Genomic DNA, 202672 nt, shown 5'->3' with positions numbered 1-202672 from the left:
ATAGTTGTTATTGAATTTTATTACAGATTAGATGAGAGGCGATCAGCTTTTTAATTCTTGAGCATGTTAGGTGCACAAAATGATAAGACAACTGGGGTAGGATGTTAATCGGTGCTATTAGTACATCTCCAGATACCGGGAGGGGGCTGTTCAGAGAACGAGTAAGCCCATTAGGACTTCGGACCGTGAGGACTGAATTCAAACGCCTGTATGCTCGAGGCTGTAGGCTCAAAGGATCAGGCCTGATAAGCCGTAGATCTGGAGGGAAAACCATGTGCCATCATCAGTAACGACCCCAGCAATTTAGAAGACATCCTTTGAAAGAGTTTAAACCTGTATGCAATACATTTGCAGGATGGTTAAACCACGCTTTTAAATAATGCAATATGAAGGAACTGGATATAATTGGAACGCCATATTGATTTTATGCATCTAGCTTATTTTGATTGATATGGTTTTTGCCGAGCTTATTAAATTTAGTACTTAGCATGTATCGAGATTTTAAATCCTTATAATAAGGAACAACCTCCGATCATTAAAATTCGAAAATTATATCAAGAACATTATAAAACTATACCGTCAAATCTTACTCAAAGATGGCCAGGAATCACACAGGGACGTTTAGTGGAAGCGATCTTGCGGTGTAAGCAAGGAAGCATAACTCCAGACGTGGCAAAGGCCATTGGAATTAGAGTCCCTTAGCTAGTTAGCTGGATCAAACAGAAGGATTGGGCGAGCGTTAAAGTCAAAAGTTGTCTTATACTCATACAAGCAATTCAGATGTCCGATTGTGATGCTCTCATATTGCGGACGACTTATAAATGAATGTAAGCAGCTCATGCGTCTTTAAGTTTTCTATTGGGCGTTTCTGGATTTGATAATTTGATAAATCTTTTTTATTAGGAAAAAATAAGTAAACCGGGACATTATACGAAATTACGAATAAGAACTCTAACAGTAGTTCTTGTTTTGTTTTTTATTATTATTTTGATACAAATAGACAAGTGTATATTTTGATGTTAAATTAGGAATGATTGATTGATTGTACACACAGATTAGTATATTTTTAGAGTGTCAAAACTTTTGCAGTGTCACGTCCCTCCAATTATAGTACTAGATTGTATGTTTAGTTACTTGTATGGTTGGTATAATACTCATCAACCATATATAATCACAGTCACGGGGCAAGCAAAACCGGGTACTAAAAAACCATGTAAAACTGCTGAATGCCGTAGGTAACTAACAAAGATAATGATTAGAATTCCAGAATATATATGATGGATTATTTTGGCAGTTAGCATTTGTAATTACGACAAGAGGAAAGAGGATGATATGAGAGACTGACTTTTTCCGAGAAGTTAGTTGTTCTGAGCAGGGTTCGATCTGCTTGGTACAATCCTTTTGAAGCTTGAATTGAGTACGTAGAATAAGAAAGAATGCTAAAACAAGCGTTGCTACTCTTTATAACTCATGTTTCATCATTGACAATCTACAAACATGCATAACGGCTCTAAAATTTGATGGAGGTTCATCATCAACTAATATTGCAACTCTAGCTGGATTATATATAGACTTGATGGTCAGATTTTAAGCTGCAAAATGTGTTGCAGGTGGGATTACGTACGTGATTCTGCTTTGACTGTTGCATCTTTATTCTGGACAAATACGGAATTAACTCTCTCTCCTTTTTTTCTATCGTGATACTATTGGTTTTTAGCAGGGGAACTAAACAAACTGATAGTACTGGTGGAAAGAAGAATTCGCTTTTTTGTTACTCCCTATTGAATCAGTTATTGAAAGAAGCTACAAGCCCAGATGTGTAGAATTGTAAAGAAAATATTGAGCAATGGAACTCTACTAGCTTACAACAGGATTATATTTTTAACTCTCTCACAGAGGCGCCTATTTGTATTATTTACACTTGCAGAAATCCAAACAAGTAAGTCCGTTTTAACAACACATCTGAAACGAACTACTACTAATTATATGTTTTCAAACATAAATGCAGATAACATTATCCGCAAACTCTTGGCTAGTTGTTGTAAAAAATGAACGAACATCAAACAAATAAAGATACAGGGACCGGTGCTGATTGAACTCGTATATCGAATCCTGTGTTAAAATTGCACAAGCAGGACTGATCTACTATGTTTTGAGGCAGTCTTTCCAACTGCATATGTACACACACAACAGGACCTCCTAATTTTGAGACCTTGCAGATTGTTCTACATCAACAACACTAGTGCTGGGGGTGAAAGGATTGATCTTTCTATCCCTGCTTAGAAGTCTCTTTAGTGACTTTAACCGTGACAGCACAGGTGACTTGTGATCTTCCTCGTTTGTCTGACTTGGTATTTCGATGACCAAATCATGGCCACCTCCACTGTTACCACCGTGACTAGTACTAGTAGTACATGACGACGAGGATGATGATGAAGAAACCTGCTGGGAAGAAGTAACAGCATCAGCATCGGCATCTTGTAAACATGAAGTCCAAGTGCTGACCTGAACCTCGTTCCCCCAATACAATACATTAGTAGGAAAGGTGACGGCTTCTGTAGGAAGCGCAGAATCATGTGAGTAGTCTGCTGGTTGGGGTGTGTTATGTGTAATCCCCTGTTGTGATAATTGATCAGGATTGGAATTGAGAACCGGATTTCTGCAAATTGGGCAGGTAGAATGAGACTGAAACCACGTATCAATGCATTGGACATGAAAGCCGTGGTTACATTTAGGTAGAAGTCTAGTTTTCTCCCCTTGTGTCACCTCGGAGAGACAAACAGAACATTCCAATCCATCTTTGAAGTCTTGAGGAGAGAAGAGAATGATTGGCAGGGTTTTGAGGAAGGAGGGGTCTAGACCGTGACCACGTAGGGCGGTGGCAGCCGTCAGTTGGTGGCGACCAGCAGCACGTCGACTCATGCTGTGGCCGCCTCTTGCTACATGACGCCAGTACCATTTAGCATAGAGGTGAAGACAGATCACGAATGCTATCACCGCAAACAGAACGATGATAGCGACCACCATGATCCTGCCTGTTAGCTCAACTGCGGCTGATTCTTCCAGTTTCCCACTCGTATGCTTTGAATCGTCCATTTACAGATTCTACTCTCAAGAATTTTCGTAAACTAAAGCTATCTTAATTTGAAAAATCCAGGAACCCTGAGTAACTTGTTTAAATTTATATGGGGTGCTAGACTTGGAAAAAGGAAAGAAAGATGGATAAAATGAGCAACTGAAATTGCTTAACATATGGAAGGAGTTTATATTATATAAGAAAGATATTGAGTTAGGCGTAAGAATCTAAGAAGAAATGAAAGATTGAAAGTGTTGAGCTATTGCTTGATAAAAAAGAATACAAGTCAAAGTCAACAAGCAAGACAAGGAGAAGAAGACTCTTCAAGGCTGCTGAGTGCTGCATATTCACGAAATTTAGACATTGGAAATTTCAAAGTCGTTGAGGCTGCTGCTGCAACTGCTTTGTAGTTTCTTCTTCTTTTCATCTTTTATCTCATGCAACTGTGATACTCATTGTGTTGCTCTTATGGCTCCGAAAGTTGTGGACTCCAAAAATATGAGTTACAGTAGTTTTGCCGCCGAGCTTTAATTAGTACTATTAATGCATGGAAAATGCTTGGTGCACATAAATGGATACAAAATTTTGTACTGTGTAATGTGTTGGATTTTAATTGGAATGGGCCCCCTGTATTTACATCAACCATCCAATTAAAACTCACCACATGCATTGCCACATCATTATGTATAAAAATTATGTACACAATTTAATGACATGTGTTGGATTTTAATTGGAATGGGCCCCCTGTATTTACATCAACCATCCAATTAAAACTCACCACATGCATTGCCACATCATTATGTATAAAAATTATGTACACAATTTAATGACATGTGTTGGATTTTAATTGGAATGGGCCCCCTGTATTTACATCAACCACCCAATTAAAACTCACCACATCCACATCATTATGTATAAAAATTATGTACACAATTTTGTGCACCTAGCACTACTCTTACATCATTATGTATAAAAATTATGTACACAATTTTGTGCACCTAGCACTACTCTTAATGCATACACAGGGACCCATTTCAATCAAAAGTTGACACATACTCATTATGTAAATGTTTTTGTAGCCAATTCTGTGTCTCTAGCATTTTTCTTAAACTAATTCCGTCCTAATTTTGGAATTAAAATTTTACTAATTTATTTCTGAGCCCAAAATGCCGATAGACTGCGGTAGTGTCGTGCATTTGATTATCACTGTTACCTGATTCCTTCATCTTTACACTACTTGCTAATTACTACTCCCTCCGTCCCCCTGAGTAGTATACATTGGGGGATGGGGACGCGGCACGGACTTTAATGCTCCTGTAAAGTGTAGTTGTATAATTTATTTTTAAAATTTTCTTTTTTTGAATTAAAGTTTGGATGTTATATTTTTATTCAAAAAAAGAAAATCTCAAAAATATGTTACGGAACTATGTTTTATAAGAGTATTGAAATGCGTGTCGAGCAGTTGAAAAGAAACGTATACAATTAAATGGGACAGAAGGAGTACAATACTTGTCAAGATATAAAATTTGTTAAAAAGACGTGATATCATTAATTTGATTAGTAGATTAATGACGTGTCATTCAGGGGAGCTCTACCATTTTTCAATCTCATCGCTGCTGTTGTCACTTATTAGTAGAATGGCTTCATACCAACTTTTTTTACTTAAATATATTTTTTAGTACTATAATTTATCACAAATGTACGCTCCTTATATTTACTCGGTGTACAGTACAGATAACCAGGTTCACTCAACTACCTCTTTTAAATTAACAAGGAATAAACTGACTTCACATTGCGATGGCTCCTATTGTTAAATGAACAGTTTTGCAATCCGGGTATATTCTAAACGAGTTAAATATCAAAATATTCACCGAACTAGAAGTCCAGTATTATTCCGTTCATTGATTTCGATGAAGTATTATTTATATTATTATATTTATATTAAATATTAAATATATATCTCTAAAAATGAGTTCAAGCACTAAAAATATTATCTAGACAGTTTTACACATTATTAATTAAATTTTACCCCAAGCAAGTAAAGGTTACAACCCTAGTATTTATGTTAATAAATTCAAATTTTATCAAGTTTATTTATTTTAATTTTTTTATCATATAGTTATTTTATTTATTTTAAATAAAAATAAATAATAATAAACTTTAAAAAAAATCTAAATACACTATCATAAATATTAGAGATCATAACCTTTTACTTGGTTGAGGTAACATTCAAGAATAATGCGTAAAACTCTCTATTTTTAGTGCTTGAACTTATGTTTAGAGATACTTGTGTGATATTTATTATAACTTTAATGATTCAAATGATACCGCGTTAAGATTGGTGAACGAAGTGACCATTTTGATATTTAACTCTTATTCGAAATTTTATACATCATTTTTATTTTATCATATTTATTAGAAACTACTATTGTTTGCTCGCGCTCCGTGCATGAGCATCAATTATTTATTACTTTATTATTTGATAAATAAATTTAATAAATAATAATGTTTTAATTTTCAAATACTTAAAAGTTAAAACTTTCAAATGCTGGAAAACTTATGTTACACATAATTTTGTAATACTTAAATTTATTACATATCAAAAACATTAGCATGAAAATATAAGTCAAACTAAATATTATATGTGTGAAACTAAATATCATATTACTTCATCTTTCTCTTTTTAGTTGTCCACTTTTGACGTTGAACAATCAAATTCATCAGAGTTTGTATATTAAAAAATCATCAGAGTTTGCATAGTTGAAAACATATTAAAAAATCATATCATTATAAAGTACAAATAATATATTTTAGAATGCAATTTTCGGTTTCTTAAAATAATTAAAGAATCGTCCATAACATTTTTTTAAAAAATAGTCAATTTGACCATCGAAATCAAAAGTGGACATAAAAAAGGACGAAGAGAGTAATAAAATTTTAAAACTATACGTTAAATTGAACAAATAAATCTAAATGACCATATATATATAATGATAGTATGATGATTGGTATATAGACTCGTACATTTTATTATTATATATATTATTATATAGTTTTATGAATACTGAGATACTACATGGCATTAGTTCACATTCTTTAAAATTTTCTCATCAATATTTCTTATGATTAAACCTTAATCATATAAATGAGTCATAGTCATGTTAATCAATATATACATCATAGACACTTAACTTTGGATTAATATTAATTTTTGAAGTTAATGTATATTGATAATGGTCTGCAAATAATGTTATCAACCACATACAATAACAAAATATAATTAAAATTTTTTTGTTCGAAATAGTTAAAAATCACAATCTCACTTTTATAAGTCTCCATCTTCGTGCAAGTTAGAATAGTGACAATTCGTGTTTTCAAAATTTCTTGACAAACAGAATTCACTATCTCTATTAGTTCGCCACATAACTCATTGTAAACATACAAATAGTTTATCAGCACAAATTTTTCACTTTAGTTAATGTTGAGATTTAAATTCTTTTATCATATGTTGTATGCCAAGAAAAAGTTTAATCACAGGTTTAGGAACATCATCATACGCTCAATAATTGTAATTTCATGAATATTTATTTCTAAAAAATTATTTAACTAACTATATCAAATAAACCCATGATTCGTTTCATCATTACAAATTATTAAACTGAAAATAATAAATCTTAACAAATATAAATGTTTAACTACTAACAATATTTTTTTTATCACTGTTATATAGATATTTATTCAATTACCAATTAAACTAAAAGAATTATATTAATCAGTACAAAATAATTTTAGTTTAAATAGTTACCCTCTCCGTCCTTTAATACTTTTCCTGTTTTTTTGTCACGTTTGCCAACACACAGTTTTTATCATTTATTTTGTATTAGTATTAAACATAAAAATTTTATCGTATTAAAATATTCATAAATACGAATCCAAGAAGATCATTCATGACTATAATTTATCAGACGTAAATTAATAATTTGTCTCAGGAACATTTCCCACATTTTAAACGACAAATGTTTTTAGAGATTCAGGGTAACAAATATGCCCAGATTTACGGCGGAGAGATAGATATAAGAGTTTTCAGAAAATATCTGAACAGACAGACAGCAAAACCACCTCCCCTCCTTGCCCCTCGGTATCGTTATCTTTATTTGCGACCTCACTCACTCTCCCTCTCTTCCCTGCAGTCCTTAACCTCTAGTTTCTCCACACCAAGGCAACAGTCGGAAGCTCAATTGGGTACTTACGCACTGAATGTATGAATGACCTCTCCATGCCTTTACTAGGTCAACTTCTCATTCTCGTTTTTCCTGTTTATTTGTCTTCCTGCTAGTTCAGATTATGTTTTCAAAACAAATACTTTCTTCTTAATGCATACTCCCTCCAAACCCTTTTACGTGTCCTTTTTGAGAAAAAAATTTGTCCCACAATACTGTCTCATTTCAAAGCAATTTTTTGAAATTCTTCTCCAAATATCCTTTGAATACAATACACATAAATCAATCCAATTCAGTGCATTTATTAGGGGTAGATAAGGAAACCAAATATTCAACTAAATGTATCTTAAAATGAGTAATTTTTCAAAGGGAACATGTTAGGGACGGAGGGAGTCTATTCTTGTAACTGCTGCTAACTCACTTTTATTATCACACATGTCTTATTAAATCCAGTTAGAATTATTATTATTATTCTTATAACCCCCAATGGCTGTGACCTGTGAGTTAAAATAAGGAAATTTGCAAAAATATCCATATTTTCAAACTTATTTTCAAAATACGGTCGAAGTTGCAACTGAGGTTGCAACACAGTTGATTTTCATGTTAATTTGTAACCAAGGGGTGCTTGGTCTAGTTGCTTCTCCTTGTTCATTATCATAGAGCTGCTCATATGCTTATACTTTGTCTCATTAATATTTTTATATGGATTAGAAGATGGACATCACTCATTATACCTGAAGAAGTGGAAATAATTACGATTCTTATCCCACCTAAAATCCTAGGAATTAGTTGATTATGTTTTCTCACATTTTCAATAAAACCTTCTCGTCGAAGTATTTTAAAAAAATTTAAAAAATTAGTGATGGTAGTTTATTGTCACTTGGGATGTGGCTATATATAGGGTTGGGTTCCATGGAGAACTCCCTTTTTTTTATTGACAAAAATAAAAGAATTCATTAAAGTATTGAAACCTAGTCGGAGCAAACCTCCAAATTGTCAACTACAACCTGATTGTGAAACAAAAAACAAGCTAAACAAATAGCCGTTTTGTTTTTAGATTGCTTAACACATAAGATATCCTAATTCTTTAATCTAAAAATATCCATCTTTCACTATTACTATTTAAGCTATGATTTTATATATTGACATGTAAATTACATAGGTATCCATGTATTAAAAAAATCAATTAACTCCACCATTGAAAATGGTTTTATTTATCAACTAAGATTAGCCACAAAATAAGATTGATGTTAAAATAATCATTATTTTGTCAAATTCCATGACATGTATATAATTATGACTTAACATGGAGTTGCTCGCAAGTCAAAATGATGATAAAAAAAAAAAGAGAATTCAAGACAGAAGATAATATTTGGGATTAGTTGTTGATTTTTATTTAATTCTATTTTATTTTTATTATCGTTCAAGTTCAAATTAATTCATTTGACAAATCTATGTCATGGTATTAAACAAAAAAACATTTATTGTAACGCCAACTTTGTATGAATTTAATCGAGTGTAACTAATTTTATACAGAATGATTCAAACGAGACAAAAAATTTGTCAGTGATCAGCTTGATACATTAGAACGAGACAAGTGAGTTAGTTAATGATTAACCCTATTGAAAAGTCACATATAATTCACTTGTCTAAAAAAATAAAAAATACTCCGTGTATTCCTATTTTGTGCTTTACTATTTGTGTACACTTCAAGGCCCATATAAAATATAGCCATATAAATTTATAATTTTTTTTTTTTGAATAAAAATTTAAACTCTAAACTTTTATTCAGGAATTTTTTTTTAAAAAAATACCTTATCTAGCTATATTTTATATGCACCTTTAATGCTTGCAAAAAGTCATGTGAACAAGTAGACAGGAATGGAGGGAGTAAGAAATAGAGCTTAAATAGTAAAATGTGAAATGTGAACTTATTCATCGATTCTTTATAAAAACTACACCGGTAGTGCATCATGCACATAGTGTTGTACCATATATCTTCAAATGAAGTGCATCATGTACTTGCAGGGCCTTGGAGCTTGTGGTAAATAGATTTACCATTTCCCCCATGAAATATCCTTACTACAAGTTTGAAATCAAGACAGAATTCTAATTTAGACAATTTTTAAGTGCACCAGTGCACACACCAATCCTCTTCCTCTGTGTGGTGTAGGTATGAATTTATAAAAATGGTCATATGTATATTATTTACTTGTTTATTTACAAGTATGGTACTGCTATACCCTAACGCATCTTACTTGTGAGACTCCTTCACATTGTTTATACACCTATGTTGCAGAGCTTAATTCTTCCCAGCATTCCTTCCATTATCATCTGCTTCCTTTCGGGGATCACAAGTTGTGTCATCTAAATGATACGAGACTATCATATCTGTCTAGATCTTTTAAGATCCCCGCACAGAAAAGAAAGTTCAGTGTCGGTCATATTAAGATGCAACCCAGGGAGGTGCTGGTTAGTGCAGTTGCTACCGTTGAACCCAAGATTTCATTTAAGAGTGATTCACGTGATGATCAAAGACTGCACATTGGTACTTGTTCCGAGAGAAGCCAAGGGGTTGAGCATCAATCTTCAAGCGAAGAATTTACTGATGTAGACGACAGAGAAAAGTTAAGAAGGATGAGGATCTCCAAAGCAAACAAAGGAAATACACCATGGAATAAAGGCAGGAAACATACTCCAGGTAGATAACAACATTAATAAACTTGAAATCAAAATTAGAGTATATTAGAATTATTATGCCATTGGTCATTTTTATAAATAACCTCTGTTGCATTTATAGAAACACTACGGAAGATCAGAGAGAAGACTAGGCTTGCAATGCAGAATCCTAAGGTGATGTCATGTAAGAATATTGTTACACGATAACTGCAAAAAACATGAAAATCATATATAAAATTCAAATTACTGAGAACTAATTTGCCAAATCTTGATGATACTATCTGTTACTGGACTCTTCAATTTTGTTGTTGCACTTCGGTTCAGAATAGGACAGGACATGAATGTGGCTGTGTGGTATGATCGGCACGAATAAGGAACTAGTCTGGGTACCCATATCCTGCATCCTTGAGTAACATAGTGTTTACTTACTGAAATGGCATGAAATTAGATTGTATATGGCACAAGTTTACAGATTTATATGTCCATAATAGTTGCTGGTCTAAATACCAATCGGTCTCTGCTATGGCCATATAATTATGTTTTCCACTTACAGTAACGATCTTCCATGTAGGCTTCGTGGACTGACCTTCTTTATTTGTAACTATGCTTCAAATTGGTTGCCTGAACTATTTTGGATATCCTACTTTAAAGTGACAGTACCTAAAGAACAAGCTTGTTGTTGACACATGGACTTGCCATGTAATAAATACACTTATGACTCATGCTCTGTTTGGTTAGACAGAATGGAACAAATTTTTTGAATAATATATAAGAAGTAAGAAACAATATAAAAGGGAAGATTGAACAGAAATGAGGGAGTCTAACTTTTTTTGTGACCTGCAAGGAAAATGACCAGAAGGAGAATGGAGCATTCTTTCCCAATTGGTGGGTTTAAGCTTTAGTTTGAATTGTTAGAAATGTTATGGAGGAATGCACGAAAATTATGGGCAGTACACCATTATATAGTACAAATTCATTTCCACTCTCCTCAATCTCATATTCCGCAACCAAACACAACATTAGTTATTGACAACTATCAGAAGTAAAATTAAAGAAAGTATATATGAGTTTCTGTTTGCTCATTAGCAAGCTATTGTTTTTTCTTTGTTGGATCACTTACGGAGTTGGGGCTTACACGTTTATTGTTTGAATGACATTCTCATATTTTAAATTGTTATGCAAATGATTTGCAATTCTCATTCAACATGCTTTGATTGTGCAGGTCAAGATGAAGTTAGTAAATCTGGGGCATGCTCAAAGGTAGAATGTCATTCTATTTTGTGATTTTGCAGTGCAAGTATTACCTCTATACTTGCATGTCCTTTCAGTTTATAAAATTGCTACCATGTGGTAATTGTGTGAATGGACTTCTGGACTACTTAATAGTGCAAAATAAATTTCTCTTGGCGCCATTTTTGAGATTTTTAAATAATTTTTACAACAGATATACAGTCATACACTAATAAATCCATCTATAAGTTCACACATATATCTTAATAGTACTTTATCTATTGTTCAGCAAAGAAACAAGGATAAAAATAGGAGTTGGGGTGCGAATGGGGTGGAATAAGCGTCGTGAGAAGCTAATGCTCCAGGAAACTTGTCACTTTGATTGGCAAAGCTTAATAGCTGAGGCGTCAAGAAGGGGCTTGAATGGTGAGGAAGAACTACAATGGGACTCCTACAAGATCTTGGATGAACAGCTTGAGCGTGAGTGGTTAGAAAGTGTTGAGGAAAGGAAGAGAAGCCCCAGGCCCAAAGGTAGTAAGAGAGCGCCAAAATCAGCAGACCAGAGAAGAAAAATCTCCGAGGCAATTGCTGCTAAATGGGCTGATCCTGTAAGTATAGCTGGTGTGGAACTATTTTTTATTTTTTATTTTCTGAAAATATTAATTTTATGAGATTGATAATGATACTGATTGATCTTGATATTAAATTAGTCCCAGATGTAAAAATAGACATATAGTTGAACCTGTACATGCTTGTAAAATTTTGGTAGTCAAACTCTTCAATTTTGCCCTCATACCCATGTCGACAGGACATGACCTGGGTGTGGGTATGAGATCGTAGTTGGATATTTCATACGATAGTGGTTATTTAGCAGTTAATACACCCTTGTTTGTTGTTATTTTTGGTTTTTGTTCATATATATTCGGCATCAAATTGACATCAGAAAACCTGCCTTCTAGAAAACTCGTGCTTGAGTTTTCTCCAACAAGTGGCTAATAATGATGAACGGAAGTGGAGAATATATACATATATGAAATATACTAATGAGTTTCTATCTCTACAGTTTTGAGAGGATTTAACATATTTGTTTATATATATGTTTCATAAGTGGGATTAGTAGTTTATCATTTAGGTTGGTTATTTTAAAAACCCAATTGTTTACGGATCTGAGTCCATTAGGTTGTGTTCTAAGGTTTATATTCCTTATATAAGTCATTTAACTTTACATGTTATTATTAGACTTGATTATTGGAATATTTTGAATACTGAATTGTGTCATGGTTTGCGAAATATAGTATTTTCTCTCTTCAGGGTTGTGAAAAGGCCGTTAATCCCTCCAAGTTTATTGTTATTTTTGTTCTTTGTTTATATATGTCCTCATTTCTACATCCTATCCTGCATCAAGAGCATCAAGAGGGGGGAAACCAAATATTTTATAGTTGGTTACCATTGAAATGGAGAAAAGGAGTTTCTTCTTTTAAATAGGAGTGTAGATATATGATTGTAGAATATTAATAGGATCTGGTATTTAATAGGTCAACATTGTTTAAACGGTATTCTAGTTGTTCTAGAATTGTAATAGGGTTGAGTAAAATTATATTTTTTTATTATAAATAGGTGATGAATAAAGTTTGGTATCATAACGTCTTACCTACAACATAATTTAGTAATTTCAGACTTAAGCATTTTAATTAGAATTAGTAAAATTATATATTGTCATAAATAAATTGGTGATAACCACCAAAACTTGGCACTCCCAGTTCCATAAAATGGTTATTTTTTGAGAGAGAACAAAATGTTCTTTATTGATTAATAATAAGAATTGGTAAAATCATAAATAACTACAAATGCATTGGTGATAACCAAATCTTGGCACCATTATGTTCCATGTAACATTGTAACTAGGTTTTATTGATTAATAAAGTATATATGTAATTTCTGTGCATGGACTCCTCTAATCCCATTGGATGATAAAAGTACGTCTGTACAAGATAATCCTACTTCTGACCCTACAAGGTTTACTGGATCTGGGTAAAATTTATAGGTATTTTCCCCATATTGTAAGTAGGTAGTAGTCACGGTTCTACTAATTTGTAGTTCATTTTTACATATTATCCTATTCATTGAAGTATTCTTGGCTGAACCAGGGTTACCGTGATCGTGTATACACCGGTCTTTCAAAATATCATGGTACCCCTATTGGTGCTGACAATCCTAGGAGAAGGCATAAGAGAACAAGCTCAAACACAAACACGTCAAAGAAGAAGAAAAATGTAGCAGATATTTCTGCACGAAATACAACAAAAAGCACAACTCAAAAAGCAATTAAGAAAAGAAGTAAGATGCCCATCTATACGGACCCACTAGCAAGTTCCAAGTTGGAGATGATAAAAAATATTAGAGCAGATAGAGAGAATAAAAAAGCTGAAGCCATCACAAGAGCCAAGTAAGTTTCCTTTTCCTGAAAATATGTACAATGTGATTTACTGTCATGTCTATATATTGGTTTAGAGGGTAAGGGACTTGAGAAAGGGGAGAGTTTGTCATTAATGTCCTAAGAGCGAAAAATATGAATTTTATAGGATATTTACAAGGAACGGCCCGAATGTCCGATTAAGATACGCCTGATAGGTTTATCATTTTTGGTTTTCCTATGCTTTAAATGGATTCTTCCTGTGATGGAAAGTTCGAATCTGAGAGTAACCCAGTCAGTAAGCTTCATTGTTGGGTATGATTGATTTAATGGTGAGTGATGATGATGTGCTGCAAATTACATGTACCCCTTTGTTGTATATATATGACATTGCATGTCCGACCTTCTTGATGCATAGTTAACTGAACGATTATGTTCACACTCCTCTGTTTTTTTGCCATATTTTTCAATGTGTTATTCGTAAGATGAGGGTGTGAAAAAGGTCTCTGAATGCAGCAGGATTTTAATGTAAAGGGGTTGGATTCGTGTTGATCATGTGTTTGGTTGTGATCAAGCAGTGGGTGCTATTTTTCTCTTTCATTTAATTTTCTTCCTTGAACGATATATTTACTATTTCTTTACAGCTCTTTTTCTTTCTTTTAACCAAGCAGAATGCTTTTCCATACTCTCTTTTCTGCTGTACATTTCAAGACTGAACAATTAGATTTGGTTCTTTTGATTCTTAGTTACCAAGCTGTCTATGATTCGCCTAATCTACTCTTTTGCCCCTGAAGCACTTCTTGGGCCTTTTTTTTTGAACTCTAGAAAATAATAGAGGCAAGTATGGTTATTTTTATGCAGGCTTCTTATTGCTGAAGCGGAGAAAGCAGCTAAAGCTCTTGAGATAGCTGCAACCAAAAGTCCCCTTGCTCAAGCTTCCCTCATCGAAACTAGGAAGCTAATAGCTGAGGCTATTCAGTCCATTGAATCCATAGAGGGCTTATTTGATGAGAATAACCTCAACATTCTTTCAAGCCAAACAGTTAGCAATGTTGAGAGAGAGGTTGACATGAAATCTGATGGTTTGTTCACAAAGAATCAGATAGAAATAAATGGATCCCGAACCTTAATCTCAAATTTTGATGACATTTCAGACTCCACTTTTGAAAAGTTCAATTTGCAGGAATTACTGAACCACGAAGATGAGCTTCTACCAAGCAGCTCCTATGATGTAGAAATTATGAATGATAAAGAGTACTTGAAGGAGCTCCTTAATACTGGCATTAATTTGTCTCAAACTAAACCACTTCAAAAAAAGGTAGAGCCTTCCAGCTTCACCCATCAATTGGATCACTTGACACCCAATGGTAGTAGCATTAAGCATGAAAACTTGGTGCGAAATGGTGCAGAGTCTGAGTTATGGGAAAAAGAGAAGCCTCCTAAATCAACAAGGGAAGGGAATATACCTAAATCAATAAACTCAACCAAAAAGTGGGTTCGGGGAAAGCTGGTTGAAATGACGGAAGAAGATTAGAGAATAGCAGCCTGCTCTGGGTAGACAGGTTTCTGTCCAGTTGAGATGGTGAAACTATGGAATCTAAAGAGTTGCACTTGTGCTGATCGACCAACAATTACCATGAATTCATAATGGGGTCTAATGATCAAAGGAGTTGTTGTAGTATTCACCTTGTTAGCATATACATGTTGAGAAGAACATTCATATGTTGTAATATCTACATGGGTCCAATTTGACATGTGGTTAAGTAGTCCGGTAAGGATGTGCTTACAAGTTACAATACATTCTTGTTTGATGATATAAACCAGTCCAGATATTTTTACACAGAATTACAGATGGGTCTGGATTTATAAAGTCCACTGTAGGATCCCCTGTGTGGTAGTAGTGTTATAGTTTACACTTCATATAAAACAAGAATCTCATTCATCATAAATATACGGATTTTTGTGGTGGTTCTCAACTGACAATCATTTTTTATTAGGTGAAAATAATGAAGATAAGTGTATATATAAAAATTTTCATCAACAGAAATCTGTCAACTACCGTAAAACATAAAAAATAGTTGGTGTGTTTATTGTTCGGATAGTGTGGACTCTACTTCTCGCAGTACAGGAGGCATGAGGCCTTGTTAGCTTAAAAGTACTTATTGACTTAACTTCAAAGTAGTAGGTTACATATATTGGGATGGGGCTGTGATTAGGGATGGTCGAGGTTGCTTCGTCGGAACTCAATACCAGGTGCGTGGAAGCCTCAAGAAGCTGAGGCTATTGATTTAAAAGAAGTTCTCTCATGGTTCATTGCACGAGGATATACGCACTGTGTGTTTGAAATGAACTCATACGCTCTATGCCTCCATCTGATGTTTGTAATGGAAGTCTGGGAAGAGCTTTGTTTGGTACTATTGTAATGGATTGTGTCCATTTAATTAAGCATATAAATCATGTGCTGCTTGTTCTATGACTTCCATGAGTTAAAAAACTGCTGAGGAATCTGCACTAGAAAACGTTATGTTGAATCTTTGCAGCAGGCAAAGATTCATAATGACGTTTGATTAAACCACTGATCCAATCTGTCGAAACTCGAAACAGGAAAGTTCATAATGATTTTTGATTTATTTTTTCTGGGGCATTTTTTTCAGTGAGCTTGAAAAAGATACCCAGAGTCATGAAGGTCAAAGATTCAGGGCAGAAAAAATGAAAAATTATTAGTATAAACAAATCTGGCGTATATTCTGTGCTCTGGAGGTCATATAACAATTAAGGACATGCAAATAAATGTAACAGCAACAAGCTATCTTCTCTAAAAGATAATAACAATGGCAATCAAAAAACCATACACAACTTTTCACATTCATCTCACAGGTAAATAAAGAGGAAGAACCAAATTTTCCTGTCACTCATCTAGAATTCACGGTCATTATCATCCCTTGGAGATAAGCCTTGTTCATTCCCCACTGTTCTCTTACTCATGTTTGTCCGCTGCACCAGTCGAACCAGTGCCTCGACCACTTCTGACATAGGTGGCCGAAATTCAGGCTCCGGCTGTTCAGACACATCCAAGACAAAATAATTCAGCACAAATATAGACAATAACTAGCACTAATCAGATTATGATGCACGGAAAATAATGGCCAGTTTGTTCAAAATTAACACATTACCTGGACACAGAGAGCAATCACATCTGCAAACCGGGATAGGGATTTAACTGGGTATAGTCCATTTAGTGCTGGATCAACCATCTTAGCCAAAGCATCAATATCATGGAGCTGGGGTGTTGCCCACCGAACAAGAGACTGCTCTGACCTTGCCCTTGAGCTACATCAAGATCATAAGTAACTATTATCAGAATCAAGTAACTTAAAAACCCTTGTCAATATTTACAGAACCACTAGCACAAACAAGAAACCTATCAAATGGTTTTCGTCCGCTGAGAAGTTCCAACATAGCAACTCCAAAACTGTACACATCGCTTTTTATAGTGTATTGAGCAGACATTGCAACTTCGGGTGCACTGTAACCAGAACCTGCATTGTGGTTCAAAGCCTGCAAAAATAGTGAAACATTATGGCTTAAAGGAACATTGGTAAAAGCACTTTGCAACTAATGATATCAACTAGGGGGATGATGTTTACTCCATATGTTTTAACTTTTAATCAAGGTGCAAGGCAAGAGTTCACTGTGTACCTGGTCTGCATCTAAGACAAGACTTGCCAATCCACAATCTGAAAGATGAGGATTGAGCTCCGTGTCTAATAATATATTGGCTGATTTGAAGTTCTTGTGAACAACAGATGGCGAGCAAACTTCGTGCAGATACCTAAAAGTAAATTTTTGTGGGAGAAAGCATTGCCTGAGTTCCATGCATTAATATGTAGAACAGATTGCCAATGTAAATGCCTAATCAATCATTAATTGAGATTTCTTGGCACATTAAATATCCACCACCTCATAACTACATTTAATTAAATTCTGTCCTGATTCAATTTGATAGTACATAAAGAATTAATAAACCCTTGACACAGAACATGTGAAGCTGCTAGGCGAACTCCTTCAATCCAGAAGGATCTAGCTGCTCTTCTACATACGTCAGAAAGACACAGAAGTCTGGTTTCTAACAAGATTAACGGCTCATGAATATATAACTCCTAAAGGAAGTTTTCGTAGTGATAGTTTTAGTCAGAGGAGGTCAATCTGCCCAGAATGCTATACAGCTAGCCCCTCGTAGAAAAAGGTCAACGTATTAACAAATTTTAAACCCCGTCAATCTTTTATCCATTGGCCATTGTCTCTGGTGCTAACCAAATATATCAATGAGAGAAAACAAGGAACGGAAACTTAAAGAGGTGCTTGATACTGTTGAATCTTCAGTCAAATTCTGCATTAATTAAAGTCACTATTTGTTCAGCTTAAACATATAAAAAATATTATCTCCAAGACCACTAAAAACCCTCGAATTCAGACCAAGCAAACCATATCCGGACGGACATAGCAATCAACAATTTGGTTTCTTCACTCACCTCTAACATGCAGAGTTCCAACTGACTGTTCTAGAATAGGTACGACAGCAATTCTATGTAAAAAGCAGACATGTCACTTGGGTTTATGTAAATTAGGAGCAATATTAGATGGACATTACCAATATAAACAGTTCATTGTTAAGCAGTATAAGATTATTTTTATCATAATGATTATTTTTGTCATATATAAGAAAAGGAATTATTAAATCAGTGTAACTTACTCCAATGCACGTGCAGTTCCCAGAGCAATCTTGACACGGGTGTTCCAAGTCAAGGGTTTGCTGTATTCATCGGAGACATGCAAGAAATCATGCAAAGAACCATTTTTATAGAACTCATAAACTAGCAAATGTTGCCCATGCTCAGAACAATATCCAACTAATTCAGCCACGTTAGGATGCCTCAACTGGGATATATCTGAAACCATATTCACAAAATCTCCAGACAAATGACTTGGCAAAGCAGATGAACTTAGTTTTTTAACAGCAAGAACCTAAAAAAATTGCAACGAGTTAAATATTAACACACAGAACTTAACTGAAAAAGCGGACAAACGACGGTAATATTCTAAAACCATGAAACAGAGTATACCCTGCCATCATCAAATTGAGCCCGATAAACACGTCCAGCGGATCCTTCGCCAATAAGATCCTCAACGTTAAAGCTATTTGTTGCAATCTGCAGATCTGCTATTGAATATGATATGGCATTAATCGAAGCTGTGTTTACTTTCTTTGTAACAATAGGCCTCACAGATAGATCATCTTCATCAAATGATTTGTGGCGATCTGCTGGTGGAGGTCTCAGATTGAATGAGGCAGAATTTTCAAATGTTTTTGTAACTGGCATGGAGGAAGCCTGAGTAGGTTTCGTTTCTGCATAAAATATCACAAACATTATCACATACCGCTGAAATAACAGAAAATCTGCATGTTTAAACTAAAACATGACATAATCATCAACATTTATGCATAACTCAACAAAATCATTGTTGGCTATATAGTATGTAGTGCTCTCTGTTCCTGTACTCTCCGAATATATAAGAATTTCTCTACAGCATCACAAAATGGCAGATCACAAAGACAGTTGAATTAACAGATTTTGTTATGTATTAGCAGGTGTACTCACTATCTAAAAAAATATAATGTCCTGTTTCCATTACTATAACTTGTTACTGTCAAAGAGAAATGAGCTTGCGAGCACAACTTATATTTTAACAAAAAACTTTTTTATAGAAATCACAAGATTTTGCAATAGCAGTGCTGATGTAAGAGGATATATTTCTAATATTGTGGTATGTGGTACAGTTCATGACACAGTTGAAAAGCAAAGATCAGGTTCATTTAAGTACATAAGTACCAGTCAAGGAAATTCTGGATACATAATGCAACATAAATTTAACTGAAAAGGTATAAAACCTTAACTCTGGATATATATTGCAACAAAACTATAAATAAAAAGGTATAAACCTTCAGTGGCACCAAACTACAGCACACTTGTTTTGGCATATGAACTTCTTAGTAGCCAATCTGTCATACGTATCAGTAGGCAGAGCATAAGATAGTCATCTATAGCCAAAACATAAAGAGTTTTGGTTGGTCGGTTGGTATTTGGGCCGATTTACCGGCTTCTTTATTTTAAAACTTATTCAATTAGGTCAAACCTACTTTAATTACAATATCTTCAAATACTATAATTTAAACACATTTGTTGGGCCTATATATTTACATATGTTACAAGGGACCTAACTAATAAGAAACTATATTAACAGTCCTAATAAATTTATATTAATCTAAGGACATCCTTAACACTAACATAAAAAGTGAAACATACAATTCTAACACAAATACATCTGTAGAACAAAATTAAATGTATATAAAATTAAATATAAATAAAAGTTACCAAATATTAAAAATTGTTTGTTCATCGAACTGCATATAAGCTAGTAAACTGTTAGAGCCAAAAATATTAACAGTTTTGGTCGGTCCGTACTTGGGCCGGTTGACGGGCCTTTTCATTTTAAAAAACAGCCCTACTCTATTCTTATTAAAACACATTTAAATACTACCTAGGTATAAATTATATTTAAATCTATTGTAACACATCCAAGTATTAAAAAATTATTACACCAGACTTATTTAAATATATTAATTCAAACACATCAATAAGCCTAATTATCTAGATCCATTATAAAAGGCCGCCTCAAAAATAATTAAATATAAAATATTAAAACTTTATTATATTACTAAACACGGAATATAAGCTAGTAATGGTAATACCTAAATATGACTACCTATATAGCTGAAATATATGGAGAGGTCTTCTATTATTGATGTCATATCTTAAGAGTGTAATTTCAGGTCTATGATTGTCGGAGGTGGGATTCTGAGGAAAAGAATAAGACTAGTTGGAAAAAGATGTTAAGCAAGTCTTTTCTATTGGATGGAGAAGATTGGTACCTTGGACTTCTTGTGAAGCGTAAGAAGTGAAAGGCTGACTATCAGCTTTCTCTACATCTGCAGATGATCTTTTGGACCTTTTCTTCACTACAAAGAATGCAACCACGGCTCCAACAACTAAAATGGATATCACAATTCCTGCCACACCACCACCGCCTAAACCTGATTTCTTGCTTCCACCACCATCTGATGAGTTTTTATTGTCATTTGATTTTCTATTTCGGTTGCCACTGCTGGATGGAGGAGTTCCAGGTGGAGGAGGTGGTGCAGGACCGGAACTCCATGAGTTGCCCTCTCTCCTGTTAAAATAATCATGTATATACTGCTCAAAAATAAAATCACTTGAATAAGACGATTGTAAGACGATTGATGTGAGAATGTCTTACTGAATATTTATGTTTTTTAATCTTTCAGGAATCCAACCGCTGAAATGGTTATTTCCAATATTCCTGAGATTGTAGATACAATCAACTTATTAGTACAACAACTGAAAACACTTTCTAAGCAATAGACTTGTATCACTCACAAATTTCGCAGGGGAAGATTAGCAAGGACATCAATAGAGCCTGTAAACTGGTTGTTTTGCAAATACCTGCACAACAAATATCTTTGAACCCAAAAAAATCTTATGAATTTAGATACCAAAACTATGAAGCAATTTCAATATACTTACATATTGGCCATACTTGAAAGAGCGGTAAAACTTTCAGGAAGATCACCTGTCATGGAATTAAAAGAGATATCCCTGGTTCAAGGAAGATTACATATGTCATTGTGTCAAGCAAAGCAAAGCAAGAACTTAACTGGCAAGTGAAAAACTGAAATGTCCTTGCAATGTGGATCAACACAAAGCAAATTTCATGAGAGAAAGGTAGCCAATATGCTGCACTTTCGGTTCCCGGTATGGATGAATAAACAAAACTCAAATTTACAAAAAAGTAAATCCATCTAAAAAAGTCAGGAAAATAACGAAAAAACATTAATGTGTATGAAACTGGACAGGACCAATCTTACAAAGTAGAGAGAGCTGAAAGCGATCCAAACATGTCAGTTAGCTGGCCCTGTAGTTGATTGTGACTAAGATTTCTGCACAGGAAAATAGAGGGGAAAAAAAATCAATATTTAATTCTGTCCACTAAACAGAACTGGATAAAATAAGGAGGAAACTAACATGTACTCGATCTTAGTCATTAGTGATATGGAATATGGGACACCGCCAGTGAAACCACATCCAGCAAGATTTCTGCATTAACAAGGAAGTTGTAAAAAATAATGTTGAGCCTTTATTTACAATAATAATATGTACATTATAGAATGAATGAAAAACCTACAGTCGTTGCAAATTTTGTGGTAGCCCATAAGGTATCTGGTTCCCGAGATTATTATTGCTCAGGTCACTGCGATATAATCATATCAACCATCAATATAACCAGACATTCTTAATGAAATAAGTATTGAAAATGGGTGGAGTCATGCTATTACAAGGTAGTTACTGATTTCAAATTCGTTAGCTGGTAACCCATTGATCCTGTGAGCCCAAGACCTGGTAATTTTCTGATATAACCAAAAATAAAAAAATATTAGCTAGTATGATCCAAGACAAGACACTGATAATGTGAGAGCATAAAATAGTTTACATTTCTGTGACTTTTGAGCCCGAGCAGGTGATGCCTTTCCATGACTCTCCACAGGGATCACCACCATTTGCAGTCCACTTTGTAAGCTGCTGAGGTGAATTTAGACTGGTATACAAGACCCCCAGAGCAGAAACTGTACACCAACACATCACAGTTAGGGCAAATACTCTGCTCAAACACATTCTTCTGATAAAAGTTCATATAAAGTATACTAAAATTCACACGCACACACATATAAGTGAGAATATATGCAGATGATCACATCTAGATAGTATATGATATGAATTATGCAGCACATCTCTCCTGAGACTGCAAGGCTTAGTATATAGACCATTTAATATCAGTATCCAACTTCCCTTGTATATGATTCCGAATAGTATTTGGAACCCCAATTTTTGTCCCAAATTTCTTTCTCAAATGACGTGGCACACAAATGGCTTATTCTGATTTAAGGACGCATATATATACACGTGGGGTCTCGTATTATTATTCAATCACACATCAGCATTTGGGGAAAGTTTTGGGAACATTTTTTGGGTACCTAGCATTTTCCATTTTTTAAATGGCAAGTAGGGCTGCAGTAAGAAATCCTTCTTTTCAAAATCCAAGTAGAAGTGGTGTACTTATGCTAAACTGTTTATTTCGAGTATTAAACGGTACAAGTAGAAAGTAGTTCCAAGAAGATATAAACACTTAACTAAGAATAATTATCTGATCACCCGAAGATGCCATTTTACAGAAATTGGCATACTCTGATAGTAAAACTAAGTAGTTATGGTGTTAGATAGAGTGTTGTGCCAAAACCATACACCATAGTCGAATTGAATCTTCACGGCATCAGAGAAGACGTTGAGTTGTAAATTTGTAATTAGATAGGAATAAAACAGACGACACAGCTTTCTTTGTTGATAGGAAGAAATGGGGAGAAGACATGCCAGCTGTGCTAGTGCTAAGATGAAACTAATAGCTGCAAATAACAAGTAAAATGGTTTGAACTCATTCCTTGTCATGGCCATTGTTGTATAAATCGAGCTGAGGCCCTCAAAAATCTCTAAGGGTTCCCACTTTTTAAGGCACCTGGAACCATTTATGTAACACATTTCACAAAATTTGGTTCTCCCAAATACAAAAGCAGGAGTTCATCTGCTGACTACCGCTAGTTATATAATAATACAAATAGTTGGGGGTGAGTGAAAAGAAGAAACAAAAGGGATAAGCATAAACCTCAATTTGTTTAGTTTCTTTGAATTTATAAAGCTGAATTAGAGATCTCCGCATCTACAATTGATTGTTGCTACATCTAAGATGATAATGTAGATGATGAGTGAGTATAAAGAGGATAAGAAAAGACAAACCATCGTCTGGATCTGTATCAGCTTTGACAAAACTCGAAGAGGAGAGCAGATGAAGGATGGTGAGTAGCAGCAACGTGGCGTTCTTCTTCATCAACATTTTGCAAGTGAATGAATACAAGGGTCAAGTGTATGATATATGTGATGTGAAGAAGAATAAGTAATACTAGTAATAAAAAATAAATAAGTGGATGATGATTAGAATAAACTAGTGTAAGTAATGGCTCTGGGTACAGAGTTTGAGGGATTGTAACCCCAACCCCATTCTAACAAAAGTTGGCAGGCACGATCTATCTGCTACAAGAATCCAAAGCCACATAAATTTATTATTTTTAATATTACTACCGCCCAGCCTCGGAGGAGTATTATTATTAGGCGTTAGACACACATATACAGTATATACATACTCATACACATAATAATAAAATAAAACAAAGGGAGAGTTGGGGAAGAAAAAGAACACGGTTTTCTAGCATCACACACATAGCTAGCTGGCTGTGGATGTTGAAAGATATACTACTACTGTATACTCTAATTATTACTCGTATGCGCGTGTGGGAGAGTAGCCCCTTCCCCTTGTGAGAAAGGGAAAGTTGAAGAGTAATCAATGGAGTTAATTAGTGAATGATGATTGGGGTTTACAAGCATACGACTAAACTGTACTGCTAAACTACAGTAATCGGGTTTTTACTTTTTACAGCTTCGGGCAGATACATTTTTACTCCACTCCACTCACCACTATGTTCAGCTGGCTACAAAGTTTCCGTTTAGTTTTTTTATCTCGTTGATTAGTTTAATAGTACTGCTCCCTGCGTGTCGTTGTTTACATTGCACGCATTTTGAGACTCTTATAAAATATAGTTTAATAACTTTTTTTAATAAAAGATTAAGCATTAAACTTTTATTGAGAGAAAAAATTTTAAAAAAATATATTATGGAACTATATTTTAAAATGAGTGTAGAAAAACGTGTCAAAAAGTAACGTAAAGAAATAAGAGGGACGGAGGAAATAGTTTATAACTCGTGCACACAGACCGTTATAATTTATGTTATTTTACCAAATATAGTTCTAATTAATTAATTTTATGATAAAAATAAAATTGTGATAGAATAATGTGGTTAAATAAATTTTTATCTAACAGCTAAATAAATTCTTAATATTTAAGTCCGTCAGATGGTTAAGAGCATCTCCAATAGTGTTGCCTGTAATCTTTGGCTAATTTGGACTCATAAGACATTATGTAAATTTTGTTGAACCTTTAATACATTGTGCTTCAATGGTATTGACTATATTGGTTGGTTATAATTTAAAAATTGTATGTTATTAATATTTTACTTTTTGTTTTTTTTGACAGAATATTATTAATATTTTAGATTGTTAAAATATAATAAATTAGTATAATATGGTAATAAATTATATGTAATTTTCCTACATATTTCTTACAGGCAAGTAGAGATTCGACAGATATAGTGGTTCATATGTTGTTGGCTAAAATTATAGATAAGGTATGTGTATGGTAGAATTGTGATTTTTTCAAGAGGTTGACTATATTTTTTTTATTTTTGGTATGCCAACTCACCTTTTAGCTAAAAAAATTTTATGATTGGAGATTCTCTAATTAAGGATTAGGTCGAACATATATTTTAATGAGAATGTTAAAAAAATATATATGTTTACATGTTATAATTTAAGGAGATCCGTAAACCTGGAAATAAATCAATCAATCAACCTTATAATATTTCGTTAGTAATAAATAATAATATAATATTGAACATATTATAAGTTAAATGGACGCGTAAAACCAAATACATGCCCATCTACTAACCCAAATTTCGATTTTTTGATCAAATAGAAAATAAAAAATATATTACAACATATTATAAATTAATGAGATTCGTGGTTCGAATACTAATCGGCTCACCAAACTCGACCGACTGGCAAACTAACTAATCAACTGAATTTTTGATATTTCGGCTTTAATAATATAGTAATAATATATAGTATAATATAGATTTATAATTTTACTTTTAAAGTGAGACCGTTAGAGTATTTAAAAATAATGTTAATGTATTTTGGTTGAAAATTATCACCGTTATTTATTAATAACTATATATAGTAACATTATGTTTTTATATATATGTCGCTCGTGTTAATTGTAGAATATCGATTTTTTTAGTTAGAAAATCCAAAAAGATAATGTGTTCCGGTTAAAAAGGCAATTACGATGTTACTCGATGTTATTTAAGAAGATCGAGTTTTTTTAGTTAGAAAATAAAAAAAAATATATTTTATTTAAAAAAAATAGGTGGTTTATATAGATAAGCCCGTATTTTGGCTCAAGTGAATAATTAGTTAGATACACATGCCCGTATTTTGGCCCAAGTACCGACCGACCGAACTTTTAATGTTTCGGCTTTAACAGTGCTAGCTTATAGCTCGTGCAAGACACATGAGCTTTTTGCTTATTTATAAACTTTTTAAATATATTTTAAATTGTGTGAAAAGATTTAATTTACAAATAATAAATAATTTAAATTATGTTTATCAATTTTAATCAACCATATAAATTTTTAGAAAAATATTTAAGTCGCATTATATTGATTTTAATATAAAATACATTTTTAATTATAATCTAATAGAAATTAGCGTCACATATTCTACTCAAATTATATCAAAATTTGATAGAAAGAATTTAATGTTTTGGCATGATACATACGAGAAAAGAAATGGCTCGATTACAATAGTTTATTTCAAAGCCTTAATGGCTGTGATGCTGTATTTCATAATGCATCGCTACAATCGGATGATTCAACATACGTGACAAGTCTTTTTTGTTTTTTTTGACAGAAACAAGTGTGAAAAGTGCGAAATAATTTTAAAATAAACACCAACAACAAGTCTTATTGTTGTGCATTATTATTAATATATTAATGTATTGAATATTATTGGAGTGAAATGAAAAGAAGAGAGAAGAGAGATGTGTTAAAATAAAAAGAAGATATTTCTATTGATAGAAATGGTTTAAGACATGCATAGTGGCGATGATGTATTGGAGTAGTTGAGACTCAGTGTCGTATTTTACAGAGGTTTTAGTGTTATGGTTTTATGTTTTTCGGAAAAGGCTCGTATCGTTTATTGATAGTTGAATTCGCGACAAAGAAGTATTGAATGTTTTGGCATTTTGTTTTGACGCAATGGCTCATATCATTCATGGACAGACAGATGCATTTTATAAGGGTGAGTGTTATGTGTTTGAAATCATGGCCAAGATATTATTTACACATGTCTCACACAATACTTTATTTTACACTAAGCTAGCCTCCCTATTTTTTTCGAGTAGGGGCATGATCTGCGTACATTTTGTTCTCTCCCATACCCTGCTCTAAGCGGGATTTACTGGATTCGTTTGTTTGGTTTGGTTTAGTTTACAGTGGTGTCTCAAAAATAAGACACAACCCTTGATTTTAAGGCACCACTAAGACATTATTGGAGCACTCATTTACTTTAAATTCTTCAATTTTGATTTAGGATACTATTATGCCTTCTTTTGTTGTCCTCCATTTTAATTTTTTCAGGGAAAATAAAATAAAATATTTCCTCTGATTCATTATATAAGTCTTCTTGACTATTTGTACGCATATTTACAGGATTTGATCACAAATTTAAATTTTGTATTTTTAAATTTTCTTTTTCTAAATAAAAATAAAAATATTATATTATGATTTAGGAAAATAAAATTTTAAAAATAACCAATTATATAGATGTGGGCAAACCTTCTGAAAATATAATGCAATAAAATCAAATACAAAGGGGGTGTATTTGATTGAGATTTTAATGGATTGTTTTTTATATCAAAATATATCCTTGTACAAAATCATCAGTAATGCTGAAGAAAAAGAATGGGCCAGTTGGTTAAATGTTACATTACGTAGGTTGTAAGTGTGGTGAGAGAGTGGGCTGGGGAAGAGAAGCCCAAAAACAACAATAATAGTAAGAGTAGGAGGAAAAGAAAAAGACATGAAAATGTGGAGGGAAGAAGTGGATAGGAATATTCCAATAAGTGGGAAAGGCAGTCCTCGCGTCGAGTGAGGCCAAAAAGTTGCCAACTCCCCCTCTCCGCTCTTCTTCTTCTCCACCTCCTTCATTCAGCCTAATATTTTTTATATTTAATTTCGATGATATATTAGCAAGCTGCAGTCCAGACACATAGCGACTTCATTTTGCTCCAACAATTCAATACAGGTTTGTTATAGCTCTCTCTCTCTCTCTCTCTCTCCCCCCTTCTCTCTGTTGTAATTCTCTCTCCCTCTCTCTCTGTTGTTGTAATTCTAATTGTACAGGTAGACAGTAGACATGCCTGAAATAACTGCTTACTACTCTGTTTGATTCAAATACGTACTTGTTGTATCAGCTTCAATCTCTGTGTTTTCATACTGTATCTGCAGACACACAGGAGCATCGAATTGCGGGTTGTGCTGTGAATTGCAATAAATAATAACATGTCTCATCATGTTTCTGCTGTCATCACAAACAATACCTATACTAATAATCTCAATCATCTACTTGACAAATTTCCCCTTTCATTTTCTGCTACCCTCTCCACCACACTTAAACAACAACAACAACAACAACATCCTCTTTCAAGATCAACCAAGTTTACGCGAACACGCCCCCGCTCCCACCCCCTTCTCAAGGTATCAATCTCAAATTTCTCGGTCTTCTTCTTTTATCACACTCCTTTATAGTCTCAATTGTATTTAACTTTCATCTTCTTACAGGTGTCTTGTGTCGACTATCCCAGACCAGATATTGACAACACTCTCCCCTTCTTAGAAGCTGCTTACTTATCTTCCTTCTTTTCCACTGCTTCCCGCCCCAATAAACCATTAAATGTTGTCATTGCTGGTGCTGGTTAGTCATTAACTATCAATCACCTTCTGCTGCTTCATATTGCATCGAAAACTCATGTTATTAATTCATTTTGCAACCACTTTCATTCAGGTTTGGCTGGTTTATCTACTGCAAAATATTTGGCAGATGCTGGTCACAAGCCCATATTGTTGGAAGCGAGAGATGTTCTTGGCGGAAAGGTTCATCACAGCTTCCCTCCTTCTAATTACTAAACTATTATGCTATATTCCAAATTTCAGTAAACATGTCTTCCTCAATGACAACAATGGTTAAACAAGGACTATTTCTAGCAGAAAAGGCTAGTTTGCATTTGGTTGTAGTTTAAGTTGATGACCTTGTTTATAGATCACGGCTTAATAGAAACCACTTTATTAGTTTGCTTCCCCCACTAATTAAACAGAGTAAATAAGGCAGAAGAGGATACTATGATTTTCCGTGAAGGCGCTGGGTGATATTTTTTTTCTGTCACATTTCGATATATTCAGTTTTGTTTTCTCATGGAGAATGTTTTTATCTGGAAAGGTGGCTGCTTGGAAAGATGATGACGGAGATTGGTACGAGACTGGATTGCATATTTTCTGTGAGTATTAAAGACGTACATTTATAACTTATGATGATTTTCAGCAATGGTAATTGTGCATTTATGTTACTACTCACTAGTAATATAATAAAATTTTGGTGAGTTATCCAAATAATTGTTTTGACAGGTTTTCTGCTATATAAATAGTACTTCCGAATTCCAAAAAAAGACCCCATATGACAAATTTTTTCTATAAAGTGGATACAATGATCATATGCAAATGCCCCTTAAATAGTAGTTATTCAGCTTTCTGTCAGCTATCGAAGAGCCCGTGATGTCAAAATTGAGAATATCATATTTCGTTATTTGCATTGCCAATTGGACTTCTTGTGTAATGGAGTGAATGTATTAAAGCGAAGGATGGATAGGTATCAGTGTTATGAGACAGCTTTGTTCAGAGAAGGAACAGGAACATACAGTATTGAATTGATAATAATATTGGTCAAGAATCAGTATCCATCATAATGCATGATTTCAGTAAAGAATAAGTACATAGCAAAGTTAGAGAACTGATGTTTCACAAAGTTTAATGCTTCTTCTTTTTTCTTTTATCGAAGTTGGGGCTTACCCAAATGTTCAGAACCTGTTTGGAGAGCTAGGAATTAACGACAGATTGCAGTGGAAGGAGCATTCTATGATATTCGCTATGCCTAACAAGCCAGGGGAATTTAGTCGATTTGATTTTCCGGAAGTTCTACCTGCACCTCTAAATGGCAAGTATAATGTCATTATCAATATATTATGATTAGATGTTTCCTGTGTCCTGTTAATGATTGTTTAACTATCAGTATGAGATGGCACTTGTCCAGTATAACTTGGTTTTCTCTATTAACAACTTTCAATTACTGCACAGGAATATGGGCTATCTTAAAGAACAATGAAATGCTAACATGGCCTGAGAAAGTCAAGTTTGCGTTGGGTCTCTTGCCAGCAATAATTGGTGGACAAGCCTATGTGGAGGCCCAAGATGGTTTAAGTGTCCAAGATTGGATGAGAAAGCAGGTACGTAGTTCTTTAGTCATGTATTCTAGCTGACGATATTAACAAGTAAATCAGGCAGCAGTTAACAGGGCTTGTATAATTTGTCCCACTTCTCCCAAGTATTATTATAAGCTATTTCACAGAATCGGCTTTTATCTTACATATACAAAAAAGTTGTTCAAAGGAGACTTATAGTTTCTCTATTTTGTTTCAGGGCATACCTGATCGGGTTACAACTGAGGTTTTCGTTGCCATGTCAAAGTCGTTAAACTTCATCAATCCTGATGAACTCTCAATGCAATGTGTTTTGATAGCTTTGAACCGATTTCTTCAGGTATAACAACTATATTTTTCAGGAGTGATGTAAAATAATTTTTTTTCAGATGTCTTTCTTACAAATGATAGATGCCCTGATTTTGAATTTCGCATGCTATATAAATCTGTTTTACCTCAAAGACTTGGCACAATTACATATCATTGGCAACCGCTTAAGATTCAGAATATATCTACCTGTTTGTATATGTACAGTGTACACACTTGACATTAGATTGATAGATATACTGCAAACTACTATTGTTATATTTTTCCCACCGCATCTTTATAGTTCGAAGAGGTCGGACACTTTTTATCTTTATTCTTGCTGTAATCTAATATTGAATTAAGCAGTTTCGCTGCATCTTACACTTTTCCTTTAGCATCTACTAAAAACTCGTTTTATCTCTCTAATAGTATGGTATGTTTATTAGTTCTTACCTAAATAGACTTAGTACTTTCCTATCGACTTTGTGGATACTGTTTGCTATGCATGACACAAATCTTTTATTAATTAAAGTCTAATAGTAATTGGTACTCATGGCTTCACAGCACACACACACGCGCGCACACACACACACACATATGTGTATATATATAGGGCATTGCTAAAAAAAGAACACTCTTAAAAGAAGAACAACACAGAACACTTTAGAATCAAATCTAGAATCTCATCTAAAGCTTAAAATACTTTCAAATTTTAAGTTGATTGACCTTTTATTATGAATAATAATAGAATCCGTCATGTTTAACAATAAATTTGGGTTAAAAATAACATGATTCTATGTAAAATTATTCGTGCAAAATATATATATATATATATGATTCTATTATGGATTCTATTTTGGATTCTGTTCTGGATTCTATAATGTTTCATAGTAATAATGTGGATGAATTTGAATGTTAGATTTCATATATTAAGTTTAAATGGTATTTAACCATACAATTATAATCTGAACAAATCATTCTTTGTGAAAAATAGAGTGTTATGATAGTGTTCTGTGATGTTTTTTTGTTAAAGTGTTCTTTGTGGAGTGCAACCCATATATATATATATATATATATATATATATATATATATATATAGGGATTTGATCAAATAAAAACTTTTTTAAGTTACAAACTTACAAACTTTTTTTTTATTCTCCCATCGTGTAATCCTTAGTTATAGAAAGTATCCATGTTGAAAATTCTTTAAAAAACATCACAATTTTTAAAAATAACGCATAAATAAATCATGCATTCAACACATTTATAACTGAGGTTCAACATCGGGTGTAGATTACTAATTATTATTGTGTTGAATATATCTATAAAGATGCTTAAACTATACCTCTGGGGTTTGGGTAGGGTCCGGAAACATAAATGTTAGTTATATAATACATTTAACTTAGTTTTTACGTTGAAAAATTAGTTAAAATGTACTTCTCCAACACAATTTTAGTTGATGTTCAACAAAATATTTTAAAAAAAATGTTGAACTCAAATTATATATGTGTTGAACGCATAAAGTTTGTAAGTTTGTACGAGAACCCACCCCTATATATATATATATAGCGTTAAATTCTATGGAGACCATTATTTCATCGGAGACCGCGGAGACCAGTTATGTTCTGCGTGTAAAACATTATAAAATGTATTATCTTATAAAACATATGCTAGCAGACCACTATTCCATTAAATATCTTGAAACTTATGTAAGTTTTGCAAGTAAAATATTGCAAAACATATTGTTCTGCAAAACATGTTTTGCAAAGTACAAAACATGTTCTACTCATAGAACATACATAATTTTAATGATTTTCAATAAAATAGTGATCCTTTATACTACGTTTTGTGAAAGGACACATTTTTCAATATTTTAATTGAAAAATATGCATGGTCTCCACGGTCTCTGATGAAAGAGCGGTCCACATAGAACTTTTGTCATATATATATATGTATATATGTATGCATGTATGTATGTATGTATGTATGTATGTATGTATGTATGTATGTGTGTTGTGTTCACAATACTCATCACTTTGAAATAAACCTTTAAAAATTCATTTTCAGTGGTAACTGAGATTCAAGAGCTTAGTATTGAAAGATATTTCTGACTAGAATGACACCCAAAATAGACGTGGATTCGTGGAATGTGTATTAGGAGTTTGTAGTGTTTGAATTAAGAATTACACAAGATGTTATTTTTTAGGGAAAATAGATTTTTTTGCCACCCAACTTATTATTTGTTTAGAAACTTACCACTGAACTATAATTTTTTTCTTTTTTGTCATTAATGTTAGGTTCGAACTTTTCTTTGTCACTAACGTTAGGTTCGGATTTGATTATTAACACTATGTTATTTTTTTTAGTATTATTAAAATATAGTGTTAGTCTGCAACATAATGGCGATATGATATGTGTCTATATCTTTATGTAGTGTCCTAGGTAGTTTAACTTGGCAGACGAGAGTTGGACACGCATTTTGAGACTCCAAAAAATTTCAAAAATTATTTTATTTTATTTTTTTTGAATAAAATTTAATGTTGGGTTTTTTTCCTTAAAAAAACGTTGGATTTTTTTTTTGTCACTAACGTTATGTTTTGATTTGATTATTAACAATATGTTATTTTTTTAGCATTATAAAAACATAGTGCTAGTCTGCAATATTATGGTGATATGATATGTGTCTATAACATTATATACAGTCATCTATATGTCCCTTAGCTAGTTTATCTTGAAGTATGAGAGTTTAACAGGCATTTTAAGAACCTAAAAAATTTGGTTTTATGAATTATTTTAAGACTCCACAAATATATAGTATCACTTGACTTTATAGTTCTTTACTACTACTTGTCACGTATTTTAAGGTTCTCACTTTTTATAAATATAGTTCCATAAGTTAATTTTGAGATTTCCTTTCTGAGTAAAAAAAATCCGTACTCTCGTCATCTAAGATAAACTACCTAGGACACATATGGAGTACTACATATAAAGATATAGACACAGATCACCATTATATTGCAGACTAATGAAAAATATCATTTAGATGGTCGGAAAATTTAAATAAAGGTCTGATTTTAATTAAATATAATAAAATTTCCCAAAATGCCCCTTCAAAAGTTAACGGTAATGGCTGAAGATAACGGAAAGGGTGCAAAGTGTCTACGGGTTAAAAGTAAGGGGCTGCATAGTGTTTATTCCAAAACTATTAGGTGCAATGTGCAACATGCTGAAATCAAAGGGGTGCCAAATGCAATTAACTCTAAAAAGAATAACATAGTGTTAATAATCAATTCCGAACCTAACGTTAGTGACAAAAAAAAAATCCGAACCTAACATTAGTGGCAAAAAAGAAAAAAATTATAGTTCAGTGGTAGGTTTCTAAACAAATAATAAGTTGGGTGGCAAAAAAATCTATTTTCCCTATTTTTTACATTGAATTACTTAAACAAGAATGCTAGAAACATAATAGGAGAAGCATGGTTCAAAGATGGCTTTCTTGGATGGAAGTCCTCCAGAAAGACTTTGCATGCCTATAGTTGATCACATACAGTCATTGGGTGGTGAAGTTCACCTCAATTCACGGGTACAGAAGATCTCTTTAAATAAAGATCAAACTGTTAAGAGTCTACTACTAACCAATGGGAAGGTTATTGAAGCAGACGCATATGTTATTGCTGCTCCAGGTGATTTTCTTTTTACTCAGTTTCATATATTGATATTTTCATATTTCCTAATTTCATTGATTGTTTTCTTTCTAAACAGTTGATATCTTTAAGTTGCTTGTGCCTGAAGAGTGGAAAGAGATTCCATACTTCAAGAAGCTGGATAAATTAGTCGGAGTTCCAGTAATCAACGTTCACATCTGGTTAGTTATTACAATTTCATAAATTTTTATTATCCTGAATTTTTATAGTTGGCGGCATCCTGTGGTTATTGTTTTGCTATATAATTGATTCCAGAATCAGAGCATAAATATTCTTTCCATGCATTTCTTCACAGTTTCCAGTTAAACTGTGAAGTTGATTGCTGTTGATATCGTGTAATTAATGAACCCAATGTACTTTGCTATTGTTGTCTTGTTGACATGAAATATCACTTTCAGGTTTGACAGGAAACTGAAGAACACTTATGATCATCTACTTTTCAGCAGGTGGCCTTTATTACATTAACAGATATTACATCGACATAATCATTGAGATACACATTCTTAAAAGCGTAAACTGTTTCACCATTTCTCCGTTATGCTAATAAGGAATTGAAATGATTACATGTAATGTTTGCATTTTGCTTCATTATTTATAAATGCATGCACGAGATGCTTTTGGGCTTTTCTTAGGTGGTTTTTGGGGGTGGCAGTTGTAAGAAGGTAAGAACTGAAAAGGCTTTTTGCATGATATTTGCCCGTGTTATTAATATGGCCACATAAGATATTTCCATTTTTCTTCATCATATGTAAATGCATGTGCGAGACTGTCATTGACTCTCTCTCCCTCCCTCCCTCCCTCCCTCCCTCCCCGCTCTCTCTCTCTCTCTCTCTCTCTCTCTCTCTCTCTCTCTCTCTCTCTCCCTCTCTCCCTCTCCCTCGCTCCCTCTCTCCCTCTCCCTCGCTCCCTCTCTCCCTCGCTCCCTCCCTCACTCACTCACTCACTCACTCACTCACTCCCTCCCTCCCTCCCTCCCTCCCTCACTCACTCACTCCCTCCGTCCCTCACTCACTCACTCCCCCCCCCCCCCCCCCCCCCCCTCTGTGTGTGTGTGGGGGGGGGGGGGGGGGTTGTGTAAGACGGTTTGAAGGTGGTTTTTATATGCTACATTGTTGTAAATTTTTAATACTACTTGACCAAGGGGACCACCTCCGTTGCATTGTAATTAATGGTCATATTGGTCCTTACAGTCCAGACCAAGCTTCCATATTCATTTGTTCTTTAATTATTTGCAGAAGCTCTCTTCTTAGTGTGTACGCTGACATGTCTGTTACTTGCAAGGTAATGCAACAATTATTTTCCGCAGTTTCCTTATTCTTGCTTCATATTCGTACAAATTATTACTGTTTACCATTTTATATTTTCTTAAATGAACGATTTTACTGTAGGACTCGCTGGTGTAGAATCGATTGCTATTTAATATTCCACTGTTCTGTATAGTACAGAACTAGTCGCCCTCTCTGTACTAAAAATAAAGAACATAAATGAATTCTTTTAAGTTGAATGTTAGGAATATATAATTTAAAGATAGAAATCAAAGTGTTCGTTTGTTTTTGAATGTGAGAGAGTACATCAAATTTCAAAACTGAAGTAGTCCGACTTTTGAAGATATTCGGCCAGCTAAAGAATGTTGTGTTGTTTTATACAGGAATATTATGACCCAAATAAATCCATGTTGGAGTTGGTTTTTGCACCTGCAGAAGAATGGATTTCACGCAGTGACTCTGACATTATTGATGCAACAATGACTGAACTGGCCAGACTATTTCCTGACGAGATTGCTGCCGATCAAAGCAAAGCAAAAATACTGAAGTACCATGTTGTTAAAACACCAAGGTCATACATTTGCAATTTCTTATTTTCATAGTGCTATAATGTCATGTCAATGGCAAAAATATATCGGTATACCTCAAATCTAAGTTTATAATTTATTGGTCTGCATTATGCACCAATTATAAGGCATAAACTGTCATGGTATGTTAATCTCGTTCACTTGTACTGATTTGCATACTTTCTAAGTTAGGTCTGATGATTAATTATGAATCTCTGAAAAATAAAGCTGCTGTTAACAGTTGTTGCTTTACCATTTGTAAATCTTATGATTCAGGTCTGTTTATAAAACTATACCAGACTGTGAACCCTGCCGTCCTTTGCAAAAATCTCCCATAGAAGGATTTTATTTAGCTGGTGATTACACAAAACAGAGGTATTTGGCCTCAATGGAGGGTGCCGTCCTTTCAGGGAAGCTTTGTGCTCAAGCTATATTACAGGTAAAAAACTATACTTACCACAATTGACAGATACATCTTTCTGGTAATATATTAAGGCGTTATTTTATGTCACCAAAGTGTTCGGATCTTTTGATTCAAGTCTTTGAGCGAAAAATTCTTTAAAGTTCTGCTTTAAGTCTTACCTTTGGTAAAAAATTTAATGCGCACTAAAAGATCTGAGGTGGTATCTTGTCCGGAAAAGTAGATATATTTGGTCAGGAACTAGCAGGAATCCACTATTAGAGTCAAATTTGAGATTTTCCATCGCACTCTTTATCAGCGGTTTGAACTCCCATTAAATTATGAATCTCTGAAAAATAAAGCTGCTGTTAACAGTTGTTGCTTTACCATTTGTAAATCGTATGATTCAGGTCTGTTTATAAAACTATACCAGACTATGAACCCTGCCGTCCTTTGCAAAAATCTCCCATAGAAGGATTTTATTTAGCTGGTGATTACACAAAACAGAGGTATTTGGCCTCAATGGAGGGTGCCCCCCCCCCCCCCCCCCCCCCCCCCCCCCCCCCCGACAAACCATCCCCTTCGGCTCTTCTTTTAAAACCAACCACCCTTACAACTAAAGACTCTAATCCTCCTCTTTTCCACAAAACCCACCCTCAAAATCCGATGTTTCAGTCACCCACCTCGAAATCACAATCTTCTCAAGTATATTCTTCCTCCCACTTTGATTGCACGAATTTAAAATAATCATTAGGAAGTTTTAAAAAGAAAAATTGCAATTGTAAGTTCTGAATGACTTGTTAACTAGGTTTTCCGACCAAAAATTCTAATATATATTAATATTAACAGTGGATTCTGGTAAAAAATTATTAATTTTCTGATTAAAACCCTGACTAGTTTAGTGACTACTAAATTGATTATTTTGTTTTTAAAATGTCAGTGAAAGACGTTGACTACTGGGAGGACCTTGACTAGATTTTTTTAAACACAAATGGCTGGGTTTATAGTTCAAGATCTTGAACCAAAAATCTGTAATGCTTCATTGATTATTACTAATCCTTAATATTAAATTTTTGGAGAGAATTTAAACTCGCAAGTACATTTGAAAAAATAGAATGCAATTATAGCAGTCACATTTGTCCTATATTCACGTCTCATGTATTATATCATGCAGGATCACGAGTCACTGCTTTCCCGCAGGAAGCAGGTGCTGGCTGAGGCAACTGCTGTCTAACTAGAGCAATAAAAGGTGATATGAGCTCTCAACAATCAGTAACATGTTGAACTGAGTCCAAGTGATTTCATCAATTTGCACCAAATATATATCGAAGTAGTAAGAGGAAGAAAAAGTTCAGCATAATTGAAAGGAAGAAACATGTTTTTTTTTGTATGTGATATTTTATCAAAGCGTTTGCTAGTTAATACCAAAGTTAAACACAGAAAAATAGTCTTTGTTGCAAATGAAAATGGTCTACTGCCACTGAGTTGAGGTTGCATGTTTAAAATGTGGTATGTGAGTGTGTCTCAAATTAAAACCATAACGAGAGGTTGATGGTTTTATATAGTCACATATGCAAGGGCAGTGTATAATTACCGAGACTTACCGTAAAGCGTTGCGCGTTGTGCCTCGGGGTTGGATGGGGTGAATGGTTATTGTGCGTGTTGCGCATTGTGCCGAGGGGAAGGGTTGCATGGTGACTGAGGCACGTTGCGCGTTGTGCCGTGGCACGGGATTGAGTGGTGGCCATGCGTGTTGCGTGTTGTGTCGAGGCATGGGGGTAGGGTTGCATGGTGACCGAGTCGCGTTGCGCGTTGTGCCGTGGCACGGGGTTGATTGGTGTGGTGATCGTGTTGGCTGGATAGAATGGTGATCGTGCGTGTTGCAACGGGTTGAATGAATTTTGCATGACATTGGTTGAAAAATTGAATGGTGTGGCGGCCGTGTTGGATGGGTTGAGTGGTGACCGTGCGCTTTGTGACGGGTTGAATGAATTTGCATGACACATGTTGAATGGTTGAATGGTGTGGTGACCGTGTTGGAAGGGTTATGTGGTGATCGTGCGTGTAGTGCTAAGGCACAGGATTGAATCGGGTTGAACAATGACTAGCCACACATGACACGCGTTGAATAAATTATACATGTCATGACACTACACTGGTTGAATGGTCATACGTTGAATAAATTTTACATGACACTGGTTGATTGGTGACAACGTGCAAGTTGAATGAATTTCGCATAACATGACATGAGTTGAATGATGATCGTGTGTGTGGTGACCGCTTGCCATGCATATTCATCATTCATGACATAGTGTTGTGCGTTGATAATACTTGCTACACATATTCAGTATTCATGACATAGCGTTGCGTGTTGTGATTGCCTCGCCATGCATATTCACCATTCATGACATGATACGGGGTGAATGGTGATATGCGCGTCGCGCGTTGTGACCGTCTCGCCAGACATGATACGAGTTGAATGGTGACCGTTAGTGTTGCATGATGTGATGGGCTCATCACACATTCACTATTTTTCAATATATGATATAAGTTCATGAGTTTTACACGAATTGTGACTGCCTATATATCTCACGACATGACACGGTAAAATGGTGATGCTCACGACATGACACGGTTGAATGGTGATTTGAATGAATGTCGTGGGATTTGAACAATGTCTTGGGTATCGTGATATTGCATTATTACTTAAAAATTAAATTTGCATTTGTCAGGTAAGAAAATATTATTCCAACATTAATTAAAACTTAATTAGTGATTTAAAATCAATTTTTAATATGAATATATAAGTACACCGGATTAAAAAATTAACTCTGATTTTAATTAAAAATTAATTAGTGATTCAAATTAAATTTTAATATGAATACATGAGTTAACTGGAATAAAATTTGTATTTTGATATTACTTAAATTATGACAAGTCAGAATGCAAAGTAAGTTTGTGAAATTGATTAAACTTACTTGAATAATAAACTGGAGTATATTTTGTTAAATGCTCTTTCTTTTTGTCAGGCGTTAAATGCGAAAAAATGCTTAAAATAACTAATATTTAAATCGTGTGTGCTCAAAATAACTGTTGACAAATAAAGTATCCATTTTATCCAATCCAACTCGCATTCTTCGAATGCGTATATCAAACTCAACAGATATACTAACTCAGAAAATTAACATGCCAAGATTTTTGCACCACTCCTTGTTCTAGTGTTCTCACATAAGAATTTAATTTGTAATTAACAAAAAATAAAGATGGATGCGCTCAAAAGTGACATTGACCATGAAGAGTAGTCATGACTCATGAGGCTAATTAAGAGAATTTTGACAAAAAAGATACGCATCTTGAGTATGCGTATATACTAGTAACGCATTCCATCAATACGCAGCCTATAAAAGAAAGATGATAACTTTCGGTAACCACGCATCATGTAAATGCGTATATGTGTACAAACAAATCTACGCATTTTTGTCATGCGTATTTAAAGTGATATTTTGGACACATATTCTGTCCTCTGTTATTTTGGGCAACACAGTCTCGAAAGGAGTTACTAAAGGCATTCACCCGTTAAATGCTCTTTAATTTTTAAGTTTTTACTTGAATATTAAATTGTGGAATATATTAAGTTTTTACTTCCATAGTGAATGTTACCACTAATACTATTAAGTATATTGCGATTAGGATTCGTTTGAGAGATTTTTTTTAGTATATTTTTTAATATTTATATATTGTGAGTTATACCGTTAGAAAATTAATGTTTTGATGACGTTTAAGAGTGAATTTTGTTTCCGTTCTGTAAAAATTAAAAATAAATTTTTTCAAAAGAATTGAGGACATGTTTTTCTTAAACACATATTTGAACTAAAAATTGATATTTATAAAAGATATTTTCGGATATGTCATACAATTTTTACTTGATTTTCAGCAAAAAAACCCTATATTTTCTATAAAGATTTAGCAATTCCGTAATGTTATCTGTTAAAATTTCTAGAAATTTATAAAAATTCCATATTATTTATTATTATATTAAAATCATAAATTTTATTTATGCTAATTCAAAACTATAATTATTTTTAAAATAAACTAATCATTAAAAATCATTATGCAACAAATTTTACATAACTAAAATTTTATGTCAATTTAGCCGAGGCTTAATCACCTTTTAGCTCTCGAAGTTTGGGTGGAAGTTCCGATGCGGCATTGATGTTTAAAGTCGTTCGATTCGACCCTCCAAGTTTCTATGTTGTACCTTTTAGCCCTTTTTTAAATACCGGTATAAATCGGGGGTAAACTTGACAATTCATATTCAGGGTAAAGTTTGGGCGTACCTTTTAACCCCTAAAGTATACATCTCGTTCTTTTGAACCCTTAAAGAATACATTAAAATACATTAGATGTTCTTTTTAACCCTCGATGTTTAATGCCTCTTTTAACCTTCACGTGTGAAATGTCAACTTTGACCACCCGTTATATACCGGTATACGCTTATAAAGGCTAAAATGTACATTTGGAAAACTTGGAGGGTCGAATCGAACGACTTTAAACATCGAGGCCGCATCGGAACTTCCACCCAAACTTCGAAGGCTAAAAGGTCATTAAGCCTTTAACCAAACCCGAAGATACTTTTACGCTCTGGACAATGTTTGTAAATGAAAATTTCGTATTTAAATTTTTATTTGCAAAAATAAAATTTTAAAAATAAATATTGTAGCTATGCGGTCAATGGGCCTTAAAGTGTGTGCCCGAAGTCAACGAGCTCATCTAATTTGGGATAAAGGGAGTAGCAGGCTCTGAAAGCTTGGATTTGTGAAGGGAAAATGCATTTAAATGTAATTTAAGTATGTGCATACAACATCATCAGCAAAAAGATGTATCTTACTGGTGTATTGATTATATAATCTGCAATAACAACACTTTAGATTCAAATATATGCACATATGCTATTGCTGTTATTGTCCCGTCAGTGAATTGGATCCTACATCCTTGAGGCAATCAACTACTTCTCTAATGGTAGGTCTCTTGAAAGGATTTCTATTTACACACATGCAGGCCATATCAAGCACCTGAAGCATTTGGTGTTCATAGCCCTTGCCTCTGAGGACAGGATCAAAGATTTCTTCTTGTCTATCTTCACTTCTTAGTTGTTGGACCCATACTACTAACTCCCTGGACACCTTGGGTTTGAATATTTCAACAGGCCTTTTACCAGTAAGCAATTCAAGCATGACTACACCAAAACTGTACATGTCACCTCTCAAGGTAGCTATCCATGCTTGGCCATACTCAGGGGGAATATAACCTAAGGTTCCTACTAGCTCTGTGGTGACATGAGTATGATATGGAAGAATCAATCTGGACAACCCAAAATCTGCCACGTGAGCTTCAAACTTGTCATCAAGAAGGATGTTACTGGACTTTATGTCACGATGCACAATATGCGGTTCACAGATCAGGTGCATATATGCCAGCCCACAACTCGCCCCTCGTGCAATCTGCAGTCGAGTGGGCCAATTAAGTTGGGATGCTCCGTCAGTCTTCTCATGCAACCAGTAGTCCAGACTCCCATTTTTCATGAAGGAATATATAAGTAACCGAAAGCCCTCATGTACACAATAACCTTGCAAGGAAACCAAATTTTTGTGCTGAGCTGTGGATAGAGCTTCTACTTCTGCTTTAAATTCCCTCTCCATCAAACCCATATCTCCAGAAAGTTTTTTAACGGCTAGATTGGTACCATTAGCTAAAGTCGCTTTATATACCAAACCAAAACCTCCACATCCAACAATGTTGGCTTGACTGAAATTCTCAGTGGCCTTCAAAATCTCAGATATTGTAAGATCTTTGATCTCATTTGTATTGTTTGGAAACAAAATCACAACGCTGGTATCCTTCCCAAATTCGGTAGATATTGCTGAATGAGAATTAAAGGAGGCTGTATCCAAATCAATCTTATGAGGGTCACTTGGTGGAAGGATTTGCCTTCTCGACAATATCCATAATGCTACAACAGTGAGAGTGATACCAATGCCAAAACAAATTCCAAGGATAAGGCCAATAATGAGTTTCTTATTTGGTCTTTTATGCACAGAAGGACGTACTGTCCTTGAGCTACTAGTACAATTTCGCGGAGTCATTGGACCACACAACCCCGCATTCCCTTCATAGCTGGAATTGGTAAAGGTGTCAAACTGCCCCCCTGTTGGTATTGGACCATGAAGACTGTTGTTTGCAACACTAAAAGAAGACAGGAAGTGAAGTTGTCTGAGTGATGCAGGAATTTCACCTGTAAGATTGTTTCCAGAAAGGTCCAGCTTCTCTAACTTGGTAAGATTAGATAGTTGGTCAGGAATAGAGCCGTCGAAATTGTTGCAACTGAGATCAAGGACCTGTATATATTTTAGCTGGCCTATTTCTATTGGGATATTTCCGCTGAAGCTGTTGTTTTTGAGGTATATTGCTGATGGCAGGCTGGCAAGCTGGTTGTATTGATTATCGGCTGCTACGTAAATGGGCAACTCTAAGTTAGCACTATCTAACTGGTCTGCAACGTCTCTTGATGTCAGTGCTGGCAGTTGAATTAGTTGTTTTGGAAAATCTCCCAAGAGGAGGTTTACGGACAAGTCCAAGTAAAAGAGGTATGACATATTTCCAAACCAAGCGGGAACTGACCCCTTCATTCTATTTAAAGAAAGGTCAAGAACCTGTAGATTCCTTAGGTGAACCAGCCATTTGGGAATGCTACCGCTCAAGTTGCAACCGCCCAGACCAAGGATCTGAAGGTTTTGAAATCCATCAGGCTGTATCGTGTCTTCAGCCTCCGGTAGTGCCTCACCATAGAAGTTCAATGAGAAAATGATGGCGCGAAGGTTCTTACAACCCATCAAGATCTGAATTGCCCCTGTGACATTGGATAGGCTGTTGTTGGAAATGGAAAGGAATGAGAGGGATGGTAATGTGCGGATCTCAGGCAAGATCTGTCCACTTAATTGATTAAGTCCTAGTCGAATTGCAATCAGCGACTTGCACAAGTAAAGGCTTGATGGCAATTCACCGGAGAAGTTGTTGTTCCCAAGGTCAATTATGCTGAGGTTAACGAGCTTGGAGAAATTGAGAGAGGAGAGCTCACCAGACAACAAGTTAACACGTAAAATCATCATCTGGAGACTTGTGCAATTCATCAGAGATGGAGGCAGAGTCCCATTTAGGCTGTTGATGTGAAGCTGCAACTGTTCCAATGACTCTAGATTTCCGATACCCCGAGGGATCATTCCTGTCAATTGGTTAGCATAGAGAGATAGGATTCTTAGGTTACTAAGTTTAGTAATTCCATCTTCAATCGATCCAGTCAGCTTATTGCCGGCTAGAAAAATCTCCTGCAGTGAGAAAGCGGTGTAGATGAGGGGAGGAAGCTGTCCTGAAAGATTATTGAAACCCGCTCTTAGAGCCTCGAGTTTAGGACAGTCCCCAAGCTGGAGGGGAATCTGGCCATGAAAGTCATTGTAGGAGAAATCAAGGCGCAGGAGGGAGGGTGAATAGGTGCAGATTGAGGAAGGAATGGGACCGGAGAAGACGTTGTTACTCACATTCAAACTCTCCAGCCTGAGGGCATTCGATAGGAATGAAGAGTGGACAGTGCCGTTGAAATGGTTGTTGGAGATATCCAGTGTTCTGACAGTGACAGAGAGGCTCCCGGGCAATTCTCCGGACAGACGGTTGGAGCTCAAGTCAATGGTCTGCAGCTGATTCAAGGAGGTGAAGAAAGTAGACGGCAGAGGGCCGGAAAAGGCGTTGTTGGAGAGATTGAGATGGGTGAGATGGGTGAGGTTTGCTATGGAGGGATGAATGGATCCTCGGAGCTTCTTAAAGGGGAGTGACAGAGTCACTACCCGCCCATTATCATCGCAATTGATCCCTTCCCAGAGGCAGCAGTCTTGTTGTGGTGAGGTAGAGCTAGACCAGTTGGAGAAACTGATTTCTTGGGAGAAGAAGACGAGAGAGGTTTCATCCACCTGATTGCAAGCAGCATGGCAGGAACCACCGAGGAGGAGAAACAGGAGGAGGAGGATTGGAAATAAGAATCTGAGGCAGCTGGCAGAATGAATAGACAGCAGCATGGCTGGTGGTGGTTGTGGGGTCAGATTTAGAGATGATGATCACTCATATTTCTGCAAGATCTCTTCTTGTCTTGGATCATCATAAATACTCCTACGGCCGGACTGGTGTTTGTGCTGCAGACGTTGTATGTTATTCACCCATTAACACAGACAAGAAGAAGACTTCTTCAAGTGCTAGTGGGGGTCAGGTGGGGATGTTGACAATTTTCATTTTATATTAATTAATAAACAAATTATTAATCTGTTTTATTTGTATAAAAAAGAAACGTTTACTTTTGGGCGGCTCAGCTAGGTGCGGTAAACTCGCTGGTAGACTTTGTATGGTTAAAATAACAACAGAGACGTACATCTTATCTTATAAATATAATAAATACAAGGATAGATAAATAAATTAATGTGATGCTGATGATGTTGTTTACATTTGTATGATCGAGCGAAAGCGTGTCATGTACGTGGATAACATTGTATTTAAACCAAAACAAAGGCAGAACCTCTCTTTGTGGTTTCCTAATCAACCCACTTTAATTATTATCTGCCTTACTACTAGTCATTTTATATTGTGCAAAGCATTACCAGCATAACTTGCAACTTGCCTCTAACTTATTGCTTTGCTGTTTCTCCTGCTTACATCATAAAAATTAAATTAAAGATCACCACTCTGCTACTTCTAAATATGAAATATAAACTAGATGAAATCAATAAATTATTGTATCATCAAAATATCAAATTGTAATATATGTATTGTAGGTAGAACAAATTATTTTATATTTAAAAATTATGTATATAGAACCAAGCTTAATACGTTGATATTTAACACCAAAAATTATTTTATTACCACTCACCCACAAATTGGGAAGAACTTGCTGCAATCAAAGTTCATCCATTCATTTTACAAGTGTTTTAAAGAAAGGCAATGTGTCATAGTAAATAAATATTATTGAATTTGAATTTTTATGAGAAAGTTTACCGGGAAAAGAAAGAAAAAGAACAATTGGGTCTTTTGTTTCAAATCATGCAGATTACAATTGTAACTTAAATGATTTGAAATGAACGCAATTTTCTAAATAAAATACAAAACTTGTTACATCCTTTCTTATTCTACTGAAACACAACCTTAATGTATAATTTTTAAGCAATAATAATATGAAATTCATTTATTAGTTTCTCTGGTATTCCAAGGATATATCTCCCCACGCTTTTACTAGAAATTTATTTGTATACTAAAAATAAAATATATACAATTTTGTAAAAATTTCACTACTCTAGCAAATCTTTTAATAATATTGGATAAAATAGTTCGCTAAAATATTGATCACGTAAAAATTACCGACCTTCTAGTATATTATACTTTAAAAACATCTCAAATCATGAATATATGGTAAGTGTTTATATGGAAATATTCCTGTCCAAAACAGAAATTAGTAGATAGGATATTATACATTCTATGTTACATTAACTTCATGGGCTTAATCCTTGTATGCTTGCCGACCGCAGTACAGGTGGTCACCTACTTCATCGCCGCAAGCCTCTGTATGCATGGCAACCAAAGTACAAATCAAAAGTTCAGTAATCCTGCCAACTCGAATTAATGTAGCAATATAACTCTATAACTGGAACAATAGGTTGCATAAAGCTATATTGCTCTCAAGCATACTATCATACCGGATCTCTCACCTGGTGCAAACAGGCCAGCAGAAATGGGCAACCATCTTTATAAAACAAAGACACCAACTAATTATTTATAGATGACCAAATCGACCTTGTTTCCTTGCATGCAACTTCGGTTTGTGTTGCTCATCTAATACTTCATTGATAACTCCTTGACCATGACGTGTGACAATTCTCAGGGGATGGGCTTCTGTGTTGAAAACCCACTCATCCAAGGAAATAACTGAAGTGGGTGAAAACAGTAGATATAGATATTTGAGTGTCTCCGCAAGAAAGAAGCTCTGCATCATATTGTCTTTCACACCGGTATTAACCTAACAGTAGTGAAAAAAATATCAGATTAGATAAGTCTAGTATAAAGCAGTTAATGCTTTACAATCTTAATACTTGAAATACTGTGAGCCAATCCCTAGTGGCGCAATTCACCAAGAGCAATGAGTTCTATAACAGCAAAGAGCTTATAAGATAAACATGTCCCGTTTATTTATATATCATATGATAAATTGGCTAATTATGAATAAAAAAAAAAGGAGACACAATGCTTGGAAGTTGGTAGTAAATACCCTTATGTGCAAAAACATTCCAGATTAATATTTTGTCAATTTCTATTTCAGGTATGACCAAAATTCAAATGCAAATCATGATATTAATGCAATGCCTATTCATAGTTTAAAGTGCTTACATCCTTCAATCCAACATATCCCGACTCAATGCGTGAGTTCTTTTCAAATGCTTCAAAAATATTCCAACCCCACTCTTGGTATGTCTTGTTTCCGGTTAAACGCCAAAGGTAAAAGAGGGATTCCACGGTCTCCGGTCTCAATATGTTCCACGATGTACCGACGCTCATATCCTGTAAAATCATGAATTATGTGGCCTTCAGCTCTAGCTTTACCTTATACATGACTCAGTATTCATAAAAAAAAACCCTTATGATTTCAAAATTTTGGTGACCTGATGTGAAAGTGAAATTAGCCTCGGCAGAGTCATGTGTAAATTAGTATTTAAATTTCTGCAATTGACCGTAACACCCAAAAAAAAACCTTGCAAATTACAATAAGATTATATCAATTTTTCATTATAGAATATGACTACCAACCTGCCCTGCATGAAAAAAATAATTCTCTCCAGCCAATTTTGTTGGTGTTGACTGGTAAAAGTTATAGCAAGTCCAAGCTAGCTACACATAGAATCCAGAAAAAGAGAAGTCAAGAGCATATGTATAAGTGTTTCGCAAGAAACATGCAACTTGGAATACAAATATTCAGACAAGCAATTAAGACTGATCGATGCCACTGCACTGAACTTGCTACTATGGAAAGATGCTAAAACTTTGGATATATATATATATATATATATATATATATATATATATATATATATATATCCTGATTAATCAGGTCTTCTACTATAAAGCAGAAGCTACTCTGGCTATTTTCAAGTAACAATATTTATGTGTGTATCCATTTCCGCACAAATGAACCTCATGATACACTATCCTCTATTTGATGACACCATTTGATATTTGGCGCCTTCGTAAAATCAAATTAACTTTGCTGAAGTAATCTAACCAAAAAAATAAAAAAAATAAATTAATTAATTTCCGACGCTTACCGGCACACAAAGCTACGCATAACTTAATATTTATTTTGTTAAAAGGTTGAGCAAAAAGGCAAATATCTAAAGATAGAATGCACAACCATAAATGAAGAGCCTAATTTTGTGTTCAGAATTACAAAACACAACTCATATTGTCATTTCACACATGGCAAGTCAAATACAAATAAGAGACAATAGGATAAGAGTGAGAAACTGTAACATTCAGCCTTGGAAAATTTTCTGTGAACAACTGGAGAGTGAAGACATCATCGACTCAACACAGATATCTGAACTGTAAGAGATTAATAATTTAATAGTATACTCCCTGTTCTATCATGGCTACAAAATATAACTCATTTTGACATTACATGTCTTTTAGATTATTTTCTAAATCTCACAACAGATATCATTCATTTGGATATACAATAATAGTGTCACGAAAAGTCAAGAATGTTATAAAAAAAATTATTCGCCAAACTCAAAAGAAAATATAATGATAACATTGATAATTATAATAATAACACTCATAACCTTAAGGTTAATTGAGCCAATTCTATTGTGAAACACTGAAACTGATTGGGTATATTAAATTGAGATAATAATATGTTTGAAATCCACTTGATTTAAATTTATTTATGTGTTGGATAATATAACATATTGATCTTTTATCATGTAGCATCTTACGTACTTACAGATAAATATCACAAGTGATATCAAATATACAGAGCATATAAACAATTTAGTGCAAAATGTTTTAATTTAGTTAAACTAAGTTCGGCCCAGCATGAATTATGTTCGTCATTTGACATCAAAACAAAAAGGACTGTACATAAAAAGCTAATGACTCTTTGGCGTATAGACTCCTCAAGTGTGCAATGAAAAGGAACAAACAGAATAATTACTTACCCATCAGAGAAAAAGGAACAAACAGGGAACATTTTAGTTAATAATGCCAACACTATAAACAACAAGACCAAGAAGAATGCTTTAAATTCACCTCTTCTGCCAGTGAAAGGAATTTCTGGGAGTTGTCACGATCATAACCAGACGACCCTAATGCTATCATTCCTGGAGCAAAACATGCTAATTCATCCATCTGCACTTGTAATGTACAGAAAGATGGAAACCAAACATCACACATTGTGTTTAATATAAAGCTAAATATCATTTGGCCCCCATATATTACCTTGTCAGTAAGAGAATTTCCCATCTTCTCTGCAATATATGCAAAAGATGATGGTGTAGTTCTCCTCACCAAGCTCAGTAGTCCCGTCATTGACGTCTCCCACATTTCCCTGTTTCCAAATTTCAAAATACATAATTTTCCATCAGCAAAATTTTTACAAACTAGGATGTTATCCGCGACTTATTTGAAATTTAGTAAGTCCAAAAAAGCATTAATACATATTAACAAAATAGCAACAATACCAAACAGCATCCTATCAAAGGCAACTTAAACAAATCATTAATTGTTCAGATCAGTTTTCTGGAAATGTTCGGCCACGGAAGTGTACAAATATTAATGGCGATGTACATTATAAACTCTTTATATAACTACACGGGTAAATGTACTTTCTTACCTATAATGCTTTACAGCAGCAGTTCTGTTTCCCTGTATCCAAACTTTAAGTAAATACTCATAGAAGCTGCAAGCAGAATCAGATCACCAATGGTAAACAAGGATGACTTGAACATCCCCAACAGAACAAGGCTTTAAACGAAAATGTGATCACAAATATATATGAAAGCTAACCCAAGTTCAAATGTATCAGATTTAAGCAGTCTGTTAGTACCTGTCTCCCATGGCCCCGAAAGTTATAGTTGAGTAGGATGTCGTTCCTTTATGTGGATTAATATATATTGGCAGCAAACCATCAGAGGGAAAGGTCTTATTTAATTGTAAAATAACATTCTCTGCCTGAAAATCACATTATTAAATAGCTTAGTGGGAAGATATTAAAGTTAAAGTAAAAGTAAATGACCAAAGCTTGAAGAGTAGACATTTACAATAAGAAATAACAAATTTTCTGTATAGACTAATGAACTACCCATTAAGAATTATCTACATTGGTGGTAGATAAAGATATTTACCTAATCTATCAACAGAAAAGTTAAGAGAGAACCCATATATAATTTTAAGACAAGTATTTATACCTTCTGTTGATACTTTGGATCTCCTGTCCTCTGAGATAGAGCAATGAATTCCAGCTGCTCTGTGCCGGAATCTGCCAGAATACTGTCTCCCTTGTAACGAAACGTGAAAACTTCAGTTACATTTTATAGCATTAACATATCAGACATGTAGATACAGTATATGAGTCCAATTTTGTTTGGGCCCAAGGTGGGACAGGTTGACTTCAAGGCCCATATCCATCAAACCATTCATGAAAAAAGATCCTTCCAGAAAGGGGTGTTGGCCCTGACTACCCATATATTCATCATTAATATCCTAAATATCAAGATCCAGAAAAATGGCCTCAAATACCATTTAGTATCGTTACATCGTGTAGCGTTTTGGTTATTTACCAAAAACGCTACATCGTCTAGCGTTCTGTTAGGTTATTAGATAGATAATAATTGTAACTTTTATTTACTATTAATATATAGCTTCAAGTTGATGAAATATGTGTAAATACAATGTGATAACCTCAATCTTTTACAGGAAAAACCTATAATTCGACATGTTAATAAGACAAATAAAAAATAACTAATAAATTATTAAATATATTCAGGGTCCCGAAGCTATTAAAGTATTTAATAGAGGTTTAATATTGTTATAGAAAAGAATGATAATCTGACAAATGATGCGGGAACTAGTGAATTACTTTCCGATCAAAAAGAAAACAAAGGTAAAAAGAAAAACACTTTCCAGATTTCAACTCGAAAAACTTCCAAGTATAATAAGCTTAACTGTCGCTTCACTAGAAAAAGCAAGTCATATACCCATTTGCTCTTATAAAAACGCATTCACTGCCTACACACTACAGGTTTGTTTCATGATTATGCTCCCAGCAAAAAGTACTAAAATTCATATATGAGTACATAATAAGACATATAATAACTAGTTATCTGTCGATATTGAGTAAATATTTGAATAAAAAATATGTGAAAGGTAACAAATATAATAGGATTTATATATAGAACACAGGCCTTAAAATTGTCATAAACAAACATTACACACGAATCTGACACAAATATAGAGGAGTAATCTGCTTGCATTTTTACATAATCAGAAGGATCCTGAAACCAAATTTAAACTGATGAAAAAATTCAAGCACTAGAGCACCATATTCAATCCCAAGCAAAGATAAATTGATATTCATAATTTTAGGACTTACCCCAGTCCAACTAGGATTGTGTGCGTTTCCATGAGCCAAGTTAATAATGTTAAAGGGGATGCCTGAAGTGGTATCCCATGCTGGCAGGAGTCTGTTAGCAATGTCTGTAGCCTTTTCGAGGAAGATTTTATCCCCGGAGAGATCAAATGAACTTAAAAGTCCTCCAACAACTCTGTGAAAATACAAATCGTAAATCGGTACAAACTTTTTAGATATTTCATCAATGTGATATGAGTAGATGACATGCATGTACCACTGACCTGCAAGTATATTTGCAAGAATGGGTAGGATATGGCATAAACAACATTAAAATTGAACACTGTAAGCATGTAAAGTAACCTTATGGTTGTCTCGAAAACACTAGCATCATAATTCTTGTTGAAATCCAAAGAGTTTGCAACCCACCTGCAAAAATAAAATATGTTTATCAGCCTAAAAAGTAAAAAATTTATGAAGTTACATTACTCATTATCACTCTTATTATTATTATTATGCATGAATTTATAAGAAAGTATATAATTGTTGGGAAAGATGGAGAAGAAAAATGAAGTTCACAAATATTAGCATGAATTAAAACAGAAGAAAAATATCAACAGGTGCATTTATTACTGTACAGAAACTGCAGTGGGAGGATATAGTCATATAGATAGAGTTACTTGGGACATATATCATTGATAAGTCAAGTTACAAAAGAAAATGATATGCTATAACGCTATTATAAATTGGTCACAAACCAAAACTAATTTGAAACATATATTTATATAAAACACTGATACAGTAAGCAGATTCTTTAATGGTCTATACCTAAATTATTAATCAGAGAAGAGAAAAGATGGAAGAACTTGAAAAAAAAGGAAAAAAAAGTTGAAAAACATTACCATTAGTTATGGTAGTAAACTTAAAACTCATACGACCCGATTTATAAACAGGAATTAAACATAGATGAATAGTGAGAAGCATATAAAGATCAGAACTCACTCTCTAGCCCTTTGAAACTGTTCATCTAGACCCATTATATATAAAGTGTCAAGAGAGTCTATGAGAGTTGCACCGAGACCACCAAAGCTATCAACACCGTTCTTTGATTGCGGCTGAAAACATGTTAGCATGTTACCACCAAATTTTTGGACCAAGCAATCATATATATTAGGGAAATGTCAAAGTTAACAAATGACATAAAAATAAGAAAATGCTTTGAATTCTCAATATATTGTTATACAAACAAGCCCACGTAATTATTGGTACAGAGCTATATTGTTATATTAGGGAAATGTCAAAGTTAACAGATGACATAAAAGTAAGAAAATGCTTTGAATTCTCAATATATTGTTATACAAACAAGCCCATGTAATTATTGGTACAGAGCTAATTAGAGCTACTACAAATCAGCTAGCATATCCCACCATATCAGCCTGTAAATAAACCTACAAAATCCCTTGATATCAGCCTATCATATCACATAATATCAGCCCTAATTAAGCCTGATAGATCTGTTAAGTATCTGCGATTTACAGCTATCAATAACATATTTACAACTATGCTTATACGCTAAGGATTGTACTCTGAGTGATTACAGTGACGTCCCCCCCGTCAAATTGATGCCGGTAATTCTAGAAGTATCAGTTTTCCGCTAAGAAACTTGTGTTGTTGACGCGTCAAAACTTTTGTGAATACATCAGTTGTTTGAAGATTAGTACTAACATGAGTAAGTTTAATAAAACCACAAGTAAATGCATCTCCAATATAATGACAATCAACTTCGATATGTTTTGTGCGTTCATGATGTATCAGATTGGCAGCGAATTGAATGGCACTTTTGTTATTAGCACGAAGTAGAGTGGGATTACTTTGAAAAGAAGGCCATGTACCTAAACGATTTCAGAACAAAAACAAGCTGCAGACATGACTCCATATTTAGCATATGTGGAAGATTTAGAGACATGATCTTGCTTCTTACACTTCCAAGAGATCGAAGCATCTCCAAGAAAAACACACCATTCCGTTGTAGATCTTCTAGTATCATTTATATTTATTATGTCTTTATTTACTGCATTATGGATGTTAGGATAATAAATGTCCTTAGAATTCTGATGCATATTGTATAGTTCAAGTGACTTAACCATGAAATTATACAAGTTAACGTATCATTAATCTTAAATATCCCTAGCCAAGTATTATTATTAATGAGGACAATAATAATACATAAAGACTAGTATGTTGATTTACTGATGACCACGTCTCATTGGTCATAAGTATAGGGATACTAAAGTCAGTAAATAGGTACATGTAAGTGTACAGTGTACTGGAATTCAGTTGTAATTTAATAAAAAGAGTTTTAATTAGATAATTAATAGGATTAGTGTTAATAGAATCATCTTTTCTCCTCTATAAATATCTCTTTATAGAATCGTCTAAGGTTTAATTCGTTTTTTTAAAAACCCAAGTAGTTGAGAGAGATGAGTGAGAGAAACAAGTCTGTTTTGGTGCTTAGTACCTCCGTCCCTATTCGATCATTGGATGTTCGGGGCGTTCGTGTGGATACTAGTAGAGACGTACATCACTGACAAGGGATACGAGGGTGATTATAGCACCTCGTAATAATAATGATTCAATAAGATTAAGATGTCGAGGAGATTGCATGAATCTACTAACAATATGGACAACATATGAGATATCGGGCCTTGTAATAGTTAGGTAAATAAGACTACCAACCAACTGTCTATATATATATAAGGATTTGGCAAAAGCTCTCCATTTTTTCGATATTTAACATTCACCTCCATTGGTGTATCAACAAAAGTAGCCTGCTTTAAACCAGCCAACTCGATGAGATCTTTGACATATTTTTGCTAATTTAAGAATAAACCTCGATCTCGAGAATGAACTTTAGACCCAAAAAATATTTAAGATCCCCAATATCTTTTATTTGAAATGTACTATGCAACATCCTTTTAAGTTTTGATATAAGCACAATGTCATTGTCAGTATGACAATATCATCAACGTAGACCAGGAGAAAGACCATAGTCGTTTGTGTCATATGAAACAAGAGAGATGAATCATTTCAATAAAAAGAGAAGTTGATGAGAATTGATACGAGTATATCCAAGTCGTGCCATATGGAAGTTTCATGCAAATTTCTTTAAGCATTTTTACGTAAACTGATTTAAAGGCTAAGATTTAGAGGAAACAACAGCAAGAATGGTTCTTTGGTGGTCATATTAGAAACTGGTACATCTCTCTTCATAGTTGATACCATTTTCTTGTTTATTGCCAAGTGCAACCAGTCGAGCTTTCTATCGATCAAGTGAGCCATCAGACTAAAGTTTCATGTTGTAGACTAATTTCCTACCAATTGGCTTGACATTTGGAGGTAAGGAAACAATGTCCTAACTATGATTTTATGCAAGAGATTGCTTGCTGCCAACACTCATGTTCCATAGCTTGTTTATAACAAGCGGGAATAGAAATAGGAGAAGAAGTAGTGAACATGCATATTGAATTTTGAAAAACTGTACTTGTCAGGATGTTTTGAATTTCTAGGGCTTTTCCGAACAAGAGGTGAATCATTAAAAGTCCGTTAAACGAGATCATGTGCTTCTGAAAGAGTCGTGGGAGCAGTAGTGAGAGAAGTGTGTTTATTATAAACATGGCCTGGTTTAAATCTTTGTATTGGGGTCGATGACTCTGGAAAATGAGGCAATATAGCTATAGATGGGGATTGTGAAGTCATTTGTGTGCTAAAAAATGGCCGATTTTCAAAGAAAATTTCATTTTGAGACATATGAATTTGACGGACATTAGGAACCATTTTGGGTGCCACCATAGCCTAAGAAAGCACACTTGACAGATTGTGCAGTAAATTTATTACTTTCATATGCCTGAAGATGAACAAACAAACACATTCGAAAATATGAAGATTAGAATAATCAGGTGCATCTTTACACAAACGGCGGCTGGAAGATTCATTTTTTGAGGTAGGAGATGGTCTATTAATCAAATAAACAGTTGTAGACAAGGCTTCACACCAAAAATGAGACGGAACTCGAGACTCAATCAGAAGAGTTTGAATGACATCAAGAAGATGACGATTCTTTCTCTCAACCACATCGTTTTGTTGTGGAGTTGATGGACAAGAACGATGTGATATGATTCCATGACTTCGAAGGAGCAGAATCAAAATACCAAGGCTTATTAGAATAATATTTGTTACATGAAATGACAAAAGTTGAAAATGCATCAACTATCATGTTGGATCATTTCAGGAGTAGCAGAACACTGACCAAAATTAGGAGCATTTGAAGATCCAACTGAGACATAGATGATTTGCCCTACCATCTTGCAATAATTGCAGAATGTTTTTTAGTGCAATTAGTAGCAAATTGTCCAAATCCTTTACAACCATAGCATTGGATATTACTCATATCTCTTACACCTCTATGCTTCCTTTAGGTAGCATATGCAGAACGAATTGGATTTATCCGATCGAACAAGGAAGTTATCTAATCACTCTAATGACACGTTTGATATGAGTTACAAAGAAACAAGAACCACAAGAGGAATTCCAAGAAAGATGGAGTGAAAAAGAAAAACACTATGATTTTAAAGCAAGACAAGAAATACAATATGAGATTTGTATTTAAATAATCAGTCTGATACCATGACAAAGATATAAGAAAGTGCCCTGTATTTATAGGTACAACAGAGCTAATCAAAGCTACAAATTAGCAAGCATATCCCATCATATCAGCCTGTAAATCAACCAACAAAATCCCCTGATATCAGCCTATCTATCACATATCAGCCTCTAATTAAGCCTAATTGATATGTTAAGTATATGTGATTTACAGCTATCAATTACATATTTACAGCTATGCTTATACACTAAGGATTGAAATCTCAGTGATTATATTAAAAACAAATACTACTCTACAAGACGAATCTTCGGTGAAAAATGTGACATGAGGTTAGCATAATAATACAATAACTATACCAAACTAAGAAGAAACTAAAACAAACACATAATTATACCAATCTTCTTCTTTTGTATAAATTTTTAACACGACAAATCAATATGAAAACAAAGGTGGATTTGATATAGATATTAAGGCTTTCTTGTATGCATACCTGAAGCTCATCTTTACCCCATGCATATTTCTCATATGATGTCCATGCATGAAGCATGGCACCTTTTACTTTCTCTCTTCGCTGGACACTAACAGGGTCATCTTCAATGCCTATCTTTTTACTTGCATCGGTATCTTCTCCACCAATCTTACTCTTTTCACCTAGAGCATCTTTAACATTCTTTGACTCTTCCAACTGCAAATTAGAAGTAGAACTCTGGACCCTTAAAATTTAAGAAACTCGAAAAGAAAAAGGATTACATAGGAAAACCAATATAGTACTTACAAATTCAAATGCAGTATGCATGCACAAATTTACAGAAGGTAAAACAAAATTTAAGAATTTATAACAATTTTAAATTATAGATGGTGGAGAAAAATAGTACGAAAAATGACAATGAAATTTAAGCAGTACAACTAAGAATTTATAGAAATTGATAAAATGCACATAAGATACAAGTGAACTGTTTTACCCAGGCGCAGCGAGGCACTCAAACTTCACCTACCAAGGTGCCACTTCTGTTATATGTGTTTATGCATTTCTAAACAGAATGTGTTTTTGTTGCTGACAAGTATATATAAGAATTTAAACCTAATAAATTGATTTTCATTGTTAATTCCAATCTAAACAGTGCATTTTACATAAATGTCACAGTAGCCCTCAAACGCCAAAAGTTTTGCTGCTAATTTATCTAATAGAAATACGCTGGGCACACAATTAACACAACTAATATATTATAACTTGCGGAATCTGAAATCTATTGGAGTAATTAGGATACCAGATTTGGAATGGAGGCTTTAGTGGTATTTATTATATGTCAGTTTCAGATTGGGAATCAAATCCTGAAGTTGGGCTTACAGATAAAGACTTCTGCATGTTTAAAGGCATCTGAGTAATACAAATCTAGTGTGTATGTGTGGAGAGTGGGAGATTTCCTATGTATAATCTGATATTACTCTGATTGTCTTTACATTTTTAGGGTAATGGCAGATATGAAATGGGTCGAGAGTCGAGTCGACAAAATAGGAAAGAAACTGCAGGTAGTGCAACCTAATGTAAGTGAACTGACTGATGGCAACTGACAAGTCCAATGATCATGACAGGTAGAAGATAATGTCCTATCATTGTGGATCATTTTACCATTTATTTCAACCTTGAGGATAAGGTTCTAGTTCATGCAGAAAGTAATGTCAGGCCCCACAAATAAAAAATCAGAATAGCTGATCTATTTATGCTACCGGGATATTATGTTTGTTACAGATTTGAGATAAAGGATTTGGTGGAACTAATATTTCAGTTTGAGTGTAGGAATAATGAGCTGATATTGAGATTATATATTGGAAGATTTTCCATGTTCTAAGGCAATGTGGAATAAACTAAAGTATGAAGAGTGGGTGGCCTCTCCATACCGACTAATTCTTTTTGGGAAGAGTGTAAATTTGCTTGTGTTAGTCAAATACTTTATTTCAGATTTTGTATATAATTAGCAATTCTATACCTGACGTGCAATGTTTCGATTGGTAGATCCCTATCTATTTAATTTTATCAGATTCAAATCAACTACAGATTTTGTAAAGAAGGATCCATAACCGACTTCGGGTTTCAGATATCCAATCAGGTATGATTTTGTATTTTTTAAATGAAAAATGCAAAAATAAGAATATTTAAATACATATACATAATATCAAAGTCGAACTCCTAAACGTAAAATTATATATTATCGAATTCAGCATAAGTATACCATCAAAATTCAACGAAATTAAGTCATAAATCCATGAAGCAATTTGCCAAATATAATAATTAAATTCAAAACTATATTCAGGTTATAGAATAAATTTTCTTGGCATTTATATGTAATACAAGTATACAACAAATGTATGTGTTATTTCAATTTTTAAGTTACTATATTATGTATGTACACGTGTTAAATCTTACATACAATTTTTTTCGATTACATATACATATGATAATTGAATCAGGTCAAAAGGATTAACATAATCCATATACCACCAATGGTACCCTGGATTTAGATCAGCATAATCCACCTTCTATGGTATCCTGGGATTTGGTATAAAGCTAAGATTTTCCGTATGTAAATTCGGAGAAGTCCTGTCAAATTCCCTTTGAAGAAACTAAATATATGTCGGTCGGTATCTACTATTAAAAATATATTAAATATTAATATATATATGACGCTCAGTATTAAATGAGCTCACTGATGCTATTCCCAACAGTATTAAATGAGCTCACGGTTGCATATTTCGACAACAAGTTCCTACGAGATTTGGTCTCACTTTCTCGATTTTTATCTATCATTAAGAAGCCATCCTACGAGATTAGGTCTCTTACTTTCTCGGTTTTCATCTATCATTAAAAGGCTATGCTTTTTTGTTAGGGGTAGCTTTCCGGCGGCCTAAATGTTGGGCGTGCTAAGCAAGCCATAACTCTGCAATAATATCATATTGTCCATTTTGGGTCGAGCTCGTACGGATTTATTTTTGGGCTCTCCCAAAAGGCCTCATACTAAAGGGATTATCTGATAGATTATAATTTTACCTCTCTGCCCCTCCCACAACCGATGTGGAACAGCTCCCAACATTAAATTCATATTCCATCATTTAGTACATATCACCATTGTCAGTAGGATCTCACTTATCAAAATAAATTAGTTTTAGCGTCTAGATTGCCTCATGGTTTCTTTGGAACACGTGAATTAACTATTTGATTGACAAACCTAAGTTCAAGTCAAGGTGAATTAACTATTTGATTGACAACCCTAAGTTCAAGTCAAGGTGATAGCTAATATTGTAAATAAAAACAATATTGTATCTCATTTTTTAAAATTGATATAAATGCACATGATAACAATGATAAAGAAGATAGTAAGGGTATGTGCTTCCAATATAAAATGATGAATAACATCAATATACAAATTAAGGACCACAATACACCCTCTGTTCTTATATCTTGCTACAACATTACTATCTTAAAAAATTCAGACAATGACCTGCATACCTTCAACACCAAAGACAAACTCTAAACTCTTCCCCGCACTGGACACAACATTATATATTGTATTAGGTCCGAAATAGCATATAAATAAATATAGTAATCCAATTTAGTATTTCCCTCAAGCGAAGCAAAGGTGGGAACAAAGTTTCCAACCTTGCGAAGAAGTGATTGTGTTGCTTGAATGAAAGTAGCTTGGTCAATATGCCTACAAGTTGAACATGGGATGGCATACGAGTCATTGTCTGGGGCCTTCAATGATTGTCCCATTTAAAATGGGAGTCAATCTCTATGTGTTTGGTTCATTCATGCAAAACCGGATTCATTGCACATATAGGCCTCGTTTGGTTTACCGGATTTGTAGTTACACTGTAACTCTATTATCCTGGAAATTAGGTTACTGTGTATATTCGTCCCATGTAAATCAAAAATCTGTGTTTGGTAGTGTATACAAGTATGTAACTAGAATTTTAATATTTATTATTTGTATGATAAAAGCTAATCTATTTATATGATAAAACGAAATTTCTAAAATTAAGAACATAAATGTAGAATTCAAACTAAAAATAACAAAACTTTAAAATTAAATATATATTACAATGTAATATATTAATATGTCATTGTTATACTTTTAGTTTTAAAAAATAAATAACTAGAAAATAATTTAAAAATATATAAGACAACATTAAATTAACATAAATAATAAATGAATCAAATGACTTAAATATATGTAAATATTTAATATATTACACACAATTAAAATAGAGTATATACATGTATAATAATTAAATACGAACTAAATTTTTCAATATTAATGATTTATATATATAATGATAATATAACTATATTCAAACTAAAATGACTATATTATAGAATTTAATTCGACATAGCCTTTTTTTACTTAAAATGTGAAATAATAATATGTTCTATATATAACATAATTTGGTATATAATTTTTGATGCGTGATAGACTGTGTAACTCACAATACCCACGTCTGAGCTATGTAACTAGGTTACAGTGTTTTGGCAGATTTACGAAATCCTTGAAAGTCTGAGTTCCCGAGTACAATTGAAACTTTATCCAACCAAACATGGTGACTGATACAAGTTCCATGGAAGTATTGGTTACTGTGTTGGATTACATCATACCAAACGAGCCCATATAAGCAGTGAATCTCTATGTGTTCGGTTCATTCGTGCAAAACCGGATTCGTTGCAACTGCAAGTGTAGCTTGACTGTGATTTTTGATGATTCTGAGTAGTAAGTCCAATCCCATACCTTTTAACAACAAAGACGGCCATTATGCAACAAATTAGTGCCATGACATGATACTCCATGTTAAGTAACCTGCATGTGGACATAGTAGGCTTTTCCATGTTAAGTAACCTGCATGTGGACATAGTGAGCTTTTCCATGCGTTGGGCCACTTAAACAGGGAATGCCACGTCAGTCCTTGTAATTGTCACGTGAATCAGCTTACCCTACAAAAGTTGATAATGGTAAGGGTTTTTCGAGGTTTTTCTTTGTATGGCCATAATGACAAGTGGATAACTGCAAGACTTCAGGACTTGAACCTAAATCTAAGTTGGGCAATATGGCACTAGCGAAGTTTATGAGTGGTTGTGGTGATGCTTAGTTGGGCGAATGTTAGGTGCTTTGGCCCAGAAGTCATGGAAACATGCCAAAAATCAGGCATCAACACTCAGCCAAAAATCAGACGTCAAACACTCATGCCAAAAATCAAGTGTCAGCACTCGGACGAAACTTGGGGCAGTTTCAAGTAACAACAAAAAAAAACGTGCAAAACACTTACTGGCAGTTATTGATGATTTTGGCAGTTAAAGACAAGGGAAACTGGCAATATCATGGGTTGCCAAGCATTTGGGGGCCCTTGGGGCAATTCTTGGCTTCATGGGGCAGTTTTATAGCTGATGGCAATTATAAACTGCCAAGTCATTGGCTTAAATCAATAAATATAATATATGTGTGTGTGGGTGTGGGTGTGGGTGTGTTGGGCATTCTAATGTAAACATAGAGGAATATGGAGATATATTGTAACATCTAAATATAAGAGAAGAAACTTGGGAGAATAAGACTTGTAAACTCTTGCCATAACTCTTATGTGTTCCTTCATAATATGCATTGTGCATTCTGTATTCAACTCTTATGTGTATTTATATGCAACTACTTTTTTACAAGCTCTGGGTTGAACATGTCCAACATGAATGTCCATGCATCAAACTCAAAATAATAAATAATTTTTAAATGTTTTTTGGGCTAAAATAATGTACAGGGGCTCATAATCATGTCCGAATGTTGAGTGTTTGACCCGGGTACTTGAAGCAAAATGAAGCGTCGGGGTGATCGAGCGGGGGTTAACTTTGAGGAACACTGAACTCTAATTTTTTTGTGTGAATTTCTATCATCAGGCACGATTTCAGTTTTATTGCACTAATCATCTATTGCTCTCTCACATAATTTCTAGATAGTCTATAATCTTCTATCTTTACTTTAAACTCAGCATGAATTCTGAAGAAAAGTTTGATTATGCTAAAACTTCATAAATATAGTTTTAACACAATCTTGGTTGACACATATAACCAGAATAGAGTGTCTTTCAAAAAGAAAATAATAATGCAGGAAAAAAAAAAAAGAACACTTAATTTTAAGGTGTGGTCAATTGCGGTTGGAATGAGTCATTCAGAATACTAGACATGAGGACAAGTATAAATATGAAGCATCATATGCAGCAAGAGAATGTCAACATGCTTTTATTGGATGTATACAATCAACATAATTAGTAGTCAAGTATCAACTATGAGTACCAGATTTTGTAATTTTAGCACTATTCCATTCAGTCGGGCAACTTCTACCTGCAAAACAAATAAAATTTGTTACACGTGGTGAGTACATAATGAATATAGATCTTATTGAGTTCAAAAATACTAGTTCTTGTGGGATGGTAAAGAAAGTGGTAGAAATGCCAACTTACATGTAATGATTATCAGGTAGAAAAATGAGTATTGATATAAGTTCTTAATCATTTTAATGATTTATGGCAGAAACAGTAGCTTGAAAGTAAAATACACATCAATATGCGTCTAAAACTGAATTAAAAATTAGTATTGAGCATGATGAGGTTGGAAAAAGGGTTAAAAGGAGGGATACTTACCTATCTCGGCAAATAATCGGCGGAATTACAAATAAATCATAAGATTTATCATATTATTAATTCATATTCATCTCTATTAAATAATGAAAGTTTACAAGACTTTAAATATATAAACTATTACTTGGAAGCGAAGTAATTTCCTAATGAAAAGAAAATTAAAAAATGATCTATATCTTTTAATAAAGGGAACAAATCCTTTTAATTTCTACAACAATGATGTAGATTGTTTCTAATAATACATTTATTATAACTAATAAATTATAAACCATTCTATTCCTAAATAATAGTAACATATAGTAATATATACAAGTTAATTTGTTAATTCCTTATTCCACATTAAGTATAATGTTGTGACTATCTCAATTAGTTGACACCTGCAGTAATGTCTATTACATCTTCCTGGTATACATAGTCCCTACTTCTTCAGCATTATTGTTAGCCACTTCGAGCTGTAAATGAGATGATGCAGCTTTAAAAAAAATACTTCAGTTCGGGTTTGGTATGATTCATTAACGAGTTGATCACAAACACAGTATTACAGATCAATTTATTGACGAGCCAAACATGATCACAGTGTAGTTCGACTCGATAGTTCGCGAATAAGTTCGTTAGTATGTTCGTGAGTATAGTTCATAAACTTGCTCAAGAAAAAGTTCGTGAATAAGTTCAATTAGTAAGTTCGTGAACATGTTCTTTATTAGTTAGTCGTCTGTGAACAAGTTTGATAAAAAATTAAGTTTGTATATATGTCCACAATTCAATTATTTATTGAAATATAATTAGTGCCATTATCAGTTGGAATTAAAATTATATTATATGTTATATATAATATTTTCAATATTTAAATTTATTTACATTAGCTCTTTATATTTCTCATATTTTAGTACTACAAATGCTAGTGGCCAACTGACTTATAATAAGTGGAAGGAAGTGATCAAATCGGTGAACAAATATGCTCATGATCATTGTTCATGAGGTGTGTGCGAGAAAGCACGTGAGCCCGTTTTAGGAGTAATGTTTATAATTCATTGATGTGCATAAAACCGTGAACAAGCACGTGAATATTATTAATAGTTAACATAATTAACGGCTGTACTGATTTACTTTAATCTAACTATTGATCGAACAACTTTGAAAAAGGAAAATCAAGTTGGTGAGTTATCTACAATATTAGGCTAATGAGGGATAGCTTACAATGATATTATAAATATTGTTGGGCTAATAGGCCACCAAAAGGCTTGCTCATAAGAACCATTTATCCAGTTGAAGTAATTCCCGTTTGTTGCAATCATATTATTTCTCCAAATAATCAGTTCCTTTTAAGGCTGGTGAATCTAGAACAATAAAGGTATACAAGCTAGAAATAAAACATTACTTCTTTTTTTTTGACAAAGAAATAAAACAGTAGTTTGATTTAAAAACACAGAAAATGCGTGAAAAATAAATAGAAGTAAAGATAAGAAAAAATACCTCGTGCTCTCGCACAAGAGTTTGTCGATCCCAGATGAGGAAAGAGAGACAGACGAAGACTATAAAGAGAAATGCAAGGCGCTTAGGTCGCTTCAAGTAGTAAGCTGGATTTATATACCTCCATCTATTTGTGGACAGAGATCTGCTGCTCCTGGCCATTACACTCTCTCTCACGTATATACGAATTATGAATCTAAATCCTAAACGAATCTGATGCACCAATTAAGACTCAAAACTTGGGGAAAAGGAGCAACTTATACATGTCTTGGCTTCTAATCAAAACAAACGAAGATAATCAAGAACAAGAATTAATACATAAACAGTATATCGTGCGAATCCGGATGGATCTCTCCGTCTCTAAATATCACACGAAACACTTAGACGGAGACGAAGACTGAAAATTGACACAAGTCTTCGGACGTCTTTCTACTCCTTCCTTGATACTGTGGTGTTGTGACAAGAACATAACTGGCTTCAAAAATTAGTATTATTTATTCACAGGGTTTTCTCATAAATACCCGAATCTAAAATTATTTTTACAAAAATACTACTCCTTCCGTCCCAGCAATTCTTTACGTTTGGTTTGGGCACGGAGGTTAAGAAATATGTATAAAGTAGTTGAAAAAAGAAGGAAAAGTGGGTGAAGTGGTGGGACCCACTAATTTTTAATGTATAAAAGAGAGATAGTGGAATAAAAGTAGTGTGAAAATAAAGTAAAAGTAATGTGAAAAGGGATGAAAAGTTGGGTAGTGGTGGGACCCATTGACTATTTTTGGTAAGTTTTGAAATGTAAAGAATTGGATGGGACATCCCAAAAGGGAAACCGTAAAGAATCTGCTGGGACGGAGGGAGTTTATTCTTTTTATATATTTTGTAAAAATATTAAACTTTTGAAAATGTTTGCAAAAATATTATATGTGAAACCACATGCAAGTACCCAACCATGCTTGCCGGGGGTGTGCATTCGATTCGGTTAACCGAAAACCGTACCGAAAAATCGAAATAATTTCGGTTCGGTTAACCGAATTTTATATTTCGGTTCGGTTTTCGGTAGCCAAATTTATGTTTTTCGGTTTTTAACCGCGGTTAACCGATAACCGAACGGTTAACCGAATTTTTATCCAATATATAATAATATAGTATTTTAATTAATAATATATATTATAATTTAACTTGTATGATTGATCTGAATACCTAATAGCTAACAAGACTCTTCAGTAACTATAATTCAATTGCTATCAACTTTGAAAGCATCTCTGTGAAGATTCGGAACCATCGACTCAAATCAACTCCTGCAGATGTATAAAGATGAGTGTTGTATAAAGATGAGTGTTGTATACTGTATTAGTCTGCTGGAACATGAAACGCACTCCTCTCAACTGTCAACCTTGCGTTTCCCTTCTCACTCTTTACAAAGTCTTAAAATATCTCTCATGAATTCAATTCATATGTCTTCCTACATTGAAATTCATATGTTATTGCACTGGGTTATTCTGTGGTATACTGGCATTACTGGGTTTTATATGTTTTTGAAAATTTCGGTTAATAATTTCGGTTTTCGGTATTGACCGAATTTTAAATTTCGGTTCGGTTATAAAAACCGAAATTATTTCGGTTCGGTTTTCGGTAGAGGTTTTTAATGAATTTCGGTTTCGGTTAATCGAAAAAAAATTCGGTTTCGGTTAACCGAATGCACACCCCTAATGCTTGCAACCAAATGCAACCATGCTTGCAACTTTTGCGGAGCCAATTATGAATTAACTGAAGTTGCTTATGGTTGCATCTAGTTGCAGACCGTATTTTTGCAAATATTTTCTAAAAGGTTAGTATTTTTGCAATTTTTTTCAAAAGATAGTAAAATCACACAAAAAAAAAACTTTAAAAAAGTGGCATTTTTGATGAATTCCCTTTATTAATTTGAAGTTAATTTTATAATTAAACACTAAATTCTTTTTTCAAAAAAAATTCGTGTTATATTATATATTATATACTTATATATAATAAGCGAAAAAGATAATTTGATCACATGATCATGTTATTGTCAAAAAATTTATATTTGCTGGATCATATACAAGATAAATAAACAACTCTAGATTAGGAGAAAAACATTAAGTCAATACCTTTGACATGTTTATGATTTCTTCTTAAGATCCAAATTTAAATATTACCTATCAATTTTAGTTCTACAAGCATATAAATCATATTATTACAAAATTATTTTTATCAAATATATTTTCTCAAACAACATATTAAACAAAAAAAATTGTTCATAATATTTCAATTAACAAGCCGAATTTAATTCTCACATAATAAATAAATAAAAAATGTTTTGTAAAAAATTATTACTTGATTGGCACATACGGGAAAAAACTTTACTTTAATAAGCGGGAAAAAAATAGAAAGATCTTGGCCGAGAAAAAACTTCACAAATGTGTTCATAAGTGATTATAGATGGGAGTCCGGATGTGACATTCACACCAGAGTTTTTGCCTTTTACTTGCTTATTTATGATTACTTTTCTTAATCCAAAACAAATTATGTCTATCAAATTTATTTCTACAATCGTATATATTTTTAAATAAATAAATAAATTATGTTAAATATCATGGTTCTAATATAAAACACATTTATAAATATATGTAATAAAAGTTGGCGTCACAGATATAAAATCATGTAATACAAATATGTATCAAAACACTTAGGAGAAATACGTGAAGATACCGTAATAAAAGTTAATATTACATATAAACCCTTCAATACAAATAAAAATCACTCAAAAATATTATGCAGAGCGGGATCTTCAACTTCTACTACAACACCGTAATCTTCCAAACATAAAAGTGGTTAAGATCTTGAACATCAACCACTCGACATCTTGATAAATATTTTTCCCCCCAACCTTTTAAATATACAGAAAATAGAAATTTACAAAATTATTGAAAAATTACGGGTTATAAGCTAGTTATTATTAAAAAAAACAAAGCAAAGCAAATAACTCTCTCAAAGGGTGTTTGACTTATGGTAATATAATAACTCTTTGAATTCATGTTTAATTCTACTAAATTTCGGATTTATTGGGTTCTACCCAGGATGTCGGATTTGGACGTTCTTACAGCCCACGCGAAGCTCTTGGAATTTCCTTTAATTTAGAAGTGGCCCAACAAACCAAGTCCAACTAGAAAAGCCCGAGAACAGAGCAGAAAAGTCAACTACGAATTTTGACTGAATCCTACTTAATTTTGGATTTCTATTTGTATATTAGTTATAAATAGGGATGATGAATTCTAACGTCCCTGAACTATAGGCTGTTTATTATCTAGGTCCCTATCCTATTTTTTACATTAATACGATCCTTAAACTTTCATACTTTTCTCATTCGGATTCTTCCGTTAAAAGTCAACTTAACTAACATCCGTTAGTCAATGCTTACGTGCCAAATATAAAAAATAAAAATTAAAACAATAATAGCGGACTCATCAGAAACTCATCACAACAATACTCACCTCCATCACCATCACCATCACCATCCGCTCTTCTTGATCTTGTACCTAGAGAAACGGGGGAGTGTACACACATACTTACATATATTAACAAGTGGTGGAGTATATATACACACATACTTACATTCTCGCACAGAGATACACACAACATTTGTGTGTGTGTATAATGCAAATAAGTGTATCGTGCTTTCTTTTCTTGGCAACAAAAAGTGTATTAATAGGTCTGATTGATGGGTTTTCTGTTTGTTTTCTCTCTTCAATTCTTCCGCTGCATATCTTAGGGAGGGAGAGAGAGATCAAGAAGAGAGGATGGTGATAGAAGAAAATATTGTTGTGATGGATTAGCTAATACTATTTTAATTTTAATTTTTTGTATTTGCCACGTAAGCATTGACTAACGGGTATAAGTTGACTTTTAACAGAAGGATCCGAATCAGAAAAATTTGAAAGTTTAACGATCGCATTATTACAAATAATAGGTTAGGGATCTAGATAATAAACAACCTATAATTTAGGGACGCTAGGTTAATGTGTATAGTGATACAAGTCGAAGAAGTAAAAATAGTTGTGCCAATGCTCCCAATTATTGCAAGCACCATATTCCTCAACACATGTTTGACTCAACTCCAAACTTTAACAATCCAACAAGCGAACACCCTGGACAAAAATGTTCTTGGAATTCACGTCCCTAGCTCACCCATCCTGGTAATTCTACTCATTGTCATGTTTTTTGCAGTGCCCTTACACGACCGCTTTTGTGTCCCAAAAATTTGATAGGATTTCCTATAGAAAATCCGACAACTCCAGCGTATTGGAGTTGGACATAGTGGCTGGATATGTGGAGACAAGATGCAAGCGTGTAGCTGTCCATCATAACATGGTGGACTCTTCCAACCCACTCCTCATGAATGAGTTGTGGTTAGGATTCCAATACGGTGTATTTGGAGTGGCTGACATGTTTATATTGGTAGGGTTGCTAGACTTCTTATACTCGGAGAGTTCAGCTGGAATGAAGTCATTAGGCACCACTTTCACGTGGTTTTCATCATCTTCCGGCTACTTCGAAGCATGACGATAGTGAACGTGGTTGATGATGTGAGTGACAGATATTTAAAAGCAATAACTTGAACAGGGATAAACTAGCTACGTACTTCAACTTGTTTGCAGTTTTGAGCATTTTGAATTTTGAATTTTGTCTGCCGTGTTCGTCTTAGAACGGATACAAAGATGTGGAAGTGAAGGAGGTCGAGGGTAAGAATAAAGAGAACGGATACAAAGATGTGGAAGTGAAGGAGGTCGAGGGTAAGAATAAAGTTCAAATTGGGGATTGGGATAAGCTATTTATGCCAAATTATTATTTGAAATTTTATTTTTGAGCATGGTGTTGTTAACGTTGATACTCATTAACAAGTTATGTTAATTGGAATCCTTATTGGTCTCCATTTTATCAGTCTCCCTCCCAACTATCTGCACAAGGCATAACTTTCGAAATAGTTGAGTTCAGTTTCTGACACTTCAAATTTTAAAAATGAATGTTGGTTTTCTTACGATGATTTAGTTGAAATGATATAAAGTTGCAACTATGCAATCACGGATAACTATCACAAATTGTGATACCAGCGATTGTCATATTGTCATGTTATTAATTTAAATTAAGTAATTTGTTATATAATTAAAGATAAACTTTACTAAATTAAAGATTGTCATGCGTAAAATTTGCTACAAATTGTGATTTTTAAAGTTTATCTTTAATTATGTAACAAATTACTTAACAAGTTAGCTCAAATATAAAAATAATATATATGGGCTAATATATAATAAAATCATAATAAATTTCTAAAAAACACCAATTTCCGATAAATTTCGGAAAAATCGTTGATAAATATTATTTTATCATCCGACGAACTCGCTCACCACATTCGCCCAAGCCAGAGAACAAACGAGACACGCCAGGGCAAATCAAGTCTTTCCCGAACAACGATCATTCATTACGGCGGTCCGACCAAAGACCTTATTCTCCCTTCATCCGGAGCTGCCGTTACTTTTTCATGGAAGCTCAAGCCATAAATCCTCATTTTTCCACAACTCTAAACTCTATAAATCCAAACTTTCTGGCAAAAATCTTTCCTCGATCCCCAACTCGGGTTTCATGTAAAAGTCCCAATCTTTCGTTTGTTCCACAATTTGGAACCTCTTTGAAGAAGGGTGTAAGTTTGAGAAGCAGCTGTTTTGTAAAAGCAAAGATGGGTTGTGATGGCGGTGACGAATTGGGAGAAGGGGTCGGCAGGAAAAAGCTGGCTGTTTTTGTATCCGGGGGTGGTTCGAATTTTCGGTCTATTCACGAGGCCATTCTTGATGGAAGAATTAACGGGGATATTGCTGTTTTGGTGGCAAGTAAAGCTGGCAAGTTTCTTGCAATCTAGAATTTTTGTGTGTGGATGTTTTCATTTTTTTTTTTTAGCGTTTGATGAAATATTATAGTCTAATTCTCACAAAGCTTGCATTGCTCACAGTAGACTAATATTTATTCTTGCCTCTCAATATGAATATTTTATCTCTTTGCTGTGTGAGAGCACGTAATGAATAATTTAGTCAAATTTATAGCTTGATAAGAAATATTATCAGCATTGATCAGGTTTCTACGAGATCTGATACAGAGTATTTTAGCCAGTCATTGTGTGATCTTTTGCACCAACAGTGATACATGATTGCATAGTTGGAGTTGCAGTGTTGATTTATGATTTCTTTGGCTCATTTTGGATTATACATGTATGATGTATGTGTCTAGTTGTTATTGTAGTCCGCAAAAACAAAAATGGATGTGTGTGGATAATGATGAAGGGTTTTTTTTGTCACGAGCTAGATAGTAGGCGCAGTATGCAGTTTCAACTATGTATTAATAACGAGTCTCCAAATAGACCATTTTTTTTGTAACAAAGTTTATGGTTAGTTACATTTGATATCTATCTTCATTTGTCTTTTCAGAAGTCGGAACTTGGACATCTTTGTTTACGTTGCTTTTTAACAGTCATATTGACAGTCAGGTTATAAGGTAATAACAGTTCGGCTTGGCGTGATTAGAGTTTAGAGGACATCCATGAGCCGAAACAACTTAACTCTTACCCACTGTCTAGTTTTGAATGGATCGTTACTTTCCGCCATTCAAACAATTCATTGACTTAGCCACTGTTGTGTATACTTGTTATTACCACAATAGTATTTTTCTTGGACTGCTAGAAGTGTTGATTTCTTCCTTTATCATTGATAGTATACCAGCTTTAAATTATGCTCCTCACTCAAGTCGGATACGATGTATCCGAAAATGGGTCAATTGATGATATGTTCTTCACTAATTAATTTCTTTTCTCGCAGAATGTGGAGGTGCAAATTATGCAAGAAAGAAGGGAATACCTGTCATTGTATTCCCTAAAACAAAAAGTGGATCTGAAGGTTTATCTCCACATGATCTCGCAAATGCTCTGAGGTCCGTTTCTTCTTCACTGACAAATATATTGCATAGGCATTTTTATGCGTTTAACCTTCAGTGGCTAGTGTTAATAGTTTTCTAGTAGTTCACTAATCACTGCTTTTTTGTTCAGTTTAGTTTTAGGCAAACCTTCTGTAAAGACACTATTTAGTATTACCATGCTCTTGTTTCATCATATTTTAGTTTATTCCTTACTAATTCAGTTTTTTGGAGTCTTGCAGAATTAACTTTTATAAGTTAATGCTATGTAGTAGCACTACTATAGATATGCATTAGACACCGTTTAAACACCGATGTCTCTGTAAATTTCGACCAATGTCTTCGAGTGTGATGTTATATATATGGTCTTTAGACATCAGTCCTAACCCAATGCCAATTGTAGGATCAAACATCATTTTTCTCAAAAAATTTGATGTCTTTTGCTGAAATATTACAAATATATTACTTCGTTTCAACATGAATAATTTATTATTACGAGATATAGGACCCCTTCAAGGCTTCAACACATAAGTCACATCGTAATATGAACCATATGCATCGTTTTTTCTAAAAAAGTGATGTTAGAAAGACAGTAGAAACCGTCTATATAGAAGGTGGCTGATGTAAATAAATTCTTTAACATTGTTTTCAAGATAAGAACTGATTAAAATTACATTCTAACATCAGATTGTAAAACTTGTCTAATACTCCCTCCGTTTCAAATTAGATGTCCACTTTAAAAAAATCACACAGTTTAAGCAAAGTGGTTGTTCACAAATTAATTGCATTAAATGATCAAAATATGTGGAGTGATATTGATCTAGGAAATATAAATAAGAGATATGTGGAGTAGAATTGACTTTGGAAATATGATTTTGTATTGAAAGTTGAAGTGGACAAGTAATTTGAAACAATTTGTTTTTTTGAAAGTGGACATGTAAATTGAAACGGAGGGAGTATCAAATATAAATAAGACATCGTTATATTTAAAATAACAGTTATCTTTGATAATAAAATGATGTTAAATATACATCAAGTATTGTCTCCAAAAAGGACGGATGTTAATAGCCCTTTTAATATCTCTTTGAATTTGAATATTGATGTCAAAGTCACCTCAGATATCATTTTCTTTTCTGAAATGAGTTTTAAAACATTGGGTTTTTTCATAGAACGGATGTAAAATATCTTTCTAACATTAATCTTTATAATTAATTTAATATCAAATATTTATAAGGCATCGTTATTCTTGGTGTCACCGTTGTTAAAAAGCCATTAAACATCGATACATTTTAACATGTAGTATTCCTGTATATATGTGCCCGAAAAACTCAAATTAAAGAAATGTACCCAAATACCACTTATTATTACCTAAATCCAAAAATCTAGCATATCACTACATTAACCAAATCCAACATCTATACATATCAACCAAGATCTCAGAACCAACTACAGAGTATATAAGTTGCATCTGAAACACCCGAAAATCTAAGTTGCACGAGGTATGTAGGAAGATCAATTTGTTCTTCAAAATTGTTTAGTACTGCCATTGAAAATGGGACTGAAATGCCACATATATCATATTTTTGCTTAGAAGGTAAGCTCTTGCTTGTTGGTGATGGTTGCCTATTTGAGGCCCTGCTCCCCTGAGAAGCATTTAATTCGAATAAATTGAATTTTATAATAAATTAACAGATATAGAAAGATAGAGGGGGGAGGGGGGCTAAACAGTTAAATCTGTACCAAGATGATGCTACAGGCAGACCAACGTATTTACTAGAGTGACCAATTGGTGGAGAGCCCCTCACACTGCTTTCCGGAGTTTGCCAGACAAATTATGCCAATATATTTTGAGAAGAAATATCAAGGTTCTGCACCAGAGCAAAATCAAAAAAGACACGTCATGGTCACAGTCTATATATGTTGGTGGCTTATAGAGTTAAACCTTAATTACTAATCATATTGTCTAAAGAATTATGTATGTAATTCAGTATCCCCATCATAGTGCAACTTGTGCAGGAGACTTACCGAGTTTCTCCGCAATGATATTGACAACTAAACTCTCAGGGTCTTGACTTTTGACAAATGAGATTCCTGAGGACGCCAAGGCGGACAAAGGTTTTCAGGTGCAAAACTAACTGATCCCTTTTTCATGCTAATAGGTTAGTAATTATTAACCTATTAATTATTTATCCTCTTATCTATACAGTGATACAACATAGGTCTGCAATTAATAAAAAAAAAAAGAAGCAAAAAATAGCTAACACCAATTGTTTAAGTACCTGCAACTGTGTCCTTATTGCGTTCTGCTTGCACTTTCCTGACCACTACTCCAAGTTTTCCTTTTTTCTGCTTCTTTCTGTGACATCAACGAAAATAATAGTAAACCTAAGTGCACTATCATTTGCAAGCATATTAAACAAGTCCATTATGATATAAACTGGATAAGCAGTATAAAAGAACATCAGAATAAATAAATAAATTGATACATAATCGAGCAATAAACAACATATTTATAACAAAGATTTATTTATATTAACCACATGTGCCACTCTTCCGCATCTAACAAGATCACTAGTCCACCAAATTACCTGTCTCGCCACTTAGTGGTCACTTCTACATTGGACAATTTTAATGTTAAATAAGAGAAAATAAATTTGATGAGGAAAAAAAAATCACATAAAACAAGCTATAAGCCATGAAAAGCAAAACCGGAAGACCTCTGCTGCATACATCGGCGGAGCTACTTGACAGAAAAAAGTTACAACAATGATTGTTGTAGATTGTCCTAAGGTTAGAACCAAAATATGAAGACAGCAGACACATAAGGTGAACCTACTGTGACTAATGTAGAGAATTTTGAGATTGTTTATTTTTAAAAAATAGTGGGACAATAGTGATGTGTATCAATCTGAAAACACACCTTAGATATCATATGTTTAATCTGTTTCATGTGATCTGAAACTCACGGCCGTTGGGTAGTAGATCGGCTATGTCAATCAAAAATTCTTGACCAAACTCAGCACTCATAGATATGGGATCCACCCCCTGCTCGTGTGCACTTTTGATAATCTGCAGAGGTTAAATCTCCACATTATATATAATGGTCGCACAAGGCACAACCTTATAAATTAATAAACAGCTTTTTTTTTTTTTTGTGAAGAATACACTGACATTCTTCTATTACAATCCTATAAGAAAAAGAATTCCTTTTGTATATAAAATCATGCATACATGGTGGAATTTTTGCAAACAGAAAGGATAATTTCTGTATCAATCAAAAGAAAATGTATAATGAAGTTGATATTATGCAACCAAATCAGTAAGACAACAATTTGTAGAAACGGGAGCGACCAATTTTAGCTGATATACTGGTCTAAGAACAACATGATATAATTTTATGATTCTAGTGAATCATGACATAGATGACTGATTCCTTCTACCAAGATATAGCTAATTGTGAATAGATAATGGAAAATTGTTCAGGCAGTACATTTTAGCTGATACTATAATACCGATGTTAAATAGCCACCAAGTAACTGATAAAGGAACACTTACGCTTTCTAGGTTGTAACCATTGTTATCAAGTCGACGACTAGTCGACAAGTCGTTTTATAGAAAAAGTCAAGCAACGACTTATTTAGTCTGGCGACTTATTTTCAACATATCGGTGTCTCCCTAATCTTTGTATCATTTCAACTTCACATTATTATTTCCTTCCTGTCACTACTTGTTGGCTCCAGGCTATGTAATATATGTATCATTTTCAACATATAAGTATATCCCTAATCTTTGTATCATTTCAACTTCACATTATTATTTCTTTCCTATCACTACTTTCTGGCTTCAATTTATACGTGAACTAACAATCTGCTACGTCGCATACATCTCCCTGTAGCTTATTATCTTTTACTTTTGATTCAAACTATAAACTGATGTGTGTTCAACTATATTTTATATATTAAATCTAGTAAAAATATGTATAAGAATGACTTGTCGACTTTTTACGACTAGTCGGGCGACTTGTCGACTAGTCGATTCCAAGGTATCCGGGCGCCAAGGCTCGACTTGGCGCCGTAATAAGCTTGGTTGTAACATATGATTCCATTATATCTTTATAGCAGTTATGCACAAGATATGAAAGAATAATGCACAGAAATAACACAATTAAGTATATACTGAATGAAATCGCTGTCAAAATTAAGGACCTCAATCAATATGCATATTTCTATACCCAGACAGCTGCTTTCCAAAATCAAGAGCTCCACTTGCTGTTGCTAAAACCTCTTTTCTCTTTTCTTCCTGCTCTTTAGTTCTCCTATTTGCATGAAATGTGTCATAACAATACTCTGCACCAGATCCTGGTAAAAATAAAATAATATTAACATCAGCACTATATTTGACTCGGCCCATCTCTGATAATTTAATAACATACGTGTATATAATCTAAATTCAATGAAGGTGTCATGATCCAGCTGTACACTGAATTATCGGACTCCGATAATTAGTTTTACAAGTTCAATACATATATACGTATATATAATCTAAATTCAATCTGTTTATATTATATTAAAAGAACTAGTATCTTTCCATTCAACATTAATATTAAAGTCGAATTCTAAAGAACTGCATTCTTTTATTACATAGCGTAATGTATTCCAGATCCCTGATACAGAAGAACTACTCGAGGACTATCAAGGGATTCGTATGGATATAATCTACTGAGAAACTCGCCAGAGATACTGTAATCACTCTATTGTGTAAGAGTTAACGGTTGTCATCATCGAAAACCTCTACCAAGTTAATTTACATTCCGCCAATACAAAGCCAGAGACATAATCTCTACTCATGTAATGCACGTCAGAATGTAAATTCTTCTCATACCAGAATTATACTTCAATATAAAGAATCCACATTTTTTTTTAATCATAATCCAAGCAGATATGGAGATAAATTATTAAACAGAAATAGCACAAACACGGAAACAACAATAGCAATAGCAGTCCTGAATGTTTCACAGTAGTGGAAAGAAATTAAAAGCAGATGGCTGCATTATAAATATGCACGTAGATAAAAGATAGTATGAACTTACAGAATAAGCTGCAAGGGGTTATATATGAGAAGAGACCCTATAAATTTCAGACGAAATAATCAAACAAACCATCAACTATGTTGTAACCTAAGATAAAATAAAAAGATAAAGAAGAAGATGCACTAAGATATATACCATGAAGAAAGAGATAGAGATAGAGAAACGGAGACCTGTCTTACTAATTGAAACCCTAAAACCCAATTGAACCAATCCAAACCAAAAAAACCCAATTGAACCCTTTGAAACTCTCAAATCCACTCGAACCAATTGAGATTCTCCGAGCGACTTTGTAAATCCAATCGGCCTTCTTTGAGCTAGTACTTCCTTCCGGGTCTTCTTTATAAATTAAACGGAATTAAGATAGAGTTAGTGTGTTTGATATCGATGGTGAGAGAGAGACGTGGAGGGAGAAGAAATAGGGAGATAGTGAGAGAGATCGAAAGATGGAAGGGAGATTGAGAGAGAAAATGAGAGGTAAGAGAGAGACGAGATGGGGATGAGAGTCATTACAGAGAAAGAGGGAAAGGGGGCTGAAATTATTTGGGTAACTGGTTAAGGGGGAATGTTTGTGAAAAAGGTGGTATATTTTGGTGTGATAAAAGGGGGAACAAAAGCCGCGTGTTTTTTTTCATTTTTAAATTGAAGATAAGATATCAGTCATTTTAAATACTAATGTCTAAAGTGCTCTTTAACATCAGTTTTTCGATGTTAGAAAAAATTTCAACATCGGTGGTTTTTATAATTGATGTTAAAGCCCCAATGTTGTATCTACTTTTTCTAGTAGTGTAGATATATATAGTGATATGTTCTTGTAAATTTTATTTTGGCAGAACCATGATACTGATGTATCAGTGCAACATTGTTTTGTTGGTAATAGATTTTATTTGTTAAACAGGAAGTGTAAAGTCGACAATATTCTGTTAGCTGGATATTTGAAGCTTATACCAGCTGAGTTGATTCGTGCTTATCCGAAGTCCATACTAAACATCCATCCCTCTCTTCTTCCATCTTTTGGAGGTAAAGATTACTATGGCATGAAGGTGCATAGGGCTGTCATTGCTTCTGGAGTAAGGTATGACTTGTCTTTTGTGAAATTTAGTCTTTCCGTCACAAGAGACATTTTCTTCTCTCTAACTTTCCCTCAGTTCTTGCTTATGTGCAAATTTTAGTCAGATGCTTCTTTTTTATGTGTCTTACATAGTTGGAGTGTAATGATTTGAGATGTTTAACACTTTCACTCTCAATGTTTTTGGCACACATTTTGTCAAGTAAACATGTTGAAAGTTATGCTTTATGATACCATTAAAATTCATGCTAGTCCCTGATACTTGGTTTATGAATTATAAGACTTCACCCACGTTTTATTTTATTGTTCTACGTATATTCTATGTTGATCGGGCTGGGGTATGGAGTGGGGGACACTGTCATAACTCAATAGTTTTAGACATTGGCTACAAGGGACCTATTCTTTTTTTTTTTTTTTTGTGGACATGGGTGAGTGGAAATATTACAATTTTATAGTAAAGAAGTGTATTGGATAACATATTGTAGCAAAAACATAACACTCAAATATAACATGTTAGTGTAGTTTTTTAGAAGACTTCACGTATTAACAAGTGGTATATTCTTAAACATATTATATGAAAATTTTGTTTCCAACACACGTCTTTACATCAATACTGAAGGGATTTCGTCCTTTTATTTTTTGCTCCTCTTTTTCCTTTCACTTCTTCATGGTCTTTTAGTTGCTCAAAATTTCGTATTATGCCGTGCTACACAAGTACATGAGGCAATAAATAAAAAGCCAGACTAACATCGTATATGTCTGTATGACTAGAAAACAGAACTAACTTAATAAACTAGTTTTCTTTCGTATTATGCTGTGCTACACAAGTGCATGAGGCAAAAAATAAAAAGCCAGACTAACATAGTATATTTCTGTATGACTAGAAAACAGAACTAAATAAACTAGTTTCCTTGCAGAATAACTGTAAAAAGTTTCTTAGGAATGCTTTTACTTTAAAAATTGTGGAGTTCAATATATCTGCACAAACAGTAGTTTAGAACCACCTACGTTGGAAGCATTCAGAGGACTTATGACTTATCCATTTTATTTGATGTGTGTTAAGATAGATACTCAGGGCCCACAATCCATTTTGTTGATGAACATTATGACACTGGACGTATCCTTGCCCAGAGAGTCGTTCCAGTGCTTCCTACTGATACGGCAGAGGAGCTGGCTGCAAGAGTTCTTCAAGAGGTCTTCGAATTTTGAGCACCTCAGTAATGAAATTAAAGTCATAATGGCTCCTAACCTTTCTCTTTCACATTTTACTAACAAAGTAAATTCTTTGTCAGGAACATCAAGTATATGTGGAGATAGCTGCAGCTTTGTGCGAAGAACGGATTATCTGGAGGGAAGATGGAGTTCCTCTAATCCGGAGCAAGGACGACCCTGATAAGTACAGCTAGTGGATCACATTCTATATCATCAATTTTGCACAAAAAGAAGCTCGCGTCGCATTTTTGCTTTTAAGCATCATGCATCAGGGTAAATTTATCTCCCTGTGATCTGTGAATTTCCCCCTTGCAAGGTTTTAAGATTGTTCATGTTAAGCATATTTATTAGGCAAATAATGTGACATTGTGTAACTTCGATGTACCATAAGAGGCGAGCCTTCTTCTTTTTAGCAAATCAGTAACATGAATTGTATTGTTTTTTAAGCTTGGTAGTGCCAACTATTTCAAAATCAGTGAACACTTTTGTTTCTATTGACTGTAGTAGCAACCAGATGGGAGCATGGTATACATAAAATTTCAACATTGATAAGGAGCCCTAGCCAAATACTGCTGATTAACATGGATGGCGAAAAGACAATGAACTTTTTGTACTAGCAAACTGAAACAAGCACCTTTTGAGAACCGCTTGCTTGTTCAACATTTAGAACTGGAAGCCTGCTCCCATTCTGCTAAGGTTGGTCTTGATACCAGAATTTCTCCCAAATATGACTTTAGCTAATGGTGGGAAGATGGTTAGAGAAGTTGTGACTTGCACAGTTCTAAGTCCCATATTAAGGCCCAGTTTGGGGTTAAGCTTTTTGTGAGTTAACATTTGTTTACCAAATGATATCAAAACAAAAATAGAGAATTTGTAAGTTTTGTGAGTTAACATTATATCAAAAAGTTATAATTTACTGATTTGTGAAATTTATTTTGAATCTACCTTTTGGCAGGGACAAGTTTTGAGTTTGTATTACTATAAGGTACTCAAGAAAGCATTCTAGCGCATTTGTATAACTTTCCCTGAAGGTCACTTCAGTAGCATTTGGTAATATTCAAAATCAGGACATGCCACTTCCTTTTCCAACCCAAATGCACTTGCCAAAATAAACTTTCTGCAAAGTTATGTCGTTTTTGTTTTCTAATTTATTATTTTAGGGCTAGGCAAGTTATACGGTATGTATTAAGGGAAGTTATAATTATCTTTGGTTGTACTTTTATTTGTGATGTTGAGTACATATAGCTGGGGTGGCAAGTGATATAGGAATCATTATATAATTCTATCTGATTCTGCAAGTAGTATAGAATGCTCCTGGATGCTAGTTGCAATGCATTTAACTGCATATTATTATTGAGTTTATAGGATATAAGTGAGTGATTATCTTATTCCCTCGCATGAATCACAAGATTCACTGATAAATTGCACAATAGTGTTGCTATGTCGTTCTTAAACAACTTTCAAGTTCATAAAAGGCTAGAAATGAAGGTCATTAATTAAGTTGCTATGATGACGAGGAAATAACACTTGGTAGCCGACTGATTTGAACATATGTTCTTGTCGTATGTTTAAAGACGAGCAAAGAGTCTATATTTTAAGTACTAAATTTTTTGTACAGGTTTAACAAATAGGAAAACATATTTTACTAATAATTTAGGACTTGATTTTTTATCGACAACCTTATGTACTCGGTGTAGAAACTACAACGTTTTGTGTTCAGAATAATTATTTTGTACGTTTACGGGTTTACTAGTTTGAAATGGTCGTTGTTAGGCTTTTGTAATATTTTGCTATATCAGTACTGCTGTACTAATGCTACAGTTGCTTCATTTCTTGTGGCATTGGTTCGGGTCTTATAATACGGACCAGGCGATCAGCTGTATGCTTCTTGGATTTGCACTAAATATATAATAATGTACTGTATTAGTTTATTTTTTTGCTAAATATGTAATGGTTGGGATTGCAGGCTTAAATATTTACTTTCATAAACTTTGAGTTGGAACATGGCTTTTGGAAGCGACACTTCCACAGTAAATTATACTCATTAGTACTGTAGTTGTTAATATTTGTGATGCTTTCGGAGTTTCCAGACCATTCGCTTAAATTGGATAAAAAACCATCATTTGTCATTTTTAGGCTGAAGTTTGTATGATTTTTACCTATTAAGGCTTAAATACCATGAAAGAAAAAAAATTATAAACGTTGATTCTCAATGTCAAGTATAACTTCATACATATCAAACCTATTAAACATGGCTAAAAAAAGTTGGGGTGCTTATATGTATAAAATTTTAATTTTGCTACATTTATTTTTGGATGCTTAGAGCAAGTCCAACAATGTTTTAGGAAATGCCTTATAAATACAATAAAATAAAGTGTCCCCGTGATTTAGGACATCTTTTTGATACATAAACTCCAACAACATGCCTTATAATTATGCCTTATTATTAAACTAATAATTTATTTGAATTAGTATTGGAAGGAAGCGAAAAAGTAAGAGGAGAGAGATGCATTCAAATGGTGAGCAGTTAATATTTTATTGTGAAAAATGATTTAGGACATACTTAGTAGTGTCTCAAAAATGAGGCATTTGTTGGATGTCCTGGTGGTTTAAAACACCACTAGGATATTATTGGAGCACACATTTCATCCAAACATCTTAAATTTTAATTTAAGACATCAATTTAAAGTATTGTTGGACTTGCTCTTAAGCCCCGAGCCCATGCCGTATCCGTCCTGCACTCCTGCTCATAGTTAACATGCATTTTTACTTGCTCATACTGTATGTAGCAATCTGGCACAAGCCATCATAGAATGACTTCTCTCTCGACACTGTGTAAAAAAAAAAAAAAAAAATGACTTCTCTCTCGACAAGTCTGGTGATACACAGTGGCGGAACCAGGATTAATTTTGACCCCGGGCTGAACTATTATTAAAATTTCAGCAAAAAAAATTAAAAGTAAATATGCATACCTTAATTGCTTAAATGATGACATCTTTACTGCCTTTTTTTAAGAAAGAATGGATGACAACTAAATTCTACGATTTTGCATATTTTGATAGCGTTGGAAGATAATTTCATCGTCTATGTCTTTAAATATGGTCTTCTCGATGTAAACCATCATGTTAAGTGGGCTACTTTTATATATATATATAATATATATATATATATATATATATATATATATATATATATATATATATATATATATATATATATATATATATATATAGGCTCATGATCAAATAGAAACCAATTTTAAAATAAAAACTAGAAACCAATACAAGTTAGTGATATTCTCAGTACAATTTAGTGATTATCTCTTTAGGATTTAGTGATCTGTGCTGTAGAATTTAGTGAAAACTCAATCTCCAGATATTAACCAGCTTAGAATCTCCAGATCTGTTCATGTTTTCGATTCAGATGGTGGTGATAGTGGTGGAGATGGTGGAGGTGAAGGTGGAGATGGAGGAAAGATGATTGTAGCGGAGGTTTGGGCGGCTTGAAGTAGGGGGTTGGAGCGTTGCCGGAATAGTGGCGGCTCCGCCTTTGAAGTTGAGTCGAGGTGGAGAAAGAAGTATGAACGAATCTGAAGGAGGTTGAAGCGGCGATTAAGATGGGCCTGGTGAAGATGGAGGTGTGGAGGTTGTGTTGTTAAAGAAATAATGGAGGTGGAGGTGGAGATGGAGATGGAGGTGGTGGTTATGGAGGGGGTGGGCGGCATAGAGGTGGTAGTGGTTATGAAGGAGGCGACGACGGAGGTGGTGGTAGTGGAGGTGGGGTTGGTGAAGATGGAGGTGGGTTTGATGAAGATGGAGGTGGAGATGGGGTTGTTTAAAAATTTAGTGGTATTTGCTTTAGGATTTAGTGATATTTCAGTTTGGTTTTTAGTTTCTAGGATAAGGAGGTTTCTATTGGAGTAAAACTCTATATATATATATATATAATCATTTTTCAATTTGTCCCCGGGCTAAAAATTTAAAATAAATAAATTATACTTATTATTTTTTTCTCAGCCGGGGCTGGCGCCGGGGCTAGCCCCCCCTTGGTTCCGCCCCTGGTGATACATGCATCCCACCTTGTTCTTTAGCAAGAAATTTTCTCTGGAAATTATCTGGGGTGCTCATGTGATGTTCATCAGGGGTGAGTAAAAAACCGAATAAATTCGAAACTGAAACTGACAAAAACCGCTAGAATCCGAACCGTGTTAAACCGAACCGAAACCGGATTCGAAAAATTTAACGGTTTCGGTTTTGGATAGGAACCGATCCGACAAAAACCGAACTGATCCGAAATCTAAAATAAATTATCATATACTCCCTCCATCCCAAAACAGTTGTCACATTTCTATTTTTGTTGGTCAAATTGACTAAGTTTTGACCAAAGATTATAAATCAATCATTCATTATTTTAAAAAACCGAAAATTACATCTTAAAATAGATTAAAAGTTATTTCCGGTGACATATTTTTTTTATTTTGTCAATTATAAAATATTAATAAATTTCAGTCAAACTTTAGTCAATTTGACCGGCACAAAACCAAATGTGGCAACTATTTTGGGACGGAGGGAGTATATTATTTATAATTTATATAAAATCTTTAAACTTACACATCTATACAGTAATATTAAAGCCGAAACATTAAAAATTTGGTCAAATTATGGGCCCATTTATATAATCAATTATCTAATGGTGTCATTGTAAACGTAATATTATAAATCTATACTATACTATATATATATATGGTCATTATACTATTAAAACTCGGTCGAGTTTGGTGATCCAGCTGATATTCGACCCACAGATCTCCTTAATTTATAACATGTTATAATATACTTTTCATTATCTATTAAACCAAACCATTAAAAATTAGTTTAGTACAATCTGTCGGTATTTGGGTTTACGCGTCTCTTTAACTTATAATATGTTCTATATTAAATTATTAATTTTAAACATTTTCATTAAAATATAAATGTTCGAACTAATTTTTAATTAGTCATTTGACGGACTTAACTATTAAGAATTTATTCAGCAATTAAAAATAAAAAATTTATTTAACCACATTATTCTATCATAATTTTATTTACATAATAAAATTAATTAAATATAAAATATATACGGTAAAATAACAAATATTATACCCGTGCTTTGCACGGTTAATAAGCTAGTATATATAAGTTTACGAGCTATTCATCTTTCTTACTATATTAAGCCTAGCAGAGGAATACTATAAATTGGACTCCGTCTAGTGATCATAATTGCCGGTGCTTCCAGTGCTCTAAAGCACTAACAACTAGGTCACTTGCAGCTTGCAGAAGCACTAAAACACTAGGTGCTTCTTTGATATTCAGGGTCGACTTTATTATTGTCTTTTTATTTTCCGGTGTCCAATGAAGATGTTGCAGCTTAATCTTTATGTTCATATGCAAACTTAGATAGTCTGCTAGGAAATAGTTTGGGGCAAGAGAGCATTAAGATGTATTTTTGAGAGCGAGTACATGTGCTTTAGGAACTGTAATATTGCAGAAAGTAAACTTATAAACTTGTATTTTTGAGAGCAAGTACATGTGATCTAGGAACTGTCATATTGCAGAAGATAGATTTGTAAACTTATTGAGTTGCAGACATGCAGTGTATATTAGATTTTATTATTCTATAATAAAATATTGTATTTTTGTTGTTGAATAAATATTGTAATATAAATTTCACATATTTTGAATGAAGAAAGAATTCCATATTTATTTTTTATGTATGCAGTTTTGTAACCGAAATCGGACTAATTGTAACCGAACCGAGAAATAAAAAACCAAAACCGAACCGTAACTGATTCGGCGATTTCAGTTTTTAATTTTAAAAACCGAGAGTATGCGGTTTCGGTTTTATCATAAAACCGCACCGATCCGGCACCCGCTAACCCCTAAATTGTTCATCACCTGCTAAGGCACCCTGCATGGAAATCCGTGGCAATTATTAGACTCCATGGATGGTGTCTTGTTACTGTTCATTTAAGCATTGTATTGTATCGGGATTTATGTGTTGCGCAAAGTCAGCTTAGCGGCAGTGATTAGGGTTAAAAATGGGGCGGGTTGGGGGTGGAGACTTCATTTCCCAGCTCCGTCCCATATATATTTTTTTTGTTCCGTCCCCGCCCCATTCCCCGCAGGGATTTATTTTTAATCGCCATCCCCGTCACACCGGGGATTTAATATAATTTCGCCCCGCCCCATCCCCCTGATATAATATTACACTTTAAACAATTATTTTAAAATTTAGTAATTTTTTCTTCAAAGTTTAATAAAAATATACTAGACATGTATATTAAAAGTAAAAAACTAAATATAATAGAAATCAAAGAGACATGTTATACATTGTAAAATTATAATTTTGTGTATTATAAAATAATAATATTAAATATAATATATATATATTATATTAAATATAATTATTTATTTATATTAAAGATATGCGGGGTCGGGCGGGGAATCCCGCGGGGATTCAACAAATACCATACTTGCCCCATATTTTGGCGGGGCAGAAAATCATTCTCCGTCACTACCCCATTCCCCATATTAGCGGGGCGAATCTGCCCCATTCAAGGCGGGTTGGGGCGGGTTCCTCATTTCTCCCACTCTATTTTTAACCCTAGCAGTGATTATCAAAATCTAAATGTTCATGTTTAAAGATATGTACATACAGTTAAACCTCTTCAAAATAACGTTGGGACCAACAAAAAAAATTATTTTATCGAGTTTATTACTTTATTGAAAGTAAAAATACACTATTTACATTATGTTGGTACTAGAAAAAAATATTATTTTAATGAGGATATTATTTTATCGATTATTACTTAATCGAGGTTCAACCGTTGAGGAGACTAGTCATCTTTTGACTTGTCCAAACAATAAACAAAATAACTCGAATGGGATTTCATCATATTAAGCACTAACAATGAAAATTAAAATTAGCCAAGTAGAAGATATAAGCATGATCAGAAGTGTCTAAGAAGCTTAATATATAAGCTTAGAACTGAGTTTACACCGTTAAAAGGGTTCTAAGAGAAATTTGATCTTATATTTATAAACTAATTAGAAAATATTTTTCGTCAAAATAAAAAACGGAATGTCTAACTTGTGCACTCAGGGTAGAGGATAAGTAACCATTAATGTATTATCTTTAAAGTTGCAGGGTTATCTGTGTATATATATAAAACCACTTAAACTTTACTAAAATATTAATTATACATTTATTTTTGATTTATCTTTTAAATTTTATATTTATAATAAAATAATATTTTATTTAAAAAATGTGAGAATATAGAATAATATTTTTGTCATATTTATATGACAATTTTTAATTGATTTCATCCCACAAATAATATTGAGGCCCCCCTGCATATACACAAATTTTCTAATTAAAATAAGCCTTCTACCTAAAATCAGCCAATTTGATATTTAATTATAATTTTGTGATTTTTATTATTTTAACATTATTAAAAAATATAAATTATCAGAATTATAATACATCACATAAATAAACAAAATATCAAATTTATTTTTATAAGTGTGAACGTTTGAAACTACAGCTCCATAGTTAATAAGCATCAACTACAAAAAACTAGGAGTGGCAAATGCTCTAAACCTGTGCCCTGCGCCCTAAGGGCACAGGTTAGCCAAGCCCAATAAAAAAACTACTCCATATGTGTCACTTTTGATTTGGACACGTATTTTTAGGTGGGTTGACCGGGTAGTAAAAATTATTATTTTTAATTGATTTTTTCTGTGAATTAAAATTTTGATTACATATTTTTATTCAGAAAAAAATTTTCAAAAATAATATTTTTAAGTATATGATCAAAACATTTAAAAATGTGTGTCAAAAAGTCAAATGTTATATATTAAAAAATCAAGGAGTAGGAAATATTTTGAGATGCTCGTGTAACCCATACTTGTACACAGTGCCCCTTCCAAGTAGGGGTGTCAATGGATCGGATCTGGATCGGATCAGGCATGATCCATATCCTGATCCGTTTAATTTTATCGGATTCGGATTCGGATCGGATTTCAACCGGTTTTTTTAAAACACGATCCATATCCTAATCCGTAGGATCACGGATTTTCGGATCGGAGCTCCGCTCCGTTTATATTTAAACAAAAAAAAAGTCTTCACCTATAAAAATTTGTTAGAATCACTTATAATAATAATTTATAAAATCAAAATGTAGTGTTTTAAAATACAAAAACACACTTGTTCAAATATTAGAAGTCTTTAATAAATTCCAGAAGTTTAGGATTTAGAAACACTACGTTAACTCTGGCAAAAAAAAAACTACGTTAACCTATAAATATTCCAAGTCTTCTAATAAAATATGAGAAACTTAAAATTTAAATAAGTTGTACTAATGCAACTCAAAACTCTCAAACCAAATGTTTAATAAGTTCAACTATCCAAATTCAAATGCTCTCTAATTTTATTTATTTATTTATATATGTAATATCTTAATAGAGTATATATACACACACACACATATATATATATATAAATATAAATATAAAAGAATAAATAGATATATAAGTCGGATCGGATTTTTTTCGGATCGGATCGTATTAAATCTATATCCTATACATATCGGATCGGATATATTCCGGACCGGATATTATTTTAGATGATCCATATCCGCTCCGTTAGCTCCTGGATCGGACCGGATATCCGATCCATTGACACCCCTACTTCCAAGCCGCCAGCAGTCATCCTCAATATCTTACAACGGTTTTTCTATGATGTGCTCATGGCCACACAATAAGCACAAAATTTGATGGTTTTTCCTTGTTTTGATTGGTTTACACCTTTTTAATAATGATGACCCCCCTGCATTTACACCAACTACACCAATCAAAACACACCAAATTTATGAGTTTCCGTGCTTAGCATGTGCCAACAGGCACACACTAGACAAACCCATCTTACAATATACATATATTCTCTCAAGCGCTCCCAACCAACCGCCCTCAGTATCTGAAAATGTACCTAAATCCTCTCCTATTACATTAAATGTATTCTCTCATGCGCTCCTAACCATCCTCAATATCCAAAAGTATCTAATGTCAAAATATATACATAAATTCGCTCCCTTGCTTCAACCAATTTTTTACACTTTTTTATTATAGTTGTTGTATTCATTATTAACATTTCCAATTTTCATGAATAGTGAATTTTTATAATATGAAAATCAATCTCAATTCTCACCCACTACTTTCATCTGCCCTTCCAAAACTATTAGTTAAATATTAATGTGTTACACCATTTTATACATATTTCTTTCATCTACGTGACAACTCTTGTAAATAAATAGGAGGAACAAAGGGAGTAACCTTTTTTTTTCCCACAGACAGGGGGGGCAACTTATTTGTAAACAAATAAGAGAGACACAGAGGGACTAACTTTCTTAATATGATGCATAAAATATCTGGCTTTTCATAAGTTCAGAAAAACTCAGCAAAAAGATCAAACCTTAAACCTGCAGTGAAATCACTTTACGCACGAGAAACATCATATATTAAAGTTGCAGTTGCAGATGTAAGACAACTTGGATGATATTTAAAAGCTTACGGTACGGTACAAAAAATCTAAAAGTACATAAAATTCATGGTAAAAACTTATGCATGGCAAGCAAGAAGGTTTGCACCTCATGTAAACTTCACCCCAACTGCAGAACACATGGAGTGCAGAAAGGAGCGTTCCAGTAGATGCATGTTATGCAAACTTTTCACAAGTTATGTCTTTCTGTATCATCCGCAATTCCACTTTGTTCATATTTTCAGTTCCTCTAGCTATTTCTTTTTTTCTGTTGCCACAAAAAGCACAAGATCAAGAATCAATATAAGTGAAGCTTGCCGTCAAGTCGCAAGTTTGGTGCTAAGATTCGCACACTCAAATTCCTTATAACTGGGGATGTCTCCCAGCAAGCAGAATATCTTTCCATGCTTCATAGAACATCCAAGTGATGCCCGAGGATGGCATAACTTTCATACAACTAGCACCCCACCCTCTGTAAAGTCCCAGTACTCCCTCATGTTTAATGATTTCAGAAAGTGCAGCTGCCATGTTGGGTGGGCACCGACCCTGTAGAGTTCCTACCATTAACCGTTTTCTGGCTACCTCCAAAGGAAAACTGATGGTGCTAGCTGTAAAGCCTGGTCCAACCAAAACAAAAAAGAAGGATGCTCAGACTACTTTACAGGATATTATTTTAGTTTACCCAGTGCTCACCCGAAGGGTAGCGGCTGCGGGTTCCTACTTTATAAAAAAAAAAAAAAAAAGACTTTAGTTTAATAACTTTTAGCATCCTGCCATGACAAACAAACCTCCAGATAAAGTACAAGCTTACTGTCAACTGTTCAACAGGAAATATGAATCCAACAGAATGTGTGGGAAATCCTAAAGTTAAAATCTTGCTAATGAAGTTGCTTGATATTAGTGCAAAAGCCAAAAGTTGATGTACACATGCTGCTATGCTCAGTAGATATTTTTTTTTTTTTGCCTTTGCCTAATCAAATGTTCATCTTACACATGCTGCTAGGATGTTTCTTTTTGAGCTCCTCAAAACTTTTTAAAATTCTATTAATAAAATAAAAGTCTTCACAGCCTCTAGTAAGATCTCCGGTATATTCATAATTTCATATTCGATAGTACGGCCACCCCCACTTATAAATTCCATAAAGAAAAACTGTAGAATTAATGAATTATAGAAGTGCCCAAACTCCTAGTTCTGGCAAATGGGGTCCAATAAATTTACAACTGTCACTGGATTATAGACAGGAACCAGAAACCCAATAGAAAGTCAACTGTGAATCATCGAAAGCACTCAATAAAAACTGAAATCTCACCTGATAGAGCACCAAGTAGTAGCATCTCTGCACGGCTTAACGAATGTTTTTTTTTACCTCGGCAATATGATTGCTTCAATGTCTCGTACATAAAATAGTAGCAAGTACTATATGGGAGCATACCAATTAATGTAGGTGATAAACCAGCATAAAAGCCACCAATTCCAGCATTATTGTAAATCTTGCCAATTGCAAGGCTTAGACACGGGTAAGCATCAGGACTTATAGTCAAGCGGTCCTGTGGCAGAGAGCTTAATGTTATAATCTATTAATCTACGAGATAAATTGCCATGATGTACTTTTATAAACCAATACGCAAGTCCTACAACAAAAGAAGAGCATGTGTCTAAAACAGAGTCCAGGTTCTCCTTATACCAGAAAAGTAAAAATACATTTAAAAAGTTTTGCCACGATACTCCAGACCCTAACAAACTGCACTAGATAGATGAATATACCTTTAGGACTTCGAGTGGATGGCAGACTAGTGTGCTAACTACTCCAGCAGAGGCACCAGCCAAAGCTATAGGAGATAACCAAGATAGAGAGATATTTAAACTGATGTGACCAATCTGTATTTTTGCTCCATCAGAATCTTTCCGTTTCTCTTGTGCTGAAGTCATTGCCCGTTTGACGTATTCAAATGTTGCAAGTTCGATAGCCTGTGTAGGAACTATGCGCAGCATGTTGACTGCATTACCGGCCCATAGTCCTCGCCAACCCTGATGTTCAATGACCTCTAGGAAACTTCCACAAATATGTTTGGAACCCACACCAACAATCATCCTTGTCCTACATATTCAACACAATCTAATTTAAAAATAAGGTGCAATTTTTAATTTAAAGAAGTTGGACTAATAATACATCAGATTATTATGTAAATCTGTTTCGTTACAAAATAAAGTTCTCTATTGATATTTCCTAAGTATATATCGAATTGAATATTGATGACTACCATATTTACAGAATTCAGGTGCTGGAGATAACCATATGTCATTTTCATATAAAGTGCATAATTTACAGCTTCAGTGATTTCCTGCTTGTAACGCTTGAGTAAATAGTTGGTATTCCTTTATTGTTTTCCATCCAGATCTGTTTCTTAGATAAATATACTTGAAAATGTTCCATTTTTATTCAGTGGCTTGTTCACCACAAGGAACAGTACTCAATTTTGTCTCTAAGATAACAAGATTGAACCAAATCTATTAAAATATCAAATTAGTTTATCGTGAGTGGGTAAATGGGAAGAGATAAAACAAAAGGAATATCGGGAACTGAAAATTTGAGCAAAAACAAAGCGCATGGAGCCTAGTTGCAAGTGCCAACAGCCCAGGAGCGCTAGTTTATCATATTATACAAAAGAATTCAGGAACATGACAAATTCTCTAGGATCCTACGTAGACTTTACAAAAAAAAAATATCTCAACTAGAATGTGTGATAGGCATACAGGCAGCCCAGTGTACTCCGAAAAAAATTAAGGGTGTACTTGTAACAAAGAGTGGGGAAACGCTGCCAGCTATTCTATCTCATAGAAGAGCAGTGTATTTTATTGTAAGGCTGAAATGATTGGTGGAAATCAATATTGTGAGAAGAGCGTGAGAAGATTACGATTGATGGTGATCTTTAGCTTATCTAAAGGATAAACTGAAATAAAATGCTTCATGACTTCATCCCCACTGATACACACATTATAGAAATTAAAACTCATAATGCCACCTCAGCCTGAAAACTACATTAAACATTATGGAAATACATAATAAAATACAGAAGTATGCCTCCCCTCGAGGCTGGATTTGGAGGTTGACTAACAAAGCCAAGCTCGGAAGATAGAAAGCTGTTGTGCAGGAGGAACAAAAAAAGTCTTGAAATTAAACTTTTTGATGTAATGTCAGATACACATCATCTATAATAAAACACCAATCAGCCCTCAAATGCTTTGTTCGTTTCTGAAATGCATCATTATCTTACTTAAGCATTTTGAAGCAAGATTGTCACATAAAAGTTCAATAGTCAACGCACAGGAATCTTGGAATCCGATGGTGAATCTTCTAATTCACCAGTAGACTAGTAGTGTGATTGATGCCTTTGTATTCAGCTACAATAAGTACTCCTTGAAGTTGTTTATTTCTCCAAGTAATCAGAAATTTAGCAATCAAACAAATTGGAGTCCACAATAGAAGAGACTTAGCAATTGAGAAACAATTAGAAAATCAGGCCAGCAAATGGATATCAATGCAAAAGAAAACCGAACAAAAATCCACAAAATGAAGCAAAAAACACGAATCTGACAATTGATTTCAACCGGCTCATTAAGAAGTTAGATCAAACACAACATGAACATCCTTGCTTGGATACCACAAGTTGATCAGCCTTGATACTTAATAGTGATATTTAGCTAATCTAAAGAAGCAACAGTTGAAAAGTGAAATGAAATGATTCATATTCATTAATTTCATATAACTCGATGTATATATATATATAAACAGCTGCCTAGCAGCAACTAACAGATATGACAGCTCATAAAGCCATATACCAAACTAAATATAAAAAAAGAAACATGTAGATATGGAAAGAGTGATAAATGATAAAAAGGATAAGTGAAGCGGACCTGATGGTTTCGAGAGGAGCGAGAACAGCTTTGGTCATGGCACCTGCAAGAGCACCACTGAGAAACTCACCTACTTCTCTCGTCCTCAGAAAATGCTACAGGGAAGTATAACATCTTTTTAGTTGGATCAAACTTTAAATTGTAAAATGGAGTACTGTGTGTTTAGTTACTTTGATAGGTCGTCCGATGTCAGGTAATTGCAAAGGAGGAAAGGTGTGGTGGTGGTGGTACTTAAGGTCCGCAAGCTCCAAATCCTCTTTAGGGACATTAATAATCATCGCCATGTCTCCACGGCCGCCGCCGCCATTGAAGTTACTCATTAAGCAAAACCTCTTGTGCTGCTGTCATTTTCAGATTCCATTGTTATGTAGGCCGATGCAATTATGCAAATAAGAGAGGAGAGAGTTATACTCGCACTTACCTTGGAATCTGGACGAGATTTTTGGCTCATTCTGTTTTGCTACTTTTATGAATTCAACGTTTCTATAGATATTTCTTCGTACCTTTGCTGCCGTCGTTTTTAAAGTGTTGATATCTTTACTTTGCCCGCCTCTGTTTCTGTTTTAGGGTTTTCTCCTCCCGTTCGTTTCCTTTCAAACTCGATTTTCCACTCAAACGGAACGGAGGCATTTAACTTGGATGGTTTAAAATCCATTAAATTTGACTGTATTGATTATAGATTCTTTTGAACTTATTCTTAATTATTTTGATACCGAAAAAAGCTTACTATTCTTCAAAGACTATAACCATATTTTTGAAAAAGATGTATATCAAAAAGATAAAATATTTTTGATAATTTTTTTTTTTGAAAGGAATTTTTGATAAGTTGATCTTTTCGCAAATCAACCTCTGTAAATTTTCCACTCAACGGAACGGAGGCATACTGCCCATGCTCAGTGCCCACTAGTCTCGTAAGTCGTAACATATCTTTCTTTTCTTTTCTTTTTCTTTTCTCTTCTTTTATTGGTTCAGGTATCCGCAACCATGATTATTACTCCCTCGGTCCCTTTTAGTTGTCGCATTTAATTTTCTGTTGGTCAAATTGACTAATTTTTGACCAAATATTACAAGTCATTCCTTCATTATTTTAAAAAAAAACTGAAAATTACATCTTAAAGTAGATTAAAAGTTATTTCTGGTAACATATTTATTTTATTTTTTCAATTTATAAAATATTAATAAATTTCAGTCAAACTTTGGTCAATTTGACCGGCACAAAACCAAACGTGACAACTAAAATGAGACGGAGGGAATAAAGTTTTTTTAATTTTTAAATTATACTTAAAAATCTGATTGTATTTAACTTGGTTGGTTTAAAATCCACTAAATTTGATTGTATTGATTATAGATTCTTTTGAACTTGGTAAAATGATCAATTTTGTGAGATTCAATTAATTTTAAGATTTTTGAAACTCTTTCAAAATTCATGAGATTTTGAAGTACCGTGCTTGAATTCTACAAAATCAATATTATATTTATATTCTTATATATAATAAGCGTAAGGGAGATAATTTGGTCGCATGGTCGCATGGTCATGTTACTATCAAAAGTTTATCATCCGTTGGATCATATACAAGATAACTAAGCACCGTTAGATTAAAAAATATATATAAGTCAACTGATATTTGCCTGAATTATTAATTGCCTGAATATACGAAGAAAAGCCAAACTTGGCTAAGCGGGAAAAAACTGGAAGATATTGTCTCGGAAAAAACTCCATGATGGAAGAATATGTTCATAAGTGTGATTATAGATGGAAGTCCGGACCTAACAAGGGTAGCACCGGATGTTTCTCCCTTTGCTTGCACTTTTATGATTATTTTTCTTAATCCAAAACAAATTAAGAAATTATATTTTAATTCTGGAACCATATAAATTTTTAGAAAAACAAATAAATTACATTTGATATCGTAGTTCTAATATAAAACATATTTATAAATATAATCTAATAGAAGTTTGTGTCAAATATATAAAACCATGTCATACTTGAAGATTAAAAGTTGATATTAGTCAAAGGTCAAAAATAAGACATGACCAAAGGACCAGACAAAGTTTAATACATCACCAGTAGTCCTGACTTAAAAAAAATATAATTTCATAATTTTTTTAAACTAAAAATTTTGATTTATTTTTAATAAATAATTTTTTTTCAACATTTTAAATATATTAAAAATAAAAATCATTAAAACTATAAAAAAGCTCCCTTGCGTTGCACGGGGTATACGCTAGTACTTATATAAAGGAGAAGCGACGGGCGTGTAGGTGGTGCCCCTCAGGCCTCATATACCTCCGTCTATTTTTCCAAATTTCTGGGATTTTTGAATGAAAAATATCAAAAATAAAAACTACCTTTTTTAGTTTCGAATATATTGGAAGAAAATTTCAGAACTACCTTTTTCAAAATCTGGAATTTTTGGATGAAAAATATCAAAAATAAAAACAACTTTTTTAGTTTCAGATATATTGGGAGCAAGTTTCAGAACTACTTTTTTTTTTTTTGAAATAATTCAGAACTACTTTTTAAAAAAATAAAAATTACCATTATAGTTTCAGATATATCGGACGAAAGTTTCAAATTTACTTTTTTCAATATATCAAAAATAAAAACTACCTACCTTAATAAATATCAAATCAGAACTTGAGACTTCTTTTCAATTATTTTGATACCGAAAAAGGCTTACCTTTCTTCTAAGACTATAACCATATTTTTGAAAAGGTGTATATCAAAAAGATAAAATATTTTTGATAAGCCGGTCTTTTCGCAAATCAACCTCTATAAATTGAGGTCAGAAATCATAAAATTTAACATAAACAACTTTTTTGTGCCTATTTATCTCCTTCATCTAAAATGATAATGAGTCGCACTATGTTAGATGATTTGAACGGCGATATAGATGATTGACTTATAAGTGTAAGACTTTGTCGAATGTAGGAGTCAACAAATCCAAATACGGGAGAAAAATACAGTCTTAACGTGACATTGATGGATGAAAAAGTGAGTAAATTAACTTTAGTGACACATGTTTGTTGGTTGTTTTTCATAATATTTGTTTTTTTCGTCGGAGATGTTTGTTGTTGTTAATTTTTACATGGTTTACTTTGTATATATACATGAAAAAATTATTCATGCAACACTTCGACGATATCCGTTGCTAGGTTCAAGCATCTTTAGAGTGAAGGCTGTTTATGCAGTATTAAAAAAAATAAAGATTGTTGCCAGCAAAGGTAGTTATAGACCGCTATCCGGTGGATTTAAATTGATGTTTCTGCGGACAACTAATCCAAATAAATTGGAAGAAGGAGACAATAATATACCATTTGAGTTCATACGTCCCGACATGATTAATGTCCGTATTAAGGACATGGATATACTCTCAGTTACTCCCTCTGTCCCTCTAGATTCTTTACGGTTTCCTCTTTTGGACGTCCCACTCATTTCTTTACATTACAAAACTTTCCTAAAATAGCTAATTGGTCCCACCACTTTTCCACTTTTTCTTCCTTTTCACACTACTTTTACTCCACTATCTCCCTTTTATATATTAAAAATCAATGGGTCCCACCACTTCACCCACTTTTCTTTCACTTTTCCACTACTTTATACATATTTCTTAACCTCCGTGCCCAAACTCAATGTAAAGAATTGAGAGGGACAGAGGGAGTATTTTTTTTCCATACAAAAAATTATTAATATATATTGTTATCTCAATTATACAGATGTTGTTGGTTGCTTGACATACGTGGATGATATCAAAACTGTCAGTGACGGGTAAAAAAAATGAAACCGTGACAGATTAGTAAGTTAGTGAAAAGTTGCTTTAAATTATTAATTATATGTAGAAATTTATTTTTATTTTTTCACTCGTGAACTATAGTGCAATTTCGCAATTTTATATATTAATATTGGTAACATCAAGATGTTTATAATATAAAATTTATATCATTAATATAAATTTTATACGCCGTCGCAAATTTATTTTATTTTAAAAATATTAATTTTAAATCATTAATATAATTGTTATTGGCCGCCGCAACGCGCGGCTTCTCAACTACTCTATATAACTATCTTTTCAACTTTATCTTTTTGTTCTAATTTAAATAAAATATAATTTTTATTACAAAATTGATAACTATCTTTTCTACTTTATCTTTTTGTTCTAATTGAAATATAATCATTAAAATATTAAATAATTTTCATTATATAATTGATAACTATCTTTTCCACTTCCTATATTATGTTCTAACTAATTTATTTGTTAAATTATTATTTTTTATTTTGTAACAAAATGAAAAATTTGATTTTAGTCATCTATAAAGTAGTGTATAAAATATTAATACATTATTTTTATAAAATAAATTAAGTAATATTATGATATATATTATTAATATAAATATATAATAAAAAAATCCAAACATTTAATGAATAATATGTATAACATATCAATATCAATATTAGTAAATAGAATAAGCACTCGTGGCAAAGAAAAATAAAAAAATAAAATAGGATAAGCCCCGGTGGACATTCGCCAAACACCTTCGACCACCCAACACCTCCGATAAACCGAAACCTCCGATTAATGTCTACTTTCTCTGTGGTGGCTACATTGACTTTGTCAACAACTGGCAGTTTAATTAGGGATTCTCCACCCTATACCCGAATTCGATGCTGCTCCGACTCTAAGCGAAAACGTGGCTTTGGCCCTCAACAAGACGATAAAGATGTACGTTTACCCCTCTCTGTTCTCCTCTTTCTCTCTCTCATTTGAACATGATTGGTTTGAAATCGGTTTCTACCTTTTTTGTTAAATTCGCTATCATGAAGGTCTATTAGAGTATCAGTACCCTCTCTCCTCAACTTTGTGGAATAACTAGATCATTTGGGTATGCTCAGGCGAACAAGGTTTCCGGCGATGGTTCAGTATCCGGTGGAAGGTAACTAATCATAGCTTATTTCGCAAACATTTCCGTATTAATCAATATATGAGAAAAGTTCATGGAGACCATGTTTTCATTGGAGACCTTGGAGACCACTTATATTCTGCAATTAAAACACTACCAAATTTATTGTTTTGCGAAGTACATTCGATAAATATGACTATTTCATCGAAAATGTTGAAAATTATTTATGCTAAACAAGCAGAACATGTATGTATTGCAGGATCAACAAATGTTCAGCACACTAAACATGGTTTTGTAAAATAATATGTTTTTTAGTGTTTTATTTGTCAAATGTATAAAATTTGCAAGATTGTCAATAAAATAATGATCTTTGTAGAACATGATTCGAAAAATAATACATTTTGCAATGTTTTTATGGAGTATTTTAGTTACAGTACATAAGTGGTTTCCAAGTCTTCAATGAAAATGTGGTCTCCATATAACTTATCCCTATATATATTATATATATATAGAGAGAGAGCCCTACTCCAGTCAGTAGAAACCAAATTAGCCTAAAAACTAAAAACCAGTTTCTGGATTTTTTATCACTATTTTTAACTACAGAAATCACTAATTTGTACATAACATATCACTAATTTATATATAGCACATCTCGCGAATATAAATATATATACACACATATATGCAACGTATATGACCATCATCTTCACCTAAACTGTAATAATGGACCTCTTACCACCATAACCAGACGTTTTCATGACTTGCCACCATTGTCTACAATCACCAATAGTCACATACATTTTTCATCATAACTTACAAAATCTAACGACTACTTACCATCATCATACAACTTCTTTTACGACTTTCTATCGCCAAGAACCTTCCTACGAATGAAATTTATCATCTATAATTGATTATCAATAGTTTAGATAAGTAGATTTTCTCAATTTTGATAATAAAAATCGATGTTTACATACTGTATAAAAACAATGATTAGTGTAGTATAAATTAGTGATACCGTAGTTATAAATAGTGGTAGAGAAACTGGTTTTTAGTTTGTATTTAATAGTTGGTTTGTATTTGATCACTTGCCTATATATATATATATATATATATATATATATATATATATATATAGGGATATGATCAAATAAAAACTTTTTCAAGTTACAAACTTACCAACTTTTTTTTGAATTTTTTTAATTCTCCCATCGTGTAAATCTATAGTTATGGAAAGTATCCATGTTGAAAATTCTTTAAAAAACATCACAATTTTTAAAAATAACGCATAAATAAATTGTGCATTCAACACATTTGTAACTGGGATTCAACATCGGGTGTAGAACACTAATTATCATTGTGTTGAATATATCTATAAACATGCTTAAACTATACCTCTGGGGTTTGGGTAGGGTCTACAAATATATAAATATTAGTTATATAATACGTTTAACTTGGTTCTTATATTAAAAAATTAGTTTATGTACTTCTCCAACACAATTTTGATCGATGTTCAACAAAATATGTTAAAAAAATGTTGAACTCAAATTATTACATACTTATATATAATAAGCATAAGGGAGATAATTTGGTCGCATGGTCCAAAAGTTTATCATCTGTTGGATCATATATTGAACAAATAAACACTGTTAGATTAGAACAAAATTAAATTCTGTTCTATAAGGAAACTGATATCTACTTGCATGTTTATAATTCCTTTTCTGAATCCAAAACAAATTCTGTCTTTCACGTGTTTTTGGTTTTTTTAGTTCCAAAATAAACATTTCCTACTAATTTTAATTGTAGAATCGTATAAATCGCACCGTCACAAAATTATTCTTATCCATCGGATCGTATATTGAACAAATAAGCACCGTTAGATTAGAAAAAAATTACCTTCTGTACCATAAGACAACTGATATCTACTTGCATGTTTATAATTTCTTTTCTGAATCCAAAACAAATTCTGTCTTTCACGTGTTTATGATTTTTTTTAATCCAAAATAAATATTTTCTACTAGTTTTATTTGTAGAACCATATAAATCGCACCGTCACAAATTTATTTTTATCTAATATATTTTAAAATTAATAAGTCTGATTTATGTGAGGAACGAATACAAAAACTTTTTCTTAATCCAAAACAAATTCTACCATGTTATTGCATGTTTATGATTCATCTTCTTAATTCAAAACAAATTATGTTTATCAATTTTAATCTCGAACCATAAAAATTTTTAGAAAAATATTTAAATCACATTATAATAATTCTAAGATAAAATACATTTATAAATATAATCTAATAGGAGTTGGCGTCACATATTCTAATTAAAATACTTTAAAGTTTGATAGAATGAATTTAATACTTTGGCATGATACATACAATTTTAATTTATTATTTATAAATTATATTTTCACACCATTTAAAATATATTTAAAAAGTTTATAAATAATTAAAAAGCTCCCGTGACTTGCACGGGCTATAAGTTAGTATATGTGTTAAACGCATAAAATTTGTAAGTTTGTACCAGAACCCATGTTATATATATAGGGATATGATTAAATAAAAACTTTTTTAAGTTACAAACTTACAAACTTTTTTTTTGTATTTTTTTATTCTCCCAACCATTTAATCCTTAGTTATAGAAAGTATTTATGTTGAAAATTATTGAAAAAACGTCACAATTTTAAATATAACGCATAGATAAATCGTGCATTCAACACATTTGTAACTGAGGCTCAACATTGGGTGTAGAAAGTTAGTTATCATTGTGTTGAATATATATATTGAGATGCTTAAACTATACCTCTGGGTTTTGGGTAGGGTCTAGAAAGATGGATATTGGTTATATAATACGTTTAACTTATTTCTTACATTGAAAAATTAGTTTATGTACTTCTTCAATACAATTTTAATCGATGTTCAGCAAAATATCTTTAAAAATGTTGAACTCAAGTTATATATGTGTTGAACAAAAAAAGTTTGTAAGTTTGTACCAGAATCCTCCCCTATATATATATATATATATATATGTATCTACTCCAATAGAAACTAAATAGAAACCAATGCCATTAAGTAGAATGATGCGGGTTTTGGGACCGGGGATGGACCCCGAGATGGGCCTACACGGGTCTAAGTGGGGCCTAGTAGGGACGGGTCGGGGCCTAGTGGGACGGGTCGGGGCCTAGTGGGACCATGGTGGGGCCAATGTCTGGCTCTTTAAGACTGTCTGGAGCCTGTCCAGGGCCTGTGAGGAGCCTTGGCGAGGCCCCTGAACAGGCTCCAGACAGCCTTAAGAGCCAAAACTTGGTCCCACTAGGCCCCGCCCCTACCCTACTAGGCCCCACTTAGACCCCGTCTAGGCCCATCTTGGGTCCATTTCCGGTCCCAAAATCCTTACCATTCTATTTAATCGCGTTGGTTTGTATTTAGTTTGTATTGGAGTAGGATCATATTTATTGTTAAACATATTAGATACTATTATTATTCATAATAAGAGGTTAATTAGCCTAAAATTAGAATTTAATTCAAGTTTTAAATGAGATTCTATCTGCGGTTCCAAAGTGTTCTTCTTTGAGCAATGCCCTATATATATATATATGGGGTTAATTATCAAGTGGATCACTTATTCCCTCGGTTTGGTGGCTGCTTATCCAATGGCGGCTGTTTAACAAGTATATATAAACACACACACACACGCTTCTAGCCCGTGCAATGCACGGGACCTTTCAAATTATTTTATAAAATTTTATTTTTGGTATATATAAAATGATGAAAAAAATATTTATCCACAACAAATCATATTTTAGATAAAAATAAAATATGAGTTTTGACTTTTGACTTCTTGCTGTTTAGTAGCATTGTTGTATTGTTCGCGACATCATTTATTACGGTCATTTTTTTGTTGATCATCTACTATGTATAATATTTTTGGTCGATTTGTATTTGTATACGAGGGTTTTGTGTATTATATCAACTCCTTTTATGGTATCTTCACGTCTTTCTCTTAATATTTTTTGTTGATATGTATTCGTATGTCAGGGTTCTATACATATGACACCAACTTCTACTAAATTATATTTATGAATGCGGTTAATATTAGAACTATGATACCTAATGTAATTTATTTATTTTTCTAAAAGTCTATATGATTTTAGAAATAAAATTAGTAGTCATAATTTGTTTTGGATTAAGAAAAAGAATCATAAACATGCAAGTTGAAGACAAAATTTGTTGTGGATTAAAAAAAAGTGTTTGTGTTTGTTCCCGAGATCCATTACTACTTGTTAAGTTGTAATTCAGTCTTTAAGACCAATATCCTTCTATGTGTTTTCCGCTTACCAAGCTAGGTCTTTTCTCATATGTTTCAATCAAGTACTTTCTTTCAACCAAATTTGATTATGTTTTGAATTTTTTTTGATTAAAATAATTTTGTGATATTAGTTATTTATTATTTTATTTTTGAATTATTTTTTGATTAAAATACTAGATAAAAGTTGTTTTGTAACAGTGTGATTTATATGCTTCTAGAGTTAAAATTGGTAGGTAATAATTTTTTTTTTTTGGATTAAAAAAGAAATCATAAACATTTATGTAACATCCCACATCGGTTAGATAAAAGAGTATTTGGGTTTTTATAAGCACAAGCATATAACTAATGTATACCAATTTGCTAGCACTTTCGCGTCGACCTGTGGTGGGTTGTTGGGTCCAGTATGCATCTAGTTGTGGGCTTGGGATGTTATAAATGGTATAAAAGCTCTACCCGGCCGGAAGTGCAAAGGCACCGCCCGGGTTTCGTAATTTTGATTGTTGGTTCAACGAGGACGTCGAGCATATAAGAGGGGGTGTTTGTAACATCCCACATCGGTTAGATAAAAGAGTATTTGGGCCTTTATAAGCACAAGCAAATAAATAATGTATACCAATTTGCTAGCACTTTCGGGCTGAGCTGTGGTGGGTTGTTGGGTCCGGTATGTATCTAGTTGTGGGCTTGGGATGTTATAACTTAAAAGGTAGAATTTGTTCAGGATTAAGAAACGGCATCATAAATATGTAAGTAGGTATCAATTTCCTTATATGATAGAACAATTTTTCTTCTTCTAATCTTATGGTGCTTATTTGTCCCGTATATGATCCAATGGATGAAAAGCTTTTGGTAGTAATAGGACCACACGACCAAATTATCCTCCATTCCTCCTTAGGCTTATTATATATAAGTATATAATACACATACATATATCTCATAGCTCCAAATGATTAATTCTCCGATAAATTAACTTAGTGGCGGTATTGTACTTAAGAATGTGGAAGATGCCGTTGTTAAGGGTTAGGTTAGCATAATTGAAAGTAAATTTGCACGAAACACTATCCTAAAATAGGGTCATGACATCCACATTGGCCGGTTTTAGGTGGTCAAAAGTGACATGTTTTGTTGTAGGGAAAGCACTCATGGGTCCAGTAGGGTATTTTAATCAGAAATTTGTTCTACATGAGTTAAGTAAGTTAATTTAAGAAAAACCTTGCTTGTCTTGTATTTACGAATCTGAACTTTACAATTTATTTTGAATAAGAAGAGTCTCGATTCTTTTTTCTCTATTTACTGAACTTAAATTAGGTAGCCAGATTAGGATCTCTTAATTATAATTAGCCCAAACAAAAGTTGACGGAGGATATCTTCACAGCTCCATTGGTTTTAGCCATCGCCACACATGAAGTGTGGTCAAGCGCAAACAACGCTATGCAACCAAAGCTATATCTCATTGACATTATTACTTGATCTCGAAATTTAGAAGACCATTACACTGCATGCAATGCATCTGCCAATAAGATTCACAAGCAACACCACGTCTTCTCACTCACATTAAGTTCTAAGTGAAAATACCCTCGTAATTTTCACAAAGAAATTAATCTAAAACCTCTATCCCACTTCTATAAATACTCATAACATAAATTTTTACCTGCTCACTACTCGAGACATCTATTCCACTCCCTCACATTACATTCCTCTGTTGAGAGGAAAAAGGCCATTATACTTCATCCCTTGATTAAGTAGCTATAATTTAATACAGGGTTCTGACCTTGATTATTAAATAATATCGGTATTTAAGATTTTGAATCTCCTTTTAAGTTTATTAAAAAGGTATTATAATTATTGTGACTTCTGTGCAGGAAATCAACCTTTCAACAATCTGGTACTACATCTTATAGTAAGCAAGCTAAAATTCCTGAGTCAATTTAATTGAAGAATAATTATTATTATGCACTTGATGACTATTTTACAGTAGTAGATGTCATTACAAAGCACTGAAAATTATCATCTTAGACATATGCATGGTATTATTGTATAGTTATGTCAACTTATATTTCCATCGATAGTTATTTCTTTTTTATATCTATATTAGATGGCCTATATCAATCTGTTAGGAATGGTTAACCAAATATTTGGCGGGTAATATGCCTCACATTTTCTGGATCCAAGTTGTTACACTGTAAATATCTTATCTGGTGGCTCACTGGCTATGTATGAAACTGAATACTCTACCAATGATTTGTTTCCAGTATGTATGAGCCATAACTCATCATGAAATGTCATATTTTTACCTAGTTCCTCCAGAATTTTAATATATAAATCTTGTCACTCACCATTTGCCTTGTCTTTTTAGAAGACTAATCAATATCAGTTATGATGAATTAAGTTGTAATGAGTTAAATAAACCATCTCACCATGACGATATATTACTGAAGTGGTATTATTTCCTTTCTAGGGGAACCTTGGTTAAGTTCTAAATCTAATAGCATTCAGAGCAATGTTTCTCTAGACCTGCAGTTTGAGGATCGTCTGGAAGCAATTAAAAGGTTACACTTAAACATCTAGTATATCCTTACAATAGAATTATGACATTTTGATATATTTTCTGCTATATATATTGTTATACAGAAAATTATAGCAATTAATATCTTATATTCTGTATAGTTGTTTAATCGTTTCCCCAAAGAGGAGTGCACATCCATCCCTCAGCTTTCAATGTGATGATGCATGTTTATGTAAGCATGTCATTAGATATCATATTCTTATGATATCACTGGGCATCATCTGCTTATCAGAATATTGTAGGAACAATCTGAGTTCTGAAGAAATTGGATGACAGTTCTTCTGAACTCTCTCATTGATTTTTAGGTTGTTTTTATGCCTTAGGGTTCTTAATATATTTGAGATGAATACAAAAATAAAATTAAATAATTATATGGCCTAGGAAAAGTGAATAGCACAAACATGTCTAGTTTAAGGAATAGGAACTCTTCAATGTTCATCTATATGCAATGAATGATGAAAGGAACCAAAGCTTTTATTACCATCTTTCTCATGCTCCACGGCTTTCAATATATTTGCTCTATAGCCTTTTCTCTTGTTTTACTTCCTTGCATTTTCTCTACTCCGTCGCTACCATAGCCAACTTATTTTCTCTATATTCTTGGGGTCAAGACCAACAACTTGGTTAATTTTTGAAGCCTGCTAAATCATCTTTAATTTTCAATTAAATTCTGCATAATATAGATATAGGGAACCTATCTTTTTCACAATAAATTTTGGTACATTTGCCTGTTCTTTCTTAATGTCATGATGTATCATTCAAATTTTAAATATAACTCATGGAATTGAATGTTGCATCTTCACTGCAAATTGCGTACTGATTACCTTAAGTCCTACAATATCTTGCTGGAGAGGTCAAAAAATACGTTTTCATCTCTGGACAGTTATTTGATGGCGAATATGTCCTATTTGGTTGTATTCAAGTGCCAATTACTGGATATGATAGTTTTAGTGATAAAAGCTATTTATAATTATATGCATCATTATGTTGCTATATTGAAGAAAGTTTGGGCACTCAGTTAGGAAAGATTGTGAGGATTTGAAGTTCAGAACTTCATGTATGTTTTTTATTCATGTGAAATTGTACAGTTTTACGCTTAACTAAGACCTTTTGGGGGTCGTTTGGTTAATGGGTTTCTGAAATCAGGTATGGGGTTTGTCCATTCCAAACCCATACCTGGTGTTTGGTTGGAAAAAATAAAATCTCAAACTCATACCTTAAACCCCCAAGGTATGGGTTTTTGATACCCAAGTGGGGAGGTGGGTATGAGATGGAGGTATGAGATGCATTCATTTTTGATTTTTTTTGTCTCTATTTAAGTAAAAATATTAATATTTGATACAAAATTAAATCAATGATACCAAAATAGATAACTATAATAATTTTATTGATATTTTTAATTAATATAAATTAATAACTTATTTTTTACAAAAAATGTATATATTGATTCAAGCACTCTACCAAACACATGATATCAGATATGATACCTCAAACCTATACCAGCTCAACCCGATTCCTCATCCCAACCCCATACCACTCCTCGAACCAAACGACCCCTTAACTCATAAAAATTTGAAAGGAGTTTCTCAATTAGGATTCAAGCCTCATGGTATTCAGTGAAATGACTTTTAAGTCTACTAGTACTTTGATATGAAAATAATTGTAATACTATATCATCAGGTGTTGGATAAAATTTTGAAATCGCCTCTTGTCTAACAACCTAATAAGGTACTTCATTTGTGAGGACCTCGGTGATGCTTGGTTTTGTTAAGTTCCTTTCTCCTAATATACATGCATCTCTTTCCTTGGGAGAACTCCTGTTATCCAATCTTAAAGTCTGTTTCTCTTTATCTTTTTGTTAAACATTACACTGGTCAGGACTTCAATTGCAATCCCTGTTTGTTATCTTATAATATACACAGACACATGTATGTATGTATATATGTATGTCCCGGTTTGTTATCTTATAATACACACACACACACACACATGTATGTATGTATATATGTATGTATGAATGCATGTATGTATGTATATATGTATATGTATGTATGTATGCGTGTGTGTGTATATATATATATTGCTTAGTGATTTCCGTCTTCCATTGCTTTGACTTTAAATGGTTGTGTTATTAAATGTAATTTACACCACATAGGTCAACACTTGACCAGAAGAAGGCAGAACAAATTGATAAATTTGGAAAAATTGAATATGATGCTCCTGTGGAATCAGCACCTAGCAAGACTGAACTTGGTACCAAGGTAGCAATCTCTCATTCATAATCTTTTTGACTCCTACCGAAGTTTCAAAATTGTTGTGATTTGTTATTTTTATGGACCTAACTGATGCGAGATTTCACACAGATTGGATTAGGGCTTGCTGTGGTAGTCTTTGGGTTTATTTTTGCTCTCGGAGACTTTATTCCTACTCAAAGGTATATATTAACACTGAAATCAGTCGATTGCTTTACTGTTTGTATACGAGTCGGCCTAGCTTGTATTTCATGTTCCAATTTTATATTCCATACAGAGTCATGAAGGAACTCCTTGAATGACCCCGTTGAATTACCCCAAGAACACTTTACTTGACCAGCATTAACACAAATATTGAATTTTCACTGGCCTGGCAGAGAAGATTTGCAAGTTATCGATATTCTTAAATTACCCAAGAACACTTCAATTGTCCAGCAGCGTTGACACAAATTTTAAATTTTCATTGGCCTGACATATAAGATTTGCAAGAGAACTTAACGATACATAGTAATATGGTAATGGTCATAAAAGGATTTGGTTCCTCTATCTAATTTGGCAGAAGATTATATTGGAAAGTAGACTTATATACGAAGTAGTTCTCTATTATAATTTATAAGTAAGTAATAAGGTTTCAGTATAAACTCTTATATATATATATATAGGGTCTTATTCTACTACAAACCAATTCTCATCTACAAACTAAAAACCAGACCCAACAGGATACGGAATCACTAAAAACACCAGATTATTCACTAAATATTACACACACCCAATACCAGATTCATATGTATATACACATCAACTTCCAATCAACGCCACCACCACCGATTCCCAGCCACCATTATAGATTCCGACTACCACCGAACTCGTCAATTTATTACAAATAGGGGGGCATTAATTGATTCATTAAAAATTATAATTAAAAATGTATAAATTCGTGTTTGAAGAGTTGAAAGGACGAGAATGGTGGTGATGGGGCTCATGGTGATGGTCGGAGTCCTCGTGGTGATGGTGATTTTGAACCATGGAGTGGGGGTGGGGGCTGGTGGGGATCCAGGTTTTCTGGTATAATGTGAGTTTATTATTTAGTGATTAATCGATCTGTTTTAGTAGTTCCGTGTCCTATGTAAGTTTATTATTTAGTGATTGCGCCGCTTGTTTTAGTGATTGCGCGTCTGGTTTTTAGTTTGTAGGCGAGATTTGGTTTGTATTTGAGCAAATGCCTATATATATATTATATATTTGCTAAGTGTATAAACTCTTATATTACTCGGTAGTAACTAAATGTTCAATCTATTGATTGATGCGTTTCTTAACTATGTCCTACATATATCTAAAGCCAGGACTTCATGTCCTTTTCTTACCAATATTTGATTGATCCAATTTTCTAGACACACAATTCGCGTAAGTTCGTTTGAGAGAACACTTAAACAGCAGAAAAGCATGATCTATTTAATAATGGTAAGAAAATAATATTTGGCATGTAAATATAAATAAGAATAGCGGGTCCTGGTCCCAGCATATGATTGCTGAGGAGCCAGTAACCAAAACACACACTCCCAACCGTTGGATGAGTTCACGGACGGCCCATATTTAAAATAATTTTCCCACGTACGGCACTTAACGCTAGACTTACAGGCCTCTTTAAGCACTGTAAGTGTATTTTTTTTTTTACATACAATGGTTTTTAGCGCTGTAAGCCCAGTGGGTTTGTAAAAAAAATATATAAACGCGATAACACATCCAGCAGCACCCAACACTGTGTGAAAACTCGTATAGGCGAAAAGATTGAGAGCTGCACCCACTGAGAATCCGCGTTGTACTACATCACGGTTAGCTGAGCTTAATTATAGGTGGAAAAGATTGCTGGAGATAAGATAGTTATTATATTAAGTCGATTGGTTGGGGTTTGGAAGGAGAAGACAGCCAAAAACAATTCAATCCACATCAATTTTCAATCACTTTGCTAGGCAATCAGGAATGAACTTTAGTTGTATTTTTCTAATCACTGTTTATTGCTTTCAGATATGCGCTATTGTAGGACCATTTATCGATTAAAACCACGTTTTGACTGTGTGCTTGTAATTTGTTTGATGAAATGCCTTTAAGAAACTCAAGTGTATTCGAACCACTGGGCTTACAGCGCTTAAAAACCGCTGCATGTAAAAAAATATTTACACGTAAAACGCTTTTTAAGCGTTGTACGTCTAGCATTCAACGCTTTTTAAGCACTATACGTGCGATTTTTGTTTAAAATCTGTACCGTCCGTGAACTCATCCAACGGCTGGGAGTGTGTGTGGTGGTTACTGGCTCCCCAGAAATCATATGCTGGGGACCAGGACCCCAGAATAGCTGAATATTGTTTTGAAGAAAACAAATTTAACAATCCTCATATCTTGAAAGTGAGGGTACTTGTGAAGCTAGTTCAATTGTAAAAGTTTGATGAAAAGCTTGTTTCTCATCCAGTTGATGTTCCTGTTCTTCTGATATGTGTAAAAAGGGACAAGTTGATGATGCAATGGCGAGGACAATAATGATTATAAGTCTCTAAAGATGACAAAGATCTTATCGAAATATTCTTATAAAACTTCTTTTTGCCACATAATGTACTAAAATGTCTATAAGATCTATTAATTAATTGGGTCTGAATATCCAAGTTTGTTCTCTTGGTTCGAGGTTCGTAAACTATTCCTTCATAATTTGAGGTTTATTCTTTCTAAATGATGTGATGAATGATGATTATGTCCAGCCATAGATATCTAAAGTGATTCAAAAAAAAAAAAAAACTAGTCTATTATTATGATGCAAATGAATTATCTGTATATTATGTCAAGAATTTAAGTCACAGTTATATTTATGAATCTAGCTATTTATAAGGGTTTAACTATGTTTATCTGCTTTATGAAAACTTATGATGATAGAGTTCTTCCTCCTAACCCTCGACCTTGTCATGCATCACGAGTTCATTGAAAGATAAAGTTTGGTGGCAGCAAAATATTGTTTGGGATTTATTAATATTTTGCACCAAATTGCAACTAATTATTTTTTAAAAATGATATTTATTAAGCGTTTCTCTACAGTGAGCTATATAATTTTTGGTTTCTGGTTTTGTTCAATCCTCCTTTTACTATGTAAATTGCCGTTGATTTCGGAGGATGAGGGTTTCTTGGATAGTTGCGGTATCAACCCAAGTCCTGCATCAAGAATATAAGTGTCCGGCAAATTTTATTATTAGTAGGTCTTTTGTGATGGGTCCAAAAATAGTTTGTGTTGGTTTAGCCCTAGTGTGGATAGTATGATACTATTATGGAGTTAAGTTGCAGTTGTGCCCTAACAGGTCTAACCAATTAGCATAGGTTCTATCAGTTTGTGCAGCTTAGCTTATCGTGTGCCTTGCTGTCCATAAGCATCATATTATTGCTTATTTTATTTCTTGGAGACTTGAGAGTGCTAATGTGGATTTACTAGGTTACGTCTTCTTTATCATATATTGGTGGTACAGTGATTACTATGTTGACTATAATTATATAAATTTATTAGTAAAACTTTATTCTAGTAGCAACCAAGCAAAACATTTTTTATGATTTGAAAAAGAGTAAATCCCTGAAAGTTAGTTGCAAGGGACTGGCTTGACAAAATATAGTATTATTAAGCCTCTTGTAATCCAACAACAATCATAAACCTGTTCAGTTCATTTAAAAAGAGATACCATTTGTGTAAGAAATTTTCTGTATAAAACCTTACTTTATTTATTAGACTGAATTTTATAAATATAATGTAACAACCTTTAAAATTATATGAAAAGAATACATGACAGCAACCTATTTTAATCAGGAGGAAAGAAATAGAAATCTCTATTTTATAGATTGCATGAATTTTTACCCACAGTAGTCCACAACCATTAGGGGGATATATATTAGTTATGTTTGTACATATAACAAAAATGATAACGTATATATCAAATAAGCAACAATATTCTTGCATTGTTTTCAATTCAAATGTTTACACTACCAAGTTATAACCATTCTTCATCACCTTTGTTATATTGTTAGCTCAAGTGAAGATGGAGTCAATGTCGAAATGTCTGAAGAAGACAAGGCAGACCTTCAGGTGAAACTTGTTGAACTCTCATGATGAAAGTTCATAATATGGTACAATATTTGTCTTTACTTATGCTTTGTCGAAATTAGACACATTTTAGTGAAAAAACTTCTGGCTAAACTTAATGATGATATGGGATGCATGTTCAGCATGCTTAATCTTATAATATTACTTTTGTTTTTAAGAGCGTACTACCGTTTTTGTCTCCTTAAATTACATCCAAACCAATATTCTTTTCATCCTAATCTGTCATGTGATGAAATATGAATAATGAGAAATTAATTAATTAAGATCATATATATGATGGGTTATCTATTGGTCATGTTCTACCTAGGGCCATCTTAATGTTGTAACCTCAAAACTAATTTATATATTTACTAGTGTTGAAGCTAAGGCTTTTTAATACTTAAACTTTCCACACATTATTATTATTATATTCTTATTATTATTATTATATTATTATTATTATTATTATTATTATTATTATTATTATTATTATTATTATTATATTATTATTATTATTATTATTTTATTATTATTATTATTATTATTATTATTATTATTATTATTAGTATTATTATTATTATTATTATATGATTATTATTATGATTATTATTATTATTATTATTATTATTATTATTATTATTATTATTATATTATTATTATTATTATTATTATTATTATATTATTATTATTATTATTATTATTATTATTATTATTATTAGTATTAGTATTATTATTATTATTATTATTATTATTATTATTATTATTATTATTATTATTATTATTATTATTATTATTATTATTATTATTATTATTATTATTATTATTATTATGATTATTATTATTATTATTATTATATTATTATTATTATTATTATTATTATTAGTATTATTATTATTATTATTATTATATTATTATTATTATTATTATTATTATTATATTATTATTATTATTATTATTATATTATTATTATTATTATTATTATTATTATTATTATTATTATTATTATTATTATTATTATTATTATTATATTATTATTATTATTATTATTATTATTATTATTATTATTATTATTATTATTATTATTATTATTATTATTATTATTATTATTATTATTATTATTATTATTATTATTATTATTATTATTATTATTATTATTATTATTATTATTATTATTATTATTATTATTATTATTATTATTATTATTATTATTATTATTATTATTATTATTATTATTATTATTATTATTATTATTATTATTATTAAATTATTTAAATCTATTAGCAAAAAGATGATGAAAAAAATGTGGGAAAAAGATGATGAAAAAAATGTGGGAAAAAGTGTGCAAAAGGTGGAAGTGAATATTTAATCACTAAAATGAGGAATGGGTTAGCCATTAACTATTTACAAGGAATGAAAAGTGGATCCTAAAAGTTTAAGAAATGACTAGGATTCTGTTGGAGTTATTTTTTGTAGCATATTCCTCAAAATCATAGTTTAGGGCATCATATAGCTAATATCTTGGAGATACTCTTAGAGATATTAATCTTGACAAATCATATATAAGTCCTATATAAATTTTCAATATACTTGATATACACAAATTTAAAGACAAACACCGTTGAACTGTTTTAATATATAATTTTAATTATGATGTTAAGTGTTGATTTCGAAATTTTCCAGAACTCATTAGCACCTAGGAAGTGGGTTTTTAATTTTTAATCTTTTGACCAAATTTATCATGAGTTAGAATGCATTGTTTATTTAATTATAAAGACTAACATCTTAATACATGTAATATATAATTTTAATTTATTCATTAATATAGTGGAAATAGATTTTTATTTTTCACTTTTCTTAAATATTCTTTTTACAACTCAAGAATGTACTCCCTCCATCCCATTTTGAGTGAGCTGGTTTGACTTTCAGAGATTAAGAAAAAAAACTGTAGAAAAGAGTATATTTAGTTAAAAAGTGGGTAAAGCGGTGGGACGTATCATAATTTAATAATAGATTTGAGATAGTGGAGGAAAGTAGTGGGTGTAATAGTGTGTATTTAACAAAAAAAAGAGTATAAAATAGGGAAAAGTAGTGTTCAAAAATAGTAACTGTAATAGGTTCAATTTTTTTTGGGATGTCCCAAAAAATATAAGGGTCATATAAAATGGGACAGAGAGAGTATTAATTAGTAAAATTATAATGTTAGTTAAATTGTAATATAATTATACACAAATATTAAAAAAATTAAATTCTCTAAACAGGAATAAATATTTTGTATTCTTAATATATATTATAATTAAAGAGACCCTAATGAAAAATTTAAAATTATATTTTTACTATTTAATACATAATAATATATTTTTAAATAAATATTATTTTTCTTAATTGTTTTTTACGATTCATAAACAGTGAAGCTTTAAATGTGTTAGGTAAAAAATTAATTAGATTTTTTTTATTTATAAAAAATCACATATTTTAGAAAGTAAACATCATTTGCTATAATAGTACACCATATTCTATTATTCATAAAGTTACAAAAATCCATAATAAAGTTATAAAGTTCTAGCTCACTGTTGGGACCTTATAACTAATGTATCTATTGTTTTGCAAAGCATAATAGTTTCTTCATTAAATATATAATGATATGTTTCATTATGATGTTTTTTGTGTAAATATTTGTAAAAAGCAAATTAGTATGTAAAAAGTTAATTAGATGAGAAAATTAAATTATAGGTGCCTGAACTATTGACATTTTATTGTCTAGGTCACTGAACTAAAGATTCTGTTTTTTGGTCACTTAACTTTTCAGTTTTTTGATTCAAGTCTTTCCGTCAAAAAGATTCTTATAATCAGAAAACTAGAGTTTTTTGTGTTTATACGGATCAAAACAATTTTGAAGGTGTTAGTGATACCCAAACTTAAAGTTCAAGTAGTCAAATTGAAGCTTGAATCACTAGCGACACTCATATGACACCAATTTTCACAAACTAGGTTTAATTCAAAAAATCTTAGATTGGACTATAAATTTAGGGTTCTTGATCAAATTTAGGGACCTAAATTTAGGAATTTTTGAATTGGACCTAGTTTGGGAAAATTGGTGTCATATGATGTCGCAAGTGATTCAAGCTTCAACATGACTACTTGAATTTTAAGTATGGATATGACTAACACATTCACTTTAGTATACATATTTTCGATAATTGCAATGCACATCACAACACAGAAAAAGGCGCTGCGGTATACACTCTTTTCGTTAAAATTGAACATTACTGTTAAAAGTGAAGGGCAATTGTGACTTATAAAAGGTCTCAATTAAAATGTAAAGCCCTCCTTAATATCGACTAATTCTCAGCTTAATATCTAAACCCACCACCCCCTGTTGCACACTCCCCCCTCCTATTTTGCGACCCCTGCTCTCTCCCCCTCCCTCTCCTGCTCCTATTTTGCGACCCCTGCTCACACAATCGCAGCCTCCCACCACATCTCCGACCATCAACTACAAGTAACCACCATACACCTTTCTCCCTCTAGTGCCACCCCTGCCGGCGGTAAAGCCACTGCCTCCCCGAACAAACAGCGCTGCCAGCAAGCAACAAACACAACTACACACACACACACATGTGTGTGTGTATATATATATCTCACATACAAACAAAATTAGTCGAAGAAATCAACAAGAATCTCACTCCCTTGCCTCTGATTTGATTTCCCTGAACTTCCCGAACTCTAACCCCCAAACCTGCTGCTGCATACTAATTTGTGTGTGATTTTCTAATTTCTAATTTTAGAAAGAAATTAACAAATAATCAGGGAAGGTACATAGTAAGAAAGAGGAAGAAAGCAGTGATGTATGGGGGAGATGACTTTTGAAACTAAATTTTCCACAATTACTCTCAACTAAAGTGACGGTAATGTTGATATTTAACGGAACTTGGTTTAAGAGGTCTGTACTGTAGCGCGTTTCTTTAGTAAGGGGATGTGTCCTGCAATTATCGAGAGTATGTATACTAAACTGCATTTGGCCCCAAGTCTAGGGATTCAATTTGCTATGAACTCTTATTATAATGGGATGGTAGGAGTAGTTGATATAGTGTCAGGATCTGGTACTTTCCTGACCTAATTTGGGACTTTGTTTGGTGTTTTCTATATGTATAAATGCAGAAATAGAGTAATAGCAGAGATTTCAGAGGAGAATAGACAGAAGTAGAGATGAGAAACAAAGTTTAGATGAGAAAAGAAGAGAAATCTAGAGAGAGAAAGTAGTTATGGAGAGAGAAGCAGAGAGAGAAGTTTTGGTGGCAAAAGCCAATTTTCATATCATAACAGAAAATGAAAGCTTACATCAGTTTAAATAGACTTCCTAGCAACAACACAGCAATAGACAAAAATACCCTTAGTCATTCCCAGGCTCTACTACTACTTCTATTATTATTAATACTGCTACTATTATTACTAATACTGCAGTCTCCTGACAATCCCTCCCCCTTCAGTCAATCCATGCCCTCATGGTTGCAAAATGCAGGAAAGTTGCATTTTAGCAGGTCTTCATCTTCCCAGGTTGCTTTATCCACACTGCAACCTCTCCACTGTACCAACCTTTGATACACCATCTTGTGATCTCTTAAAATGTTCTTGGTACCCAGCTGCCTAAGAGGTACCAAATCAAAGGTCCCCTTTTCATTTACTTGTGGCAACCGCTTCTGAACCTTAGCATGACCAATAGCTCTCTTCAATTGAGAAACATGGAAGACAGGGTGAACTCTAGATCCATCTGGAAGAGCCAGTTTATAGGCTACAGAGCCAATTCTCTCAATCACTTCATATGCCCCATAGAATTTAGCAGCTAATTTCAAATTCTTCCTGATTGCCACAGTAACTTGTCTGTAGGGTTGGAGTTTCAAATACACCATATCACCCTTTCAAAACTCTCTAGCAGTCCTCTTTGCATCAGCATAAGCTTTCATCTTAGCCTGAGCACTCTCCAACAATTTCCTCAGCCTTTCCCATTGCTGCTGCTTAGTCTCTAGCATTTCTTCCAAGCCACTGATGTTAGTGTGCCCCCTTTCCTGCCAAGCTAAGTGTCTGGGCTTCATCCCATATACAACTTGGAAAGGAGTTGAATTCAAAGTGTTATGATATGTTGTATTATACCACCATTCTGCTGCAGGAAGCCAGGTGGACCAATTCTTGGGCACTTGTCATATTTCTCAAATATTGCTCTAAGCATTGGTTTACTCTTTCTGTGCTTCCATCTGTTTGGGGATGATAGGCTGTACTGAAATGCAGCCTGGTTCCTGACAGTTTGAACAGATTTTGCCAAAATTCACTAAGGAATAAGCTGTCTCCGTCACTTACAATAGTTTCAGGCAAGCCATGAAGCTTATAGATCTGCTCAAAAAATACCAAGGCCAAGCTTTTGGCAGAAATAGGATGAGTTAAGGCAATGAAGTGACTATACCTACTAAATCTGTCCACTACCACCCAAATTACCTCATACCCTTTTGATTTAGGTAAACCAGTGATGAAGTCCATAGCAATATCTCTCCAGGGTTCCTGTGGAACTCTCAATGGTTGCAACAGGCCAGGGGGCTTGACAGTCTCCCCTTTATTCTGCTGACAGGTGGCACATTCTCTCACCCAGCTACCAATGTTCTGCCTGATTGATGGCCAATAAAAATACTCCATCACCCTATTAATAGTAGCCCTCACACCAGAGTGCCCCCCTTGACTGTGGCAGTGTAGTTTCTCAAAAATTTGTCTTCTTAGGTCTCCTTTGCTCCCCAGTACCCACTTTCCTCTAAACATCAGCAATCCTTGTCTGAAATAGTACTCCTGAGACCTCCTTTATCAACAGTAATGGCAGCCACAATGTCCTGAATCTCAGTACCCCTCATAACTGTCTTCAATCTGGTTCATCCACCTGGGTACCACCTTAGAGAGCTGGTGGCAATAACCCCCTATCTCAAAATGATCTCTTGGAGAGATCATTACCTCTTTTCCTTGCTAGTTGAATTGCATAGTGCTATCCTGATAGTTACACCTTATATTCCCCAACTGATACAGCCAGTCAATTCCCAAGATAAGATGCCAATCCTTCAATTCAGCCACAAAAGCTTGAATTTCGCCACTTCAGTTTAATCTTAGGGCAAACAGCTGTGCTGGTGAATTCTGCCCCATTTGGCAGAGTCATAACTATAGGTTCATGTGGATGCACTTGTAATCCTAACTCTTTACAGACATCCAAGGAAATCAGATTCAGAGAACTTCCTCCATCTACTAAAATCTGATAACTCTTGTCACACCAATTGCAAGAGAATATCATTGGTCCTCTGTCCTGCACTTCTTGAATGCCCAAAGCAGCTAGCACTACCTTTTGTTCTTGCCAGTCACACTTATCTTCATTAGGATCCTCATCAATGACAGGTGTCCCTTCATAAACCTCTACATCTTTAAGTTCTGCAATCATTAAAAAATTCTGTGGTTTTTTACATTCATGTCCCTTCACAAACTTCATATCACAGTAGAAACATAAGCCCTTCTTTCTCCTTTCTTCTCTTTGACTGTATGTCAAAGGTCTGGGTCTGGCACTCACAACCTCTGTCCCTTTAACTAGAACAGTTAATGTGGACTTGTTTGTGCTAACATTAGTTAGTTCTGGGATCTGCTTTGCTGCTACTGGAGAATAGTTGCTCTTATAGGTGTTCACCTTCTTAGAGTGATTAGCCTGGTTATGCTCAAAAGACCTAGCTAATCTTAAGGCCTGCTCTAGAGTTGAGGGTTCCAGCAATCTTATTATCCCTCTTACCTCAGTCTGAAGTCCTCCAATGAAATTCTCTAAGAAATACTCTGGAGTTAGACTAGGTATTTTCCTTAGCAGCTGTCCTCTGCTTTTCTCAAATTCATCAAAGTATTCCTCCATAGTAGTAATCTGTTGTAATTTTTTGAATTATTCAAACACCAACTCTGTCTCTAGCTCCCCAAATCTGGCAAGAAAGGCTTGTGTAAACTGTTGCCAGGTGACCTTTTCCTTTCCCACCATGAAGGACTTGTACTAATACCTTGGGGTTCCACTCATGTGCATTGCTGCAATAGCTGACCTCCTGTAATCGTTGACTTCAAAGATAGAAAAGTATTCTTCACAATCCCTTAACCATTCCACAACATTTCCTCCTTCTTTTAGTGAGGGAAATGTCAATTTCAAGTGCTTTAAACTTTGGAAGTCAGCTGTTCCCTCCTGATTGACTCCAGCTCCTCCATTACTAACTTCATTATTCTTGTTTGTAGTCCTTGTCCTCATCTGCTCCTGTCTTAGCTTAGCAGCATGATCAGGATCTCTAAACACTCCCCTTGAATGCAAGGGAAAATCAGCCTCCTCATCCTGTTCTTCTTCAATTACCACCACATTCTCATCCTCATCTCCTTGAGTACTCATAACTCCAGTCAATTTCTGTATCAACAATCCCATCTGCTCTTGCAATTTTTCAAACTTCTGGTCATTTCCTTCCAGAAAGCCATGGAAATCCTGAGGATTCATTCTTGTTGTGCCTTGATCTCCAGTCTCAACTTGTCTGATAGTACTTCTAGTGCTAACAGTCATGGTTTCAACCCTAACTATAATCAGGCTGTAATTCTCTGAGACAATTATTACTTAAACACCTGACTACTAGTGACTACACAGCAATTACAACACCAGAATCAACAGTCAAACCTCTCACAACAACTTCTTTTGTATTTTTTTGTTGTAATAAGCTATAACAACTGTCTATTACTGTAATCTATCCACAATCAACTGAACTTCACTCCAATTTCAAAGAAACAACTTCACAATAACAGATCTGATGAGAACAGTTAAGAAAACAGAGTACCTGACCTGTCGGATCTCAACTTCCAAACTACACCTGCGATTTCTGTGATTCCACAACCGCACAGCTCGCCTTTAACATCACAGTGATATGGAAGCAGTAGTTGATCAAAATTTATCGCTCTGATACCAATTTGTCAGGATCTGGTACTTTCCTGACCTAATTTGGGACTTTGTTTGGTGTTTTCTATATATATAAATGCAGAAATAGAGTAATAGCAGAGATTTGAGAGGAGGATAGATAGAAGTAGAGATGAGAAACAGAGTTTAGATGAGAAAAGAAGAGAAATCTAGAGAGAGAAGCAGAGAGAGAAGTTTTGGAGGCAAAAGCCAATTTTCATATCATAACAGAAAATGAAAGCTTACATCAGTTTATATAGACTTCCTAGCAACTACACAGCAATAGACAAAAATACCCTTAGTCATTCTCAGGCTCTACTACTAATTCTATTATTATTAATACTGCTACTATTATTACTAATACTGCAGTCTCCTGACATATAGGAAAAAATATTTTTTACGGTAGAAGTATACCATAATTTATATTTCACAAAAACACATTATGTATTGTAGCAAAATCAAACACATTATGTATTTCCACATAACGGATAACTGCGTGCAACTAATGAAACAATCATTAGTTTTAACCTAGGAAGCACCGACTCGGATACGTCGACACGGGACACGGGGATTCTCCAATTCTCAAAGAGTCTTGGATACGGGACACGGCAAAAAAAAAACATAATATTTATATACGTTAAATATTGGATTATATTCATAATAATAGAGTTTCTTTCATGATGAGACACATATCTATTCTGCATTTTCATTCGAATGATCATCTTGTATATATATATATTCTGTATATATATATATAAGAAAGTAGGAGATGTAGTGATATGTATATAAACGTATGTCTGATTGTGTATATATGCGGATAGAAGATGAAAAGAGCTGACTGCTGAGCAATATTATAAAAGAGATGGGTTAGGTAAAATAAGATATGGGCTGGGCTGACTTAAAAAAAACATATGAGTTAGGGTCTTTTTTAAAGGGCCGTGTCGGCCACGTGTCGACCGCGTGTCGGCCGCGTGTCATGTGCTGACACGCCACACGGCGAGTCGGACACGTACTCAGCCGAGTCGGTGCCGAGTCGCCGTGTCGGCCGTGTCGGACACGGACACGGCGGCCTTTTTGAAGTATCGGTGCTTCCTAGGTTTTAACTTTTAAGTTCCAAAATAAAGTTCTAAGTTGATCCTAACCTGAATCGAGTACAAATTTCTTAAAAATACAATCAATACAAACTTGTTGAATCTTGTGTATGCATGTTTTAAACTTTCAAGCATTTATATGTTTTTAGTAAATAAATTATATTTAATTTCCAACTGTTCTTCTAGGGCACATCGTTTAAAAATTGGGTATATTTATTTTGCGTCCACACTAGTTATTAGATATGTTTAATCTTATGTTTTAACACCTTCTTAACCTCTTTCTGCCAAGCGGCATGGCACAAGTTATAGACCTAAAACATGGGTACGAAATCAATAAGTTATTTGCTGTACCCAAACAGGTAAAGATGCATTAACATAAGATAATTTTTATTATCATTATTAATATTATTATAAAGGGTCCTTCTCAGTGAGTAACCCTTATTTTGAGTAACATGGTAACTAATATCTGGACCCTTGAATACTGTATAACTCAGGTGGATAGGATTTGCACGTAGGTGATGGTTACTGGCATCACAAAAATCTGCCATGAGGGGCAAAACCCAAATGATCTGTGACATTAGGCATAGTTTATTAGTCTGGTACATTTGGGTCTCTGTGTATGCAAATATATACAACACCCTTACATCATCTTTATTTCTTTTTATTGCAGGCCCAGATGCAAAATTTTGAAGAAACATTAAAGATTTCTCCAAAAGATTCAACTGCCTTAGAAGTAAGATAAGACAGGCTGTTCAAGCCAGTAATGCTATTTACTTGTCTCATCTCTGTTGCATGCCTCTACAAATAACTTATCTAAGTTCATCTACAAGTCGTTCTCCCTGTATATCTTCAAAGTTTCTTCCCTCCATCTGAAAGTCAATCTCTGTTTCATCTTTGTCTTCTTAGTCCTATCCTCCTAGTGTTCAATTATACATCGAGGTTGTGCAGTTTACAATTGGTGAAATACCCTTTAGTTGCAATTTTGTAGGATGCAGTGTATCTTCACTTCTGGGTACGTGAAAATATAAGCCAATGGAATAATTTTTCCACTTGTATATGTAGTAATCCCTTAGTAAATTGGTCTCTGTTTTATTTAAATCTTCCATGTTAAAATTAAATTAGTATGCAACACAGTGCTGCTGTGCATATCCAAAGATGTCCTAATAAGTTCATTTCGGATGAATATAATATTTTTAAGATGCATTGAATGATATGATGATAACCAGATATGTTCCGTGCTCTTGTAATGAAAACCTACTTTTTGCATGTCTTAAAACTTGGGAGTTGGATAGATGTTAGCTATCTCTTTAATGGATTCAGTTTAATCAACTACATATATGAGTTGGTGTTTTTAGCATCCACAACAGACTAAAAGCTGTTACTGGCATCTGCTTTTTCCAATTCCTTCCAATTGAAACCTACAATTCATTTTTACATAGATTCTTGTATAGCTACCGTCAAGCATTCAAGCCTCATTTCAACCATCAGAAGTGAAGTTGAGAATATTTGCAATTCTTTTTATTTTTAACCTTTTCAGTGGTTCATCTTCACAATCTTCCTGCTGCTAGCTGCAATTGGAGTCAAATGTTTATTCAGTACAGCTTTTGTTGGTTCATTCATCTCACAACTGATTTAGATTTGTATATTTACCACCTAAATACTTGGACATTACAAAATCCCTGTATCACCAGAATGACCGAATTATGGAGTTAATTATGAAGTAGTTAAGCATCTGTTGAACAATTCTAGCATCAAAGAATTTTCATGCAACAATTATGGTATCCAACTTTATTAGATGAGCACATATTGATATACAAAGTAAGCCAAAGGCAAAGTATTCCAACATTATACATATCTTCGATGCTATGAACTTACTCGAGCTCTTCTGATATATGTGCAGGGAGAGGCAGCAATATTAGCAAAATTAGGAGAGTATCCTAGGGCAGCTTCTCTGCTCGAAGATATCATCAAAGTGGGTTCTTAATTGGCCTAATGTGTGAGATATCATAAATTCAACAGTTACACAATAAACTTTTTTTTTTGATTCCCAACAGAATAATTCAAGTAGTCCTGATGCTTTTTGTTTGCTTGGAGAAGTAAAATATAATCTGAAGGATTACGAAGGAAGTGCTGCTGCATACAAGAGCTCAGCAGCGGTAAGCATGGTCAATTTACGTGCAAATTTATAGTATCGCCGAGTCTTTCTGTTAAGACTATAAATAATCTTAAATTTGGGATAGAGAAAAAATATTTTTTAAAAAAAATTGAAACTGAAACAATTGAAAGATGTATTTTGATGCTGCACCAGAATTACAATAGATGGTGCTTCACCATCGAGAAGCTCTCTCTGCTACATGAAACACTTTTAAGAACTCAATGAATAATCTAGTTCAGTTTATTAAAGTTGTCGAAAATTTTGTTGAAGAATAATTTTCACTGTCCCAGTCTCTTTTCCTGACAGATGGCTAAATCTCTTAATTTTAAAGTGTTGAGAGGCCTCACAAATGCATTAATTGCGGCTAAAAGACCGGATGAGGTTAGTTTTCTCCTATTTAGCAAAAAAAAATAAAAAAATGTGTAAATGCAATATCACTTGTCACTTGTTAATAACAAAAATTTGTCTCGCACATCTTTATCTGCAGCTACGTTGCAACCGTTCTTTAGTTTGTAAGAGTGTTATTGACAGAACTGGAAGTAATGTAAACTAAGCATCTGCTGTCTGCATATATCTGACACTAGAAGTATATAACTGTGCTTGTGAATGATATACCACTTGCCGAATGTGGGGGCCGTTCTTGATTATGACTTCTTATTTGCTATGGGGTTGTTTTCAATGTTTCTCGCTCCATCCCCACAGGGCCTATTCCATCCTTTCAGGGCAGCCTTCTTGGAATACCACTACTGCCGGCCACTTCAAGTTATTCCTTAGGATCTTTGGTCAAGACCAATTCTTATCTCCCTCTACTGCCCTCTTCCACATAAATATATACATCATGTAGATGCACAAACTGCATACTTGGTGTGCATTATCGTTTATCTAGTTAAACAATTATCAGACCCTTTGTGACATCCTAATTCGAATTTGGATTTGGATTTGTTAGAAGTTTCTCTATCAAAGTTGTTAATTATTTGATTAGTTCACTATTTGAAAATATGCCACCACGACCAGTAAAGTTGGTGCATTGACTTTTATGGTTCCATGTTAACAAAAAAAAGATTCTGAATGAGTCTATATATATTAGAGGGAATAAACTAGTTTCTGCCTTCTGGACAATCTGTTAATATATTTATTAACCTCATTGAACTGGTCATCCAAATAAATTTATGACATGAGTAATAATCATTGCTTATTTGAATTTAACATGCAATTGGATTGTGAGAAGTTGATATATATTTTTGGTTAAAGTCAAAAGTAGCAGAAGACAACACTGTAAATTTATTTGATAACTTGTATGAATCATGAATATGAAGATACTGTATGGATTACTTTGAATTAGTAAAAAAAAAAAAAAATTATCCCCTGCATAACTCAATTCTGAGTAATCCACCAACATACTTTGACAGTGTACGTTATCGTCTCCGCATGAAAATACACCTACCTATAATATGTCGTCTTTGCGCTCAGAACATCCACATTCATCTGCAGTTATTCAGTCATCAATGTATAGATATCTGGTCATAAATATATCCAGTTATGTGCATATGTGCGCTGTGCGGTCATCTGTTAAAAGTACTTACCTAGTCCTTATTGTTGTACAGTTGTACTTCACATCATCTTAACCTACAGTTTTAAAAGGATGATAAATATATAAATTACAAGCAAAATTTATGCGCTCACCTTTAGTTTCTTTTCATAAAACGCTTCTATGGCTCATGCAGGCTGTTCAGATTCTTTTGGTCTTGCGTGAACGTCTTCATTCAGAGGAATCACAAGGTGTTGCTAACAAGGTTGATGATAGTGCAGTAGGAGAATTAGTGGAGGTGGATCCTATTCAAGTAAGTTTTGGTTGATCAAATATTACCAAATTAATTTGTTAGTTAACTGCATAGAACCAACTTTTATATGATTGATTACATGCATATACACTAGAGAATAGTGCATTGTGCATACCTGTACAATGCACTATTCTTACATGCACTAATCTTTTCAAAGACGAGTTACGATACAAAGAGCTCTTGTTTGAATTCGTTTGATTGTTTTATGATTGAAATTTGCTTAATATGACAACTAAAGAGTTAAAATTTAGTTTGATATTTGTATGGTAATTTTTCTATTATCGTGAATTTCTGAGTTACTAAATATGTAAAAATAAGAATTAATTTGATAGATTCTCCCTTCAAATGGTTATATTAATTTGTATTATATAAAATCATCAAAATAAAATAAATTGTTCTAGATTATCTTCTACTGATCACACAAACTAACAATTTTTAATGAAATCAAAAATTAATTGAAACTCAGGATTTAAATTTAAACTAAACCAATTCTAAATCCATAAACTAAAAACGACGAAAAGTTAAATTTATTTTTGATATAAAATAAATGAAATATTTTTTATTATAGATGTGTATTTAAAACCTAAATTGGATTTAGATGCATAGATAAACTTAAATTTGAAAAGATTGATTTTTATGCTTAAAATTTATTAATTAGACTAACATACTTTGACAAAATAAAAATACAGACTAACACAACCATATATTTAACTGAAGCCTTTTTTATATTTGTGGGCCCTGTCCGAGAGCTCCGGCTGCACCTAGCTGGGACCGTCCTGTGTCTTGTGATTTATAACATTGTTGTTGGTTACATTGTAGAATATAATCTTCATATTGTTGGATGTTTAAAAATAGTGTAAATCAAAAAAATAAAATTGAAAATTAGATTTTATTTTATCTGATTATAAAGAATGGGACTTCGAAATTTCATTTTAAATATGGACTCCATATAACTTTTCACACTCTCTCTCCACATATATATATATATCTATACACACACACACACACACAGATATATATATATATATATATATATATATATATATATGTGTGTGTGTGTGTGTGTGTGTGTGTATATATATATATAGGCAAGTAAGTGATCAAATACAAACCAACTCTTAGATACAAACTGAAAACCAGTTTCTCAACCACTATTTATAATTACGCGACTCACTAATTTATACTGTATTAATAACTGATTTATACAGTTATAAACAACGATTTTTATTATTCAAAATCGAGAAAATCTACTCACTTAAACTATTAGTAATCGATTATAGATGATCAATTTCATTCGTAGGAAGGTTCTTGACGGTAAGAAGTCATAAGAGAAGGTGTATGATGTTGGTAAGTAGTCGCTAGTTTTGGTACGTTATGATGGAACATGTATGTCACTATTGGTGATGATAGGCGATGGTGGTAAGTCATAGAAACGACAGAAAATCAACTCACCTAAACTATTAGTAATCGATTATTGATGATCAATTTCATTCGTAGGAAGGATCTTGACGGTAAGAAGCCATAAGGGAAGGTATATGATGGTGGTAAGTAGTCGCTAGTTTTGGTATGTTATGATGAAAGTGTATGTCACTATTGGTGATGATAAGCGATGGTGGTAAGTCATAGAAACGGCTGATAATGGTAGTAAGAGGTTCATTATTATAGTTCGGGTGAAGATAATGGTCATATATGCATGCTTATTGAGTCGACGACTAGTCGCCGACTAGTCGGTGGTTTGAATTAGTTGAGCAGCGACTTGTTAAAAAAGTTGTCCACGGGTAAAACCCGACCTGATCCATTCGGATTTTACTCGACCCATTTAGGGTTTTTAAAACAATACTTACGCTGGATGTTTGCTTGTTTCGACTATCTCCAAACTTATTTGGAGCGAGCGGCGGAGGCACATACAATCTCTCTTATCCTCTCTCACTCCTCTCCTCTCTTTCTCCCTTTTTTCTCTCCTTTTCTTTTTATTTCGCGACTCAGTATGTATATACATAGTCTTGTGTGTATATACTGGGGTCTTGGGTTTCGTAGCGTGCACGTGGACAGTACTCAGCAGGGCACCACTGCACTACTCTTAACATATATTTCGTTTTGATTGTTTTCTTTTTTATTTTTAAAAATTAATTCTAAATTTTAGTTTTATTTAAAAACTTCTATTTAAAACGTTTCAATATTTACTTTTTATCCAGTTTTATTTTATTTATTTACTTTAATTTTAAAAATTACATTCTACTTTTATTTTACTTAAAAACTTTTAATAATTATTTATTTTATTCAGTTTTATTTAATTAAAAACGTTTTAGTAAATAATTTTTAATATTAATTTATTTTAAATTATATTTATAATTATTTTTTGCATCTTTTATTTTTAAAAATTCCATTCTAATTTTGTTTCACTGAAAATATTTTGATATTGATTTTATCTATTCCGCCTTTTAAATTAAAAATATTTTAATAATTATTTTTTATTCATATTTAATTAAAAAAATATCAACTTTTTTTTTATTTTGATCGTTTGTAAATGTACAGAGGATCAATCCTGTATGAAATATTTTTTACATAACAAGCATGGACAGTAGCTTTTGCTCTGTTTTTAAATTCTATTTTGCATACTATGTTTTTCAATTTATCTGCCTGCTGCCCTGCTCTGTTTCCAAGTTCCAACCTGATGTTTGTTTCCTATTTGAAATATTGAATGATGTGTTTTTATCTATATTATATAATCTTTACTATATATATATATATATATATATATATATATATATATAGGGATATGATCAAATAAAAACTTTTTTAAGTTACAAACTTACAAACTTTTTTTTATTCTCCCATCCTGTTAATCCTTAGTTATATAAAGAATCGATGTTGAAAATTCTTGAAAAAACATCACAATTTTTCAAAAAAACGCATAAATAAATCGGACTTTCAACACATTTATAACTGGGGTTCAACATCGGGTGTTGAACACTAATTATCATTGTGTTGAATATATCTATAAAGATGCTTAAACTATACCTCTAGGGTTTGGGTAGGGTCTACAAACATAAATATTAGTTATATAATACGTTTAACTTAGTTTTTACGTTGAAAAAATAGTTTATGTAATTCTCCAACACAAGTTTAGTCGATGTTCAACAAAATATATTAAAAAAACGTTGAACTCAAATTATATATGTGTTGAACATATAAAGTTTGTAAGTTTGTACCAGAACCCACCCCTATATATATATATATATATATTTCTATGTATATCACGACTTGTCGACTTATTTCGACTAGTCGGTCGACTTGTCGACTAGTCGATTCCAAGGCATCTGGGCGCCGAGGCTCGACTTGTCGACTTAAGAAGCATGCATATACGTTGCATATATATGTATGTATATATTTATATTTGAGAGATGTTATATACAAAATAGTGATTTGTGATGTACAAAATAGTAATTTCAGCCGTTAAAAATTGGGTTTTTAGTTTGTAGACTTATATATATATATATATATATATATATATATATATATATAATCCTACTCTGATACAAACCTCCTTAAAGTAAAAACTAGAAACTAAAGAATTTTTTTTAAAAAATCACATCGAAATATAGTACAAATGGTATGCAAATTGATTGTTTAAAGATGAATAAAAATACACTGGAGTTAGATTTCAAAAAAAACCTCTTACCAATTGATCGGAAAAATCAATAAGAAATGGTGGGGATCATGTGTATATAATTGTGTGGTGACTTCTAGGGGTCATTAGATTAGATTCATCAAAGGGCTTGGATTAGTTTGTAGTTTTTATTTTCATTTTGATTTATATTTAAGCAATTACCTATATATATGTATGTATGTATGTATATGTGTATATATGTATATGTATATAAATGTGTGTGTGTGTGTGTCTAGATTCCTACTCCAATACAAACTAAATCAGCCTACAAACTAGAAATTTAATTTTTAATCACCACTTTTAACTCCAGCAATCACTATTTTGTACATCACATATCACTATTTTGTATATAATATCTCTCAAACATAAATACACACACACACACACTCACACATGCAACGTATATGACCATCATCTTCACCCGAACCGTAATATGGACTTTTTACCACCATTACCAGCCGTTTTCATGACTCGCCCACATCGCCTACTATCACCAATAGTCACGAACACTTGCTATCATAACTTATCAAAACTAGCGACTACTTACCACCATCATACACCTTCTCTCAGGGTTTGTTATCATCAAGGACCTTCCTCAGATTGAAATTGATCATCTATAATCAATCATCAATAGTATAGTTAAGTAGATTTTCTCAATTTTGAATAATAAAATTCAATGATTATTTACGGTATAGAACAGTGATTAGTGCAATACAAATTAGTGATACCTGCAGTTATAAATAGTGGTAGGGAAACTGGTTTTTTTTAAGAGTCGGTTTGTATTTGATCACTTGCCCCCCCCCACACCCACACACACACACACACATATATAGGGCATTGCTCAAAGAAGAACACCCTTAATAGAAGAACACTTTAGAATCGCATATAGAATCTCATTTAAAACTTGAATTAAATTCTGATTTTAAACTAATTAACCTTTTATTATGAATAATAATAGCATCTAACATGTTTAACAATAAATACGGATTAAAAATAACATGACTCTGTGTAATATTAATCGTGCAAAAATATATATACATGATTTTATTCTGGATTCCGTTCTGGATTCGATTCTGGATTCTAAAATATTTCATATTAATAATTTGGATGAGTTTGGATGTTAAAGTTCATATATTATGTTTAATTGATGTTTAATTATGAAATTATAATCTTAACAAATCATTTTTTTATGAAAAATAGTGTAATGATAGTGTTCTTTGTTATTCTTTTTTCAGGGTCCTACTCTACTAGAAACTACTAGAATAGAAACTAAATAAAAACCAATGCGATTAAGTAGAATGATGCGGGTTTTGGGACCAGGGATGGACCCCGAGATGAGCCTAGACGGGGTCCAAGTGGGGCCTAGTAGGGCCGGGTCGTGGCCTAGTGGGACCATGATGGGGCCAAAGTTTGGCCTTTTAAGACTGTCTGGAGCCTGTCCAGGGCTTGTGAGGAGCCTTGGCGAGGCCCTAGCGGGCCCGGGGTGGATTGAGTGGGGGTGAGGGTGGGCCCTAGGTGGGTGATGACATATAGAGGGTGGATGAGGTCATTTAGGTTTGTTTCTCTTGGTTTCCATTTTAGTTTTTATTTAAGTGGTTTCTATTTGAGCAATTGCCTATATATATGTTTAGTGACATATATATATATATATATATATAGTGATATATATATAGAGAGTCTTACTCCAATAAAAGCCTCCTTATCCTGGAAACTAGAAACTATTACTAAATTTTTAAGAGAATATCACTAAATTTTCTAACAACCTCACTTTCTCCTTCTTCTCCAACCCACCAACCCAGCATCTGCCTTCACCCCACTTCCGGCAGCTTCACCCCGCCAAATCTCTGCTGCTCTCTCCACTTCCGTGCTGCCTGACCCTCCATAACCACCACCTTCATGTCGGCCTCCATTATTTATATCACCACCAAATCCAACCCCCCTCCACCGCCCCTTCCATTCCACCCCCACCTCCACCTGCACCTTCGTCCTCACCTCCAGTACCGTCTACCCAGCTTAATGCCGATTTCAATTCCAGATCTTTGCCAAAAACTGCCGGATAGAGCTAAAGGCTCCTTCCATGTCCACCACCTCCATCTCCACCTTCACCTCCACCACTGCAAACACCACCTGAATAGGCAACCAGAACAGATCTGGAGATTCTGTGCAGTGGAACAAATCTGGAGATACTGGGTAGTTTCTGCAAGTTTTCACTAATTCCTGCAACACAGATCACTAAATTTTAAAGAATATATCACTAAATTGTATTGCGAATATCACTAACTTGTATTGGTTTCTAGTTTTTATTTTAAGAGTGGTTTCTATTTGATCATGAGCCTATATATATATATATATATATATATATATATGTATGTATGTATGTATAGTGATCAAATACAAACCCACCCCTGAATAAAAACTAGAAACCAATTTAATTTAGTGACATTCTCAATACAATTTAGTGATATTCTCTCTAGAATTTAGTGATTTTTGTTGCAAAAATTTGTGAAATATTCCAGGAATCGATGAAAATTTGTGGATCTGTTCTTGTACTTGATTTTGGTGGTTTTACATTTAATAATATATTATGGATATATAATAATTTTGTCTTTTTTATATGTATGTTCCATGTGTTATGTTTAGAAAAATCCGTTTTTAGTTAGGAATGTGAAAAAGATAATGTGTTTTAGTTAGAAAGGGTAATTGTCATTGTCCAATATTATTTTTAGAAAATAGAATTTTTTTAGTTAGAAAATATAAAAAAGATAATAGTTTTAGTTAAAAAGGATGTTTGATTATATAAATAGGCCCAAACTCGGCCCAAGTACCTACCGACCAAACTTTTAATGTTTCGGCTTTAATAGTATAGTGTGTGTGTGTGTGTGTGTGTGTGTATATATATATATATTCTATAACAAAACTTGTAATAAAATTAATGATTTTTAATAGTGTACTACAAAACTCCATATAAGGACCTTCATGAAATTTTGGCCTATTTATGTATATGTATGTATTCTATATATTTTATCTCGGTTTGCATTCCAGCCACTTGCAAGAATAAGTAAGAAATATCAACAATCTAGGCTTTCTTTCTCTTCTTATGGATAATGACTTCGAGGATGTATAGTGTTGGTGATGTGTCTTTATGGATTCAATTTAGCCTATTCTTTGTATTAGTAATTATCATCTATGAGTTTCTATATTTAGTGGCTTTATTAATGATAATGTATATTGTGAAACAATCACATGAATTGAGGTCAGTAAAATGATATATGAAGAGAAAACATCAAAAATAAGCATTGTGAATAAGATGGCCAATTTTGGTCTTTGTGCCCATTTTGTAAACGATACTCAATTTTCAATGCCTATTTCAAAAATAAAATATTATGTTACTTGTTTGCCAAATGTGGATTTCAGATGGGTTGCCATTTGGCAAATGTGTATCCCACATTAAAATTATAATTAAGAAATTTGTGATACCCATTGGGCGAATGTTGTCCAAAAACTTAAGCATGGTTACTTTTGTCAATTCTGTTCAAGAAAAGCTTAGAGTTGGCCTTCGCTTCATAAAAATACATATAATAAATACCTTTTAAAACAATAAAGGTATACAAAAATTTTCAAGATATTTAGGCACCTAACAAGTGTTGGTAGCATGGAGGAATTATGGTTTGAGATGAATTTTACTGAATAATGCAAAGATTAAGTTGGAGACTTCTGCATAGGTGTGGCACAAGGATAAACCTGCTACCTCTTTAAATTCATGTATGTGTCAACACTTGCAGTATCCATGATGTATTAATGTCTACCTTGCCTAGCATTCTTAGACGCTCCAGTATGGTCTGATCAGCCTTCAACCAACAGTAGGGCATCATACATTAGCATATCAATTGCTTCTTGGATGAAAATGTAACAAACACCTCCACAAACCCATGGTTTTGTTTAATAACTTAATTATATGATGTAAGTATGATATTGAAAAGATTAAGGTTCTATCATTTCTCTGTCTAGAGAATGCTCTTGACACTCATCAGTCATCCCAAGTCCCTTGTCCTTAACCTGCCTATCTCCATCAAGAGTTTTTTCTTGGGACATGCCAAGATATTGAAAATTTCGAACTTGAAATGATGGGATAATCCAGTACATGGTTTATTGAGAATATGGATATAAATTATTTTTCTATTTGAATTTGCCACACATGCTTATATGATATATTAATACTCCAAACTTTGCACGGGTCTGTCTATACTTGTAGCTTCTAATTTACATCTAAATGTGATAGTTCTAACTTCTATATGTTATTTTTGACTCAAGTAATTAAATGATACGATCAACTTGTTAATCGGAAATTGGGATTTAATTATAATGTATTATCATAATATGATTATAGTACACTAGTGCACAAGACATTCATTTGAACAAATGAGAGTGGTAACCAGGTGTCCAGAACATAATTTATTGTGTTTGTATAAAATTGTTTTTGATTGAAATGGGTGTCCAGAACATAACTTATCGTGTTTGTGTAAAAATGTTTTTTATTAAAATGGGAAGATTGGCTATTGTTTTCTTTTCCTCCATGGAATTCTCTCTTAATTTCTTTATGTTTTCAGGTTGAATTGCTTCTTGGAAAAGCATATGCAGATTGGGGTCATGTTAGTGATGCTGTTTCTGTATATGATCATCTCATTTCCAGCCATCCTGATGATTTTCAGGGTTACTTGGCAAAGGTTTATTCTTATATATATTAGTATATACTCCCTCAGAGTTCAAGGAAATTATATAAAATATTGTTGGAGAATAAGAAAAGGGTAAAGTGGTGAGACCCATCTATATTTTATTGATAGATTTGGAAAATAGATAAAAGTAGTGGGCGAGATTAATTTTATATTATAAAAGTTTACTACTTTTAGAAAGTTATGAAATGTTAAATAGGGAAGGACATCGAAAGATGGATAGTGTAAAAATTTTGTTGGGACAGAGGGATTACTTTTTGAAATCAATTTTTTGTCACTCTGATTTACCCTTGTTTTTATATTTCCATAAAAAGATAGCTTTATCATCAATAGTGGTAAAAATCGGCCATTGTCTAGTACTAATTGTTTAAATGGAATAAGGGTTTCAAATAAGCCACATGTCTAATTAAGAATACAGGGGACTATAAGAACTAAGGAACTAAGGAATGTGTAGACAACCCTTAGTTCTAAGTATTAACGTTTGGCTTTTAACAGGGAATTATATTAAAAGAAAATGGTAATGTTGGAGCAGCTGAGAGGATGTTTATACAAGTAAGTGTGACTGTTTGCTTTATTTGATGCTTTTCAAATTGACAAAAGATTCAAGTATATCTGTACTTCCTATGGTGGACTGAGTGAGGCGGATAATATAATACTTTACTCTATCTCGATCTCGGTGGATGATTTGTGCAGGCAAGATTCTTCGCACCACAAAATGCCAAGGTCATTGTGGACCGTTATTCAAGACAATGAATAGTTTCTAAACTGGTCTGGGACTTGGTCACAACTGTTATTCAAGACAATGGATGGTTTTAAAATTGGATTGGGATTTGGTCTGATGGTATGGTCAATGCTCATACTTCCTCTTTCTAATATCTTATTTCTTTGTTTCAGGATGAACTCTATTAATTGTCAAGGTTGTAATATATATTCCTTATTGTCCTTGCTCAAAAGTTTTTTTTTGATTATTAAATTTGACGTTATAAAGCAAAACTATATATTACATTTGATAGGATTGCAAATTATTCATCATGGTGCACACTTTAGCTCTTTCACTTCTTGTTGGAGATTTGCATATTTGTTCTTCATTGTCCTTACTTTTAACCGTGTTCATTTGCTCTTGACAAGATGGCTCTCAATCATGGTTTACATAAATCAATGTTTTTTTATTTTCTTAAAAGGTGCCCACTGGTTTGTCTACATAAAAGACATTTACAATGCTTTTCTGCATTTTAAGACTGCAGAGGCCTCCATTAAAAATCTTGATTTCCTCTCTCACCTGAAAGCTTCCACCATCATGATGAAAACATTTAGATGTGAGCATAAGGCTACACATGTTGGTATCAACTCTTTAAAGGAGAAATGCACTAAGCTCAAAACTGCCCATGAAGTTAAACAAAGTATTGAAGCCTCTCTGTGAAAGGATGGCAAATTAGAAAAGGCTCAGGACGAGATGAAGGGGCAACTGATGAATATACAATCATCCATGAAGCTATATGTTTTTCTCTTACTTGGTGATGATGCCAAAAAGGGGGAGATGGTACTTAAATCCAAATGCAGTCCTCAGAATATACTGCCAAGGAGAGATGAAGCTGGTGATGGTGAAAATAAGGATGAAAACTCATTTAGAAGCAATAAGGGTGGAAATTTGATTGTCGATGCATCACAATTTTTCCATGCACAAGGAGACCCTGGATTTTAAATTGAAAATAAGATTATTACGCCCGAGGACATCACCTAACAGGCCACCAGGTGCAGAAACCATCCAAGAAACGAGGATCAACCAGCTCAAGCTTTGACATCTTTGACTTGTACCATAGCCAAACTGGAAAGATCCAAGGAACGAATGGTAGAGAATCCCATTATTTACACTCAGGGCCGCTCTTTGGGTTAGGTGACCAAGACGAGCGCTTAAAGCACCACAACGATCGCAATGACAAGAGAAGGCAAAAAAAAATTACATGTATGTAGTACACAATATAAATTTATATATATATTGCATGCACTTGAATGTGCATTCAAATATTACAAGTTTTTTTTAGTTAGTTTTGTCTTTGTTTATAACTAGTATTAACTTTATATAATAATTTTTTTCATTACCTTAAAAACAGGGACATCATATTCAGAATTTGTGTAGGGCACCCATAGCTTTAGGGCCGACCTTGTAATATGTCACAAGAAAAAACTCATTGTTGATTTTTGAGTGGGGATTTTTGTTATTAGACCAGGCATCAATAAAATCCTAAGGGGAATAAAAGGATTTTAATTCGCAAACAAATTGAAATTATTAGTGTTGGAATTTTTGTAGAAGAGAAGGTAAACTCTACTTGTTCTTTTGCCCCTGTTATGTTGAAATATGTTATAAACAAAGCCTTGACACATCAACTCATGTCCTTGTTGCTAAGATGTTTCCATTGTCATCATTCACTCGGAGCCTGCTGTCTTCAAACAAACTGTTTACTCCCTTCAACTATAAATTTTTAGTTATCCGTGTTTATTGCTAATCACCATCTGGTTAACTGATAGTTTTACAAAAAAGTTTTGCTAAATAGTTCTCCTGTTTTTTTTTTGAACATGATACTAATATATTGCATAATGATCAGAAAGTCCTTACAAGTAGTTACTAAAATTATTTTCTTTGTGGTTTTTTTTTCAAAATACACAATGATGTCTCAGACCATACTTTTTTTGAATATATTGCTACTTCCTTTCAATTATTTCATTTTTCATCATATCATTTTAAATCACAATAATAGAGACAATACAAGTGGATTCACATGGACATTGTACATTTGCGACACTTTAAATATAGCTTGTAATTATCTAGTAGTAAAATATTATTTGCTTCCAATAATTATTGAGCAAGATTATGAAGGCAGTTAGTCTCATGTGGTGCTTAAACTAGAATGTTTAAACAATAACTATGAGGTTGATTATGTCTTGTGATCAACTGAAGGAGATTGCCAAAACTCTGCATTTTTTACTTTAGCAATGCTCTCCACCACTTCAAAAGGTACAATATCTCCCATTATCACCACCATTTTTGTTTCCAGGTCTATTTGGTAAGATGTCACTCCTGATATAGCAGAGATAGATACAATTGAGAATATTTGTGTACATTCATACTAATATGATGATAAAAACGGGAGAAGTTATATAAAAAGTTCATACCGTCCATCTTTGAGATGTGTTTCTCAACCTTTCTTGCACAACCGTTGCAGTGCATGGATACTCTTAGCACAACTATCTACATATCAATTAAATTTTGTTATGTGTTAACAAAAAATTGCTAAGGTGTTTCTAGTATTGAATCTTAAGCCGTGATTTGTGAGCTTGTGGCTTGTCAGCTATAGTGCCTACCTGATAATACTCAATTTTTTTATCCAAAAAAAATGCTGCAGTGAACTGGTAATATAACTTTCCACATTAGAATGTAGAGAGGGCTAAACAATAATCACATCAACTTTAGTGTGTATGAAAACAATATTGATAATCCCCCTCCCCTCAATTAACATTTTAAATTTATTACTGATTACATAATTAAGTGCTAAGTAGTTGGCCTTAAAACTTATTAAAAAAACAATGGTTAATTTGAATAAAAACAATCATTGCTTAATTTTTTGTTTCAAGTTACAGTGCTGAAATACAATTCTTTATATCACCGAGAGAAAATTAAGCAATGATGCGAAATAAGGCGAACCACCACACGTTTCAGAACATGATAGTATGACACACACGCACATGAACAAAGTAAATCGGTTCACAATTAGAAAATGAATGAAAGGTAAAATTACCTTTGGTTTTAACTGAAGAGCCAAAGACTTGGGTTCCTCAACAAAATCCTTGAGCCTTACCAATTCATCACCTTCAGTTCCAACCAATGGCTCCTTCTCTAGGTCATCCACACCATCAAAACTTGATCCATACCCATTGATACATATACAGCAGCTTGTACCATAAGAAGAAGACAAACACAACCTATCTAACATTTTTCCAAACCGCAGCTTCCCCATGACTTCAAATTACTCTCACCCACAAAAACAACATGCTAACTTTACAACGATCAACAAATTTGAAGACTTCTATGCATTTCCCTCAAGCAACAAGAACCAGACTGAAGCACTATATGTATGTGTATCCTTAATTTCCCTCCCTACACGTGCATGCATTGAGCAATAATAATATATGCATGTTTAAGCAGCAGAGTTACTTGACAGGTGTCAAGACCTTGTAGTGTCAGGTGTGTGCCAATCACAAAAGTCTTCCAAGAAAATCAAAACATCAGGGAATGGTCTAGTGCTTTTTGGCCATAAAACAACTTATGTAGATAGGTATACAAACATAACATACAATAATTGCTATATTCTAGGAAAACAAGAAAGTAAAGCATAAGGTGGCCATGAATGATTGTAATAAAATGTTCAAGATGGGAAACTAGAAGAAATTAAATGATTCTAGCCAGAAGAGGTCTAGTATGAAATGACAATGTAAAGGTCAATTTTGAGGTGTTGGGAAAATTTTTCAAGAAAATCACAGAAATCGAAGAAAATTAAAGGAGCCAAGACCCTGTTCTCTAGAGAGATTAATTGGTAGTGTGGGATTGGGAAGAGCAACAATGGTGTGTTTAAAAGAAAGAAAGTAGCGGTGCTCTAGCTAGAGTAACTACTCTACTAAATTATAGACCTGCAAGCCAACTAGATTTTTGTCATGTGAGGGAGTCAGCAAGAATATTGATTAAAATCTTGCATAGCCATGTGCGGTTAGCTGGTTAGTACTCCCTCCGTCCCTTTTTACATGTCCCTTTTGAAAAAAAAAATTTGTCCCAAATTACTTGTCCACTTCTCTTTTCAAAGCAACTTTTTGTATGTTTTTTCAAAATGTAACAATTTCCAATGTTTGACCAGCATATATATATACACAACTCTATCTAATTCATTACATTTATTAGAGATATATATGAAAACAAGATATCCACTTAACATTTTCTTAAAATGCGTTATTTTTTCAAAAGGGACAAGTAAAAAGGGACGGAGGGAGTATAAGAGAAGCATCTGTTTTCATGTAAGCTTATGCTCATAATGAAGTGAAGTGAACATTGATATAAATTTTTTATTCTATATATATATATATTTTTTTTTTTTTTATTTAAAAAATACTTTGAAATCCCAATCAAATACAAAAACAAAATTGTAAGTTATCGGAGTTGCTAGCACCGTAACTCGATGAATATCTCTCTTACCATAAAACCTTGCTAAGACGTACAAACTTCTAGTCTCTGTCAGATTTCTACAATTATCTGGTACCAACGGAATATAACATCAGTTAAGATGTCAATTTAGTGAGTTAGATGTTGAGATTATGATAACTCGGAGGGGCAGGGCCAGCTTCATCTGCTTTTAGTTATTAAATTATAAGTAGTTGGTTCATTCATCATGTGGCTATGGCTATTGGCTAAGCTGGAGAGTTGGATTTGTTGTCTATTGTATCAAATGGCCACCCCACTCGGATTGGCTTCTAATAATGTAAACTGTAATAACGAATCTTTTGACATAATAAACTAGATAATGACTGTAAGTTCAATTAGTCATTAAGACAAAACTATTGCGGTTTATTAAGTGAATGTGCTTGGTCGATAATGGAATTGTCATAGTGTTTTGGCATAATCCAAATACCAAGTGAAATGCATTTGCTGCTGTCTAATTAGAATATGAAAAAGATTATTCATGGTTATTATTAACATCAGCATGATATATGTATTAAGCTCTCTTCTTAACTGTAGTTAGCTCCCTTTTTAATGCCTTAGAATCTTGGAAGAGTTGGTAATTTGCTTAATCTTCACCTAAACTTGGATAGTCCCCGCCTACACAAGTAAATTCGACAAGAAATTTTTAGGTGGCACGCTTACATCTTTGATCAGGTCTCCTAAATATAGATGATAAATTAAATATAAATCCCAATATTCCACTCTTGAGTATCAGTAGCGTGCACTCTCCCCGTTGGCTAAATCCACGTCTAATCACGCAATTGTGTCATACATGATGATTTATATACGTTAATCATGTCATATGTAGCTTGTTTACGAACAAACGATGGAGTGAGGTCTTTGTCAACTTTGGGTAGTTAGCATACATGTTTATGTAGCAAAACTATATTAACAGGGCTCGGAGAGTGATGGACGTTATTATATAGTAGGATAATAAGAAATATATACACAGAGGGTCTAGGCAGTTGTGACTTTTGTCTTTGGCTTCAATAATACTAGTAATAATCCTGTAATAGAGCACATGAGACAAAGGGGTTGCTCAATTATTGAATCCTGACACCGGCCATGATCGATGAGGGGAGCTGAGGGTCCTTGAATAATTTGATAATTCAGTTCTTCTCTTGGTAATGACTTCTCTGGTGTGGTGGTTCTATTTGCTCTACAGCTAGCTTGTTCCTTCCATGTGCTGATGCTCTAAAGAGAAACAAGACAAATCTGTTGTTCCGAAAAGCTACCTGCTCAATTCAACTTCAGTTTCAACATTTTTGTAACAATATTTTAGCCCCGGGTATGCAGCTGATTTCGCCATTACTCGAATAAAGCAAAAATGATAAAATAAATTGTGTTTTATTTTGACTAAATAAGATAAATTGTGTTGAAATTGAAAATAATATATAATCCATACCAGAAACCAACCTTTGGCGATATTAATTGGTTGGGGGTTGGGTGGGGGGGTGGTGGTGTTGAGTTTCAATGGCTAGCAGAGTAGAACATGCAAACATACAGGCAAAATAGTATAAACGGTATGAATTACAAGCTTTTAGTTCTCCTATTGAGCTAATCTATCAAGGTATTAAGTAGTATAAATTATGATTTTTGATGGACTAGTACAAGGAAGAAGCGAAAGGAATGTTCGTTAAAACAGGCATGGGAGCCCCTGGACTTAAAGCAATCTTGAAACAAATTCTTTCTTCTCCCTTCAATCCCGAAATAATTGCAGCTGTGCAGAAACTTCACTCCATCATCATACAGAGAGATAGTTCTCAGGACAAACATGTCAGAAGATGGATAAGTCAAACCAACACTGCAAAAGCTGAAAAAGGAGGAAGCCTAATCTACTTAGCTTTTGATGAAAATGTTAAGGGAGCTGTAGTAGTGGGACAAGAAGCTGGTAAGATAGTTGAAGAAAACACACAAAAGATACTGTCAATGTATCTATAGTTGAAACTACTGTCAATGAACCAGAAGTTATTGTCAGTGAACCGATGGAAGCAGGACTGAAGATACTGTCATGGAACCTACTGTCAATGCTGTTCAAGGTCATATAGGTAAAACTATATTTGACAAAGATTTCAAGAATCACAGAGAAAGTGACACACGTTCAATCTACTTCTTTGAGCTTAAAAGGATGATTGAATTTCTGGAAGAAGAAGTCACCGTTACCTCTGAAATACTGAAGCCTGTCTATAAGTATCATGATCTAAGGGAGAAGCAGTATAGAGATGTATATGGTGATTGGAGATTTCACGATGATTCTAATTATCTCAGTCCTATTGAGGAAGAACAAGATGATGTTGAACCGGATAACAAAGTTATTGATTTGACTGCTGGTGATGAAGATAAACATCCACAGCAAACATCTCAAAGTAATGCATCTGAAGCTCAACATGAACAATCTTCCACATTCAACTATCAAGATCAAAAGGAGAGATTGATGAAGCGTTATATGCAGATCAACAGAGAATTCTCTTACCGACCAACCTATGTGCCTTATGTACTTGATAATCCACTGACATTCAAAGGCATAAACCAAGAAACTGATAGAATATATTTTTATATATATTCTATATGATTTTATTTCCATATTTAATTATATTTTGCACTTATTTGAATATTTATTTAATATATTTTCATGTTTTATTGTAGGGAATAAAGAATTCCAAGTTGAGAAGGATTTGAAGCTAAAATAGCTATTTTGTAGCTAAATTCTATTAAAATTCGGATTTATTGGGTTCTACCCGATTCCTGCACTGTTTGGGCCATATCTTGAGTTCCGGATGTCGGATTTGGACGATCTTACAGCCCACGCGAAGCCCTTGATATTTCCTTTAATTCACAAGTGGTCCAAGATGCAAAGTCCAACTGGAAAAGCCCACAGTGATTTCCAAAATTCACAATGTAAATCAATGGTGGTGAAAAAGCTAAATTTTGAATATTTAATTAGATTGAATATTCTAACAAGGGTTTTTTTTTTGAATTAAAACATAAGGTTTGATCTGTAAATATTTTAGCATAAAAAAATTAATAGGTATTAAATGAGAAATGAATATTATTATACATTTGAGTTTTTCTGAATTTCTTTATTGATTATATAGTCTTTTGAAATTTCCAGCAAAAAACAAATAGATGCGAGTTTTTTTTATATTGCTGAAGTTACTTGTGATTCTATGTTTGAAAAGATTAAAAACATGTTACATTCTTAATGTACAACTCTAGCCAAATTATTTCCAAAAAAAATAAAAAATTAGCCAAATCATAACCAAATTATAATATTCGAAGATCGCAAAACTCCACCCAAACCAGGCCTCGCATATAAAGTAGGGGTGATCGCGGTGCGGGCGGTATAGTTTTTTCCTAAAACCACAAACCAAACCGTATATGCAGTTTGGTTGAAAACTCAAACCGCAACCGCACCACGCTTGCATAAAAATTGCGTAAACCGCACCACAAAAATGCGTTGTGGTGCGTTGCGGTTTGTGCGGTTTGTATGCTTAAGAATAAATATTTTTAGTTGAAGTTAAAAATAAGATTTAAATATACAATAATTAGATCCTTTTCTTGTAATGAATTTATATGATATTTATCATTTCAAAGCTACAACAACTACTAAAATAATACAAACAAAAGTATAAATATAATAGTATATATGAGTACTAAGATACATATTATAATAATATAATCATTTGATACAAATTTGATATAATAGTAATCCGAGATTGATAGAATAATAATTAACTATTATTCGAAGAAGTTTAACAAATATATATAGATAAAGTGGAGAATGTGTGGCTGAGCATTCAACACGTTGTATACCGTATAAACATACTGTATGGAGTGGCAATACGTTGCAGATACAGAAAATACAGAGGGACAAAGTAGACTTTTCGTACCCAAAAACGCAGTAGGCTTTATAATTTTAATAGAAAAGCAAAGAACAGTCATTCATGGTGAGCCTAACTCACCAACTTTGTTATGTGGGGGCAAAGTTGAGGTAGTTATATGTCAGCGTTATCAATAAACTCCAAGAAGAAGTTTGAATGAATACATTCATAGGTACAGTACATGTCATCTGCTCTCGATTAGATTCTCACTGAATGTGGAAGAATTGCTCTAAGATTGCATGCTCTACTTTTTTTCATCTCTATTTCAAAACCATGAAACTTGGTTTCTAGAGTTTTTATTCAGTCACCTATATATTCTATATTTCTGTTAAATGTTTCTGTAGGCATCCTTTTACTTTTAACCAAAATTGTTCTGAAGACCTTCGATTATGTTAACAAGTATTTTTCTTTTGTTAATTTGTATACTAAAACCTTATTCCGGATAAGAATAGTTCTTGTGAAATTTAACCCCCCTCATGTTTCTCTCTCCAAATTTCGACTCGAAGTAATTTGGCTCCAACCTAGTCCCATGAACAAACACAGCCATGTCAGAAAGCAAGTTCACATTTTGTATTGATAAGGAGAAAGAAGCTTCTTTCAGTTGTATGAAAAACAAATCTGCTAATGTTTATATTAGTTAGACTCATTCTCATACTTCTTGAATTGTGGCTGACTAGCTATATATGGCTCTGCTCTTGAGTTCTAGGATGGCGGTCGCAAGTGTTCATTACTACCTAAATTCTTTCAAGGACATGAATTATATTCGACTATTAAACATTTGTTATGGCGGACTATGAAATCAGGTGCGCCCCTGTGACTTGAAGACGACCATTATGAGGTAACCCATTTTAATGCTTGTTTCTTCCTTGCAGTTCTTTGTGTTGTTCCTTTTGCTCTTCCTTGTCTGTGTTGTTCCTTGTTTCTTCCTTGCAGTTCTTTGTGTTGGTTTTTGGTTTATGATGGAATTCATTTTGTGCTTAATTAGTGCATTAGCATGTCTCTTAATGTTGTGTTTGGTTGGGGCGAATGATTCCGGAAGGAATGGAATGAAAAATGAACTATCTTATGGATGATTTTTAAGAAATTTCATTCCTTCCTTCATTCAATTCCCTACATCATATGCTAGATATCACCCCTTCCATTTGAGATGGAATGCTCCATTCTCTCTCATCCTCAATTTCTTCTCAAATCTCATCATAGCAATTTTGCACTCTTTCAAATTTTTTCAAAACTTTCTTCCTATCTTTATTATTTTCAAGTATTTTTTACTCATTCCATTCCATTCCATTCTCCCCAACCAAACACAACATTAGTTTCTAATCCACATTTTGAACTCATTAGGTAACAAGAACATATTTATCTTGGCAATATCTGGTTTTAGTCCTTGTCATGTGCTAATTATATGCCCCAAGAGTATCTCCAATAGATAAGAACCTTAGTTAAAAATGTGTCAAATATATCATAAATAAATGTTGTGGACATTATGTCAAGTAAAATTTTGGTTAATCTATCTACATTTGTCAAACATTTGTCAAACATGTAGAGATCAGTACTGAAATTACACGTCATTAACCATATTAAAATCGTATATATTTATAATTTCAAATAATAACAATATACTATTTTTAAAATATATCTGATCATTATAACCAATTTCATCGGAAGTTCGACATATTTTACGTAATCATTATTTTATATGATTGTAGCCAACTCTAAGAATATTATTAAGAACTCTCATTCTCATAACCCATTTTCCTAATCCTTGTTATGATCTCATATGGGCTAAAAATAGCATAAGTGTACAAAACCAAACTTCACTCTAACTCTCTAAGGCGAACCCACTTAAATAAAGCAAACCACAGAATCAAAATCATAACGCGACATACATGAAATATAGACCATTAAAAAAGAATGAAATGGAGGCCTACACATTCCATCCTAGTATAATTTCAACCAATGAAAATAACCGCTGCTGCTCTCACAAATCTAATAACAAATGGTAGAGCAAACCCTTGGAACATATTAAAAGAGAAGAAAGCTACTTTCTTATAAGTTGCATTCACCGACTTATATTTCAAATTTTAAGTTAGCAAATGGAAATTGACGAAAGTAAGCTGAGAACTTTAAGTATGAAAGCTTGGAGTTGGGTTGATAAAATAAGTGATGAAATCGAGAATGAAAGCACCATTGTATGCAGACATTGTTCAGAACATAGGCTACGCCATGGAATTGCAGAAAGTCCATTGTTGGAGGAGCAGAAACAAAGGTTGATAGCCATTAAAGATTCGCTCAAAGATGTCGATAACATGCTTGTCGTACTGCAGGTCTGTCGTTCTTTGCCTTGTATTTGAGAGTACCATACATTAGTTGGATAATTGTAGAATTGGTGCTTTTCCTGTGTTTCTTCTTAATTATTTCCGCGGGATTGTAGTTCAATTGGTGAATTGTATGGTTAAGGATCTAACCTATTGCAAAGCTTGTTTGATTAATGATGTCCTGTTTGTGTTAATGTAGAGAATGCAATCTCACCAACGCCAACAATGCCAAGAAGCATTCATTAAGCTCGAAAAAAGTAGAAAGCATCTGATAGAAAACATAAAACATTTCCAAGAACAAGGAGGAAAGCTCAATGTGATAGAAGAGTTGAATGCGTGTTTCAGAAACGAGAACACGGAGAAGCAGGTTCACGAACTTAAAGTAGATGATGACAATTCTCGGGTTTTTACCAACTGCGTTAGAGGTTTCTTCAATCCATTGAATTGGCATGGAACTGCTAAAACTGCAATAACACTAGCTCTTATTTCTGTTTCTGTTACATCAACATATAACTTCCGCCAATCCAGACAGGAAAATAGATGTGCATCATCTACAGGTTCAGTAATTGCTAGAAATTTTGATTTTTTAGCAATTGATTCAGATAGTCCTATGGATGTTTCATATGGAAGGGGATAATCTTGTAGTAAATCAGATACTTGTATACATATAAATTGAAACATACAATAAAATTATCTGGAGTACTTGGATTCAAGTGTTTTGATAGCAATATAGGATTAAACTTATGTGCATAACTGTTGGTAGAATTGAAAGGGCTAGGTTTTACTACTGACCGTGGCAATAAGAATTTGGGCTTGCGATATGTAAACGAGTAAAACATAAAGACAATATCCAAACGGACAATCGATCAGCAACTCTAAGAACCAACTTATACCCAGCTACTTCGAACTGTAGCAAAACAAAAAATTGTAATAGTAATACCAGCCAACGTGTAAAAAACATGACATACAGTGTCAAAGCATTACCAGCAGGACTAAAAACAATCACAGCACACAAATGTAGAAAAGCCACTTCATGAACTAAAATTTATGTAGTACGTGGAAAGAAAAAACATTAGCACGAAAAGCCACAATAAACGGATAAACCAGCCATAATGACAGGATTGGCAATATTTATCAGTACAGTTCCAATTACATTCAATCAAAAAAAGTAGTAAGATGCATCCAAAAGAAGATTAATACTAGTGCCTTGTCAATTAGAAGTTCCAGCAGAAGACAACAAAAGACTGAATTAGAAAAATAGCAACAGTAAGCAAGTCATGCCAGACGTAAGACATGCAAGGTATCAGGAGATTCAGGACTTCCAATTTCAAATGTGCCAAGACTAATATATCTAAAGGTTCATTTTGTGCAACTTAGACGCCGGTTTGATAAATATGAAGAAAGTAATATAGCATAGAATCTTCATAACCTCTAGTATACTATGCAGATTAATATCGACATTCAAAACCACTAAATGAGACGTTGTATATGATGCAGCAACTTCAGTAAGGTAAAAAAGGACCTTGGATAAATCCAAAAGGTGAAAGTGGGGTACACTAGTAGTTCATATTGCTAAGTTTGGAGCCACGGATCCTGTAGCATTCCCTTCTCTAGTTAGGATGTGATCTGGATCCTGCACAAAAATATAATATATTCACATTGTAAACACAAAACATAAACTATATACGGAGGGGATCAGACAAGTAAAAGACGTACCTCCATCCCCCATTTGATGTAGTCAGGGGACTCACAAGCCTTGTATTCATCAACCAAGCTCTCAATTATCTCTAGATTCATCAAAATTCTGAAAGATCGTTATCCTGCCCAAGTTTCTCACCATATGAAAATGTAAACAAATTGTGCAAATATTTGGCAGTGAAGGACAGTCAACTGAGATGAACCTTCAGATTTGTTAAAGGTCTGATAGGACATTTTTAAAGAGCAACAAAAAAATTATTTACAGTTAAATAAAAAAAATTATTATTCACTGTCCAACAATTTATTGACTGAAAATCGAATCCAAAGTCCAAATCATTATATGCAAAATAGATAATTTTACAGTACTACTAACTTTATAGCTTTAAATTTAGTCATGACTCTTGTGATCCTGCATACTAATGTCATTTATTGACATATATACTATAATATAACAATTAGAGTTTTGGATAGAGAAATCAAATATTAATAAAGTAATAGCATAAAGCTACTGATCTTGTATTTTAATCACAGATAGAACAAAAATGAACATTATTAGTTCCTAAAGCATATTCAAATATGCATCTAGAGAGTACTGGTTAACTATTAGTATAAAAATAGAAGTTCATCAAAGTCAACAAGGTAGATTAAAAAATTAACCTACAGTAGCAACTTACATCAAACAACGGGAAACTCCTGTATTTGTCAAGAAATGCTTGCCGCTTCCTCAATAGTGAATACTGACTCAAACATTTGCTAAATAGGTGCCGGATACCAGTATAACTTGCAAGCATAAGGCCACTTACCTAAATTATGTGATTACAAGACATGTAGATCATTAGTTTAGGTTAGACATCATGTGTGGTAGCAGAAACAGAAGCACCAGAAAGTAGTGACGATCAGTGTAGTGGTACTAATGATCAGATGAAAAGATTAACGAATGTAAATTCTCACCCTATGCGCAGTTTGAACATAAGGGGATTTTCTTGATAAAGCAACCTGCCAAGAGAAAAAAACATTTAAATTAAATTTATTTACAAAAAGGAGAAGGTAAAGAATATATAGTAACCAAATGGGTGTAGTAAACATGCCTGAATGCTTGCAGGTCCCTATTCAATGAAATTAACAAGCTTTCTTTCACGGATTCTTTGAAGACTATCATGAACCTGAATTCGCCACAATATGGTGAATGCCGTTCGGTGAGAGTTCTCAGCAAATGATCAAACTTTAGAGTCAAACATATACATAATCATCTACAGTGAGTTCCCATGAACAAACAAACTCTATATACAACTAAGACCGAAGGGGTGAGAACATTCAACCATCGTTCAAATGAAATCATGGTCAATTGATCTTAAAGGTGCAAAGAAATGATGAACATAATAAACTATTAATTGATCAATTAAAAGAGGGACATATTTGAATCTTTAAAAGAACTTATAGGCTTGTCTGTGGACTTCTCTCCAGAAGATTTTGGAGAGAAGTTGGGTAAAAATAACACTTGCTTCTTCCTACTATCCTGAAAAAAGAATAAGGAACATGGTAATGAGAGAAGATCATGTAACCTTTTTGAATCTGCCCTCTTTTATTTCCCAAAGTCAACTCAAGAAGAGACCATAAGCTTTTGAGTTAATATCCACACTACCCATACAGTTCTTATTTCAGATTTTTAATAATTAATTATTTACTTAAAGATACCACATATGCATCCAGACTCCTAAAGTTCACATTAGGAAGCAACATGGGAAAACACTTTAAAATTACACAAGTAGTATACTTACCTGAGTAGGATCAACTTCTCCCTGTATAATGTTTAATATCGATATGTACTTTGCCTGACTAGCTTCTTTTGTCCGGGCATTAGGGGAGACCATGATATTCTTTATCTGCAAAAGAGACCATAGTCATAAAACTCTTATACTTGAATAGTATAGCAATCTACAGACAATGTATATCTTGCCTGAAGAAGTCTTCTCATCACATCTAGTACAGTAGTTTTACGGATCATATTAGCCTGCAAAGATCAGATCACTTAAATTAAGCTACAACTTCGATACTAAAAGGATATATAAAAATGGTTGTTCTTCACATACTAAAATGTTGAGCTACTTTTGTACTTTATTTTAGATTAAGTAAGATAATAGCATTGTAAATTTTTCCAGGGTTAAGCAAGGTCAAGCCAATAATTAGGCTTTTGTTTGGCACATTGACTAGCCAACTAGCTTCCACTTTCTTATTCTAGGCCTGTTATACACACGCTAAAGACTAAAGTTCTTAAATTAATAATTTTAGTTTCAAAAGTCAACTTCAAAGTTATATATTGGCATATGCCCATTCTCACGGCCTATTGGAATTTCCTTGGCTAGAAACTTCACAGTAAGATTTATTCAATTACATAGAAGGCCATGGATATTTCACCTGGCGTTCTACTGTTAGAGGTGTATATCCTGTCATTAGAAAGTGACATCTTGGTGTTGGAATCAATGAAGCAAGAAGGCCAACTAAGTCGCCATTCATGTATCAAGGATAACGCAGAGTGGTTGTGCTTGCTGACATTATAGTTGAAACTAAAGAGTTGGTCTGGGAGACGGAAGGATTCGGAATATGAAGGCGTTCCACAGCAATTCTATTCAACGCAGTATTATCAAGAAGAACTACACAATCAGCATTCAGAGTAAGGCGCTTGAGTGTCAGAAGAGAGTTGTAGGGCTGGACCACCACATCGCTTATCTCGTTCTTGTTAGGAAAGACGCTATATGTCTGTACAAGTTTCTTGCTGTAGAGATCATTCAGAGTCTCCAATAGATATGAACCCATACCTGAATTTCATGAACTATTAATCAATAAATATTCAATTTATAAATCCCTCGGACATGCTCAAAGGTTGTCAGGCAAGCTTTCAATATTGACCTAAATATAAAAGCCAGATTTTGACACTATTATTTTTGCTGAGATTTACTTTTTAAGACCACTGTTACAGATGATTACCACAGCCTCATCATTTTTAAGTATGCATGGTGAAGGTGAAGAAAACATCAAGTTGCTAATATTTACTACTGTGCAGATCAATGAAGAGACCTAGAATCCATGAGCCATGAGCCAATATCTTAAATAATTTACCAAATAGTCTACACAGCAGGGGTTTAACTGGATCACATTACTGGGACAGGATATAGAATTGGGCTCATAGATAGGTTGGGACTGAGATACTGTTGGGTTGGTAGGATTCAATTGCGCCTAGTAAGATAATCCGGAGAATAGCCTAGCATTATATACATAGAGAAACGTTCTATGGAGACTTGGCTTAAACACGATCATGTAAAAATAAGGTAATATATCCTAGTAAACTCATGTCAATTTGATCTATAAGTACTTAATTTTAATTTGTTGTTGATGTGGCTTCAGTAACTACCCCGGACCTTTGATAGTCAAATTTCATTCCACGAACAGACTACAAACTATTTCTGACGTGTGGTTATAATAGTATAGTACAGAGTAGAGAAGATTACAGACAATATATAAGTGTATAGAAGTTGGATAGTGATGCAGTTCTAATGAATTCAAGTATATATAACAATAATTTTAAAAACAACAAGAACTACAAATATTATATATCCTGCATAAATAATAACTTACCTGAAAACTATTCGTTCAATGAGGCAGGTGATTCGTGGAGCACTTTCTTCATTATTTTCTGAAAATATTTCGGGAATCAAGTTAAAGCTATTAAGAAAGATTCATTGAAATTGTTGATTGCAATGATATTTTAGAGATTAGCACCTTTTATAACAAAGTATACGAGAGAGATGATCATAAAGCAGCAGCTTACTCCAATCGGCAAATCATCACCATCGTCGATCGCCATTTTAAATGGTAGTCTTTTGACTACAAACTTGTATACTCTATAAATACATCTGGGTGGTTTTGAGACAGAATACAAACGAATACAAACTGAATGCAAATCTGGGTGTGTAAAGACACTTTAGCAATATTGTCCTTCCACACCTAATGTTTACTTTCCTCTTACTTCCTGTGCAGTGGGCTGCAGAAATATATGAATCAACAAGAGCGACACCACCAAAACTATTGACATCAGCTGCCAAAACTATCAACTCTTTTCACCTCATAATCATCATCAATTTTCTATTGTGATTAATGATCACATAGAAAAACCGAAACTTTAAATTGTAATCAGGATTTAGCTTCATTTGATGATAGAAACTAAATCATTGCAGTATTAAAGAACTTTTAAATGTATACAAACCCAATCTCAGTTACATCAGCATATGGTCCAAATCCAGATGTGTAGAGCGACAAACAATGCATCCTTTAAACAACTTAGCCACTAAAGTAGTCCACAAACGGAAGGCTGATCCATCCTTTGAAACAATTACAAACCAACGGTAAAAAGATGGTTTAGATGTAGAGGAATAAACAGAAAAGACTTAAGATTGTTCAGAAGATAAAACAGAAATAACTTATATAATGCTGGCCCCGCAAACATCCAGGATTTCAAGTCCACAATAAATAACTTTGTCAAGTGATAACAAAGTTTAAACAGAATTTCATTTCTTGTACAACACAAACAGGGAGTTCCAGTAATGACAAAATACCGAAGTGTACATGAGAGAACATCCATCTATTACTTTCCTACGCGGTAAACGCCAACAGCCATGGCATGCCCTCTCCCTATTGGTTTTAACATGACAAGTTCTTTTGTCTCGAACTCTATCCTCAGGTGGAAGGGAAGTTTGTCAAACAGATCTTTTACCTGGCTAGTCAAATTGATGTGTTTTGCCTGTGATTCACACAAGTTAGCGACGTGGTCATACAGAACACCCGAAGACATTATTACTTTGCAGATTTAATACACAACAAATATCATAAAAGAGAACATACCCGTGTGGAGATCAAGTAATGACCACCAGTTTTAAGATGTAATTGAGCATACCTTCTTATATAACTCAACTGCCCAACAGAAAAGCACAATCACAACTATATTAAAGAACAAAACAGTTAAGAAAAATATCACAAAATACCCGATTATATCTCTAATGCATACATGAAGAAACTACGAAGCATCACAAAATATAATCTTTAGTTCACATTGTAAATTCAAACTCAACTAATAATCCATGATTATAAAACTAAAAAACTATACCACCAATCAAGTCTTAAAAGGTAATCCAAAAATTAAAATTCGAGGGGATGATAGAATAACCAAACTAAAAAATGGAACAATGAACAATTCAAGAGAAGATCATAGAGCATTTCAAAAAATTAGTTCATAACCATAGCACAACCCTCATTTTGGATGTATTAAGAAAATGTTTAATGCGAAACTGTGCATTAAGAATTGGGTAAATGAGCTAATTCATTATTGTACCATATGCTAATTTTCAGTTGAATAGCCAGTTGAAAAAAGTCGAACTATTATTTCAAAATATACAACAGTTTTTCAATAATGATGATCCGTACCAAAAGTGTAATTTTTGAATGTTTAATCTTTTATTGAGTGATTATAATTTAATTAAATTTAAAATGAATCATATTCATTTAATATGTAGAAAGTGATGAAGTATATTAAAAAATATAGTAGACATCATATTGTGGGTGAAAAAGAACCTGCAAAGAGCAATCTTCAGGATAAATGATATCACCAAGCAACACATCCACCATACCAACAACCATGCGGTAATCCATACCAAGAATAAAGCGGTAATCTCTACAACGAACCACGTTGGAATCCTTACGGAAACATAAATTTCCAGGAAGTGTTACAACATTTGACCTCTCCCCCACCGTGTTTGCAACAGCATCTGACAACCCAATTACATAGACCAAACCATCCTGCAATTGAAAAATATGTTGACAAACACTATTACTAAATCATATTTAAACATGTAGACAATATCATGATATGGAACAAAAAAGTACAAACAAGCTATGAATGACCAAGAACGCACTAAATAACTTACCGAGCCAACAAGATCAGACAATTGTAAAACTGTAATTCCACATACATCTCCCAGGTATAAAACGTGAGAGCCGGGTTTCTAAAAACATAAAAACAATTAAATGAAGCAAATATGAATTAACTAATTGCAAATCTCATTTGCTATTGTAATTTATGATATATGATAATACATACGACCCATATATTAGTAAGACCGCCCATTACTGCAGCCGCCAACTTTGACAGATGCGGATTCCATACTCTGTACTCAACTTCAGTTCCATCATCCTTATTCTAAAATAAGACAAGTTATATAAATCTCGAACACATAAAACTAGGTCACACATTTCGTCAAAATGCAACAAAAAAGTTGTGTTATTGCGTGTTCAACATTTGATAACACTATTAAAAGGGCCCTTTGGCCATAACCTTGAAATTCCCTTTATATAGTTCTAAATGCTTAAAAATGTAATAACTTTGCTCTTTAGTGGCTAAATGTTAAGGTATCAAAGTTTATTTGCAAACTAACACAATAGCAAATTAACACATGTTTAGACGGTTTAGGGGGCAAAGGACGAATTTGCAACATTTTCAAGACATTAAGAACTAATATGTTGGTTTTGTTGTGTTTCGCATAGGATCAAAAGAATGTTTTAATGATACTCCCTCAATCCCTCGCAATTCTTTACATTTTCTATATTTTGAAGTCCTTTCCAATTCTTTACATTTCAAAACTTTCCAAAAATAATAAAGTTTTAATAATTTAAAAACTTAAATGAGCCAACTACTTCTCTTCGGTTGTCTGATATATTGATTGGTTCCACAATTTACCCACTTCCTACTCATTTTCCACTTACTTTCTTCTCATTCCGTAACCTCCATGCCCAACCCGAATGTAAAAAAAAAATTGGGAGGGACACATGAAGTAAATAATAATAATGCTATGTAAATAATAAACATGGATCGTAAAAATTCTGAACTACATAATAAATTAATTAAGAGCCAAATACTAATCATATATAAATTGATTCACCTGAACAGATATTAATTTTTCACCATAAAGAACTTTACCGGGTACTAAATTTTTAGTACAGATAAAGTTCTTTTTACCCAAACCCTTGGTGATGAAAAGTCCTTCAAATTTATGTGGCACAACCACAACTTTGTCAACAGTGTAAAAAACTCTTTGCACCATGGAACTTTCTTTGTGTGCACAACTTTGTCTACGATAACTGCGTGCCAAATTCAGTCGAGCCATTTTCATGTTTTCGAGCTAGAAAAAGAAAATCACCAAATTAGTTGCGGGGGAATCATTTATTAAATGATCACTTATCGAAAAGGAAGCGCAAACCTCCAAGCCGGTGATGAATTTATCAAATTTCACCCACAAACCACGCATGACCTCATCAATTATATGACCAGCTATGGCAGGTATCCCTGTTGCTAAACCTATTGTCTGTGCCAACCTTGCATTTGCAACTGCAATCCAATAATCAGAGATTCGCTCTGGAATATTATCCACTACGAAATTTTTCAGCTCCTTGGTCACCGTTGCTATAAACCATATAGTCATATACATGATATATTATGTAAAAGACACACATGGAATAGAACTAGAGAATATATATACATGTATATATATATATATACATGTATATATATATAGTAACCTTCTCATTTATTCGCTTACAGTTGCATATAGCCTTCATTTGAATGAGAGCGTCACCCACAGATAAAAAGGGATAAAAAGCTCTCAGCGTGAATGGGTTGTTATTGAGGTACTTCTCAGCTATTTTGAACGTGGTGGTAAATCCAGGATATTCATACATTCCATGAGCATCGAAAAGAGCGTATCCCGAGGCAAATTCAATAAGAAAAACAAAATGGTGGCCATACTGACAAGTATACATACATGAATAGAAACAAGTGAGTTGCATTGCAAGAAGCGATAAGTATACTTAATTTCACCCAAAAAAACATTATTGAAACTAGTCAGTAATATAATAAACAAACATTATAGATAACACTAATATATATATAGAGTTGCACTCCATAGAGAACACCTTATATAAAGAACAATAAAAAACAACTCATATTTAATCCAATATAAGAGTTCCGTCATGAAACCTAATACAAAAAGTTGTTATTTTTTTACCTTCTATCCATTTAGCAAAAAAAAAATTAAAATTTTGTTTTAAAAAAATCACTGTTCATGATGACATCAGTAGTGACGTCATCATGAACAGTAATTTTTTCAAAAAAAAATTGTTGAATGGATAGAAAATAAAAAATAAGAACTTTTTGTATTAGGTGCCCCTGGCGGGGCCAATGGATCTATTGGAATAACTGATTTTATATTGTTCTTTATTGTTCTTTATATAAGAGTGTTCTTTATGGAGCAATGGCCTATATACGCAGCAATAGCAATATACTCAGCAATAGCAATCTAGATATAGATTATGAGTTTAAAAATGTTTCTCAGCACATGAGTAAGAGAGAAGAGAAAGGAAAACTTTTATTACGTTCCGAAGTTCTGCCTTGCAGAGTTACATAAATCCCTTTATATAGGGAGAAAAGAACCCTTCATTGGATTCGTTACAAACAAATACAAACAAACAACTTTTACAAAAGTAAAAAGAAAAAAAATAACTTTAAAAAAGTAGACAATATTTGATGCCGGGTGCTACTTTGGGCCCCATCGTCACATCTCATAATGTTCACTTTGTACAAAGAAACAAACAACTTTAATAAAGTAACTTTAATAAAGCAAGTATTATTGCTGGCTGGAATCTTTGATGATTATGGGTTGAGGTCTTCATCTAGCTGACAATAATTTTTACCCTGTGATATTTTTTCCTTTTAGAATTCGATCGTCTAAGAAATCTCTCAAGAGTTTAATATTCCTTAGATTGAGGTAATGACTCTTATAATTTTCGAAATCTTCTTGGATTTCTCTGACTGTTCTTTTAGCCTTTTCCTCTGGGGTGGCTTGACTGTATTTTTTATAGATATTATTCTTTTCAGCATTAATTCTGAGAATTTCCCAGTCTAATCTCTTTATCTCTTTGAATTCTTTGGCAAAAGGTATCATTATAATTCTGGATCCTTTCCTTTCCCCTTAAAATTTGAAGTTGTAAGGGATGCAATTAGACCATCCCAGAAATCTTCAGGAGTAGGAGTATATTCTTCTTCCTGAGATTCACCTGCTAAAACATTAAAAGAATTATTAGAATCCATTGATCCTGGTGATGACGCCGTTTTCATTGACTGATCTTCATTAGGAAATGAAAATGTACTGAAGAATTGATTCTTCATATGGTCTAAAACCCTCTTCATGATCTTTTGATCTGATTCATTAGGGAACTTTTTCTGAAAATAAGTTTTCAGGTCTTCCATTGGAGTCTGTTGTGAACTTTGTCCATCAGGGATTTGTTTTTCATCATGGTTTATTACCATCTTAACGTTGGACTCTATCTTCTGAATATCTTCAGAACTCATCTTCGTCCACCGTTTATAGAAGAAATTCCTTTGTAGCAGAGGAATTCCTAGCTTGTCTTTATCGATAGAAATTGTCCATCTCCAAATCCAAGGAATTTGAAATTTTGAGAAAAATATGAAAGGACATTGTCCAAAAATTAATCTTTTAGATTTAATGCGTGTTACCAGAGGGCTGTTATCACACCATGAGTTATATAAATTCATAATTTTTTCTGGTAGAATTTCAAGAGAAGGGCCAAATTTTGACCACCATTCATAAAACCAATTTGGTATGTGCTTATTAAGCACTTCACGGTTTACTGAGAAAAACCAAGAATGTTTATTCTTGGGATTTTGATAATAAAATGCTTTAGAAAAAGCTTGGATATAATCCCAGTAATTGAAATAAATATATTTACCTTCAGCAATTTTTATTGCTTTACCCTCATTAGGATTCAATCCCCATTCTCTGGGAGTTAATACCTTGTTGATGTGGCATTTGCTGAAGTTTATAAAACTTTCAGGGTTATTGTCAACAGAATTTCCAGATATAATCTGGGCTGATTTTGCAAAGCAGCATACCCTCTATTTTCAAGGTACCTGGTTTTCAATGACCATCCATCATTTGGAGTCATAAGAATATCTTCTTCTTCAAGATACAGAATATTTTCTGTAATCGGATTTTCAAAGTATTCTTGATCTGGAGGAGTTTCCGTAATTACTGCCTCTTTAAAAGTCATTGTCTTTGATGATGAGGAAGGTATATCTTCCTTTTTAGGAGGTGCAGACAATTGTTGCACATTTCTTACCCGATTATTTCGGTATACTGTCCAGTCTCCAATTAGAGGAACAGTTGATTCTGTATGGGGCAGCAAATTGTTACTCCCACGTCCTCGCCCTCGGCCATAGCCGCGGCCTCTGCCCCTATTAGGGGTACTCATTCACCCTGTAAAAATTCGCGGGTTAGATAATCAGCAAGAGAATTATTTTCTCCTTTGATGTATTGAATATCAAATTCAAAGACTGAAAGCTGAGCTTGCCAGCCTGCAAATATTTGCTTGGATACAAGATTCTTGACATCCTTTTCTATTATAGATTTTGCAGAACTACAATCAATTTTAAGCAAGAATTTTTTATTTAATAAGTCATCCTGAAATTTAGAGATGCACTTGATAATAGAAAGCATTTCTTTCTTAATAGTCGAGTATTTTGACTGAGTGAAATTCCATTTTCCCGAAGTAAATCTAACAAGCTCTTCTTTTGAAGTGTTTGGATTTATTTGTTTTAAAATTCCACCATAGCCTATATTAGAAGCATCTGTTTCAACAATTTTAAAATACTTTGGATTTGCCAAAGATAAACAAGGTAAACATTTTACCTTTGCTTTTATTCTCCTTACTGCTAGAGAATGTTCTTCAGTCCATGGCTGAGGATTTTTCTTTAGTCTAGAATACAGTATTGCTGTATCTTTAGCTAGGTCTTTATAATAGTCTGAAACATAGTTCAAACTTCCTAGAAACCTTTGCAACTGTTTTGTATCTAGAATATTATCAGGAAACTTAGAAGCAAATTCTATACTTCTTTCAATTGGAATAATCTTTCCTTGACTAATCATATGTCCTAAGAATCTGACTTGGACTTGAAAAAGTTTCATTTTTGGGGCAGATATTACTAACCCATTTTTTCTAATTAAATCCTTAAAATTTTTTAAGTGTTTTATATGTTGATCTAATGTTTTAGAAAATACTAAAACATCATCAATATACACAATTATAAATTCGGTGTAAGGGTTAAATATATCATTCATAATATTCTGAAAATCAGAAGGTGCATTTTTTAAGCCAAAAGGTAGGACATTCCATTCATACTGACCAAATGGAACTGTAAATGCAGTTTTATATTTATCAGATTCATTTATTTGAATCTGCCAATATCTAGACTTCATATCGAATTTAGAGAAAATTAAAGCATTATTTAATCTATCTAATAAATCTTTTTTATTAGGAATTGGGTATCTAACCCATTTCAATACCTTATTAAGGGGTTTATAGTTTATAACTAACCTGGGAACACCTCGTTCCTTTTCTGCAGCATTATTAACATAGAATGCTGTACAACTCCAAGGGGATTTAGATTTTCTGATTAATCCCTTTTCTAAAAGAGAATCTATCTCCTTTTTACACAGCTCTAAATATTCATTATTCATTTGAGCTGGTCTAGCTTTAGTAGGAATTTGGTTTTCATTAAAACCATCTATGTAAGGAAGAGAAACGACATGTTGTTTTCTATTCCAAAAAGCATTTGGTAAGTCATTGCATACTTCACTAAGGAATTGCTTTTCAATAGTTTTTATTTTTTCTTTAACTTCGCTTTTATTAAGCTGTTCTTTAATACTTAAAATATTAATTTCTTCTTTAAGAAAATTTAATTGTTTTTCTTTATTAAGAAGAACATCTTTTACCTCATTAAGCATTTGCGTCTGAGGGTCTGTTATGAAGTTAAATTTAACTTCTTTACCATTTATGGTAGCTAGAATTCCTTTAGTGTCGATTTTATTAATCGGCATTAGCATATGCAAAAAAGGAGTTCCTAATATTATCCTATGAGTAATATTTTTTACAAGGATAAAAAATGCGGGTAAACAAACATCTTTGTTACACACATATGCATTAGATAATTTATAATTTATATCTAACTTACTTCCTTCTGCTGCTGTTAGCGATCGGGTAGTTTTTTCAAAATACTTAGTAGGAATTATTCCCTCTTTTATGCAGTTTAAATCCGCACCACTATCAATTAAAGCAATTTCATCTTTTAAAATGAAATTTTTATCAATTACTAAAGTAATTTTTACAAACCATTTTTGTGAAGTTACTTGATTTAAAAGATGTAAGTATTCTTCATTTGAAGTACTTTCTTCTATTAGGTTTTTATCTTTGATTAAATTTTTATCTTTATCAGAGGATTTTGTCTCTAATAAAGTTAATCTTCTTGATAGATTAGAATTATTTTGTTTTATATCAGAAATTTCTGATTTTAAGAAATTAACTTCTCTTTTAAGATCACTAATAGAAACTGGAGTTTCTTTAGTGTTAGATTGTTGAAATCTATTTAAAACCTCACTTAATTGGTAAGGTGCCTCAATTATTTTAGGCGTTTCTGAGTTATCTCTTATTAAGGCTTCGATTAATTTTCTTTTTAATTCGGAGTCCTTAATTAACTCTAAAGCCTTTAAGACTTTATCTTAATCTTCTGAAAGGACATTTAATCCATTCATTTCAACTATTGATTTCCAATAGTTTATTTCGTTACATTGACAATTATTATTGTCAGAATCAGAGGAAGATTTCTCAGCTAACTCTAAATTATCTTCTTCAGAAGATCTTTCTGAATCAGAATTGAGAAGAACTTTCTCTAATTGCAACCTTAGTTGCTCATCCTTAATCTCATTAAGGGCTTTCTTAGTCCAACATTGGTTGGCATAGTGACCAACTTTGCCACATTTATGGCAAGTTATGTCAAGCTTTTTAGCTTTTCTTTTTCCTGGCTTAGGCATAAAAGATTTTTCTTTTGGCCTAGACTTATTATAAAATTTTCTTTTATAATTCTTTTTATTAGAATTGTCATTTAAAATATTTTTAAACTTATTTTTATGTGGTTTATATTTTTTAGAAACCATTTTCCTTTTATTATCTAACCTAGGAGGTTTTCCTAAGTCGAAAGCGAATTGTTCACAGAATTCACCAAGTTGGTGTTTTTCTGAAAGCTTCTGCTTTTTTAATTGGTTTTTTAGCTTAATGTCATTACATAAAGCTAATCCTTCATTAATACAACTAACAATTAGTTGTCCGTAGGTTAAATCGGAATAATTAATATTTATTCCATCGTTCTTATTTCTAAGTTGTTGCCGAACCTTTTCAGCAAAAAGATGAGGTAATCCGTCTATAAATTTAGACTTCCAATGAATTGAATTAGGGTTTCTTAACTGATAAACCCTTGATAAAAAAGTGTCTTTATACCATCTAAAATGAGTTAAAGATGGACATCTAACGTTTTGTAAAAGAGTTTGAATTTTCTCTCCTATTGGGGTTGTAGTTCCTACAAAATGTTGTAGAATAGCTAGACACAGTGTATAAACCGCATCTTCTTCCCCAGTAGTAGTTATACTACTACTAGCATTGTTAGGTTCTATTTTTATTAATTTCTTATGATTAAGAATTTCTTCTTTTTGGGTATCATTTAAGTAATGATCCCACCATCCTCTTAACTGGCCTATGAAGCCAGTGGCTATGAAGGATGCTATAGTGCTATCACTATTTCCATGTTGTTTACAAACAGTAGAATACATAATAATTCTATGTATTACATCAACTATCTGTTTATCATTCAAGCCATCAATGTTCCATTCATAGATAGCTTTTCCTGAATAAGAATTTTGAAAAGATTCAGGTTCTTCAAATAGAAGATCCTGCGGGGAAGGTCTCTTGTAATAATATTTTTCAAGAGGTTTTGGAGTATAAATAGGATTTATACTTTCATAATTTAAATTCTGATTTCCAAACATTTCAATTAATTGATTGGCATCTCCTATTTGGCTGTCATTCTCGGAGGCTTCTGTTCCATTAGAAGATTCTACTTCTGACTGTTCCTCTTCAGAAACAGTTCTAAGACTCATTTCTTTGAGTTTTTGTTCAAGAATTTGAACAAAATTATCTTGATTTGTTTCCATCTTAAATCCTTGTATGGAAACAGGAGGTTGGATCACGGGAGTTTCTTCTTTCGAAGAACATGACTCTTCTTTCTTCTCCTCAGTTTTACTAATTTTTTCTAAGATTAATTTTTGTTGCTCAATTTGAGTCTTAATGAGTTTTTGAAGATTACAAACTTCTTGCTCAACAGAGATTAACTGATCTCCTAAGCAATTCAAATACGTATTAGTATAGTTTTGTGACCTAATAATCGAATTTAATTCTTTTAGGGTCACTTGAGCATTCTCAACCTTTTGCAAATTTAAATAGGCTGTAGCCTCAGTATTAGTATTTAAAAAAATTGTTTTTTCTGGAGGAAACCTGGATATGGTTTCTCCTTGATTAGTCTTCCAAGTTTTTTGTAAGACTAATATTTCACCTTTAAGGTTATTAATATAATTATTAATAAACCATCTGACAAAAAATATAATATCATTAGTTTTTGTCATATAATCATAATATTGATTTTTAAAATTTTTTAATTCTTCAGGATTGTATTTATTAAAATACCAATCCCTAAATTGTTTATTATCTTCTCCTAGAAATTCTCTATTGAGAATTTTTCTAAACTCACTTCCTGGGTTTAAATTAATCATTTAAATGGAAGCTCATTTCAGATTGAGTAGGCGACTGTCTACTCTGATTATAAATTCCTTCTGGAATTTTATTTTGACTTATTCGTATTGTTTCTACAGATCCTGTTTCTTCTCTTATTTGAGAAGTGGAAGCCCTAGCTGATTCGTTAGGGACCGAATAGTACTCACTAGGAGTAGAGTGAGTGGAGTACCTTGAGGATGTGGTCCTAGGAAGTCTTAATGTTCTTTGAGAACTAAATCTTACTTCGACATCTCCTTCTGATGTCTCAACAATTTGATCTATTTCTTGATTTATTATCGGCTTGGGTTCTAATTCTTGAGGAAGATTCCAAGTCTCAGGGAAATTGATTTCATTCCACTTAATCAATCTATTAGTGGCTATGTTTGAAGTTAACAAATTAGTTTGAACCACAGTTGTAGTTCCTGGAGGGGCTAATATCTTTTTGTTGATATTAGGGTTCAAAGTTTGTAGAACCTTATAGTATACTCTATAGCATATAGCTATTATTTCACTACCTGGTTTAAAATTATAACCACTAGTATTAATTGATAGTTGCATAGCATCTAACAAATTACTATCTGTTAAAGATAGGGTTAAGTTTGGAGATACGTCAAAATAGACGGGAACAATAACCCTGAAAGTTTTATAAACTTCAGCAAATGCCACATCAACAAGGTATTAACTCCCAGAGAATGGGGATTGAATCCTAATGAGGGTAAAGCAATAAAAATTGCTGAAGGTAAATATATTTATTTCAATTACTGAGATTATATCCAAGCTTTTTCTAAAGCATTTTATTATCAAAATCCCAAGAATAAACATTCTTGGTTTTTCTCAGTAAACCCTGAAGTGCTTAATAAGCACATACCAAATTGGTTTTATGAATGGTGGTCAAAATTTGGCCCTTCTCTTGAAATTCTACCGGAAAAAATTATGAATTTATATAACTCAGGGTGTGATAACAGCCCTCTGGTAACACGCATTAAATCTAAAAGATTAATTTTTGGACAATGTCCTTTCATATTTTTCTCAAAATTTCAAATTCCTTGGATTTGGAGATGGACAATTTCAATCGATAAAGACAAGCTAGGAATTCCTCTGCTACAAAGGAATTTCTTCTATAAATGGTGGACGAAGATGAGTTCTGAAGATATTCAGAAGATAGAGTCCAACGTTAAGATGGTAATAAACCATGATGAAAAACAAATCCCTGATGGACAAAGTTCACAACAGACTCCAATGGAAGACCTGAAAACTTATTTTCAGAAAAAGTTCCCTAATGAATCAGATCAAAAGATCATGAAGAGGGTTTTAGACCATATGAAGAATCAATTCTTCAGAACATTTTCATTTCCTAATGAAGATCAGTCAATGAAAACGGCGTCATCACCAGGATCAATGGATTCTAATAATTCTTTTAATGTTTTAGCAGGTGAATCTCAGGAAGAAGAATATACTCCTACTCCTGAAGATTTCTGGGATGGTCTAATTGCATCCCTTACAACTTCAAATTTTAAGGGGAAAGGAAAGGATCCAGAATTATAATGATACCTTTTGCCAGAGAATTCAAAGAGATAAAGAGATTAGACTGGGAAATTCTCAGAATTAATGCTGAAAAGAATAATATCTATAAAAAATACAGTCAAGCCACCCCAGAGGAAAAGGCTAAAAGAACAGTCAGAGAAATCCAAGAAGATTTCGAAAATTATAAGAGTCATTACCTCAATCTAAGGAATATTAAACTCTTGAGAGATTTCTTAGACGATCGAATTCTAAAAGGAAAAAATATCACAGGGTAAAAATTATTGCCAGCTAGATGAAGACCTCAACCCATAATCATCAAAGATTCCAGCCAGCAATAATACTTGCTTTATTAAAGTTACTTTATTAAAGTTGTTTGTTTCTTTGTACAAAGTGAACATTATGAGATGTGACGATGGGGCCCAAAGTAGCACCCGGCATCAAATATTGTCTACTTTTTTAAAGTTATTTGTTTTCTTTTTACTTTTGTAAAAGTTGTTTGTTTGTATTTGTTTGTAACGAATCCAATGAAGGGTTCTTTTCTCCCTATATAAAGGGATTTATGTAACTCTGCAAGGCAGAACTTCGGAACGTAATAAAAGTTTTCCTTTCTCTTCTCTCTTACTCATGTGCTGAGAAACATTTTTAAACTCATAATCTATATCTAGATTGCTATTGCTGAGTATATTGCTATTGCTGGCAAAAACAAAAAATTAAATTTTTGTTTTAAAAAAATCACTGTTCATGATGACATCAGCAGTGACGTCATCATGAACAGTAATTTTTTCAAAAAAAAATTGTTGAATGGATAGAAAATAAAAAATAAGAACTTTTTGTATTGGGTGCCCCTGGCGGGGCCAATGGATCTATTGGAATAACTGATTTTATATTGTTCTTTATTGTTCTTTATATAAGAGTGTTTTTTATGGAGCAATGGCCTATATATATATATATATATATATATATATATATATATATATATATATATATATGGAACCAAAGGACCCCTAATTACTTTGAAAATGAAAAAAAAAACAATATAATTTACCGCATTGCAAAAGGACGTCCCTGGTTTAGATGTTGGTGCATCATTAACTTTTCTTTTTCTTCCTGAAGCAGTAACAGCAGTAGCTTTTCTCTGAATGGACAAAGTAGATAATAAATCAAGTCCCCAAATTACAATTACAAAATAATAACACAAGAACAAAATAAATAATTTACCTTATTCCCTGGTTTGGATGTAAATTTATCTCCATCAATAGCAGCAGGATCTGCTTTCTGCCTTAAAATATCAGGACGATAATGAACACGATTTTTCATATATATGCCTCTTCTACACGGCGACAATTTTCCATCAATTTAAATTTTAATTCCAAGTCCTATGATTGGCAAATACAAGAATTTAAATTACAATTTGACTATAAAGCAATCCATATTTAGAATCCAAAACCCAAACAAAACTAATCATGATATCCTATTATTGAAATTGATATGATTCCAAAAGACACAAGTAAAGTTATATATTTATAACAAAAAGCACAATGGGTGACCATAGATATATGATGCATATAATAATACACACAGATCGAGAGATACGTGCCTTGTTGCCGTGTTGGATGAGATCACAATCAACTTGATCTCCTTTTTTATATGCTTTCGTCGATTCTCCTCTCGCCATATCCATCGCCCCTCCCTTTTTGGTGGTTCGTTCGTTCTAAGGTTTACAATCGATTACAAATTTTACAATACAAAAAAAACACTAAAGTTAATTATACAATACAATCGATCATCTTATCAACCATTTAAATTATACAATAATTTTATTTTATTAAATTATATTATAATTTAATACAATGTTTTTTTTGTATTGTAAAATTTGTAATCGATTGTAAACCTTAGAACGAACGAACCACCAAAAAGGGAGGGGCGATGGATATGGCGAGAGGAGAATCGACGAAAGCATATAAAAAAGGAGATCAAGTTGATTGTGATCTCATCCAACACGGCAACAAGGCACGTATCTCTCGATCTGTGTGTATTATTATATGCATCATATATCTATGGTCACCCATTGTGCTTTTTGTTATAAATATATAACTTTACTTGTGTCTTTTGGAATCATATCAATTTCAATAATAGGATATCATGATTGAACCGACATCATTATTTATAATCTTACATATTATCAGTTACTATTAATAAACAAAATCAAACATTACACATTAAATCCCCAACCCTCTCATGTTAAGTTTAACCCAATTCTTAACACCTCCTTACAAATCATCATCAAAAAGACCTCAATTTTAACTAATCTGGTTACGAAGTGTGGTTCAGAAACACGACATCAATCAACCAACACGGAGCATCAATTTATGAACTCAATTAAACACATGTACAATCAAACAAACAATAACATCACAATCAAAACCCTAGAACACATGAAACACAATAATCAAACAATTAATCAACACCTCCACACGAACACACAATCAAACACATAAACAATCAGGTAATCGAAGCATATATTTAAAAAAGACATAAAAAGTGCATGTATGTAAGTGAAGGCGAGAGTATAGACCTGGCCTTTAACTTTGAGATTGATATGGGCACCATCGGCGGAGGGCTTCCTGTCTTCTTCGGTGCTAGCCTGTTTTTGACTGGGAGGGGTTGGGGTCGACATCTCTCTCGCGCACTCTTTCTTGCGCGCTCTCTCTCTCTGTCTCTCTGAATAAAAGGCTGTTTGATGTGATGAAAAGAGATGAAGGCTTGGAGGAATGGAGGGTTTAAAAAGGCCTGTTTTTTGGGTTTTTTTATCTTCGAAAATACGCGACGTTTTATGAACCGTTTCGTCTTCTTTAACAATATTTTTATTTTTTTCGAGTGGGCCCGCTGCTTGATTTCTTTTCTTTGGCCTCATCTGAAAAAAGTGTTCTGATATAATACTACTTCCGTCCCTTTTTGCTTGTCATTCTATTTTTTGCACGTAATTTAAGGTGAGTAAAAAACATAATTCTGTCTATTATTTTTAAATTTTTTTTTGTGAATAAAAATATAAACTATAAACTTTAATTCAGAAAAAGAAAATTTTAAAAATAATAAGTAGAAGTATGTTCTTTAATCACCTTAAATTACGTGCAAAAAGTCAAAGTGACAAATAAAAATAGGGCTGAGCAAAACCGAACCGAACCGAACCGTACAATTCGGTTCGGTTTGGTTTGGAAATTTTCAAAATTCCGATTAATTCGATTTCGGTTATAACCGAACTAAAATTTCGGTCCGGTCTGGTTTCTGGAAAGCATAACTTCGGTTTAACCGAAATAACCGAAGTTTTATACATATATAATATTTTAAAATTGTATGTATGTATAATACTAATATTATTTAATAATAATGATACATAAGTAAAGTATTAGATATCAGATGTTCAGATTTGCCTTGCGCCTCTATTCTGCCGACTTGCTCCTTCCGATTTGAAGACTTCCGATTCAAATTTAGAGCTTCACATCTGTTTAATGGTTGGATCTGCTATATCAACATTTGGGGTGGGGGGGGTTTTCTATGATTCTGATTAAGCCTGTCCCCGCTAGTGTCAAAGTACTACATATAATAATGGATGCTTCTTAAAGCTTTACATTTGCAAGCGATCTCGTTACTTCGGCGATAACCAAATAGATTGCAGAGAGGAGAAGATGTTGGTATAGTTGAGGATGAATAACATGAAGTTCGGTTTTTCTTTAACCGAACCGAAATAACCGAAGTATTTTCGGTCCGGTTCGGTTCGGTTTAAAAGTTAAATACGGTTCGGTTCGGTTTGCAAAAATTAAAAATTTCGGTTTTCGATTATTTCGGTTCGGTTTTCGACCGAACCGACCGTTTGCTCAGCCCTAAATAAAAAGGGACAGAGGTACTACTATTCTCGCGGAGTGCAAGGGGTATAAGGTCTGTAGAAATCGGAAATCGAAATTAATCCAGTTTGAAATTATCGACTTAGGGGATTTTAAAATTTTATTTCTGATAAATCATAATTTTTATTTGAATTAAAATATAATTGATAAATTGATAAATATATTTTAAAAAATTTCAATTAATCAGAGATTTTTTTTTTATAAATCTAGAACTCTTAAAACACTATTCGAGAGTTCTATTTCGATTATATCTAGAAATATGTGTAGATAGAAGATATTTATTCGATGATCTCTTGTAAAAAATATGTCTAGATGTTAAATGTTATATACCACGATAACTATTCTGATATATATATTAATGTCAGTCATAATATATTTGTTAAAAGATTAAATAAGTATTACAATAAATATATATTAGAATAAATTTAAATTTGAACAAAGAAGATGATAATATTTTGAAGTAAGAGTTTGATTTGTGGATATCTACGTACGGACCGTTTGGGTGAGTTTAAAATAAGTGCTTCTTACTTAAAATAAAAAAGTGGAGTAGAAGTTAGAAAAGTTAAGACTTATAAATGATTAAAGTGTTTGGGAAATAAATAGAAGTGCTTCTTGACTTTTTACACATACGGTACAAATAAGTGCTTTTAACTTATAAACCAAAAACCCGGCTTTTAAGCCGGAAACAAACACCCCCATAATAATCTTTCGTACCAGATCATAGAAAATAACCCTATATAATGCAAGTGATATTGTATTATGATCTCCTAGATATCTTTTTATTCTTGTTTTTTTGTTACATTCATTTGAGATTTGTAGAAATATTTCTTCGTTCATGACATTTAGGTATATTTAATTAACATATTGAAAAATATGTCAGATTATTAGTATTAGTATTATTTAGTTAGGATTCTTATTTAACCTAAACAAATTGATGAAATTTATCAAAATTTTACTTAAAAATCCGATGATATGCAATAATGATTATTTGAAGTCCACTGAAATTTGATGATTGGTGGATATTTTTGACTTTAACAAAATGATGTTTTATGTGAGATTTTTCAATATATTTCATATTTCTTAAAATCACAACATAATTGCAAACTTTGAAGTATTATGATTAATCACAAAAACTCCCGATCAATTGAAACAATCAGAATTAAATCTCGAGACTTTTTCGAAAATCAGGTAAGTACGAATTATATAGCTCAAAAAACTCAATCTTCTAAAATAATTTCGAGCAACATAGTAATCGCCTTTTTAATCAAAACGCATTATAGATTTTCTAACTAAAAAAATCGAGCTTTTACAATTTACACGGGCGCCATATATATAAAAATATAATATCATTATATATAATTATTAATAAATAACATGTGATATTATTCAACCAAAATACATTAATAACATTGTTTTTAAATACTCTAATGATCTCAAATTAAAGAAAATATTACAAATTTATTATATGTTATATATATTATTACACTATTAAAGCCGAAAATAAAAAGTTCGCTTGGTTGGTTGGTTAGTTGAGTTTGGTGAATCGGTTGGTATTCGACCCACGGAGCTCTTGAATTTATAACATGCTATAGTATATTTTTATTATCTATTAAACCAAACCATTAAATTTAGGTTAGTATGAATGGTTGGTATTTGGTTTCATGCGTCTTTTTAAATTATAATATGTTTTATACCATATTTTTAATTTTTAGTAATGAAATATTAAAAGGTTGATTGGTTAGTTTATATCTGAGTTTATAGGCCTCCTTAAATTATAACATGTAAAAAAAATATTTTAACATTCTCATTAAATTATATATGTTCGACCTAATTTTTAATTAGCCATTTGATGGACTTAACTATGAAGAATTTTTCCAACTGTTAAATAAAACATTTATTTAACTACATTATTCTATCATAATTTTATTTTTACAATAAAATTAGGTAAATTTAAAATATATACAATAGAATAACAAATATGTTAACCGCCCGTGCATTGCACGGGTTATAAGCTAGTATTGTATTAAAACCTGTATGGGATATTGATAACTCATATATTTACATGTGATGCGCTAGTCAAATTGTAATTTAAATTCTTGTATTTGCCAATCATAGGACTTGGAATTAAAATTTAAATTGATGGAAAATCGTCGCCGTGTAGAAGAGGAATATATGAAAAATCGTGTTCATTATCGTCCTGATATCTTAAGGCAGAAAGCAGATCCTGCTGCTATTGATGGAGATAAATTTACATCCAAACCAGAGAATAAGGTAAATTATTTATTTTGTTCTTGTGTTATTATTTTGTAATTGTAGTGTAGGGAATTGCTTCATTAGCTACTTTTATTTCTTTTCTTCATTCAGAGAAAAAGACGATGCAAAAACACCTTGCAAGAGGGTAAATTATTTTGATTTTCTTTCCTTGTTATAGTAACTAGCTTAAAACCCGTGCGATGCACGGGATTACTAATATTTTATATTTTTTTTACATATTTTAATAAATATAAATTTAGTAATATATAATTAAAATCAAATAAACATATTTTATATGTGAATTAATGTATGTTGTTGGTAAGATTCGAACCCTGTGATCATTGTTTAGAATAACTTTAGTATTATCGATTAATGCATGTTGTTAGTGGGATTCGAACCTGAGATTAGTGTTTAAGTTAAATTTAAATCTAATGGTTCTCATTAACTTGGTTTCAAAATCTAACGGTTGTAGTTAAAAGAGGGGATTAAGAGACAAAAAAAATATGGTAACCAAACTACAAATTATACGCATGTTTAGCTATTATAGTTTAGTATAGATTAGGGGTCGTCTGGTTCACCAACGGGTATAGATTTGTGACCCATTACACTATTTAAAATAGTGTAAGTTTTATATTAAACTTCAAACCATCTACACTATTGTAGTGTTAGATTTAAAGTAAAACATACACTCTTATAGTGTTATAGCCTTCTTATAGTGTTATAGTCGTTGCTCTCAAGATTTTAAATATGGTCATGGTTTAGTTCCCGAATGAATTAAGTATGTTAAAATTTTTAAAATAATTTAATCCTTTGTACACTAAACCTAGTTTATGATTTCACAAATGATTAACTAGTCAAATTGTAATTGAAATTCTTGTATTTGCCAATCATAGGACTTGGAATTAAAATTGATGGAAAATCGTCGTCGTGTAGAAGAGGAATATAGGAAAAATCGTGTTCATTATCGCCCTGATATTTTAAGGCAGAAAGCCAATCCTGCTGCTGTTGATGGAGATAAATTTACATCCAAACCAGGGAATAAGGTAAATTATTTATTTTGTTCTTGTGTTATTATTTTGTAATTGTAATTTGGGGACTTGATTTATTATCTACTTTGTCCATTCAGAGAAAAGCTACTGCTGTTACTGCTTCAGGAAGAAAAAGAAAAGTTAATGATGCACCAACATCTAAACCAGGGACGTCCTTTTGCAATGCGGTAAATTATATTGTTTTTTTTTCATTTTCAAAGTAATTAGGGGTCCTTTGGTTCCATATATATATATATATATATATATATATATATATATATATATATATATATAGGCCATTGCTCCATAAAGAACACTCTTATATAAAGAACAATAAAGAACAATATAAAATCAGTTATTCCAATAGATCCATTGGTCCCGCCAGGGGCACCCAATACAAAAAGTTCTTATTTTTTATTTTCTACCCATTCAACAATTTTTTTTTGAAAAAATTACAGTTCATGATGACGTCACTGCTGATGTCATCATGAACAGTGATTTTTTTAAAACAAAAATTTAATTTTTTGTTTTTGCTAAATGGATAGAGGGTAAAAAAAATAACAACTTTTTGTATTAGGTGTCATGACGGAACTCTTATATTGGATTAAATATGAGGTGTTTTTTATTGTTCTTTATATAAGGTGTTCTTTATGGAGTGCAACTCTATATATATATTAGTGTTATCTATAACGTTTGTTTATTATATTACTGACTAGTTTCAATAATGTTTTTTTGGGTGAAATTAAGTATACTTATCGCTTCTTGCAATGCAACTCACTTGTTTCTATTCATGTATGTATACTTGTCAGTATGGCCACCATTTTGTTTTTCTTATTGAATTTGCCTCGGGATACGCTCTTTTCGATGCTCATGGAATGTATGAATATCCTGGATTTACCACCACGTTCAAAATAGCTGAGAAGTACCTCAATAACAACCCATTCACGCTGAGAGCTTTTTATCCCTTTTTATCTGTGGGTGACGCTCTCATTCAAATGAAGGCTATATGCAACTGTAAGCGAATAAATGAGAAGGTTACTATATATATATACATGTATATATATATATACATGTATATATATTCTCTAGTTCTATTCCATGTGTGTCTTTTACATAATATATCATGTATATGGTTTATAGCAACGGTGACCAAGGAGCTGAAAAATTTCGTAGTGGATAATATTCCAGAGCGAATCTCTGATTATTGGATTGCAGTTGCAAATGCAAGGTTGGCACAGACAATAGGTTTAGCAACAGGGATACCTGCCATAGCTGGTCATATAATTGATGAGGTCATGCGTGGTTTGCGGGTGAAATTTGATAAATTCATCACCGGCTTGGAGGTTTGCGCTTCCTTTTCGATAAGTGATCATTTAATAAATGATTCCCCCGCAACTAATTTGGTGATTTTCTTTTTCTAGCTCGAAAACATGAAAATGGCTCGACTGAATTTGGCATGCAGTTATCGTAGACAAAGTTGTGCACACAAAGAAAGTTCCATGGTGCAAAGAATTTTTTACACTGTTGACAAAGTTGTGGTTGTGCCACATAAATTTGAAGGACTTTTCATCACCAAGGGTTTGGGTAAAAAGAACTTTATCTGTACTAAAAATTTAGTACCCGGTAAAGTTCTTTATGGTGAAAAATTAATATCTGTTGAGGTGAATCAATTTATATATGATTAGTATTTGGCTCTTAATCAATTTATTATGTAGTTCAGAATTTTTACGATCCATGTTTATTATTTACATAGCATTATTATTATTTACTTCATGTGTCCCTCCCAATTTTTTTTTACATTCGGGTTGGGCATGGAGGTTACGGAATGAGAAGAAAGTAAGTGGAAAATGAGTAGGAAGTGGGTAAATTGTGGAACCAATCAATATATTAGACAGCCGAAGAGAAGTAGTTGGCTCATTTAAGTTTTTAAATTATTAAAACTTTATTATTTTTGGAAAGTTTTGAAATGTAAAGAATTGGAAAGGACTTCAAAATATAGAAAATGTAAAGAATTGCGAGGGATTGAGGGAGTATCATTAAAACATTCTTTTGATCCTATGCGAAACACAACAAAACCAACATATTAGTTCTTAATGTCTTGAAAATGTTGCCAATTCGTCCTTTGCCCCCTAAACCGTCTAAACATGTGTTAATTTGCTATTGTGTTAGTTTGCAAATAAACTTTGATACCTTAACATTTAGCCACTAAAGAGCAAAGTTATTACATTTTTAAGCATTTAGAACTATATAAAGGGAATTTCAAGGTTATGGCCAAATGGCCCTTTTAATAGTGTTATCAAATGTTGAACACGCAATAACACAACTTTTTTGTTGCATTTTGACGAAATGTGTGACCTAGTTTTATGTGTTGAGATTTATATAACTTGTCTTATTTTAGAATGAGGATGATGGAACTGAAGTTGAGTACAGAGTATGGAATCCGCATCTGTCAAAGTTGGCGGCTGCAGTAATGGGCGGTCTTACTAATATATGGGTCGTATGTATTATCATATATCATAAATTACAATAGCAAATAAGATTTGCAATTAGTTAATTCATATTTGCTTCATTTAATTGGTTTTATGTTTTTAGAAACCCGGCTCTCACGTTTTATACCTGGGAGATGTATGTGGAATTACAGTTTTACAATTGTCTGATCTTGTTGGCTCGGTAAGTTATTTAGTGCGTTCTTGGTTATTCATAGCTTGTTTGTACTTTTTTGTTCCATATCATGATATTGTCTAGATGTTTAAATATGATTTAGTAATAGTGTTTGTCAACATATTTTTCAATTGCAGGATGGTCTATGTAATTGGGTTGTCAGATGCTGTTGCAAACACGGTGGGGGAGAGGTCAAACGTTGTAACACTTCCTGGAAATTTATGTTTCCGTAAGGATTCCAACGTGGTTCGTTGTAGAGATTACCGCTTTATTCTTGGTATGGATTACCGCATGGTTGTTGGTATGGTGGATGTGTTGCTTGGTGATATCATTTATCCTGAAGATTGCTCTTTGCAGGTTCTTTTTCACCCACAATATGATGTCTACTATATTTTTTAATGTACTTCATCACTTTCTACATATTAAATGAATATGATTCATTTTAAATTTAATTAAATTATAATCACTCAATAAAAGATTAAACATTCAAAAATTACACTTTTGATACGGATCATCATTATTGAAAAACTGTTGTATATTTTGAAATAATAGTTCGACTTTTTTCAACTGGCTATTCAACTGAAAATTAGCATATGGTACAGTAATGAATTAGCTCATTTACCCAATTCTTAATGCACAGTTTCGCATTAAACATTTTCTTAATACATCCAAAATGAGGGTTGTGCTATGGTTGTGAACTAATTTTTTGAAATGCTCTATGATCTTCTCTTGAATTGTTCATTGTTCCATTTTTTAGTTTGGTTATTCTATCATCCCCTCCAATTTTAATTTTTGGATTATCCTTTAAGACTTGATTGGTGGTATAATGTTTTGGTTTTATAATCATGGATTATTAGTTGAGTTTTGAATTTGACTAGCCAGGTAAAAGATCTGTTTGACAAACTTCCCTTCCACCTGAGGATAGAGTTCGAGACAAAAGAACTTGTCATGTTAGAACCAATAGGGAGAGGGCATGCCATGGCTGTTGGCGTTTACCGCGTAGGAAAGTAATAGATGGATGTTCTCTCATGTACACTTTGGTATTTTGTCATTACTGGAACTCCCTGTTTGTGTTGTACAAGAAATGAAATTCTGTTTAAACTTTGTTATCACTTAACAAATTTATTTATTGTGGACTTGAAATCCTGGATGTTTGCGGGGCCAGCATTATATAAGTTATTTCTGTTTTATCTTCTGAACAATCTTAAGTCTTTTCTGTTTATTCCTCTACATCTAAACCATCTTTTTACCGTTGGTTTGTAATTGTTTCAAAGGAGGGATCAGCCTTCCGTTTGTGGACTACTTTAGTGGCTAAGTTGTTTAAAGGATGCATTGTTTGTCGCTCTACACATCTGGATTTGGACCATATGCTGATGTAACTGAGATTGGGTTTGTATACATTTAAAAGTTCTTTAATACTGCAATGATTTAGTTTCTATCATCAAATGAAGCTAAATCCTGATTACAATTTAAAGTTTCGGTTTTTCTATGATCATTAATCACAATAGAAAATTGATGATGATTATGAGGTGAAAAGAGTTGATAGTTTTGGCAGCTGATGTCAATAGTTTTGGTGGTGTCGCTCTTGTTAATTCATATGTTTCTGCAGCCCACTGCACAGGAAGTAGGAGGAAAGTAAACATTAGGTGTGTAAGGACAATATTGCTAAAGTGTCTTTACACACCCAGATTTGCATTCAGTTTGTATTCGTTTGTATTCTGTCTCAAAACCACCCAGATGTATTTATAGAGTATACAAGTTTGTAGTCAAAAGACTACCATTTAAAATGGCGATCGACGATGGTGATGATTTGCCGATTGGAGTAAGCTGCTGCTTTATGATCATCTCTCTCGTATACTTTGTTATAAAAGGTGCTAATCTCTAAAATATCATTGCAATCAACAATTTCAATGAATCTTTCTTAATAGCTTTAACTTGATTCCCGAAATATTTTCAGAAAATAATGAAGAAAGTGCTCCACGAATTACCTGCCTCATTGAACGAATAATTTTCAGGTAAGTTATTATTTATGCAGGATATATAATATTTGTAGTTCTTGTTGTTTTTAAAATTATTGTTATATATACTTGAATTCATTAGAAATGCATCACTACCCAACTTCTATACACTTATATATTGTCTGTAATCTTCTCTACTCTGTACTATACTATTATAACCACACGTCAGAAATAGTTTGTAGTCTGTTCGTGGAATGAAATTTGACTATCAAAGGTCCGGGGTAGTTACTGAAGCCACATCAACAACAAATTAAAATTAAGTACTTATAGATCAAATTGACATGAGTTTACTAGGATATATTACCTTATTTGTACATGATCGTGTTTAAGCCAAGTCTCCATAGAACGTTTCTCTATGTATATAATGCTAGGCTATTCTCCGGATTATCTTACTAGGCATAATTGAATCCTACCAACCCAACAGTATCTCAGTCCCAACCTATCTATGAGCCCAATTCTATATCTTGTCCCAGTAATGTGATCCAGTTAAACCCCTGCTGTGTAGACTATTTGGTAAATTATTTAAGATATTGGCTCATGGCTCATGGATTCTAGGTCTCTTCATTGATCTGCACAGTAGTAAATATTAGCAACTTGATGTTTTCTTCACCTTCACCATGCATACTTAAAAATGATGAGGCTGTGGTAATCATCTGTAACAGTGGTCTTAAAAAGTAAATCTCAGCAAAAATAATAGTGTCAAAATCTGGCTTTTATATTTAGGTCAATATTGAAAGCTTGCCTGACAACCTTTGAGCATGTCCGAGGGATTTATAAATTGAATATTTATTGATTAATAGTTCATGAAATTCAGGTATGGGTTCATATCTATTGGAGACTCTGAATGATCTCTACAGCAAGAAACTTGTACAGACATATAGCGTCTTTCCTAACAAGAACGAGATAAGCGATGTGGTGGTCCAGCCCTACAACTCTCTTCTGACACTCAAGCGCCTTACTCTGAATGCTGATTGTGTAGTTCTTCTTGATAATACTGCGTTGAATAGAATTGCTGTGGAACACCTTCATATTCCGAATCCTTCCGTCTCCCAGACCAACTCTTTAGTTTCAACTGTAATGTCAGCAAGCACAACCACTCTGCGTTATCCTGGATACATGAATGGCGACTTAGTTGGCCTTCTTGCTTCATTGATTCCAACACCAAGATGTCACTTTCTAATGACAGGATATACACCTCTAACAGTAGAACGCCAGGTGAAATATCCATGGCCTTCTATGTAATTGAATAAATCTTACTGTGAAGTTTCTAGCCAAGGAAATTCCAATAGGCCGTGAGAATGGGCATATGCCAATATATAACTTTGAAGTTGACTTTTGAAACTAAAATTATTAATTTAAGAACTTTAGTCTTTAGCGTGTGTATAATAGGCCTAGAATAAGAAAGTGGAAGCTAGTTGGCTAGTCAATGTGTCAAACAAAAGCCTAATTATTGGCTTGACCTTGCTTAACCCTTGAAAATTTTACAATGCTATTATCTTACTTAATCTAAAATAAAGTACAAAAGTAGCTCAACATTTTAGTATGTGAAGAACAACCAATTTTTATATATCCTTTTAGTATCGAAGTTGTAGCTTAATTTAAGTGATCTGATCTTTGCAGGCTAATATGATCCGTAAAACTACTGTACTAGATGTGATGAGAAGACTTCTTCAGGCAAGATATACATTGTCTATAGATTGCTATACTATTCAAGTATAAGAGTTTTATGACTATGGTCTCTTTTGCAGATAAAGAATATCATGGTCTCCCCTAATGCCTGGACAAAAGAAGCTAGTCAGGCAAAGTACATATCGATATTAAACATTATACAGGGAGAAGTTGATCCTACTCAGGTAAGTATACTACTTGTGTAATTTTAAAGTGTTTTCCCATGTTGCTTCCTAATGTGAACTTTAGGAGTCTGGATGCATATGTGGTATCTTTAGGTAAATAATTAATTATTAAAAATCTGAAATAAGAACTGTATGGGTAGTGTGGATATTAACACAAAAGCTTATGGTCTCTTCTTGAGTTGACTTTGGGAAATAAAAGAGGGCAGATTACCATGTTCCTTATTCTTTTTTCAGGATAGTAGGAAGAAGCAAGTGTTATTTTTACCCAACTTCTCTCCAAAATCTTCTGGAGAGAAGTCCACAGACAAGCCTATAAGTTCTTTTAAAGATTCAAATATGTCCCTCTTTTAATTGATCAATTAATAGTTTATTATGTTCATCATTTCTTTGCACCTTTAAGATCAATTGACCATGATTTCATTTGAACGATGGTTGAATGTTCTCACCCCTTCGGTCTTAGTTGTATATAGAGTTTGTTTGTTCATGGGAACTCACTGTAGATGATTATGTATATGTTTGACTCTAAAGTTTGATCATTTGCTGAGAACTCTCACCGAACGGCATTCACCATATTGTGGCGAATTCAGGTTTATGATAGTCTTCAAAGAATCCGTGAAAGAAAGCTTGTTAATTTCATTGAATGGGGACCTGCAAGCATTCAGGCATGTTTACTACACCCATTTGGTTACTATATATTCTTTACATTCTCCTTTTTGTAAATAAATTTAATTTAAATGTTTTTTTCTCTTGGCAGGTTGCTTTATCTAGAAAATCCCCTTATGTTCAAACTGCGCATAGGGTGAGAATTTACATTCGTTAATCTTTTCATCTGATCATTAGTACCACTACACTGACCGTCACTACTTTCTGGTGCTTCTGTTTCTGCTACCACACATGATGCCTAACCTAAACTAATGATCTACATGTCTTGTAATCACATAATTTAGGTAAGTGGCCTTATGCTTGCAAGTTATACTGGTATCCGGCACCTATTTAGAAAATGTTTGAGTCAGTATTCACTATTGAGGAAGCGGCAAGCATTTCTTGACAAATACAGGAGTTTCCCGTTGTTTGATGTAAGTTGCTACTGTAGGTTAATTTTTTAATCTACCTTGTTGATTTTGATGAACTTCTATTTTTATACTAATAGTTAACCAGTACTCTCTAGATGCATATTTGAATATGCTTTAGGAACTAATAATGTTCATTTTTGTTCTATCTGTGATTAAAATACAAGATCAGTAGTTTTATGCTATTACTTTATTAATATTTGATTTCTCTATCCAAAACTCTAATTGTTATATTATAGTATATATGTCAATAAATGACATTAGTATGCGGGATCACAAGAGTCATGACTAAATTTAAAGCTATAAAGTTAGTAGTACTATAAAATTTTCTATTTTGCATATAATGATTTGGACTTTGGATTCGATTTTCAGTCAATAAATTGTTGGACAGTGAATAATAATTTTTTTTATTTAACTATAAATAATTTTTTTGTTGCTCTTTAAAAATTTCCTGTCAGACCTTTAACAAATCTAAAGGTTCATCTCAGTTGACTGTCCTTCATTGCCAAATATTTGCACAATTTGTTTACATTTTCATATGGTGAGAAACTTGGGCAGGATAATGATCTTTCAGAATTTTGATGAATCTAGAGATAATTGAGAGCTTGGTTGATGAATACAAGGCTTGTGAGTCCCCTGACTACATCAAATGGGGGATGGAGGTACGTCTTTTACTTGTCTGATCCTCCGTATATAGTTTATGTTTTGTGTTTACAATGTGAATATATTATATTTTTGTGCAGGATCCAGATCACATCCTAACTAGAGAAGGGAATGCTACAGGATCCGTGGCTCCAAACTTAGCAATATGAACTACTAGTGTACCCCACTTTCACCTTTTGGATTTATCCAAGGTCCTTTTTTACGGTTGCTGCAACATATACAACGTCTCATTTAGTGGTTTTGAATGTCGATATTAATCTGCATAGTGTACTAGAGGTTATGAAGATTCTATGCTATATTACTTTCTTCATATTTATCAAACCGGCTTCTAAGTTGCACAAAATGAACCTTTAGATATATTAGTCTTGGCACATTTGAAATTGGAAGTCCTGAATCTCCTGATACCTTGCATGTCTTACGTCTGGCATGACTTGCTTACTGTTGCTATTTTTCTAATTCAGTCTTTTGTTGTCTTCTGCAGGAACTTCTAATTGACAAGGCACTAGTATTAATCTTCTTTTGGATGCATCTTACTACTTTCTTTGATCGAATGTAATTGGAACTGTACTGTTAAATATTGCCAATCCTGTCATTATGGCTGGTTTATCCGTTTATTGTGGCTTTTCGTGTTAATGTTTTTTCTTTCCACGTACTACATAAATTTTAGTTCATGAAGTGGCTTTTCTACATTTGTGTGCTGTGATTGTTTTTAGTCCTGCTGGTAATGCTTTGACACTGTATGTCATGTTTTTTACACGTTGGCTGGTATTACTATTACAATTTTTTGTTTTGCTACAGTTCGAAGTAGCTGGGTATAAGTTGGTTCTTAGATTTGCTGATCGATTGTCTGTTTGGATATTGTCTTTATGTTTTACTCGTTTATATATCGCAAGCCCAAATTCTTATTGCCACGGTCAGTAGTAAAACCTAGCCCTTTCAATTCTACCAACAGTTATGCACATAAGTTTAATCCTATATTGCTATCAAAACACTTGAATCCAAGTACTCCAGATAATTTTATTGTATGTTTCAATTTATATGTATACAAGTATCTGATTTACTACAAGATTATCCCCTTCCATATGAAACATCCATAGGACTATCTGAATCAATTGCTAAAAAATCAAAATTTCTAGCAATTACTGAACCTGTAGATGATGCACATCTATTTTCCTGTCTGGATTGGCGGAAGTTATATGTTGATGTAACAGAAACAGAAATAAGAGCTAGTGTTATTGCAGTTTTAGCAGTTCCATGCCAATTCAATGGATTGAAGAAACCTCTAACGCAGTTGGTAAAAACCCGAGAATTGTCATCATCTACTTTAAGTTCGTGAACCTGCTTCTCCGTGTTCTCGTTTCTAAAACACGCATTCAACTCTTCGATCACATTGAGCTTTCCTCCTTCCTGTTCTTGGAAATGTTTTATGTTTTCTATTAGATGCTTTCTACTTTTTTCGAGCTTAATGAATGCTTCTTGGCATTGTTGGCGTTGGTGAGATTGCATTCTCTACATTAACACAAACACAAACAATTTTAACAAAACCGTAAAACAATAAATGAACAAAAGTGAAAATACATCATGCTACACAATTTACGCAAAGCGAAAAACAATTAATCGAAAAAACACGAAAAGAGTACCCATATTAGCTAAAGAGCGGTGTAGGCGTTCGAAAAGAGGCGAAGCAGTCCTGATCTGTACTACAAAATCGGAGGTCAATCTTCTTTTCTTCCTCCGCTCATAGAAGTAAGCATAATCTGTTTTGAGAGTGCTCTCCGTTTGCAAGGTATCCATGTTCCAAAGAACAGCCTTCTTGTATTGCCTGGCACTAAGTAACAGCTTCTCCATCTGAAGAGAAATGGCAACATGCAACTTTCTTTCTGGTCCGTATACAGCCTGCTTCTTTAAAAGAGAATCTTGAAATGGGGGACGGAAACAAAATACCATCAACAGTGTGTATGCAAAACAAAGAACTTCATCAAAGTATAAAACATAGTTAACAAGATAGATCATTACCTTTAGAAGAATCAGTTTTATGTTCAGTAAGATTTTGTTTTAACCTGCCATATACACTCCTCCGTTCATTTTTTCCATCATTAGACAGAAAAGATTCAACGTCTCCAACATCTCTGAAATGTTCCATGTCATCCTGCAATATGAAACATTCTTTGAGAGGGCAATATTTCACTTTCTGTTTCTCATAGAACCATTTAGTTGGATAAAGCATCACAAGTTTGACATTACGCTCGAGTGTCGATTTTACAGTTAGAATCCTGAATCTTCTTATAACAACAGAACGTCACCTCCAATTCTCAGCTTTAGCTAAATACTAAATAACCTTATTGTACGAACTAAAGGTAGAAGACACCCCACAGAGTTTAAAAACATAATGCACATTTCCTCAATCATATAAACTACAGAAAGTAGGCAGTCTTAACGACTAGAGAGATGCAACCCTAATATTAACAAGAGACATATTCAGAGTTGCATGAAAACACTAGCACACAGGTTTGATCATATATGCATACGAGGAATACATAAGTGCTTACCCACTGATTTGCAGATGATGCACTGGCTGGTCCGGAAGACGAGTGTTGTTTACGTTTTTTCTTCCTCCGCTCATAGTAGTAATCATAATCCATGGTGTTACAAAAAACAGCATGTCAAATAAGCATCGCTTGTTTACATGCATATTTTTTTTCTCAAAAAGTAAAAGCAGATGTAATAAGCTTTGGGACTAGTTGAAGTAAGCTTTGGCTCTAAGCAACACCCACAAGGCAACAATATACACAAGAAAAACAAGAAAAACAGGAAAACAGAAAGCATGAATACTTTGAGTAATCATTTTACAACACTCTTACAATACGACATCATTTTCAAAAGGAAACAAATTAGCATCATGTGCATTCACATTTCCATCAACCAGTTGATGTTAAACCTCATTTATAAATGAAGTGCATGCAAAATACATCTCAGTGGATGCCAAATTTACTTAGTTGTCAGTCTTACATTGTTTCTTAGGTAAGTTCCTACCAAAGATGCTACCTAAAAACAAACCTGTTGCAGTTGTTGTTGTGGTGATTGATCACCACCATGCCATTCTAATAATAAAGGTTCTTCAGGCCATGCTAACAATGGAACCTCCTCTTCCTCCACCTCATCCTCATCTGGTAGAAATTCTACCAAAGGTCCCGGTGGTACAACTACCAAAGGCCCCTGCATAATCTCAATATTATCGAATATGAACTCAAAACAGTTAAAACCTTGCGGAGTATCCAACGCACGACCGCCAGTGACGAAAAAGAGGCCCAGGTAGACATACCAACCATTACCAAATCTTCCATATAGTCTTACCGGATTGTGGGTAAGTATAGATCCTACAAGAGCAAAATTATAGGCAGAGAGTTGTTGATCTTGTAATATCCGTTGATTTAGTCGAAAAGCTTCTTTGATCCTTCCGCCGGATCCTCCAATCCGGAACCTGATAGGAAACACAATAGGGAAATTGTGCGTTGGATATCTCGCAACAACACATGTAGCATCATGATTATCTCCGATGGAAACACCATTTATGAGATGGTTATGGTGTCCCTTCAGTACTATCTGATGACGATATCTATATCTATCTCCAACATGGTGCCCCTTCAGTACTTGGATGGATGTTCACAGGCCGAGCCGAGTTTTGACTTAAACGAAATTCTTACTCACACCCTAAATACTTACAAAATTCGCACATATTATATTAGATGATAAAACTTTACATGCATTATATAATTTATGATGTAGCAACTATGAAACAATCTTACCTCTGATGTTGGTGCGGTTGCTTCCGTATGTGCATCCAAATCATCATCATCATCAGAAGGATCATCATCATCCCCAGCATCCTATGATAAGATGAACAAAAAAAATCCCAAATAAGATATAATATTCTAATATATTTCTTGACTTGTAAAGCAAACACAAACTTATACCAAAACTACTCTAGTTAAATGTTGGGATGATTATCAAAGTGATCACAAAATGGCGGACATAAAATAACTATTAAATTTCTTGAGTTTTAACCCATATAAATTACTATGAATATTTTATTAATTTTATGAGGCAAGAGGGGTGAGTCGACCCCCCTTAATTTTTTGTCACAAAAATAATTAGTGTTATACTAATTTTTAAGTGAAAGAAGAGCATATAATAAATAATATTGCAGATAATGTTGTGCAACGGTAAAAATTACATTGTCTATATATTAAATTTTCAACTAGTATTGTAGAAAATGCGGTGAACGGTAAATAATTACATAGTCCGAAAATTAAACTTTTGTTTTCTTTATTATCATTTCAGCATTAAACATTCTAATTCTAATTAAGGTGAACATAACTTGTTTATGTTGTGTAACGGTAAAGAATTACATAATATGAATATTAAATTTTTGTTTTATGTGTTATCATTTTGGTATTGAACATTCTAATCAAGGTGGACATGATTTATTTATTAATGAAAGATTTAGATATACGAAAAAGATAAACTGGACATAACATTTAATGTAATTAGTCACACTCTCGTATAAAAAATCAAATAAATGAAGATCGAACTTTGAAAAATAGACTAATTTGATTGAAAAAATTGAAAAGTTATTAATATAAAAAAATTGCATTTAAAGTACTGAAGGGACACCATAACCATCTCATAAATGGTGTTTCCATCGGAGATAATCATGATGCTACATGTGTTGTTGCGAGATATCCAACGCACAATTTCCCTATTGTGTTTCCTATCAGGTTCCGGATTGGAGGATCCGGCGGAAGGATCAAATAAGCTTTTCGACTAAATCAACGGATATTACAAGATCAACAACTCTCTGCCTATAATTTTGCTCTTGTAGGATCTATACTTACCCACAATCCGGTAAGACTGTATGGAAGATTTGGTAATGGTTGGTATGTCTACCTGGGCCTCTTTTTCGTCACTGGCGGTCGTGCGTTGGATACTCCGCAAGGTTTTAACTGTTTTGAGTTCATATTCGATAATATTGAGATTATGCAGGGGCCTTTGGTAGTTGTACCACCGGGACCTTTGGTAGAATTTCTACCAGATGAGGATGAGGTGGAGGAAGAGGAGGTTCCATTGTTAGCATGGCCTGAAGAACCTTTATTATTAGAATGGCATGGTGTTGTAAAATGATTACTCAAAGTATTCATGCTTTCTGTTTTCCTGTATTTCTTGTTTTTCTTGTGTATATTGTTGCCTTGTGGGTGTTGCTTAGAGCCAAAGCTTACTTCAACTAGTCCCAAAGCTTATTACATCTGCTTTTACTTTTTGAGAAAAAAAATATGCATGTAAACAAGTGATGCTTATTTGACATGCTGTTTTTTGTAACACCATGAATTATGATTACTTCTATGAGCGGAGGAAGAAAAAACGTAAACAACACTCGTCTTCCGGACCAGCCAGTGCATCATCTGCAAATCAGTGGGTAAGCACTTATGTATTCCTCGTATGCATATATGATCAAACCTGTGTGCTAGTGTTTTCATGCAACTCTGAATATGTCTCTTGTTAATATTAGTGTTGCATCTCTCTAGTCGTTAAGACTGCCTACTTTCTGTAGTTTATATGATTGAGGAAATGTGCATTATGTTTTTAAACTCTGTGGGGTGTCTTCTACCTTTAGTTCGTACAATAAGGTTATTCAGTATTTAGCTAAAGCTGAGAATTGGAGGTGACGTTCTGTTGTTATAAGAAGATTCAGGATTCTAACTGTAAAATCGACACTCGAGCGTAATGTCAAACTTGTGATGCTTTATCCAACTAAATGGTTCTATGAGAAACAGAAAGTGAAATATTGCCCTCTCAAAGAATGTTTCATATTGCAGGATGACATGGAACATTTCAGAGATGTTGGAGACGTTGAATCTTTTCTGTCTAATGATGGAAAAAATGAACGGAGGAGTGTATATGGCAGGTTAAAACAAAATCTTACTGAACATAAAACTGATTCTTCTAAAGGTAATGATCTATCTTGTTAACTATGTTTTATACTTTGATGAAGTTCTTTGTTTTGCATACACACTGTTGATGGTATTTTGTTTCCGTCCCCCATTTCAAGATTCTCTTTTAAAGAAGCAGGCTGTATACGGACCCGAAAGAAAGTTGCATGCTGCCATTTCTCTTCAGATGGAGAAGCTGTTACTTAGTGCCAGGCAATACAAGAAGGCTGTTCTTTGGAACACGGATACCTTGCAAACGGAGAGCACTCTCAAAACAGATTATGCTTACTTCTATGAGCGGAGGAAGAAAAGAAGATTGACCTCCGATTTTGTAGTACAGATCAGGACTGCTTCGCCTCTTTTCGAACGCCTACACCGCTCTTTAGCTAATATGGGTACTCTTTTCGTGTTTTTTCGATTAATTGTTTTTCGCTTTGCGTAAATTGTGTAGCATGATGTATTTTCACTTTTGTTCATTTATTGTTTTACGGTTTTGTTAAAATTGTTTGTGTTTGTGTTAATGTAGAGAATGCAATCTCACCAACGCCAACAATGCCAAGAAGCATTCATTAAGCTCAAAAAAAGTAGAAAGCATCTGATAGAAAACATAAAACATTTCCAAGAATAGGAAGGAGGAAAGCTCAATGTGATCGAAGAGTTGAATGCGTGTTTCAGAAACGAGAACACGGAGAAGCAGGTTGACGAACTTAAAGTAGATGATGACAATTCTCGGGTTTTTACCAACTGCGTTAGAGGAGGGTTGAGGGTTGGGGGTTGGGGGTTGGGGGTTGGGGGTTGGGGGTTGGGGTTTGGGGTTTGGGGTTTGGGGTTTCGGGTTTGGGGTTTGGGGTTCAGGGGTTCAGGGGTTCAGGGGTTCAGGGGTTCAGGGTTTCAGGGTTTCAGGGTTCAGGGTTGGGGGGTTCAGGGTTTGGGGGTTTGGGGTTTGGGGTTTTGGGGTTTTGGGGTTTTGGGGTTTTAGGGTTTTAGGGTTTTGGGTTTAGGGTTTTGGGTTTAGGGTTTAGGGGTTTAGGGGTTTAGGGTTTAGGGGTTTAGGGGTTTAGGGTTGAGGGTTTAGGGTTTAGGCAACAAAAAAAACCGCAAACGAATATCTAGGAAGGGCATTTTTGAATTCATGGAAATGCAAAGAACAACCATTTTCCACGAAAAAATTGATTTTTTGGACCACTTTCACGAGTAAATAAAACATATTTTTGGACACCATTTCTTCGTGAATTTTTTTCCTACCATAGTCTTCACACCCTATTTTGATGGGAAGCAAAAAATTTCATCAAAAAATATACGGAAGGGAGTTTTGTAAATTCGTCAAAACGCCAAAAAATAAGCCATTTTGAGTGGAAAAGTGACTTTTATGACCATTTTCAGGGGTCCAAAAATCATAATTCGGAGTGCTTTCTCCCCCAATTTTGTTGGTTAACAAAAATAAACTTAAACAAGTGTAGTTTTGTAATGCGTGAAAATGACCAAAATATGCCAGTTTTACTAAGATTGACTTTCTGGACCCCTTTTTCGGGGCCTAAAAACCATGTTTTGGAACATAATTTGATCGCGTTTTTTAGTTCTTAGTAAACCATTCCACCCCATTTTGTCGGGCAACAAAAAAAACCGTAAACGAATATCTAGACGGGTATTTTTGAAATTCATGGAAATGCAAAGAACAACCATTTTCCACGAAAAAATTGATTTTTTTGACCATTTTCACGAGTCAAAATAAACATATTTTCGGACACCATTTCTTCGTGAATTTTTTTCCTACCATAGTCTTCACACCCTATTTTGATGGGAAGAAAAAAATTTCATCAAAAAATATACGGAAGGGAGTTTTGTAAATGCGTCAAAACGCCAAAAAATAAGCCATTTTAAGTGGAAAAATTAAGTTTTATGACCATTTTCTGGGGTAAAAAAATCATAATTTGGAGCGCTTTCACCCTAAACTTTGTTGGTTAACAAAAATCAACGTAAACAAGTGTAGTTTTGTAATGCGTGAAAATGACCAAAATATGTCAGTTTTATTAAGAATAACTTTCCGGACCCTTTTTTCGGGGCCTAAAAACCATGTTTTCGAACATAATTTCATCGTGTTTTTTTGATCCTAGTAAACCATTCACCCCCCCTTTTGCTGGGCAACAAAAAAAACCGCAACCGAATATCTAGAAGGGAATTTTTGAAATTCATGGAAATGCAAAAAAAACCATTTTCCACGAAAAAATTGATTTTTTGGACCACTTTCACGAGTCAAAAAAACATATTTTCGGACACCATTTCTTCGTGAATTTTTTTCCTACCATAGTCTTCACACCCTATTTTCATGGGAAGCAAAAAATTTCATCAAAAAATATACGGAAGGGAGTTTTGTAAATGCGTCAAAACGCCAAAAAATAAGCCATTTTGAGTGAAAAAATGACTTTTATGACCATTTTCAGGGGTCCAAAAATCATAATTTAGAGTGCTTTCTCCCCCAATTTTGTTGGTTAACAAAAATCAACGTAAACAAGTGTAGTTTTGTAATGCGTGAAAATGACCAAAATATGCCAGTTTTACTAAGAATGACTTTCCGGACCCCTTTTTCGGGGCCTAAAAACAATGTTTTGGAACATAATTTGATCGCGTTTTTTAGTTCCTATTAAACCATTCCACCCACATTTTGTTGGGCAACAAAAAAAACCGCAAACGAATATCTAGAAGGGTATTTTGAAATTCATGGAAATGTAAAGAACAACCATTTTCCACGAAAAAATTGATTTTTTGGACCACTTTCACGAGTCAAAAAAACATATTTTCGGACACCATTTCTTCGTGAAATTTTTTCCTAACATAGTCTTCACACCCTATTTTGATGGGAAGCGAAAAATTTCATCAAACAATGTACGGAAGGGAGTTTTGTAAATGCGTCAAAATGCCAAAAAATAAGCCATTTTGATTGGAAAAATGACTTTTATGACCGTTTTCTGGGGTCAAAAAATCATAATTTGGAGTGCTTTCACTCCCAATTTTGTTGGTTAACAAAAATCAACGTAAACAAGTGTAGTTTTGTAATGCATGAAAATGACCAAAATATGCCAGTTTAACTAAGAATGACTTTCCGGACCCCTTTTTCGGGGCCCAAAAACCATGTTTTGGAACATAATTTGATCGCGTTTTTTTGTTCCTAGTAAACCATTCACCCTCCATTTTGTTGGGCAACAAAAAAAACCTCAACCGAATATCTAGAAGGGCATTTTTGAAATTCATGGAAATGCAAAGAACAACCATTTTCCACGAAAAAATTGATTTTTTTGGACCACTTTTACGAGTAAAAAAAACATATTTTCGGACACCATTTCTTCGTGAAATTTTTTCCTACCATAGTCTTCACACCCTATTTTGATGGGAAGCAAAAAATTTCATCAAAAAACATACGGAAGGGAGTTTTGTAAACGCGTCAAAACGCCAAAATATAAACCATTTTGAGTGGAAAAATGACGTTTATGACCATTTTCTGGGGTCAAAAAATCATAATTTGGAGTGCTTTCACCCCCAATTTTGTTGGTTAACCAAAATCAACGTAAACAAGTGTAGTTCTGTAATGCGTGAAAATGACCAAAATATGCCAGTTTTACTAAGAATGACTTTCCGGACTCTTTTTTCGGGGCCTAAAAATCATTTTTTGGAACATAATTTGATCGCTTTTTTTGTTCCTAGTAAACCATTCACCCCCCATTTTGTTGGGCAACAAAAAAAACCGCAACCGAATATCAAGAAGGGCATTTTTCAAACTCGTGGAAATGCAAAGAACAACCATTTTTCATCAAAAAAATGATTTTTCGGACCACTTTCACGGGTCAAAAAAACATATTTTCGGACACCATTTGTTCGTGAATTTTTTTCCTACCATAGTCTTCACACCCTATTTTGATGGGAAGCAAAAAATTTCATCAAAAAATATACGGAAGGGAGTTTTGTAAATGCGTCAAAACGCCAAAAAATAAGCCATTTTGAGTGGAAAAGTGACTTTTATGACCATTTTTAGGGGTCCAAAAATCATAATTTGGAGTGCTTTCTCCCCCAATTTTGTTGGTTAACAAAAATAAACTTAAACAAGTGTAGTTCTGTAATGCGTGAAAATGACCAAAATATGCCAGTTTTACTAAGAATGACTTTCCGGACTCCTTTTTCGGGGCCTAAAAATCATTTTTTGGAACATAATTTGATCGCTTTTTTTGTTCCTAGTAAACCATTCACCCCCCATTTTGTTGGGCAACAAAAAAAACCGCAACCGAATATCAAGAAGGGTATTTTTCAAACTCGTGGAAATGCAAAGAACAACCATTTTTCATCAAAAAAATGATTTTTCGGACCACTTTCACGGGTCAAAAAAACATATTTTCGGACACCATTTCTTCATGAATTTTTTTCCTACCATAGTCTTCACACCCTATTTTGATGGGAAGCAAAAAATTTCATCAAAAAATATACGGAAGGGAGTTTTGTAAATGCGTCAAAACGCCAAAAAATAAGCCATTTTGAGTGGAAAAGTGACTTTTATGACCATTTTTAGGGGTCCAAAAATCATAATTTGGAGTGCTTTCTCCCCCAATTTTGTTGGTTAACAAAAATAAACTTAAACAAGTGTAGTTCTGTAATGCGTGAAAATGACCAAAATATGCCAGTTTTACTAAGAATGACTTTCCGGACTCCTTTTTCGGGGCCTAAAAATCATTTTTTGGAACATAATTTGATCGCTTTTTTTAGTTCCTAGTAAACCATTCCACCCCATTTTGTTGGGCAACAAAAAAAACCGCAAACGAATATCTAGAAAGGTATTTTTGAAATTCATGGAAATGCAAAGAACAACCATTTTCCACGAAAAAATTGATTTTTTGGACCATTTTCACGAGTCAAAAAAACATATTTTCGGACACCATTTCTTCGTGAATTTTTTTCCTACCATAGTCTTCACACCCTATTTTGATGGGAAGAAAAAAATTTCATCAAAAAATATACGGAAGGAAGTTTTGTAAATGCGTCAAAACGCCAAAAAATAAGCCATTTTAAGTGGAAAAATTAAGTTTTATGACCATTTTCTGGGGCCAAAAAATCATAATTTGGAGCGCTTTCACCCTAAACTTTGTTGGTTAACAAAAATCAACGTAAACAAGTGTAGTTTTGTAATGCGTGAAAATGACCAAAATATGTCAGTTTTAGTAAGAATAACTTTCCGGACCCTTTTTTCGGGGCCTAAAAACCATGTTTTGGAACATAATTTGATCGTGTTTTTTTTATCCTAGTAAAACCATTCACCCCCCCTTTTGTTGGGCAACAAAAAAAACCGCAACCGAATATCTAGAAGGGTATTTTTGAAATTTATGGAAATACAAAAAACAACCATTTTCCACGAAAAAATTGATTTCTTGGACCACTTTCACGAGTCAAAAAAACATATTTTCGGACACCATTTCTTCGTGAATTTTTTTCCTACCATAGTCTTCACACCCTATTTTGATGGGAAGCAAAAAAATTTCATCAAAAAATGTACGGAAGGGTGTTTTGTAAATGCGTCAAAACGCCAAAAAATAAGCCATTTTGAGTGGAAAAATGACTTTTATGACCATTTTTTCGGGTCAAAAAATCATAATTTGGAGTGCTTTCACTCCCAATTTTGTTGGTTAACAAAAATCAACGTAAACAAGTGTAGTTTTGTAATGCGTGAAAATGACCAAAATATGCCAGTTTAACAAAGAATGACTTTCCGGACCCCTTTTTCGGGGCCCAAAAACCATGTTTTGGAACATAATTTGATCGCGTTTTTTTGTTCCTAGTAAACCATTCACCCTCCATTTTGTTGGGCAACAAAAAAAACCTCAACCGAATATCTAGAAGGGCATTTTTGAAATTCATGGAAATGCAAAGAACAACCATTTTCCACGAAAAAATTGATTTTTTTGGACCACTTTTACGAGTAAAAAAAACATATTTTCGGACACCATTTCTTCGTGAATTTTTTTACTACCATAGTCTTCACACCCTATTTTGATGGGAAGCAAAAAATTTCATCAAAAAACATACGGAAGGGAGTTTTGTAAATGCGTCAAAACGCCAAAAAATAAGCCATTTTGAGTGGAAAAATTAAGTTTTATGACCATTTTCTGGGGCCAAAAAATCATAATTTGGAGTGCTTTCACCCCCAATTTTGTTGGTTAACCAAAATCAACGTAAACAAGTGTAGTTCTGTAATGCGTGAAAATGACCAAAATATGCAAGTTTTACTAAGAATGACTTTCCGGACTCCTTTTTCGGGGCCTAAAAATCATTTTTTGGAACATAATTTGATCGCTTTTTTTGTTCCTAGTAAACCATTCACCCCCCATTTTGTTGGGCAACAAAAAAAACCGCAACCGAATATCAAGAAGGGTATTTTTCAAACTCGTGGAAATGCAAAGAACAACCATTTTTCATCAAAAAAAATGATTTTTCGGACCACTTTCACGGGTCAAAAAAACATATTTTCGGACACCATTTCTTCGTGAATTTTTTTCCTACCATAGTCTTCACACCCTATTTTGATGGGAAGCAAAAAATTTCATCAAAAAATATACGGAAGGGAGTTTTGTAAATGCGTCAAAACGCCAAAAAATAAGCCATTTTGAGTGGAAAAGTGACTTTTATGACCATTTTTAGGGGTCCAAAAATCATAATTTGGAGTGCTTTCTCCCCCAATTTTGTTGGTTAACAAAAATAAACTTAAACAAGTGTAGTTCTGTAATGCGTGAAAATGACCAAAATATGCCAGTTTTACTAAGAATGACTTTCCGGACTCCTTTTTCGGGGCCTAAAAATCATTTTTTGGAACATAATTTGATCGCTTTTTTTGTTCCTAGTAAACCATTCACCCCCCATTTTGTTGGGCAACAAAAAAAACCGCAACCGAATATCAAGAAGGGTATTTTTCAAACTCGTGGAAATGCAAAGAACAACCATTTTTCATCAAAAAAATGATTTTTCGGACCACTTTCACGGGTCAAAAAAACATATTTTCGGACACCATTTCTTCATGAATTTTTTTCCTACCATAGTCTTCACACCCTATTTTGATGGGAAGCAAAAAATTTCATCAAAAAATATACGGAAGGGAGTTTTGTAAATGCGTCAAAACGCCAAAAAATAAGCCATTTTGAGTGGAAAAGTGACTTTTATGACCATTTTTAGGGGTCCAAAAATCATAATTTGGAGTGCTTTCTCCCCCAATTTTGTTGGTTAACAAAAATAAACTTAAACAAGTGTAGTTTTGTAATGCGTGAAAATGACCAAAATATGTCAGTTTTAGTAAGAATAACTTTCCGGACCCTTTTTTCGGGGCATAAAAACCATGTTTTGGAACATAATTTGATCGTGTTTTTTTTATCCTAGTAAACCATTCACCCCCCCTTTTGCTGGGCAACAAAAAAAACCGCAACCGAATATCTAGAAGGGTATTTTTGAAATTTATGGAAATACAAAAAACAACCATTTTCCACGAAAAAATTGATTTCTTGGACAACTTTCACGAGTCAAAAAAACATATTTTCGGACACCATTTCTTCGTGAATTTTTTTCCTACCATAGTCTTCACACCCTATTTTGATGGGAAGCAAAAAAATTTCATCAAAAAATGTACGAAAGGGTGTTTTGTAAATGCGTCACAACGCCAAAAAATAAGCCATTTTGAGTGGAAAAATAACTTTTATGACCATTTTCAGGGGTCCAAAAATCATAATTTAGAGTGCTTTCTCCCCCAATTTTGTTGGTTAACAAAAATCAACGTAAACAAGTGTAGTTTTGTAATGCGTGAAAATGACCAAAATATGCCAGTTTTACTAAGAATGACTTTCCGGACCCCTTTTTCGGGGCCTAAAAACAATGTTTTGGAACATAATTTGATCGCGTTTTTTAGTTCCTATTAAACCATTCCACCCACATTTTGTTGGGCAACAAAAAAAACCGCAAACGAATATCTAGAAGGGTATTTTGAAATTCATGGAAATGCAAAGAACAACCATTTTCCACGAAAAAATTGATTTTTTGGACCACTTTCACGAGTCAAAAAAACATATTTTCGGACACCATTTCTTCGTGAAATTTTTTCCGAACATAGTCTTCACACCCTATTTTGATGGGAAGCAAAAAAATTTCATCAAAAAATGTACGGAAGGGTGTTTTGTAAATGCGTCAAAACGCCAAAAAATAAGCCATTTTGAGTGGAAAAATGACTTTTATGACCGTTTTCTGGGGTCAAAAAATCATAATTTGGAGTGCTTTCACTCCCAATTTTGTTGGTTAACAAAAATCAACGTAAACAAGTGTAGTTTTGTAATGCGTGAAAATGACCAAAATATGCCAGTTTTAGTAAGAATAACTTTCCGGACCCTTTTTTCGGGGCATAAAAACCATGTTTTGGAACATAATTTGATCGTGTTTTTTTTATCCTAGTAAACCATTCACCCCCCCTTTTGCTGGGCAACAAAAAAAACCGCAACCGAATATCTAGAAGGGTATTTTTGAAATTTATGGAAATACAAAAAACAACCATTTTCCACGAAAAAATTGATTTCTTGGACCACTTTCACGAGTCAAAAAAACATATTTTCGGACACCATTTCTTCGTGAATTTTTTTCCTACCATAGTCTTCACACCCTATTTTGATGGGAAGCAAAAAAATTTCATCAAAAAATGTACGGAAGGGTGTTTTGTAAATGCGTCAAAACGCCAAAAAATAAGCCATTTTGAGTGGAAAAATGACTTTTATGACCATTTTCAGGGGTCCAAAAATCATAATTTAGAGTGCTTTCTCCCCCAATTTTGTTGGTTAACAAAAATCAACGTAAACAAGTGTAGTTTTGTAATGCGTGAAAATGACCAAAATATGCCAGTTTTACTAAGAATGACTTTCCGGACCCCTTTTTCGGGGCCTAAGAACCATGTTTTGGAACATAATTTGATCGCGTTTTTTAGTTCCTATTAAACCATTCAACCCACATTTTGTTGGGCAACAAAAAAAACCGCAAACGAATATCTAGAAGGGTATTTTGAAATTCATGGAAATGCAAAGAACAACCATTTTCCACGAAAAAATTGATTTTTTGGACCACTTTCACGAGTCAAAAAAACATATTTTCGGACACCATTTCTTCGTGAAATTTTTTCCGAACATAGTCTTCACACCCTATTTTGATGGGAAGCAAAAAAATTTCATCAAAAAATGTACGGAAGGGTGTTTTGTAAATGCGTCAAAACGCCAAAAAATAAGCCATTTTGAGTGGAAAAATGACTTTTATGACCGTTTTCTGGGGTCAAAAAATCATAATTTGGAGTGCTTTCACTCCCAATTTTGTTGGTTAACAAAAATCAACGTAAACAAGTGTAGTTTTGTAATGCGTGAAAATGACCAAAATATGCCAGTTTTAGTAAGAATAACTTTCCGGACCCTTTTTTCGGGGCATAAAAACCATGTTTTGGAACATAATTTGATCGTGTTTTTTTTATCCTAGTAAACCATTCACCCCCCCTTTTGCTGGGCAACAAAAAAAACCGCAACCGAATATCTAGAAGGGTATTTTTGAAATTTATGGAAATACAAAAAACAACCATTTTCCACGAAAAAATTGATTTCTTGGACCACTTTCACGAGTCAAAAAAACATATTTTCGGACACCATTTCTTCGTGAATTTTTTTCCTACCATAGTCTTCACACCCTATTTTGATGGGAAGCAAAAAAATTTCATCAAAAAATGTACGGAAGGGTGTTTTGTAAATGCGTCAAAACGCCAAAAAATAAGCCATTTTGAGTGGAAAAATGACTTTTATGACCGTTTTCTGGGATCAAAAAATCATAATTTGGAGTGCTTTCACTCCCAATTTTGTTGGTTAACAAAAATCAACGTAAACAAGTGTAGTTTTGTAATGCGTGAAAATGACCAAAATATGCCAGTTTAACTAAGAATGACTTTCCGGACCCGTTTTTCGGGGCCCTAAAACCATGTTTTGGAACATAATTTGATCGAGTTTTTTAGTTCCTATTAAACCATTCCACCCACATTTTGTTGGGCAACATAAAAAACCGCAAACGAATATCTAGAAGGGTATTTTGAAATTCATGGAAATGCAAAGAACAACCATTTTCCACGAAAAAATTGATTTTTTGGACCACTTTCACGAGTCAAAAAAACATATTTTCGGACACCATTTATTCGTGAATTTTATTCCTACCATAGTCTTCACACCCTATTTTGATGGGAAGCAAAAAATTTCATCAAAAAATATACGGAAGGGAGTTTTGTAAATGCGTCAAAACGCCAAAAAATAAGCCATTTTGAGTGGAAAAATGACTTTTATGACCATTTTTTGGGGTCAAAAAATCATAATTTGGAGTGCTTTCACCCTAAACTTTGTTGGTTAACAAAAATCAATGTAAACAAGTGTAGTTTTGTAATGCGTGAAAATGACCAAAATATGCCAGTTTTAGTAAGAATGACTTTCCGGACCCTTTTTTCGGGGCCCAAAAACCATGTTTTGGAACATAATTTGATCGCGTTTTTTTGTTCCTAGTAAACCATTCACCCCCCATTTTGTTGGGCAACAAAAAAAACCGCAACCGAATATCTAGAAGGGTATTTTTGAAATTCATGGAAATGCAAAAAACAACCATTTTCCACGAAAAAATTGATTTTTTGGACCACTTTCACGAGTCAAAAAAACATATTTTCGGACACCATTTCTTCGTGAATTTTTTTCCTACCATAGACTTCACACCCTATTTTCATGGGAAGCAAAAAATTTCATCAAAAAATATACGGAAGGGAGTTTTGTAAATGCGTCAAAAATGCCAAAAAATAAGCTATTTTGAGTGGAAAAATGACTTTTATGACCATTTTCAGGGGTCCAAAAATCATAGTTTAGAGTGCTTTCTCCTTCAATTTTGTTGGTTAACAAAAATCAACGTAAACAAGTGTAGTTTTGTAATGCGTGAAAATGACCAAAATATGCCAGTTTTACTAAGAATGACTTTCCGGGCCCTTTTTTCGGGGCCTAAAAACCATGTTTTGGAACATAATTTGATCGCGTTTTTTAGTTCCTATTAAACCATTCCACCCACATTTTTTTGGGCAACAAAAAAAACCGCAACGAATATCTAAAAGGGTATTTTGAAATTCATGGAAATGCAAAGAACAACCATTTTCCACGAAAAAATTGATTTTTTGGACCACTTTCACGAGTCAAAAAAACATATTTTCGGACACCATTTCTTCGTGAATTTTATTCCTACCATAGTCTTCACACCCTATTTTGATGGGAAGCAAAAAATTTCATCAAAAAATATACGAAAGGGAGTTTTGTAAATGCGTCAAAACGCCAAAAAATAAGCCATTTTGAGTGGAAAAATAACTTTTATGACCATTTTTTGGGGTCAAAAAATCATAATTTGGAGTGCTTTCACCCTAAACTTTGTTGGTTAACAAAAATCAACGTAAACAAGTGTAGTTTTGTAATGCGTGAAAATGACCAAAATATGCCAGTTTTAGTAAGAATGACTTTCCGGACCCTTTTTTCGGGGCCCAAAAACCATGTTTTGGAACATAATTTGATCGCGTTTTTTTGTTCCTAGTAAACCATTCACCCCCCATTTTGTTGGGCAACAAAAAAAACCGCAACCGAATATCTAGAAGGGTATTTTTGAAATTCATGGAAATGCAAAAAACAACCATTTTCCACGAAAAAATTGATTTTTTGGACCACTTTCACGAGTCAAAAAAACATATTTTCGGACACCATTTCTTCGTGAATTTTTTTCCTACCATAGACTTCACACCCTATTTTCATGGGAAGCAAAAAATTTCATCAAAAAATATACGGAAGGGAGTTTTGTAAATGCGTCAAAAATGCCAAAAAATAAGCTATTTTGAGTGGAAAAATGACTTTTATGACCATTTTCAGGGGTCCAAAAATCATAGTTTAGAGTGCTTTCTCCTTCAATTTTGTTGGTTAACAAAAATCAACGTAAACAAGTGTAGTTTTGTAATGCGTGAAAATGACCAAAATATGCCAGTTTTACTAAGAATGACTTTCCGGGCCCTTTTTTCGGGGCCTAAAAACCATGTTTTGGAACATAATTTGATCGCGTTTTTTAGTTCCTATTAAACCATTCCACCCACATTTTTTTGGGCAACAAAAAAAACCGCAACGAATATCTAAAAGGGTATTTTGAAATTCATGGAAATGCAAAGAACAACCATTTTCCACGAAAAAATTGATTTTTTGGACCACTTTCACGAGTCAAAAAAACATATTTTCGGACACCATTTCTTCGTGAATTTTATTCCTACCATAGTCTTCACACCCTATTTTGATGGGAAGCAAAAAATTTCATCAAAAAATATACGAAAGGGAGTTTTGTAAATGCGTCAAAACGCCAAAAAATAAGCCATTTTGAGTGGAAAAATAACTTTTATGACCATTTTTTGGGGTCAAAAAATCATAATTTGGAGTACTTTCACCCTAAACTTTGTTGGTTAACAAAAATCAACGTAAACAAGTGTAGTTTTGTAATGCGTGAAAATGACCAAAATATGCCAGTTTTAGTAAGAATGACTTTCCGGACCCTTTTTTCGGGGCCCAAAAACCATGTTTTGGAACATAATTTGATCGCGTTTTTTTGTTCCTAGTAAACCATTCACCCCCCATTTTGTTGGGCAACAAAAAAAACCGCAACCGAATATCTAGAAGGGTATTTTTGAAATTCATGGAAATGCAAAAAACAACCATTTTCCACGAAAAAATTGATTTTTTGGACCACTTTCACGAGTCAAAAAAACATATTTTCGGACACCATTTCTTCGTGAATTTTTTTCCTACCATAGACTTCACACCCTATTTTCATGGGAAGCAAAAAATTTCATCAAAAAATATACGGAAGGGAGTTTTGTAAATGCGTCAAAAATGCCAAAAAATAAGCTATTTTGAGTGGAAAAATGACTTTTATGACCATTTTCAGGGGTCCAAAAATCATAGTTTAGAGTGCTTTCTCCTTCAATTTTGTTGGTTAACAAAAATCAACGTAAACAAGTGTAGTTTTGTAATGCGTGAAAATGACCAAAATATGCCAGTTTTACTAAGAATGACTTTCCGGGCCCTTTTTTCGGGGCCTAAAAACCATGTTTTGGAACATAATTTGATCGCGTTTTTTAGTTCCTATTAAACCATTCCACCCACATTTTTTTGGGCAACAAAAAAAACCGCAACGAATATCTAAAAGGGTATTTTGAAATTCATGGAAATGCAAAGAACAACCATTTTCCACGAAAAAATTGATTTTTTGGACCACTTTCACGAGTCAAAAAAACATATTTTCGGACACCATTTCTTCGTGAATTTTATTCCTACCATAGTCTTCACACCCTATTTTGATGGGAAGCAAAAAATTTCATCAAAAAATATACGAAAGGGAGTTTTGTAAATGCGTCAAAACGCCAAAAAATAAGTCATTTTGAGTGGAAAAATAACTTTTATGACCATTTTTTGGGGTCAAAAAATCATGATTTGGAGTGCTTTCACCCTAAACTTTGTTGGTTAACAAAAATCAACGTAAACAAGTGTAGTTTTGTAATGCGTGAAAATGACCAAAATATGCCAGTTTTAGTAAGAATGACTTTCCGGACCCTTTTTTCGGGGCCCAAAAACCATGTTTTGGAACATAATTTGATCGCGTTTTTTTGTTCCTAGTAAACCATTCACCCCCCATTTTGTTGGGCAACAAAAAAAACCGCAACCAAATATCTACAAGGGCATTTTTGAAATTCATGGAAATGCAGAGAACAACCATTTTCCATGAAAAAATTGATTTTTTAGACCACTTTGACGAGTCAAAAAAACATATTTTCGGACACCATTTCTTCGTGAAATTTTTTCTAACATAGTCTTCACACCCTATTTTGATGGGAAGCAAAAAATTTCATCAAAAAATGTACGGAAGGGAGTTTTGTAAATGCGTCAAAACGCCAAAAAATAAGCCCTTTTGAGTGGAAAATTGACTTTTATGACCATTTTCTGGCGTCAAAAATTCATAATTTGGAGTGCTCTCACTCCCAATTTTGTTGGTTAACAAAAATCAACGTAAACAAGTGTAGTTTTGTAATGTGTGAAAATGACCAAAATATGCCAGTTTTAGTAAGAATGACTTTCCGGACCCTTTTTTCGGGGCCTAAAAACCATGTTTTAGAACATAATTTGATCGTGTTTTTTTGATCCTAGTAAACCATTCACCCCCCCTTTTGTTAGTAACAGTTGAGTGTTCTTTTTGTACTAGCTTTATACCCGTGCGAAGCACGGGAAGCTTTATCAGTTTTATTATAATAATTTTTCATTTAAAATTTTCTTATTTAATTTTATTGTTTATATATTAAACTATTATTTAGATTAATGATATGAAACCTATATTTTTTTATTTTATTACTTGTTTTTATATTTTAGGAGATGAAAAAAATTATTATAACATTGTTCTGTTGTAAAACATCGATATATATATTTTTATTTGATAATGTCAATTACAAACATTAAGATACATGGAACATGCTAATTAATATCCTATAACACACGTATTACACTATTTGAGGTCTAACTACTTTTATATAAATAACTGAATAAATTCAATTATAAAATATCCAATTCTAATGATTTTGACTAAGTCTAACTAATTAGTGAAATATATTAAGTATTTATGCTATATAATAATAATAATAATAATAATAATAATAATAATAATAATAATAATAATAATAATAATAATAATAATAATAATAATAATAATAATAATAATAATAATAATATAATATAATATAATATAATCGGCTCGTATTATTAACGGATCGGATCATATCGAATTCATATCCTAACTTATTAGATCGGATTTTTTTCGGATCAGATTTTATTTTAAGTGATCCATATCCGCTCCATTAGCTTTCGGATCGGACCGGATATCCGATCCACTGACACCCTGCTTCGAACAGCCTGCATGGATGTCAAAAATATTTTCAGCTTATTCTTTGAAAATCGCGCCTAAAATTTAGTTTCCTTTTTCCCCTTCTTTGTTCTTTTAGGCAGTACAAAAGCTGTCTCCAGCAGCTACTTCAGAAGATTTTTAATAAAAAAATTTAAAATCACTAACTACTCCCTGTTACTCCTTCTTTGTCCTTATAAAGAGGCTTAACTTCTCTTTTCATTTCTAAAGGGAGCTTTGGGTGCTGCAAGTTTTATTTCTCCATTTCTCTTCTCAGGTAACTCTCTTTTCTTTCTTCTTCTTTTTTTTACTCGTATACCATGCTTGCACTTGCGTCTATTTTCCGGATCTAAACCCATATTACTTTGTGTGTGGTTTTGTATGCTTTATGTAGATGGTTTCATTTAACATTATTATGATCAAACTAATTGCACCAAGATTTAAGTACAGATTCTCAGCTAAATAGAAAAGAAAATCAAACCAATACGGTAAATATAAAATAGTAACTCAGAGGCAGAGCTCCATTTTTCTGCATGTTCAGGAAAGTGTGCAGAGTAGCCACCAAGAAAACGTACATATTACACTCCAGCCTCCCCCCTCCCTCTTCCGTCTTCATGGAATCGCAGAAGTTTGACCCCCTTGTTTCTTGCAGCGAGTCGTCGAAAGTAAGTTATATTTTGAAATAACAACAAAAATGGGTTTTGAGTTAGAGTAATTCAAGTTATAAATAGTAGCATTTTGTTTTTGATGTGGATTTTAAGGGCTTGGTCTCTTGGGCTCATGAGTTTGTCTTAGATTTGGTGTGTGTGTGTGTGTGTGTGTTTTTTTTTTTTTAGATTTTAGAGTTTTGTCTGTTTAAGATTTTTGAGTTCTTGTTTATGATGTGATTATAGTCTATAGAGAGTCTTCTACTTGCTTTGTGAAATTATAGAGAGTCTTCTGCACCACTTGTTGGGGATTATAGTGTTTCCCTCATTTACAGATCCTTTCACTCTCAAATATTCCAACCCTTTACATGTTCTTTCTTTCTCCTATTTATAGACCCCTTGATCAGGTTATGGGCTTTGGGCCTTTATCTTCTTAGTGGGCTAGGGCCCAACATTTTGTCCCCCCCACAGTTAGAGCTCATCTTTAGATGGGCTTATTGTTGTTGTAATTCTCCTCTTTTATTTTGTGAGTGGGCTTGTCTTTTTATCTTCGGCCGTGTCTAGCAGAGTGTGTCCAAATTGTGGATTTTTCAAAAAAGAAAATCTTGGAAAGCCGCGCCTTTTGCCATCCGTGCCAGACTTTAAATCTTTTGTTTTCCCTGTACGTTACCCTCTGTTTTGGATTTGACTGCTTTGGGTTTCCACGGGTATTTTCTCTCTTCTTTTCTTGAATCTTGCTTTTATGTCTTCTTCTCCCATGAACCACTCTTCGTCTTCTCCTCTTGTTCTTGATGCCACCGGCGACACTGTCTTTGACGAGCTTGCGCCTTTGTCCTCCGTTCAAGTCCCACTCTCCTCTTCTCACAATCTTGCCACTTTGGAGAGTGATTACGACGCCCTCGAATCCGTTGATCCCGGAATCTTGGAAATGTCTCGCCGGACTCCTGCCAAGGTGGGATCTTCCACCCCTACTGCAGGTATGTCCAGAGATTTGATAAAGCTCTTTCGTGCGAAGCCTGCCTTTAATTATCGGAGTATAATTGAGGAGGATTCTGCCGAGTTATTGGAGAAACTTGAGGGTTCAGGTTTCAGGGTTCAGGGGTCAGGGTTCAGGGGTCAGGGTTTGATAAGTGGTATTTATACGCACTTATAGGCCTTCATTTCCACTTAAATTGGTTGGTTGTACTTAAGTGTTTAGTGTCTTTTGATGTGTTTTTATTGTTTTTCTGTGCAGGTCACGAGTTGAGGTGATGAAGTGATTTTCTATCATTTTAGGTTGGTTTTGGTGCATTATTTGCAAGAATAGAGAATTGTGGATTCATCGCGACTTGGGATTTTGTGGGTATATCTTCTACAAACCCTCACGAGAGCACACTCGTCCACTAGAGCTATCTAGGGGTTTAAAGGGCTTGTTGCATATGCTAAATGCAACCGTGATCACCTACGGAAGTGGTACTAGAGCGAGGAAGGACATGCACGCGAGAACGAGCGAGAAACGAAGAAACAGGGCTCCCATGACAGACAGTAGCGCGCCCGCGCTACTTGTTAGCGCGCCCGCGCTACCTTCTGCTGTCACTAGCGCGCCTGCGCTAGTTTAGCGCGGCCGCGCCCAGCAGAAGTGCCCCGGGCCGATTTTTGGAGCTTTTCTGACGGATTTTCGCAGCGGTCGAGGCCCGGTTGACTTGGTCAATGTAATTTAATTTCTCGTGTGTAAAACCCTAGCCTCGTAGAAGTAGTTTAGTAGAGAACAATATCGTAGTTTCAGTTTAATCATTCAAGCACATTATCAGTTTGTATTAGATCGTTCTTCGCGAGGAAGTGACAGTTTCGAGCGAGATCGTGAACATCAATTTTGTAACGTGTGATCATTATTATTAATTCAAGTATTTTTATTTCGTTTAATTCTTGTCTTTTATTTATCATGCTTTCATTGGAACCCATGATGTCGATTAGTTCGATTATGAACTAACCGCCTTCATGGGGTTCTAATGGATTTATCGATGTAGTCTAGTAACGAATATTAATTACTCGATCTTGCGACGTACGTTGATTTCTTTGCATGAGCCGTGCTTATTCTTCTTAGGAGCGTAGCTAACTTCTAAGTTGTTTGTTAATTCTTTCTGAAGCGAGAGTGGATGATTGAATTTAGAACTATGCCATGTAAACATAGGATTATGTGAATGAAACATAATTTGTGGTAGACTTGAACTATTTTTATCACCCTGTGTAATCACGATAGATGACTTGCTATTAAACCTCTCTGCTTACACTACCGCTATAGAGATATAGGGTCTGAGCTTTGTTGGTGTCCATGAGATTTCTATCTTTATTGTGGATTTTGATTGGTATGATATGTGTGCAACGAGAGTTGGCATGTATTACTTTCGTGTTGTCTGATTAGGATCAACAGTCGCATGTTAATCAGTAATTTCAATTCTAGATGAATTCGATAATGAAGTTAGAATCCCATGTGTTTTCCTATTCTGAATTTGATTAGTAATTTTAGTTATTAGTATAAAAGAAACCATCCTTGTTAATTGTCTTGGCAGTGAAAATTGATCATACATTGTTGCATAGGTGCGTATTCTTAATTCACCAGTCTCTGTGGGATCGAACTTAATATATTACTTGTGATCACGTGCGCTTGCGTGTAGATTTTTGCGAACAAGTTTTTGGCGCCGCTGCCGGGGACTCGGTGTTAATTAATTAGTTTATGTACTTGTCATCAGTGTGCATTAAAATTCACTGACTCAGATTCTTTTCTCACTTTTCTTAGTTGTTGTTGTATCTATTGTTTTTGTTTAGTTATTTATAATGTTTCCTTTGCCTCCTTGGGACTTCAGTTCCAAGTGAGGTAGCTTTTACTGCGTTCTTGGCTGTGTTTGTGCTGTTACAGGGTTACAATGGAAGAAGTCGATACCTTTGCACTTCTATCTTCCATAGTTGAGGCATATTCGTCGAAAGCTACAGAGCCGACCTTGTATCCGATGAGTGTCGATGAGATGTCACAAGTTGCCCCTACAACATACAGCTTCTGTCAAGTTTGTGGTGTTCAGGGTCACTATAGTTATGAATGCTCTTATAACCACTTCAACTCTCAGAATACTCAGTCGGGACATGGATATAATTATCAAGAAGGATATGAGTACAATCAGTATTCTAATTCTTGTGATCAAGAATGGATGGATCAACCAGATTTCTCTTACATGGACAACAATTTTGGTGATTTCCCATATCATGGTCAACATCAATTTCAAGAACAAAAATTTCAGCAACAATGTTATGAAGAACCTCCAATGCAACAATATGATCAGTTTGAGCAACAGTATTATCAGCCTCAATATGAGCAACCACAATCTCAACAGTATCAATATCCTCAAGTACAAGAGCTACAGGTTCCTCAACCCACTGTAGAAGTGCTTTCTGATCAAACAAATGAGGTATATGATATGTTGGTGAACATAAACAAGACGCTTAAGGAACTCAAAGCTACACAACTGATGATGGAGGCTCGACTTGAGCGGTTAGCTAGTTCTTTTACTGTCGAACAACCCGATTCTTATCCACTTATAGCCACCCAAGTTGAAGATGACATAAATGCTACCATTCTTACAAATGATGGAGATTGTGATAGTTTTTCGACCTGGGATGATGATGTGCCTATTAATAAAGAGGAAGATCGTGTCGCGGACAGCAAAATCGATGAAGTTGTTGTTGTGGACCGTGTGGGCGATGATGAGGTGCGTGAAAAAAGCAATATCGATTTGATCGTAGTTTCTCCTACACCAGGTGTGCTTGAATTACATTTCCTGAAGGGGATTAGCTCAATCAAGGTTGCTCCATGTTCTGATATTGAAAATTTGGCTTTCAATCCAACCTCTACCCCTATACTTGAGAGTACATGTTTTAAAGCTGACATGATGATTGTCCAAGATGATCTTACACAAAATCTGGTGGGTTATCCAGTCCAAAAGGCTCTTACACTTCAACTCTTGGAAAAAGAGGATAGCAATTTCATCTCTTTATTCAGTGACATGAAAGGCCAAGAAGTTCTTATAACTCCTGTGAAAGTGAAGACTTCTGAAAAACCACCACCCGAGCCTCCACCTTGTGTGAAAGTCGAAGGAGTTCGGTCCTTTAATGGATGTGAATTTTTTCGTTGTTTTATCACAAAGTTCTCTGAAAGTATAAATGTCGATCAATGGTTACTTCTTGAAGTGACAATTAAGTTTACTAACGTTTGTTTGGAGACTTTCTGCAGGACAAAGACAATATTTGATGCTCTTGATTTTATTTGTGGTGGCGAGATTTTGTTTGAGAAAGTGGATACCCCATTTCTTAAACCTAAGCAATATCCTCCACCGGATTCACCTCCGGCAGAGGAGGGGGAGGACTCGGATTCCGAGTAGGTACGTGGGTGCTCTAGCCTTTTTACCGCTTTCAATGGGGACATTGAAAATTTTAAGTTTGGGGGTGGTAATCTAAGGAAGAGCATGTTATTGTAATTTTGTTGATTATTGCATGTGTTAGTTAGTTCATGTAGTTCACGTTTTTTTTTTATTTTATTTTATTTTGTTTTGATTATTTCTCACGTTTTCTTTTTAATTTTTCTCATATTTTTTTATTTTACATGTTTAGTGGTAATTGTCGTAGTTAGTATCACGAGCATTTGCATGAATTATGAAGTTAAGCCAAGTTAATTGCCTATGATGAGTTATGTGCGTAGTTCTTGATTAGTAATTTCAATTGCAATGCTAGGTCAGTACTTGGAAATTGCTTGTGTTGGAAATTGTAATTCACATATGTTCTTGAGATAGGATTTAGACGAAATTCCATGAATTCTAGGATTGAATTGAACACCCTTCAGCTTAAGTCTGT

At 33.5% G+C, this 202672-nt stretch overlaps 16 protein-coding genes and 1 pseudogene across 42 annotated transcripts; 8 read left to right on the top strand and 9 right to left on the bottom strand.

Moving 5' to 3' along the window:
- Window positions 1-1818: 1818 nt before the first annotated feature.
- Window positions 1819-3364, bottom strand: LOC108222963 (RING-H2 finger protein ATL3). Its single transcript, XM_017396963.2, has one exon. The coding sequence runs from the start codon at window positions 3094-3096 to the stop codon at window positions 2200-2202; it is 897 nt and encodes a 298-aa protein (XP_017252452.1). The 5' UTR covers window positions 3097-3364; the 3' UTR covers window positions 1819-2199.
- A 3783-nt stretch (window positions 3365-7147) lies between these two features.
- LOC108223814 (uncharacterized) lies at window positions 7148-15463 on the top strand. Its single transcript, XM_017398238.2, has 7 exons — window positions 7148-7365; window positions 9596-9997; window positions 10097-10149; window positions 11198-11235; window positions 11495-11813; window positions 13353-13651; window positions 14480-15463. Exons 1-7 carry the CDS (start codon window positions 7338-7340, stop codon window positions 15150-15152), a joined length of 1812 nt encoding a protein of 603 aa, XP_017253727.1. The 5' UTR covers window positions 7148-7337; the 3' UTR covers window positions 15153-15463.
- Window positions 15464-16321: 858 nt separating this feature from the next.
- LOC108222757 (protein STRUBBELIG-RECEPTOR FAMILY 7) lies at window positions 16322-24097 on the bottom strand. Its single transcript, XM_017396653.2, has 16 exons — window positions 23602-24097; window positions 22247-22379; window positions 22092-22163; window positions 21941-22006; window positions 21781-21852; window positions 21624-21695; window positions 21283-21354; window positions 21136-21201; window positions 20996-21058; window positions 20610-20908; window positions 18742-19025; window positions 18372-18643; window positions 17318-17450; window positions 17040-17176; window positions 16792-16948; window positions 16322-16675 (listed from the first exon to the last, which is right to left on the bottom strand). The coding sequence occupies exons 1-16, from the start codon at window positions 23696-23698 to the stop codon at window positions 16535-16537; spliced, it is 2136 nt and encodes a 711-aa protein (XP_017252142.1). The 5' UTR covers window positions 23699-24097; the 3' UTR covers window positions 16322-16534.
- Window positions 24098-27636: 3539 nt separating this feature from the next.
- LOC108222758 (15-cis-phytoene desaturase, chloroplastic/chromoplastic) lies at window positions 27637-37764 on the top strand. The gene is given in 15 exon segments (NM_001329175.1): window positions 27637-27841; window positions 28045-28293; window positions 28378-28510; window positions 28601-28689; window positions 29033-29090; window positions 29648-29803; window positions 29944-30092; window positions 30286-30405; window positions 33841-34054; window positions 34134-34236; window positions 34474-34521; window positions 35311-35356; window positions 35724-35911; window positions 36183-36345; window positions 37481-37764. Coding segments are annotated over 14 exon segments (1722 nt in total). The 5' UTR covers window positions 27637-27841; window positions 28045-28098; the 3' UTR covers window positions 37541-37764.
- Window positions 37765-41172: 3408 nt separating this feature from the next.
- Window positions 41173-44629, bottom strand: LOC108223888 (tyrosine-sulfated glycopeptide receptor 1). The gene has a single exon (XM_017398340.2). The coding sequence runs from the start codon at window positions 44427-44429 to the stop codon at window positions 41265-41267; it is 3165 nt and encodes a 1054-aa protein (XP_017253829.1). The 5' UTR covers window positions 44430-44629; the 3' UTR covers window positions 41173-41264.
- A 1096-nt stretch (window positions 44630-45725) lies between these two features.
- On the bottom strand, window positions 45726-64321 carry LOC108223249 (mannosyl-oligosaccharide 1,2-alpha-mannosidase MNS1). 2 transcript variants are annotated; one of them, XM_017397404.2, is made up of 15 exons: window positions 63813-64321; window positions 61996-62043; window positions 56161-56355; window positions 52013-52125; window positions 51374-51439; window positions 51035-51206; window positions 49851-49940; window positions 49490-49614; window positions 49277-49342; window positions 48883-48991; window positions 48694-48792; window positions 47197-47277; window positions 46780-46950; window positions 46104-46411; window positions 45726-45957 (listed from the first exon to the last, which is right to left on the bottom strand). In XM_017397404.2, exons 1-14 carry the CDS (start codon window positions 63969-63971, stop codon window positions 46169-46171), a joined length of 1737 nt encoding a protein of 578 aa, XP_017252893.1. In that variant the 5' UTR covers window positions 63972-64321; the 3' UTR covers window positions 45726-45957; window positions 46104-46168. The 2 variants fall into 2 exon arrangements, with proteins under 2 accessions (XP_017252893.1, XP_017252895.1); XM_017397406.2 differs by having other exon boundaries at window positions 46092-46411; window positions 63813-64274.
- A 4887-nt stretch (window positions 64322-69208) lies between these two features.
- On the top strand, window positions 69209-79430 carry LOC108219883 (phosphoribosylglycinamide formyltransferase, chloroplastic). Of its 8 annotated transcripts, none has more exons than XR_001806626.2 (7): window positions 69212-69715; window positions 70685-70796; window positions 76763-76939; window positions 78001-78127; window positions 78226-78418; window positions 78650-78841; window positions 79101-79430. XR_001806626.2 is itself a non-coding variant. In XM_017393443.2 (5 exons), exons 1-5 carry the CDS (start codon window positions 69361-69363, stop codon window positions 78337-78339), a joined length of 885 nt encoding a protein of 294 aa, XP_017248932.1. In that variant the 5' UTR covers window positions 69212-69360; the 3' UTR covers window positions 78340-78591. The 8 variants fall into 8 exon arrangements, 1 of the variants encoding a protein (XP_017248932.1); XR_010292229.1 differs by having other exon boundaries at window positions 78650-78967; XR_001806625.2 differs by having other exon boundaries at window positions 78650-79018.
- An 8250-nt stretch (window positions 79431-87680) lies between these two features.
- Window positions 87681-92282, bottom strand: LOC108220026 (probable mitochondrial adenine nucleotide transporter BTL1). 4 transcript variants are annotated; one of them, XM_017393659.2, is made up of 6 exons: window positions 92056-92282; window positions 91805-91975; window positions 91635-91729; window positions 89484-89817; window positions 89029-89266; window positions 87681-88335 (listed from the first exon to the last, which is right to left on the bottom strand). In XM_017393659.2, exons 1-6 carry the CDS (start codon window positions 92083-92085, stop codon window positions 88082-88084), a joined length of 1122 nt encoding a protein of 373 aa, XP_017249148.1. In that variant the 5' UTR covers window positions 92086-92282; the 3' UTR covers window positions 87681-88081. The 4 variants fall into 4 exon arrangements, with proteins under 4 accessions (XP_017249148.1, XP_017249149.1, XP_063950486.1 ...); XM_017393660.2 differs by having other exon boundaries at window positions 91805-91972; XM_064094416.1 differs by having other exon boundaries at window positions 92138-92278.
- Window positions 92283-96115: 3833 nt separating this feature from the next.
- On the top strand, window positions 96116-133331 carry LOC108223480 (uncharacterized). 7 transcript variants are annotated; one of them, XR_001807269.2, is made up of 16 exons: window positions 96118-96355; window positions 96526-96566; window positions 102704-102741; window positions 103300-103390; window positions 105563-105668; window positions 105771-105841; window positions 109713-109770; window positions 119507-119569; window positions 120737-120808; window positions 120891-120992; window positions 121298-121372; window positions 122716-122832; window positions 131110-131226; window positions 131728-131784; window positions 131926-132073; window positions 132470-133331. XR_001807269.2 is itself a non-coding variant. In XM_017397770.2 (15 exons), the coding sequence occupies exons 1-15, from the start codon at window positions 96212-96214 to the stop codon at window positions 131983-131985; spliced, it is 1197 nt and encodes a 398-aa protein (XP_017253259.1). In that variant the 5' UTR covers window positions 96117-96211; the 3' UTR covers window positions 131986-132287. The 7 variants fall into 7 exon arrangements, 5 of the variants coding, with proteins under 5 accessions (XP_017253260.1, XP_017253259.1, XP_017253258.1 ...); XR_001807268.2 differs by having other exon boundaries at window positions 132414-133331; XM_017397770.2 differs by lacking the exon at window positions 132470-133331 and having other exon boundaries at window positions 96117-96355; window positions 102704-102726; window positions 131926-132287.
- Window positions 133332-134016: 685 nt separating this feature from the next.
- On the bottom strand, window positions 134017-135992 carry LOC108221109 (protein SODIUM POTASSIUM ROOT DEFECTIVE 2). The gene is made up of 3 exons (XM_017395010.2): window positions 135027-135992; window positions 134404-134479; window positions 134017-134308 (listed from the first exon to the last, which is right to left on the bottom strand). The coding sequence occupies exons 1-3, from the start codon at window positions 135243-135245 to the stop codon at window positions 134166-134168; spliced, it is 438 nt and encodes a 145-aa protein (XP_017250499.1). The 5' UTR covers window positions 135246-135992; the 3' UTR covers window positions 134017-134165.
- Window positions 135993-136794: 802 nt separating this feature from the next.
- On the top strand, window positions 136795-139541 carry LOC135152663 (uncharacterized). Its single transcript, XM_064093202.1, has 2 exons — window positions 136795-139017; window positions 139142-139541. Exons 1-2 carry the CDS (start codon window positions 138507-138509, stop codon window positions 139183-139185), a joined length of 555 nt encoding a protein of 184 aa, XP_063949272.1. The 5' UTR covers window positions 136795-138506; the 3' UTR covers window positions 139186-139541.
- Window positions 139542-140445: 904 nt separating this feature from the next.
- LOC108222082 (uncharacterized) lies at window positions 140446-143498 on the top strand. Of its 4 annotated transcripts, none has more exons than XM_064093077.1 (3): window positions 140446-140548; window positions 141083-142700; window positions 142891-143498. In XM_064093077.1, exons 2-3 carry the CDS (start codon window positions 142470-142472, stop codon window positions 143326-143328), a joined length of 669 nt encoding a protein of 222 aa, XP_063949147.1. In that variant the 5' UTR covers window positions 140446-140548; window positions 141083-142469; the 3' UTR covers window positions 143329-143498. The 4 variants fall into 4 exon arrangements, with proteins under 4 accessions (XP_063949147.1, XP_063949146.1, XP_063949145.1 ...); XM_064093076.1 differs by having other exon boundaries at window positions 140453-140979; XM_017395973.2 differs by having other exon boundaries at window positions 140455-141214; window positions 142574-142700; window positions 142891-143485.
- Window positions 143499-143920: 422 nt separating this feature from the next.
- Window positions 143921-148705, bottom strand: LOC108221113 (tubulin gamma-1 chain-like; annotated as a pseudogene).
- LOC135146785 (tubulin gamma-3 chain-like) lies at window positions 145789-147203 on the bottom strand. The gene is made up of 4 exons (XM_064093175.1): window positions 146976-147203; window positions 146347-146400; window positions 146168-146272; window positions 145789-145905 (listed from the first exon to the last, which is right to left on the bottom strand). The coding sequence occupies exons 1-4, from the start codon at window positions 147201-147203 to the stop codon at window positions 145789-145791; spliced, it is 504 nt and encodes a 167-aa protein (XP_063949245.1).
- A 139-nt stretch (window positions 148706-148844) lies between the features above and the next one.
- LOC108223098 (uncharacterized) lies at window positions 148845-163501 on the bottom strand. 6 transcript variants are annotated; one of them, XM_017397169.2, is made up of 11 exons: window positions 163264-163501; window positions 161907-161963; window positions 161734-161823; window positions 152033-152237; window positions 151694-151896; window positions 151376-151615; window positions 150538-150636; window positions 150365-150442; window positions 150012-150236; window positions 149286-149354; window positions 148845-149184 (listed from the first exon to the last, which is right to left on the bottom strand). In XM_017397169.2, the coding sequence occupies exons 1-11, from the start codon at window positions 163363-163365 to the stop codon at window positions 149029-149031; spliced, it is 1524 nt and encodes a 507-aa protein (XP_017252658.2). In that variant the 5' UTR covers window positions 163366-163501; the 3' UTR covers window positions 148845-149028. The 6 variants fall into 6 exon arrangements, with proteins under 6 accessions (XP_017252658.2, XP_017252662.2, XP_017252661.2 ...); XM_017397173.2 differs by having other exon boundaries at window positions 151694-151821; XM_017397172.2 differs by having other exon boundaries at window positions 161907-161967; window positions 163264-163484.
- A 3141-nt stretch (window positions 163502-166642) lies between these two features.
- Window positions 166643-170923, top strand: LOC135146799 (uncharacterized). 2 transcript variants are annotated; one of them, XM_064093059.1, is made up of 9 exons: window positions 166643-166861; window positions 167737-167886; window positions 167970-168059; window positions 168681-168885; window positions 169087-169214; window positions 169293-169532; window positions 170270-170368; window positions 170464-170541; window positions 170696-170923. In XM_064093059.1, the coding sequence occupies exons 1-9, from the start codon at window positions 166730-166732 to the stop codon at window positions 170735-170737; spliced, it is 1164 nt and encodes a 387-aa protein (XP_063949129.1). In that variant the 5' UTR covers window positions 166643-166729; the 3' UTR covers window positions 170738-170923. The 2 variants fall into 2 exon arrangements, with proteins under 2 accessions (XP_063949129.1, XP_063949128.1); XM_064093058.1 differs by having other exon boundaries at window positions 166682-166861; window positions 169012-169214; window positions 170696-170921.
- Window positions 170924-173116: 2193 nt separating this feature from the next.
- On the top strand, window positions 173117-176309 carry LOC108221112 (tubulin gamma-3 chain-like). Its single transcript, XM_064094611.1, has 8 exons — window positions 173117-173765; window positions 174171-174224; window positions 174299-174403; window positions 174991-175065; window positions 175158-175202; window positions 175351-175479; window positions 176032-176135; window positions 176217-176309. The coding sequence occupies exons 1-7, from the start codon at window positions 173367-173369 to the stop codon at window positions 176053-176055; spliced, it is 831 nt and encodes a 276-aa protein (XP_063950681.1). The 5' UTR covers window positions 173117-173366; the 3' UTR covers window positions 176056-176135; window positions 176217-176309.
- Window positions 176310-202672: the final 26363 nt, after the last annotated feature.

This window comes from Daucus carota, chromosome 5 (assembly GCF_001625215.2).
Source record: "Daucus carota subsp. sativus chromosome 5, DH1 v3.0, whole genome shotgun sequence".
NCBI classification, from domain to species: Eukaryota; Viridiplantae; Streptophyta; class Magnoliopsida; order Apiales; family Apiaceae; genus Daucus; species Daucus carota.
The sequence above is the reverse complement of the archived record's forward strand: the minus strand, read 5'-3'. Positions and strand labels throughout refer to the sequence as shown.

Excerpts from the sequence above, each read along its gene's own strand:
- LOC108222963 (XM_017396963.2), bottom strand. The coding sequence starts at position 3,096 with ATGGACGATTCAAAGCATACGAGTGGGAAACTGGAAGAATCAGCCGCA.
- LOC108223814 (XM_017398238.2), top strand. The coding sequence starts at position 7,338 with ATGAATGACCTCTCCATGCCTTTACTAG. Across the intron at positions 11,236-11,494 it reads AATCTGGGGCATGCTCAAAG|CAAAGAAACAAGGATAAAAA; the intron begins GTAGAATGTCAT and ends TCTATTGTTCAG. Across the intron at positions 13,652-14,479 it reads GAAGCCATCACAAGAGCCAA|GCTTCTTATTGCTGAAGCGG; the intron begins GTAAGTTTCCTT and ends ATTTTTATGCAG.
- LOC108222757 (XM_017396653.2), bottom strand. The coding sequence starts at position 23,698 with ATGTTGATGAAGAAGAACGCCACGTTGCTGCTACTCACCATCCTTCAT. Across the intron at positions 21,202-21,282 it reads CTTTCAAGTATGGCCAATAT|GTATTTGCAAAACAACCAGT; the intron begins GTAAGTATATTG and ends TTTGTTGTGCAG. Across the intron at positions 21,059-21,135 it reads AATCTTCCCCTGCGAAATTT|GAATATTGGAAATAACCATT; the intron begins GTGAGTGATACA and ends CTACAATCTCAG.
- LOC108223888 (XM_017398340.2), bottom strand. The coding sequence starts at position 44,429 with ATGCTGCTGTCTATTCATTCTGCCAGCTGCCTCAGATTCTTATTTCCA.
- LOC108223249 (XM_017397404.2), bottom strand. The coding sequence starts at position 63,971 with ATGGCCAGGAGCAGCAGATCTCTGTCCACAAATAGATGGAGGTATATA. Across the intron at positions 47,278-48,693 it reads TCCTTTCACTGGCAGAAGAG|CTAGCTTGGACTTGCTATAA; the intron begins GTGAATTTAAAG and ends TTCTATGTGTAG. Across the intron at positions 46,412-46,779 it reads GATATGTTGGATTGAAGGAT|GTTAATACCGGTGTGAAAGA; the intron begins GTAAGCACTTTA and ends CACTACTGTTAG.
- LOC108219883 (XM_017393443.2), top strand. The coding sequence starts at position 69,361 with ATGGAAGCTCAAGCCATAAATCCTCATTTTTCCACAACTCTAAACTCT. Across the intron at positions 70,797-76,762 it reads GATCTCGCAAATGCTCTGAG|GAAGTGTAAAGTCGACAATA; the intron begins GTCCGTTTCTTC and ends TTTGTTAAACAG. Across the intron at positions 78,128-78,225 it reads CTGCAAGAGTTCTTCAAGAG|GAACATCAAGTATATGTGGA; the intron begins GTCTTCGAATTT and ends ATTCTTTGTCAG.
- LOC108220026 (XM_017393659.2), bottom strand. The coding sequence starts at position 92,085 with ATGAGCCAAAAATCTCGTCCAGATTCCAAG. Across the intron at positions 91,730-91,804 it reads ACATCGGACGACCTATCAAA|CATTTTCTGAGGACGAGAGA; the intron begins GTAACTAAACAC and ends ACTTCCCTGTAG. Across the intron at positions 89,267-89,483 it reads ATCCACTCGAAGTCCTAAAG|GACCGCTTGACTATAAGTCC; the intron begins GTATATTCATCT and ends TCTCTGCCACAG.
- LOC108223480 (XM_017397769.2), top strand. The coding sequence starts at position 96,212 with ATGTCTACTTTCTCTGTGGTGGCTACATTGACTTTGTCAACAACTGGC. Across the intron at positions 120,809-120,890 it reads TGCTCGAAGATATCATCAAA|AATAATTCAAGTAGTCCTGA; the intron begins GTGGGTTCTTAA and ends GATTCCCAACAG. Across the intron at positions 131,785-131,925 it reads CTGAGAGGATGTTTATACAA|GCAAGATTCTTCGCACCACA; the intron begins GTAAGTGTGACT and ends TGATTTGTGCAG.
- LOC108221109 (XM_017395010.2), bottom strand. The coding sequence starts at position 135,245 with ATGGGGAAGCTGCGGTTTGGAAAAATGTTAGATAGGTTGTGTTTGTCT. Across the intron at positions 134,480-135,026 it reads CTCTTCAGTTAAAACCAAAG|ATAGTTGTGCTAAGAGTATC; the intron begins GTAATTTTACCT and ends ATTGATATGTAG. Across the intron at positions 134,309-134,403 it reads ACACATCTCAAAGATGGACG|GAGTGACATCTTACCAAATA; the intron begins GTATGAACTTTT and ends CTGCTATATCAG.
- LOC135152663 (XM_064093202.1), top strand. The coding sequence starts at position 138,507 with ATGGAACCTACTGTCAATGCTGTTCAAGGTCATATAGGTAAAACTATA. Across the intron at positions 139,018-139,141 it reads TAATCCACTGACATTCAAAG|GGAATAAAGAATTCCAAGTT; the intron begins GCATAAACCAAG and ends GTTTTATTGTAG.
- LOC108222082 (XM_064093077.1), top strand. The coding sequence starts at position 142,470 with ATGGAAATTGACGAAAGTAAGCTGAGAACTTTAAGTATGAAAGCTTGG. Across the intron at positions 142,701-142,890 it reads ACATGCTTGTCGTACTGCAG|AGAATGCAATCTCACCAACG; the intron begins GTCTGTCGTTCT and ends GTGTTAATGTAG.
- LOC135146785 (XM_064093175.1), bottom strand. The coding sequence starts at position 147,203 with ATGGGTTCATATCTATTGGAGACTCTGAATGATCTCTACAGCAAGAAA. Across the intron at positions 146,273-146,346 it reads TGATGAGAAGACTTCTTCAG|ATAAAGAATATCATGGTCTC; the intron begins GCAAGATATACA and ends TCTCTTTTGCAG. Across the intron at positions 145,906-146,167 it reads GAGAAGTTGATCCTACTCAG|GATAGTAGGAAGAAGCAAGT; the intron begins GTAAGTATACTA and ends TTCTTTTTTCAG.
- LOC108223098 (XM_017397169.2), bottom strand. The coding sequence starts at position 163,365 with ATGTCGACCCCAACCCCTCCCAGTCAAAAACAGGCTAGCACCGAAGAA. Across the intron at positions 161,824-161,906 it reads CATCCAAACCAGGGAATAAG|AGAAAAGCTACTGCTGTTAC; the intron begins GTAAATTATTTA and ends TTGTCCATTCAG. Across the intron at positions 149,355-150,011 it reads CTGAAGATTGCTCTTTGCAG|TTGAGTTATATAAGAAGGTA; the intron begins GTTCTTTTTCAC and ends TCTGTTGGGCAG.
- LOC135146799 (XM_064093058.1), top strand. The coding sequence starts at position 166,730 with ATGGAAAATCGTCGCCGTGTAGAAGAGGAATATATGAAAAATCGTGTT. Across the intron at positions 168,060-168,680 it reads GGACGTCCTTTTGCAATGCG|TATGGCCACCATTTTGTTTT; the intron begins GTAAATTATATT and ends TATACTTGTCAG. Across the intron at positions 170,542-170,695 it reads TGTCTGATCTTGTTGGCTCG|ATGCTGTTGCAAACACGGTG; the intron begins GTAAGTTATTTA and ends TTGGGTTGTCAG.
- LOC108221112 (XM_064094611.1), top strand. The coding sequence starts at position 173,367 with ATGGGTTCATATCTATTGGAGACTCTGAATGATCTCTACAGCAAGAAA. Across the intron at positions 173,766-174,170 it reads CTCTAACAGTAGAACGCCAG|GCTAATATGATCCGTAAAAC; the intron begins GTGAAATATCCA and ends TGATCTTTGCAG. Across the intron at positions 174,225-174,298 it reads TGATGAGAAGACTTCTTCAG|ATAAAGAATATCATGGTCTC; the intron begins GCAAGATATACA and ends TCTCTTTTGCAG.